This window comes from Rhipicephalus microplus, chromosome 9 (genome assembly GCF_043290135.1).
Source record: "Rhipicephalus microplus isolate Deutch F79 chromosome 9, USDA_Rmic, whole genome shotgun sequence".
Lineage (NCBI taxonomy): Eukaryota > Metazoa > Arthropoda > Arachnida > Ixodida > Ixodidae > Rhipicephalus > Rhipicephalus microplus.
In genome coordinates this window covers 57,184,621-57,472,978 of record NC_134708.1, presented here as the reverse complement: position 1 = coordinate 57,472,978, position 288,358 = coordinate 57,184,621, and the positions used below count along the sequence as shown (strand labels likewise).

General features: G+C 45.0%; 1 protein-coding gene across 2 annotated transcripts; it reads right to left on the bottom strand.

The window, feature by feature from the left end:
* Positions 1-65,905: 65,905 nt before the first annotated feature.
* On the bottom strand, positions 65,906-220,893 carry LOC119182752 (glycine receptor subunit alpha-2). 2 transcript variants are annotated; one of them, XM_075873695.1, is made up of 10 exons: positions 220,762-220,893; positions 100,980-101,134; positions 97,621-97,706; positions 82,352-82,419; positions 77,799-78,025; positions 73,389-73,471; positions 70,571-70,702; positions 68,910-69,265; positions 67,233-67,453; positions 65,906-66,195 (listed from the first exon to the last, which is right to left on the bottom strand). In XM_075873695.1, the coding sequence occupies exons 2-9, from the start codon at positions 100,994-100,996 to the stop codon at positions 67,307-67,309; spliced, it is 1,116 nt and encodes a 371-aa protein (XP_075729810.1). In that variant the 5' UTR covers positions 100,997-101,134; positions 220,762-220,893; the 3' UTR covers positions 65,906-66,195; positions 67,233-67,306. The 2 variants fall into 2 exon arrangements, with proteins under 2 accessions (XP_075729810.1, XP_075729809.1); XM_075873694.1 differs by lacking the exon at positions 65,906-66,195 and having other exon boundaries at positions 67,327-67,453; positions 68,910-69,242; positions 70,568-70,702.
* Between the last annotated feature and the right edge of the window lie 67,465 nt (positions 220,894-288,358).

Here is a 288,358-nt window from a genome sequence, read left to right as displayed (position 1 = left end):
GCTGTTACTTTGCCTAACAGGTGGCCTGTTAAAAGAAAGTGAGATTAAAGCAAGACGCTGGCACTTATAGCGGGGAACAGAGAGTCGGCCCTCAATTTAGTTACAAGCGGTGAAGCGCGTTGACATTTATACATGTACCACCCAATATTCTAGCGTTATCGCTAGCGGCCGCATAGGTTCCAGAACAATCCGCAATGTTCCCGAAGTGGGCGTCATCTCAACAAAACGATCTACTTGAGGCTTGAAGCTCCTCGAAAACTGCATGCAGGCGTGGTTTGCGCTAAGAGTTACTGATTGATTGGTACGGGGAGTTTAACGGCCCAAATCCACCATATGATTACGAGAGACGCCGTAGTGGAGGACTCCGGAAATTTCGACCACCTGGGGTTCGTTAACGTGCACCCAAATCTTAGTACATGGGCCTACAACATTTCCGCCTCCATCGGAAATGCAGCCACCGCAGCTGGGATTTGATCCGGCAACCTGCGGGTCGGCAGCCGAGTACCTTAGCCACTAGACCACCACGGCGGGGCGCGCTGAGAGTTACAAAGTGTAAGGGGGTGATGAAAAAACTTCAAGAAGGCATGTGGCAATATTTATATAATTGCACGCCGTAAACGCCTCGCAAGGAGAATTGAAGAAAAATTGGCACCTTACTTCCAAGTACTTTCGTTATTCAGATGGACGATAACAAAGTGAGCCACTCAGTCATTTTGAAACACAAATCCTTCAATCCGCCTTTTCTGCTTTTTTCGTCTAGTTATTCTTAATCGAAGTTCAGGTCCATGTGCTCCATTCTACCACACGTCATTAACGCACGAGTGCTGCTACTCGAATGCAGGTGACGCAGTGCGTGACTACGCATGGAAACGTAATGCAGCGTGAAAAGTGTCGTTGCAACTCGGAACAGTCTTCTTGACATTGAAGATGATATAGCAACCAACGATAATCGCATATTGGTTCATGCACAGAAAAAAAAGAAAGGAACGCGGCTGTTACTATAATCAGTCGCGGCCATCTTCCGAAAGGCTCATTTTAGAAGATGGCTGCTTCCGATAGAAAGATGTGCCGGCAGCAGATTTTTTCTAGAGCTGTCTTCCATCAGTAAAACAGTTCATATCTATTGAATCACATCGTTTGAAAAAGGGCTGTCTTGGGAGAGACGCTTCTTCTGATTCTCTTGGGCAATTAAGAATGAAATGATGATATTTTCGTAGCCATTTCTATCCATTTGACACAACTTCAATCAAACAAACCAGCCGGTACAGAAGTCAAGGGAGGTATAAGGACCATTAATTATACTGGTTCAGGCAGGCATAATGTAGTAACTGTGATGTAAAACTAAAGATAGTAAAGGGAACGAAAAGACAACTTTCAGCTGTCAAGGAATAAACTTGCGACTTTCGGATTCGACGGTTACAGGTTACGTCCCCTGTTAGCTGCAAGTTGTCTTTTCGTCCACTTTACTCCTATTTTACACCTATATCAAAATATTTATGACATAACTCAAATAGAACAATTAACCTTCCTTATACTTTCGTTTTTCTTCACTGTCTGCGGCTTTTAATTAAAGTTGTTTCGAAACCTCTCTTCAGAAAGGATTGATTACTCTTTTTTGCGTGCCGTTATTCTCTGAGGGCATACAGGTTCCGAACGTTGGCCCACGTGTCCATTTAAATAGAGTGAGTTCATCGCCAGTGAAGACCGAAAAAATAAGAGGAGTGAGAGGACTTCTCAGTGTGAGTGTACTCGCCAACGCGCGCTTGAATGCGAGAAAGCCATCCTTGTCGAGAAAGTTTCGGTGTTTATGCAAACACCGGCTAGTAGGTCAAGACAGTCCTACTTTTGCTTTAATGTTTAGAAAAAAAATATTTACAGTATGTACAGAAAACAAAGGCTTCATATCATTCGAAAGACAGGGCACATACAATTTGGCACATCAATGTATCACGACCAACATCACTACGTTACAGTGAAGACATTTGCTTTAATATACATGACAATGCTCGCATACATGTACACAAGAACTCGATGCGATATCATGATACAATGGTATAACGATACAATAGATACATTGAAACACAATTTGTATGAAATGAAATCATATATAACAACTCAACGGGGGCTGCTTAGCACCAAGTCGGTCGAAAAATGGGTTGTATCCTTCCGTGTTCAACCTTGACGAAACGGCACGACTAATGCGGCAGAAACTCGTGCTCTCCGAGGAAGAAATGCTTCTCAAAAAGGAACGCGAGAATCTGAGAATCTCTTGTCTCAATCTCCCCAGTATCGGCCACAAGGCACGCCGGCGGCCGTTTGCAGCCACGGCCTCGCATCGGTTTCTCCAAAGGCTGAACAGTCCCGCAACTATTAACAGAGCGGAGAAGCGGTCACGTGAAAATCGACCGCTGTACACGAAAGTTCGCACACACTGTTCCCAAAAATCAACATTACCCGTACGCCAAAAAAGGCGGGAAACCACACATTTAATTGTCGCATGTAGATTGGTCTCTACCATGACGCAGTTGGGACAACTGGAAGTGCGAACCACCTGCCATCGCTGCAACCAATATCGCTTGGGGAGCGAGCTCCAGCGCAACCTCCAGACAAAGTCTCCGAGATGCCCTGGTAACACTGCGGCAGTTATTGGTTTCCAAGCGCTGTTCATTACAGATTGACAATGCCGGGGCACCAAGGGCCGCAGAAGGGCGGCCATTGTGTCTACCACTTTAGAATCGGCCACCTCTATCTCTGGGCACGTAGCTTCCAGACGTCGGTGGAATACCAGAAGGGCTCTATACAAAGATGGTAATTCATTTTATTGGGGACCTTGGTTAATTTGGATATCCGGCAAGAATACACGTAGTGATGACCCCAGATGGTAGCGAGCCAGTGTCTGAGCGGGCATGCCATTATTGCTTATTATTCGCAATAGAGTGTGGAGGCACAATGTAGAAGCCGTGACGGAAACGTCAAGGAATCCCAAACTGCCTTGATCTCACGGTTGAGCTAAAGCTAGACGAGATAACCATTCTGTGCTACCAGACCAAGAAAGAAATGGGCTCAATGGAAAATGGAAATAGAGGGGCACTCCAAGAGCGCCTTTTATTCATATGTACGCAAATTTATGCCTTTCTGACGTATATACACTGTGCTTGCTCATTTCTACTTTTTTCGGTGCGGGAGTGCCAGAATTTGCATTTGAAAGCTTGGTCACACTTTGAACAATTTCTTTTGATTCCCTTTTCAGGCAGATACATTGTAGCAGACACCACTGTTGAAATGCCTTGCTCCGCTCGCTGCGCATTCTGCGATGCGCTAAAACTAAGAGCTAACATAGCATATCGACATCCGCATTTAAAGTTACATAAAATAACTGTTATGAGCCACGCCGTGGTGGTCTAGTGGCTAAGGTACTCGGCTACTGACCCGCAGGTCACGGGATCGAATCCCGGCTTTGGTGGCTGCATTTTCGATGGAGGCGAAAATGCTGTAGGCCCGTGTGCCCAGATGGTGGTGCACGTTTAAGAACATCACAAGGATGAAATCTCCGGAGCCCTCCCACCACGGCGTCTCTAATAATCATATGGTAGTTTTGGTACGTTAAACTTCACAAATCATACAATCAAAATAACTGCTACGAGGCTGATTGCTTCGAAAGAGTAAAGTGCCAAGACCGGTGTTGCTTATGTTACAGAGCATGACCGACCAATAGAACAGAGGGCTAACGAAGGAATTGAGTTTTCTTTCAATTTCTACCGAACATCATTCTAGCAACCTCCTCTAGAAAAGTGGAATCTGAAACGAACGAAGTAAACTCGAAACTGCTTGACAAGTGAGCTGCCGTTATGATCTCAAAACATGCATGCCAGACGGCAGCCGCGAGAGAGACAAAAACAAAACCTTCTAGCTCCATGCTCGGTAGACATCCCAGCGGATCTATCCGTAGAATGCGGTCGGCATCCGCGTATACTGTCATTATGCGGAAAGTTCTCCCTACAGATTTATTTAGTGGCGCTCGCAGCATTCCTGCTCCCTTTTATTGATTTTCCGTGGGTGCACGGGAGAAATATTTTATGCTACACATACATGAACAAGTGAACGTTAGAAGACGTCAGACTGGGAATGTCTGAGGCTTGCCCAGTGCCGTGTCTCCTATGCTTTAGGCGCTTCGTTTTTCGCGAGTTGCTGATGCTGACAAATGGCACTGCTTATTAACAGAAAAGTAACGACAATTTTTCTGGCACAGGCACCCAAGCAGAACATCGTTATCAAAAGAAGTTTTCTTTCTGGATACATCTTTCTTCGTTTTTTTTACACTGGCATTCTTAGTGTCGTTCAATGCCTACAGATTCACTAACCTTTCTAGTAAGACAAAAGACGGACAAGTAAAGAATGTAGGGTTATCTCCTTGTCAGTGCTTTTTTTTGTTGCGTAGCTTTTAAGCTACCTATTTTGCCTTGGGTCGGGGCCGAATGAATATCACTATCATGAATTGGCACGTGCTGTAGCCGTGATCTCCCTCATCTTCTGCTTCACTTCCAGAATAAGTCCACAGATGTGCGCGCACGACTCCGCCTGCGCTTGCGCAGAGGTAGATGCGCAGTTTTCTGTTCAGGGTGATGGCGCAAGGAGTCCCAGCGTCAACACCATTGTGAGCGTTAGCGCCTGCTTTTTCGCATCTACACATGGTTCTCTTAAGTGGGATATGGTGCAATGTTCTCTATAAAAGACTTACCTTGTTTTAGACACGTGTTTTTGAGTTTGCTTTACATCGCTCCGGCAACTAATCTTCGAGTTCTTATAATACCTGGAGGCCAAGCCATGGTGCTGAGCCAAAGGCTGATTGATTGACGACACGGTGAAACTTAGCGAAAGCGCCAGTGCGAATCAGACCTTCGAGATGGACTTTGTAAATCTGTCTTGATTTGTGCGCCACGTGTGCGTAGCAAAACTGTGGCACGTGAAAGATTTGACGCCAGTAAATATTGCCGAGCGTGAAACGTTGCCTTTACTGGAGCCCCTTCAGCTCACGCTAAGTATATCCTGACACAGCCAATCTAAGCCACTGATTGATTTTTTTTGAGAACCAGCTTTGTTTCGCAGCTCCGCTGACGAGCCAGCACATGAGGCTGGCGCTTCTACTTACTGTGCCGTTGTTCCATCTTACTTCACTTGCTGAGTCCCGCAGCATCGAATGCGTCAGCGCACCGATGCTCTCAATGGCGGGTTGCCGAAGCTAATCACGGAGGGTCCACTTGTCAGTAGTTGCTTTAACATTTTTTATAGAAAAAGTGCGAAATGAGAAGACAATAGAGGCACACATGTGCAGGCAATAGAAGAAGCGCTGGCTGCCACTGTGAGACGAAACGCGCGAGGAGTGGCCGCTCACGACGCGTCGCGCGTTTCTCCGTGCTCTCTTACTTCGTACTTCGTGCGTGATTTGTGAAGCCGTGAGGCATGACCACGGGCCCCGCTGCGGTGGTCTAGTGGCTAAGGTACTTGGCTGCTGACCCGCAGGTCGCGAGTTCGAATTACGGCAACGGTGGCAGCATTTCCGATGGAGGCAGAAATGTAGGCCCGTGTGCTCAGATTTGGGTGCACGTTAAAGAACCCCACGAGGTCGAAATTTCCAGAGCCCTACACTACGGCGACTCTCATATTCATATGGTTGTTTTGGGACGTTAAACCTGACATATCGATCAATCAAATACAAGCAATTTGCATCATACACCATGGGCATAGCGCGAGATATAACCACAGCGCTGCTCGTTCTTGCATCGACCATCACGTCCACTTAAAAGAGCAAGCGTTTACTAAAGGTTGTAGGGCGGGGATCGGGTTGGGAAAATCATTTGTTCGCTCAGTGGCGGTAGCGACTGAGTGAGCGAGTGTGCGGCAGAGAAAAGTGAGCAAGCCCAGGGGAGAGGGCAGAGATAAAGAAAGAGGGACACAATTGCGAAAGTGGTGCGATCGGCGATGCAGCGGAGAGCTTCGACGGCGGCGATGGCTACAGCGGAGTGCCCGCCTTAAGGAGCTTCACCCCTAATATACTTCCCTTTTGAAGGTAAGCGCTGCATATGTATTATGTGCCTTTTACCTCATGCCGTTTTAAATGTGCGATATATTCAGAGACTGTGCTTCACCAAACGCTAAATTATAAACAGCATCCCGCATTGGTGGCATCAAGACGAGTGATGCGAAAAATCATCACAGGAGGACATCACATAAATTCATCATAATTTAAGAGATCCGCAAAGTTTATGAAGTCATCAAGATGTCATAGTGAGGTCAAATGACGTAACGTCACATGATGATGTCATCGCATGACGTAGCTTGTTCAAAGATTGGTCTTTCATGGAGGCAGCGCGGAAACTTGTGAAGTGCTTCCGACCTTAGCACAAATCTAAAGGCCAGGTGCAGAGAACTTTCAGTGGGCAGCTGGGAGTCATCAACGCATCGACTAAGAAGACAAGAATAGCTTTTCCCTCGTAGTTTTTTCAGGTGATTGGTCTCTCAAGAAAGCATTGTCCTCGAAATCATGTTCCCATTTATGTCATTTGTATGTTTCTTTATGAACAGTATCGGATTGCTGGATCGGTCTTGTAATGACGCTTTTAAAGTTAAATGTATTATTAACAAAAACTACTACTACTACAAAAATAAGACAGGCTGTGGGTATTTTTATGGCATTGGGTAGAAAGAGAGCGGGGGGCGCTCAGGTATACGCCGAGGAAAACCATTGTCGATAAAAGCGCATTGTGTACTTTGCAATTCTACCTATTTTTGTTTGCCACGTGAAACGTCATCCACAAAATCTGCTTCCTATTTTTCGTTTTGAACAATAGTTACCGGATACGAATGAATGCTTTGTCATGCCTTCAATGGAGTTTTTTCATTGTTTTATTTTTGATCTGCCCTTTCGTTGCATTTTACATCATTGTCCCAGTTTCTCTTGAGTGATTGCGTCATTCTCAAAAGATGTACTCTGACCACTCTGGAAAGTTTGACCTGATGCCTCATCTAGTTTATGGTGAATGGAGTCACAAAGAAATTCAGGCTATGATAGACGCCGTAGGGGCAGACTCCGGATAATTTCCGCAACATTGCTTTTTTTTATTTGAAGTGGAATTACCAAGTGCACGGGCCTCTATAACACATAACCTATAACGAGGTACGACTGCCGTGAACGGGAGTGTAGACTTGCTTTTCTGTTATACAGTCAAGCAATGCAACCAGCGCATCACCACGGCAAATGACGTAGTCTTGTCAATTAAGTTCTACTAGAAGTGTAAAACGGCCCCGCCACGGTAGTCTAGTGGCTAAGGTACTCGGCTGCTGACCCGCAGGGCGCCGGTTCGAATCCCGGCTGCGGCGGCTGCATTTCCGATGGAGGCGGAAATGTTGTAGGCCCGTGTACTCAGATTTGGGTGCACGTTAAAGAGCCCCAGGTGGTCTAAATTTCCGGAGCCCTCCATTACGGCGTATCTCATAATCATATAGTGGTTTTGGGACGTTAAACCCCACATACCAATCAATCAGAAGTGTAAAACGAAAGTAAATGTGTTTGGAAAAATCGTTGCACAATTTAGAGTACGAGCTGCTGTACTGCGGGAGCGCACAACGACATCCCGAAAGGTCATAGAAGAGTTCACAGTGTTTAGAACAATTTATCAACGTTAGGACACTTTACGTACCCTACTGTGGAACAGCAGTACGCTGAAAATAGAGCTGGGCATTGGGTGCGCGCAACCCTTTGACAAACTGTGCGTGTTTAGAAAACAAATCGTGTTCAAAGTTTTCGAGAACTTTCTACTGAACTACGGGAGTGTAGGGAGCCATCCCGATTATGCAAATGTATACTTGGTGAAGGCGTGCTTAGAAAAAATTTAGCAATTTAGAGTATTTGTAGCTCAGTCATGGAAGACAAGCCGTACTAAACAGTCAATAATGGCGTGTGTTTAGAAATAATTTATCGATTTAAAGTACTCGGTACTCTACTATGGGAGAGCAAAAAGTTGTACCGTGAGCCTAACATTTAGCGAGGCTATGTCAATAAACATAACACCGTGACAACAAAAATGTCACTGAACTAGTGTGTTTACCTGTTTATACACGGTTGTCTGCGCATGGTACAAACATCACTTCTGTTAGTGACGAACGGCAAAGAAAAAGGACGACATATGAGAACATACGGAGAGAACATACGGAGTATTGCACGAACGAGCAGATTGCTCAATTGTGCCGACCCACCTAGTTGTGCTAGTACAGCACGTGCGTTTGGTAGCGATTGTAATAGACTTCAACGTGAAAGTAATTGTGCAATTATTACATTAAGATATTTTTATGCCGCCGACCCTTTCCTATAGTTTTGTATCTTGATAAATGAAAAAAAAAACAATGGATGCGGTAGGTTTCCGACGGCATTCGACTCACTTAGTTCATTTTCATTCAGCTACTCACCGTTACTTTGTAGCACAGCTTTGCCTTAAGGGCATTACCATGTAATGTAATAAAACATGCTTCGTTACGCTTGCGAGCCACAGGAGGAGCGGTTGAGGAAAAGAAGTCAACTCCTGCAGCCCTAGTTAGGAGCTTGGCTCAGTGTCGGTAGCGCTTCCCCTGAAGAGGTGCGCTTGTAGTACGCCAAGGGACACCCTACCTCACCATCCTGCAGACATCGCGGCGACCACAAGACGCTTCAGCACCTTCATGCATGTTCATTGCTGACGCACGAACACTCAAGGCCCACAACTGCCCGCACACTCCAAGACCTAAACGAGAGGTGGCACGGCCGGACTAGAGGTGCGGCATGCGCGCACTCTATTAAGGCCTGCGCTTTGTACCTGTTGCTACTTTTCACCGCCACAAGTTGATGGTACTGTGGCCCAACCTTCCCTAAACCTTGCTAAGATGAAGGTTGTTACGCCCAGCGAGCTTAGCGTGTCAACCTTATCTGGGCAGTTAGCTCAAAGTGTGCCCTTCTGCTACAAGGTTTTCTAAGGTGCGTCTAATACACGGCGAACTTTATTTGAGATGAAGTCGCCGATATTCGTCTCTGTATGTATTTTCATCCGAAAGAACTATTTTTTATTTGCGATTAGCTCGCGAGGTAGCAGAGGAGCTCGGCATTTCACTCCCCACGTGGGAGCGGCCCGCAATACTGTGATCTGTGTTTTGAAGGACCAAATTAATTTATTCAATCCAATTTGTAATTAATGTTCGTGGGTTTCCTCCTCAATTGAAAAGAGTGTGCGCGTGCTGCTCCTCTAGTCCAGCCATGGAGGTGGATACCTACTACTACTACTACTACTACTACTACTACTACTACTACTACTACTACTACTACTACTACGCTTGCACACATCACAAGCGTACGATCCATGGCTTAAGGAGCCTTCTCCCTAAAAAATGTAACAATTTTTAATACTTTGTACTGAACTATGGGAGATGGGAGGGCAGTGAGCCGCCCCTAATAGCCATTGCGCAACAATGGGTAGACCACACGCCACACGCCTCCAAGGAGGTTTAGAGGGCCACTCACCAGGCCCTATACCAATGTTTAGTTAAACTGTAGAATATGTTGGGTGTCCGATAAAGAACATTCTGCCACAAACATTTTTGATTAGGTTCATTACGAGCTGAGGAAACTTTTTTAAATGCGAAGCAATTCTAAGCAAACGTTGGTGAAGTTAGGCGTATCTATCTATCTATCTATCTATCTATCTATCTATCTATCTATCTATCTATCTATCTATCTATCTATCTATCTATCTATCTATCTATCTATCTATCTATCTATCTATCTATCTATCTATCTGTAAAGGAAAACTCTCGATCGGCGAAGAAACCAGGCCGAACACCGTTTATTGTTTAAAACTACTACATCTCTCGCTGTACTAGCCTGCGCACGTTTATTTTTTTTTCCAACATACTCCCGCCCCCCAGTAGCATCGCTCGATTCCAGCCTGTACAATTTCTGTACTGGTTTTCTGAAAAACTTCCCGTCACTCGACAAGCTCGTATTATATCTTCTCGTCCAGGGTAAACGTCTGTGATATGCCCAAGGAACCAAACTCCTCTGGAAATGCCAGGCTCTTCGATTATCACCACGTCATTTACTCGGAGGCAGCTGCTGGGATGTGCTGGGTATAGGTGAAGTGCTCGTAGTTCTAATAAATGCTCTTTTTTTCATCGCATCCACATACGATCCATCATCTTCTGTTGGTATCTCAACTGCTTGCTGATGTCTCTTCGATTATCTTGAGCACTGATGGCATCATAGTCATCGTTTCTCTGCCGTCTAACAAAAAAAATGCGCTCGGCATATCGGAGAAGGCTCTTTGGCGTCCGTATACGTGTACGTCAGCGGTCTTGAATTAACAACCGCTTCTACCCCTAGTAGCATCGTCTTTGTTTGTTCGCTGCTGAGCTTGCTCTTTTCCACCACCTTGCGCAACGATGACTTGGCAGTCCCGACAGCCCTCTGCCACCAACCACCCCACCAAGGTGCACCTGGCGCCATAAACTTCCACTCTATGCGGTAGGTCAGCAGAAAAGATGCGAATGGAGAGCTCTCCATGACACTCCAGATGTTCCTGAGGTCCCGTGATGCTCTCTTGAAGGCGAGAGAGTTATCCGAGTACATTGTTGCGGGTACTCCTCTGCGAGCAAGAAACCTCCGGACCGCTATCATGAAGGCGCTGGCCGAGATCGCACTCGTCAGTTCAAGGTGTACTGCTCTAGTCGTAGCACAGGTGAACGGCATGATATAAGCTTTTGATATGTCACCATGTAGCTTATGTTGCTTTATATATAGTGGACCTGCAAAGTCCCATTTTACTGCATCAAATGGCCATGACGAGGGAAGACAGTCTTCAGGCATCGGCGCATATTGCACGTTCCCAGGTTTCACATCGAATCTTCAGCAGAGAAAGCATTTGTCGATGATTCGCTTGACTTCTTGTCGAGTGCGGATGATCCAATACCCCTGTCGTATTTGCATCATAGTTCTTGCCACACCACCGTGCAAAGCTCTGAAGTGAGCCTCAATTACTACCAGAGAGGTGAAAGGATGCCTCTGTGGCAGTATGATCGGATGTTTTTTGTGATATGCAGTGTCCATTCTCTCGAGTCTTCCGCCAAACCGAAGTTGTCTGTTTTGGTCCAAGAAAGGGTAAAGATCGATATAGCATAGACTGTTTGGGGAGAGTGTGTCCAAGCTGCAGTTGTTGGACGTCCTAGGGGAATACTTCCAGCTGAACATATCGGACCGAAATCATTTCAGACTTGCTTAGCTCCCCTGCAGAAATTGCTACAGTGAGTAAAGCTTGAAGTCCACGACATCAATCCACAAAGCAAAAGACCCAGGCGGTAATGCGCAGGAGCTTCTGCAGGTCGCTATGCTTCCTTATATCGATCACCGGGTGTAAGTGCCTGGATGACGCCTGAAGAAATACATGTTTCGTCTCAATCTCTGCCTCTTCGTTTATCGGTTTGTACTGGTTAGGTTCTGGAGGCCAGCTTTATTTTGGCTGGGACAACCATTAATGTCCCTACCACCAAGAGCGACATGCACGTAGAGTTCCTATCGGTATGCCTCTAGTGAGTACATCCACCGGGTTGTCTTCGCCCGGGTAGTAGCGCCATAACGCTGTTTTAGTAACTTGCGCAACTTCAGTCACTCTGTGCTTTACAAACTGACTCCACTTGCTGTGGTTTCCGCGGATCCAGCTCAGTGTGATCATGGAGTCAGTCGACATGATGCAATTGAAATGCTTTAAATCGCACGAGGAGTAAATGTATTTTAGCAACCTGGCTCCCACTACCGTGGCCATAAGCTCGAGATTTGAGAGCGTTAATGTCTTAATAGGTGCCACTCTTGGCTTCGCTACTATCAGTGAGGTGGCCGAGTTACCATCTTCATCAAATGCTCTCAAATAGGCATGTGCTCCATAAGCCTTCAATCTGGCATCGACGAATATATGCAGTTCAGCCTCTTCAAATGTTTCATGCAGTCCGTCTCTCACGCAACGCGGAATCTTTATGTGGCCGAGCTTTATTACATCTGCACACCAGGCTGACCACTGCGTCTTAATCTCCGCGGCCAATTCATCTGTGGAATGGCCCAAAACCCAAAGGCGTTGAAAAAGAAAATTCGCAGTGATGGTGAATGGTGATAGAATGCCAAGCGGGTCACAAACTCGAGAAGCAACCTTCACTAGGGTACGTTTGGTGTCGAGCTGGCCAGCCACTAAATACTGGGCCACAGACTTGGAAGAAAATTTGAAGTAATCATTTTCTATATCCCATTGCATTCCAAAGACCGCAGCTGCTTGCCCGGATGCTCCTTATACTTGCTCCTCCTGGTTGTCAAAAATGCTCTGCAGCTGATGGTCATTGGTCTTCAACTTTCCGAGCTTCATGCCGGAATCTTTCATAGTTGCTTTCTACTGCTCATAGATGCGCAGACCTTCATGGAATGTGTCCACACCCACCAATAAATCGTCGACATGTAGAAGCGAGCTCTTTGTATTCACGTGCGTTATCTAAGTGGTAGTGAATAGTTGGCATGAGCAAGAAAAGGCTTGACGTTGATGCAAACGGTACCCGTGTCATGCGCCATTCGACGAGTTTACGGTGTTCGCTTAAGGAAATAGAGTCAAACCAGAAAAACCGGAATGCTTCCCGGTCAGTTTCCTGTATCTCAATTTGTAAGAATGCTTTTTCGATGTCAGAATCAATGGCGACAGGGAACCACCGAAAGCGAAGAAGGACTTACAGAAGTTCTGGATTGAGGTTCACTCCTTTATCCAAGTAGTCGTTAAGGGATGGTACACCTTAAGTGTGTGACGATGCGTCGAACACTACAGGTGGATTAGTAGTTACCGATTCCTATCTTATTACTTCCCGATGTGGCACATATTATATGGCGTGATCTCGATCTGAAGAAGTATTCTTAGGCACCACTTCCGCGTGACCCAACTCCAGATATTTCCGAATTACTGTGTCATATCGCGGGAACATTCGTTCCATTGTTGATAGCCTCCGTGATAATCTTTGTAGACGTTATAGCGCAATTTCCCGGTTGTTCCCCAGAAGCGGTTTCTTATCTTCCTTCCAAGGCAACGCCATGGTGTATCTGTCGCTTTTCTTGCGAATGGTTTCATAGAATCGTGCAACAGAATCGTGGAGAGAAGGTTCCGTTGAATCTGAAATGCCAATTGCTTGTAGTTGCTAGAAATATTGCAAGATCTGCGAGGTTCATTCGTCATCACCAATTGCTTGCACTTTCAAAATGCAGACCATTAGGCTAGAGCGGCAGTCAAGAAAGGCTTTTTTTGTGACTGGGTTTTTGTAGCGTCCATCCAAACGCCGTATCGATTGCTACCAGTCCTGAAACTTCTGCACTTTTGACGATACGTCCCGACATGATTTGCCAGAGGTGGTCAGCACCGATCAACAAGCTGAGGCTATTTACCGTTTCCGCATCAAACTTCTTTTCGTCCGCAGTGACTTTGCCTTCAAGACGAAGGTTCTGAAGGAAGAATGGCGATTTGGGCTAGTTGGTTTGAATTGCTGATAATAAGGGATGCAGCGCGAGCACGAATGTGCTAGAAGAAACAGACGAAAGTCGAGGTACGGAAGGCAAAGAGTACACAGGGCAGTCCTACTTTTTTGGACCCTTATTTTCAAGACCCAGCCACTTTGGTTTCGTGGATTGCAGTATGTTTATGTCGAGCACGTGCAGCGTCGTGGAATATTCCAGCGCTCGTGTTGTCCTCTTTGCGTTCCATACCTCGACTTTCGTCTGTTTCTTCTAGCACATTTGTGCTCGCGCTGCAACCCTTATTATCATGAGTTCTGAAGGAAATTGCTGGCAGCTTTCGGGGAAGCAATATCAAGACAGATAACTGGAACAACGATTGCGCGCAACGTGCAGGTGTCTGAACAGTGTTGGCTACGCAGAGAAACTTCTACCCCTAGCCGTCTTTCCACAGTACTTGGTGATGAACAGCCAAACGTATTCAGCGCAATTTGTGTTTCTCCCAGCATCTGTAGGTGTAATGTCTTGGCGAGATTTTCAGTGACGAAGGATCGCTGGCTCCCTCCGTCGAGATTCTCACGGGCATACCTTGGGTTGCCGTTTTTGATGAGAAATGCGCGAAACGTTTGTAGATATACTTCACTGTGAATTCCTGTGCCCCCCATCAGTGAATCCTTCCGATTGTGACGACACCAATCCTACTGTGCTACCAATCCTACTGGCACCACCATGTAAAGGTAAACTGTCGATCGGCGAAGAAACCAGACCGAACACCGTTTCTTTTTCCAACTTCTCTCGAAGTACTAGCCTGCACACGTTTATTTCTTTTCTTTTCCACCATCCATTCATAATGGATGGTGGAAAAATCCGTCCGTCCGTCCGTCCGTCCGTCCGTCCGTCCGTCCGTCCATCCATCCATCCATCCATCCATCCATCCATCCATCCATCCATCCATCCATCCATCCATCCAGCTAGCCGCCTACGACTTCTAGCTCTCCTGGCCGTTTCGATAATGGTATCAATAGCAACTTGGTACGGCATAACATGACTGTATGAAGAACATATTTGAGTAGTTATAACATGAAAATCATGACATGTATTTCATGAATGTCATGATTTACAAACGGTCCTGCAGCTTTTGCGGTGGTTTCGTTCACATGGCATATTGCAAAACTTGTACGGTATGACAGGATTGCATGATGAACACAAGCGACAGACGCTAACATGAAAATGACGACATGCGTGTCATGTAACTACATGAATACATGCCACGCTCATGATGCGCTCGCGGCCGTTTCGCTAGCGTCACATACGCCAAATTTGGTATTGCAGTACGTGAGCAGATGAAGAAGGTAAGTAACTGGTGTGAACATCAGGATCATGAGATGCGTGTCTTGTAGCAACATGACTACGTGCCACGCTCATAAATGTGCTGGCGGCTGTTTTGCTTGCTTCTCTTATACCGAGTTCGGTATTACAAGACGGTAATGGATGGTAAAGGCATGATACTAGTGCAAAGCTAATAAACATGAAATGTGTGTCTTGTAATACCCTGATTACACGCTACGCTCATGATGCGCTCGTGGCCGTTTCACTAGCTTCACATGTACCAAACTCGGTATTACGTGGCGCCTAGGGATGACGAAGGTATGTGACTTGTGCAAGCTTGATAATAATGAAATGCGGGTCATGTGAGAACTTGACTACACGCCACAATCAAGGCGCCAATACATTTCGACGTGACGCGGTGTGCGTGCTCGCCAGCGTTCACTTCGTCGCGTCACACCGGCGTGTCCACGCCAGGCGTCGGTCCTGCCATATACTAGCAGGTGCGCTCCACGCTGTGTTGCTTTGATTGATGGAAAAACGTTATTAAAAAAAAGAAACCCTGCAGCCGGGCTCAGGCCACCTCGAAGTTTTGTGCGGTAAGGCGTAGCCTTTCCATCGCTGCCCGTGCCCGCTGGATTGCCCACAGTTGGTCATGCGGATCTGAGCTAGTCAGCGCACTTAGCCAACGCTCGTCGAGAAGGTCCGGTTTTATATTGTCTTCTCGGTATATTACTGTGACATGTGTACATTGCCATAGAATATGTGCCATATCTGCGTGTTTATGCTTACAGAGGATACAGCTGAAGGTCCGGTTTTATATTGTCTTCTCGGTATATTACTGTGACATGTGTACATTGCCATAGAATATGTGCCATATCTGCGTATTCATGCTTACAGAGGGTACAGCTTGTTTGTGGGTATTGTCTGGAGTTTACTCTGTTCAGGTGTACTGGATTTCAAAAGGTTCTGGTTTGCAATCTTCGCCAATCTCTTTCTTGAGATCTGTCTAGCTGTTTGTGTGGTGGCGGATATTGTTCTCGTTGTCGCTTATAATGTGTCAATATGTCAAGATACGTGACCAGTCTGTCTCTGACGTCTTGTATCGCATATTCATTATTGTCATCACCCCCATCGTCCCCATCACCTTCACCGGAGTCGCCCCCCCCCGCTTCTGTGGTCGGTGCGGGGAGCCGGGCCGTCACTGTCCGAGCCGTGGTGGGTTAGTTCTCGCACGGTTCGGTGGGCCTTCTCGTTGAGGTTTTGGGGGATGGTCATGTCTTCGATGTTTATTTCCCCCATGTGCGCCGGGATCCACTTGAGGTATTTGGGTACAATTTTGCCGTTCCGGAAGTCTTCTGCTCTACGGTTCACGATTTTGGCTGCTTCGGGGGAGACCCATCCCTTTGTGAAATTCCTAATGGCCATCTTAGAGTCGCTGATTATTAATCTGTTGTGTTTTCGACCATTGACTACGGCCAGTGCAATGGCCATTTCTTCCGCTGCCTCCGACGATCTGGTCTTTACGGAACCCGCGGTAAAAATCTTCCCTTTTTATGTCTACGTCCGGCATTGCGAAGAAGGAGCCATGTACAACCCTATTACTGATGGGTGATTCCACGAGAGATCGACACGGGTCCAAAAGTCGTTATTTTGGATTTCATTTGGTATTTCATATTTCGTGCACCTCTCACCAAGTAGCCCGAAAGTCAACTTCGTTTTATGATTAACGGTATAACTTACGAGAAAAAATATCAAACTTTACCAACACTGAGGCACTAATTTCGTCACCTGTCATTTTCGAAAATTGCAGATGCTATAAAAAGACAAATATTTTTGTTTCAAGGAAGATGTTTTTTACCTGAAATTCATGTCTAACGAAAAATGAATTCATACGGTTTCAAGTTTGTAGACTTTAAGAAAATAGCCTTTAAAAATGTCTAATTTTGTGGCAGGTTTAAATAAGTTACGCGTTCCCCCTTTTTTTTTCTCCGAAAGTAATGCAAGCTGCGTTTTCAAACTTGACACGTTTTAAGGACATGGCGTGTTTAATAGGTACATAAACTGTTGCTGCCGTAGGGCAGATGCAAATTTTTTATATTGCCTCAAAGTTGTCATATTGGCAAAAGTGTACTCTACTGAAATTTGAATAATAAAAAAACACATCTTCGATTTTTCTTAAAATCTCGTAAATAGACAACCGACGGCCATCATACAGTAATATAGAAAAACATGTTGCATTATGTTGTTTTTAGCGACAATATTCGTGGTACAAATCAGAGCTTTTAGAGAATGCGCTGATAAGTTGAGAAATCTAGTAATCAGAACGGAAAAGCGGCCATAAGCTTCAAACACGAGTAAAGGTGACCGCATTTGTTGAAGAAATGCTGTTTTAGCACTGTTAAAAATACGTACCCATGAAGGCGCATTTATGCTCCTGATAACACAGCTCTAATGGAGGAAATCTTCGACACTGTCACTCAGTTGCAAAACATCTGTCTATATTTGCAGATAAGCTCAAACATGAAAATGTTCCAACGCAAGTGTTGGGTCTCGCCAGAAAAAGCATATGCGCTTGAAGTACCCTCACTGGTATTCTGGTGGTGGCTGCGTGAAACAAGAGATGCGCTCAAAATGGCTGAATCTTTTGCAGATCACATTTAGCAGTACGTGACGCTAACGAAACACGACCTCGATCAGTGCCCTCAGATGTGCTTCTTCGTCTAATGACTTTTTAGCTGAAACAGCTGATGAGTTTTTGCCGGAAGAAGAAAAAGGCAGAAGTCAAGAGCGGTGCGTAAACACGCCTGAAGCATTCTCACATATGCGACTAGAGAAGCTGCATGCCCAAGACAGCAAATTTCATGCAGAGCCAAGACAACTTAGCAGCAACTCTACAGTAACCATGAAATGCCACCGTAACGTGTGTAACCGCCACTTTCAACAATCAGATCTAAAATGTAGTGTGTGTGCCAAGTGGTTCAAGAACTTCAAGCAAGCCTATGAAGTGTGTTCTTCGTATCAAGAGCGCATGCGTTTGTTGACACTGTTGTCGAGCGATATAGACGCCGAAAACTCCAAGCGCTTATACCAAACTTGTCAGCTTACATGATATACAGACCCCGACGCTGGCGCGCAAAACACGGAATATGGTTAGCACCAAATGCGGTAAACAGGTCACAGCTGAACCCAATGGACGTCCAGGCAGCTATGGCTTACTACTCCAAAGATGAGTATAGCTGCTCTCGGCAGAGCCCCAACAAAAAAAATGTAGTATCTGTTATCATTGACGGAAAAAAGGAGCTTGTTTCGAAAAGGTTTATGACCCGTTCGGTGCCAGAAGCTTACCGTCTCTTTAGAGAAGCTAATCAGAACACGTCTATTGGGCTTTCAAAGTTTTATTCACTGAGGCCGAAGTGGGTTCTTCTTGCACCACACCAAGAAGTGTGCCTTTGTATATACTGTGCTAATGCCACGGAGTGTGTTTCTGCCCTACAAGACGTCACCGATGGTGCCTACACGGTGGACTTTTTGAAAGAACTGTGTCTTTGCAGCTCCCCTACAATTGATTGTTTTTTAGGCCATTGTGACTATTGTGCTAAGGAGGACGCTCTGAGAGCCACATGTTTAGGAATCCCTGAAGATATTGAGGTAGCCTATGTAGTATGGGAAAATGGTGATCTAGTAAAAAAAAAAAACAGCCCAGGCAAGTGCTTTTCTGCGAAAGCTAAGTCTATGGTTCGTGCAGTGGATTACCCATGATTACATAAGCTACATTCGAGAATCGGCAATATGCCAGGCGAAAGAGAACCGAGAAAAAGAATCTTGCATTTTTCACTTTGATTTTGCCAAAAATTGGACAGCCATTTTACCGAATGAGGTACAGTCATATCACTGGCAAAAAAGACAGGTGTCTATATTCACGTGTGTCGTCACAAGGAAGCAATAAATTCAAAGTTTTGCCGTCAGCAGTGATGACACATGCCATGATGCTGCACATGCCAGTTTTGCTCTACAAATAATCCACAACAATGTGAAAGAACAGCTTAAGCCTGACACGCATGTTACTAATGTTTCTGATGGTACATGCAGTCACTTCAAAAACAAGTACCAGTTGTTCGAGTTATGTCAGAAAAATCATATATCAACAAAGTGGATTTTTTCGGCCCCAGGACATGGCAAGAACTCTTGTGACGGCATTGGTGGCCTACTAAAGCATCAGGCTATGCTCTACAACCTCAGAGCGGCAAGCTCAGCTGTGATTATGTCAGCATCCCAAATGGTGGCGCAAATGAGCGCGAAGCTCAAGAATGTGAAGCTGCTGTGTGCAAATGCAGACGAGCTACAAACATTCCGTCAGTTTAAGAAGAGCCAGTGGAAATTGTTGCCACTTGTTCCAGGCATACGTTCTCGGCATGTTTGGCTAAGCACATCTGAGGGAACTGATCGTGGTCGTGTTTTGTTAGCGTCACGTACTGCTAAATGTGATCTGCAAAAGATGCAGCCATTTTGGGCGCATCTCTTGTTTCACGCAGTCACCACCAAAATACCAGTGAGGGTACTTCAAGGGCATATGCTTTTTCTAGTGAGACCCAACACTTGCGTTGGAACATTTTCATGTTTGAGTTTATCTGCAAATATAGACAGATGTTTTGCAACAGAGTTACAGTGTCGAATATTTCCTCCATTAGAGCAGTGTTATCAGGAGCATAAACGCGCCTTCATGGGTACGTTTTTGTCACAGTGCTAGAACAGCCTTTCTTCACCAAATGCGGTCACGTTTACTCGTGTTTGAAGCTTATTGCCGCTTTTCCGTTCCGATTTCTAGATTTCTCAACTTATCAGCGCATTCTCGAAAAGGTCTGATTTGTACCACGAATATTTTCGCTAAAAACAAAATAATGCAACATGTTTTTCTGTATTACTGTATGATGGCCTTCGGTTGTGTATTTACGAGCTTTTAAGAAAAATCGAAGAAGGGTTTTTTTATTATTCAAATTTCAGTGGAGTACACTTTTGCCAATATAAGAACTTTGAGGCAATATATAAAAATTGACATTTGCCCTACGGCAGCTATACTTTATGTACCTAATGAACACACTATATCCTTAAAACGTGTCGAGTTTAAAAACGCTGCTTGCATTACTTTTAGAGAAAAAATTGGGGAATACGTAACTTATTTTAAACTGTCGCAAAATTAGACATTTTTACAAGCTATTTTGTTAAAGTCTACAAACTTGAAACCATATGAATTTATTCTTCATTAGACATGCATTTCAGGTAAAAAATATCTTCCTTGAAACAAAAATATTTCTCTTTTTATAACATCTGCAATTTTCGAAAATGACAGGAGACGAAATTGGTGCCTCCGTGTTGGTGAAGTGTGATATTTTTTTCTCGTAAGTTATGCCGTTAATCATAAAAAGAAGTTGGCTTTCGGGCTACCTGGTGAAAGGTGCACGTAATATTATATACCTAATAAAATCTAAAATATCAACTTTTGGACCCGTGTGGATCTCTCGTGGAATCACCCTGATATTATTATTTCGGGAATACCGGGTGGCGTCTACAAAAATCACACCCTCCCGCGTGCTGTGGTTTTTAAGGATAATTTTCGTGCGGCATTTTCGTCTCTCAAAGTTTTGCGCAGGGTGCATATTTTTTGTAATGTTTTGCGTAATTATCGCGCACCGCACGTCCGGGTGAATCTGCGTCTTGGGACCTTTCATTCCGTGGTAGTTAATGGAGATCTTTTTCATAATTTCTCTACCCGCCATGATTCCAGACAATCGTTCGAGTTACGCTATTCTTTGTGCTTCAGCAATCTCGTCCAGCGTGTTATGTACTCCGAGTTGTAGCAGCCTTTCGTTCTTTGTGTATTGCGGTAGACCCAGAGCAGCTCTGTACGCTTTTCTAATCAGCGCGTCGACTTTGTTCTTCTCGGCTTTGTTCCAGTGGACGAACGCCACTACGCACGCGACATGGCTGATCGCGAAGGCCTGGACGAGTCGTACAATGTTTCTTTCTTTAATGCCCCTTCTTTTATTGGATACTCTTTGTATTAGCCTAACGGCTGCCATAACTTTCTTTTCCAGGCGCGTTATAGTTTCCCCATTGGTTCCCCTGGCTTCGATCCAGAGACCCAGGACTCTGATTTTTTGAACCAAAAGTATCGCCGTGCCATTTTCAGTGGTTATCCTGATTCTTTTGTGTAATTCTGCTACGTTTCTGCAATGTACGCCTAGTATTTTGAGCAGCAGCTCTGATTTGCCCGGTGAGCATTCCAATCCGGTGCCATCCAGATGACTCTCGACTGCATCCACCACCTCTTGAAGTCTATTCTCTATCTCGCCTTCACTGGTGTCTTGCGTGGTCCAAATCGCAATGTGGTCTGCCCAAATTGTGTGATTGATGCCTTCGATTCGCTCTAATGTTTCTCATAATCCAATCATGACGAGGTTAAACAGCATCGGTGACACGACGGACCCTTGTGGTGTGCCAGCGCTGCCTATGTCCACTTGGATGCTCTCTTCCTCGTCCTGTCTAACCAAGGCAGTTCTTCCCGTAAGAAAATTTCAGATGTACTTGTAGGTGCGCTCGCCTAGACCGAGTTGCGCGATTTGTTTTAGAATGGCTGCGTGCTCGACCATGTCGAAGGCCTTCCTGAGATCTAGCCCAATTATTAACCTCACGACTCGTCCAATGGGGTCTATGACTTGCTCGTTTAGTTGTATCATGGCATCTTGTGTGGAGAGCCCTCTTCTAAAGCCGATGATGTTGCTGCGGAATGCGTTCTTAGACGCAAGGTAGCGGTTAAGCCTGTTCAGGCAAGCATGCTCTATTACTTTACCGACGCAAAAAGTGAGGGAGATGGGCCGCATGTTCTGGATTTCTAGGGGTTTACCTGGCTTAGGAATGATGATCACGTCGGATTTCTTTCATTCGTCGGGTATCTCCGTTTCTCCAGCACTCGTTCATGAAGTCTGTCAAATGGCTCGTTCCCTGGTCGTTCAGGTTCCGGAGCATCTTGTTGGACACTTTGTCAAGACCTAGAGCTGACTTGGTCTTATTAGTCTGCAGGACTGCCCTGATTTCTTGCTGTGAAAAATCTCTGTCAAGATCTTCGTTTTGAGAGCCCAAGTGTTCCTAGTGTTCGACTGCCGGGGGTCTGCCGAGGTAGAGCTTTACAATTTCATCAGCCATCTGAAGGATGTTTCTTTTATACCTGTGTCTTATCTTGGTCATTTCCGCTTTCACCGCCGTTCTGGCGGCTGACGGGTCAAGCAGGTGCTTGAGGATTTTCCATGTCCTGTCTGTGTTTATGTTGCCGTCCATCTTACACTTAATCTTATTCCTGATGGCATAGCTGGGTACAGTGTGTTTCGATGTGCTTGTTTAGCTCGGCGAGTTTTCTGTGATTTCGATTGTGTTTCTGCCTATGCAGCCGTTTCTGAATAGATTTTTTGGCTTCGACAAGGTGTGCGAGCCTGCTGTCCATCCGCATTGAGAGGGTTCCGCCACACTCATCTTCCTCTTCTCGTCGAGCCAACTAATCATCCCACTCCATTTCGGTTGTGGCTTTTTCTACGTCTCGTATAAGTTCACTGCTCCATTCTTCTATGTTTTCGATGGGGGTCTGTTCTTTCTCGTTTCTGCTTTTGCGGAATTTGTCCTAATCTACGCGCCTGATTGTCCGTTTGCAATTTCTGGTAGGAGGATCGCATAGGGCGATGCTGCGGATACTGTGATCACTTCCCAGGTCTTCAAAGGTGTTTTCCCACGTGATTCGCCCGGCGTTCTTGCAGAGGGTCAAGTCCGGCATGGTGTCCCTGTGAGAACCTACACCGATTTCAGTGTGCGAGGCTGGCTCATTCAGAATGGCTAGTCCGGCCTTTTCGATGAGGTGGGCAAAGTTTTTTCTTTTCTTCGACGAGTGCCCATATCCCCACTGCGTGTGTGGAGCGTTAAAATCTCATCGGATAATAAGTCGGTTGTCGCCTGCGATGTTAATCATTTCGTTAATTAGTTCTTCGAAATTATGCTTTAGGCCCTTTTTAGATGGGCTGCTGTTTGCGTTTAGGACAAAAGTGCTGCTATCCTTTTTGCTGCGTAGCACGACTTCTATAAGAATGTGGTTGATATCCGTGACTTGTTTCGTAATTTGTGGGATAGCAACTGGCCCCTTCTTCACTAATGTGGTCACGACTATGTCTCTCCCCTTTCCTTCTGTGCGTTGTTTGTGAGTGGCATACCCGGGAATTTTGGCGTGGTCGAATGTCTCCTGCAAAGTGATCACGTCAAGTTTTTTTGTCTTTTTGTGGTGATTTTGATTTATTGCGCCATCGGTGCTTTTTTATTAGAAAAGCCACGGCAGTTCCACTGCCAGATGACGAGTTTTCTCATTTTGGTGATCACCGTGTCTAAGACGTTTTCTTCGAACCGCTTGCCGTGTTTTAGTGCCAGCGCCTTACTCTCCGCCTCCCTGTCGCTAAGTCGCACAACAAACATCTGGAACATTTTCTCCATTTTGTCAGACAGTTTGTTTATCATGTCCTCGAGGACGCCTGTTTTTTTTTCGTGCTAGGACGGGGCGTCTTGACCTCTTCTTCTGAGTCGTTTTGCTCTTTGGTCTTCGTCAGCGGGATTTTTCGCTTGGCGTCTGGTTGCTGCGTTTCCACTGCTACTGTTTCTACTTCCTCATTCTCTCCCTCCCCTGTGATTTTGGTCGCTGGCGTGGAGACGGCCACGATGGCGGTTGACGGAGGCGACGTCTGTATCTGCATTTTCATGAGTATTTCATTAGGTGTGTGCTGTAGTTCAATTTTTTAGCTGATTCACTGTTCTGCTTTTTTGATTTTTCTAGCTCCTGTCTGAGTAGCTTGTTTTCCGTTCTGTATTCCTCTACGCGTTTCTCTATGTCTCTGTAAATATCCCTAGCGTTACTATTATTGCCCGACCTTGCCGAATCGCGATTGGCCACTACGTCTGACCACCTTGTCTGGCGTCTTCTGATCTCCTTGCTGCTTCGTTGTCGCTTTCGGCATTCTTCCCCTCGAGGTGGATCTCGGCCCGCTCCTGGTCCTGGTCTGGTTCCGGACCTAGACCCCAAGCGAAGTAGCCACCAGGCTCCTAGCCTGGACTTGGATCTGGATCTGGACCATGATGTGGGTTTTCGGGCTGGTCTTGTGTTGCTGCTTCCCCAGGTGTCCTGATCTAGTGAGTCGGCTTCCCGCTGGAGTTCTTCCTCGTTTCTCTTCGCAGCCCACCTTGGTTGCTTCACGAAGTATGGCGTCTTAAATTCAGCTCTGCAAGTCCGGTCTGCCGTGGGGTGTGCGTCTCCGCAGAGCTTGCACGTGGGTGTGCATTCATGGTCTCTGGTAGAAGTTTTGGCACCACACACCGGGCACAACTTGTCTGGCGGTCTTGGGCACACATCGGACCTGAGCCCGAGCCTCCCACACTCTTTACAAAAGTGTATTTGCTTCCGGTAGAGGGAAACTTTCATCATGATGCTGTTGAAGTAAGACCGCAGGGGGACCCTGTTGCCTTAGTACAGTAGTATCAAGGTGGTCGCGCTCCCTTGTCTCTTGGCGTACGCCAATGAAGTGTTCCTCGCGTTCACCAGTGCATGCATGAGCTGATTGTGTGTGCACTTCAAGGGAATGTTGAGGATTATCCCCTTGGCCATGTGTTCCGGTGCCGAGACGTACGCGTTGGTCTCGTACTTCTTCCCGTTGATTTTTAAATGCTTGATTTTGACGAATTTCGTCACCGTTTTATTGACTGATATGTGGGGTTTAACGTCCCAAAACCACTATATGATTATGAGAGACGCCGTAGTGAAGGGCTCCGGAAATTTAGACCACTTGGGGCTCTTTAACGTGCACCCAAATCTGAGCACACGGGCCTACAACATTTCCACCTCCATCGGAAATGCAGCCGCCGCCGCCGGGATTCGAACCCGCGCCCTGCGGGTCAGCAGCGGAGTACCTTAGCCACTAGACCACCACGGCGGGGCGCGTCACCGTTTTCTGATTCGTTGTGCTGATCACCAGAATAAATTGTGTGGGGTTGGGGCAGATTGTGAAGATTTCGTCTTTGCTCACCCCTGCTTCTTGGCGTATCGCTTCGTCGAAGCTGGCTCTGCACGTGTATCTAATACTCAGCCCGTCTCTTGGTCTGACGATTATCTTGATGTCATTTGCAAGTAGCCTTGGCATCTTGCTTGCTTGTAAAATCTCGCTCACGATGTTCTTCCCACCTCTGGGCGTCGGGCTTCTTGAGCGGGCGCATTTCTGTGCTCTCTCTTTGCCAGGGCCCACACGGTTTTCCCTTTTATACGTGACTTCGCTCCAGCCCTCCGCGTCGCCATCAGCGTCTCGTCTCATCGGATCTCTATCGTCCTCTCCGGAGTCATTATTTGGAGTTTTCCCCACTTCTGCATAACCTACGTCCATTTCGGGGGTGCGTCCGATCCCTTGGCTTACAACTCGGCAGCGTTGATCACCCTTCCCGACGCCGGCGTCGGCCTTGTCGGTGTAGGCTTAGCTGGGCACACTTGTAGCTCGGGTGGTTTTGCACATCGAAAAAGCTTCAAAAAGGTCTCTCACCAAGGTTTTTGGTGTCGTAGCGTTCGGATGGACTCGCTCTATCCGATGGTGGTCGATTGCTAGGTATTTGACTTCATAAAACTGCGGAAAACATTAATAAAAAGCTGAGCCGACGTGAAGCACGCCCACAGCGTTGAATTGCCGGCAGCGTCCCGCGTTGCTTTGACGCATGCGCGTTTCAGCGCGTCCAGCGTCCCTCCATCACGAAAAGAGGCAGACGTAGTGTTGTTTGGGTAACGCATCGGCGTGAAATGCAGCATGTCGCATTTCGCGCCTCTTGCCGTAGGGCCGCGCCGATGGACGGTGGTCGTGCCTGGCGTCAGACTATGGAGTTCTCGCGCTTTGCTAACGTAGCATTGCTGCACCCACCGTACGAGCGCGTCTACGCTACATTGAAGTATATTGGGCACTTTACGATGCACTCGCGGCGGTTTTGCTAGCTCCACATATACAAAATTTGGTGTTACGCGACGTCAATGGAAGACCAAAATATATGACTCGTGCAATGCATGATAATCCTGACACGCGTGTCATGTAAAAACGTGACAACATATCACGCTCAGAGCGTGCTCGCGGCCGTTTCCCTTGCTCCACGTATACTGAATTTGGTATCACGTGATGTGAATAGATGAAGGTAAGCGACACAACGAAACATGATAATTATGACACGGAAGTCACGCACAGCGTAATTTATTTCCTTTTCGTAACGTTGTGCTGATTTTAAAGTGACATATCAACATTTCTCATTCATGCTTCGCGTATCATTGATTTAGGGGCGAAGTTTTTCTATAGCGGCACCCGTTCATCCCTCGTGGCCGTTGCAGTAGTGTGTAACAAGTATAACATTTTGACCTCCAAGGTGGTGCCGGTGAGAGATTTCTTCTGTGCGTTCTTGAACAACAAAATATAGTGCTCAGTGTACATGCCAATGGCTGCTAATGGGGAATGAGAGACAGGAGAACTCGGCTTCTTGTGAACGCACACGCTGCGAATTTTTTATTGTTCAACAACACACAGAAGACAAGAAAGGGTTGCTACGTTATACTCGCTGGGCGTAACCTCCTAGGTTTTAGAAAATTTTAGCGAGCGTTGGGCCGTGGTGCCTTGAATACTGTGAAGTAGTATATACCATGAACTCGAGGTGGTTAAAGGTGGTAAGTAGACCCGAAGTGCAAGCCGTAAGAAAGTGTGCGTGTGCCACCTCTCGTTTAGTGCTTGGAATGTCCGCTGGATGGCGGTGCTTCTCTAGGGAGAATATATGATGAAAAGATGTGAGATGGTGGTACTTGGAGTGTTGAATAGATGGATGAACGGACACACAGACAGATGCATGAATGGATGCATGAACAGACGCAGGGGCGGATGCATAGACGAACGCAGGGACGGACGCACGAACAGACGCACGCACGTACGGGCGGATGGACGCATGGACGGTCACACAGACGGACGGAAGCAAGAACGAATGGACGGACGAATGCTTCACCCCACTCTCCATCAGATTTTCTGCGGACATCCACCTTGGTACCCCTGAAACTTGGATTTATCGTCACCGCCAAGTTCTCCGCTTCGCCTAGACGACACCTTCGTCCAGGTGGAACCAGTTTTGACAACTTGAAGGACGTCCTTCACTCCCGGCTACAACGCCGCCTCGCTAAGGGCTCTCAGCCCGGCGATGGCGGCCGCTAACGTGGTTACGGGCTATGATCCTACCTCAAGCCAAATGCTGTCCATGGAGATTTCATCCTCCCTAAACACTATGCCATCAGAAGACGAATACCTCGACGACATGGTGAGACTGTGGCAACGCAAGCGATGAAATCGAAGTCTGCGTCTCAACAACAACGAGACGCCACAGCGGGCCACCAATCCCCAGCCTTGCAAGGAACGCCGGCGCGCCATCCCTCCGGTGGTGTGCCTACCTCTGCTCCGTCCTCGCAGCCAGCGAAGCAACGCAAGTGGCGTCCGTGTCACACTCCTCGCCTCTCTCGCGACGACTACATCGTAGTAGTGAAACCTCGCGTTCCCGGCGAGCTACGCACATTTGTCCCGGCCGATCGCGCGGCCGAAGCCATCCGCAGCTACCTCGGCGACCGGACTATCACGCAAATTCAAGTGTGGCCAATCTGGGAACAGAACATCTTTGTCTGTAGCACCACCATTTTGCCTATGGCACAGCGACTCCTCGGGGACTTCCAGCTGCAAGTGGCGGATCAGCAGCTGCCCATTCAAGGCCACGCCAAGGCACCAGGGGATACATGCAAGGGCGTCATCAACGTAAACCCTACTGAAAGCCCGTAGACGATAAAGTCTGAACTGTATTGGCCTCGAGGTACTATCCTTGCGGTCCGCAAACTCGGAGATTCCGCGGCGGCGGTGGTGACTTTCGAGGGCACGAAGTTACCCCGCTTCCTCTTCTACCACTGCGTGGCGACGTATATCCGCGCCTACAAAAAAACGGTCCCTGTTTGCACCAAGTGCGGTACCATCGGTCATCGACCACCTCAGTGTCCTCACCCTGCTCCAACCCAGTGTTCCAAATGTGGAACCCCCGCACCTGCAGGTCTCAATGCCCACGACTGCCACCCCAAGTGCCCCCTCTGCCACGGCGTCCATGAGACTGGGACCAGTGGCTGCACGGCAAAATATCGAAAATATCGGAAACGCAAGCAGCCCTCAACATCTCCTCGAGGGACCACCTTATGTTCGTCACAGCCAGACAGCAGCACAAACCTGCATCATTCGGCTCCACCACTCCACGCCGACTCTCAAGCATTCCCACCGCTCGAAGCACCAGCGGCGGTACCTCAGGTGAGCAGTTGGGCAGGGAAAGCTGCTTCTAAGCCTCTCTCACCCCCTTCTCTCGATCCTTCTTCTCCCGAACTTGCGGCCCTTCGCCAGCAAGTTGCGGCACTTCAAAAGCAAAATTCTCTTTTAACTAAACAACTCGAACTCTTAAATAAGCGACTTCAACCTCAACAACAGGGTACTGCAAGGCCATCTGGTATTGCCTCCTCTGTCCAGGCGGCTACGCCAGCTACGTCCAAGCTTAGTCCTCGCGCTAAGTCAACTCCCATTAAACCGCCGGTTCAAGCAGCCATGTGTACTCCAACACTCGGAACCGGTGCCACATCTACTCCAGAAGCTCTTGAAGCTCCTGGGGCACCTCAGGTTCTCTTGCCCGCTAACCAAACTCTCCCTACCGAAGAGCGCACCCCGCGCGTAGAGGAACGCCTCACGCACGTTGAAGCTTCGATTAATCACCTCCTCACCAGCTTTTCGGTCCAACGCATAGTAGTAGAGGTTACCCAGGCTATTCAAGCCGGGGCAATCACCCAGTTTCAACCCAAGGCATCGCGTTCCCGCTCCTGTTCGGTGAGCAGTGAGGGTACAGCTCCACGGCGTCGTCGTAAGGTGGCTACCACCACCCTGCCGTCGGACAATCCGGCCTCCGTGCCTCTCCCGGCCTCTGAGGGTTCCGAGTGGGACATGAAGGACCAAATATAAAACCTAAGACAGTCTTGATGGCTACCAATCGTACGTCCCGTTCAAACATTGCGTCTAAATTCGAGATCATACAGTGGAACCCTGGAGGCTTCGGTAACAGGCGAAAGCGTTCACATCTTTCCCTTTTCCTCAGCTCACTTGGCCCTCAGCCGGCCGTCTTGGCGCTCCAAGAATCTGGCCCTGCTCCATCCCTTTCTGGATACTGCTCCTATGTAGGCGGCACCACCACATGCCTCCTCGTGCATAAAGCTTACACGGCGATACAGATTGACCTCGATCTGGATCTTCCTTACAACTACTGCATGATATCAGTGCTGTCTCGGCGGAGGGGCCAACCATCAATACATATTTTAAACGTGTACTGTCCCCCTCGCCTTGCGAGGGCTTCGTTTGCGCATCTCTTCCATCGGGCGCTGCCTATAGCGGCCCGACAACCACTGGTGATTGTCGGGGACTTTAATGCTCCCAGCCCTCACTGGGGTTACCACCACGAGAAGGCCCGGGGCAGAGAGCTCAAGGAGCTCATTTCCTCGCTGCGCCTGACGCTTTTTACTAATCCGGCACAACCCACACGTTCCGGCAACTCGGTCACGCGAGACACATGCCCCGACCTCTCCCTCACCCATCACATCCGCGATGCTACATGAGAAAATTTAGGCGAAACCCTAGGCCACGATCACTTTTTAATCCACATTTCGTTCACACCGCGGCAGAAAATGCGCCAACACTGGGGCCAAGCCCGTCTCACCGATTGGACTCAGTTCAGATTGCAACCATTCCCCGCCGGCCTCTCCTCGACCGAATATGCAGCGTGGGCATCATACGCTCTTCATATGAAACAAGCCAACACTCGCCCCCTTGCAACCTCTAATTTGACTCCTGCAATCGATCCACACCTCCTACATCTTTGGCACGCTCGCCGCGGGCTCATAAGGCGCTGTAAACGCAACAAACTTAATCGAAAACTTCGCGCTCGCATTGAGGCACTCACTGCAGAGGCGGCCGCATACTCCGCAGAACTTTCCGATGCTAACTGGGCATACACCTGTTCGAAGGCTGCAAACCAGATGAGCTCTAAGAGTGCGTGGCGACTCTTTAGAAGCCTTCTCGATCCCTCCACCACCAGGGGAGAAACGCAACGCCAGCTCCACCGTGTTCTGCATGCCTTTCAGGGCACTACGGATGAACTCGCGCGAGAACTTTGTGACCACTACATCTGCCGCACAATTGATCCCGCAGGCCCAGCATATACGTATTCCGGCGCCCCTAACACCGACCTCGACGCCCCATACACGCTTTCTGATTTACAATTTGCACTCTCGAAAATGCGACGGGGCACGGCCCCTGGACGCGACGGAATCACAGTATCGCTCCTGGCAAATCTTCCCGACCAAGCACACCTCTCGCTACTCCACCTTATAAATTCGATATGGGACGGTTCTCCGCTTCCAACGGAATGGACCACATCGGTCGGGACATTCATTCCCAAATCGGCAAAGTCCGTTAGTATATAGGCACTGAGACCCATCTCACTTACGTCTTGCGCAGGCAAACTCATGGAAACCATGGTTAGCGACCGCCTTTCCGCCTACTTGGAGGCCAGGAGGACCTTTGCCGACACGATGTTTGGCTTTCGCCCGCATATGTCGGCGCAGGACGTCCTGCTCCAGCTTCAACACGATATCATAGAGCCGACTACTATGCACCATAACGATAAAGCCGTGCTCGCTCTCGATCTCCGCGGGGCGTTCGACAACGTCAAACACAGCACTATACTCACTAACCTGTCTACCACAAACTGCGGGCAGAAGACTTTCAACTACATTCGCGCCTTTCTATCACATCGCACTGCCTTCATTCGCCTTAATTCTACCGAACACGGCCCGTACTTATTAGGCACGCGGGGTACACCTCAAGGGGCAGTCCTGTCTCCTCTGCTTTTTAACCTGGCGATGATGAACCTCCCCTCTCTTCTAAGCGAGGTCGAGGGAATACAACACGCACTATATGCGGACGATATCACAATCTGGACCAACACCGGCTCCTTAGCGCAAATCGAAGAAGGCCTGCAAAAGGCTGCCCTTCTGGTGGACACCTTCGCAGGTTCATGCGGCCTGGAGGTCTCTCCAGCTTAATCGGCTCTTCTTTCAGACTCTCCGCTACCGCTGCCTCAAATTTTTCTTCCGTCCGGGCCCGTCCCGTCAGTGCAAAATTTTCGGGTTCTTGGGTTTCACCTCACATCGTCCTTGGATCCAAAGGGCACAATATCAGGCCTCAGACGCACCAGCGAACAGGTGAGCCGCATGATACGGCGAGTTTCTACCAAGGGCGGCGGCCTCCGCGGGTGTCAGTCCCTCCGATTGGCCCACGCGTTTGTGACCAGTCGCATCCTCTACGCCTTGCCTTACCTTCGCCTGCGTCGTCGACACGAGGACCAGCTGGACGTCCTTCTTCGTTCAGTATACAAACGCGCTCTGGACCTACCTATTGCAACTTCCAACAGCCGATTCACGGCTCTGGGGGTACACAACACCTTTGCAGAAATGCGCGAAGCTCATCGCGTTAACCAAATCAATCGACTGTCGCAGACGACTTCAGGGCGCCGTCTACTACACAGACTTGGCCTTAACCCGATTTCTGACCAAGACCCTCTGCAGCCAGTACCAGAGCTCTGGCGTCAAAGGCTATGCCTGGAACCTCTACCCCGTAATATGAACCCCGACCTCCATCCTGGCCGTAGACTAGCACGCGCCGCGGCCCTTCATACGCGACACTCCGATCGTCTTGGTGTTTTCTACGTGGACGTCTCGGGTCCCTCTCCCTCGGGTCACTTCACGGCGGCCGTGATTACAGAGGGCAAACACGTAGATGGCCTCTCCATTCGAGCAGACACAGTAACGCACGCTGAAGAGGTTGCCATAGCTTTGGTCGCCTCTCACCCTGCCTCACGCACCATCCTGACGGACTCGCGCTCGGCCTGTTCTCAGTACCTTCAGGGTTCCATTGCCCCGCTGGCGGCTAGCCTACTACAGGCAGCCTCTTGGTGCTTTAACCCTCATCCCATTCGTATAGTCTGGACCCCAGGCCACTCGGGCCTGCCCGGCAACGAGGCGGCAAATGCCGCTGCCCGTGCTTCTCCTGTCCGGGCCGTCAATTTTTAAAAGTGCGTCAATTTTTCAGTGGAATTCCAGAGGCATGAAGTCCCGTATCTCGGACTTGCGCCAATTTGTTCGGGCCAATCAATTCCCTATACTTGTCCTATGTGAACCAAACGTGTCAACGCCTTATAGATTGTCCGGTTATGAAGCTTTTTGTTCAGCCGCTTGCGAAGAACGAAGCAAAGTAATTGTTTACATTCGCACAGACTTGACTTATCTTTCGCACCCAATAAGTTGAAATGACGACAATCAGTACGTGTGGCTTCGTGTGAAGAAGAATGCAGTTTCGTTCACGCTTATTGGTGGATATATATCTCCGTCTTCGCGATTTGACTGCGACAGATTAAAAGACATCCTATTGAGAACCGGTGGGCCTTGGATCATAACCGGTGACTTCAACGCCCATCACATGCTTTGGGGGAGCACTAGGATGAATGCCAGGGGCCGGAACATTGTTACATTCGCTTCCGATTACGACCTTTCCATCATGAACGATGGTACCCCCACATATCTGCGGGGTCTCACGTATGGCAGTTGCCTTGACCTGACATTGGTGTCACGGTGCTTATCTCACAAAGTTAAGTGGTTTTGCGATATTGAGACTCATGGGAGTGATCACATACCCACCTACGTGACGATCGATGGTATCGTAAAAAATTTCTCTTCAGGTGTTGCAATTGGCACTGACTGGTCGATGTTTGCATCGCGTGTTGAAAACGCTTGCCAAGAAGGCCTCGCCTGCAGCCTGGAAAATACCATAGTGGAAGCTATGCAAGCGTCCAAATGTAAATTACCATTTTCGTCTAAAGTTGCACAGTTTGAGATCGAACTGGAAAAATTACGAGCTATACGAAGGCGTGCAGAACGACGATACAGACGCACAAGATCAATTTACGATCTGAGGGAAGCAAGGCGGCTCCAGAAAAAGATTCAACGACGCATTTACAAACTGGAGAGCGAACGCTGGAAAGCAATCTGCGAATCTCTAGACCTTCATAAACCGCTGTCATATATCTGGAGAACAGTTCGTGGTCTTCGCTCCTCTCCGAGACAACGGCACCCTTTTAAAGCTTTGGCGCTCCATCAGGGAAAAACAGAACTCGAGGTGGTTGAAGAATTTTGCACGAGAGTTGCCGGGAATATTGTGAACGAGAGCATCGACGCCGTGATCGTTCCTGAGACGCGATTACCAGAAATGGACATTCCGTTCACCATGGAAGAACTGGAAAGTGCGTTAGTCGCTTCTAAGCGCATGTCATCGCCAGCTCCTGATGGTATTACTTATAGTGCATTGGGACACCTTGGACAAAAAGCTAGAAAAGAACTTTTAACATGCTTCAACAACTCCTGGCTCAGCGGCAGTGTTCCCCGAAAATGGAAAATTAGTCGATTAATACCACTTTTGAAATCGGGAAAATCACCATTGGACTTGACAGCGTATCGCCCTATTGCCCTCGCAAGCTGCCTCGGAAAAGTGATGTAAAGGATGGTTCTATTTCGTCTCGAGTGGTACTTGGAACGATACACCAAATACCCTTCTTGCATGGCAGGCTTTCGTCGGGGCCGCTCCTCCATTGACTGTGTCCTTGATTTGTCGACATTTGTTCAACAAGAAAAAAGTCGCAAGCGCATATCAGTGGCACTCTTTCTTGACGTGAAGGGTGCATATGATAATGTAGCTCACGATGCCATCCTCACTTCTCTCGCAGCAATGGGCATTGGTGGACGAATGTTTAAATGGATAAAAGATTATATAACTGGCAGAGGTTTCTTTGTACAAACATATGAGGGTACAACTGCCCAACATTACACCTACTGCGGAGTACCTCAGGGAGGTGTTTTAAGCCCCACATTGTTCAATGTGGCCCTCATTGGTCTGGTGAAGGTTCTGCCAAAGTCGGTGTGCCTATCCATATACGCCGATGATATTTGCCTCTGGAGTGCTGCAGTTACTCGCCCTCAGGTGCGTGCACGAATACAGCGGGCAGCAACCCTCACAACAGCCTACCTTCAGAAACAAGGCCTAAATATATCAACTGTGAAGTGCGCGTTGATGGCGTTTACACGCAAACCAATGACGCCATACCCTGTTTACATCAATGGGCAGAGTGTCAAATATGCACGAACGCATCGTTTCCTGGGCATAATAATCGACAGAAGTCTTTCGTGGAGCCCACATTGTGCGTACTTGAAGAAGAGACTGCTATCTATTGTGCATATCATGAAATTCTTGTGCGGTAAAGCATGGGGAACTTCTGTGGCCTCCATGCTACAGCTGTACAGGGCCCTATTTCTGGGTCTAGTGCGCTACAGCTTGCCGGTACTGACTAACACTTGCAAATCGAATACTCATTCATTGGAGAGTTTGCAGGGTCAGGCACTGCGTATCTGCCTAGGACTGCCCCGATGCGCTTCTACTTATGCCACAATCATGCTTGCCAAAGACCATCCGGTCAGGACATATATAGCTGTGGATTGCCTCAGAGCGCACATTCGACATGCTAGCCGTGTCCCCGACCACCACTTGGCCCTTCTACCCTCCGGAAGACCACGTGCTACGTTTTCAGACGTCATAGCCAAGCACCTAAACAGCATTCCATCAGGATATACGCCAGCTGCGAGAACGGCATGCCCTTTGTGGTGCCTCGACCAGCCGCAAGTACGTCTAGAAATTCCGGGAATCAAAAAGAAAAGCAGTCACTCCACAGTAGCATTGAAGCAAGCAACATTGCTATTATTACATGAGTTGTACTTAGACCGAACGCAGATATACACTGATGGGTCCGTCTCATCCAGCAGCTCATCAAGTGCCGCTGTAATTCCGACTGCAGAAATGACAATCAAGTTTAAGTTGTCGCATATGACTACATCTACGGCATCAGAGCTTGCTGCTATAAGAGCTGCTTTACAATATCTCGTTCAAGAACGTCCAGGAAAATGGGTCATATTCTGTGATTTGAAGGCAGCGCTTCAGAGTTTGCAGTCTGCCATGCGTAGTAGGAGCCATGACCAACTGGTACAAGAAATAAGACATTGCCATTATGAAGCTCTAGCACGAGGGCATGATATTATATATCAATGGTTGCCTGGACATATCGGTATTACCGGAAATGAACTAGCCGATGATGCAGCCCGCTCAGCCCATGAAGAAACCCGTGTAGTCCCGATTCCTCTATCAAGGAATGATGCAGCAAGACAACTTTACCTCCTGGCTCGAGATCTCACATGCACGTTCTGGTCATCTACCAGCTTCCAAAGGTGTCAATTTTATGAACTGGATTCTTCGCTAAAGCTAAAGCTACCATCACAACTTTCCCGCTCCGATGCGACACTGTTATGCCGCCTTTGGTTGGGTGTTGCATTCACAAAGGTGTACTCCTTTCGCATTGGTATGGCAGACACTCCTACATGCGACTACTGCGGAGATGAAGAAACCATCGAACACGTCCTCTGCAGCTGCGCTTGCTACGACACACAGCGATGCCAGCTACGGATGGTTTTAAATCGACTTGACCCTGGACCATTTTGTGTGCAGAAGATACTAGGACCTTGGGCATCTGCCTCAGTTGCACAGAAAGCAACTAAAGCACTGCTTCTTTACCTTAAGTCAACAAACCTGAGCGACCGCCTGTGAACTGTGTGTGCTCACCGAGTGTGCTCGTGATTGTGTGTACCTTCTCATCTTTGTGCAACCTCTTTTCTCCCCTTTATCCCTTCCCCAGTGCAGGGTAGCAAACCAGTTGTGCGTCTGGTTAACCTCCCTGCCTTTCCTTGTATCTTTATCTCTCTCTCTCTCACGGGAATCTAAGTAAAGGGTACTTTCTAAATTAGTGTACATCGCGTTGATAAGGTCAATGAACTTATCCGGGAATCCGTATGCATGTAAAACATTTAGTATGTAGCCATGTTCTATGAAATCAAAAGCTTTTTCTTGATCTAATGAAACCAACAGTTCTTGCGCACATCGGCTAATGGTGTATTGAATGATGTCACGCGTTAACCACGTATGGGTGTGTATTTCTCGGCCCGGAACAGAACAGACGTGGTGGGGAGCGATTAATGTTGCAAGAAACAGACTGATTCGGCGCACCAAAATGTTAGCCAAGAACTTGTAATCTACATTGAGCAGGGTAATAGGGTGCCAATCTTCCGGTCGCGTGGACATTGGGTCTTTTTTGGGAACTAGTGTTATACGGCCTTTGTGGAAAGAAGTTGGAAGTGTAATATCTTGGAAACACTTGCGAATGACGCGTGACATAGTTGGACCAATGATAGGCCAGAACTGTACATAAAACTCTTCAGGGAGTCCGCGAGGCCCTGGGGCCGATCCCTTTTTCATTGCGTCTAATGTGCCTTTGATTTCGTCATCGAATGGCGGCGATAGGAGGACGTCATTTGACATGTTGGAATCATGAGGTAAATCTGTTAGCAGAGTATGCGAAGAAACGGATCCTGGGTAACAGACATTAGCACCAGATTTAGCCATTGACTCAAAGTGTTGAGTGAATTCCTGAAAGTCGCGCGTACCCGCAGCAGCTGGGGTGATAAAGTTCAGCGAGTGGGCAGGTGAGCCTGGTGGACAAAGCAGAGCTCTGCGTGCATACCTTAGCACCTCAGGGTGCGCACAGGGTGCACGTCTACAGCGCCAAGCTGCAGCCGAGAGTGAAGAAGCGCGCATAATACGCTGGTACCGTTCTACGAGCTCCTCTGGCCATGCCCGCATTACAGTGGAAGGACTGGGATCTCGATTGGCAATGCGTATTTTCTGGAATAACAATGACGCATCTTTCGACATACGGGTGCAAAGTACTCTGCCCGACGCACTGCAATGATGCCGTCACTGTTCTTTGAGGCGATTCCAATCAGCTACATCGGCCCCAATGAGCGATGCGCGTAACGCTTAGGATAATTTCTACGTAGCCTGAGAGTCCTGGAGGACGCGGCAATTGAGACGCCATGGTCTGTGAACCGTTGGCGTCCCCGCTGGCAGGCGGAGAGAGAACATAACCGGCCGATGGTCGCTAATGTATACTGGTGTCGGTGGCAATGACATTACCCCGGTGTCGTGAACGTAGGTAATGAGACTGGGGGATGCATACACGTGATCAATTCGGCGGCTCGACGCCAAGTATAGGCATAATTACTGCCATGCACACTTTGATGAATGTCACTCAATGCCAATTTCTGCACTAGACGCTCGAGTTCTCTGGCATTCCAGTTTGACCGGCCGCGACCCGGACCTCGAAAGTCTGCGTGTGAGTCTAAGACACAATTGAAATCCCCTAAAAGTACCACATGTCGGGAATTTAAAAGAAACGCATCAAGAGATTGGAAGAACGCGTTTGAGTTCTTGCGTGTCGCAGGGGCATACACGGCAACAAATCTTATTCTTAACGAGAAAAAGGTGCAGTCGAACGCCAGCACGCGTCCGAAGGCATCGAAGGAAACATGGTCACGTAAAAGACCTCGGTTAAAAATAACGACTCCGACGCCAGTCGAATGCGTGCTGGCGTACGAAAAGAAACAATCAAAATTGAACGCGCGCTTGAAAGCGAGTACATCAGAAATCTTGAAAAAATTTGTTTCTTGCACGAACAGCAAATCACAGTGCACTGAACGTGCAAAAGCCAGTACCTCAGCCTGTTTTTGTGGATTTCGGAAACCTTGAACGTTAAAGTAATAACTTTTAGAGTAAGAGCCATGGGGAAAATGAAAGCACAGTATAGGATCCCGCAAATGCAAGGGTACCTTTATCAGGTGCGGGAGCCAATGCCCCGCAAGTGGCTGAGTCATTTTTTCCGTCCAGGCGATCCACCGGAGGCTCGGGGCTTCCGAGATCGCGTCGAAGTCCGCAGGGGACTTCTGTCTCTGGTGGGGGCTTCTAAGTCACGAGTAGTTATCCGGTGGCGTTTGGCGTCCGGGTTTTTGAGCGAGGATGGTACAAAGACGTCTCCACTGTCCTGGCTTATGTCACTGGGGCTGGTGTCTTCGTCAATTTGTAGGGGCGCCTCACTCGCGGTGCTGTTTGAGTCCTCGTAGATGCAGGCGTCGTCGTCTTGAGATGTAGACTCCTCGATGACACCTGAACTTGTTGTCGACAGAGCAGCAACGCGAGGAGCCTCAGATGCAATATTCCCATCCGAGACGCCGTCCTCACGAGGCGCTTCGTCTGGCGAGGGCTTGGCCTGCGATTCCTCAGAAATGGCCACGGGACGCGGGGAACTCAAGTTTTCAGTACCTGGAGGGATTACCAGGCCCGGAATCGTTGGAAACGCAGTGGGCGTTTCATGCAGCGTCGCGATTGGCACACCTTGGTCATGATCGGTTACCACGGCTTGCGTTGACGAATTGTCGCACTTGTTCTTAGATGGCGTTCTTGGTTGAAGTGGGGGGAAATCCTTGGATGCCGCCTCGGAATACGATGGCCAGATGGAGCAGGCCACGGTGGCATGCGGGTCCCCACAACGGCGACACGGCAGCGAGCAGCCTTTCCCGTCGTGGCCATAAACGCCGCACCTTCCACAAAACGGAGCTGTGCAGTTCATGCGGAAGTGCCTACTGTCTCCACATCGACGACACACTCGCTGGATGCCTTTATAGTAACAGGTTACTCGATGGCCCGCGACCTTGAGGTAGTTGGGCACCGGTGACGAAGCCTTCATTTCCATGCGGACGTATCGCGTCTCAGTGGTCACGGTTGGGCGCGATCCCATGAGTCCTCTGGTGATGTGCAGCACCTTCCCGTAGGGAGAGAGTGTTTGTGCGAGGACTTCGCTGGGCACGCGGCACGGCAGGAACAGGACGGTCACTTGGGTCACTTGGGGTCCCAGGGGTAAGATGGCGACGCGCTCTCCTCGGATGATGAGGTGCGACGCGTCTACGATTTGGGCCAGTGCGGCCTCACTGCTGACGGTAACTTGGTAGTTCCAGCCTCCAAAGTGCTGAACGCAGTATACTTCTTCGATTCCTACTATTGAAGACGTCGCGTCAACGACGTCTTCGGGACTAGTCCCCTCGGGGACGACTACGTCGAAGGCTAGCGCCTTCTTCGGGGGCTGGCTTGCCATGACGGGCGTCCGCCAGCCCAGAGATGCCATGAGACTTTTTAGGGGCGAATACTTTTTAGGGGCGAAGCTTTTCATAGCGGCATCCGTTCATCCCTCGTAGTCGTAGTCGTGGTGTGTAACCAGTGTTACGTTTTGACCTGCAAGGTGGTGCCGGTGGTAGATTTCTCCTGTGCGTTGTTGAACAATAAAAAATTCGTAGCGTGCGCGTTATCTAAAAGCCGAATTTTCCTGTCTCTCATTCCACATTAGCAGCCATTGGCATGTACATTGAGCACTATCTGACAAGAAAGGGTTGCTACGTTATACTCGCCGGGCGTAACCTCCTTGGTTTTAGAAAGGTTTAGCGAGCGTTGGGCCACAGTGGCATGAACACATTGAACTAGTATATACCATGAAGTCGAGGTGGTTAAAGGTGGGAAGTAGACACGAAGCGCAAGCCGTAAGAAAGTGTGCGTGTGCCACCTCTCGCTTAGTGCTTGTAAAGTCCGCTGGATGGCGGTGCTTCTATGTCGGGAATATATAATGAAAATATGCGAGATGCTGGTACTTGGAGTGTTGAATAGATGGACGAACTGACACACAGACAGATGCATGGACGGACTCACGGGTGGCTGCCCCGACGGATGGATGCATGGATGGACGCAGGGACGGATGCGTGGACGAACGCAGGGACGGACGCACATATGGACGTGCGCTCGCACGAACAGATGCACGCACGGACGGGTGAACGAACGCACGGACGGTCACACAGACGGACGCATGGACGGACGGAACCAAAAACAAATAAACGGACAGATGCTTCGCGCCACTCTCCATCATTCACTCCGTGGATATGCTGCCATTTTTTGATGGGGCTGGGTGTGTAGTGGGGAAATGCACAAGTATGCCGACGAAAACCCTCATCGACAAAGGCACATTGTGTACTTTTATATTCTGCCTATTTTGTTTGCAATCTGAAACGTCACCCACAAAGTCAACTTGTTTTCTTTTTTTTGTCGTTTGTACAATCATTACTGGAAATGAATAAATGCTTTGTGCTGTCTTAAATCGAAGTTTTTCTTGTTTTATTCCTCACTTGTCCTTTTGTTTGCAATAGACACTGCTGTCCCAGTTTCTAAGTGACTGGATATGTCTCAGACGCTGTACTCTTACCAGACTGAAAAGTTTGACCTGATGACTTATCTAGTTTATGGTAAATGGAGTCACAAAGCCATTCAGGCTATGACAGCTGCCGTAGATGCCATTTCCAGATACTTGCCATTTCCTTGCTTTTTTCTTATTTGCACTGGAATCCCCTATGTTTTTGAGCCTCGATAACATTTAACCTATAGCGAAGTACGACTGCCCCGAACGGGAGATTAGACTGCCTTTCGGATACACTGTCAAGCAATAATCACTGCACCACCACGGCAAACGATGTGGTTTTGTCGAATAAGCCGAGTTCTACAAGAAGTAGGTTGAAAGTCAAATGTGTTTGGAAAAAGCATTTCAAGATTTTGAGTACCAGGTACAGCAGTGCACGAAGACATCCCGAAAGGTCATAAAAAAGTTCACAGTGCTTAAAACAAATTATCATCGTGAGGGCACTTTACGTACCCTACTGCGGGACAGCAGTATGCTGAAAATTGAGTTGAGCATTGGCCACGTACAACCCTTCAACAAACTGTGCGTGTTTAGAAAACAAATAGTCTTCAAAGTTCTTGAGTACTTCGTACTCAACTATGGGAGTGTAGAAAGCCGTCCCGATTATGCAAATGTTTAGTTTGAGAAGGTGTGCTTGAAAAAAAAAACTTAGCAGTTTAGAGAACTTAGGGCTCTGTTATGAAAGACCAGCCGTACTAAACAGTTATTAACGGCGTGTGTTTACGAAAAGTTATCGAATTAAAGTACTCGATTGTCTACTATGGGAGAGCAAAAAGCCGTCCCGTGGGCCTCACTTTTCCCGAGCCTGTGTTAACAAATGTGGCCCTGTGACAACAAAAATGTCACCACATTAGCATATCTACCTGTTGACACACGGTTGTCGGCGCATGGTGCAAACATCACCTCTGTTAGTGACAATTTAGAGTACTGTGTTCAGAAAAAACTTTTAACAATTTAGAGCACTTGGTATTCAGCTATGGGAGAGCAGTAAATCGTCCCTAACCTTCAACTCGGAAACATCGGCCTGACTGTATTAGAGTACTGGAAGGGGGAGGGGTGGACAACGAATAAAGACGGCAATAATTAACCCACATGTATTGGACGAACGAGCAGATTGGTCAGTTGTGCCTACCCATCAATTTGTCCTAGTACAACACGTGCGTTTGGTAGCGATTGTAATTGACTTCAACGTGAAAGTAATGGCGCAATTATGACAGCTAGATTGTTTCTTTCAAGCCGCCGATCCTTTACTATAGTTTTGTGTCATGATGAATGAAAAAAGAAAAATGACCGATTCAACCCACAGTGGGAATCGATGATATGCGAAGCACGAATGAGAATTGTTTATATGTCACTTTGAAATCAGCACAAAATTACGAAATGGAAGTAAATGATGCCGTATACATGACTTCCGTGTCATGATTATCATGTTTGGATGTGTCGTTCACCTTCGTCATCTAACCACGTCCCGTGATACCAAATTTAATATATGTGGAGCTAGGGAAATGGCCGGGAGCATGCTATGAGCGTGGTATGTTGTCATGTTCTCACATGATACGCGTGTAAGGATTATCATGTTTGCACCAGTCATATATTTCGTCATCAATTGACGTCACGTAACACCAAATGTGTTATGTGTGGAGCTAGCAAAACGGCCGTGAGCGCATCATGAAGGGCCCAATATACTCCAATGTAGCGTTGACGTGCGTTCACGCTAGGCACAGCGACGCTACGTTAGCAAAACGCGAGCACTCTTTAGTCTGACGCCAACGCGACCGGCGCGACCAAAGTCCGTCCGCCCGGCGTGACGGCAATCGGCGTGAAATGCAATATGCTGCATTTCGCGCTGATGAGTTGCCCAGACAACACTGCGTCTCCCTGTTTTCGTCGCGGAGACACGCCGGACGCGCAGAAACGCGCATGCGTCAAAGACGCAGCGTGGCGTGCGCCTGCGAGCATATGGCAGGACCGCTGCCTGGCGTGACCACGCCAGCGTGACGCGATTAAATGAACACCGCCGAGCACGTGCACCGCGTCACGTCGAAATATATTGGAACCTTGAGAGTGGCACATTGTCATGTTCTCACATGACACGCATCTCATGATTGTCATGCTTGCACCAGTCACATACCTCCATCATTCATTCGCGTCACGTAATATCGAGTTTGGCAGATTTGAAGCGAGCCAAACGGCCGCGAGCACATCATGACCGTAGCATGTAGTCAGGTTGTTACATGACGCGCATATCAAGTTTATCATGTTTGTCCCAGTATTATACTGGTGCAAACCAGTATGATACTGGTATGAACCAGTACAGGATACAATCAGCAGATGATTGTATCCTGTACAAGCGAATAGACAGCTACCAGGATCATTTAAAACTAAACGATTCGCTAAAGAAGGTCAAAACCTGGTGTCGAGAGTGGTAAATCGAAATCAATACAGATAAAACTGTCACCATGTCAATTACACAGAAAAAATGGCGGCAAATTTTTTGTATTCGCTGGGAAATGTCCCACTTCGCAACGTCGCGGCCTGTAAATGTCTAGGCATCTTGGTATCGTCCGGTTTGAATTGGACTGCGCATGTCGAACATATTACAAAAAAAGGCTCTCGGCAGGTTATTTTTTCTTAAGCGAACCCTTCGTCATTCGACATCCCAAACAAAACTGTTAGCGTATACCATGCTTATCCGCCCAATCCTCGAATATGCGAGCGTGGCCTGGTACCCCTTCACAAACAAACATGTAGCCGTGCTTTAAGGAATACAGCGTAAAGCAGTCCGTTTTATCTATAACCGTTATAGGCGTACCGACTCACCTACTGCTCTTTTGATAAGAGCGGATCTGCCCACCCAGGCGAGCCGCGCCAAGCTTCATAGTCTGAGATTTTTCGTATCTGGTGCTACACAACTCTTTGAAAATGAATCCGGCTAATTATGTTAACAGTAAGCGCCAAACACGAAATGAGCATTGTCACACACTTGATGAGTATCCCTTCGAGAACAATGTTTTTGGCCACTCTTTTTTTCCACGAGCCATACGCGCTTGGAATGCCCTGCACCCCACCGTGTTGACACAGCCGAAAGTTTATAAATTTGTTAATCGAGCGAGTGAATGTGGGCTAACTTTTATTTAGCCATGATATTCCGAATCGATGATATCGCAAGTTTTAGCTCTGTCTGTACAATTACGTTTTGTATTTGTTTTTGCTTGCCCCAGCAATTCATCTGATGTGTATATTCATGAAGACTCTTTGCCTATCACTACGATGAATTTTACACTATGTTTGAGATATTTGCTAGAAATTTCAAGTGCTTGCAACATGTTGTTTTAGTCTGTGTATTGCTTGTTTTTACAATGTACAATGTGACACCACTTCTGTAATAATCCCATCATGGGATTGACAATATTCTGAATAAAAAAAATTAAAAATGCCATCATCATTCGTTCACGTCCCGTAAAACCAAATATGGTATAACTGAAGCTAGCAAGACGCCCGCCAGCGCATCATAAGCGTGGCATGTAGTCATATTACACGACACGCATCTCATGTTTACCATGTTTGCACCACTCAACTACCTTCGTCATCCATTCACGTACCTTAATACTAAATTGCGTATATGCGATGCTAGCGAAACGGCCGCGAGCGCATCATGAGTGCGCATGTAGTCATGTTGTTACATGACACGCATGTCACGACTTTCTTGTTAGAGTCGGTCACTTGTTTTCGGCATGCAATCATGTCATACCATACCAGTTTTGCAACATGCCATGTGAACAAAACCACCGCAAGAGCGGCAGGTCCATGAAACGTAAATAATAACATTCATGACATACATGTCATGATTTTTATGTTATGCCAAGTCAAATATGCTCGTCATACAGTCGCGCTATGCCATAGCAAGTTTTGTAACGATACCATTATCGAAACGACCAGGAGAGCTAAAAGTTGTAGGTGGCTAGATAGATACGCTCCAAGTCACCGAAGTTTGCTAGAAAATGCTTCGCATTTAAAGGTCACCTTCTGCAGCCCTAGTTAGGGGGCATGGCTCAGTGTCGGTTATGCTTCTTCTTAGAGGCGCGCTTTTAGTATACGCCATGGAACGCCCTACCTCACCAGCCTGCTGACATCGCGGCAACCCCAAGACCCTTAAGCACCTTCTCTATGTATGCCCAGTGCTGACGCAGGAACACTCAAGGCCCACAATTGCCCGCACCCAACAAGGAAGGCTGTTTCCGACGACCACCAAAGAACTGCCGTTTCCAAAGAATCCCAAACTCCAAAACTCCGGCCTTCCCTGAGCCTTTTGGAGTTTGTGGAGGCGACCGGTATTATCAATTTCCGTTTCATTTCCCACTTCCCGTTTCCCTAATGCTGCGCCGTGATGCCTACTTGACTGCAAGAACAGACGCCATTTCCTCAACTGACCACTACTACTACGCTTGCACTTCTCATAATTATGCCTTCCCCATAAACATCATGCCCCGATTACATTTCCTTAAAGTGGCTCAGTGGATGACTCACAGCGTTTCATTTATCTGTCTTGTTAATTTTATTTGCCTAACTAGTACAGACAAAGTACGAAACCACTGCAAAGAATAGACAACATTGCGGTGGTTGGAGATAGTGATGTTGATCACTGTAAAACAGAGTACACTGCACAGCATATGAGTGAGCACAATAGTACGCATCACCGTAATTTCTAAGGGGTTTAATACACACAATGTGTGCCTGAAGATTGACTTCCCATAAACGCGCCTTTGTGTAGTAGTCGCTCTGGGGCTGGACTGCTCACCCCGGCGTTGCGGGATCAAATCATGATCGCCGTGATCACATTTCGATGGCCACAAAATACTGGAGAGCCTTGCACCTAGATAAACAAGGGTGCCTTTATGCTCGAAGATATTTTATTGCCCGTCACTAGAGTCTCTTATAATCGTATCGCGCTTTTGACACGTAATACTCCTCCATCTAATATTATTTCCCTTCCTATTAACTCAATCATTAAGTTTCAATAGCAAAGCATGATACAATGTGAGGTATATTTAGTAAAAGGCACTCAAGATAACTATTGTCGCAGTATTCCCTTCATAAAAACGTCAGGTTTTCGAGTTTATCAAGTTTGGACTCTTTAAATTGCAACAATTGCATGATGACCTCGTTTTAGAAGAGTGCTTGCGACAGACAGATGTGCATATTGGCATCCTTCTGGTATATATGCGCTGCATTTCCGATGGAGGGGAAGATGTTTCAGGCCCGAGGGCTCAGATTTGGGTGCACGTTAAAGAGCCCCAGGTGGTCGAAATTTCCGGAGCCTTACACTACGGCGTCTCTCATAATCATATGATAGTTTTCGGACGTGTAACCCCGCATATCAATCACGTATATATGTAACCATTTCCACGCCGTACGTGCCCCGCTGCAGAGTAATTTGCACTATTCGTGCAGAGTGTGACAAAGCAAGCCACCCGGTTGTTTTAGCAAAGCCTGATCATAGTCGCCACAAACGCACACACCCCACCCTGCCACCGTTACTTTCCACCCTACACCTATAAATCTGATTTAAAATCAGCCCGTTGCATTCTGCCACACGTCTTTTTGAGCGTTGAGTGTCTATGCATGAAAACATATTCCAGTGCGCTAAATGAAGTCGTTGCGACTACCATCCACTTTCCTGTCCCCAGTGAAGATATAGGAGGAGGAGAAAAGAAATGAGCGGAAGGTCAGGAAAGTTAGCCAGTTCATCGAAGATATAGAAAACTCTGCGAATTGTATTTGCTTCCCAGCCCACTAAGAATGTTAAAATTTTATATTACTCTATTCGTATGTCCCAGCTTCCAATTCGCATAGCTCTATTCAGAAATAATTGCTCTCTTTCTAGACCCACGACTTTGCAGCAATAGCCCTGCACCTAAAACAGTGCAATTAACACCCGATACACATTCCTTGACCTCATAATTTCCTGGTTTTTTGTCAAGCATATACCCTAAAAAGAAAAAAAAATTCAATGTTACATTTCTTAATTGTGTGTATAGCGATCTGCAAAGTGGACTCACGAGTTCCTGCATCACAGGAACACGTGAGCCCACTTTGTGAAGACGTGTAAAGTCGTGATCCACAAAAAAAAAAAACATTCAAAGGACTTTTCAGTGTGTCTGCCCTAGCGTAAAGGTGGTCAGTGCAGTAATGGGTGCGAGAAAGCTTTTTTGAGAGACAAAATTCGAGTACTTATGCCACCGGCATTGTCTGGGAGGTCAACTTAAGCCTGCTTTTGAATTTATAATTTCAAAAAAGAAGGTAAGACACAGAAAGTACAAACGGTATGGCAGTCCCCACTCGCCTTTTTCGCATATCTATGCAAATTTATCAGCCTGAATTATAACTCGTGGTCATTCATTTTCAAATTTGTTGCCGCAGGGTGCCTGCATTCGGGATTTATTTTTTCCACGGCCCATTGCGCTGCTTCATTCAGTTCCTTTTTCTTGCTAAATTTTACTGGTCCGTCAAAGCTCAAACGTCCTGTCCCACTCACCGCAGATGTGCAGATTTTCAGATGTGCTAGAGGGGAGTACTCATCGCTTCTTGTAGGCAAATGCGCATGTTTATTTCCACTTTATTCAACGTGGTAGTTCTGTTTGTTTACCATAAAACCAAAATATTTCAGAGAAAACCGTGGCAGATGTAAACGTTACCAATATCACAATATGAATAATCTGAAATATTTGGATTCAGTCTTATTGGTTTGGTGTACCACTGTAGATACAAACAGCGACATTTGAAACTCATTATCCAAATAAAAGTTTATTACTACTACTACTACTACTACTACTATTACTACTACTACTACTACTACTACTACTACTACTACTACTACTACTACAAGTAATATACAGATTAGCACTCTCAGACATCTCGAGGTGAACGTCGATATTGCCGCAATCCTTTCTCAAGTTTTGTCATCACCCGAATACAGCAGATAATCGTAGAGCCTCCCGATGCGATTAAGCAAGCAACGTCGATATTGCAGATTCTTCTGAAACGAAAGCCGCCACTAGCAATAACTTTAGAATATTTGATAGCTTATGTATAAATGCGGACGCGCATCACCGCTTATGAGTTGATCGACACCCGACACTATGTTCGCCGCTATCAGTGCCGGCGTGTATCGCTGTGACTTGACTCTTTGTTCACCGGCCACAAGTTTGGCCGAAGAAAAAAAAGAGTTTCATCTTGTACTTGGCAGCGGCGACGGCGAGGAAAGCACGTTGGATAACCTCTGCTGTGTTTTACAGGCGCTGACTTCGAAAACTTCCTGTGGTGCCTTGACCCAAGGCTGTGCCTAAAATCGCCTGGACTGAACTTCAAATTTCCCGCGCCCATTCTACCTGTCTGCTTGGAAGAAACTGCGTCGTTCTACGGCGCAGATCATCGGCGCAGATCATCAGCAAACAGCAGCGGCACCACGACAGAAAGAGACTTTGCGCAGGGGCGTGATTTTGGCAGGGCACTTTGGCAGCGGCGACGGCGAGGAAAGCACGTTGGATAACCTCTGCTGTGTTTTACAGGCGCTGACTTCGAAAACTTCCTGTGGTGCCTTGACCCAAGGCTGTGCCTAAAATCGCCTGGACTGAACTTCAAATTTCCCGCGCCCATTCTACCTGTCTGCTTGGAAGAAACTGCGTCGTTCTACGGCGCAGATCATCGGCGCAGATCATCAGCAAACAGCAGCGGCACCACGACAGAAAGAGACTTTGCGCAGGGGCGTGATTTTGGCAGGGCACTTTGGCAGCGGCGACGGCGAGGAAAGCACGTTGGATAACCTCTGCTGTGTTTTACAGGTTGGTTAAACTTCTCGTTCTTGTTCGTTTACGACTTTTCATTCGCTGTCGCTGCTGCCAAGCGATTTGTTTTGAGGACGAATGATTTTGGGGCCCAAACATGACAAAGTGTTGCGGTTGCAGAGCTGAAATTGAAGATGCCGCGAGTGCTATTGTTTGCAGTGAGTGCGAATTCTGTTTTCATGCTTCGGTATGCTCAGGCATGAGTGAACAGGAGTATGCTGAAAAGAAAAAGTCGTTTAAGAAAAGAGCATGGAAGTGTGAGGCCTGCAGGCCGGGGGCATCCAAGAGTACCACACGGCCCGCTGATCAAATAGGAGATGCTCAGCTTAAGATTACGATCATGGACATAGACAAGAAATTAACTTCTCTCCTCACTTTGAATGAAAAGGTAGAGGGAATAGACAGGTCAATTCAGTTGCTGTCGGATCACTTTGATAAAATTCAAGAACGCTTGAGTGGGCATGACAGGGAAATAAAAAACATAAAATGCAAGATCGACAAACTTGAGAAGGAGGATCCAGCTAAGGGTCTCGCCCAGCTTCAGATTGATTTTGATGACCTCGTGTGGCGCAGCCGACGTCTAAATGTGGAGATACATGGAATTCCTGAGACTGCAGGTGAAAATCTTTTAAACAAGGTAAATGATCTTGCGAAAACCTTGAGTTTGACGGAACTTGCTCCGGCGGATATTTCCGCTATTCACAGGATGGCATCGAGGCCAGGTAGAGAGCGTGGAGTGATCCTTCGCTTTGTCCACCAGGACCTTCGAAATATGTGGTTAGAAAAAAGAAAATCCTTGAGGCAGGAACAAGAAAATGTCTACATAACTGAGAATATGACCAAGCGTTCCCGGGCTCTTTTATTAGCAGCTAAAACCTGGGCTAGGAGAGTTGGCTATGACTTTGCATGGCATTCCAATGGGAAGGTCTTGGTGCGTAGGAAGAGTGGAGAACGTGCGCAGGTCATCAGGTGTGAGGATGACTTGTCAGCGTTGAGCAATTGATGTTAGTTTTTTGTGCTGTTTCTTGGTATCTCTTTTTTTTTGTTTTTACTGCTCTGTAAAATGGATGACCTCGGATATATCGCCCTTCGTGAGTTAGCGAAGCGGTTTGGAAACGTACAAAGAGGTTTTCTCCGATGCTTCCATTTAAATGTACAATCATTGGGAAACAAAGTAAATGAACTCGAGTGTCTGTTTAATCAAATGAAAGGTTGTTTTGATGTTGTTATGCTAACGGAAACCTGGAAATCGGATATTTCAGAAGAATTTGAACTACCTCATATGAAAACGTTCTCTGTTTTTCGGCCAAGTCGTCGAGGAGGTGGTGTCACAATGCTACTTGAAAATTCTTTACCAGCCGTATTGCTCGAAAAGTTTACTTCAGTTACTGCTCATTACGAAATGTTATGTGTTCAGTTTCAAGATGTCATAGTTACTGTGTGTTACCGGCCACCTGATGGTGACTTGTATGATTTTTTTGCATTTTTAGATGTTTTTTTAACATTTGTAAATCAACATCAATACACTGTTATATTGGGTGGTGATTTCAATATTGACATGGGGCATGAAAGCACGAGAAAGTGTGACTTTGAAACTATTATTGCATGCAACGGTTGCGAAAACATTATAAATAGATCCACTAGAATTAGTCTGTCTTCGGAGACCACCATAGACTTATTTATCACAAACTGTTATATGTCGTGTGTTACCTGTGCTGTCCTTACGTATCCTATTAGTGATCACATGGCGATATGTTGTTCTGTAAAAACAGCTGTACCTACGTTAATTCAGAATGACATTCCTTATAGTTATCAGCATGTCTCGCCAGCTGCTTTAGATGCTTTCCGTTTAGAGATTGGCACTTTGCATTGGGACAATGTTTTTTACTCAAATGATGCAAACTCAGCCTATGACGCTTTTTTAAAATCGTTTATTTGTATATACAAAAAACACTTCCCTTATAAACAGCGGAAAAAACGTAAAGGTTGTCGGAAACCTTGGATGACACGTGAACTCTTACGTAAAATAGACAGAAAAAACAGATTATTCCGGAAATTCATACGTACGCGCGACGAGGCGGACCTAATTGCTTTCAAGCAGTTCCGAAATGCCTTAAGTAAAGAAATGAAGAAATCATAGGAGCTGTATCATATACAAGCATTTACTGTGTGTTCAAAACGAGCAGATGTTTTATGGAATAGAATAAACTCTTTGATGGGCCGAAATCCGAAAACAGAAGAAATTAAGGAGGTACTCCATGACGGAAACTTGGTCAGTGGAGAGGCTATGGTCAATGTTTTTAATGATTACTTCGTTTACAGAGACTTTAGCGACAGATCAACCGCTACTTGCCGAACTCTGGGTCCAGAAATTGCAAACACGTTTTTCTTAGCAGGTACTATCGAACCAGAAGTCCGCACAGTATTTCTCGGCTTAAAAAACAGTCGCAGCTGCGACGCTGATGGCATACAAATAAAACCAGTGAAATATGTTATCGATCAGATCAGTCCAGCACTAACACACACATTCAATCTCTGTATTTCGACAGGGGTTTTTCCTTCGAAAATGCAAACGGCACGCGTAATAGCTCTCTACAAAAAGGGGAACAAGCATAACGTTGCAAATTATCGACCGATATCTATTCTCCCCGTATTTTCTAAAGGTTTCGAAAAAATTATTTTTAGTCGCTTATCCTGTTTTTGCACCAAATATGTCCTAACAAAATCACAATATGGCTTCCAAAAACATAAGTCTACAGAACTCGCCCTACTGGATCAAAAAGAATATATTCTACAACAATTTGAACAAAAAAATAAAGTGGTCGGAATTTTTGTGGATTTCACACAAGCATTTGACTACATTCACCACGGCATTTTATTTGAAAAATTAAACCATTATGGCATTCGCGGGCTCCCACTCATGTTACTTAAAAGCTATCTGGCGCATAGATGTCAATTTGTTTCGATAAATGATTTAGTATCAGATAAGAAAAATATAATTTCAGGGGTACCACAAGGGAGCATTCTTGGCCCTTTATTATTCACTTTATATATTAATGACATAGTCCATATCTCCCCAGAAGTTAAGTTTATTATCTATGCAGATGACACGAGTATATTTGTCACCTCATCATCAGATGTTATTCTTTCTAATAAAGCTAATGACGTCTTACAGAAGTTAGACAACTGGACAAGTAACAATAAGTTAAAAATAAATGCAACTAAAACAAAAGCGGTAGTTTTTCATTCGAAAGGTCAACAAGTGACTTTGAAGAATAATATTGTATTTAGAGGCTCAGATATAGAAATAGTGAAGTCAGTGAAAGTACTTGGGGTACATTTCTCCAGTTCTTTGCAATGGGATGACCACGTAAATAATATTCAAATAAAATTAGGCCGGATAACTGGAATACTCAGCCGTATCCGGTACCTCATCCCCAATTCGGTGAAGTTATTGATATACAAATCGCTGTTTAGTTCTTATCTTAACTATTGCTATTTGGTTTGGGGAACAACTACAGAAACAAACTTAACAAAATTACTGAGGATACAGAAGAAAATACTGAGGCTGATAGACAACGCTACAGCTCTAGCACCTAGTGACCCACTGTTTAAAAAATATAAGATAATCAAAGTGAATGACCTATATCAATACAGACTACTACGAGAGTACTGCCTTAGCTGCAAACGCGCAAACTTTTTGTTTACGGAAATGGCGAATCTTTGCTTAAAGGAAAAGGCGTATGTAACAAGAAATACAGAAATGTGGAACGTTCCGTACTTTCGCACTAATTATGATTTTCAGATGCTTCGATGTACTGTACCGCGAATTCTGAATACTTATATTAGCAAAGGTATAGATGTGTCTCATTTAAGTGTCGCAGAATTAGCGGCTCTTTTTGTTCTATAAACTATGTAGCAAACTATGTTATATGTTCTATAAACTATGTATTTATTCAGGTGCAGAAGATTGCTGCAAGTTTCTTTGTTGTGTAAGCTATGTATCAACTACGTTTTCAGGTTTCCTTCCTTTGTGGCATGATCTTTACGTAAAACAATGTGAAAGTGTATGATATTGAGATGTCCTTCATCTGCTGCCATTGTTCACAAAGGGGGCGGAGGATCCCTCAAGCCGTCATTACGGCTTTTCCCTCCGCCTCCTGTTACACTGTACTGTGACGAAGCAAATAAAGCAATCAAAAGCAATCACATACGGTCTGCTACCTTCGTCAATGCCACGACCTCATGATGATATTTACAAATAAAATTATCGAGGAGCAGATTTGATTGTAGGCACACATAAATCGGTCAATCGCGATGCTGCACCTATCAGGGAGGTCGAGCAACCAATGGAGAAGCGAAGTTACCAAATACTTGCTTGCTTTAATTTCACCACAGATCTCTGCAGCGATCTGCGCAAAAAACCAATGAGGGTAACTCCGTACAACTGAGGACAAGCCTCAAGAAACTGCAGAGCTGGCCATGATTCATCGTTGTAGTTCGGTTTGCTCTTTATTTCTTTTCCTTAGTTGCTTTCCCTCGTTTACAGTTTTTTTTGTGGCGTCTTTTTTTTCTTCGCTCTTCATCTCTATAGTATATTTTTTATTTGTTTTTCTTATTTATTCTTTTTCTTGCAACCTTTTTTTTTCCATTTTTATACGTGGTTTCGGCACCATCAAGCCAAGTGTGCATGATATAATGATGATTGATTGATATGTGGGGTTTAACGGTCGAATGCCACCATATGATTATGCCAGATGTCGTATTGAAGGGCTCTGAAAATTTCGACTACCTTTAACGTGCTCCCTAATCTGAGCACACGGGCCTACAGCAGTTTCGCCTCCACCGAAAAGTCAGCCACCGCAGCCGGGAATTGATCCCATCACCTGCGTTTCAGCAGCCGCGTACCTTAACCACTAGAGGACCACGGCACAAATAGGCTTCATATAATCAAGGTGCCCAAAAAAAGGCAGGAAGGGCTTTTTTCTCGTACAAGTGCACGCTCAATATTGTAGAAGTGGCTGTGCTATGCTTCGTTTTGCCTGCTTGACGCCAAGCGCAACAGCTTACAACAGCATAAAAAAGTCCCTATAGTGCTCCGCTTCTAAAGGTACAGTAAACAGGAATAATGACTTGCTTTAGATTGACAAACTGCCCTCTGAGAGCTCTAATGCAATAGGCTTCAGTGTCTTACGTTGAATATTAGCGGATAAATTCAAGCTTGAAGTTTCATTTTGTTTTAACTTTCTGCCAATCTCTCCACGTGTGACGTGATAAGAGTTGAAATGCATTTCCGATATTTTTGTTGCTTTGGCTTGACGAAATTTTCTAGAACTTCGTATGCTAAAATTGTGGCACCCACAAATAGCAATGTAGTTCATTTTTATTGATTGGATGCCTCTTATAACCTGTACACACCTACCAAATTTCTCACGTCATGGTGTTTGGAGCGGGATGCTTAAAGTACTTTCGCGAGCAGCATTTTTATTTTTGTTGCGCGTTTTCGCACTTATAAAGCGTCATATCGTGGCAAGATTGGTGTTTTTGGGATTGCCAAATCGTACTTTACTAATACGCCAAAAACTGTTGACTTCTTTAGTGTCCCTTTTTCAAGGGAAACCTCCAACCAACAAAACAGCTTCGAAAATGGCGAGACGAGTTACTAGCCGTTGGTATCTTGAAAATTTATGCCATAGAAAAAGCCGCGACCAGGGAAAACGGCATAACTCTAGTTGCATACCGAGTTGAGACGTGCCGGTGGATTTATCTGGGGAATGCAGTCGGCATTCGCGCATGCTGTCTCCACACAGAAAGACCTCATTTCTCATGGTGTCTTTCGCAGCCTTTGTGCTGCCTCTTATCGATTTTCTGTGAGTACAAGCGAGAAATATTTTATGGCTACGCAGTCTTGATCGTGCGAACGTTAGAAGACGGGAGTCTGGGAATGTCTGAGTATTGCCCGGTGATGTGTGTCCTATGCGCGCGGAGCATTTTTTTTCCTTTACTTTGCTGAGCCTGAAAGATGACATCGCTTCGTCACAGAAAAGCAGCGACATTTTTTTTCCGGCGCAGGCACCCAGCCATAACACCTATATCACAATAACTCAGTTCTTTTTGTGTACACATTTTTTTTTTGTTTCACACTGGAAATCTTGAATTCGCTCAAATCCTGGAGATACAGTAATCTTTAAAGAGACGAAAACGTAGATGGAAGGAATGTACGGCTAAATTTTCTTGCCAATGCTTTTTTTTCTATAGCGTAGCTCATGGTTTTTGTTTTGTCACATGCCATGAACTGATGACTATGGTCATCATTTATTGACACGTGGTATCGCCCTCATCATCTTGTTGTTCTATTTCTCTCCTAAAACACTAGCGCCAACTTGTCCTGCGTGGGATGAAATAGTCCTAATGGACCAGAGAACGAGTGCACAGTGAGAGAGCAAGATGGAAAGAAATCGAACAATAAAGAAAGAAAGGGAAGATGGGGAGAAGATGGAATAATAGAGGGAGCGAAGAACGAAAAGCTAGGCAAAAGAAAAAGTGAGAATTATGCAGAGATAGACAGATTCGCAGAGAAAAATCAGATATAAACGGACACAAAAAGAGATACAAAAAAGTGAAAGAAAGCACAGCCATTTATAGTGAAGTACAACAAGAGGTCACAAAAGAATGTGAAGCAGGCAAAAATCACGACGCCACCAGCGCCACTCATTCTGAAACCTGCATTCGCGAGGTTTGGGCACAACTGTCCTATGTTTATTTTAGTTTATGGCGAATTACTAAATGAGTGTTTGATTGTAAAAAGTTTATATGAGCCTTCATATAGGTACACACAAGAGAAAAAGATAAGGGACAAACTGATTCTAACACACAGAGAGACATACATCATATAAAACTTCAATCTTGATTATTTCGGTTAAGAATCATAAGACGATAGTGAAACATATGACAATAGAGTTTTCATATTGCAGTTTGTTTATCTAAACCTAGACATTGTTCCGTTTCATTGTATCTTAAAGTTTACATTGTTTTTACATTCGCACAGCTTTACGTCATTTAGGTAGCTTTGACAATGCACTAAATATAGTATTTATCTAAGATATTGAATTCTTTGTCTTTGACCAGACTATAAAGTTTCACTGTGCAAATGAATTTGCTGGGGAGTATTTTATTCAAAGCATCATGACTAAACTGTCCGATGCTTCAATGTGTCCCAGAAGGCGAAGACCAAGGATCTCAGAGACGATGTTACAGGTGATTACATGCTTGCTCACCCAATAATGAGATGGCGTGGTCACCCATTTGAATCGCGGAGGGTTACTCTCGTCCTCGAGGAAAGCGCGCGAACTAATTGCTTCCTTATAATGAGTTTCTCGGACAGCATGGAGCTTCCGATGCCAGCTGGCCTAATGAGCTCCCGTGAACAAACCATGGAAACCCATTAGCAGGGGATTTCCGTTGTACAAACACATGGTGCCATTAGCGAACGAAAGCATTCTGGACAGTGTCGAATTGCCAGCCAAGATTTGGTATCGATGTTGTTATGAATAGGAACACTCAAAAGCAAACATTTACCGCAGTACCAACTCAATGAGGGCTAGTTAATTTACATCTATACCTAAGACATAAACCGCGTAACTTGAACAAGCAGACAAATTAAAAAAAAATATCGACGAACAAGTACCAATGATTCAGACGGTGTCAACTATTCCGAACGTATTCGCCAAAGACTACACTAAGGTGAAAGCAGCCTTTTACAGTGAAAGCTGTTATGAGATCACAACTCGGGTCTCGCGCTGCGCGTAGTTGTCCACCACCACCGCCGCCGCCGGTGTCCGTAACCACATCGCACGAAAGTAAAAAAAAAAAAACACTTAGTACCATGCAATGGCACAGTGGGGCTCGAAACCCTAGTCTGCTGGGTGCCACCACAGTATTCAACTACTGAGCTACACTGGTTCCTGAGATTTGTTAGAAAACTTGCCTTAGGCTGGCTGTATGTCGGGAAAGCAATCACGTTAATACGACTTATAAAGCGTTTTAAAACAGCGAAAGAATGACCACTTGTCGCACAATGCGAATAGCGTAAAGAGTGGGTTGTCCAATGCTCGAACCCGTTACAAAAGCTTGTTCTTGTTTCCCTATTAACTGTGGCGCACAACCACTTCATGCATAATTCGTCATCGTAGTCAGCCACTGCATGAACAATTGGCGCAAAATTCCTCAATTATTATACGGATACCACGCTTCTCAGAAGAATGACGAATAATAGCATCGCGAATGCCAGCATACTACCCTAAAAGTTTTAATATTATTGCCGTAGTGGGAATCAAGCAAGTGTGCTTCTAACAGTTACCTAATGAGCGTTTAGAAATGGCTCTGATAGGGCGTGCTTCTTAAGCTTTCGCTGTGACTGTGCTGCACCTTCTGCGCAGCCCTGGCGTTTTTTTCTTTATTGCAAGGTATTGTTTACTGTAATTTTGACGAGACTGACTGATTGATTGATTTGTGTTGTTTGAGGTCCAACAATCACCATACGATTTATTATCAGAGACGCCCTATTGGAGGGCTCCGTAAATTTCGACCACCGGGGTTCTTTCACGTATACCCAAGTTTGAGCACACGGGCCTTCAGCATTTTCGCCTCCACCGAAAATGCAGCTGCCGTAGCCAGAAATCGATCCCGAGACCTGTGGGTTAACAGCCGAGTACCTTAGCCCATTCCGAAGAATCGGGGACATCCCAACATAGCGCCATCTCTCGGTGACAAGAACACCAGCCTGTCATAACTGTATAGGGAATAGGTCAGAAAAGTCATATCTTTTTTATAACTAGTTATCAAAAATGACTCCGAATCTATAAAGGAGAGACCTACCGGAACATTTTGGTAAAATTGCAGTATCGCACTACAAATGGTGTGGCTTTCCAGGACAACTAAATACCACCCGCAGAAACACATTCGATCCCATTGTTAAATATTAAACACTCTTGGAAGCTACGTGGTTTGTAGTGTTGCACTGCAACTTTGCCAGAATGTTAAAACGAGCCTCTGCTGTATAGACCCGGGAGTCATTTTCGATAACACGCTTTTTTCGTCTGAAAGGGCTTTTAGGGCGAAGCTCCTTATGGTGTGGCTTGAGCGTCCCCTGTATGTAGTAGACACCTCTCGTAAAATTCCTTGGACTGTCCGCTGGATGGCGGTACTCGTATATGATGAAAGGATGTGAGATGGTGGTATTTGGAGTGTTCACTAAATGGACGGACAGACAGACGGATGCACAGACCAACAGGTGGATATGCAGACAGACAGACCAGCAGATAGATAGACGCTGCTTAGTAAAAGGCTCGATTTTTTAGGGGGGGGGGGAGCAAAGCAACCTAGCCTACGCTTGCCATTCTTCATTGTCCGGCAGGTACGATGACATCGATGGCGATGCATGACAAGCGCGTTCCAGACCATACTTTTTGCAATTGTTGAAAACGATCATGATAGCGCTCTCAGCCGCGAAAGGCAAAAGGGCAACGCCAACAAGCTGCTACTCCGAAGGCTTGAGCACGGTGTGTGGTGGCTTAAACAGCAAGCTTCCCCAAAGATGCGACCTCGAGAAGTAGAGGCAAACCAGCAACGCCGGAAGCATTATGCTACTCTGAAGTCGGGGGCAATGAAAACAGTGGCTCAACGACAAGACGTCACTTATTTACATGCGCGAGTGGTGAATGTCACGGGTACTTTAGGGTTAGAATTATCCCCAGGGCACCACCCGCTCGTCATGATTCCCTTTTTCTCTCTGTGTCTCACAATACGTATGTGCCCGTCGTTTAATTTTCCACCCCGCCAAGAAGCATGTATGTACCACCCATCACATAAGGCATTTTTTCACTCTGTACACTGCACATGCGTGGTATCAGTGAAGAACGTTAGAAGAACGAACTCTAATGATGTTGCCTCACTTCAGTCTGATCTTGGCGCAATCGCAGACTGGTGCAGTGAATGGCTAATGCAACTAAATATTAATAAATGTAAAGTCATGCGTGTTTCCAGAAAATCTTCCCGTCCACCACCATACCACATTGATAACATTCATTTAGAATCAGTACCTTCATATAAATACCTCGGTGTTTACATTACTGCAAACCTAAACTGGTCTGCTCATATCGAGCACTTAATTAACAAAGCTAACCGCATGTTAGGCTATCTTCGTCGAAATTTTTATCACGTTCCTTCCTCCTTGAAACTCCTGCTCTATAAAACACTAATCCGATCGAAATTAGAGTATGCTACATTGGTGTGGGATCCCACCCATATCAACTTAATTACTGCTCTAGAGATGGTTCAGAACAACTCTGTACGTTTCATTCGCGCTAATTACAGTCGCACCGCCAGCATAACTTCTATGAAATCAGACCTTTCCCTCCCATCATTATCACTGCGCAGAAAAGTGTCACGCATTGCCTTGTTTCATAAAATGTATCATCATCCTGATCTGCGCGATCGACTCATCCCTCAACCATCTTATGTATCCCATCGCACTGATCATCGTCACAAAGTTGGATTCGCTTCATGTAATACTGAGTACTTTTATCAATCATTTCTACCACGAACCTCTCGCGATTGGAATGGCCTTCCCGCTGACATTGTAAACATTAATAACTGTAATCATTTTCGCAATTCTGTAGCTAATATTGTATACTCAGGCTCTTTCTAACTTATAGTGCGTCTCTATTGTACTTGCATATTTTGTTCCTTTTATTTTGTTACCTTTTTGTGCTTTTACCACTCCCCCTCTGTAATGCCTCTGGCCCTGAGGGGTATAATAAAATGAAATGAAATGAAAAGAGACATGTAAACCGAAGGGAACACAGAAGAAGTTGCATAAAATGTGACAGAGAGCAGCAGCACAGCAAGACAGGACGTGTGGCAAGCAAATAACGGCTCGCGTGCCGAGTTTGTGACCGATAAGCATGCCTTCCCGATACGGTTCACCGTACGCTCGCGACGAACATTTTTCGAAAAAGGGTCAGCGCTGTCAATTTTGACCTGGATCTCTCTATCGATCTCTTCAATAAAACGCGGCAGGCTGTCCTTGGCGAGTGCCTAGGCAATAAGCCATGGAGTATATGCCTGCCTCTAGCAAGAGCAGTGACCGATGACCACGGTCGCAGCGTCTGGTAGTCGCCCATTCGAGGCGACAATCGAGGGAAAAGGCGCGCTGCTTTTAGAAGAATAGTAGTCGTAAGGCCCACTTGCACGTGGTCCCTTCGGTGGAATGTTGGTGATGCTTACGTGAGCAATACTTTTACCAGGCGTAAGAAGTTTACAAGGACTGCACAGCAAAAAATTACGGACGACACAGAAAGACGCACCATCCTTGTTTATTTTTTATTTTTGTTGCACACTCTTGCTGAATTTATGCATAAGCAACGAGCTCGAAATTACATTCTCACAGAGTAAATTATTTGGCGTCATGGTGGCGGAAAAGCATATCACGGCTACGGAGACGGGCCCTATGAGACAACCTTTTATGAGGCATGCTCACGAAACACGCTTGTGAAAGGTGTTTTGTAAAAGCTTCATGAAAAAAAAAATCATCCTGCTTACGAGAGACAACAGGAAGTTTTAGAATAACGTTTGCAGGTGTAGCGGGCGTTGCTTTAGTTGTGGGCACCATATGAGCTTTAGAATAGTATTTGCTCCGCCTAGGCAAAAGTCTAGGGACTTTAGCCCTGACCGTGTACCCAAATGGACAGAAGCTACACACAGCATTTCGCCGGCTGCGTGCGGGAAGCACACGCCACCTTCTATTTCAGATTTTCTGCGAGCAGGCAGCGAACGCGAAAGGCGGCTCTTGTTACGACGATGCACAGTGGCAGCAACCGCACCGCAAGGGGTCACGGTGCGCTATTCTAAAACTCCCTAATAACGCTGCTGCTGAGAAAGAACTAAACGTGAAAACCTTGGCGGGCTACCACACGCAGTTATTGACATTACATGCACTCTAGTGTTCACAGGGGCATAGAATGTTTTCTATAAATTTAGATTTTCATATTTCTACTAACCTTTATTGGATCCTTGCTTAAAGACTTGAAAATGAGGAATAGTTGACGAGGAGGTAGGCTAGATTCCCGTGTTTCTAAACCTCAAAACCGAACAAACAGCAGGAGTAATGTAATCACCTCCCCGGTATGATGCTGTACCAGGTGAATAGGACGGTACAAAAGCAGTGCATACAGACAGAGCAAACACTGTCACTGTAGCAGAATGACCTGACGTAGCACAAAGTCATTACCAGAGTCAGCCACCTCGGTGGCCCATTGTTGCAAATATATGCAGATACCGAGAGCATAAAGATACCGAACTTAGTCGTACTGCTTACTAGGTCCTAGCACTGTCATTGAATCATGCAGAGAAGCTCGTAGCTGATTAGAGGTAGCAAATGCGAATGTCGCCAGCGTACACTGCTCTAGACAAGAGCAATTGCAACTGTACGAGTAGCACGTGTCCCGAAGTGAACATGTCGTGCCTTCAAGTCAATGTGAACAAGCAAATAGCTTGAAGTACGCTAGTTGCCATCAACGATGCACGCCCCAGTATAGGCTGGAACAAAACCTCGACACATGATTTTTCGCTTCGGTCACAGTTAAAAAAAGGACACAGGTAATGAAATATAGACAAATAACAGTCGTTCTTGCCAATAACATCTTTAAGCCGCACTCACTTTATCCAGCAAGGGGTCAGAACAGCTCGGGACCAGCAATAGAAGAAAAATGTTGATGGCAGCTACGTACAGTGGTGAGCACTGTTAGTGTGAACACACGAGCGCGTGGAACTATCACTATCAGCGCCACGTAACAGCCATCGTTGGAAACATTGCACATGCGCAGCATGTGCTTTGCGAAACACTCTTTCCACCGCGCGCATCACGTCATCGATACGCTTGTTCGTCATCTGCTAGCCGCATTTTTTGTTCGCTGAGCTGATACCTTCTGCATTTCAAGGTCCATCTGGATTGAAGATTGGCGCCTGAAGGAAAGAAGTGAGTGAAAGAGGGATAATTATTAAACTTTTTATTCAAGAAAATTGCGCATTTGCAATTCAAGTTAAACTGGACTATGAGAACAAATATAAAAACATGTGCAAATCTAATAGCGAGTCATGTGACCACTTACAGCAACGACTGCAGCTATTCTGGACATTAACGAGTCGTAAAGTGATCGAACATATTTCCGATCGGCTTTCAGCCTTTCCCACTTGTTACTGACTTGTGCTCACAACTGTTCAGAAGTCGCGGAATAAAGGGGCTTCCTTGCCAAAAGAGCTTCCAGACAGCCCCATACGTTTTCTATCGCATTCAGGTCCGCTCCTTTCAGAGGCCATTCCAGTAGCTGCATGTGCTGCTCCGCCTGGAACTCCTCGACAGCCCGCGCCGTGTGTAACGGTGACCGGTCCTGTTGGAACAGGTAATCACCGTCTGGGAATGAACTGCTCGCATACGGCAACAGCACATTGTTCAAAATGTTGCAGTATTGTTCCGACGATAAGTGTCCACGTATACGTTGCAGGAGCCCTAAACTATATCTTGAAACAGCACCCCACACGCTCACACTCGACCTCCCATTGGCATAAACACCTTGAACGTTGTCTGGGTCGTTCCTGCGTGGCATTTTGACATTAACTAATACAATTGCTTTTCAAAGCATGAAGTTTGCCTTAGCATGTGCCTGGTAGTCTCCAAACACGCAATCTTTGGTCTTGTCGCGTAGAAAACGTCGACTCATCCGAAAAGATGACGCGACCCCACTCTTCTGATGTCCATATGCTTCGTGCAACTCAGCGAACTGCCGTCATGCGTCCTTGTGTACCGCCGTTAGTAGTGGCTTCAGCGCTGCGACAGCGAAGGCCTGCAGTACGCAGGTGACGTCGAACAGTGGTGTCCGAAACGTCCAAATGCAAGTCCTCGCGTATTGCTGGGGCTGACAAGAAAGGGTTACGAACAGCAGCTGCAAATATAGGAGGGCGTCTTCATCGTCTGTGGTAGCTTTAGGGCGGGGTGCATCCTAAATGCGACCTTCATACTTGTAGGCTTGAATTATCCTGTTCACAGTCTTCAGGTGCCTATTAACTAAAGCACCAACATACCGCTAGGAATAACCTTTCAGCGAAAGATCGACAATTGTGCGCCGTTCATCGTCAGGAACCCTAGCCATAACACGATTTGGCGACAGAATGAACGAATGCAAAAGATGTTTGGTTGTTTTATATACGGCGTTGCATGCAAAACAACCTTGAAGGGAACGAATAGACATGCCCACATAGATATACAATTTTTTTTGTCTGTTCAAGCACAGATGTTTAAAGAAATCTTAAAATGCAGGATGGAGGGGCTTAGAAAACAAAAAAATGCGGCTAGCAGACGACGAACAAGTGCATTCATGACGTCATGCGTGCAGTGGAATAATTATTTCGTGGAAGGTGTGATGCGCATGCGCAATGTTTCCAATGATGACCGTAACGGGGCGCTAACAGTGTCGTCGGCCACGTGCTTGCGTGTTCACCCTAACAGTGCTCACCACTGTACTATCGTGAGCAATATGAGTTCGAACGCGCAAGGGCGTGGCCAAGAGCCTCAGAATGCCGATAACGTGATACGAGGATGGCGCTGCCGAAACTGGAGGGGAAAGGAGGGCGCTCTTCCGCTGACTGTTGACCCTTCCGCATCACCGTTCGCATGATCGTTGCTGTTAAACGGCAGCTTATCGCATGTTTTCGGCTGCTAGAAATGACCACACGAAAGTGAAAAATTCACCAAAAACAAAAATGCGTATCAGAATGCTCAGCGAACACCATCTAGATGTAATAAAAACACGCCCTGTTCATCACGGCCGGCTACGTCACAGCCGATGTTTCTGTAGCTTGATAGCTTGCTAGGTCAACTGGTTGTGGATGTGCGCGTTGAAGTGAACTCATACTACCAACAGCAGCCACTAGCAGCTGACACGCTATAGCCTGCGTTCTGCATCAACGATATCGAGGAGGGAGTGTCGACAGCTTGCGTAAGCGCGCTGCCCTTTCCACTTTGTTTCCCACAGCAGCCGCTGCAAATCAGTCGATGTAGGGCTCGAGGCTATTCGAGACGCGTTCGCGTGTTCGAGCTCATATTGCTCCCGATAATACGTCAACCTTCCGGGTCCTCGCACCAGTGCTTTTGTAACATTCGGGCTGGTACACACTACATACACAATCGCAAGCACGCTGAAATCGAACGCCTCACCACACGTCTCGACCCGCTTCGACTGACGTCAGTGCCTCTAAGAGTTGGAGGAAGTGTGCTTGCTGCAGCTAACGATACAAAGGGTGCAGTCCGATTTCACTGGCTAATTTCTGTTGCATTTCGGAGTGACCGGTAGGTGAAACGCACTCACTCGGCAGCCCTGCTTTCGCCACACTTCGCTAGCGGCTGCATCTTCACGCACACCTATGAAATTCATCGCCGTATGCTTATCTCGGCCATCAACCATTGCGTGGGACAGCTCATGCACCCTTCGAGTTTGAAATCGCGGCCACCAGTTCAAAGAAACGATAAATTGGTAACGCACAGGAAACACATGTTCATGGCGTTTATAAAGGTTGCCCTGAAAATAAATATGAAATGCACTGAACACGTGCTCAGTCTGATTTACCACTATATCATTTCGAACGATGCGCGAGTTGTCGCGCACAGTCGCCGATTGCCGAGATAAGCACAGAGCAACAAATATACCAGGTGGCTGCCGGGGCATAATTGATTGATTGATTGATTTGTGGGGTTTAACGTAACAAAACCACCATATGATTATGAGAGACGCCGTAGTGGAGGGCTCCGGAAATTTCGACCACCTGGGGTTCTTTAACGTGCGTCCAAATCTGAGCACACGGGCCTACAACATTTCCGCCTCCATCGGAAATGCAGCCGCCGCAGCCGGGAATCGAACCCGCGACCAGCGGGCCAGCAGCCGAGTACCTTAGCCACTAGACCACCGCGGCGGGGCACTGCAGGGGCGTAGCCACGAGCAAAACATGGCGAAAACGGACCCGCTAAATTAGAGCATTCCAGCCAACATTGAGGCGGACGCCAAGCGAAGATCTGCCCTGATTACATCATTTGTGAGCTGCAGCAAACATACCGCGTCCGACGCTTGGCGCCGCTGGCGTTAATGAAGCGAGACGAGGCCCCGTGGGGGAGCATTCAAGTTAAGCCGGTTAAGCGTACTGACTGCGGCACTACTGGCACGAACAGAATAATTCCGAGTTCCGTAAAGACGTCCACTTGCCATGGCTCACCGGTGAAATATGGAGCGGCGAAAATCAAACTAATATCTGGGCACGTGCGTTATACTTTATTGCATTTAGTTGGAAAGAAAAAAAAACTAGCTTAAATCTGCTTTCTTCCGCTTTTGTTGCGTGGTGTATATGTGTATCTTGTTATCAATCCGGCCCTTCGATGTGCTCACGGCTGCATCAGGGGAAACGCCGAGCTTCGCCAGCGCTAATGGCAATCATGCACCGCAAAAAAAAAAAAAGAAAAGCCGGATAGAAAGGCCAGATATGCACCAACGATGCGACGATTGAGGAAACAGAGGAGATTGTTGCCTTGCCCTTCTCGTCACCCTCACTTCTTTACTTCTCTTTTCCAACTATGACTACACCATGCATGGTTATCTTATCTTTCACCATATCTACTTCTTATTAACCTCCTTTTCACCTTTTTTTTGCACTACCTGATATGCTGTTCTTTACTTCCTTTACTTCCTCTTTCCCTCTTTTCATTCCTCGATTCGCTCACACTGCCACGCTCTCTTTTATTTCCTATTCCTTTGATATATTATACTACAAATGGCTTATGCTATGCTTTAGCCTCCCTATCTCCATTTCTCTCCTAACCGTAACATCACTCCTCTTTGCCCTCGCTTCCCTTCCCCCATACCTTGCTGTCCTATACGACGCATGGATATGCCATGCTTTACTATCTGTTTCCGTTGTTTCTGTTCCGCTCACCCTAATATCGATCGGCCTCTAATAACTTTCGTTTCAGTCCCCTTGCTCTCTACTATACTTTGCAATGTTTATATCATGCTTCACTTTTCCCCCTCTTCCTCAATCTCATATCGCTCATCCTCACATCTCTTACCGATGTATTGCTGTACTGTACTGCGGTATGCTATAGTACCTTACTGTAGTTCAGCATGCGAGGGGTGGCTTAGAGCATATAAATGGCTTTAGTATGCGATGTAGCATAAACTATACTAGATTTACCTTCTCTTAACATGGCGAGAGTGAGAGAGGGCGAGCATTTCTGAGCAACGCTTGCCGAACACAAAGCTTAAACAGCTCAGATGTTATATATACATAGTGAGCATTTTTTTCTAAATACGCTTATCCAGCACACGAACACACATGTTCCAACTCTTGATTATGTTTTACTACTTTTGTGCGCCCAAGCGCCAATCGAAACACCTAGGTACCTAACTCCATGCGTTTCGATCAAGGTGGTGCCAATCTCGATGAACCGCGGGACGAGGACTGCTTGCCTGGAAGACCGCGCACGCGCAGACTATGGCATAATTCGATTGCATATCTTTGTATCACTTCATTCACCTGCCATTTTTATTGTTCGTTTAAAAGGCCGCTAAACACGACACTCACTATGAAGAGCATTTTGCTACGTACGTCACTGCATCTTTGAAGCATGAAACCATCGCTTTCTTTATTGTGTGGCTTGGCTCCGAAAGACAAAATAGTTTGCGTCATGCATTGTCAGCAACGTAGGCGTCAAACAAGTCTGTTGAAACACAACACGATAGTTCGTTGTAGCCATGTGCACGCTTCTCGGCGTCCGGTCCACAATGATCACGTCACGTGTGCACTTATACCCGTCCAAGGACCTTCCGTGAAGCTAAGTCGAGCCAAATCTCACTGTGCAGGAGGCAATGCCGATGATTTGCTGCGTGCGTCAGGTGTCTGCGAGTCCAAAAAATTGAAATATTTTATCCACAAACATCGAAGCATAAGCGGAATACCTGTTTACTGAACGTGTAACCATAAAACGATGACGCACCTTGAAGATGATAATAACCATGACGTTGTCTATTAGTATCTTTTTCCATATGAAGGGGCAAATAGCAGTCACCTAGCCCGTAATCTAGAATCATATATTACTACAGTTATTAGTCCAATATGCTCGCAGCGTCATCTTCCGTTTTAATCTATGGAAGCTTGTTCATTTTAATGAGATGTTCATTCTTCTAACGATTCTTGATCCAATCTCGCAACCGCTATTTATTCACCAGCATTCCAACCCTGCCCTTTCTCGCGACGGATTCTGACTGACCTGATAATACTTACCACCTACTTCGAAACTCACCCCTCTGAAAGGCACGCTTCTCCACATACCTGTATATGTCTCGAGAGAATACCTTTGCATGCAATTACAATGGTTTGTGATTATCATTAAAATGAAGATAATTTTTCACTCTCGCCCTTGAAATGGGTCGGACATAACAGTGGCCTAGCTGATGTAGTCAACGTGCTTAAAACGAATCATGGAGCGGCGCAATACCCGGTCTGTCAGCTAAATTGTATCATGGTGCGTCATATAGTGCGTCAAATAGTGCGTAATGGTAGACTGCAACATTTCACCAACTAGTCTCAGTGAACACGAAGCCAGGAAAGTGACGTCAGCTCAGAGAACAGCATGACGGAGACATCCGGTGCGTTTCCTTTCCGTTGCAGTCGCGATCGATAGCTGCACTCACATGATTTACCTAGTAATTATAACACACGACGCGCAAGGCGACGTTATCGCCCTTGGACCTGATACGGAACCACATGGCTACGGCGTATTTGCGCCTTGGGTATCTACGTAATTTCTCTCACAATAAAAATGCAAGCCTGAAATTTGCGGTTAGATGAAGTTTTGCAAGGTGTCACAACCGTCGTGGGCAAACATGCATTCCGATAACACTGTTGCTTTATATACAAGCGTATAAAGGACGCACTGACTCTCTCTAGTAGCTGTGCGATAGCATTGCATGTCAGGCTCCGTCGTCGTGTTCGCGGTGATGCACTGGCGTCACGCGAAGACCACGTAGAAGAACCAGTAGAAGACGTTCAGAAATACGAAGCTCGTCGGAAAAACCACGCGCGACACTCTGTCGATGAGCAGAGCCCGTAGTCGACCTTCTTCTCTCCGGCTTGGCTCGGACGGATTATCCAGATCCTGCAACAAATAGAAATTGGTTTAGAGGGCAGTTCGTCGAGGTATAAAAGTAATGAAATTACTGTTTCGCCGTGAGGCCAAAGCAATGAATGCGTTTGAAGCAGGTTGGAATGTTATACGAAATAAAGCTAACAGCTTACTCAGTTAAAGTGCAATATCGCCTAATTATACAACGCGCTTGCGTTAAGGGAATACAGCCGCTCCAGGTAGCGAAGCGGTTTCAACATCCTGTGTCACTTCGACGTGAAGCAAACGTAGGAGAACAGGAAGTACACGGGTAGGAGCTATCTACTGACGTCTGTCATGATAACGCGAGTCAGTGGACGCAGCGACACCCATTTGATCAAAGTTCACAGTGGCTACCCAAGCGACGTGCTTCCACGCAAGGAACCTTTCAGGCTCCTTTAACTGATAGAACGGGCCGTGAAGTTTCATCTCTTCCCTCCCCTCCTTCTGCAGCTTTCCCATGCTTACTCTCTTACATGCATGCGATGTACTGGGTGATGTTGTATATTTCGACGTTATACGGAAAATGACAATGATGGAGACGTTAAAAACAGAATTGTAACAAAATATATACGAATATGTGTACAAGCGTGCACTTTGGAAGAATAGCCTGGAGCTTTACGTGGTGAGACCAAGTGATGGTCCAAGAATTTTCCGTTGTCTGTAGATTTCCCAGTGTTTCTATACTACGGTTGAGCATAAAAGTGTATGTCGTGACAAAGGACTAACAAGTGAGCGACGTGGCGCTCATTCATGATTCAATGTGCAGCACTCGACAAGGTTTAAGAATAGACAAAAACAACAAACAGTGATGTCTTGGTGTGTTTTTGTTCCTGCCAGGTATGGCCCACTGAATGTCCTATATGTGATGGGCGGTGCTGGAGGGAACTCCAAATGAGTCAGCGCAGAATTAAAAGACACAGAAAGCTAACATACCAGTGGAATAGATGCTCTACTGAGTCGTTGGTGTAAGGTATTGATTCTCAAGAAATCAATGACTCAGAGTATTCTACTTTTTTTCTTTTCTAGATGAGGGCCCAAAATTGGAAGATTACCAATACAACATACAACAGAGTAAAAGCTGCAAAAAATAAGTTTGAGGCCTCACATATGTTCTCTTCGTGAAATAGACAGAAGGTATCGACTACACCTAATAGAATACTAGCCAAGGTTTTGTTTTCTTGTGTAGTAGATCGTGGACACTTATAGACAATTAAAATAGGACCAAGATGTATCATTAACTCAAGCACACTTTTTCGCGTTTGTTTTTTGCCAGAACGCTTTGCATATGTAGCATTGCGCTTCACTAAAACAACTTTTCATACCCGTGCAACTAGGCACCGACGCGTTATGGTGCTCTCGAGTTAAGGTAGCCAAAGACTGTTTGACCTTCGTATTTTTTGTTCACGCTCAATTCCTCAGTTGCTGTACACCGTATCCAGGAACTCACCCCACGTCTTCGCACTACGTCGAAGTGCTTGTAGCCGTCTTCGAGGATGACGTTGACGACGGCGTACTCCATGAGCGAGGCGAACACGAACACAGTGCAGGAGGACATGAAGATGTCGATGGCCTTGATGTGCGACACGGGAGGCAGGTCGGCCTGGCTCTTGGCGTGTTGCGTGCACAGGGTGAGAAGGCTGGTGACGCCCAACGTCACCCTGGCCGGCACAGCTTCCGGCTTTATCCAGAACGAGACCCAGGACATGACGACAATCAGGCAGGTGGGGATGTAGGTGTGGAACATGTAGTAGCCCAGTCGTCGCTTCAGCTTGAACGTGAGCTGGAGGCAGGTGAAGTTACCAGAAAATACAAAGGAACGTGTTTTTAGTAAAATAAAAAATAATTGACGAAGGAGTTGTCATCAACACTTGGTGACGGATACCACTTTCCGCTTCTTTGTTGCGAAAGAAAAAAATTTAGAAACGAAAATATTACACTTTGCATAAATACACAAATTTATAGACGAGTTCAAAGCTTTTGTTTGAGCAGACCAAACACATGGCCAGTATGCAGACTTTCAATCGAGTCACTCAATATAGATAACAATAATCGGCGTCTTCAAAGAAACGTTGGAGCAGTGCGTATATTCGTCTATGTGTTCATTTGTCTATTGGGAAAACCGAAACAAGGAGGAATGTAAGCAGTGAAAAACCCATGGCACTCCATAGGTTTTCGAACTACATAGGATGAACTTAAGCACTTTCTCCACAAATCTATGGAGTTGACCTTCATCCCTGGCTTCGTTGACGCGTAGCGACATTCGCACGTCAGTGTTTATCTTCCACGGTGTACCTGCAACCTTTGGTCATTTTTGTATTTTACGCGATGCGGCAACGAATCTCGGAGGCCATGGAGAAATAAGAGCGAGATTCCGATACGATACGCTACACCAGGTATTGCAACGATCCCTGATTCTCACGATCTTTCAGTGCACCCGATAGAATTTTTTTAGCAGCCATGCCAAATGTTAAGGGGTCTTCATAATAACGTTATGCTACAATATCATTTGTATATATTATACCTCGGCATTGAACGCGAGTCGTATATCTTTATTTTTGCGAGAAGATCTTTCATGGTTATTCCTAAAACGGGAAGTAAGGGCTCGATCAGTTTCGCTAGGAAAAGAAACAAGCGTGAAAATTGGTGCCCGTAAACCCGCCACGGTGGTATAATGGTTATGGCGCTGGACTGCTGATGCGCCGGTCGCTCATTTGGATCCAGGCTACAGGAGCGCCACTTTCTATGGAGGCGAAAAAGCTTGAGTGCCTCGTACTTGAATTCAGGGGCACGTTAATGAACCCCACGTAATTGGAATATTTGAAGCCCTCAACTACGACATCTCTCATAAATACACCGTAGTTTTGAAACGTCAAACTCCACGATTTATACTATTATCGTTATTTTTGCCCGTACCGCTAGATATAATTGAAGAGGGAATGGCTTTAGAGTAGGATCGTGTTGTGAAGGCCATATGTTCTCTCTACAAATTTGTTCGTTTTGTTTTTCGCGATATTTCCAAAAGGTGTCCTACGCAGCCTTTTTTCTAAGAAAAACATACAGTGGTTTCAGCCTGCAAGACATTTTTGTTGACGTAGGTACTATTACCTGTCGAATAGGACTTCGTACAGTCTTGTGGGTCGGTGTACTCTAGGTCGAGCTGAGGCAGATGAAAATCGGTGTGTACCACGGGTGGATCTCGATCGTTCCACTCGAATACCAGGTCGTCTGTCGTATGCGACACTGAAAAATAAAAATTCAAGAACAACGTATATCCGTAGTAACGGACGGCAAGCGAAGCCTTGTACGACGCAGTTGAGTACGTGTGCATTTATACATATAATTTCTACTTTATTTGTATCTTTATCTTAATTATGCTAATTATTTGTTCTTGTTTAGTTGACATATTGCTTTTACTCTTTTATTTTGAATTATTTATTCACTATTTTATTTATTTTTTTAAGGAGTGGTGACTAGTCGGCTTACTAGTAGATAGTGGCCGTAGTAGGTACCAGTGGTAAGTATTAGTGCTTAGCAATTCTGTGTCTTATACCCAGTGCGTCTTTTGCCTAATCAGGTAATTCTTAACTCGGTAACTGCTCATGGAGATGTTCATGTTACTCATAACTCCGAACGTCACAGTAACATGAAAAGATTTGCCCAGTTTGACAGCTTTTGTTTGATCTCCGTCTGGCTAGCTATGGTAATTTTTTCATGTAAAAACTATGATAATTTTTGTAGAGTAAGCAACTGTGCATGGATTTACGAGTGGCCTTTTCATGTGCGGCTTCGCTGTTATATGACAGAAAATACGTTTTGCCTTGAAGATAGGAAGCCCGTTAGACATTACCGTATTTGAACAGATTAAGCATAAGTCGCAGTGCCTCCTTTATATTCGGAGTAGCGGTACGCTTGTCAACTCATAAAGACACTCTAAAGGTGCCGCCGACCTGTAAGGTACTTAGAAATGCTAAATATATATTTGTATGGTTATGCCAGACACATAAGTGCACCTGTGATTACCACTGAAAGTCTTCCGCATGGGAAACAAGTGGTTGCCGGAAATCCAGCTGCTATGACTTCTCGAACGTGAAAGAACTCACACGCAGTAGATATACTAAACGGTGCCCATTTATTAAAGCGCATGAGATTCACCCTTAAGCGCCAATTTACGGATAGTTTCGTACCTAAATGAAGCTTTGCGGCAAAGTTGTAATCATCAGCAGTTATGTTTAGGGTGGCGTGCTACGCCCTTTGCTTAGCCAGACTCAAGCTAAGCAAATGCATATGTAGTTGGACTTTGGAGTAAAGAGCAAACTTTCGTCCACAAACATCATAGTTTGAGGTTAGTTTATTAGTTTCACTTTCAAAATTATTCATATATGCGCCACTGCGTACTTATTATCGCAATAACAATCGTATGGAGCTTTGAGACGAATTTACGCAGTTGCCGTGGCTCTTACGTGCTGAATGAAGTCCAAGTTGATCACATCGCCGCACACGTGGCATGTTCTGTGTGTCAACGAAAGCTTGCGTAATCTGCTGATGGGCGCGCTACAAGCAGAGATGAAGCGCACCGGCCGGTTATACAGTGGGCGAAGGAGCATGAAATGGCCTCGCAGGGGCGGTACGGACGCTGCGTTTTTTAGGCAGTAAATGTGAACTTTCATCCAAAAGGCGTGATTGAGTGGGCTATCTCGGCAAAAATGACGAGCGTTCTCGTTTACAACGAAGGAAACCACACAAAAGTTTCCTTCGTACTTCGCACACAAAACCAAAACTGCTTATTTCTGCGGAAGTATCTCTTCAAATATCCCCAAAGAGAGAAACGCCACCATCGGAACATTTTTTTTTAGTTTGGAGCTACAAAGAACGCGTTTAACTGAAGTCGTGGGGGTTGGAGCTACAAAGAACGCGTTTAACTGAAGTCGTGGTGGACGCTGAGGTGGCCATATCTTCGTAAACCTATTTCTGTTCGCGTCACAATCTGGGCCCCAATCCTTTCTAATATAGTGTCAAATGTCACTTCACGAGCACACTTGAAAGAATTCTTGGGTAAATAATTCTTTTTGTGATTTGACAACCAATTAGCCCTGATGAGCAAATTAGATGCTCCTTCGTGGCTCAGTGGCTAACGCCACGTACTTACTAGCTCATGACCAAATTTGACGCCAACTTACTCAATACGTAAACGATTTCAACACTGGCTCAATTTTCGATTTGTGGCTTTCTCCGGCTATAATTGTTCAGAAAACATGCAGAAGCAAGCTTTCTTGATAACTTTTACATATGAAGGAAGCTTCGAAATCAAGCTGCCTAGATTCAGAAAAGTGCGGATTGACCATCCTCAAGAAATTGGCGCACGTGCTTTTTGAGCGAAATAGAAGATTAAAAAAAAGGCCTGGAAGAAGGAATAAGACGAAGAGGGCTCGTGCAGAGTCTCGATGACGATAAGGCACCGTCGGATAGAAGACCTATCCCCGGAGCAGCTTGCGCCAAATTCTGACTGACCGACCAACTGACTGGCTGACCGACCATTTCTTTTAAAATTCCTCGGCTGAAAGCTCAAGAGGAATTCAACCCTTGTGCGTTCTATGCCCTCCCCGCTTGCTTCAAGTTAAGGCGACAGGTGGCACAAAAAACAGTTCTCTCCCTGGAGCAGCCCTATTTCTTTACGCCAGCATTTTGTACTGTTAAACAAAACGCAATCCTGAAGAAGTCGTCTGGTAGACGGATTTCGTACCTCATTCTAATGTATTGCTATCCTTTTGATTGTTTTGCCATACCGGTGAAACTGTGACAAATATTTCTTTATTTTCCGCTGGGCAGCAAACAACGGGAAACAGAGTAGCCGAGGAACTATTTTCATTACACTTCCTGCAGTGAGTATGTGGGTAAAAGAACAGAAAAGGAAATGATTTCCACTTACGGCTTTCCATCTGCAAAGAACAAGTCTGCGTGTCGTGCGAGTAGGAGGCGAAGTTCATTGCGCAGGACAGCGTCAAGGTGAGCCTGCATTGCACGAGAATCGTTTCGAGAGCCTTTCAATGTTTTCAAACACGGAGGCATGACGGCTACCGTTTTTTTTAATTCGCCGGTGCACCTGGATTTAGAGAAATTATTCTCACAGTGGGCACCAATAACATCCTGAAAAAGCGTCTCGACAGAAAAGAACTTGCACGGACACACAATACTTTGTTACAGAGAGATATGCACACAGAGGTGCAGTAGATGGTAAATGAAAAAAAAAACATATATTTGTATATGCTGCGCATCAGTAAATATCTGTATATGTTGCGCTAACCAGGCAGGCCTAGATTCACTTCATACATTCACCTCCAATGACCAAAAGGTGAAAACCATCTAAAGTAGTTTGTAGCCTAGTGTGTTCGACATGCTTGAAATTTAAAGTTTGTGCTTGTCCTTGTACCCTCGCTTGTAAACGTATCGTTTCTTTTTATTTCGCGCAACCTTTTTAATTCACACAGAAGGTATTTTTTTATGCGATGTATTGAAACACCTGTTTCGCTGATCAACTTTTCCAATTTTCTTCGGTACATGGCAGATATTTAGCGTAAAATATCATTTCATTCAAGATTATTATTTCATTGTCATTATCAGCCTGACTGCGTCCACTGCGGGACAACGGTATTTTTCATGTTCCGCCACTGAACTCGGTCCTGTGCTTGTTGCTGTTATTTCATACCCATAAACTTCTTAATCTCATCTTCCCACCTAACTCTCTTTCGCCCCCTAACCAGCTTGCCTTCTCAAGGAATCCAGTTAGTTCCCCTAATGACCAGCGATTATCCTGGCTACGCGCTGCATGCCCAGCCCATGTCCATTTTTTCTTCTTGATTTCAACTATGATATCCTTAACCCTGGTTTGTTCCCTGATCTACTCTGCTCCTTTCTTGTGTCTTGAGGTTACACCTACCATTTTTCTTTCCATTGCTCGCTGCGTCATCTTCAATTTAAGCTGAACCCTCTTTGCAAGTCTCCAGATTTCTGCTTCGTAGCTAAGTACCGGCAAGCTGCATCTGTTATATACCTTTCTCTTCAGGGATAGTGGCAATCTACCTGTCCAGATATGAGAGTGCTTGCCAATTGTGCTTCACCCCGATCTTATTTTTCTAATTACATAAATCTCTTGGTTCGGCTCCACGATTATTACCTGTCATAAGTAGACATAATCTCTTACAACTTCAAGCGCACTATTACCTATCTCGAAACGCTGTTCTTTTCCGAGGTTGTTGTACATTACTTTCGTTTTCTGCAGATTAATTTTAAGACCTACTTTTCTGCTCTCCTTGTTTGAACCCGTAATCATGAGCTTCAACTCACCGCCTTAATTACTCAGCAATGCAATGTCATCGGCATAGCGCAAATTATTCAGAAACTCTCGATTAACTCTAATCCCTAACTCTTCCTATTTTAGGCATCGGAAAATCTTCTGTAAGCACGCGGTAAATAGCATTGGGGAGATTGTATTCCGCTTCCTTGCATCCTTCTTGATTGTTATTCTGTTACTTTATTTATGAAGCACTATGGTAGCAGTTGATCTGTAGATTTCATTCAGGATGTTTATATATGCTTTGTCGACACCCTGATTCTACAGTGTATGCATGACTGCTGCTATTTCTACCTAATCAAATGCCTTCTTGTAATCTATAAAGGTATAGTGGTAGGCTGTATTCGGAGCATTTCTGTATTACCTGATTTAAGGTTCGAATGTGGCTGATTGTAGAGGAGCTTTTCGAAATCCTGCTTGTTCTTTTGGTTTATAAAATTTTGATGTTGTCTTAATTCTGTTAGCAATTACCTTTGTAAATAGCTCGTATATGATGGAGAGCAAGCTGCTCAGCCAATAATTCTTCTAGCACTTGTCATTTCCTTTCTTATATATTAGGATCATGTTAGCATTCTTCCAAGATTCTGGCACTCTTCCCATCAGGAGACACCTCATAAAAGGGATGGCTAGTTTTTCTAACGAAATCTGTCCTCAATATTGCAGCATATCTGATGTTACCTGATCATCACCAGAAGCTTTGTCTCTTTGCATGCTTTCCGAGGCTTTTCTGACTTCTTCTATCATTACCGGTGGGGTGCCATTAGGGTTACTGCTAGTTCTTATAGTACTATCTGGGTACTGCTAGTTCTTATAGTGTGGTTGTCTCGGCTACTATACAGACCTCTGTGAAACTCCTCCGCTATTTCAGCTATCCTATCCATATTGATAGTTATTTTGCCTTCCTTGTCTCTTAGAGCATACATCTCATTTTTGCCTATCCCAAGTTTTTTCTTCACTACTTTGACAGTTCTTCTGTTTTTCAGAGCGTTTTCAATTCTCTCTATGTTATAGCTTCTTACATCGGATACCTTATGCTGATTACTCAACTTCGAAAGCTCTGCCAATTTCATTCTTTGTCTGTTGTACTTGAGGATTTCATGCTTTGACGGTTCCTAATTAGATTATTCCTTTCCTGGGACAGCTTTCTAGTGTCCTGCGTAACTACCGTACCTCCAACTTTCACGGCACACTCCGTAATGATACTCGTCAAATTATCATTTATTTCGTCAACGCTAAGGCTGGTTTCCTCGATAAGAGCCGAGTACCCGTCCTGAAGCGAGACACGGAATTCCTGTAGTTTCCTTCTCATTGCTAGCTAATTGATTGCTTTCTTGCATATCAGTTTCTATCGTTCCTTCTCCAAGTCTAGGTGAATTCGAGACCGTACCGTTCTATGGTCAATGCATCGTACCTTGCCAAGCACTTCCATACCTTGCATGATGCCTGGGTGTTCACTCAGTATAAAGTCTATTGCGTTCTTACTTTCGCCATTTGGGCTCCTCCATGTCCACTTACGGTTCTCTCATTTTGGGTAGAAGGGATTCAAGATCAGTAATTTATTGCGCTCTGCAAATTATACTAATAGCTCCCCTCTGACATTTCTAGCACCGATGCCATAATCTCCTACTGCTTGGTCTCCAGCCTGCTTCTTCCCTACCTTGGCATTTAAGTCTCCCATCAGCATAGTATGCTATGTTTTTACCTTACTCATTGCCGGTTCCACGTCTTCATATGTAGACGTTTTCAACTGACGCTTTATCAGAGCTGGATGTAGGCGCTTAAGCCTGTACCACCTTCATCTTGTATCTTTTATTGAGTTTAATTACAATACCTACCACCCTTTAAATAACGTATAGTATTCCTCTATAATGCCAGCTTTGTTTCTGTGGATAAGGGATCCCACTCCCAGTTTTCTTCTGTCAGCCAAGCCACGATAGCACAGGACTTGCCTATTCTGTGGAACTGTATAGGCCTCATCTGTCCTCCTAACCTCACTTAGGCCTATAACATCCCATTTGACACTTTCTAGCTCCTCGAATGGTACACCTTGACTTGTCTCACTAGATAAGGATCAGCATTGAACGTTGCCAAGTTCAGATACTAATGGTGACCTGTCTGAACCCAGAGAAATATTTATGTATTTGTACAAAGAGGCAAAACATTCACAATGTTTAATAGTACCACCCGATCAAATTTTCACACAGATTTGATGGGAAATGTGAAGGATATCTGTGACAATCCTGGAGCGTTTGTGGTGGTCGTTTACGGCGATGTTCGAGTGATTTCTCGGGTGGTTATTGGCTCTCCATCAGTGCTAGTGCACCTCCCGAGCTTTACGCTCGTACGTAGTACACAAAATAATCGATGATGTTTTGTAGACACATGCTTACGCTATCAAGCCGCCGGGTTATAATAAGTATAACTTGTTGACTTTTGTAAATGAAAAAGCATGACAATTCAAAACAGACTAATTCGCCCCACTTATGCGTACATCACTGCAAAGGTTGTCGATCTTCTGAATTGAGACGCTGCGCGACATATGGACACCGTCTGGCAGTAATGTCCCGAAACTAAGTTTTTTTTTAGACCATAGGGCCACTGGTAGATTGTAGCACCGTGCCATTTTAGTGAAGCATAGGAAACACCCGCTTTTCCGGTAAAAACGTCACGTTCTCAGCGCAGCGTAATAAACACTGCATAGTTTACAATTACGTATGTATGCATTTTCTGAATAAAGAAACACATAGATAATAAGTATATATTTATGCTTTGCCTCAAAAAAAGCATAATATTTGCTTTTTGATTCACAATGTCACAAGTATGAACGCCACTACATCATGAAGATGGGTGGACATTGAGCAAAGGCTTAAACTTTTACCTGGTCGCTGAATCGTTTTACAGACGCACCGACCAGCAGACAGACCAAGCGAAATTTCTGCGTTGAAGTATCCCAAGAAGGCATGACGTCTTTAAAAATTTTCTACTCACTTGACCATGTAGAGGATGGTCTTGTCGCTGTAGAGCCATATGAAGTGGTTGGGCACGGTCATCGTCTGGAAGGTGACTTGCTTGGCATTCTTGAAGAAGCAGTCGGGCCGCCACACCTGCTCCAGCCAGTCGGTCTCTAGCACCCGGTACTCAGCCGTCATGTTGTCTGGCAACCGTAACTGATGGTCCTTCCACGACTGTGAGAAGAAAATGTCCGCCGCGTACGTCTGCGACAGGAACCTCGAGTCAGATAAAGCGATGGATATTGAATTGATAAGAAAGAGAAGCGCTCCACTTATCAGAAACATGTGGGAAAGTGAAGCTTGGCATCTATTTGCTCTATTTGCAATTTCTATGCTTTTCTTTTTGTCGCAAAGTGCTATGCTCTAAGTTTCTCGTTCTGCAATGCTTCTTTCTAAGTTCTTCCTTTTTTCTCATTTGTAATCAAGAAAAAAAGAGAAAACGTGTGTCAGCGAGACGTGAATGGCGTTCCATTAAAATGAGATTGCGCTTTTTTTTTTGGGTTATAGGTACAATAAAAACATGTGGCGTATAGTTGCTGCTTCTTTACCACGCCGTATGGCAGTGTTAAGTTTGTTTGACGTTCTTATTAGTTGTGCATATTTGAAGTTGCAATTCATTTGCACAAAGTTGTTCGTCGACGCTCGCGTTGTCTTTGTTGTTCCCATTTCCCCATCTTCGCGCTCTTTTCAGTGCCGTAACATGTACCTGCAGGCCTTTCAAGATGCCCTTCGGCACCAATTTCTGCTGCGGTCTTTCGTACGAGAGCTATATCTGCCTTTCCTCTCCATTTCTATCTATCTCTCTGTAGATTCGTAGCACACTTTGTCATCACTTATTAGATTGCATATATAGCTGTTCTTGTGCTATAGTAGGAGAAAAAACGTGTAATGACCAGTAAATATAACTTCAGCGAAAACAACTTTATAGTTTTAAAAGCGGAAACATGGATTAGAAGGTAAGCAGCAGTAGATTGCTGCGTGAATGCGAACCATTTGGTGCTCTTTAACGAGCCCCGAAATGGCACACCACCCGGACCTTTCTAGTATTTATCCTACATGTTAACGTGACCGCAGCGCCCGGGATATAGCCCACGACCTTCGCATCAGCATTCGCGATTCGCAACCATCCCAACGCCGAAGCGAATAATGTTTTCTTCGTGCAACGCGCCTGTCGATGGCGAGACGAAATGGAGATTGAAATCACTCGCCTGGCACTGCCATAGCCGCAATTGCAGGCGTATACGTTACTGCCAAGGGAGACATGCTCATTGAACTAGGCCCTCGTCACTAGCGTCGTCTTTTGCTTAGGGTCACATGAAAATATCGGCCCTTAAGAGCCATCGTAAATTATACAGAAGGCACGGCCTAATTACAGGCTTAACAAGAAGGGGACGAGAACTTTGCATTGAGTGGCTTCTATTTTTAGTGCAGCTAACTTGATTCAGTCGTTAAGACTACTTGCTAAAAATGGTGGCACACTGCTCGGACTTGTACGCAAGGCAGGGGAAAAAAAAACTGCAGGGCCTGGACTAGCTGACGTTTCAATAGAAAAAAAAACGGACATCAATAAGTTCATGCTGAACTGTGTACGTGTCAACAAGGTCAACGCCTAAAAGCAAGACCAGATTTTGCGCTTGTTCATAAGTGTATGAATTTCTAAAGCACCAACCTCGAAGCTGCTGTAATTCGAGGATTAACGTTTTTAAGACCCGAATACTGCGGCTACAAATACGTGCGCCTCTAACATTTCTTCATTGGGCTGATAAAAAAACCTTCAGAACTGCAGGGAACAGCGCATGCAGAGGCCCAGAATCTGTGAATTGGTCAAATTGTATTGATTTTGAACAGCTACAGAGCCAGCCTTGTTCTGGGCAAGAATTCACGGTTATTATATTCGCAGCCATTTTGGTGGTTACGCTTTTTTTGCATGTTGTGAGGTTGTTACTTATAAGGGATGATGATTATTGACCAGGCATTATGCCGTGCACCACAGCAGCCGGACAAACGGTGTAAGTCCACTGACTCATTTGCTAGCACTTCACCAATGCAAACATTAGCTACGTGCGGCAGATATTACTACGGCTGATAGCCAGACATGCTTCTTCATGGTGTGGGTGGTAGTTTAGTATTGTTAGTAGTAGTTTTGAAGCTCATGCGTTAAATTTCTATTTGATTTTTCACTACTCGGCCTGATCGTCATGGGGAAAGAAAGGGGAAGCTCTCGGGCATAATTAGCCACTCGGTTGACCAAGCTAGGCCTACCTCTCAAAAGCGTCTTACGACGCTCTAGTAAATTACTGATTAGGGATTATTCAAGTTAACTTGACCCAGATCAAAACAGGACCTACTAAAGAAATAAGCTCTTAAATATAATAATATAAACCCGTATCTTCATTATATATAACGCGTTATTATACCTAGTGCACATGAACGCATGTTGTCGCATACCATGGGCTTCCATCTCAAGCCCTACGGAAATCGACTCTATGATCTCATGTGTTTCTGCAGACCTAAACCGTTATATTCACTCAATACGTTCTTGCCAATTATTTGGTAACATGCACCTAATGTTGACTTTTGATAATGGATGGATAGATAAAAGAACTTTATTATTGTCCAGTAGGCTGCGCTTGTGTCCTAGACCGGTCCTAACGGTCTAGGACACAAGCGCGGCTGAATGGCTAAGTTAAGTCTTTTGGTGCTAACGCTCCCGCGTTAGGACCGAAAGAGTTAGCCATTCAGCCGTTTCGCGGGCCCGTTGAACTGCCCTTAAGTGTCCCTTTTATGCAGGACTGCGTAAAGCTGCGTCCCAGCGTTCTTTAGGGTTTTTCTTGTCACTGAGTAACCGGAAGCGATGCCAGAGCAAATAAGCGAGATCTATGGTGTCATGGTATTTTTGTCATGTAGTACGGAAAGACAACTCCAGCTAAATCCTGTTAATTAACAGCTGGTTGAAGTATTTTCTTTTGTATAATAAAAATAACCACGCCTATATATCTGTACCGACCTCACAGTACAAAGATTGTATATGTAATTCTGTATTAAACAAAAGTAATTGTGATTTACGATAAAACCAACCTATTGTTTCCTCTTTGCTTAACCTGCATAACGTGTCTTGGGTACCACTGTTATCGGCCCGTGACACAACATTGTTTCCTATCGATGCTTAAAAACTACAAACATTACACAATAGATTAATAACTTCGATTTCGCGCAAAATTTCACCAATAACTGTTTACTGAGTGAAACCAGCAATCAGTGGAACTTAACTATAAATTGCTATGTTATGGAGAGTGAAACCATTTCACATAGAAACTACTTGAAAACGTAACGCATGATCCCTATTAAAAATCGGGATGGATATTTATCCTCACTCTACTGCTCGAAAAACACCGAAGCCCTCACTGAAAACGGACTGGCCCGCGGGCCCGCATTGCGTATGTTTACGAATTACGGTTACGTGAAATTGGGCCAGCCCAGCAATCATGTGTTCATACTTCACGGAAAGTGAAAGCTCTCGAGATTCGGTTCGGTGCGCAGACATCCCGACAAAAAGGCAGACGAGGCGGGCGGACCGCGATGCTGAGGCGATAGCAAGCGAGAGAGTGAATGAGCCCAGTGCCATATGCCTTCTCCCTCTGGAAGCGCTCACGCCATCTTCACGCCACCAATGGATCGATAATGAACGCCAGTTGGCCAAGCGGCATGGCAACCCGATGCGAGACCACCTCACCGTCTCCTTGTGAACGAACCGCAGAGATGGGCACAGCTGCGGCCTTGAGGGCTACTCGATCCAGTAGGTGCGACAGTCGTTACGGACCTATTCAGCGAGTTAACAACGCACCTTTTTCCACTGAATGCTCGCTAAGCACGGCATTTGTTCGCTAAAATGTTACACTTACTTGCACGAAAGAGGTAGGAATATTTGAGTCTTTTTTTTTTGCTAGACAAAACCAAAAAGCAAAATCGTGTACACTGCAGTGAAGCTAAGGAACGTACGAGGGGACGTTACTTGTATGTGCTAACTGAAATGATGACATAAATATAACAATGTTTGGCCGTTTGAAGAACGAACTTTCAGCTTTCACCTAACACATATGAAGTTTTGCGGCTTGACCTACAGTGCCTTACACAACAAAATAAAAAAAAAAGATTAGGGAACCGACCTACGTGGTCGATCAGTTAGTAAAACTTGTTTTGGGCCCAGTTGGTTTATGTTCCCAGAGGTGCTTTAACAGCGCAAACACAGACACACGACAAAAAAGAGACGACACACACAAGCGCTGACCAGCAACTTAGGACTGACTAACAGTTGATAGCGTTTGTGTGGTGTCCTTTTTTTTTGTGGTGTGTCTGTGTTTGCGCTATAAAAGCGACACTCAATCAGTGGAGCGTTACCATTGCAGAATATTAGATAGATAGATAGATAGATAGATAGATAGATAGATAGATAGATAGATAGATAGATAGATAGATAGATAGATAGATAGATAGATAGTCAAGCGTTCAACGATTTGCCGCATTGCTTACCATGGATTCTTCGTCGATAGAATCCAAGCTCATGACCGTCACGTGGAATAGCACAACAGTTGGAAGGCCTGCGTAAGCCAGAGAAAATAGATAGTGGTACTTTCTTGTAATGACTAATATGTGGGGTTTAATGTCCCAAAACCACCATATGATTATGAGAGACGCGGTAGTGGAGGGCTCCAGAAATTTTTGACCACCTGGGGTTCTTTAACGTGCGCCCAAATCTGAGCACACGGGCCTACAGCATTTCCGCCTCCATCGGAAATGCAGCCGCCGCAGCCGGGATTCAATCCTGTGACCTGCGGGTCAGCAGCCGAGTACCTTAGCCACTACACCACCGCGGCGGGGCTACTTTCTTGTATTGACACGACATGTTGAAGTCGTGAGAAGTTGTCAAAATACCTAAGCACAGGTGCAGCGCGAGGTCGGCAGATATATACAGGCTTTCCAAAGAATGAATACTTTTGTACTAACCACAGTTTAAGTAATTATCGGTACTGCGGAATCACTGCTTGACAATCAATCAACAAATTGATTTATTAGTATGTGAAATTTAACGTCCCAAAATCACTAAATGATTTAGAAAGACGCATTAGTAGAGGACTCCCGAAATTTCGACCACCTGGGGTTTTTTTTTAACGTGCACCCGAATTTCAGCACACGGGCCTACAGCATATTCTCCTCCGTCCAAAATGCAGCCACCGCTGCCGGGATTTGATCCAGCGACCTGTTCAATCACTTTAATACGTTTGGAATGTACTAAGAAGATTTTTTGTCCAGGTACAGGCTGTAAAAAGTCTTTCCCCGCTTAATGATGTAAGTTCAAGTCAATGTATCATCTTTTTTATTGGAACAGCTACACTAAAGAACATAGCTAATGCGATAATTTGGGAACAGATATACATAGCAAGAAAAAAAACTGGAGGACCCTAGAGGAGTCGAACACAATAGCGATAACATGTTCTTATTGTGTACTTGATATACTTAGTGCATGAAAGCTTTTCGAATTGGCTATACACCCACTACGCGGCCTTAAAGAAATAGGCGCGGTAACGTGTGTGCCTTTTGTAGTGGGTGACCGGCTTTAAACCACGAAGTCTTTATTAATCCCAGGATCTGAGAGTTTCTGGCAGTAGTGCTCGCCTTACGCAAGTTAGATACAGCAATTACATCAGCTCTCATAATAACAGATTCCCTATCTCTCTGTGTGCGGCACTTTCTGTTGGTGCTGATAATCACGTAACAAAGGCGTTTCGTGCATTAGCACCTGTGCATTTGAGAAAAGTACGATTAGTTGGGGTGCCTGGACATAAAGGTTTGTTTCTAAATGAAATAGCCGACTCCTTAGCTAACTCATCAATCAGCGAACCAATTCTACCGCTCTGTCCATCATCCGCTTATGTGAGTGCTGCTAGATTCCGCAGACGTACGCTTATGGAAGTCTTTAAAGGTTCAGCACTAAAAAACTCTACAGAATATCGCCCTTTATTGTATCCCTGGCGAAGAGACTTTTCCCGCACTCGATAACAAGAAATAGCTATCACAAGGCTGCGTTGCCGGGTACCAAATCTAAATTTCTATGAACACAGGTGTGCTCAGACACCTTCGCCACTGTGCGCATTCTGTTATGAACTGAAAACAATAGATCATTTCTTTTTGACCTGCAGGCGGCTTAACACATTACGAAAAACCCTTTTAGAAATACTTTTACGTGGTATTGCTATGGACTTATCTGTGCCTGCCATTTTGTCTTTTGGAGCTTCCACTTCTGGTTTCTCTAATGCGACAGTATGCGCGGCCGTCCGGGACTATATTGATAAAACTAATAGGTTGACTAATTAACCAGTTTCAATTTCCTAGCATGTCCACATAACTATGTACGTATAAAATCAGATTATTGCTCTATTTAAATAATAAATTCGCTTATGTAAATATTTGTATGCATTACATTAAGTACCACACTTTCCTAGGCTATCGGTAATCTTTCTGTTATATCTCAATTATTCCAAATCTGAACAGTAATGCTTAAAACAACTCGACTCTTGGCCAATCCCTCATAGTGGGTATGCGCCACTAACAATAGGTGAACAACAACAACAACAACAACTTGCTTGCAATGGGTGCTTGTAGTACGCATTATTTCCGCAATATTTCATATTGCAGAGTGAAGCATGTATACAGGACGCATTTGCTTGTGAAGCATGAAAGCTACTTTCTCTGCATTTCTAAGCAGATAATGTTCTTTGCACTGTATCTAGAAGCAGAGTGGTGCCCGTGTGTCAGAACATCTGCTTGCCACAATAACGACCCGGTTAGATCTCTGCTAGGACACAAACAACCCTGGGTTGTTCCCCAATATGACCTGGGATTTCTTTATCTTGTATTTTATTTGCACCATTCTCGATCACTCGGTCACGCATAAGATGATGATTTTTTGCTCACATCCAAAGATGAAGACACCGACGTCGGAATTTGTGCGAAACAAGCTCTTTAACGCTATCGAGATATTATGTATATCTGAAATACGATGTCACCGCATCTGGTGCGAAAACTATAGTTCCACAGGTGCACCTAACTGCTGCAGAAACATCTGGGGGTGGCAAGACTCTCCACACATTATCGGCAACGTGTTCTAATTGTCTGCTTCCTCTATTTGCCCTTGGCCAGACAACAACAGTGCAACTGCGGTCACAAGAGCAGTTATTACCTTTTTAGAAACAACTGGACTATGTGCGCGGCTATAAAATGTGTCTCAGCTAGAAAGAACACTACATACTCACCACTCTATCTCACCATCGTCATCCATTAATCTTTCTTTTCCCCTTCTCCTTCCCCCAGTGTAGAGTAGCAGGCTAGAGCAAGCTATCGCTCAGGCCGACCTCTCTGCCTTTCTGTAAATAAACTTACCTCCTCCTCCTCCTCCTGCTCAATCCAAGTGCCACTTTTCTATTTTTCTTGCACCGCAACAAGCTGTGGCGTCAATATATAATCTATGATGAAGCTAAGCTATTAATTCTCACTCTCTCTTCTTTGCATGCCCGATTTGCATTTATTTCATGTCAGTTCATAATATTTCATGACATTTCGGTCATTCCCTGTTTTCGTCTTTGTTTGTCTCTACCTATTTTTATTAGTTAAATCTTATGAAAACATGCTGAACCCTGCTGACTTCCTGTTCTGCAGCCAGATGCCCCAATAGTACATCGCTACACTCTCCTTGTTATTGTTATGTAGCTTACCAATAATTAGTTCTTAATCTAACTGACAACGATTATGAACGCATACAAAGGTGAACCTTCGTATCGCTATGGGGAATCGCTAGGTGGCGTCGAGGAGCGCGGACGTGAAAACGTCGGCTCCCGCTTTTCTAAATGTTTTCGGTCGTTTCTATGCTTCAAGATCACTTGGCTTTGTGCTTATTCGAACAAGCAAGCTCTGCAGTTTCAGTGGAGACGCCTTTTTTGGCGGTGAGTGAACTCCTAGACATATTTTTGGACTTTAGAGTTGCGACGCGGCGAGCGTCCCCGCTAACCCTAACCACACCTAGGGTTAGCGAGGAGTACGGCCGTTACACGTAACCAAGGGCTCGGCCAGACGCGGCAGCTACTGGATCAACCTCTGTACGTCGCAGCCGATAACCAGGCGCTGAAAATGCCTTCCACCGTAACCGTGGCGGGAATGGAAGTAAGCGCGGAGATCTTCGACGGACCAGGATGGGCCACACCGCCATGGGACGCCGAAGACAGACGACTCCGCCGAACGAGGAGCTGGCCGCTGGGACGGTCGAGCACAGCAACCAGCCGAAGCACCCCAGGTTCTTTAAAAAAAGTCAATCGGCACTACACCGTGTGGTATCCGCTTCCAGGCTACCCCGCCTACCCAAAGACCAGATCAGGATAATTATGAGACCCAGAGGTGGATTGGACGTAGCCCGAGTCGACCTCGTTCTGCTGGCGAGAGCCGTCATCATGGCCGCCCAGATCACCGACGAACAAGCACGGGAGGACACAATCTGCCCCAACAATATGCAAAACATCATTGTTATATCTACGCCGTACCAAAATAATGCCACATCATACGTGCAGAAACGTGCAGAAACGTGAACGTGCAGAAACTGCACACAAACCAAGGCTCGTTTGAAGTTGCCACATACGTGGCCGCACCCGATAATACATGCAAGGGCGTCATCAAGAACGTTGGCCTCTCCCTTGACGACGCAACGCTCAAACGCCTGATTGTGCACGACCGAAATCCCACTGCCATCGAGGCAAGACGCATTAAAAAGACCAAAGTCGTCGCAATCCTCTTTGACGGGTTGCACGTTCCGAGCACAGTGATATGCGGAACCGCCATGGTTCCCTGCTCGCTCTACAAGCGACAAGTCGATGTTTGCAGAACGTGCGGAGGAGTCGGCCATCGCGCCGATGTTTGCCGGCACACACACGCAACGAGCAAGAGATGTCACATCTGCGGTGAAACGCTACAAGAAGACGGCGTGCATCACTGCGAGCCAAAATGCAAGCTTTGCGATGGCAATCACCCCACCGGAGATCGCGAATGCAAAAGACGCTTCCACATTCCATACATAGTGAGAAGGAGAAGAAGACGCAGAAAGCAAGTGTTACGTCTGTACAGCCGCTTGTGACTGTAGACGATTTATTAAAGGACAGGAAACGTGAACAAGTTCAAAAGCGTAGCCCAGGCGTTGGAGTCACTCCTGGCCAGCGTTCGACGCCAGGCTCGCGCTCGTGCCACAGCGCCAGTGCCCCGCGCGCACTTCGTTAATGTCGTCTTCTAAGGCGACATGTCACTCTTCCTCCCTTAGACGAAGTCTCCATAGCGGTCTGGAGGTCGCCTAACCTCTGGTGGTCGCAGTTGCCGAGTGGCCACTGCCTGTGACGTCGACGGTTGCGAGGGAGTGTGATCTTGCATCTCGGGCGATTCAGGCGGTTGAGCAGCTGAGCTCGATGGCGTCTCTTCTGGCGTTGCGTCCAAGAGATCGTCAGCTGCGCTCCAATCTGTCCGCGATTGGGTTGTTTGTCTGGTCTGACTCGTTTTCCTCATGTGATTGAGGTGACGCCGAACCTTTCCTTGGTCGCTTTTTACAAGCCAGGATCGTGGTCCGACGCGGCGCAGTATTTCGCCTTCAATCCAATCTGGCTTTTTCAAAAACTGCCGGATAAGCACTCTATCCCCTATAGCGAAGCGGCGTGATTTTTGCAATGCCTCCTGGCTCTCAGGACTTCGCTTATCCGTCTCCCGCTTAAGAAGATCGAGAGGGCAGAGCAATTCTCGTCCGAACATCGCTCTCGCCGGTGTCATACCTGTGGTAGTGTGTATTGTCGTGTGCTGCCGATACAGAAATCTTGCAAGTCGGCACTGTATGGACTTGTCTGCATCTTTCAACAGCGCTCTTTTCAGCTCCGCCACATAGCGTTCTGCCTGGCCGTTTGTTGCCGGATGATATGCTGGTGAGGTTGCAGCCTGTATGCCGTTCGACGCATAGAACTGCTTGATCTCGTTGGAGATGAATGCTTTTCCGTTGTCGGAGATGACCTTTCGGGGAATGCCGAACGTTGCAAAGAGGCTTCGGAGCACGTCGATTACAGCCGCGGATGTTGCTTGTGTCACGTGCCGGACTTCCACCCACTTTGTGTATGCGTCCACAACAACTAAGTAGGTGCGTCCGAGTAGTGGCCCCGCGAAGTCAACGTGCACCGTGTTCCATGCTGTCTGGGGACGGTCCCACGTAGGAATAGGAGCTTTGGGTGGGCTCTTTTGCGTTGCTTGGCATTCACGGCACTGTCGCACCGTTTCCTCGATCACCTTGTCCATTCCGGGCCACCATACGTAGCTCCTTGCGCACTTCTTCATGGCTACCATGCCTCTGTGACCCGCATGCAGAAGTGCCAGAACACGGGATCGTGCTGAGCTCGGTATGATCACTCGGGATCCAAGTGTGATGCACTCGCGCTGTAGTGCTAGTGCGGTCGCTCGTCGTCGGTAAGGAGCAAACTCATCTCCAGTGAGTTTCTCCACTGTACCATCCTGCACTGCCTTGTACAACCTCTGCATGATGCTGTCTTGTTGTGTCAGGCGTGCTATCTCGGCAGCAGTCAACGGAGGTCTCGATAACGCTTCGAACAATAGTACGTCACCTGGAGGCCAGGGTTCATCGAGACGTTCTTGTAATGGCAAACGGCTCAACGCATCCGCGTTTTGATGGTTCTTGCCACGCCTGTAGATTATGCTGTAGTCATACGCCGATAACTTGATGCACCATCTGGTCATCCGTGGAGAAAGGACTTGAGCCGTTGGCTTTTGTGGACCCAGTATGCCGAGCAGTGGTTGGTGGTCAGTGACGAAAGTCACCTTTCTTCCCGCAATATACTTGTGGAACTTGTGGGCTGCAAACACCACAGCAAGGCCTTCTCTGTCCAATTGAGCATATTTGCGTTCTGCCGGCCCTAGCGTCCGAGATGCAAAAGCGATTGGCGCCTCTCTATTCTGGTCATCACGTTGAGACAGAACAGCTCCTATGCCATATGGTGAAGCATCACAAGAGACAAGAAGCTCCTTCTGTTCGTCGTAGTGTGCCAGTACGGTCTGACTGAGCAGCAATGCCTTAAGCTTGTCAAAGGCTTCTTGATGCTTTGTCTCCCATCTCCACGTGGCGTCCTTCTGAAGAAGCTGGTATAGGCAGCTGGCAACTGTTGCCCTGTTCTTCAAGAATCTGTCGTAGAAAGCCAGCATTCCGAGAAATGATTGAAGCGCTTGTTTGCAGTTTGGTGCTGGAGCGTCCGTTATGGCTCGAACTTTCTCTTCGTTTGTGTGGACGCCTGTCTCGTCGATTCGGTGTCCCAGAAAGAAAACTTGTCGCACCGCAAAGCAGCACTTGTTTTTTCCGAGGCGCAGATTGTAGTTTCGTAGCCTCTTCAGCACTTCTTCCAGTCTCTCGGCGTGTTCCGTGGCGTCTTTCCCACTGATGATCACGTCATCTAGGTATGCGCACACGCCTGTGATGCCTGACAGCATTGTCTCCATAAAACGTTGAAAAATGGCTGGGGCTGCAGAAATTCCGAAAGGCAATCTCTTGACCCTGTATAGTCCCTTCAGCGTGTTCAGGGTCAATATCTCTGCTGTCTCTGGCGTCACGTGAAGTTGCTGGTACGCTTGTGCTAAATCCAGGGTGCTGAAGACCTTGCCTCCCCTCAAGTGGCTGAGCACTTCATCAGTTGAGGGAAGTGGGTAGTCTGCCTTCTTTGATACCTGGTTCACTGTGCAACGGTAGTCGCCGCATATTCGCAACGAGCCATTCTTCTTTCGAACCAGTACGAGAGGCGTTGCCCAATCCGAATGCTGTGCTGGCTCGATTATGCCTTGACTTTGCAGTCGATCCAATTCTGCTTCTACAGCTGACCGGAGCGCGAAAGGAACCGGCCGTGCTTTTAGGAACTTTGGTTTCGCTCCTTCCACGAGGTCTAGTTGTACCGCTGGACCGATGTGTCCTGATATGTCCTCGTCGAATACAGATTGGTACTTGTCGAGAAGCTTCGAAACAAGTTCATCGCCGGATACATCATTGATGCCCGTGATCTGTATACCCAGGTGAGGAAACCAGTTTCGTCCAAGGAGGTTACAACCTGCTCCCTTGATGACAACAAGTGGTAGTGTCATGGTTTTGTTTCCGTGCGTAACAATCACCGTTGCACATCCGAGAACTCGAAGAGACTGTCCTGACCATGTGCGTAGGAGCATGTTGTCGGTCTGAAGCCGTGGTCGATCATCTGTCCACGTAGCTTTGAACGTGACCTCACTGATGAGTGTGCAGGCTGCACCCGAGTCGACTTCAAAATCCAAGAACTTGCCATGTACGCGTAGCCGAGTCATGACCTTCTGTGTGCTGAACGCGTTGGTTACGGTGTTGAGCTCGTAAAGGGCCACGTCTGATGAGTCCTGCTGAGTCGACACTGGTGCTGAGGCAGCTGTCGAAGTTCCTTGTTGGGGATATTCGATGCTGTTGCTCGTTTTTGCTTCTTTCCGCTTTTTCAGACAGGCTTTTTCAATGTGTCCGCGTTTCTTGCAGTAGTTGCAGGAGACTGTCTGGAACTTGCAAGTGTCCGGATTATGTAGCGCGTTACAACGCCAACAGCGTTGTTTCTTCTTTTGGGCAGAGGCACTAGAGTGACCTTGGTTGTCTATCTTGCATGTGCTTATGCAGGATTCGTGAAACTCTTTAAATTCGGTTTTCACGCGTTTCTGGTCTTCGATGGCGTTTTCAGCTCGCAGTGCAAGGTCGAAAGCTTTCTTGAACGTCAAGTCCTTTTCTGCGAAGAGCCGTTGCTGGACCTGCTCGTTCCGAAGACCGCAAACGAAACGATCACGCAGCATGACGTCCATAGGCAGCATTGTCGGATTCGCTGCAGTGTCTGCGCTTGTCCCGAAATTGCAATCTGCTGCTAGCTTCTTGAGCGCCGTGACGTAATCACTGACCGTTTCGTCGTGCTTTTGGTCACGTCGCTGGAATCGTGCCCTGCAGAAGACCTCAGACGGTTGTGGATCGAAGTGAGCCTTGAGCATCTTGACTATGTCCTCGTAGCTCACTTGGTTGGGCTGCTTGGGTTGAACGAGGGCGCAGACGATGTCATAAGTCTGTTCCCCGCACAGCGTTAGCAGATGAGCACGTTTCTTCGATGCGTCCGTAATCTCGTTAGCCTCGAAGAAGAACTGTAGCCTCCCATACCAGGATCTCCAGGAGCTGGGGCTGCCGCTGAATTCGGGTAGCCGACCGAAGTCGGGCGTCGCCATGTTATTTCCTTGACGTCGGTGGAGTGCCGATGAGTCGATCCAGTCTTCCTCGTCGCCAACTGTTACGTCTGTACAGCCGCTTGTGACTGTAGACGATTTATTAAAGGACAGGAAACGTGAACAAGTTCAAAAGCGTAGCCCAGGCGTTGGAGTCACTCCTGGCCAGCGTTCGACGCCAGGCTCGCGCTCGTGCCACAGCGCCAGTGCCCCGCGCGCACTTCGTTAATGTCGTCTTCTAAGGCGACATGTCAGCAAGAGTGGCAAGCACAACAACGTCAAGACGCACCAACGTCTGTCACGTTTAAGGAACCCTCCCACAACCAGGTGCCGGGACGGGAGAACGTTTCGAGCGTCCATCACCGTTCTCCATCCAGGGGGAGATCCCGATCAAGAGGGCGTTCCTGATCCAGAAGGCGTTTTCGATCCAGAGGCCGTTCTCGTTCCGGAGGGCGCCCCTCGACCCTGTCGGGATCCGACAACCGCCTGTCATCTCGGGAGTGCTCCAGATCCCGATCGAGAACGAGGCCAACAGCCACGCAGCAGCAGCAGCAGCCGAACAATGGCTCCTGGGCCAGCAGGGTTGCAGGTGAAGCACGAAGCACAAGTAGCCAGCCCAAAGGTAAGGCACAGCCAGAGCATGCTCCCGATTCTCGTATTGTAGCGCTTGAACAAGAAAACAGGGCCCGCAAGAAGGAGCTTGAACAGCTCCGGGCCTCAATAGCTAGAATAGAGAGCGTTCACGGAATTAATCTGTCGAGCTCACCGGCACCACCGACAACACGCTCACAACAAACGATCCACAACACACACAAACGCAAAGCCGTAGACAGCGACAGCGACACGACGGAGGAGATCGAGATGGTCTCGATAGAAAAACAAGCCCTACTAAAAAATGTCGAGTCCGTGACAACTAAGCTCAACGACAATATTGATACGTTGGCGAACATGCTTGCCAAGTTTATGGAAACCTTTAAGACTTACACTGACAAAGCTGACCAGAGGCTCGTGAGCCTGGAGAAGATGGCAACCAACCCAGCTGGGGCAGGTGCTCCTCAGAGCCTAAGCGCGGACAAACCAGCGGTTACGGCAAGCGTGCCGAGCATACCTTCTAGAGCTAACGTCCGACCAGTCAATGCACGCAATATCGCGGAAATAACAAGCCGCGACGCACACAAGCTACCAAGCCAAAATGGCTGCTGACCGTAACGAGATTAAGATCTGGCAGTGGAACTGTAACTCACTTCAGAAACGCAAAGCAGCACTAACACAGCTATTGCTAGCCTGTAAAAAAAGCCGCATATAATATTGCTACAGGAATGTGGAGAAAGCAAAACTGCTAAAAGCATTGGCATACAGGGGTACAGGGTAGCCAGGCCGACCCTGCACCCCGAGCAGAACAAGACGCGAGGAGTGGCTACCTTCATCCGGAAGGACATAATGTTCGCCGAAAGGGACGCCCCCGTATACGAAAAAGGCCTGGAAACGGTCCTGGTGGAAATCTTACCACACAGGGCTGTTAAAAGAAGCCTCTTCGTGCTCAATGTTTACAGTTCTCCATCAGATAAGAAAAGAAATTTCAACATATGTCTTACCTTGGCGGTAAAAACGGCGGGTGACAATCCGCTCATAGTAGCGGGCGATTTTAACGCCAGGAGTACCGAATGGGGATACTTAAAAAGCGAAGGCAAAGGCATCAAGCTAGCAGAAAGCGCGAATGCGCTGGACCTGCAGCTGATAAACAACCTTGCCCTCCCTTCAAGAAGAGGTGATTCGGTACAGCGGGACACAATGCCAGACTTAACTTTCACCAAGAACGTCAGAGCTACCTGGGATAACCTCGCCGAAAACCTAGGTAGCGACCACTGCGTCCTAGAAATTACCGTTGAGAACGAGGCGAAAGCGCCGAGAAAATTCAAAATCCCAGACTGGGACCAGTTCCGTAAAATACAGGAGCAGAAGGGCAATACAGAACTATCATATGAAGCTCTCTTAAATGAATTAAAAATGGCAGCGAATGAGGCCACCAAAAAAGTTGAGACTGATGAATCCATCCAGGCAATGGACTCTCACCTGGCCAGTTTGCTGCAAAAAAGGCATGACCTAAAAGAAGTGTGGCGTAAAAACAAGCTCAACAGACACTTACGCACAAAAATCGCGGACCTTGGCCGCGAAATCGAATCTCACGCCAAGACAATCTGCGCCCAGCAGTGGAACAACACATGTGACGAAGAAGATGGCAAAATGAGGAAGGGAAGCAAATGGGGGCTGCTCAAACACCTTATGGCGGACAGCGACAAACCCACCAGAGGTGGCACCCAGCTGCAAATTGAACGATGGGTGCACAAGCACGCCCAGGATAGTGGTGGATCCCAAGCTCTCCTCAAAACGCTAGGCCAAAAATATCTCCCACTGGAAAGCAAATCAGTAGCCTGGGAAAACAAAAATCCCTCATATGGAGGTCGACCGCAAGAAAAGCTTGACGAACCATTCAGCGAAGCTGAAATACGGTACGCTCTACAACAACTCAATGGCAGATCGGCGCCGTGGCCAGATGGAATCGACAATAAACTGCTACGAAATCTAGACGATAAAGCAATCGTAATCATTACTAAGAAGATAAATGAGGCATGGGAAGCGGGTACCGTGCCTAAAGAATGGCGTAGTACCAAGGTTTCGCTCATCCCGAAACCTGGAAAACCACTGAGCATCGATAACTTAAGGCCCATATCACTCACATCTTGCGTTGGAAAAGTAGCTAAGCATGCAATACTCAACCGTATCATAGACCACATTGAGAGCAATGGGCTCTTTCGACACAACATTATTGGCTTCCGCAGGGCACTGTCCACACAGGACGCCATGTTGATGTTAAGAGAACACATATGTTACGGCCTCCGCCACACGCCCAAAGCTATATTAGCCCTGGACCTCGCTAAGGCCTTTGACACCGTGAAACATGAACACATACTGGGTGAAATATCACACATGAACCTAGGCGAGAAATTCTACAACTAAATTAAAGGCTTTCTGGCGAACCGAACCGCCACCATACGCATAGGAGAGCAATGCGGCGAACCCGAACGACTCGGAAATATCGGCACCCCACAAGGGTCAGTGCTCTCGCCATTGATCTTTAATGTGGCGATGCACAAGTTGTCGGAGAAGCTCGCTCAAATCCCATCCGTGCACCATGCCATATACGTGGATGATATTACCATATGGGTCCCATGTGCCCACTCATATGGTGCCTTGGAAGGAATCCTTCAACAAGCACTGACTACAACTGAAGAATTTCTTAAGCCAACTGGACTCGCACTGTCCCCCACTAAATCTACTCTAACGCTCTTTCACCCTCGACGGAATTCGGGCGAGGACGAGCCGCAAGTAGTGCTCAAAGCTCAGAATAACCAAACGATACCGCAAGTATATACGGTCAAAGTACTAGGGCTAACGTTAAGCGCCAAGGAGGGCCACAACAAAGAAGCACTCAAGCGCCTTGAAAAAAGCACGAACAATTTTTCAAGAGGCATTGCTAGAATCGCCAACAAGAGAGCAGGCCTCCTAGAAGACAACATCATGAAGGCGTATCACGCCTTTCTTGTAAGTCACGTAGCATACGCGTTCCCGTTTTTGAAACTTACGAAGGCTGAAATCAAAAAGGTCGACTCCATGCTCCGCAAGGGACTGAAAACGGCACTCGGCTTGCCCAATAGCACGAGCAACGAGAAACTCGAGCAATGTGGTCTGCAAAACACAGCCGAAGAAATTTTCGAGGCTCAGAGAGTGGCACAGATCACACGCCTGTCGTTGATGCAGGCAGGCCATCTCATCCTACGAGACGCAGGCATTTGCCCAATTTTTCAACCAGAGAAAAGAACACAACTTGGTAATGACGTGAGGAAACACATTAGGGTTGAGCCAATCCCCCGCAACGTTCACCCTACGTTCAACAAAGGGCGAAGGAAGGACAGAGCGAGGGCGCTCATAAACAAGGCAAAAAAACACAACACGCACGCGCTATTCGTAGATGCCGCCCGCTACTATGGCAGGGAGGCGTTTGCCATAGCGGTCGTTGATATAGACGGAAACTTCATAAACGCGGCAACCGTCCAAACAAGCCATGTCCACGAAGCAGAGGAAATGGCGATCGCGCTAGCCTTGCAAAGCTGCCAAGCCTACTCCACATTATACACAGACTCTAAGACGGCGGCACGAACGTTCGCGGCTGGCCTAGTAGCTAGAAGCACAGGAAAACTCACCGTTAACGCAATAAGAGAGTACGAGAGCAAAGAAACCCTTGTTAAGGAAGAGAAAGCTCAAATATGCGTATCCTGGTTCCCAGCCCACATGGGACAGTTAACGGGACTCGACCACTGCGATCCCAACGAAGAGGTCAACCGCCTGGCGCGTGAGCTCACACGCCGCGCCGCGGACAACGACCCCTCGATGAGTGAGCGGTACGAGAATATCTGCAGCCAGGACAAAGCAGTCACATACCACGAGATCACTTCACATTACCGGGGACAAAGACGTGCCTTCCCAGCACCGCACCCAAAACTTAACAAAGCACAAGCTCTAACTCTCAGAAGATTGCAAACACGTACGTACATAACACCATCCACCTTACGCAGAGTCGACCCCGACACACCGCCCACATGCTCCCTTTGCAACCATCCCTATTGCAATTTTGAACACATGCTCTGGATGTGCCCTACCCATAGCGCAGCACAACTGAATACCCAAGAGGCTTGGCAGGAAGCTCTCAAGAGCAATCAATACAAGCTACAACTACAGGCGGTCCAGAGGGCCCGGGACATCGCTACAAGCCTTCGGCTGCCAGCGCCATCCTGGGCGGAGCCTCCAGGCTGAATTAAGGGTCGGAATGGCCCTTTCTCAGCCTCCTCAGGATATGTTTAAATAAAGTCAATCTCTCTCTCTCTTCGTATCGCTATTATTTTCACGTATACATCCAGATGCCACATTATCACGTGACCAGTTGATGATGTTTTGTTTTCTCTGCTCATTCATTTTCCAGAAAACGATAAATACTCTTTGTGCTGGCCACACTTCCTTCGTATTCATTGTAACCTATTTTTAAATAAGCGTTCTTTGTTTATTTTTCAGCGTCCTATTCGGCGTTCCTTTATACTTCCAGAAGTGTCATGTAGATGTTATGCTGAAAGTACCACTTCTAGTAAGCTGATAGTTTTACCCTTTATGGCAGCCCCTCTTTGCAAGGTCTTCCGACAATTAGGGTACTTTATGACTGTATAAACATACAATAGTTTACTGTATACAACAATGTGTTTGTGTGTTCAATAGTGATAAAAAATAATGCAGTGAGTTTAGAAGTCTACATTCGAGGCATTTATTTCTTTTATCACTTGCAATGTCCATGGTCAGAACGTCGTGCAGTGAGACGACGTCGTCTACGGAGATAGAAAAAAAATGGCAGCATATCCACGGAGTGAATGATGGAGAGTGGGGCGAAGAATTCGTCCGTCCATTCGCTCTTGCTTCCGTCCGTCAGTGTGACCGTCCATGCGTCCATCAGCCCGTCCGTGCGTGTGTCTGTTCGTGCGTCCGTCCCTGCGTTCGTCCATGCAGCCACCCCTGCATCCGTTCGTGCGTCCATTTATGCATCTGTCTATGTGTCCGTTCGTTCATCTATTCAACACTCCAAGTACCACCATCTCGCATCTTTTCATCATATATTCCCCATATAGAAGCACCGCCATCCAGCGGACATTCCAAGGACTAAACGAGAAATGGCGCACGCACACTTTCTTACGGCTGGCGCTTCGGGTCCACTTCTCACCTTTAACCACCTCGAGTTCATGGTATATACTAGTTCACTGTATTCATGGCACTGCGGCCGAACGCTCGCTAAACCTTTCGAAAACCAAGGAGGTTACGCCCAGCGAGGATGACGTAGCAAACTTTTTCAGTCAGATAGTGCTCAATGTACATGCCAATGGCTGCTAATAAGAAATGAGAGACGGAGAATTCAGCTTTTACTTTCTTACGGCTTCCGCTTCGTATCTACTTCCCATTTTTAATCGCCTCGAGTTCATTCATGGTATATACAAGTTCATTGTATTCACGGCACTGCGGCTCAACGGTCGCTAAACCTTTCTAAAGCTAAGGAGGTTACACCCAGCGAGTATATTGTAGCAACCCTTTTTTGTCAGATAGGGCTAAATGTACATGCCAATGGCTGCTAATGGTGATCGCAGCCTGCGCGTTAACTAAAAGCCGAATGCTCCTGTCTCTCAATTTTCGTTAGCAGCCATTGACATGTACATTGAGCACTATTTTTTTATTGTTCAACAACGCAGAGAAGTCTCTCACCGGCACCACCTTGGAGGTCAAAATGTTATACTTGTTACATACTACGGGGGACGAACGGGTGCCACTATAAGGAGCTTTGCTCCTAAAAGATAGAAACGTTTGCCACTCACCATTCTTCTTGGGCGGCGACGTCTTGTCATACTGTCGAGGGTCATCGGGAAGTATGTCCTGAAGCGTCAGGTTACACCGACAGCTCCTTGAACGGTCAAGAGCATCCAAAAGGCGGGTCAACGCGTTACTCCAGGGCAAAACTTCGAACAGTTGAAACCTACAGTTTATGCATTGAACAAAGCAATGAATGGGGCCAGTTGGTGAATGTTCACAGAGGGAAAAAGAAAGAAAAGGGAGACCATGACGTCACGCAGCCGGACTTGGTCAGCCAGACTGTTTTGAAGTCGGCAGCGTCGATCCAACACGTAGCCTTCTGAATCAAGATCACGCATGCAACAATACTTGCCGAGACTTCAAATTACGCCGTTGGCAGTTTTTATCTGAGACGCATTTGTTCGGTGCAAACCGGCCGGTTCACGCAGAAGGTTCAAAAATGGAGCGCCACAGAGCGTACTAAAGCCTATAACACTCTCTCACGTTGGATTGGATTGGATAAACTTTTATTTGGGCCTCCAAAACACAGATCACTGTGTTGAAGGCAGCTCCCACGTGGGGACTGAGATGCAAAGCTCCTCAGCCGCCTCGCGGGCTTGTTGGAAAGCCCAGAGCTGATCTGCCAAGGACGAGCTGCGGATTGCCGCCTCCCACCTGGCAGAGGTGATGTTCGATAAATGAGTGAATTTGGTGCACTGCCAGAGCATGTGTTCTAATGAAGCTATTTCCCCACAATGTGGACAAAGATTACTTGGGTATAGATCAGGGTACATGATGTGTAACATTTTCAAAGTAGGGTACATCCGCGTTTGCGAAAGCCTTAATGTAAGTACGGTGGGCTTCACTCGTATGACTAACACTCTTTTCTTTCTTTTTCGTTCTCTATGACTGTTCATGATTGTTCAGCGCATAGTACTGTATAAAGTGACGTAATAATTATTCAGCAAACGTATGTGGTCCAGCTTACAGCTCTTTCAACACTGCCACCAAACGTGATTACATAGAGTGTTTCAAAAAATGTTATCATACTTATTTAGGTTTTACATCACGGAAGCACCTTGTGTATTATATGAGGAATGAATCAGTTAACTCCTGTGGTGCAACCTATAGCTCTTTTATCGCTGCTACGAAACACAATTATATAGTGCATTTCAGGAAATGCAATCGCACTTGTTTTGGTTCCACATCCCAAAGCCACCATATATTTATGAGGAACGCCACGGAGGAAAGTTCCGGAAGTTTCGAATACCTGGACTGTTTTACCGTGAACCTACACCAACCTCTAGCATTCTATTTTCATCAAACTGCAGCCATCATGATCGGTATTCGACACCGTGACTGTCGAAGCAATCATTAGAGTACCATAACAAACAGACGTTCATGAAATATGTCCGAAAATCATCAAACATGAGGCACATGACACATTCAGTGGCTTCCTTCATAACTAGCGTTTACTGCGGAGGTAGACATTTTAAGAGAGCTAGCGACCCCAGTTCTAATTAAAGGAATGATTGCATCTAACTTTGCAATTAGTGAAGGTGATCGGGTGGCATGAGAGGATTGTTGCCACCCTCGCTAATAGTAAATTGCCACTTTGAGATTTAAAAAAAAGGCAGATCCCACGTACAGGGAGAATCTATGATATGCGAAGCGCGAATGAGAAATGTTGATATGTCACTTTAAATCAGCAAAACGTTGCGAGGGGGAGCTAAATGATTCCGTACATGACTTCCGTGTCATGATTGCTATGTTTGGATGTGTCGCTTACCTTCGTCGTCTATTCTCGTCACGTGATACCAAGTTTAGTATTTGGTGCGCTAGCGAAACGGCCGCGAGCACGCTATGAGCATAATATGTTGTCATGTTCTTACATGACACGTGTTTCAGAATTATCATGTTCGCGCCAGTCATAATTTTGTCATCCATTCACGTCAAGTAACATCAAGTTTGGCATATGCGGAGCTGTCAAAACGGCCGCGAGCACATCATGAAGAGCCCAATATACTCCAATTTATCATTGACGCGCGCGCACTCTGGGCACAGTGATGCCAACGTTACTAGATACTTTTTTAATCTAGAAACGTTGAGTGATGCTACGTTTGCAAAAAGCGAGTACTATATATCCTTACGCCAGGCGCGACCAGCGTCCATCAGCGCGGCCTGACGGCAACCAGCGGGAAATGCGACATGCTGCATTTCGCACCGCTGCGTTACACACACAACACTGCGTCTCCCTCTTCTCGTGATGGGGGATGCCGGACGCGTTGAAACGAGCATGCGCCAAAGCAACGCAGCGCGGCGGGCGCCTGCGAGTATATTGCAGGACCAGCGCCTGGCATGACAACGCCGGCGTGACGCGATGAAATGAACGCCGGCGAGCACGCGTACAGCGTTACGTTGAAATGTATTGGCGCCTTGAATGCGGCATGTAGTCATGTTCTCACATGACACGGATCTCATGTTTATTGTGTTTGCATCCACCACATACCTTCGTCTTCCATTGGCGTCACGAAATACCGAATTTGGCATATGTGAAGCTAGCGAAACGGCCGTGAGCACATCATGAGTGTGGCGTGAAATCCAGTTGTTACATGACACGCATGTCGTGATTACCATGTTTTGATGTGTCATTTACGTATGTCACCAGTTCGCGACGTGTAATAACGTGTTTGGTACATGTAAAGCTAGTTAAACGGTCGCGAGGGTATCATGAGCGTAGCAAATAGTCATGTTGTTACATGACACGCATCTCATGATTATCATGTTTGCACCAGTATCATACGTTCGTCATCCATTCACGTCCCGTAATACCAAATTTGGTATATGTGACGCTAGCGAAACGGCCGTGAGCGCATCATGAGCGTGGCATGTAGTCATGTTGTTACATGACACGCATGTCATGATTTTCGTGCTAGAGTCTGTCGCTTGTGTTCGTCATGCAATCATGTCCTACCATACCAGTTTTGCAACATGCCATGTGAACGAAACCACCGCAAGAGCTTCAGGGACAATGACGTGTAAATCATGACATTCATGACATATGTGTCATAATTTTTGTGTTGTGACTAGTCATATATGTTTCCCATAAAGTCATGTTATGCCGTACCAAGTTTGGTATCGATACCATTCTCGAAACGGCCAGGACAGCTAAATGTCCTAAGTGGCTAGATAGATAGATAGATAGATAGATAGATAGATAGATAGATAGATAGATAGATAGATAGATAGATAGATAGATAGATAGATAGATAGATAGATAGATAGTCAAAGTGTGCATGCAGTGCGCACACTAATGCTTCGCATTTAAAATGAATGAATGGTTGAAAAGAAAGGAAAATCAACGCAAGCATGCCACGTATCTCACCATATACAGAGTGACATTCCCAACAGAAGCGCGCTAGCGACATTTCGCCACCTAACGGAGGAGTCCACGACTGCAATGCTTCCGCTATCCTCTGTAGCACCACGCTGGCTGGATCAAGGAAGTTGGCCTGTCCCCGCTGAAGATGGCGCCAGCATCTGCACCGGAAACCACAAGAGTGACGTCTACATTATTCTTGCCACGTATGTGCTTTAGGGCACGGGTAGCGCTACACAAGTGCAATGTCCACGAGAGGACTGCACATGCATTACACAAACGTGCAGGTTGTCACAGAGGCTGCCTCCCGAAAACTATACTCGTCAAAGAAAATAGCACAATCATCACTCCTGCAGTTTATATTCTGCTTTTTTTTCATATTTATGGTATTGGTTAAGCCACCCTACTCGTTCGAAAACCACGTTATGTCTCGTTGTTCTTTTTTCTTTTTGAACATGTTAAAAACGAAAGCTTAAAGGCCGCATGGTGGAGAAGTGTGGAAAGTACATACACAATGTTTCAGTTTCTTGTTCCTTCCAACATAAAACATGAGACAAAACGCGACTTGTGCCTAAACATCTCTTTTTTTTAGCATTTGTAAAAAAATAGTTTAGAAGGTTCTATTCGTGTAGAAGAACAAAACCAAGCTGTTTTCTTCCCATGTTTTTATCTGTCCAGATGTATCATTTCGAAATACACAGCAGTACTTTTGCCCAAATGTATTTATATCTAAGTTTATTAAAGGAAACTCCTAAAATATTTGCTTACGCAAGTGTAGAATGTCAACAAGCTCCAATTCACAATTTTTCATATGCATGTCTTTCGTTTGAACAACGCTCCAAGTTTACCCAAACTTCCTACCGCAGACGTTTGTGTTTACAGGGAAAAGCTGTGAGCACCTTCCTTACAATTCTTTCTCTTCATTTGACGATGACATACGACTCAACATCTACTTTCAAAAGTTCTTTTTTGTAGCATTGTACTTTTTGTTTAGCGAAAGGCGGATAATGGGACGACGGCAGATGTGCAGCACTTCAAAATTATGTTTTTGTGCACATTTCAACGAAGCCCTCAGTGCGCTCAAGCAATAAGACTGCGGGTATATTTCCCCAGAGAGGACCCTGAAACTCAGTTGTTTTTGTTTGTTTGTAGTGTTGGGCTGTATAAGTTTAGAGAATAGCATCATTTTTTTATTTAAGAGTTCATATATTCTTGCTCCTCTTAAAAAGAAAAAGCAATGAAGCTCTAGCTGGAGAGCTGTTCAGAGAGAACGCCCGAGGTGCAATTCCATTTTCTACAAACATACTTACATTTCCTTGCTCGAGATGGAACACCATTTAATGTTTACGTTTCGCTCGCCTCTAGGATTCTCTTAGTGACGGAGTGCTAGTCTTGCAGTCCTATTTACTGCCACTCGCTTCTAAAGAGTACTTCACATACGCCATTTTGTTTCGTACAGTTCCAGGAGCACACCATTGCGCGTCGCTTCATGCAATCCTCCGAGAAAATGTACTGGCCGAGCTAACTAGTTTGTGTAACTAAGTCAACCAAATACACACTTGGCTGAATGGGATCGGTTCACGTTTCTTTTCTCAAGCAGCGCAAAAGGCTAGGAAGGGGGGCACAAGAAAAAGAAGGCCACAAGAAAAAGAAGGCCACAAGACTTTTTCAGCGCTCATTTTTGTGTAGTTCCCATTTTATACGATGATTTTACTATAGCTGAACTAAATTATTGTGCTGCTGTCATTCTTGTTTCATTCGCAAATCATTTATTCACGTTTCAATAATACGTAGTAAGAATAAGTAAGTAATTCATTCGGTCTGTAGTAGAAATGATAGTTGATATTTCGGCTTCGCAGCTTTTTCTGTCAAGGTGGGTAAAACAGGGCCACATACCAAATTTTTTCGATAAAAACGGAGGTGGCGAGGTACAACCACGCTTTAGCGATGTTTGTGCAGTGTTTGTATCTGTGCATGGAGCTGTACGTATGCGAAATTAGGAAAACGCGGAGAAGTGTTTCATTCTTTCCACCTTGCCTTACTCGAATACACCAGACGGAATAAGAGGGCACAGTTTGAATGTTGTTGAAGATAAACTAACTCAAAGAGTTCCTCAAAAACTTTCCGGAGTAAACATCGGATATCTTTAGCAGCGGAGTTCATTGCTTCTTGATCCGATGGTCATAAAAACGTCCTAAATCTGCCATCAGCGAACACAGTTTCGAGGGTTTGTCGCACGCTTTAAGAGCTAGGTCTGTGCACGTCACGACCATAAGCGCACGTCGTAAACGCCACCTCTTTGTATAAGCGTAATTCCCATGTGCATTTCTGTCGTTAAAGAGCAATAGCAATAATAGTAGGATCAATAATATTGATACGAAAATGCGGCTAAACACGGCTGCAAGAAAGAGGAGGACGAAGTGGGTTTCTCCGTTGGATGCTGGTCTGGCGCCATCTTACTCGTCGAGTTCTGTGCGCTGTAAATAGATCATTAAAGAAGTTACTCGTAACATTATTGGTGGAGGTGGACGACCCCTGTACCTCGATGGAGACGCGCAGCGGTCGCACCATCGGTGAGCTTTCGACTGCTTCGACTGCTGGTACTTGCTCTACGCCGCCCTCGTCAGTCCAAGCCACCACCTACGTCACACTCCCGCACCTCCGGTATCCCGGCACTTTCTCCGGTGATGGTACGATCGACCTCGACACTTGGCTGAAGCGGTACGAGCGCGTCAGTGCAACTCACCGCTGGGATCCCACGCTCATGCTCGCCAACGTGCTTTTCTACCTGGACGGCACTCCCCGAACATGGTTTGAAAGCCACGAAGCCGACATAACGAGCTGGGATCTCTTCAAAGAAAAGATACGTGACCTGTTTGGAGATTCATCTGGTCGTCAGCTCGCTGCGAAGAAGACTCTTGCCACACGGGCCCAGTCTTCTACCGAATCGTACGTCTCCTACATTCTTGACGTTTTGGCCCTTTGTTCCAAGGCCGACCAGTCCATGTCCGAAGACGAAAAGGTTAACCACGTCTTGAAAGGCATAGCCGATGATGCTTTCAACCTGCTGGTTTTTAACAACATCTCGAGCATCGACAACATCCTTAAAGAATGCCGACGTCTCGAACAAGCTAAAGCCCGCCGTGTAACCCAAAACATCGTGCGCCTTCCGAACACAGCGGCCACCTCTTCGTGTGACGACGTCTTCCACCAGGCCCCTCCATGTGACAACCTCACACGCATCATTCGTCGAGAGGTCGAGGCAGCACAACCGGTAGCCACGCCACTACCGACGCCTGCGCCTTCCCCTACCACGATTTCTTTGATACAAGCCATCGTTCGTCAAGAGCTATCGAATGTCGGCCTACATCCTGTACCTGCCGTATACTCTGCTGCACCTTCTTTTCGTCCCCCTTCTGCTCCTCGCATACAACGCAATCCGTCCCAATGGCGTACCCTTGATGATAGGCCCATATGTTTCAACTGTCGACGCGTTGGTCATATCGCACGTCACTGCCGCAGCCGCTGGGCTCCACCGTCCCATTATGCACCTCAGTATCCCACCACTTCTGCTCGCCAATCGTCCCCATCACTTTCTTCATCAACGCCGACCACATTTTCCGCTCCTACAGCACCTCTCAGCAGACCTCGCTACGACCGGTCACCGTCCCCTGCTCGTCGTCAGTCCCGGTCGCCCCCACAACGCCGTGCTGCCTCCCCGACCTATTCGCAGCATCTCCGACCGGAAAACTAGGCCGTGCAGCTTCTGGAGGTGGAGCTGCGTTGACGACCTTCGTAAGAAATCCTCGATTAACGTTAACAACTAACCGGAACCTTTTGGACGTTACTGTCGACAATGTTCGTGTCAGTGCGTTGATAGATACTGGCGCGCATGTGTCCATTATGAGTGCTAACCTTCGCCGCCGACTTAGAAAAGTTGTCACGCCCGCCCTCAACCGAGCTGTACGAGTCGCCGATGGAGGAACTGCCGCAATTCTTGGCATGTGCTCTGCGCGAGTGTCTATTGGGGAGAGAAGCACTGTCGTTCTTTTCGCCGTTATCGAACATTGCCCTCATGAACTCATTCTCGGTATGGATTTTCTAGCCACGCACTCTGCCCTCATAGACTGTTCAGCTGGCTCTCTCCATCTCGATTTACCCCTCTTTTCCGACCCGCCTAGCCCACCGCAAACCAGCCTCTGCTGCATTGATTTCACGCGTCTCCCTCCTAACTCCGTCACACATGTCGACTTATCCTCCACGCCGCCAGTACCTGATGGTGATTACATGGTGGCCCCGATTCCTGCAGTGATGCTTACGCATGGGGTTGCTGTGCCGCGTATGATTCTGACGATTAAGAGAAACCGCACCTTCCTTCCACTGGTCAACTTTTCAGTCACCACCCAAGTTCTGCCACAGGGTATCTCCCTGGCCAAAATTACTGCTCTCCAAGATGACCATGTCGAGCCCTTCAGAGTTGACGATTGCTGCAGCTCAGTCAGTGGTTCCACTCCATCACGTTCTTGGGGTGCCGACATTGAGCGAATGGTGTCATCGGACCTCACGTCTGAGCAAGCTTCAGCGCTTTGCCACGTTCTTGAGGGCTATCGTAGCATTTTCGACTTTGCCAGCAACTCTTTAGGCCAAACGACCATTGTCACCCATCGCATAAATACTGGCCATGCAACCCCCATTCACCGACGCCCCTACCGTGTGTCGGCGTCGGAGCGTGCAATATTACAACATGAAGTTGGCAAAATGCTTGCGAAAAACATTATCGAGCCTTCATGCAGCCCCTGGGCGTCTCCAGTCGTCCTTGTTAGAAAGAAAGATGGAACATGGCGCTTTTGTGTCGATTACCGTCACCTTAACAAAATTACCAAAAAAGACGTTTACCCTTTACCTCGCATCGACGACGCCCTCGACTGCCTGTACGGTGCCACCTATTTTTCAACTATTGACCTTCGGTCAGGGTACTGGCAGATAGCCGTCGACGAGATGGATCGCGAGAAGACCGCATTCATCACTCCTGATGGTCTTTATCAGTTTAAGGTGATGCCCTTTGCACTCTGCAATGCACCAGCCACATTTGAAAGAATGATGGACTCATTGCTTCAAGGGTTGAAATGGTCCACCTGCTTGTGTTACCTTGACGATGTTATTGTCTTTTCGCCCACATTCGACTCGCATCTCGATCTTTTGTCAGCTATTTTGGACGTTTTTCGCCGAGCCGGACTCCAGCTTAACGCCTCCAAGTGCCACTTCGCTCGTCGCCAAATTTCCGTGCTTGGTCACCTTGTCGATGCTCAAGGCGTGCGTCCAGACCCAGAGAAAATTCGTGCAGTCACGAACTTTCCCGTTCCGAGGACCACAAAGGATGTCCGCAGTTTTGTGGGGTTGTGCTCGTATTTCAGACGCTTTGTGAAGGACTTTGCGACCATTGCACGCCCACTCACAGACCTCTTGAAGAAAGACGCGTCGTTTACCTGGGGCCATGATCAAGCGTCATCGTTTTCGCAACTTACGACACTGCTTACAACGCCACCAATCTTGGCTCACTTTGATCCATTAGCCCCAACCGAGGTTCACACGGACGCCAGTGGACACGGCATAGGAGCTGTGCTATTGCAGCAACAACGCGGACACGACCGTGTTATAGCCTACGCAAGTCGACTACTATCTCCAGCCGAGCGCAACTATTCCATCACGGAGCGCGAGTGCCTCGCCCTTGTATGGGCAGTCGCCAAGTTTCGCCCATACCTGTACGGGCGCTCATTCCGTGTTGTCACGGATCATCACGCGCTCTGCTGGCTAGCCTCCCTGAAAGACCCCACGGGACGTCTCACTCGTTGGGCTCTACGCCTTCAAGAGTACACGTTCTCTGTAATGTACAAAACAGGGCGATTACATCAGGATGCGGATTGTTTATCCCGCAACCCTGTTGACGAAGCAACCGATACCGACGCTATCATGGACGTTTTTTCCGTGTCGCAGCTGTTAAACATTGGCGAAGAGCAACGTCAGGATGCTTCTTTACGAGCCATCATTGACAAATTGGAGTCAACGCCACGCGACCCGTCCGTACGAATGTTTTTGGTGAAAGACGGGATCCTATATCGCCGAAACATTGATTCCTTCGGATCAGACTTACTTCCTGTCATCCCAGCGCACCTGCGTTCCTCTGTCCTGCATCAACTCCATGACGCTCCCATAACGGGCCATTTGGGCGTTTCTCGCACGTACGATCGAGTACGACGTCGGGTTTTTTGGCCTGGACTTGCCCGCTCTGTTCGACGCTATGTCGCCGCTTGTGAGCCTTGTCAGCGTCGCAAAACGCCGTCTGCCCTCCCAGCCGGCTACCTTCAGCCGATCGACGTTCCCAACGAGCCTTTCTTCCGAGTTGGTCTCGACCTGTTGGGCCCTTTTCCACTCTCCACAGCCGGAAATAAATGGATTGCTGTTGCAACGGACTACGCTACGCGGTACGCAATCACACGAGCACTCCCGACCAGCTGCGCTACCGACGTTGCGGACTTTCTGCTGTACGACATAATATTAGTGCATGGTGCTCCCCGTCAACTTCTCACCGACCGTGGTCGCACGTTCTTATCAGCTGTCGTTCATGAAATCCTGAGGTCTTGTCATACCAAGCACAAATTTACTACGTCGTACCATCCCCAGTCAAATGGCCTCACGGAGCGCCTTAACAGGACCCTAACCGATATGCTTGCCAAATACGTTGCGCCAGACCACCACGATTGGGACATTCATTTGCCGTATGTGACGTTCGCCTACAACTCATCTCGTCACAACACTGCCGGATATTCGCCCTTCTACCTACTATATGGCCGGGACCCAACTCTACCTTTAGACACGTTACTACCTGCGGCCACTGAATATGCTGGTGAAGCCATTGCCCGCGCCGACCACGCGCGCCAAGTCGCCCGTAACCGTCTACAGGCTTCACAGGCGCGCCAACAACAGCTCTACAATTCTCACCATAGGGACGTGCACTTTTCTCCGGGTTCTCTCGTGCTCCTCTGGTCACCTACTCGGCGTGTGGGACTGTCGGAAAAACTGTTGTCGCCCTACACTGGACCATTCCGTATCGTTCGCAAAGTGACAGACGTCACGTACGAGATTGTTCCAACTGATCCCACAAAGTCATCGTCAGCTCCGAGCGACACCGTTCACGTGGCTAGGCTAAAGCCCTATTACCCCCCTTCGACATCATCTGCGTAAATTTAGCACCGGGACGGTGCTTCTACCGCCGGGGGTTATGATACGAAAATGCGGCTAAACACGGCTGCAAGAAAGAGGAGGACGAAGTGGGTTTCTCCGTTGGATGCTGGTCTGGCGCCATCTTACTCGTCGAGTTCTGTGCGCTGTAAATAGATCATTAAAGAAGTTACTCGTAACAATATTGATGGTAATAATAATATAGACAAATCAATCAATCATTCAACGTGCCCCGCAACAACCATGAGGTCTTTGTACAGGCGCACGCAAAAGTCAAATATCACAACAAACAATAGAATATATACACTCTTCATCAAAATCGAAGAACGAGTGAAAATACAAAGAAAAAAGTCAGAGAAAATTGGGAATAATCTAAAAAGGCAAGATGAGAATCGCAGAAAAGAAATTAAAAATAAAAGGAAACATACACAACTATGTAGGAACCTTCCTGAAAAAACAGAAAAGGGAAGAATCTGTACATTGCAAAAAAAAAAAAAATATGTTAAGACAATGCAGAACTGAAACACTGACAGTTGACGGTGAAAAACATCGAGATCATGAAAGGTAACCTTACAGGATCTTTGTATTCTGTGAACAAAAGAGTGTTGAATGAAGTTCGCAGGTACATGGCGTGGTCAATTCTCTGTGGTTAAATAACGTGTAATTTGGAAATTTACAGATCTGAGAAGTTAAGGGCAGTATAGCATACCATGAATATTATTATTATTATTATTATTATTATTATTATTATTATTATTATCATTATTTACAGGTGTTTATTTTCCAAAAACCATGATACGATTATAAGAGACGCTGTTGTAGCGCGCTCCGGAAAATTTTACCACCTTGTGTTCTTTAGCATGCAGCTTAACCGAGGCACACGGGCCTTAATCATTTCAGTCTCCATTGAAAATGCAATCACTACGGCCGCGATTTTATGCTCGAACGCTGTGCACTTGCACCGCGCTATGAAGAGTGGCGCTTGAATATGGCAACATACCATGGCAATCTGAACATACCATGGCTGATCTGAAGGCCACTCCTGATTTGTCCTTGCTATCAACCAATAGTAGCAGTTTGCTGTTTGACGACATGAATCCGTCAACCGAAATGCCAAACAAAAATGACAGAATGACATCTGTTTGAGTAGAACGCACTTTACAAAATAGGAACATCGCGTGCGTGCTGATGGTAAATTTGACACACCATGTATACAATCACAAAGTTTAGTTGAACAGTTTATATCAGCGCTTGTTGTTCGTATAAAGCGTTTTTTCAACAAGCAAAGGGGAGGGTCTAGGAATCTTCTAACCTTTTGGTCGCCGCAGAGGGATAATTAGGGTTAACAGTGGAAGTGCCTCAGGCTGGCTGGCCGACAGTTCAATAGAAGGACCTATATTTTTCAGAGGTGCCCTTGGAAAAATATAGGTCTTCCCATCGATACCTCAGCCAGCCAGTCTGAGGCACTTCCACTGTTAACCCTGATTATCCCACAACGTTGTTTCCATCTGTCGGCTCCCTTTTAGCTTTTAGTTGCCGCAGAGCAATTCCTCACCCACGTACCCGAAAACAGCCCACGATGACCTTATGGCTGTGACCTTGTGATTCTAAGCTAGACATCACCTGTTCAACGCCAGTCATGGCTGAACATTCATTGGGCTTTACGGAAAAAGAGAATGGCCGGCGCCGTACACAGACAGCTTTCTCCATAGACAGATATCAGAGGCAAATCTCCTTAAACTATATTCACACGACGAAAGAAATTGCGATTAGACCCCAGGGATCGCGCACTCCATACGTGACCCATTCCCGCTTGACCGCTGCAGACCACGCGGAGCGATTCGTAAAATGACGGAGACCCAATTCACGGTTGGGATCATCAGGGACTAGTGCTGAAATCCTCGCTTGTATACGTTGAATGCTACGCTGTCGTGGGAGTGCTAGCTTCGGAGGGATCTGAATCACGTTACTTGTCACGTTTACTGATCCGTCCGTAATCACGTTCACAGTGATAATACAGCTTTAAGCACGAGTATTGTTCGTTGGCGTTGCGCGCCGTAGCCGCCGCTCACGATGCCGATGAGTACGACGATCAACTCAGGCGTTCGAGACCGCACTTTTTATATCACCTATCATGCCACAGCGCATTCAAAGTGCCCGCTATACGTTATGATGATGACGATAGCACTGATGACGATCAGAACAAGCGCGTTCCAGGCTGCACATTCTATTTCTGCCGTCACGGCACTGAACACTCAAGGTGCCATCATACGCCATGACGATGGTGGGGACGCTGATGAAAAATGAGACGATAATGATCACGGACAATGACTGGCTTGGGCTGTACATGACGTGTCGATATGCTCTAGGATGGACTTCGCATAGCTGCAAAACAACCAACACGTCCCCACACCTCGTCTTTGCCAACTTCAAGCTGGATCTGATACCACAAAACAGTAGTAATGAAGGCAAAACAAAATTAGAGATATGATGTAATATACTCAGGGTAAAAGTGGAAAGGTGTGCAACATTTCATGAGAGTGTCAACCTATGCAAGCACACTGAGTATTGACATGTTATTGTAATTGGTTTCAGTGTGCTCTTTTGTTCTTTTTTTTCTTTTTAAGGATTTTTGTTAATATTGGCTACCATTCAGTATTTTTATCCGCTGCAGAACCTACCGGTATGGAGTAGCCGAGGTAATATGAACCTTAAGATCTCCACAGCAGAACAGAACAAAAAACAAAATTGTCAACACAGCGCAACATACGATTTATGATCAATAAACCAAGCATATAACTGTACACCACTTTGTCACTCAATTATTTGCGCTAGTGGTCGATGTCGTGGGTAATTTACGGTAACACCGAACAATGGCACTGCTTCGTCGAGTCATGACAATTTCTTTCGTGGATACGCAGTGTTTTTATTTTCCTTCAGCTTGCGCAGTTAGTCGAATTTTGAAGTAAGAGCCAAGTATTCTACAAAGAAGTATTGCTTAGACAAATAGCACAGAAGTCTGCATCACAACCTGGCCCACAGTTTGTAATTGGCAGTGGTGGCTTATCGTATCATGTATTTTGTTGAAAACCTTGAAAACATGTTCAATTATTGGTGAAATCAGCATCATTTTATTATATTCATATGGGAAAAATGTTCAAATATCTGTGTACACGGACGCTTAGAGGCAGCCAAATTATTCCAGTGTTGTAACGAAGTGGTTACGAAGAAGTATTCTACGAAGCAGCGCAACCCCAAAATTATCGCGATGATGCGAAGAACCATCGCTGCGTGCAGTAAATTCTAAGAGGCTGCTTTCGGTCCTCCGCCATTGTAGAATGACAGCTGTGCCCCTCCGGCTAAAAACGAATAAAACGATTTGTTTGGCGAATGTTACCTTTAGGCTCAGCCGAGGTGAACGCGGACAATAGAGCATCAGCGAATGGCTGGTATGACGCGTTAGTATTTCGTCCTGCCAGCACAATATAGGCGCTGGCTGCAACGAAGTTCATTCATCGTCTGTGTTCATTCAGCATCTGTGTATTGTGTAGGCGTGAAACACGATGGTTCCCTTGTCGCGGCACGTAACCGAAGCGTGTGGACTCACCGTCCTTGCCACAGCCAAGACACTAAAGGTAGTTTAATGTCCGCAGATGAATGGTTTTTATGCTCTCTAAAAATCAAGCAACATAGAGTTGTCACTCGACATATTTTGCTTAATCGTGATTTTTGTTAATAAATAATTTTTGTCGCAGAAGACCAAGACACTGCGCGCATTTGTACACATTTGTTTCCTTAGATGCTTGATTGATAGATATGTAGGGTTTAACGTTTCGAAACCACCATTTAATTATGAGAGACGCCGTAGTGGAGGGCTCCAGAAATTTCGACCACCTAGGGTTCTTTAACGTGCATCCAAATCTGAGCACACGGGCCTTCCTTAGATGCAATGAAGCTGCTCCAACTGCTTCTATAAATGCAGGTTTCAATTTTGTGTAAACAACAGTTCCCACGAAGAACTAGCTTTGCTTCTTCATAGGAAACGTGTGGATCGCTATGCAACATTGATTGATATGTGGGGTTTAACGTCCCAAAACGACTATATGATTATGAGAGACGCCGTAGTGAAGGTCTCCGGATATTTCGACCACTTGGGGTTCTTTAACGTGCACCCAAATCTATTCGTCACGTACGCCTTCAAATCTGAGCACACGGGCCTGCGACAATTCCGCCTCCATCGGAAATGCTCGCTATGCAACATTTTTATGGTAAGAAATTTTTTTGCTTGTACTGCCATTCTGAGGTGCGCCTCTTATAAGTCATGATCGTGTCTAGCGACTACAATTCTGTGAACATTTAGTGACCGGAAAAACTCCTTATGACAGGTTAAAGGCCCCTATCACTTTTAGATTTCTGGAAACTGTAGAAAACAGTGTATCGAAATATTCTTTGGGAAGGGCACATATATCTTTGAAGCTGTACTTCACCACCCACAACTATGTGACGAATGCCGAAACGCTCCGCTTATCCGTCCGATCAAAGGCGTGCTCTGGCTTCAAGTATTTCCGATGAGTTACCATGCCTCATTTCATATCAGGAGAATTCAGTATTTTTTGGCTTAAATTTCTCACGTGGGCGTGTCGTGAAAAAGAAAAGTGTTGACATGGTTTCCGACAGCACCGCCAACGTTGCCATCCCACCGTGTTTTTTTCGTGGTTTCCTCTTTCCATTTTATTTTCGGTAATGGAAACCTGCTTCGCTTTTTCGTCCTGGTTTTTATGTTCCAGTGTAACATGGTTTATTCGTTTTGTAAGTAGTTTCAATATTTTTTTTTTCTGCTAAGCGTCAAGACATTGCGGACTTGAAATATTTTTTTGCTGCTAAGGCTGAAGACTCTGTTTCTACTGTAGTCACTATGAACTTACTGTATATAGAGGCAAAACTAGCACCAACTCTGCAATTCTATGGAAATATTGTACTATATTGAATTATCAAAACACAAATGGTTGAATCTGTATTGATAAATTATTTTCTATACATTACCAGCAAGAAAGACTAACAAGGAAGAAATAAGGAGAAGCGTGTAGACATGAAGCAGGGTAAATTTTCTACGTTGTAACAAATCCGAATAATTAAAACAAAGTTTGAATTCCATAGAATACTCTTGGAATACTTTCAAATAGGAATAGCACAAACCAATAACCTATGCAAATACATTTATTTTCGATCAACGAGATATGAACGAAATATTTGAACTGCTTGGAAAGTATGACGAGAATATAGTGAACGCCGATCACGGAATTTTTCTGACAATACGGGCTTTTGTCGAACCCTGAATTTTGATTCCCCAATAAAAAGAACCATGAATATTATGCATGTCATAAAACACATTGTGCTTTATAGTACTGGATATGCAGTTATTGTCCTCATATATTATTTCTTGGTACATTAAGGAAGAAGCAAAGCCATTGCGCACGTCACAGTTATTCGAGGTGACAGAAACAATTGCCCACTCGACAAAGTAGTGCTGATATCTAAGTATCCTCAACATCGTTTATTTCTCTGAGCACTCATTCTCAATTGGACGAGTAATGAAACAGGTTTACATGATGTTCGTTTCAAGTACTTAACTTCAGGATGTACTAGCACAATGCTGGGTATTCTTTTTTCTAGACATGCCTTCCTAATTGTGCACTGGCTCGCTGCTTGTTTTGATGATTTGTTCAGTATGATTTCGGTACTCTACTGCACCAACCTTTCTGCCTCATGCACACTGCCAAGCTCCAGTCACTTGACATGTATACTGGATCATTTGGAATGAAAAGAATAAAACAAAATAAGGAAAAGCAATGTAGATGCTGGAACTGATTTTTTTTCGTGTGTGTGATTATCAAAATTATCAAAATTATTAAAATTTAGATTATGTTTTGCAGCTTTTGTGTGCACCAATACCAATTCAAAGCAATCATTTGTTTCTTGATAAACGAGCTTAGTGGTGCACGTAAGATAGAGGACGCCTTTCCCCCGGGGTTGGTCATCGTAGCTTGCTCCTTTAGTTGGGTCACCAACTACAGCTCTGGCTTGGTGAACAAATAAATTCTTCGGCATGAAGATGCTGATATGAAAAGCTCAAGCAACTATTGAAGTCAAGACAAGGATGCCTCAAAAGCGGAGAACGTGATTGGCATTTTCTCAGGAACTTTCTTTTTATACAAAGGCCTGCATGTGCTCACCCACTTCGGAGTGGCCGGAGATTGCTATTTGACGTCCAACCGCAGATAGCCTGTCATTGGTCAATGGTTGAAATCAAAGAAGAACTTCGTATGAATTGGATGCACTTTTTGCTCCAGAAAGCTGCTTTGTGCCGGCCCCGCAATATAGAGTTAAATAAAGCTGGACAGTAGCTACACTAGTATACAGGTGGTATACACAACGGAAAAGAGTGATCCCGTTTCACCACGCAAGCTCAAGGTCATGATGCCAGTTGATGTAAGTTTTTTTTCCTGTAGAGTTTCCAGTGTGCTCGACGATGCAAGACAAGATAAAAAGAGTGTAAAGCTCTCGCAAAACTTTTAACATTTTGCTTGCTTTGACAAATTTAATAAATGTTTGCTGCAATAAATTTTTATGAAAATAAACCCGGGTGCTGAGCTAATTTGTTGACCACTTGAAAAAGTGACTCCTGACCTCTTCATAAAGTTAACCGACGATTACAATAGCCAATAATATAAACGCCGAGCACTGCTTCGTTATGGGCCAAGGCCAACTCTTTTTTGAAGTCCTGGCTATCCGCAGATGTAGAAATCAAACGTTCGTTACCTATACACTGCCGCAGAAAGAGCCCAGGGCTAGAGGACAACGCACGTCACTCTGCGCCATGCAGACGTAGCGTACAGTGCGAAACGCCGACGGCAGCGTTATCCATCCACCGAAAAGCCTGTCACGACAACCGAAGCCAGCCGCAGTGCTTGTGCCAGCCGTGTATGCACACTAACAGCGAGCGAGGGGCAAGCCTAAGTGACGAAGGGAGTAAACGAGGTTGGAGGACAGTGGGTCATAATATCTATGGAGTCCACGTTCCCTCTTTTTCATCCTCGTTCGCTTTAACACTTACGTCAGTGACGGCAACGCCGGTCAACTGGGTACGGGTGCCTGAGAGTCGCGCTCTAAATGTTTGCTGCGATTGAACACGGTTAAAACCGGGTAAATCAATTTGATCGTGTGATGGCTCGCTATTGATTACTGCTTTGAGGAAATGAAGAGAATATTAGTTTGCGGAAATTCAGCTTCACTGCATGTCTTAATTTAGGCAGAAAAAGACGAAAAATCTACAGCGCCTTCGCTAAACGCTTCGACAAGAGAGCCAACTTTTTGCCCCCCTCAACAGAGCACGCCGACGCTGCTCAGAGCCGCCGGCGCTGAATGCAGCCAGCGAATCTAGCGGTGGCAACAAGAAACACTCCTCTTGGGCCGCTGTTTATTTTCATGAACATGTCGCTTTGGTGTTTTGCTGAATTTCTTTGTCTGTTGCTGGTCTTAGCTGAGCTTGAAGGCTATGTTCAGGGAATGTTTTCTGGTCATGTAGTGCGAGGAGTAGAACTGTCGCTCTAATCATGTTTGCCTCTCTATTTTCGACGTTACATTTACAACAGTATCTCAATTCTAAAAGGAGTAAGTAAACGAAACAGAAAAAAAAAAACTAGCGAGATGCGAGTTGCAGCTACCCTTTGAAGTTTATTCGCAACGAACGCCCCCTTGAGCTAGATCTAGTTGGCCTCTACGGTGTGCTTTAAATTTTAAATGAGAAGCGAGGAGTCCGACGATAAATGCGAAGGTGAGGCGAACTCAGCTCAGTTGAGTAAGTTTACTTCTTACAAGTTTGTCCCTTGTTTTGTTGTTGTTGTTGTTGTTGTTGTTGTTGTTGATGATGATGATGATGATGATGATGATGATGATGTTGTTGTTGTTGTTGTTGTTGTTGTTGTTGAGCAGGCCACACTGTTTAATGGTAAGAAAACAGGCCCAGACAAACTCACTGTGACGCTGTGGGTCAGTTAAGATATACAGCACTACCTCCTTTTATTTTTGTCATTCAATGTACGTGGACGCGCCGCTGTAACATAAAGAAAGTTCCCAGCTGTCGCAAAACGATGTGTTCATTTTGCTATTTACAAAGGCGCTTGCGGGCAATGACTAAAGATACCACCTTGTTAAAGAATTGAATAAATGAAAAAAAAATGTAAGAACTAAGTGAAGTGTGAATGATGTAAGAAACACACAAGGGACCTATAGATTTAAAAAAAAAAAACCGATAAGAAGGAGAATATCAAAGCTTGCGATGAAATATCCCTAAACAGGGGCTCTGCCTAGCAGACGTTTTGAAAAGCGGACACTTCTTCCTCAAGGCTAGAACAATAGAAGGAAGTTCTGCTCTAGCCTTGAGGGAGAAGTGTCCGCTTTTCAAAACATCGGCTTTACACGACACCTGTTTACAAGTTTTCTGTTGTTTTTTATGCATCATGCTCTCCCATCTTCTTGATAGGACCACATTGCACACTATTAGGTTAGCGGAGCCACAATTTTTTAGGCTTCTTCTTCCTTCCCCTGTTTGTTTGTATTGCGATGTGTTTTAAAATTTGTGACAACTTCGGACGCAGTTTCGTCACGTATTGTGTTGATTTCTTTTTCTTTCTCACTTATCCGACAACGCTTGCGCTGCGTTTATCGGCTATCGAGACCATCGGCAGTGGTGTTATATATACACTGTCGCCTTACGCTGAGCCGTCAATTATTTTTTCTAGGTGAGAGGAACACCGTGTAAGTAGGACACCCTTCTTATTTAGTTTCAATTCAGTTAATCAATTATTCTATCTATCAATCAGTAGATCACGTAATTAGTGATCTCGACATGTTCAAAAACAACGCTGATGTATCAGAGCTTTAGGTTCCGTGAAATGAAAAGGCAAGAATACTTGATATAGAGAATAATAGGCTAAAAAATTACAACGAAAAAAAAACTCAAAACAACTCAATATAAGAGCATAAACTAACAGAAGAAGATTAAATTTAAAAATTTAGGAGAAAAGTTTTCACCGACAAAAGATAAAGGAAGCTTTACAACATTATGAACATGAATAATGCTCACTAATCTGATAAGTGTGTTCTATAGAGACTATGAAGTGATCTCTACGGGGCCTGCGACTGTCAGCTACTTTTCAAAAGATGTCAATAGAGCCGTGGGCTTGGTGCCAGAATCTACATAAATGGAGACACTGACATGTGTGCACCAGTACTTCCACGCATTTCGATTAACTCCTTGCTGAAAAACAAGAAACAAATAATTTACTAGGATACCTGTCTATGGACATTTTATATATGCGAACCTATTATATTGGTCTATCTAACAGGCTTATAACTTCAGATATCTGTAAACCAGGGACGTAGCCACGGAGACACACCCGAGGTAGCTGCTGCTTAATATATATATATATATATATATATATATATATATATATATATATATATATATATAAATAAATATATATATATATATATATATATATATATATATATATATATATATATATATATATATATATATATATATATATATATATATATATATATATATATATATATATATATATATAAGGGAAAGAAGTGTATACCTAAGGGCTCGTTTTTCCGTGTTTTAACACAATATTAGTGAGATCTAACAGACAGTAATGCCAAGGAATGTACAGGGGAAGTTATTAGAACCAATTGAATGTAAATAAAAAGTAAAAAAAGCGCATGAAAAAATTACCAGCCGTGAGCAGAAAACGAACCTACGAACTTCGAATAACGCGTTCGATTCTAACCACTGAGCTACCACAGCGGCCTTTCCTTCATTCACTTTTTTGGGTTTATATGTGAATTTAGAAGTAGGAGTGACAGCCAGCGCCATCTATAAGCCAAACGACGAGTGTGAAAACACTCTTATGCGCATATTTGGCGTCACGTAGCACGTGAACGTATTAAGAGCGGGCAGCTGATTAATTGTCCCTCTTATACAACCTAAACACACCAAGTCTGCCATTACGAGACCCTCGTTCAATGAAATAAGGGAAAGAAGTGTGTACCTAGCTTGGTTTTCCGTGTTTTAACACAATATTAATGAGATCTAACAGACAGTAATGCCAAGGAATGTACAGGGGAAGTTATTAGAACCAATTGAATGTAAATAAGGAGAAAGAAAAGTGGATGAATATATATATATATATATATATATATATATATATATATATATATATATATATATATATATATATATAAAGAGACTGAGAGAACATCGACCGTGATATTCGAAGGTCATAGGCTCGGTTCCTGCTCACGGCAAGCTATCTTTTCACCCACTTTTCTTTCTTCATATTTACATTACAAATGGTCTAATAACTTGCCCTATACATTTCTTTGCATTATTGTCTGTGAGATCTCATTATATTGTGTCAAAAAACGAAAAAACGAGCCCTTAAGTATAAACTTCTTTTTCTTATACATATATATAAGGAAGCTTACGATGAGAAGTTTATAAACAGGGGTTGGGGACTGGAGCCCACGTTTCGAGAAGCGGACTTGTATTTTTGAAGGCCACAGCTAATTTCCCATACTCTGGTCTGTGTATGCGTCATACGTTCTCCTTCAGTCGAAAAAAAGGAGGAAGGAGAGGACACCTGCAAAAGTGGGGGAGGAAGCGGGGGACAATGAGAGGCTGCTGTTTTGAATGGGGTGAGTCAGAGTGAAGAAGGTAGACCATGAAGAAATAAAGAAAAAAATTAGCCCCGTATCTTCATGTTAATCTGCAAATATCGTCGAAAGATGAATGTCTTGCGTGTGGAGAAAGTGAGCAAAACATTTATTTGATGTTCTGCGCAAGAAAATCAGTGAATGGTATTCTGGAGGCGCTGCGGTAGAGTGCCACGAGCATGCAGCGGAGGCGAACGAGTGCATCAAGTCACGTCACACGTGAGATACGAGTGCTATCTGGCAGTTATCTTGGAAAACAAAGCGCGCGCGCCCTACACGCCCGCCTCAGAGGTGATAAGGTGCAGAACGCAAGGCGACGGGTAGGTGCCACCACCGTGTCGTCTTAGCGAAGCATTGGAAACACTTGCCTTTTCGTGCAAGCCTTACATGGTCAGCGCAACGTGATAAACGCTACGCTCCTTAGAATTACTTTTGTATGCCTTTTCCAGTAAGAGACACACATAGATAACATTTATTTGTTGTTATGGTACCTCAGATATGCTCAATAATTGGTTTTTTATTGACAATCGCACAAGTATGAACGCTGAATCTTGAGGAATATTCGTGGGCGCTGCGGATGGGGTTGGCCGTTAGAAGTATCGTTTAGTCACTTTGGTGCTGTTTAGGGTACCGTCAAGGGCGGACAAACAGACAAATGTACAGGCAAACAGAACAAAATTTTTGCTCGGAGGTCCCCAAGAAAGACTATCGAGACTATCGTCTTTAAAAAAGATGCCTTTTTCACAGCGTGCCACTACCTAGATGGAGCAGCTGACATCTGTATGATGGTCATCTGAGACCGAAACAAGAGTGAGAGAAGGAGAGAAACTAGAAAGGCCCTATTTACATACCTACATACGAGATACTGACATACTTGAACATAGCTACATATCTTCATATGTCAGAAAAACTCGCATGATACTGTGTACGTATGTAAACAGTGTCCGCACATCTACATATGCGTACATATCTAAAATGCTCGATGTTCGCGGACGGTATGATGTCGGTGCACATGAATGCAAAAACTAGATTCCCAGATTTGAACTGGTATAGCGCATTACGGGGAAGAAGAAACGGCCGAACAGACCGACACAAGAGGACAGAGCGCTAACTTCCAGCTGAGCTTTATTGTCAAATTGCATCAAATAAGTAGACCGGCGCAAGCATACAAAACCACCCTAACGCAACGACAAGATAACACACAACATCACACCGTCACATATCACACATTCATAGGCGGTTACCCTGATTAAGGAAGGCCACTTCATGTTCAGACATGAACAAGAAGTGGCCTTCCTTAATCAGGACATGAACAAGAAGTGGCCTTCCTTAATCAGGGTAACCGCCTATGAATGTGTGATATGTGACGGTGTGATGTTGTGTGTTATCTTGTCGTTGCGTTAGGGTGGTTTTGTATGCTTGCGCCGGTCTACTTATTTGATGCAATTTGACAATAAAGCTCAGTTGGAAGTTAGCGCTCTGTCCTCTTGTGTCGGTCTGTTCGGCCGTTTCTTCTTCCCCGTAATGCACTATATCAGTTCAAGTACGACGAACCAACTCGCCCAATCTTCAACACTCGTAGATTCCCATAATTATCGGAGATTCGACAGAAGCTTGCCTCGCAGTCATATGGTTGTTTTGACATGTAAACCACCAGATATATTCATTAAATAGACATGTCTGTACTTACATATTTCTTAATGATTTACTAATCAAAAGAACACCGTGCTGTCCTCGTCAGTGCAGAAGGCGTGTGTGCTAGCTGGCTTCGAATATATGCTTCACCTCTCTCGACACGATGTTGAAACGCATATAAAGTAAATGGAGAAAGAATGACGTTGCAAGCAGGAAAACTATTTACGGTGCTTTAAAATAAGGTGCACATAACGACGTTCGAAACTCGAAAACATGTAGGTAGTTACGAAAACAATTTTTATTTAATAAGTAAGCGCTTACAGTCAAACTAGTTAACTCTGTGCGCCGGTTGACCAATAAGCACAATGCCTTCAATAACGCCTTAGTATTCCACTCCCTGATTTCAATCACTTTGGCTTGAGTTTCCTGATACAGGCATATACGCAACTAGATTTCGAATTCAATAACGAAGGGGTGGCTGGCACCGTCAATCCTTCACCTAATTCCGCGTATTGCCAAGCAATACATAACTGCAATCAATTCGCGCTTGCCATGTGGAAACTATTTGAAACGTCACCGCAACGTTCCATTTACTTCGTGAAAATATGTGGAAGAAGTTCGATAGCAGGATATTCTTTCAGTAATTGGAAACTTCACTAATGGAAAACGCCGACACCCAAACATGTTCAGATGACAAAATGAAACAAACTCCTGGTCATGCTCTAGTGGCACAATGAATTGTGCACAACAATATTGCGATCTGTCAACGTGTGATTCCAGGTAGTAAACAAGAAAGTGGACTCTGCTAAATGATTGACAATGTTTATGCAGAATAAATCTCCACTTGAAGTTTTACCAGTGTTAAACATCTCGCTTTACTTTGGAGAACGTGCTCAATAATTTTCCTCGTTCCTCGTTTCCAGATTTTATAGTTTTTTCTTCGCTTCCCACTCAACTTTCTCAACCTCCATAATTTTTCTCCCGTTTCTTTCTACTTCAACAGTTTTTATATCTATAACATTATCTACGCTATTTTTTCTACTTCCCTTTGTCTAATGCTGTGTTCCACGATTTTTTTCTTTTTTTTTCAATAATTATCGATCCCTGTCCTGATATTCCATGATCATTTTATAAATTTTTATACCTCTCAATGCCAGTCTCAGTGCCCACAAACTTCTGAACAATCTTTTTTTATGAACTACGCCCTTCCGTTCTAATACTGCATGATTTATCAACACAACGCCCCGACGCGTTGGTCTAGTGGCTGAGGTACTCGGCTGCTGACTCGCAGGTCGCGGGATTGAATCCCGGCTGTGGCGGCTGCAATTTCGGTGGAGGCGGAAACGGTGTGGGCTTGTGTGCTCAAATTTAAGCGCACGTTGAAGAATCCCAGGAGGTCGAAATTTCTGGTGCCCTCCACTACGGCGTCTCTCATAATCATATGGTGGTTTTGGGACGGTAAACCCCACATATCATCATCATTTGTGGACACATCATTCTTGTACCCTTCAGCTTATTATCGATCGCAAAATACTGCGCTGCCTTTTACATGATAAAACTATGCACGCCCACACGGAAGTAAGACTTATGCTACGTGCTGTGAACTGAAATATTTATGGCTTTGCTAAAAACAAACACTGTGAAGTACCAAAAAGTGTTCACGTAATTGACGAAAAATCTGTGGAATTGGCAAGGTCACCTTGAGCTAGCGGCTTCAAAGCAGTGCACGCCGACCGTCGTTAATCGAGAGAAGTAGTTTAAAACTTTTAAACACTGCAGTTGCAGTGCAGTGGCACAAAGAGAATCACCACCAACATGAAACAAAAATGGTATAACACAGAAGAAGTTATCGAGAAAAAAAAACGAATGAGGAGGGAAAAATTGACAGCGGTGCGATATATAGTCGCTTCGTGAAATATAGCAATCCATGACATACGGCGTGTCGTAGTTGCCAATAAACGGCCGGACGTCATAAATTGAGTGGTGACATACTTGCTCTTGCCTTTTGTACTATTGGTGTTCACTTCATTGCTGAGACAAAGGTGCTTATCGGAGGTTAGTGAAAATACCGCCAAGGTACTACATTATCTTTCACTGGAAACAGCAGTCATTTAATAAACAATCTCATCGTGTATAATAAGCTACATGCTCCTTTTATCTAGAAAATGATCGGCCCAACTATTCTTTTGTTTCTCCTTCTTCCAAAGGGAAAACTAGGATGACGTTACTGTGGTTTTACCTAATGATTCAATGACTTCTGCATAGGTAGCGTATTTTGTCACCATAAATGTAAAAAAAATAACATCAGTACAAAATTAGGTGCGTGCTGAAAAATATTTCTTAGGAAACACAAAGCGCAAATTAGTTATTTTACTTGACAGCTGTGCAGGCTTTGTAAGCCGTATAACGCTCCTTAAAAATGCAACGCAGGGTCAACGACCTATGAGCTCCTAGAAAAAGTTTGAAACCACCAAAATATTGTCTTTGTCTACCAAATATACACCTTCTGACGAGCAATCGCAGTAATAAAGTTTTTTTTTTTTTCTGGAGATGTTTGAAAGAGAATGTGTCTATAGTGCACATGATTCGTAGATCTCTTTAGAGCCTCATGAACGTAAATTTGCAGCAGTCTCACTAACACTTGATCGTTAACGCGCAAATGAGGTTTTCTACGAACATCAGCACCATTTCGTGACACCTTCTATACAAAAGCGATAGTCGATGACAATAATCAATTTCTTGCCCTTTCTGTGGGCAATTAAACGGAAAACCTGAAAATAAATTTATTTGGTGCTAATGTTGCTTCCATAGAGACACACCAAAACACAACACGTGCACTGGGAACGCCAAAAAAAAAAAAAGGCTCAACTAGTTGAAGCGCCACTGCCGGCATACGGGTAAACAAGCAGCAGGGCGCAATCATAACTGCATTTCGGTCATTAGACTGACAAGACGCACTTATCGTAGAGTCTGTGACGCGTTTATTGAAGAACTAACACAGGCGAAGCGACCAGTGTTCCGAAACGGAGCAATAACGACCTCCAACAACGGTCTTCGTCCTCGTCTTTCGCTTGCACTGCTGTCTGCGTGCTATTCGTTCTAGAAGATGTTTAAATGTGAAGCCACTATTTATAACATTTTTTTTTCGCAATGCGCTGGATGTCAACGCGATACTGCACAGTAAATGCAGTGGAAGCCAAATTTTCGAAGCAATGATTCGGATGGCAACAAATTGACACTATGCGACTAGACAAACATTCAAAGAAACGTTAGCAGTTAACTGCTGCAGCGACACACCCTGTGTAACACGACGAAACGTTTGCTTAAAAAGCGAGACCACGACAACTAGCGAAGCCACTTTCGTGCGTTCCATTATTCTACCACAAACCAAGTCGTGAGACGAGCACCTTTGTTTTAAGCGTTTTCTTGTACACTGCGCGTTCATCCTCTCTTTTAGCAAAGCCATAGTGAAACTGTTTCTAGTAAAAGTATTCTTTTCGCTATTAAGAACCTTAAAAGGACCAGTACCTAACTCCATAGCTAACTTTCGCCCACAACTTCAATGTTGCAAGCATCTGTTTCGAGCCACGATCTTCGAGAAACTTTGTTTATTCATGTGGCTAAGGGAAGTTGGGCATTGTCACACTGCAGCTACACCCTTTCTCTGAGTAGAAAACGCCGTCCTTTTCTTTAATTACACTCTTGGGAAAGAAAAAGAAGACTGCCAGTCTTCGAGAAATGTTTCTGGCCACGGTGAGCCGACGCCTCTGTCGTTTCCTTATGCAAACAGAACACGTAATATTAGCCAGAGAAGCGCTTGTTGAACTCTCACACCATGATCGCGCTGCGCTGTTGACGCGGAGAGAAAGAAAGCGCCTTATTTGAGGAACAGCGCTGCAGCCTCCAACGCTCGTCCAAAGTCTAATGAGAATGCCCACGGCTATTTTAAAACCTGGCTATTCTTTTTTTTCCCTCTTAGCTTTAAATATGCCATCTGATTAGTTTTACCTTACCACAAGCATGGCAACGTTATTTGGAAGCTCTTTCGAGGAAGACTGGACACGGTTTTTAATCAAGCCTCGTTGATGCAATAACCAGACAAACCATTTCTTTCTTTTGTTTTTATTACCGTGATAATATATTTGGAATTGATTGTCGTGCGTGGTTCTTCCAAATTATGGTTGCCAGGATACAAATACCTTGACGCTTATTCTCAAGGTTGCTATCCAATATCAAATCATGTGCGAACATTTTTCGGATTATAATTTTCGTGCACTGATTACTAAGTTCGCAATACTTTTGTGCTATAGGGTGCTGCTGCTTTCCGGGTTTTTTACTGCTCCTCTGTATGTCCTCTGTTTAATAACTTTTGGAATTGCACACATTGCTGTTTTAACGTGGAGCACTTTTTCCCTGTAACGATTGCTGTGGTGGGGCGTCTTTTTGTGAACTGAGATTTGAGGCATAATACAAGTCACTCTAGGGAAAACGTCTGTCTTCTAAAGGTATATAGAGTGTGTAGAATTCACATATGAAAAGATATGTCCCAATACTTAGTTTCTCTTCTTGTTTATACCATCAATAATCTATACCTGATGGTCGAGTGCGCGCAGAGTAACGAGGAGGAGAGGATATTTGCATTATTTTCTGTGAAGTAACATTCCTAGGGGCTACAGTTAATTATTATATTTGGTTTTTGCTACCATTGGTGGGTCGCTGAACATTCGAACCGGCAGAAATGAGCAGGCTAACCTCAATCATAAATTTTTCATAGCTAAGAAACAATCACTGCGTCTGTAACCCAGGGTAGTGGCCCCGAAGGAAAGAGTCCTTTGGGGACAATAACCTAAATTAAATTTTTCGCGCACATTAAGGCTAAAAATAAATTAAATTTACCGTTTTTTGCACATTTACAGTGCATCCCCGATAGGCCACGCGGAGGTAATTTTAAATTGGTAAATTTGCCAAAGCATTTACACAGGTACACTTTACAGTTACATTTTAGCACACACCCAAACTTTAAAGCTATATTTAGCAAAAAAAAAGGGGAGGGGTGTGCACCAGAATTTCGTTGATACGGTTTTCAGTAAGAGTGAATCAGGCAAAGATAACAAACGACTGCTTTGAGTTATGGAAAAGACGGTCCCTGTGACATTAAAAGATAAAACGCAAAAGACAGTTTATGTGCCATAAATTCTGCCCTCAGGCTTCCATTTCTTGTTTCAAGGAATTCAGTGGCTTTGTAAAACTTTCAACGTCCTGCTTATTTGAGAATGCAACAACATTACCTTCTCAAAACCACTTCACTCGTAAATTTGAGAGGTTAATACACTCCTCATGAAGATGACATTATCGTCCTTGCGATACTTATTTTCTTTGTCGGATTATATAGCCATACAATAACAGCGGAAGAAATCGAGGACTACATTCATAAATACAAGTTAATGTGACCACGGGAAAATGAAACGAAGAGTAAACATGCTATTATTCGTGCTCTAACTGTATCAATGTAAATATGGCCTAAGTGTAAAGTCATTAATGAGGGAGAAATTTAAACTTGTCCGCAAGCAAGTGAACCTACAACCTTCGAACAAGAAGTTCGATGCTTTACATAACTAAGCTACGACGGTTGTCGCCCTCGCTTGCGACACAATGTAGCACTTCTCAACGTTAATCCTCTTTTTCTTTATTCTCGTTCGCCGGTGTATATCGTCTTCTCGTGTAACCTGTTGTAGCTAGCGAATCTGCAGGAATAAATTATATTGTAAAAATGTATAGGCTTTGCTTATTAACGTGACGTACGCAATTATTTCTGTCAGATTAATGGGCCCCATTGCAACTCTTCATCACGGTCGACGGCAAAGCTGAACATTATCCTCTGGGAATGACTGGAATTTTCAGCCGTGAAAGAAGTGGTGGTAGCTTGACTCCCAGAAAATCAAGTTGTAAATTACCTGTCTTTTTTTTTCATTTTTAACAGCCCAAATAGAAGACACATGAACTCTCTTTGGGGACAAAAACTTAACGAGGAGGGTAAATAGAGGGAAGGAGTGAATCAGAGTACAGAACGAAGAACGGCATGAATAGAGAGCAAAAAAGGTAGATTAAAAAAGACAAGAATTTTAGAGAGCACAGCTATGATTAAAACAACATATTATAACTAGTATAGCATAGTACAATGTAGCAAGAAGTTTGAAATAGTGAGAAAAAAAAGGTAAATGTCTAGGCTTGGTAGCACCAGTTAAGTGGCCTCCCGAAATATTGTGACCCAGGATCATGCGACCTAAAACAAACTTCTCCTTAATTTTTTCGAGCCTGCTATTTTTTTCCCGTCAGTGAACCATTGACGTTTATACCTCACAGTGTAGAGTAGCAAACAACATGTTTTCATTTTGCTAAACCTCCCTCTACTTGCCTCATTCATCGCTCTTTCTCTCTCGTTCTACGACGAATTCGCCTTTCTGCAAGGGCGGTGGAAGTCGAGGACCAACAAGAAAACGCTCAATGTACACGAATCAAGATTTCTGATTATACGCATCTAGAACAACAGGCAAGACATCAAAGCGACGACGTGTGACTCGTAGAACGCACAATATCTTTTCGGGCTTCGTTCCGAGCCTCGGTCTCCCTGAGGAGCCCAGTCGTCACTCATCATTAAGGGAGCCGCCACGCAGTTCTGAAAGGCGAAAACATTGTTTCGCAAGGAGACCTCGCTTGCCGCGCTTTATCTATATTCCGGACTTGTGCCCATGCAAATGACCCATGCCAAGCTTTCTGATCCAAGCTTGCGAAATCGCTCGAGCAGAGAAAAACGCTATCAGCTGTTCTTTCCTTCCTTCCTTCTTTCTTTCTTTCTTTCTTTCTTTCTTTCTTTCTTTCTTTCTTTCTTTCTTTCTTTCTTTCTTTCTTTCCTTCCTTCCTTCTTTCTTTCCTTCTTTCTCTCTTTCTTTCTTTCTTTCTTTCCTTCTTTCTTTCTTTCCTTCTTTCTCTCTTTATTTCTTTCTTTCGTTCTTTTTTTGTGAGAATGTTTTGGAAGACAATGTCGCATAATTTATTGCAGCCATTTTTTGTCGGCTACGTCGGTGGTGGCAGTGGTAGTGTAGTAGCAGGCCAAGTCATCCTGGCTAACACTGGATTTGAGTGGCACGTGGGACCCCAGCGCGCTTCTGCAGTACGCGCACTTTTTTGGTCTGGCAAAGACCTAGCATACACAGCCAGCAATGTACGCTTCGCAAAATAGTTCACTTCAGTTTAGTACAGCTAATTACCTGAAAGGCCCCTTATAAAATAAGGGTTGTGGCTTTCGTTTTTAGTAGCAGCAATCAGTAAGTGTGGTTATAGTATTGAAGGCGATCAGCAACACGGCTTTGAAAAGCAGGAGAGGAGGCAATGGAGAAGATGTCCCGGGTCAGGCCATTCTAGCCTGCAACTGCTCGAGAAAAGAGCGTGATAGTATTTGCAGTGATTTGATGGCGTGCTTATCTTGTACTACCTTTTTTCACAACTCTCAATCTAAATCAGAATTCTAGCCTGAAATGCAGCAACACGCAATAATGAGTGGACAAATAGATGGCTGGAGTGCACACGTATATGTGCTGTGGCTGTTATATCAGGTTACCGTTTGTACAATACGAAAAAAAAATTCTGTATCATAAAGGACTATACCATCAGTGCGGCGATGAAGATAAAGGAGTGACCGTTTACATTCTGCTTTCAGAGATGAAATACTGATGTCGAATGTGTAGAAAGTTATTCATTATGGCGGCACAATTTCGTACTGCTTCTGATGAACTAGACTAATTAAGTAAGCTTGATAAGGCTTCTGCTGGGCGGATGCGCGTTATAATGTTAGGTTAAGCCAATACTTAATGGTTATGGTAATTTATACGTGAGTGATTTTACATGAGCGCCCCTTAGTCTCCGATTTGGAACATGTGTAGGTTGGCCTTCCTGCAAGAGTTTTTTTTAACATTAGAGCTGTAGTGCAAGCGCTGTTTTTCATTCTTTGAACACGTTGAGAGCTCCAGATTCCAGCACTGCATCAAAATCACATCGTCTTTTCGAAATTCACAGCGCGAATGTCAAGAAATCCTACAAGTTCCCAAATGTGCATGGTGAAATGAAGGATAGAAAAACTAGTAATAGTTGAAGAATAAAAAAAGCGTGCCTCCACGCATCTGTGCGCGAGGATGCGAATTTGAAGAGCGTAGTAGCTCGCGAACGTGCAAGAACTACTTCTCACGATATCACTGGTTCCGGGTAAGCATTTGTTTGTACGCGTGGGATGCATCACTATGTAGTTGAACGAACGCACCCTGCTTTCTTGACTTTATTTTCCGGCTCACAACCTTAACGGCTGTGATTTATTGTTGCGTCACCACTCGTGCGGCACACAAAGACACCCGATGATGGACTCTGGATGCTTCGTACAATCACTCAATTCAGGCCCGTATTGACGAAATCCCATTTTAAAAAACAAAATTGACCCCGTATCTGCGTGTTAATCTGCAAATGTCATCGAAATACGAGTCTTGCGTGTGAAGAGAGTGAAAAAAACATTTATTTGATGTTCTGCTCAAGAAAATTGGTGAATGGCATTCCGGAGGCACTGCGTTAGAGTAGAGGCGAACGAGTGCATCAAGTCACGTCACACGTGAGACATGACCGCCATATGGCAGTTTTATTGGAAAACGAAGCGCGTGGCTCTGAGACTGGTGTGCGTGCCTGTCTCAGAAATGATGAGATGTAGAACGCAAGGCGACGGGTAGGTGCCACCATCGTCTCATCTTAGCGAAGCGTTGGAAACAGTCGCCTTTTTTGTGCAAGCGTTGCATGGTCAGCGCAGCGTAATAAGCGCTACGGTCCTTAAAATTACTTATGTATGCCTTTTCTAGTAAAAGACGCACATGCAGAATATATGCGTGTTGTTATGGGGCCCCAGACATGCGCAATAATTGCTTTTTAATTTACAATTGCACAACTATGAACGCTTAATCTTGAGCAACATTGGTGGGCGCTGCGGATGGAGTCAGCCGTTTCGAGTACCCGGTGGCATTAAGAGTAGACAAACAGACAAATGTACAGACAGACAGACAGACCAAAATTTTTGCGTCGAAGGTCCCTAAGAAATGGGGCCCAACCACATTAACTTTGATTTTTTTTCAAATAAAGTTGTATCCTCCTCCTCTTCTCCAAGAAAGACTAACGTATTTAAAAACATTAAATAATACATTTAAAGGGCTACTCACTAGGTTTCATAACCTTGAGCTGAAGAGTGCAATGCGTAGATGAGGCATTCATAATTACATCTGCCAAAGTTTGCAACGCTACGCGCCGTGGAAATGAGTAAAATTTCAAGATGAACGCAACTCTTGCTTCCTTTCAGAGTCATATTTATAACTAAACCGAACAAAGCTCCCTTAGTAGAAAATCTGATTCCCATTTCCTGGACATCGTGTCTCGGAAAGACTATGGAGCATGTTGTGCTTGCACGACTCCAGGGACACGTGGATGATAATGAACTACTGCCTCCAGAAATGATTGGTTTTAGGCCCTCACTTTCCGCGGAAGATGCTATGCTTCACCTTCATCACGACATCATAACTTCTAACCCGAGCGAGGATACTCAGGCAACCCTTGGTCTATACATTATTGGATCATTCAATAACGTAGCCCACTCAGCTATATATGCTGGCCTGAACTGCATTTCTTGTGGCGCTAAAATCTACTCTTACATCAAAAGCTTCTTCACAGACCGCACAGCTACATTAGCATTAGGACCAGAACATTCCTCACCCTATACACAAGGCAGCTTCGGAACACCTCAAGGGTCAGTGCTCTCTCCAATCTTTTTTTAACCTGGCTATGCTACCTCTACCCAATGCTCTTAAACGTATCCCTGACTTGAACTTCTCCATCTATGCCGGTGATATCACCTTATGGGTGAAAGGAGGCTCAGATGGACACATTCAAGACACCCTATAAACATCTGTAGATGCAATAGCAGCATTAACATCTCAGATGAATCTCTATTGTACCCCAACTAAATCAGAGTTTCTCCTTCTACCAACTCATCGTCGGAACAAACACGTTCCAATGATCAAAGTTCACATAAATCGGTGCCTCCATCCTACAGTATCACGCATTCGTGTGCTAGGTTTATTTATCCAAAACAACCGACTTAATACATACACACTCGAAGCTTTACGCAATACCATTGAAAACACCCTAAGAATGATAGGAAGAATGTCAGGGAAAAATGGAGGGCTACGAGAGTCAGAGTTACTTCGTGTAATACAAGCTTTTGTGGTTAGTAAAATCACATATACCCTTCCTTACCTTCACCTTATATTAGCAGAGGAGGAATCGGTCAACATCCTCCTACGCAGAGTTTACAAATACGCGCTAGGCATTGGAATCAATACTATTAAAGCACTACTCCACCAGACAGGAGTCATAAATACCCTATGTGAAATCCGTGAAGCCCATTTAACAGCTCAATACGCAAGGCTCTCGACCACTAGCGCAGGTCGCCACATTTTATCGTCTACCCGAATTAACTTCACCTCACCAATGCTAAATACAACATTCCCCAAAACATACACAAACAATTGCTCATACCGCCCCTTCCTAAAAACTTGCATCTAACATATCATACTAAGCGCCGAATCCAAACAGCAAAAGCTCTTCAGAAAAAATTTCATGGAGCCAATGACGAGCTCTATGTCGATGCGGCAGAATACCCATCCTCCTCATCCTATGCCCTCTCTGCTGTCGACTATAACGCAAGGCACTCACAATGGCATCCGTCACTGTCAACTCTTCGGAGTAGGCAGAGGAGGCTGCCATCGCTTTAATCCTATCCATCCCCAATATCACTATGATTGTAAGTGACTCCAAAACTGCCATACGCAACTTCAGCGCAGGTCGCATCTCATCAACTGCTCTTTCAGTTCTTATGAAACATCCTCCCACGCAAGACGTTGCCCTCATATGGACGCCCGCGCATGCGGGGTTGAGTGGCAATGAGGCGGCTCATACCTGTGCTCAAGGAATGACCGGCCGAGCGCAGGCCTCTGATGGCACCTTAGACCACGCGGCCTTTTTCAGGGCGAGAGATCGTCTTTTGGCCTTCCACGATATAACAAATCACTATAACAAATTACTACACGCATCTCATGATTATCATGTTTGCACCAGTCACATACCTTCGTCATCCATTCAAGTACAGTAATACAAATTAGGCATATGTGACGCTAGCAAAACGGCCGCGAGCGCATCATGAGCGTGGCATGTAGTCATGTTGTTACATAACACGCATGTCATGATTTTCATGTTAGGGTGTGTCGCTTGTGTTCGCCATGCAATCATGCTATACTATACCAGTTTAGCAACATGCAATGTGAACGAAACCACCACAAGAACTGTAAGACCATGAAATGTAAATCATGACATTCATTACATACGTGTCGTTATTTTCCTGTTATGGTTATTCAGATATGATCTTCATACAGTCATGGTATGCCAAACGAAGTTTGGTATCGATACCATAATTGATTAGATAGATAGATAGATAGATAGATAGATAGATAGATACATACGCTCGAAGTTGCCGCAGTTCGCTAAGAAAGGCTTCGCATTTATTAATGAGACGCAATAAGAGAATGCGAGCGTTTTTTTTTCTTATTTTTTTCCCCGTGAATTGCAACGAGATGCGGGGCTAATGTGCCCGGCGTTTCGCATGCGTTCTTGTCCCCGCGGTCAGCGCATCGAGCAAACGACAGCCGTGGAATGCTCCTACGCGTTCGCGCACTCATTGTGCTCATTTATTCTACCACCTCTAAGCCAGCGTTTCCAAACCATCCCGCAGAAAAGGCAGTAGAGCTCAAAACAATGGTGTTCAAAAAAAAAAAAAACGCCACCCGGGTGCACGAAAGTTGGGCTTGTTCGGGCAAGTCACGTGCACGTGACCTTTTGGTCGGATGCCGCAGAGGGTAGGGAAGAGTTTTGGCTTGCGAAGGGTCAACACCGACTAAATTCCAAGGCCGAAAGGCTGCCGCAGTGACGTCAGAGGGTGGAGGCCCAGTTACGCCGCGAACGCTGCGGAAAGCCGGTGTTTCGTTCGCGTTTTAGGAGAACAAACGCTCCCGCTCTCGCAGCTGCTGCGGCTTGATTGGGCCGAATAAAAGATGTGGAAAAAAATTGCCCGCAGCTTCCCTCGGGGGAACACTGAGGAAGATGCGGAGCACACGACGTAGTCGGCATAGTCGGTGCCCTTTCCAAACGTATCGCAAAGAACCGACAACGCTTTGGAGTTGTTCTGAATGTTGCCGATCCGAGTTAAGTTGTTATCGAACCAAAGACGATCACACACCTTGCAGGTGTGGCCGAAGCTTCGGTCGAGGAAGTCGCGCTTGAAGCGAGCGTTGGGCGTGGCATACTGCTTGGCGCGCCACGCCGCTACCTCGGCGCGCTTGCGCTCGCGGGCAGCATCGGGATCGGCCTCTCGTCGCCGACGCTTGCACTCGGCTTCCCGTTTTTGAAAGTCCGGGTCCTCTTGTCGACGCTTACGTTTCAAAGCGGCTGAATCCGGTGCTGCTGCTCGACGCTGACGTCTCTCAGCGGCTTCACGTTCTCTAAGTTGAGAATCTTCCGCTCGACGCCTACGTTCGGCGTCGCGAGCTCTTCTTCGCGCTGCCTTGTCTTCGGACGACGACTTGGTTGCGGTTCCGCCAACACTTTGGCCGGCGCTGATCGAAGGGACGTCGATCATTGTGACCTCGGACGTCGACGCGCCGTACAAACCAACCGACGAGCGGCAACTGAGCGAGCGAGCGCCGACCTTGAGTATATATACAGCGCAACGGCGCATGCACTGTCAGCTGTCGAATGTTCGAGAAGGGGGAGAAGCGCAACGGCGCATGCGCGCGCGTCAGCTGCCGATGTTCTCGAAGCGCGACGGCGCATTCGCGCGCGTCAGCTGCCGATGTTCTCGAAGCGTGACGGTGCATGCGCGCTACATTTTACAGCTAGCGAATGTTCGTGAAGAGGAGAAGCGCACGCGGTGTGTAGAGGAGGAAGGGTGCACAGATGGTGGAGGAGTGAAGCGCGCGCGGTGTGTAGAGGAGGAAGGGATGCACAGATGGTGGAAGAAGGAGGAGGAAGCTTGCGGACGGCGCCGCACTACAAGCCTCGAGTATTAGATGCTCCGCATCTAAAAAAGTCTTACTGAGCATGCTCAGTTGGGTAACTGGGCCTCCAACCTCTGACGTCACTGCGGCAGCCTTTCGGCCTTGGAATTTAGTCGGTGTTGGAAGGGTACGCAGAGGAGCGGCAAGGATTTTGAGCTCGCCTCTTCTCATCAACGTTTTGCGCCGCTTCTTAAATACATTTTTCTCTGCTCGTAATGAACCGATTCAAAAAAAAAAAATTGTGCCAAAATGTTCCTCAACGGACACCCAACAACTTCTACGGTCTAACTAAAATTTGGTATGGGGCCCAGTGAGTGGCCCTTTCAGCCTCTTATGACGCGTTGCATACCATTAGTGACGCCGGCTGGCCGATGGCAAAACGCGTTTTGAGACATTATTATTGAATTTGACCCCTGGGACTGCAGATTTCATGGTCTCCTATACGGAAAGGAATAAAAAGTCTTCCAATGCATTTCTTAAAGGCGACTGAACATCAGACGAGGTGGGTCGAAAAAAAGACGTTATTTTTTACTGTTGTACTCCTTCATGTACTCATGGACAAATGTACTTGGCAACCAAGGGAAACCTATGGGGGGGGGGGGGGAGCATCTGCAAATATTCTTACATGTTCACCAGTCCAACCACATATCTTACAAGCCGCCCGTCCACAAACTCTCGCCAAAACCTTTCCTGCCTTCTTTTTTTCAGAGCCAACATCTGAAAGGAACGAATTTTCCCATAGTACTGCGGCCATTACTTGTCCGACTTCACTTCTCCAAAGTGTAACACATAACCTATCTCAAAATTAACATACACGCTGATCGTTTGTATAGCTTATGTGTATTGAACACTTACGTAGCACTTCCTAGAAATGTCTCTAATAAAATGAAAAATGAAATATAAATGTGCTCGTAGGCCGAGTAGTCCAGCTTGCCATGTGCCTGATATAACTGGTAAATAATGGCTGTGTGGCATAACTGTTGTATACAATTTGTTTTCTCTGCTTACATAGCTAAGAGTGTGGAACGTTTGTCACATTACCGATCTATGTAAAGCATGCGGGCACAGAGCAACGCTGCGCCACGTGCTCCGGGAATGCGCCGATAACAATGGTCGAGAAACGGCCGCCGTTCGCGATGCGCCTAGGGCGTCTGCCAATACCAGGCAACAGGAAGCCTCAAGCTCACTCGTTCCCGCCGCCGTCCCATCTGCGGGTGCCGCGGGGGACCTTCTCCGTCGGCGACGCCGCCGCTGGGAGGCGGCGCTCAGAAGCTCGGAGCTCAACGACCAGCTCTGGGCTGTCCGGCAGGCCGAAGATGCCGCCCGAGTTCAGGGACTCAGCGCCGCCATCTGAGGCCACCAAGACCAAGCTGCCGGCCAAGTTTTAATAAAGTTTCCTCTCTCTCGTAGGCCGAGTAGTCCGGATTGCCGTGCGCCTGATATTACTGGTAAATAATGGCTGTGTGGCATAACTGTTGTATACAATTTGTTTTGTCTGCTCAGATAGCCCAGAGTGTGGAACGTTAGTCACTGCTTTCTCATCCTGCAGATGCAAGCGCCTAAGTGACACGAACGCTCACTTGAAGAAGCGGACGCCATTTAGCGCATGCGGCATTCGCAACAGGTTCCACTTTTTGGGATCGAAGCTCCTTATAACGGCACCCGTTCGTCCCTCGTAGCTGTTGTAGTGTGTAACAAGTATAGCATTTTGACCTCCAAGAAGGTGCCGATGAAAGATTTCATCTGTGCGTTGTTGAACAATAAAAGATGGTGCTCAATGTACATGCCAATAGCTTATAAGGGGGAATGAGAGACAGGAGCATTCGGCTTTTAGTTAAGGCGCACGCTGCGGTCCCCATTAGCAGCCATTGCATGTACATTGAGCACTATCTGACAAGAAAGGGTTGCTACGTTATACTCGCTGGGTGTAACCTCCTTAGTTTTAGAAAGGTTTAGCGAGCGTTGAGCCTCAGTGCCATGGATACAATGACCTAGTATATACCATGAATGAACTCGAGGTGGTTAAAAGTGGGAAGTAGATACGAAGCGCAAGCCGTAAAAAAGTAAAAGACGAATTCTCCTGTCTCCCATTTCCCATTAGTAGCCATTGGCATGAACATTGAGCAGGAAAAGGTTGCTACGTTATACTCGCCGGGCGTAACCTCCTTGGTTTTAGAAAGATTTAGCGAGCGTTGGGCCGCAGTGCCATGAATACAGTGAACCAGTATACACCATGAACTCGAGGTGGTTAAAAGTGGAAAGTAGACGCAAAGCGCAAGCCGTAAGAAAGTCTGCGTGTGCCACCTCTCGTTTAGTCCTTGGAATGTCCGCTGGATGGCGGTGCTTCTATATGGGGAATATGTGATGAAAATATGCGAGATGGTGGTACTTGAAGTGTTGAATAGATGGACGAACGGACACACAGAGAGACGCATGGATGGACGTATGAACAGATGCAGGGTCGGATGCATGAACGAACGCAGGGACGGACGCACGAACAGACGCACGCACGGACGGGCGGATGGACGCATGGACGGTCACACAGACGGACGCATGGACGTACGACTGCTTCACCCCACTCTTCATCATTCACTCTGTGGATATGCTGCCATTTTTTCTCGTGTGTTAACACGCAAAATGAAAATGCATAAAGTAAAATGTTTATTATTATCTCACTAATGTCTTGCCACGTTGTATGCCTAGAAGAGCTTTCTCTCAAAAAGACGTCATATAAAAATTTTTATGGTGTGACTTTATACACATATTACATACAGAACGTTTACTATAGAGATATCAATGTACTTTATACAGATAATTACATACTGATGCAGTATATACATTTTGTTCAAGAGCTTATTCACAAATCACATAAGCTCGGAGGATTGTTTTGGTAGGAGGGAAGTGGAGAGTGAAACACGCGCGACATGAGTGCAAGCAAGAGATGCTCCGCATCTAAAATGAACAAGCCTTGCTCTTTATTTTCACCAGAGAAAAATCACAGCGTATTGACAGAGTGATTGATGATGAGTGGGACGAAGTGCCTGTCAGTCCGTCCATGCTTCTGTTCGTCTCTTAGTTCTTGCTTCCGTCAGTTCTAGCACCCGTCCGTGCTTGTGTGTGTCTATCAGTGCATCCGTCCCTGCATTCATCTATGCGCCCATCCATCCGTCCATGCGTCCATCCATTCGTCTGTCCATGCGTCTGTTCGTACGTCCATCCGACCGTCCACGTGTCTGTCTGTCTAGCCGTCCATTCATCCGCCCGCCTATCCGTCCGTCCATCCATCTACCTACTTGTCTGTACATCCATGCGTACATCCGTACGTGCGTCTGTGTGTCTGTTTATCTAGTGAACACTCCAAGTACCACCATCTCGCATATTTCAATCATATATTCATCATAGAGAAATACCATTATCCAGCGGACATTCCATGGACTAAATCAGAGGTAGCTACATACTACTACTACAACTACTACTACTACTACTACTACTACTACCACTACTACCACTACTACTACTACTACTACTACTACTACTACTACTAATATTAATAATAATAATACAACTACTACTACTACTACATACAATGTGGACGCACAATCTACGGCTTAAGGAGCTTTGCCCCTAAAATCCGGACATAACCTTGGGAGTAGACTGATCTGCACTAGCATCTGCGCATTTCGCGTCTGTGATCTTCGCTTCTTTTCCTAGAATAAAGGTGCACTAGTTCAGCGTCTGAAACGTTTCTGGCCATGCTCTGCAAAGCCGTCAAGCTAGCAGCATAAATGGTGGCGGTATTTAGCTTGCCAATTAAATAATTCCACGTATAATGTACTATTTCTTAAAAGTATTAAGCGTTTGTGGAAGCAGAATGTTAATTGATATTAGAACCGTCATAACCAGTCATCGAAATGAGACAAAAGAAGGAGGTGAAGTCAGACGAAAGCCTGGGAGCGTAATGAGGTTGCGTTGGGATTACCATTTTACACTAGGCTCTGATACCTTGGTCTCAGTAGAACTTCATCATTATCTTGACGTTCAGCCCAGGTGCGTCAGAACGACAGCCCTTGGCTTAGATGATAGCTCACGAGACGGCTTTAAGCTCTCCCATAGTAGAGTACCCTGTGCTCTGAATCGTTACCCCCTTTTTCTAATCCCCCCCAGCCCAGCTGCTGCGGGTACGCGCGACTTTGAGGCGTTCACTCAACACTTTCAGTCAATGGCTCAATCTGTTTATCATGTCTCTTACCCAGGATCCACTTCTTCGCATCTACTGCTAAAAAGTTTACCTCATGATTCCAAAATGTCACATGACGTACTGCTATCACCGCCATCCGATGATGAAATAAACGGCGCATTATACGCAATTAAAAAGGGATCGGCCCCAGGGCCTGACACACTTCCTGCAGAGTTTTATGTACAGTTCTGGCTTATCCTTGGTCCAACTATGTCATGAGTCATTCGCAAGTGTTTCCGAGATATTACCCTTTCAACCTCTTCCCACAAAGGCCGTATAACACTGGTTCCCAAGAAAGACCCAATGTACACGCGACCAGAAGATTGGCGCCCTATTACCCTGCTCAGTGTACATTACAAGCTCTTGGCCAACATCTTGGTGCACCGAATCAGTCCATCTCCTGCAACATCAATTGCTCCCCACCAGGTCTGTCCTGTTCCGGGCCAAGAAATACACACCCATACGTGGTTAACGCGTGACATCCTTCAATACATCACTAGCCGATGTGCGCAAGGACTGTTGGTTTTCTTAGATAAGTAGGAAGCTTTTGATTACATAGAATATGGCTACATATAAATGTTTTACATGCATTTGGATTCCCGGATAAGTTAATTGACCTCATCTACGCGATGTACACTAATTCAGAAAGTATTCTTTACTCAGATTCCCATGAGAGTGACGCATTTAGTCACGCGTGGGGCCCATCAAGGGTGTCCTCTCTATCCAGTGCTATTCACTCTTGCATTAGAACCCTTCTTAAGAACCGTTCAACGTCACCCGCAGATTCGTGACTTACCTCTACCTGGTAACACTCAAGTAAAGGTCACTGCATATGCAGATGACATTACTCTACATGTACAGAATGAACAGTCGCTGCAGCATGCTCGTGATACTTTCCATGATTTCGGCATTATCTCCAGTGCAAGGTTAAACTTTTCTAAAAGCCAGAATTTTTTCATTGGGAACCCCAGCGGTCGTATCAACATCACGTCGCCTTTACAGTGGTTACCTGAGATTGCAATACTCGGGACTACGTGCACTACATTATGTGCACAGGATAGCATCTGGTCATCCGTTGTACAAACTCTTCAAATTGATATCCAAGCAGCCAGGTACTTCGAATTCCCTCTCTCGGAACGTCGATACTTAACTCAAACGTTGTACCTAGAAAAATTTTGCTACCTTTGCCATTCTGGTAAACGACCACTCTACGTCTGCAGGAAAGTGCAAAGCTGAATCAGTTCATTTTTTTAGGTCTGGTGGCACAGAATTGTTATCTGGGCCAGCGTTAGCTGAACCGCGAGATCAAGGTGGTGTTGCGTTCCCCGACGTTTCCGTCACGGCTTCTACATTGGGCCTCCGCACTCTATTGCGAATACTAAGCAGTGATGGCATGCCCGTTCAGACACTGGCTCGCTACCATCTGGGTCCATCACTACGTGTTCTTGCCGGATAGCCAAATTAACCAGTGTCCCCAATCAACTGAATTAATCTCTGTGTCGAGCCTTTCTAGCATTTCACCGACGTTTGGCAGCTATGTTTCCAGAGATAGAGGTGGCTGGTTACAAAGTGGTGGACACAATAGCCGCCCTTCTGTGGCTTTTGGTGCCCAGGCATCGTCAATCTGTAATGAATAGCGTTTGGAAACCAATAAAGGCCGCAGTGTTGCCAGGGCATCTCAGAGATTTTGTCTGGAGATGCGCTTGGGCTTGCTTCCCACGCGAGATTGGTTGCAGCGATGCCGGTGCTTTGCACTTCCACTTGCCCCAACTGCGTCATGGTAGAGACCATACGACACGCGACGATTGAATGTGTGGTTTCCCGGCTTTTTTGGGCCTGCGGTTAATGCTGGTTTACGGGCACAGGGTGTGTGAACTTTCGTGTCCAACGGCCGATTTCCGCGTGGACACTTTTCCGCTTTGTTAGTAGTTGCGGGGCTGTTGAGCCTTTGAAGAAACCGATGTGAGGCCGTAGCTACCAATTGCCGCCGGCGTGCTTTGTGGCCGATACTGGGGAGAATGAGACGAGAGATCCTCGCGTTCCTCTCTGAGGAGCTTTTCTTCCTCGGGGAGTACGAGGTTCTGTGGCATAGGTCGTGACCGTTCGTCAAGGTGGAACACGAAAAAAATACAATTTATTTTTCGACCGACTTGGTGCTAAGCAGCGCCCATTGAGTTGTTATATATGATTTCACTTGTTACAAATTGTGTTTCATTGCATCTATCATATCGCTATACCATTGTATCATGATATCGCTTTCAGTTCTTGTGTACATGTATGTCAACATTGTCATTTATATTACAGCAAATGTCTTCACTGTAACGTTGTGATGTTGGTCGTGATACATAGATGTGCCGAAGTGTATGTGCGCCTTTACTGGAATGGTATGCAGCCTTTGTGTTCTGTACATACTGTAAATAAATTTGTTCTAAACAGAAGTTTTGTGGTTGTGTTTGTGTGAACCATCGAATGTACATGTTCTTTCAACGTCATCTAATATTCATGTTCATGTAAATGACGTCTCTTTTGTCATCATCGTTAGAGTATGCCTAAGAAGAAAATGTTCTGTTGGGTGTTATGGACGTTTGTGACAATAATTTTTTTCTAAACAGAACGGGACGGCTTTTTGCTCTCCCGTAGTAAAGTACATCGAGTACTTTCGAGGATTCGTCTTCATGGGGGTTAAGAACGTAGTACCTCGCACGGGATGGCTTTAAGCTCTCCCATAGTGGAGAACCTAGTACTCTTAATCGTTACCTCTTTTTTCTAAACACACAGAACGGGACGGCTTTTTGCTCTCCCATAGTAAAGCACAAGTTCTCTAAATCTTTAATTTTTGTAAACACAAAAGAATATTCTCTAAACACAGGGGTGTTAAGCCAAAGTATTATTTGTCAGAAGAAGAAGCAGAAGGTGTTCATTCAGAAGAAGGAGGGGAGGTCGGCATGAAAAGCGGATTTCTAGCCTGCTACTCCTCACGGTGGTAAGGGGAAACGGGAAAGAAAGAGGAGGGTTGATGAGGATTGATTGTGGTGTAGCACAATGAGTCACTGCACACAATGTCTCGGTCGGTGTAGGACACGCACTTAAGGATCTACATCAGCCGATGCTCTAAAGACGGCAATCGAAACCTGTCTTGCTTGGAAATGCGAGCAGGCCCTTAAAGCTGTGGTGGGCGTGGTCCACACGTTTTCAAGCACCCAAAAGTTTCTCTTCGTAAAAGGGTTGGCAATCTAGGTCATCTGTGAGGCGCCTAAGAGATTGTCTTTCAACTGCGTATAAAGGGCACACACACACACAGGATGTAATTATTAGTATCTGGTGTGTCACACAAGTTGCAGTTTGGATTTTGCTCTTGTCCAATCTTGCATAAGTATCGTCGCGTGTATGCAACACCCAGCCAGAGTCTATGTAGTAGAGTTTACTGGTCTCTCCTCAGTCGGAATGGAAGGCGAGAATGACGACAAGAGTCAAGCCTATAAATGCGCTCGTCGCGGTACTCCGGATCATTCTATAGTGGTTGCATAAATGTCTTCATGCCTTTATACAGCAAAGCGTAACGAGAAAAGTTAGTTGATATCATTTCGCTGCTAGTTTGCGCCATTTTCGCTTCTGCATCAGCTTGTTCATTCTTAGCTATACCACAATGACTGGGAATCCATTGCAACACAACGGTATGTCCGGATTGAAATGCCTCATTCAATATATTCATTATGTCACACACCAGGGGACTTTATGCAGTGTCTTGTTTCATGTAGTTTCTAATTAGCTGGAGTGCTGGCTAGGAGTCGCAAAATAATATCCATTTCACTGAAATCCGCTATAAAATGTAGCACGCAGCTTGTCGAACGCCGGTCAGTTCAGCGGCAGTAGATGATGTCCAGTGTGCTATTTTGAAGCATTGAGTGACTCCCCTTTGAGGCGCAGTGAAAGCTGCTGCGGAGGAGGGTAGCGTGACAAAGCCATCTGCGAAAATGTGCATTGTATATCTATACATATAGGCAATATACGACAAGGCGAAATGCTTGAGACCGGCAGTTGGTATTTTTGACTTCTTTGTTCTCCTTGCGATCGAAAGTCGCACGATCGCTTAGGCATCGCCCGCAGTGGTATGTCGGAGATCACATGTGGTGCATAATTTGAAGGCAGCAGATCTCAGTGCGACATAACAGCTTCTGAATATGCAGCATTGAAGCGTGTGTTAAATGTCTGCCAGTAGATGGTCTCGATGCCTTATCAGTAGCCTCAGCTGTACTTCTTGTGGTTCGTGTTGTAGATAAATACGAGCTGGACAAGCACGTGCTTCTGCAATAGTGCCCCATCTAGAAGTACGTCGAGGTACTCCTAGGCAAATTCTTAGGACATGCGCCTGAGCTCCCCCGAGTGTACGTACAGCCGATGTACAAGCACGAGAGAGAACAGGAGCACTGTAGCGAATATATGCAACAAAAGTGCCTGGTATAGCTGCAGTAGAGATGATTTAGATGGTCCTAGTGATTTTTTAGACATATGGCGAATGACCTGGACAAAGCAGTCTAGTCTTTCTTTAGCGATGAGATGTGCTTTGACCAAGACAAATCACGATAAATGATAACTCCGAAAAACATGTGATGAGTTACAGAAGATATCGTGTTCCCATCGATCATTATGGGGTAGCAAGCCTTGGAATTTTCGTGAATGGCAAGGTTGCAGTTTTCGTCGGGGACAGTTGCAGTCCGCAAATACTGAGGTATGCAGAAGTTGCCGATACCGCATGTTGTAGTTTCTTTTGTACTTGCAATCGTGTTAGACTCGTAGTTCATATGCAAATGTCATCTGCGTACCCAGACACCGAGAATTTGCCTCCTAGACTAACGAGCTTCTTAACAAGGCCAACAGGTACGATATTAAATAATGTTGGGCTCGGGACTCCACCTTGAGACACGCCACAATACACGGAATGCTGATTTGTGTCACTGGTGGCAGTAGACGTGAATATAGTTCCTTCTTGAAGATAGCTGGCTATCCTTGATGCATGCGAGCACCAATGCCATAGTCTTCAAGAGCATTTAGAATGGCGTCATGCAGAACAGTATCGAATGCACCTTTTATATTAAGAAATACAGCAGCCGTTATTCAGCGGTGCCATTTCTGATGTTCAATGGTTGTTACCAAATCAATCACACTGTCAATTAATGACCTTCCCTTCCAAAAGCCAGTCATGGCGTCTGGATATACTCAATTACTTCTCTAGGAACCATTCCAAGTGCATCAGAACCATTCGTTCCGTGAGTTTTCCTACAGAACTTGCTAGCGCCACTGGTCTGTGGGATAACATATCACAGGGAGACTTGCCTGGTTTCAGCAATGCTACGATCTTGCTAGTTTTCCAGTGTGCCAGTACCGTTCAAGATGCCCAAAAAAAGGTTATACAAAGACAGCAGTTCTTCGGTTTCCCGAAGACCAAGGTGGCGCATGGTAGAATATGTGATTCCATCAAGCCCAGGTACACTGCAACGTTGCGAAGTGGACATAGCCGCACAAACATGTTGCAACGTGAAAGGATGATCGAGAAGAACGTCTGTCATAGGAGGTGCGCACCGAATTAGTGAGTCATTCGTTGTTGAAGAGCCAGAGAGGTGCATGCAGAATTTTTCCGCTATCTGTTTCTGGCTGCATGTCCTTATAATGACTAATGCACGGAAAGGACGTAGTTGCTCAGTAGAAGATGGTACAGCTCGTACGACGTGCCATATCTTAGACAGTGGCTTTCGTGGGTCTAGGGTGGTGCAAAATGACTTCCATTTTTAGCGGCCAAGCTTTTATAAGTACCTTTAAATTTTCTTTTGCACGTTACGAGAGGTCCTCAGGTCTGTGATCGATTTCATTCGCCTGTGTTTGAGTTCAGCTCGAAGGCGAACTGCCCGCAGCTCTTCGTATACCAAAATTGACCAGCTTCTTGTAATCAGATATTGTAACAACACTTCTAGTGGTCTGTACTGCTGTGGCAATTCTTTCTTGAATTTCTGTCGGAGAAACTACAGAGCTACAAGACTTTTATAGCTCTTCTTCAAAAGCCTCCCAATCTGTGCATCGCCTTCGAATTCTTGCAACGCCGGTATACTATCATAATTGTACCTAAGTAGGAGGTAATCACTACCATATGTTTCAATGTCTGCACACCAGGCGACGGATGTTGAAAGGCACCGAGAAGCGATAGCTATGTCGAGACAGCTGGTATGCGCTGAGCACAGAGGTATGTCGGCGATCTGTCGTTATGAATATGGAGGCCATTCTTGCTAGAAGTCTAAAAGTTTTCTTCCCCGAGTACTCATGAGGCAGCTGCCCCAAAGATGGCGATGTGCATGGAAGTCACCTACGATGACTTGAGGTCCTTGACTTCAGTCGATGACAAGTTTTAGGTGTCCAGCGGCAAATCTCTCGCTCGGTGAAATTTAACCACCAATGATTGATATTTGGTATTTGGTTATGGGAATGCGTGAGGTCACGGCGCTCGAATAGTAACGTATTGTTAGGTTTCTTCATATTCAAAGAAAAGCGGCGCACAAAAAAGACGGAGACAAAGAATAGAACCACACACAGCGCTGCACTCACAACTGAAAGTTTATTCCGAGCAACAAGAATTTAAAAAGTAATAGCCGCGCATGACAAGTGAGGTACAACGAGATTAAGTGATACGCTCATCAATAAAAGTGAACTCTTTTTTGTGCAATGTAACCGAGGTCTGGCTTACGCAAGCATCACGTGACTTGTTAACATGATAGGCTTCAGACACCTCACGGGTGAATTGATCGTGGTGCTTAAAAATAATAACAGTGTTAGACAGATGAGGTGTGCACCCACACGTGGCACAAAGCGAAGCTAAATGGGAAGGCGTGCCGTTATGCAAAGAGAGATAGTGCTCCCGCAACCTTTTATTGATACAGCGGCCCGTCTGTCCCACATAATGAAGGCCACAAGATAAAAGAATGCGGTACACCACCCCCACAGCACAAGGCACATACTTATATCTATGGTTTACGGCACATTTCTTTACATCTGGCTTGTCCTTCTTGTCTAGCTGATTGGACGCCAAAGCACATATCTTTCCCAATTTATTGGGTGCCCTAAAAACCACATCAACTCCGTAGCGGGAACCAACATTTTTTAACCCATGTGCCAGTTTATGCATATAAGGAATTACTGCGAACTTCATTTTTTCCCGATTGATTTTCCTAGCTGCACGTCCTTTTAAACCACCAATTAACTTATCGCAAACAGCCACAATTATGTTAGGGGGAAGCCTGCTTCCTCTAGTCTTGCAACTTGCTTAGCAAAACCAGAGCCCAACATATGCCTGCATGATTTTTCTAGAGCGGATTTAAGGCAGGTGAAAGCGATGCCCCTCTTTACCACCTTTGAGTGGGCTGATCCAAAATTAAGAATTGGTTTCACTGATCGTGGCTCAAAACACCAGCAAATATGGGAACTCTGAAACCGAAGTTTAAGATCAAGAAATTGTAGACAGTCAGATTCTGGAACCTCCGATGTGAAGGACAGACCCATTCCTTCTGTCCTGAACACCTTCAACACATCGGAAACATTATCCGGGAACGTGGCATCCTTTACAACAACTAAAAAATCGTCCACATATCGGAAAAAACGCATCACAGTTCCGCTTAGGATTGTTTCTACAATGCGATCTATTTTGGCTAAAAAAATTTCACAAAGGACAGGTGCAACGCACGAACCTATACAGACTCCTGATTGCTGGATTAGGGTCTGCCCTCGCAAACCAATGTACGTAGACTTTAAGTAAAAATCTAGTAATTCAGTGAACGATTCTACAGATATACACTGCTACTTCTGAAACGAAGCTCATCATTGTCTTCCTTGATGCATTCCTGAACACACACTAGGAGCTTATGATTAGGAATCGAAAAAAACATGTCAACAACATCTATACTGAACGCCAGACAGGAGCTCGTGTCGCGCTCCCTAAGAAACTGAACCACCGCACCCGAATTTTCCACTCTAAAGGGATCATGAACGCACAGCTGCTTCAAATGGCTTTCTAAATACCTGGATACTTTTTTCTCCCACGTGTCTGTTTCCGTAATTATGGTACGAAAAGGCATGTGAGGCTTATGGGTTTTTATTGTAAAGAACGGGCTCAATTCCAAACCCTGGCTTTTTGCCACAGAGGAGGCCAATCTCTCAAGATTAAGGTCCCGCAAAAGGTTAACCGCCTCATCTCTGACCTTGGACAACGTCACAGAGGCTGGCTTAAAGTTCTTCTCTATAGCTTTACATGCCTTTTCTGAAAACATTTCACTATCCAAAATGACAAAGAAACCTTCCTTATCCGCCACAACCGGTCTTAAATCCCTTCCTACGAGCACTTTAGCCAAATGAAAAACAGGTGAAACATTCCGCGCAATTCCATCAGCTTTGGCTAAGGCATCAACACACTCAACTACACACCGTGGGCGTAAGTCTTCTTCCACACGCCTTGAAACTGACTTAGCAACCACGACTTTTTCAACCGGTTTCATTCGAGGCTCAAACCCGAACTTGGGGCCCAAACGCAGCACAGACTGAACAGCTTCCGGCAACGGGGAAGCACTTAGGTTCAAAAACTTGCCGCCTTTGTTCGCCGGTTTTCTTTTTGCTGGAAGGGTCGGTCGCACAGTATTCCAAAGGAACTCACAGATTTCTTCACTTGTTCGACACCAGTCCAGGTAGTCTGAAGAACCGCGGTGCCTTGCATCCTTCCCTGAGGCGTAACAGGATACACGCATGCAATCCTTGAAAACACGAACCTGCCTCCACAATTCAGACCTCAAGATACGGCACATTCTTCTTGCATGGCCCGTAGTAGGCGGCAACCAACCGCATGAAGCTTGTAGGTTCGGAGGGCACAAACCTAGACGTGCGTACCACGACGCGACTCTCGCTTGGCACATACACAGCGCTATTAGTGAAGCCAGGGTGGCCGGATAAGAATTACTCAAATTAGAACAAGTAAAAGAGCCCTGTGTACAAGAAATATATTGTAACAGAATAGAAAGTTAAGCGAGTTGGTGTGTATTCATATTCAAAGAAAAGCGGCGCACAAAAAAGACGGAGACAAAGAAGAGAACCGCACACAGCGCTGCACTCACAACTGAAAGTTTATTCCGAGCAACAAGAATTTAAAAAGAAATAGCCGCGCATGACAAGTGAGGTACAACGAGATTAAGTGATACGCTCATCAATAAAAGTGAACTCTTTTTTGTGCAATGTAACCGAGGTCTGGCTTACGCAAGCATCACGTGACTTGTTAATATGATAGGCTTCAGACACCTCACGGGTGAATTGATCGTGGTGCTTAAAAATAATAACAGTGTTAGACACAAGAGGTGTGCACCCACACGTGGCACAAAGCGAAGCTAAATGGGAAGGCGTGCCGTTATGCAAAGAGAGATAGTACTCCCGCAACCTTTTATTGATACAGCGGCCCGTCTGTTCCACATAATGAAGGCCACAAGATAAAAGAATGCGGTACACCACCCCCACAGCACAAGGCGCATACTTATATCTATGGTTTACGGCACATTTCTTTACATCTGGCTTGTCCTTCTTGTCTAGCTGATTGGACACCAAAGCACATATCTTTCCCAATTTATTGGGTGCCCTAAAAACCACATCAACTCCGTAGCGGGAACCAACATTTTTTAACCCATGTGCCAGTTTATGCATATAAGGAATTACTGCGAACTTCATTTTTTCCCGATTGATTTTTCTAGCTGCACGTCCTTTTAAACCACCAATTAACTTATCGCAAACAGCCACACTTAGTTTAGGGGGGAAGCCTGCTTCCTCTAGTCTTGCAACTTGCTTAGCAAAACCAGAGCCCAACATATGCGTGCACGATTTTTCTAGAGCGGATTTAAGGCAGGTGAAAGCGATGCCCCTCTTTACCACCTTTGAGTGGGCTGATCCAAAATTAAGAATTGGTTTCACTGATCGTGGCTCAAAACACCAGCAAATATGGGAACTCTGAAACCGAAGTTTAAGATCAAGAAATTGTAGACAGTCAGATTCTGGAACCTCCGATGTGAAGGACAGACCCATTCCTTCTGTCCTGAACACCTTCAACACATCGGAAACATTATCCGGGAACGTGGCATCCTTTACAAAACTAAAAAATCGTCCACATATCGGAAAAAACGCATCACAGTTCCGCTTAGGATTGTGTCTACAATGCGATCTATTTTGGCTAAAAAAATTTCACAAAGGACAGGTGCAACGCACGAACCTATACAGACTCCTGATCGCTGGATTAGGGTCTGCCCTCGCAAACCAATGTACGTAGACTTTAAGTAAAAATCTAGTAATTCAGTGAACGATTCTACAGATATACCACTGCTACATCTGAAACGAAGCTCATCATTGTCTTCCTTGATGCATTCCTGAACACACACTAGAAGCTTATGATTAGGAATCGAAAAAAACGTGTCAACAACATCTATACTGAACGCCAGACAGGAGCTCGTGTCGCGCTCCCTAAGAAACTGAACCACCGCACCCGAATTTTCCACTCTAAAGGGATCATGAACGCACAGCTGCTTCAAACGGCTTTCTAAATACCTGGATACATTTTTCTGCCACGTGTCTGTTTCCGTAATTATGGTACGAAAAGGCATGTCAGGCTTATGGGTTTTTATTGTAAAGAACGGGCTCGATTCCAAACCCTGGCTTTTTGCCACAGAGGAGGCCAATCTCTCAAGATTAAGGGGTTAAAAAATGTTGGTTCCCGCTACGGAGTTGATGTGGTTTTTAGGGCACCCAATAAATTGGGAAATATATGTGCTTTGGTGTCCAATCAGCTAGACAAGAAGGACAGGCCAGATGTAAAGAAATGTGCCGTAAACCATAGATATAAGTATGTGCCTTGTGCTGTGGGGGTGGTGTACCGCATTCTTTTATCTTGTGGCCTTCATTATGTGGGACAGACGGGCCGCTGTATGAATAAAAGGTTGCGGGAGCACTATCTCTCTTTGCATAACGGCACGCCTTCCCATTTAGCTTCGCATTGTGCCACGTGTGGGTGCACACCTCTTCTGTCTAACACTGTTATTATTTTTAAGCACCACGATCAATTCACCCGTGAGGTGTCTGAAGCCTATCATATTAACAAGTCACGTGATGCTTGCGTAAGCCAGACCTCGGTTACATTGCACAAAAAAGAGTTCACTTTTATTGATGAGCGTATCACTTAATCTCGTTGTACCTCACTTGTCATGCGCGGCTATTACTTTTTAAATTCTTGTTGCTCGGAATAAACTTTCAGTTGTGAGTGCAGCGCTGTGTGTGGTTCTCTTCTTTGTCTCCGTCTTTTTTGTGCGCCGCTTTTCTTTGAATATGAATACACACCAACTCGCCAAACTTTCTATTCTGTTAGGGTTTCTTCTTGTCTGGGAAGTGAATTGTTCATATGCAGACAGTCTGAAGGGTGAAATCATATTCGGCTCGCATATCAACGCAAAAGGGAATCGATCTTTCTGCATTATCTGTTTAAAATCTCCGAGGTGACCTCGTAGCCCTCGAACGTTCCAAGGTAATATAACAGAACGACTAATCCTTCCACTAGTGATGACGGTGAGGCTGCCGACGCCATGATTTTTGTTGGTTTAAGATAGCGCCAAGCACCGGTTCTTGTCCAAAATTTGCACTGCAGCCTTGGCAACGGACGTTTTGAGATCAACAAGCAGCATTCGTAAGACACGAATCAACTGCGTAAGCATCGCTTTGATTTGCACATCCTATGACGAAATCGTCATTGCTGGTTTTCTGGCCCTTGCACTTCAGCACTCCGAGGCGGTAGAGAAGGCCAAGAGGTCTTCTCCATCACGTTTTTCAAAAAAGGTGTGACTCGAGGTTGAGATACCGCTTCAGATATAAGATGATCTTTCGCTGACTCATCTGGCAATACAGGCTTTCATACACTTGTCGATGCTGACCTCCTCCTGTGGGTACGAGAGCGCCTCTCGCGACAGTGAACCTTAGAAGCCGGTTTTCTGTGCGTAGAGTGACCTCGTACCATCTTTCTAAGCATGGTCATTTCAGTCTTTATTATGGGGCAATCTTTCGACCTCGACTCATGCGGGCCATCGCAGTTAGAGCCCTTCAGGTTACATACCCCGCATGACGACTTTTCATAATCTCCGCTGCAGCGGGGACACGTTCATCTGTTCACGCACATCGCACTAACGTGCCCAAGTTTTTTACTTTTGCGGCACTGTAATGGCCTAGGTATGTATGGGCGGACGCGATGCCTGATATAGCCCACTTTCACATGTCATGGCAATGTGTCCCCCTCAAAAACTATCTTCACACATTTAGACTGTCCAAAACGGTGTACGTCTGTGATAGTGACAGACGAGAATATAAGCGTTAACAGATCACTGTTATCGATATCCTTGTCCTAATCAGAAATCACACCAGCAACGGTGCAGCCTCCATTTATAATGAAGGATCACACATGTATGTTGCCCATATGAGTCACAGACTTCAATGCATTGAGGTTCGCTCGTGTAGAAACATCAACAGCGAGTATATTCCTTCTGGTAATAATGCGGACTTCTTTTATTTATCCTGGAGCTATCCTTTCAAGATACGCCTTGAGAGCTTGTCTATTCAGGGAATTCAGATTGCCTGTAGCAGTGATAGGGACGTGGGCAATCGTGCGCGTATGCGGAGAGGACGATGCATTGTGGTTGAGGCCACTCACACTTGAAGTCCTGAGAAGCTTCCTCTTCAATCGACGGCTCGTGGCCTCGGCATATCCACCGTGAGATTCCGTGTGATCCCCGTCAGAGCAGCTCGATGACCTTGGCAACGCCATGTTCAGATGCTCAAGCGCACCAGTCCTACTTTGCGCTTGCAGGTCACAACCCGGTCTTGGCAGAAGAGGGGTGTGGCGCATCCGTCCTTGCTGTCGCCATCGCACCCGCCATGGAGGCGACAGTACGAGCAAATTTGAATAAAAACCCAAAGACGAATAGTAACAGCAACACAGCAGAGGCTTTTCTCCTTTGTCTTCTTAGTACGTGTCAAGGATACCCCGTGGACTTTCTAGTGGGAAAGTTTCATCGACCTATTCTTTACACGTATGCCTATGTTTCTGTTTTTTGTGTTATAGACCCTGTACCTAATGTTAGCAGCGTCCTATGATGAAATAAATTTTTTCTGGACAGATGTTCGAGAACATAGCAATATGAATCATTGAAGCTGGTTTCAGAGCAAGCCATTCGGTTTACTTTGCTTTGGCAAAGAACGAGCCCTTTTGTCTGCACGCGCTTAACTTCAACAAGAACGCAGGAATGAACCGTAGGCATCGCCGGCGTACACACTCTGATGCTACAAAACATGATACGATCTTCAACTTATCACGTCGTCATGACGTCACAAGTCGCCAGAATTTTCGATGGCATCGTGACGTCACTATGACATGGGTGCTTACTAAAAGGTTGACTGAGGAGGTGATGCAAAAACACTTAAGGTGCTGAGAACTTCCAATCCCTCCGATCCTGGAGGCCATGCTAAATTAGGTAGGCTGTGAAAAGCTTTCAAGCGGGGTGAATACAATAAACTGAAGAGAAAAAAGAAGTGCGGAAGCTTACACCAAGTTACAAAAGCCTTGAAAGGACGAAGCTAGTCAATGGGGAAGTCTATTTTAATTGTTTTTAAGTTGTTGCTTCAATTTAGCTAGATGACGGGAGGTTGTCTGTCGGTTGCTTCTCAGCGCAGAGGCGTTCAAGTTAAACCACCAACTCCTACAAACACGACATGGATGTACAAACTCCCGCGACAAGAAAATGCCACTGAAACCAAGCACTCGCGCCTCCCAAAGATGTACGAGCTGCCATCGTACGCGTGTACGGCTTCCATCACTTAGAGGCCTTCTCGTAGCAGACGTTGTCTTTCCCGCTCCCTAGTGGTATTCTTATTTGATTGATTGACATGTGGGGTTTAACGTCTCAAAACCACGAGTATGATTATGAGAGACAGCGAAGTGGAGGGCTCCGGAAATTTCGACCACATGGGGTTCTTTGCCGCGCACCCAAATCTTAGCACACGAGCCTACAACATTTCCTCCTCCATCGGAAATGCAGCCGCCGCAGCCATGATTCGATCCCACGACCTGTAGGTCAGCAGCCGAGTACCTTGGCTACTAAACCACCGCGGTGGGACTGGTATTCTCTCATTGTATAGACGTTTAATGCACCCCGTATGGAGTCTCCAGCGAAGGCAAAACGGGCAGCCGCAGTGTTTTTCACAGGGTTAATTCCTTCGGTTTGATGAAGTTCTTTGTCTATCACTGGCTACGTCTGTCTAGAAATCCTGATTGATGCCTTCCGTCAGTCTGATGCTCTTTTAGTTTTTAGTGGACTGGCAGCTACTAGTCGGATTATCCCAGTTTCTGAGAAAACACACGTTCATGCTGATAATAGCGTTTTTCTACACATAAGGCAAGCTGCCTCATGAGTCGACTCACCAAAGCTCACTCAAGCTCAGGTCAAACCATGATTATGAGGTTGCGTGAGTCTGAAGAAGTGATATATAGGCAAGGTACAGTACAAGTTAGACAGGTTAAGGAAAAGTTTAGTGAGTCTGAGTCTTAAAAAGTCTCGTTGAGAAACGTTTTGGTGAGTCATAGTCCGTGTCAGACCTAGGAGCAAAATAAAAATGTTCCTTGAGTGAGAATGAGTGAGCTCTAATGTATTCTACTTACCTATGCACGTTCGTATGCACGTTCGTAAGCACTTCCGGCTTAAAAAGCTTCCAGCCGCCTTAGGCAAGCGCATAAAAGACATTTTGACTGTTTGCATGTCTTTGTTCTGGCAAGCCGACCTGAAGACTACAAGTTCATCTAGACACCCCAACAAAAATACAGTGCATAACCACTAGGAGTTCGGAAAGCTCTCGTGGAAAGAGAAAACGTGTGGGGCGGAGGGGATTCAGTAGAATTGACGAAGAACAAAAGTACACGACCTTCGCTTCGAGTCGCGTTGCGCTGTCTCATTAGGGATCGCGTGTGCCTTTTTGAATAAAAGCTTCGTCCAAAAAGTACGCCTTTGTCTAAGAGCTGACTTTATTTTGTCAGTTAGACAGAGCTGAGGAAAGCTGAGTTCAAAGCTATAAAACCCCGACCAAAAAAGATCCAGGACTGTGCATAATAAATTTTTATTTGAATGCTGTCTGTATTACTAATATTTTTATTTAAATCGCGAAGTATCGAAGGAATGGTGTGTTTTAACTATAGCGCCTGGTCCCTTTAAGCACATTTGCATACAAGCTCCGAAGCCGGCTGCGAGAGCCCTGGATGCCGAATTACTCGCATCCCCGTTTTTCGGGCTTCATAAATTTCTCTGCGGCGGAACATTGGGTCTCCCGAGGTTATAGACTTGAGCGATCGCGCAAGGTACTACGCTCTCTGTGAGCAGTAACAATATACACATAAGCAAAATTTATGCAAGCGGTCATAACTTGTGATCAGACACCCCGGCGCATCAGATACGGGTTTACCAGCTTTACATTTCCTGTGCAACGGCTTGAATATAGCTATTTTTTATAAACTGCTATCGTCTCGGTGTCATTCTCTGAGACAATGCTAACGATTTTCTTTGCTTCCCTCAGCCGCGATTCCGTGGCAGTGGTCTACACTGAAAAAGACAAAAAAAGTTAATTTAAAGATGATCTTGTCCTAATGAGATTCATCCGATTGCAAGACAATGACCCGAAAAGCCCTAATGGTTCATTAAGCGTGTTTCACTTTATGTTTTACGTTCTCCCTGCAAAAACTTTGCAAATATTTAAAAATAGCCACGAATCACCGAGCAAAATTTTTATAAATACGCTCATACCGTGGTGGTACGCGGAAAAGCGTGGCACATGAAATGTGTCTCTGAAAGTGGGCTGGTCACTTGCCCATTCACATGCCATGCGTAGTTTTAGAAAAAAAAATTGCTTGTTCTGCTACGAGATTGTCGGCAATTTGTCATTTCTGATATGGCGCTTTGATATTTTATCGATATGACTCTGAATTTCACGTCATCGCATTTCGGTGTCGCCGGGCTATAAAGTCAACACAAGTGTTGTCGGTTGCCTGTTGCAAGTGAAGTTTTAATTTGTAGAGCACGTCAATCACGGTGCCACTCCCAATATGAAAGAAGATAATAGAGAGAGCACTAGGAAATGGGAAATTATTATTATTATTATTATTATTATTATTATTATTATTATTATTATTATTATTATTATTATTATTATTATTATTATTATTATTATTATTATTATACCTGAGGTTTACTGTCCCAAACGACCATCCGTCGAAGTGAAGGGCTCCAGAAATTTTGACCATCTGGTGTTCACTAACGCGCGCTGACATCGTACAGTGCACGGGCCTCTACAGTTTAGCCTCCATCGAATTATAACCGTCACGGTCGGAATAAAAACCACGACCTGAGGTTCAGCAGCCAAGAAACAATAAAGAACTGAAAGAAAGAAAGGGCTAGAAAAAAAAGAAGGCAACAAAGTTGGTGATAGGGCAACAAAATTTGAGTTTTTTTTTTTTTTGCCACTGACACAGCACGTGGCATAGTGGTCTGCGGGTATTCCGCTCTAGAGTGCGTCCTTCATGTTGGTCGCGTCAAACATCGTCTTAGCTACGCCCGCACAAAGGATTCTATCAAAATCGATGCACTGCGTGCACACTAAAGAGCTAATCTCTCCCACGACAGGTGCGATAAAGGAGCTTTGCTCGACTGGGCTTAAGACCGACCCGAAATCCACTCTCGTAGAGACATTAGACGTCTGAAATATCGGAGACAATGTATAGAGATAAACTCTGAACCTTCGTCGACAAACGCCGCTCTAAAACTTAAGTGCTTTAGAGAGTTAGGACGCTGCACTGTTTGTGTTTACGAGGGTTGAGCACTTTTATGCAAAACTACGAAATGGCACACTTTATTATTTAGTGGCACACTTTATTTATTATTATTATTATTATTTAGTGGCACACTTAGTGGCACACTATTATTTTAATGGTACACTTTATTATATTAACTATTTAGCGTGAACTTCTTGAAAACTTTCTATAGATTGGAAGGACTTTGTAAGCATTCCCGAAATGGCTGAAGATTGGCGCTGCAAACCACTGATTAAATCTTCATAGCTTGTGTGTTAGCAGTTGTGAAACTTTACAAGAGGCCTGTTCAGTGGCAGCAGCTACACCAGCCAACTGTTCGCATGCTCCTTTCAACCTCCCATTTTTAGAGCTGTTTGTAAGTTACTGCGTGTTTTAGTCGCAATGGCTGCACTATCCTGGCCTGTTTCGACGTTTTTGGATGGCCTCCCAAATGCGCCTACAAATCGCCGAATGGGCTCGTTTTTGTCGTCACATTTTTCGAACAAAATGCGTTAAGGAGACTCCCTCCACCACATGACATTTATGTAGCGTTTTTTTTTTCGAAGCAGCTGCAAGTGACATTGTGGATTTGTGGTAGGACACCTGCTTGCCACGCTAACGGCCAGGGTCTGATCCTCAATGAAATCGAAGATGGTATTCTTTATTTTTGTTTGCTTCATTCTCAATTTTTCGCTCACGGACGATTTTTAGCTCACAACCAACGGTGCCAGAGGCGACGGCAGAATGTCTGTGACATGAGCTCTCAAAGGCTATCGCGTTAACAAAAAATGTCCATATTCATGAAGCAGCATGCACTAGGTCACCACGCAAACACTCTGTAAATGTGTGAAACAGAGAGAGAGAGAGAGAAATAAAGATGCAAGTAAAGGCAGATGCGTCTGGTTAACCTGCCTTTCCTTGCATCTTCATTTCTCTCTCCCTGTTTCACATGACAAGTTGCGTCGTGCAATGCCTAATCAGTGTTGGTTACCCGTGTGATCGCTTGTTACTATTTTTTTTTCACCAGTGAGGCGAGTCGCGGAATTCACCCAACTTTAGTGGCACATAAATATATGACAGAAGTTTTGAAGCGGAAATTCACGGTCGATGCCGCGTGCGCAACAGATAAAAAGAAATAGGAAGAAAAAAAAAGAGGAAATAAATTGGGAAGCACCATACGGTGCTTTTCAACACACGCTGACATCACGAAGTACACGAGCTTCTAGCATTTCGTCTCTTTGAAAATGCGACCGCTGTGACAGGAATCGAACCCATGACCTTTGAGTCAGCAGCCGCGCACCTTAAGCCATGCTCCACTTCGGCGGACAGAGATAGCAATGAAAGGAAAAAGGAGAGTAAAAATGCATAACGATGAATAAAAGCTAGAAAAAGAAAAAGAGAAATATACTCGTCAATAGGTCTCTTTAGACTGTTCTTCTGAAGGTGTCTTTAGTTTACACAGTGCTTTTCAAGGTCTCTTTAGTTTACACAGCGCTTCTTAAGTTTTTTTATCGTTTTTTGGCAGTTCTCATCATTTTAACAAATTAGCAATTATTGCCTTCCTTTCAAAAATAAAGAAAAGATTCTGCTATCGCGTTTTGAAAAAATAACAATAAAGCGACACAAAAACGTTAACCACGGGCAATTTATTATTTGAACAAAAAAACTTTACGGCTCTGTCACGACTTCTTTTCTGACGGCGCTGCTTTAACATATGATGTTCTAAAACACAGAAATGAAGAAAGGCAACTGATTGAAAAGTTGCATACATATTGAGAGATAAATAAAGTTATCCTCTTCTACACTAAAAAAAAATACTCGTGATTTCTTTGAAGTAGTCCTGACTCGCCTAGCAATATACTTTTTTTAAAGAGTCATGTTAACTTTCTTGCGTGTCGCATTACTGTACGAAGATAGTATGAGTATGATGATCTCAAAACGACGGTGACGTGTCCTCTGTAGGAACTACGTCACGTGGCAGGTCAGGGATCTCCATAACAAGTCAGTAATTTCTTTCAGGGACATAGCTCCATAAGGTCGAGGCTTGTCCGTTTGCACGTGCCGTAGCCGTGATGACGATGACGCTGATGACGAAGATGATCGCGGACAACGACTGGCTTGTGCATTAGATGACATCTCGATGTGCTAACCGATGCATTTCCTACGACAAAAAAAAAACAACTAACAACTGCCAGAGCAACGAGCCCAGACCTCGCGTTTGCCAACTTCAGGTTAGATACGGTACCGCAAAGCACCCATATTGAAGGCAAAATGAAATTCGCAACTCAAAATAACATACCAGCTATGACCAATAAAAAATGTATATAACGGTGCAGCGCGTTTTCACTCACTTACATGCGTGAGTGGTCCAGGTCAATGGTGATTTTAGGGTAACACTGAATGATCCCACTTCGTCAACCTCACATCATGAGTCACGTCGTGGATGTGCCGTTATTTTATTTTTCTTAGATTGTACGTAGTGACGATAACACAAGCTGCCACCGCCGATAAGAGGAGTGACCCGTCAATTTTAACACCATTCCGGAAAACTTTTCCCTTCGAGCAGAAAAGGCCGATCACAAGTGGAAGCTTATGCAATTAAAGTTATTACGCTATGCGTCGTAATCGCGCCAACAGTACGGCACATGTGAATGGTAGTAGATAGAAAAGCGTCTATCTGGCTAAAAACACTAAAACTTGGAAGTCGCTCGTGTATCACCTTCAAACTCACAAGCCTAGCTTCGCTATCTAGACACATGAACCAGTCCGCTCAAAAATTAATGTCTGTGCACGTAACATGAGCAGTTTCAGACAACAATAGAATGCGTCCCAAAACTTCAGAATGCCTACCACGACTATATACAGTTCTGAAGTGCCAAAACCGCTCTTTGCTCATAGTCGGTTCAGTTCATTGTTTTTTTAGTGAGAGTTCAGTGCTCTCCCATAGTTAACTACGAAGTTCTCGAAATAGTTCAACATTTCTTCTACGCACTACGTCGCAATTCTTTTTTTTTTAGATTTCGCAAAATACCCAGTTTTAGCTGAGTGTGAACTATAGTCTCACTCATGCAAATGAATTCTCCAGAAGGCTGCGTACACTAGTTCCTAACTATTTGTCTTTAAATAGCCTGCGGTCTGCCTCGGTAGAACTGCGGCTAGGGTTCTTGGCTGCTTACCAGAAGGTCGCGGTTTCAACAGCGGCCGTAGCCGCCGTATTTCGACGAAAGCAAAACAATAGAAACCCATGTACTGTGCAATATCAGTGCACGGTAAATAACACTACATGATGCAAATTTCCAGCGCCCTTCACTACAGCGTCTCTCATGATCGCATCATGGTTTTCACGTGTAAAATCCAGATAATATTAAGCCGTTTACTTCCAACTCGTTGCTTTCGTTAATAGAGATAAGAGCAGACCGACAGCTAGAAAATCAAAAGGGCAAAAAAATTGGTAATTAGGAACACGTCTTTTTTTGCAAGCAAATGAGGGACATATGCAAAAATGCATACGAGGTCGGCCGCTTGCACACGCAGTCGTGAAAAAAACAGCAAAAAAAAACGCAGCAGCAGTATCGTTGGCTGCCTCATGTACAATGTAGCGTAACGCAGTAAAAAGAGAAGAAAAAAAAGAAAACGTGGCTTTGCGCCATCAGTAGCGATACATTGCGCCCACCTCTTTTGTGATTCGCTGTCAACGATAGCTTCCATAATGACAGTCACGCTGCCTTATCACAATGTCCGCGTATACGGACGGCTAATACAATGACCATCACATTGTTAGGAAAGCGGAACAATGACTGGATAGCCGCGCAGCTTCCCGCAAAGCTCAACCACGTAAGAAGCTTGCACGCACTGTAGTCATTGTGTCAGTCGGGAAGGCTGATTACAGCGACATCGCGGCGAAAGATGGAAGCTGAGAAGATGGTATGTCCAAAGAATAGTATTTAGTGGTGGCAATGGGCTCGCGATTGTTCAGCATGTATATGAAGTCTCTCCTGCAGTCTGAAGGAGTTTGATCTCAAGTTGCTTTAATATTATTATCTGAGATTGTTTAGTTGCAAGTACCACGAAGCTAGTATGAGGAACACGGTCATGGAGAGCTCCAGAAAACTTGAAAATCTGGTGTTATTCAGCGCGCAAGTGAATCTAAGTAAACGGGCCTCTATTATTTCAGCTACTTCCGAATCAAGATCAACATGATATATTATTATTACAGAAAATTGAGGTATTGCACCTCAGTATACAAAATCAAGTCAGGCAGTCGGATAATGAGCTCGGACTTTCTCTGTACGTCAAAATATGACTTCAGAATGCAACTGCCGCCACCGGGGTAAAATCAGTGACTTTCAATTCAGCAAACAAGTGGCATAACAACAACTGTACATCTTTAAAGGCCACAAGCCCCCTTTAATGCTGCAATCACGTTTCGGCGCTGTAGTAATGCATTACTGGCGACGTGCGCACTCTGCACGTATTGCCACATGCATGCTCTAATGTAGGGCCCAAAAAACCGTTAAAAACTACATAACTATCATGACAATATTCTGGGTAACTCTTGACAAGAGCATTTTGCGCTAGATATTTCTATTACAGGATATTTCAGCACAACGGGATATGGGTCTTATTATTAGGGAAGCCGGCTTAACAATACAAAGAAATGCTTCCACGAAGGTGAAGTTCTGAGAATTCGGCCCCGTGCTCCCAACTTATCGCTTGCAAAAATGTTACGATAGTATTTTCTTGTTTACGTTTGGTTTTTCTGTAACTATACACATCTTTAGACCAAGAATACAAAGAAAGCTTCAGTCTGCAAGATACAAACTTAAAACGAGACTAATGTTAGAAACACGTTGCATTAATTTATTCCTCCACGATATCTTCAAATCACACCATAAATGACGGAAGCTTTTCCACTGAGCGGAGAGTGAACAGGTCTAAAAAAAAAAGCGAGGTCTCCGCACTAAAATATTTCAGATGAAAGTCAAAGTGTAACGGAATAATTATATAAAAGAAAATTATATCACAGCCCACAGACCGAATCGATCAGGCTTCGTATGTGCCAGTGTATCTTAGCTTTCACGCTGCGGCAGTTTGCGAGGCCCACCGTTTCATGGCGCTGTCTAGAACCCGTTATAAGTGGTCATCAAGATCGCAAGCCCACACCAGTAAATTGCTACGCCAGTTTCATTCGTGGACGTTTAGCTTCGGTTTACAGCAGTCGTAAATTGTTGAGGCAGTGAGGCGAAGAAGATGCATTATTTTATTTAGTTTTTATCTAAGGGATTACTACGAATGAACCGGAAAACAGAGAAGCATCAGTACAAGACGTCACCATGACGCGAACAATTTCTGCACAAGCTTATATGCCCTAGAAGAAAGACAGTGCAATACTGTTCGAAATGACTTTTTTGACTCGTTCGAGCGTACTTACCTTCCCTGCTACACGCTACAGCTATAAAAAGTACTTCAACTTCAGTGAACGATTGGTACGAGCAAGATATAATAATGTCGTTACGTTCAGGAAACGGTTCACCGAGCTTCAATTATACCAACTGTTTGCGCCTTTCCCTGCATTTCAAGAGATTATTTGGAATGTTTGTTTCGTGAGCGATGTAGCTAACATTAGACAATATCTTTCTTTGCCCATCGTTACGCTTTGCAACAGTGGGCGTAACTTTAACACTTCTGTTCTCAATAAACCTGTAACAGCATTATTAACGATTGAAAAACAAAACGGCAGCCAGCCTGAAAAAAAATAGGCCAATGCACGTGTGTGAAACTTACGAGCAGCCAGTGCCGAGTGCCTTCGCGCAGTCAGTTACACTGTGGCATCGCGATGACTGACCTGTCAGGCGCACAGCTTTCTGATCAGGAAAACATACATGCTCTTATTGTGGGTTGATGAACACGGACTTCGCACGTCACAGACGTGGCGGCCGCGTACATTGGACGGGATTGACGACAACCACAGTGCTTTCTACAGTCAACTCAACACACCAACCACGGCAGACTAAAGATCCCGTGCATACCAACGTGATGTCACTGCATTTTCACTGTGAGTATCCCAATACTTTCTGTCGGACCACAACACTGGCTATCTAGAGTAAACATTCCGTTCTCCCTATAGCGCCAGCCTCGTCACACTTTCCGTATTTGAATCCCCTCATGTTGCCGTTATCCTCAAAGATGCTGTCCGAGCTTCGCGACCTGATTCTTGAAAGCCTGAAGACGTATTTTCAGCACACCCTTACGAGACTGGTCATCCAAACAATAATGCGGAAACAGTAGCGGTTTCGATCCGAAGAACGCGGCAATATCAAGCCATCCCGTGCACTGCATTGTACTGTGCGCCACGGTGGCTCAATGGTTCTGGAAATTCAAAACTGACCCGGAGGTTATGAAATTGAATCCCGTCCTATGAAGACTAAAGTTTGAGGCCCGTTCACTTAAATTTAGGTGCGCGTTAAGCAACACAACGTAGTCCAAATTTTCGCAGTCGACCAACATTGGGTAGTTCAGCAGGCCCGTGAAGCGGTGGAGAGGAAAGACTTTGACGTCCCGACATGACAGAGCTGAGCCTGGGCCATTGTTCTGCCGGACAATCAATAAAGTTTTTCTCGTCCTTCCATTCTCTTACGGCGTCTCTCGTAATCATATGGTGGTTTTGAGAATTAAAATCCCAGGCATATCATGTCGTGCTGCGCAATTTTTGCTAACTCCAGGTAAAGAAGACAGACGTTCGTTTTTTTTTATCACAAACTCTTACTGTCCCTCGTATTAATCACTTCCTTCACATGCCACGAACCCTTCTCGAATTTCACGAGTGCACGCTTCAAGAGGCAAGAGCAACAAAACACGTTTCTAGGTGCTCATTTCAGATGCAACTACATGAAAAGAGACGCGTTACTGTATGGAATAAATTATCCTCAAGATATTTTTGCTGGCATGCCGAAAGGTTGGCAAGTCTTCAGCCATTGGATTGAATAAACTTTTATTCAGCCATGTCTCAGTGTTTTAGGAGCTACGGCGAGAGCCATGGCTGAAGACGCACGTGAACTGAATGCTTAATGAACGCCATATATCAAGATACGGGAAGAAAGTGCATTGATAAGGTGTCCACTTGCCTTTGCGAATCCATCAGACAGTTTTTTTTCTGAATCCTGATTGAATGACGCGAGCACGCGTGTTCAACACAGAGCCACTTTGATTATGCTCGTACCGCTGGCTTTTAAAGATAGTCGCGAATGCTCTTTTATCCATCCCATTTTGCAATGACGAGTTTATTCTCCGCCATGAACTGCGCAGCTTGAAACAAATAAAGTCTCCGAGTACACTGCATTAAAGCAGCACCTATCAACACTAGTGGCAGCGGATGTGAAAAAAATGCGATAAGGGAATAATAAAAAAATATAGGTTGGACGGAAGTTGTAAGAAGACGTGCAGAATAATTGCTGTTTGGTGGAGCCTGTGGAGCTTACTCTCTCTCTCTTGTGTTTCGTAATTATGAAACGAGCTGTCCGCCATGTTGAAGCAGTGGCTAAAATACTCAGCTGCGGACCCGAAGGTCGCAGGATCGATCTCCGTGGCAGCGGTGCCCATTTGACGGGGGTGGAATGGTGGAGGTCCGTGTGCTGTCAGGGAACGCTTTAAAACGCGAGATGGTCGAAGTTTCCGGAGCCCTCCACTACGACGTCTGTGATCGTATTGAGGTTTTGGGGCGCAAAGACCCCAGATAATATATAACTGTGGGATCAGCCAACACGACAAAATAACAAAAAGAAGAAAGAAAAAAACGACGCACCTAAATGCCGGGAGCCGTGTGACATGAAAGCATGAAAAATGCGTGAATTATTATAAGCGCCCTCCTGTCTGTCCATGTAGGTGCTTCCTCTTTCAATAGCGGGGCTCAAGAAACTTTTCGTGAGAGCACCGGATGGCGCATATACGAATTTTGAGCCTCATAAAACGGTATGTGCTCGCTTTGTCCACGTCAGCTCCTGCTTCGCTCCAACAACACGTGCGCCAATTTGTCCGGCACGGAATGCGAAAGCTACAATAAGCGAGTTCGTTACGTGACAAGAAAGTATGTCACATCACGTGACCAGTAATCACAGGATGTAAATCACGTAATATCGCGTGAACACGAGTCTGCGTGACGAAATTCTCATAGCATCCCGTAATGACTACTCAAGTGGTCCAAATCAAGTAAGATTACGTCACAACTAGAGTTGTGACGGAAATTACGATAATGACGTTCACGTGCCTCAACTTGCCTCACCACTCGTAACTGGACACATGACTCAAATGATGTACTTTCACGTAACTACTCACGTGACTAAAAATCATACAACATCCCGGAACATCTAGTCACACGATTGAAATCACGCAACCTTGCGTAACATGTCACGTGAATTCTTCTAAAGTATCGACATACCTTGTTGTATCAACAAAAACCGAGCATCAGTATTCGATTGTATGTGGTACAACGTCCCAAAACCACCATATGATTATGAGAGACGCCGTAGTGGAAGGCTCCGGAAATTTCGACCACCTGGGGTTCTTTAACGTGCACCCAAATCTGAGCACACGGGCCTACAACATTTCCGCCTCCATCGGAAATGCAGCCGCCACAGCCGGGATTTGATCACGCGTCCTGCGGGTCAGCAGCCGAGTTCCTTCGGCACTAGACCGTCACGGTGGGGCAACCAAGCATCAGTAGCAAAAGCTTAGCATTAATAACCAAACAATAGCTACGCTGATGGTTCCAGCATTTTACAACCAATTTTTTTAGAGCGTGCCTCTATCAACGCGACTGAGTTATACAGCTCGTTTAGCAGGAATGACAGTGATGGCGTTGGCGTCGTAATTGTGAGCAAGAAGTGTGTGCTCTCTGTGAACAAAAATTTGAAATAGATGGAACCAACTAACTAACTAACTAACTAACTGACTGACTGACTAACTAACTAACTAACTAACTAACTAACTAACTAACTAACTAACTGACTAACTAACTAACTAACTAACTAACTAACTAACTGACCAAGTAACTAACTAAATCAATAAATAAAAATCACAAATTTTAGTTTCAGTGAGAATGGCACCCAGCCCTTCAGCGCTCCACCACAGTCCCCCGGATTGCTTGGGAAAGCTTTAAAAAAATGGGAACCTATACGAATATCATGTAATGCGAAGAGTCTCTTTATCGAATGCAATGTTACGCAGCAGAAGCACACAATCACGCTAGGCGTTAAAATATGTGCATTACACAACAAGGGAAAGTTTTGGAAGCACACGCATTAGAAATGACTCAAGCATGCTTTAAAATGATCAGCAACACACGAGTACACAAAAACGCGCAGCAGATGCTTGAATGATTTGCAAAGGGAAGAATTATGGCGTAGCGGGCATTTGGCTGCTTTACTTGCAGTAAATACTCTAGGATATACTGGCGCGACCAGCATTGCTTGGCCGAACTTTCTTCCCATTGCATCACGGTTAACGAGTCCGCAGATGAATGAAGCGAGGCTAGTGAATGAGAAGGCGGCCTGAAACGGGCCCGATTGCGCTATCACGTTCAACTCGTAGCGGTAAACTGAGCATACTCCAACAATTTTGTTTTGCGTAATTAACAGAGTAACAAATAAATGATTGCGTTTCATCACAAGGCTAGAACATTTCAGATAGTGCATCGAGCTGGATGACAACAGATACTTTAAACGCGGTAAGCCTTAAAACGACTGTCACTGACTCCGTCACAGAAAGCCCATTAGAACCTCATCGTCTTCTTGGTTGATTCATTGGAACATAGATGTGTAGTTTGAACCCCCACCAGATATCGGTCATAAATGTTGCGGCAATGGCTTTAAAAAAAGCTTCATGAAGACAACTTTCGGCAAGTGTAAAAATTAGCGGTGTTAGCGGTATCTTTGATGAATATCAAGAAAAAACACAAAGCAAAACAATTTCAAGAAATATATAAATTTATAAATGTGAATAAGTAAAAATTAAATGAGTGTAATATTGAAAAAAAATACATAGGTATGTACATGTAGTATTAGCATAGGAGTCTCTTTTATTATTTTATATAATAAAATACCTCCTTTTACATAACATCGTGGCAATGACTCTCTCCCAATGCCTTCAGAGAGAGTAGTACAGTTTCAGAAAGCTCAAACCCATGTTTTTGTTAAGGTGGTGTGAGGACTTTTTACCGTAATATTTGATACCTGCGACATTGTGCAAAAATGTGCTTCATGTTTTCTTCTTGCTTACGATTAAAACATTCAGGGTAAAGAACTAAACCTGGACTAGACAATTGAAAAAAAAAGAGATGTAATTCTGCATCGCAGTTTTCTCTTCTTTTTTATACCACCCTTCAATGGGGCACATTTTTATCTGCACTATGTAGCGCCCAGCTTACGCCTTCTCACGAATTTGTTGTTTTGCGCTAAGTGGCGAAGAGTTGTACTATATGTAGGAAAGTACTATTTTCCTAATCCTACCGCCAGTACTACTGAGAGGAACTGTAGTTAACAGAGCAATGTAGTTTTGTGAGCTATCGGCACACAACTGTGATTGTCTCTTATTCAATAAGAAGGTGCTTAACCTGGTTCACGACGCGTTCTTGAAGACTGATGTTAAGCTCTTGTATGAGCCGGGTTAAATAGGAGTACCTCAATTTCCACTCTCTGTCTTCGACTCCAATATCTCTCTAGCTTTCGGTCTGCAACGGAAGCGCTGCTGTATTGAATCTTCACCACAGTTCTATGTACTGCTATGTACTGTTGTTTGGGTAATGTTTGCTAAAACATGCCGGAACAAGAAAATGATCACGTCGACAGTTCGTGCCAGATTCCATTTTTACAAGTGTGCAATCTAATAATTAGAACCATGAAAGCCACATTTGAATAAAACAAAACACAAAATACGACGTTATTCAAAGGCTGATGATACTCACAAAAGTGGTCGAGAGAATAAAACTTTCGCTTCGCTGTTACAATATGAGAAACGCTCCTGCCGACCGAACGAAACGGCTGCCTAGTGCGTCCAAGGGCACAAGCTATAGGGTGTGCAACTACAACTCTAGAATAAGGTATTTTATGGATACTTCCTAATCACCCTTTGTCGTAAGAAACGGTTCTCAGGCCTTCGCTGAGTCTGTTCTTAGCACAGAAGGCCTTCTCTTTGTCGTAAGAAAGAGTTCTTGGGCATTGGCTGAGTCTGTTCCTAGCGCAGAAGGCCTTGAAAGCGTTGCGGTTCTTGCTGATAATTAGTCTTAGAGACCAATGCTAGAGTTGTATTCTTTTCCTTTTTATTGTTTTGCGCTCTTATTTGTTTTTTTTCTGTGGCATATCAATTCTATTTACCCCTATACCTTTCCCTCCCCAGCACAGGGTAGCCAGCTGGTTTGGGAAGTAATTAACCTTTAGTTATTTCCATTTTTTTTTACTTCTTTCCTTCGTGTGTGCTCGCAGAATCTCAACTGCAAGTGGCTGATCCATGAATGGGCCTACTGTTCGAAAACAAAGTGCAACCCTAACATAAGTATACAGTGTATTTACATGGGGGAACATAGCATGAAAAAAACAAATAAAGCCATGCCTAAAAGCAAAGCACCTCAGTGGAATGGCGTTTTAATACACTGCAAACTGAGCAGAGCCCCACAGCTCAGATAAACATTTGTAAAAAACCATACAGCGCAAACCTTCCAGTTTACATACGGAGGCCTTTCATAAATATTTCTGTGTGTAGCTTTAGTGACCTTTTCTGCTTTCCTAGCAGCGAGCAAAATCAAGCTATATCAATGATATGGGAATGAGCTGGAATAATGAATAAAGAAATAATGTAGACATACCTCTTAGCAGGTCCACAAACACACAAATCAGAGATGCGATAATTGACGCCTATAAAAATTCACAAATATATAAGAAAATGTAAACACGGCATAGTTAATTGGGTCCTTGCTAGACAATTTACGCATTGCAAGACCCAAGCACACAGTTCCCCTCTCAATCAACAAAGGAATGTGCCAGAGCCCTTGTGATTGCCAATGAGCAATAGCTTGAATTACGAAGTCAGTACTTCTCAATGATGATTTGGCAAAAGAAACTAGGTAAAAATATGCCACGCAGTTAGCGCACAAGAGAACATAGTGAATGTTTTCGTCCGAAACCATTGTACCTGCGTCGTAGAAATTCGTGTGACATTTATTCAAATAGCCTAAGCAGCTACTTTAGCTTGTTTGATACTTTTGAAATAGGCATTTATTTTGTCCAGAGCTACCGAAGATGAACTAGCTTTACTGCCTCACACGCCCTTGTTCACAGTTTACGGAGATATGCTACAATTAACAAGAAATACACTAACTTTGTGTTTCTTTACTTTGTTCGAAAAGTGGTGTCATGAAGCGTATTTTCTAGTCAATATTGGCTGATATAATGTTTCTCTAATATGAGGGTTCTCGAAACTGTATTCATTCCAGGCTGTGAGGTCTTCTGCCTGGCATTTTTTACTTAGTTCAAACGTTTCGTTTATTCTTGTAAAAGGATACAATCAAATGCGTTTTTTGATGTCTTGTCAAAAAACATCAGAATGGCTGCTCGCACGTCCCCAATAGATCCACGGTGCGGAGCTCCCGTGGAAACGTCACTATGCTTTGCGTGACCACGTCAGAAGAAGCTCATACCATGTTGTGACGTCAGCGCACAGTAAGAATGAAAACGGGCTTTCAAAAGTGCACTGAATGACTACTTTTTAAGGGTATGCTTCTTCTTAGCAGTTTAATTTCTAGGCTTTTGGTTGCTTGCTCTTCGATTTGATGCAAAAAAGCCGCAACTCAAGATCTTCGTCTCAGTACCCATTAAGTATGGGTTTCTCCTTGTTCACTTCCAGAAAGCATTCTAAACAGGAAAGGGAGATCAGTGGTATTAAGTAAAATGAAGGAAAGACAAGAGCACGTAATGAATGAGCCAGCTTAGAAGTTAGAAAACGAAAAGTACAGATTCTGCAATGAATATACCTAGAGTTTTTTTTTCTCCTGTAGAGCGTGCTTAACCTGTAAGACTATTATGTATGTAGAAAAAGCCAACCTAATCAACAAAGGCACGCTGTCGAGGATTACTGGGAATTATGTTTCCGATCCTTGTAGGTAGTATTCCTGAAAAAAACTTCTCATAGGACACACGTACGAACATGACCGAGAACAAAACGAAAACATGCGCGATAAAAAAGTGCATGTCACGAACACACCAGGAGAGAGCACGAGATACTGCGGCTGCCTGCAATAGAAAGAAAACGCCCAACTAGAGCACTCGTTCTGCATTCCAGCTCCCAGTTGTTCGCGTGTGCCTAATGGCGTGGGAAGGGAGCAGCTGGCCACAACAGGACTGTATTCATCTGCATACACGCATAGATGCTATATAAAATCCACCTATAATGGCCGAAAGGAGATGCTTCATTGTATAGTTAGAGCGCAGCAGGAACACATTTAGGCGTATGCACTATAGTTACTTCAACCAGCTATGTAGTGGGGCTCCATTGTCAACGTGACGTGTCTGGCACCCTTTCTGAACATTTAGCGAGTCTTCCTTTTTTGGTGTGAACATTTTGGAATATGTGCCATTTTTGTGCATGTGTGAGTGTTTGGGTTCTCGAGCTGCTTGAATTCCAGTCGCAAATAAAAACTACTTTAGCACACGCCTCGATAGTAGGAAGGAGCGTATCGCGTAGCCTTAACGTGCTGTGATAGAAATGACGGGAGAGAACATGAATCTATAAGCGGCGTGCGACAGAAAGGAGTACCAGATAAATGCTACAACCAGGTTGAACCGGTCGGCTGCACTACGAGTACGTCAAATACTGACAAAAGCAACCGACCCTGTTCAATGGCTATGGCTCTAAAAAGCATTAGTAAAGTAAATAATAGTATTACACCTGGTTTAACGCACGAAAACCATAAGACGATTCCGAGACACGCCGTAGTTGTAGCCTCCAGAAATTTCGACCCTATGAGGTTAATTATAGTTCACCTAAAGCTAAGGCGATGGGTGTCAAACATTTTCGCCTCCATTGTAAATGCAGTCGCCGCTGGGATTCGACCTCACAATCTCCGGGTTAGTAGTTGAGTGCCGTAACCACTAGACAATTGCGGCGAAGCACAGTAAAGCTAACCTATATGCTAGAGTATTTGAAATATAAACTACAAAGTTAAAAAGTGCAATGTTCATACTTTCACGGGGTGTTGAAGTGGACACAAGGAGCAGACTGGATGTTCAGTGTTAACTGTTTATTCACCTCAATTTGTGCACGGTAAACAAAAAGTTAGATTACAGCAAGACACTGGCAATGATAGCGTAGAACAGAGCGTCGGCTGTCGGTAAACTGACAGGCGATGACGAGCGTCGGCTTTTTTACATGTGCCTTCGAATATTCCAGCGCTATCGCAATCGGCCACACAGCTTCAAGAAAAATATGTAAGGCTCCCTTTGTGAGCGTCATCGCATTGAAAAGCTCTACGATTATCTCGACGGTTCTTTAGCCAATCAGCGTAGTTGCGCAAGGCAGCACTTACACATGTGATGGGGCGATAACAAAACTTGACAAAGGAGCGTGGCAGTGCGGCGTTGTCAGAAACCCGCTATATTATATGGCTTATTCATTTGGGTGTTTTCAAGCGCGCTAGAGCGCTCTGAAAAGTGGCTGCGCCTTCGGTTGGTAGTATTTGAACAGTCGGACTATTTTCGGTTGGCTCTTTCAGAGCGTCGGCCTATGACTTGAAGCGCGGCCGACCACTCTGACTTCGAAGCTGAAGGCGTGGTGCAATCTGAGTGAGAGGATAGAGTGCATGACTGAAGCCAGCTAATCACGTGGCTGCCGGCAGGTGAGCAGGGTGAGGTGAGAAGCGCGAGCGTGCATTTTGGATGAGGGCGTCGCTGGGGGCATATTAGTTAGTGCACGTGCGTTGTTAATGGAATTTTTGCATGTGTGTAGGGCTAATTCACATCTACGAAGTCATAAATGCTTCATGTCGATAACAAGGTGGCCAGCTAAGGCGAAGAAAACGTCACTGCTGCCGTTAGCGCAGATCGCAGACAGCCTGCCTTTAAAATAGCAGTTCGGCCGAGGACGATTGTCAGATTTATGTGCACAGCTCAGAAGGCTTTCCATATCACCAGAACTGTCAGAGAGAGAGAGAGAGAAAGAGTATAAAAAAGGTAAGACATGTTAGTGATGTCCCAAGCACAGCCCTGGACCTTCAACAAAGTTTCTGCACGTTCTCGGTAAACTACGTCGTTGAACCTGTGACGACATCCCGCGACCTAAGACGTCGTGGTTGTGATAGGGTGCATGTTACCCGGCTCAAGCCATATCATGGCCCTTTGATTCAACCCGTGCCTTAGTCACCAGGATGGCTCTTCTTCACTCCCGGGAGCCATTGTAGTGAGGAAGAGGACGATTACGAGTTCGTTGTGGCTTCTGCCGTGCACGAGGTCTGCGTCTCTGTCAGACTGGTGATAAAATGTCTAACAACCGTTACTGCGTCCACAATAAATCTTCTTCCGGTAGTACTTTCTTATCTTCAGCTTGATAAACTGGCTACCTCCTTTTCTAACATGAAAGTTATTTAGCCTAAATGGATAATTAAATTAACTTTATTAGGTCCATCGGAAAGCGCTTTTGCACGTTGCGGGCCGCTCCCGCGTCGGAACAGAAAGATGAAATCTCTCTGCAGCGTCGCGGGCCCGTTTAACTGCCCATGATAGTTGTTCGAGTTCGGAGCTGGTAGAAGCACCTTCCCATTTAGAAGGCGTGATGACTTGAACACGGCGTAAAGCGGGGCACCGCCAGGGCATGCGTTCTATATTAGCTATATCATTGCAGAAGGAATGCGTATTAGTTGACTGTGATTAATCTTGTTCAATAGCGTGGGGCTAGGGTACGCCCCGACCTGAAGAAGCCTGAGTGTCAGAGCTTGAGGTCTGCTTAGTTTTCTGTGTGGTGGTGGGTATTGTCTCCCCGCCATCTAGCGTAAATGACTTAAAACTAGTACTTTAAAAACTTATCAAAAGACAAGCTGTGTCTCGTCAAACTTCCATGGCACAAAAAGATGAAGGAGGAAAAATCACAACAGCATATCTACAGAGTGAAAGACGATGAGTGGGGCGAAGCGTCAGAACCGCGAATCATCTCTATGTATGTATGTATGTATGTATGTATGTATGTATGTATGTATGTATGTATGTATGTATGTATGTATGTATGTATGTATGTATGTATGTATGTATGTATGTATGTATGTATGTATGTATGTATGTATGTATGTATGTATGTATGTATGTATGTATGTATGTATGTATGTATGTGTGTATGTATGTATGTATGTGTGTATGTATGTATGTATGTATGTGTGTATGTATGTATGTGTGTATGTATGTTTGTATGTATGTATGTATGTATGTATGTATGTATGTATGTATGTATGTATGTATGTATGTATGTATGTATGTATGTATGTATGTATGTATGTGTGTATGTATGTATGTATGTATGTATGTATGTATGTATGTTTGTTTGTATGTATGTATGTATGTGTGTGTATGTATGTATGTATGTATGTATGTGTGTGTGTGTGTGTATGTATGTATGTGTGTGTATGTATGTATGTATGTATGTATGTATGTATGTATGTATGTATGTATGTATGTATGTATGTCTCCTTGGAACAGACAGATGAACGCTTTGACTTACTCATCATTCACAATGTGGATATGCTATGAAAACCACAAACACCATCTGGTTATATTATTCCTAAGGACATATACAAACAACGCCGTCAATACAGCAACTCAAAAACTAGACGTGGCTACATACTACTACTACTACTACTACTGAGGAGGGAACGAACCACGGCGAAAAAAACTTCGTCCCTAAAATATGGATATTAATGAGCTCTAAAGCAATCACTTTTATTCGTAGTCTTGACAGTATCAACATCAGTGAGTTTATTTTTTTTGCATTTCGATGCAAAAGCGCTTATAATTTATAAATGTACGTATACTTTACTGTGCACTTAAACATTTCATTGCTGACTCAAGTCTAACACGAAGGTCTCAGTGTACCAGCTTTTTGTCAGGTAGACTTGACCTATTGGCGAGTACTATAAGCGATGGTGCCATAAACATTGCTGCGGATGCGTTATTTTTGTCGGACACGAATATCTTCTTTTTTAGCATGTAGCCAGTCACCACCTTTTGGCGTGACGGAAAAAATAAGGACTGTCGTTCAAAGAAACGACCGCACGCATGATTACAAAAAAAAATTGGCAGATCCCACGTACAGCGGGAATCGATGATATGCGAAGCAAAAGTGATAAATATATATATGTAACTATAAAATCAGCACAACGTTACAAGGTCGAAGTAAATGATGCCGTACATGATTTCCATGTCATGATTATCATGTTACGATGAGAAGTTTACCTTCGTCATTATTCACGTCACGTGATACGAAATTTAGTATATGTGAAGCTAGCGAAACGGCCGCGAGCACGCTATGAGCGTGGTATGCTGTCATGTTCTTACATGACACGCGTGTCAGGATAATCATGCTTGCACCAGTCATATTTTATTGATGTCAGGTAATATCAAATTTGGCATATGTGGAGCTAGTAAAACGGCCACGAACGCATCATGAAGGGTTGATTAATTGATTGATTTGTGGTGTTTAACGTCCCAAAACCACTATAGTATTGTCACGAACAAAACAAGACCTGCAGCCAGGAGTTCACTTGAACCAGAGGAACGAAGATGTCCTCCTCTTCTTCGCGCCCAAAAACGCGTATGAGCCACAGTGGCTTGTTCATCAATGGTGGCAATATTATGAGAGACGCCGTAGTGGAGGGCTCCGGAAATTTCGACCACCTGGGGTTCTTTAACGTGCACCCAAATATCATGAGGGGTCCAATATACTCCAATGTAGCGTTGACGCGCTCGCAGGCGGGGCACAGTGACGCTACGTTAGGAAAATGCGGGTACTCTATAGTCTGACGGCAAGCGCGACCAGCGTCCGTCGGCGTGGCCCGCCGGCAAAAGGCGCGATATGCGACATGCCGCTGCATTACCCAGACAACACTGCGTCTCCCTTTTTTCGTGACGGAGGGATGCCGGACGCGCTGAAACGCGCAAGCGTCAAAGCAACGCAGCGCGGCGTGCACCTCCGAGTATATGGCAGGACTGGCGCCTGGCATGGCAACGCTGGCGTGACCCGACGAAATGAACGCCGGCGAGCAAGCGCAACGCGTCGCGTTTAATTGTCTTGGTGCCTTGACTGTGGCATGTAGTCATGTTCTCACGTGACACACATCTCAAGATTGTCATCTTTGCAGCAGTCACATACCTTCGTCACCTATTGGCATCACGTAATACCGAATTTCGTGCATGTGAACCTATGAAACGGCCGCGAGCGCATCATGAGCGTAGCATGTAGTCATGTTGTTACATGACACGCATGTCGTTATTATCGTGTTTGGATGTGTCATTTACCTATGTCGTCCGTTCACGTCGCGTAATACCAAGTTTGGTACTTGTGAAGCTAGCGAAATGACCACGAGCGCGCCATGAGCGTAGCATGTAGTCATGTTGTTATATGACACGCATCTCAAGTTTATCATGTTTTCACCAGTATCATACCTTCGTCATCTATTCACGTCCCGTAACACCAAATTTGCTAGAAGTGAAGCTAGAGAAACGGCTCCCAGCGCATCATGAGCGTGCCAGGTTGTCATGTTTTTGATTGATTTGATTGATTGATATTTGGGGTTTAACGTCCCAAAACCACTATATGATTATGAGAGACGCCGTAGTGGAGGGCTCCGGAAATTTAGACCACCTGGGGTTCTTTAACGTGCACCCAAATCTTAGCACACGGGCCTACAACATTCCCGCCTCCATCGGAAATGCAGCCGCCGCAGCCGGGATTTGAACCCGCGCCCTGCGGGTCAGCAGCCGAGTACCTTAGCCACTAGACCACCGCGGCGGGGCTGTCATGTTTTTACATGACACGCATCTCATGATTATCATGTTTGCACCAGTCACATACAATCGTCATTCATTCACGTACTGTAATACCCAGTTTGGTATATGTGACGCTAGCAAAACGGCCGCGAGCACATCATGAGCGTGGCATGTAGTCATGTTGTTACATGACACTCATGTCATAATTTTCATGCTAGGGTCTCTCGCTTGTGTTTGCCATGCAATCATGTCATAGCACATCAGTTTTACAACATGCCATGTGAAGGAAACCACCGCAAGAGCTGCAGGACCATGTAATGTAAATCGTGCATTCATGACCTACATGTCTTGAATTTCATGTTATGACTGGTCAAATATGTTCTTCATACAGTCATGTTATGCCATACCAAGTTTAGTATCGATATCATTATCGAAGCGGCAAGGAGAGCTAAAAGGCGTAGACGGCTAGATAGATAGATAGATAGATAGATAGATAGATAGATAGATAGATAGATAGATAGATAGATAGATAGATAGATAGATAGATAGATAGATAGATAGATAGATAGATAGATAGATAGATAGATAGATAGATACGCTCAAAGTCACTGAGATTCGCTAAAAAATCCTTCGCAACTAAAAATGAAAATGACACCAAGAAGCTATAAACAGCAAAAATCTAGAATACTGCACATATAAAGCTCTCATAGTAACCATGCCTTGAATCTTGAACATAATAACTCTACTTTGTGTTATGTTTCCTTTCAAGCTCCGTATTATATGAAACTTAGCGTACGGAAGCGTATCAGGAAGCGTAATAAAAATGTGTGCTTTGGCTTCGTAGCCCTGGCTGTGCTGCCACAGAAAGTTTTGGTTAGGTATAGTAAAAATTGAAAGACCCTAAAGCTTCGTCTTTAGGAGTTGAATGCTATAGCGACAACCTATTCCTATTGCGTACGTCAAACACTTAGTGCATAGAACTTTTTCGAGTTTGCTACGCACCTACTACGTGGCCTGAAAGGAAAAGACTCGTGTGTGCCTTTTGTAGTGGGGTACCTGCTTTCAACCACAGAGCCATTATGATAAAGACGTATTCTGACTCTCATGGGAAATCGACGTTTATACCACACTACAATAATACAATATATTATGTTGCAGTGTGAAGCATGTATATAGGAGGCGTGTGTTTGTGAATCGTGAAGGCTACTTCCGCTGCATTTCCCAGCAGTGGAAGCTTTTTCCACTATTTTCAGAAGCGGGGGCATGGCCGTGTGGCATAAAACATCCGTTAGCCACGCAAGCAACCCAAATTCGATCCCCACCTAAATCCAAACAACCCTGGTAGGGTACCCGCCCTGCTCCAGGACTTTTTATCATTTAAGTATTTTATCTACATCGTTCTTGATTTTTCGGTCACGCATAAGATAAATTTTCGCTCACAAAAAACGACGCCGACCTCACTGCCGACCTCATTGCTGACATTCACGCTGCCGCCGAAATTTCTGTGAAACGAGCTCTTTAACGCTAAAACGTTAAAATATTAATGAGATACGCCGTAGAGGAGGGCTCCGAAAATTTCGACCACCTGGGGTTCTTTAACGTGCACCCAAATCTGAGCACACGGGCCTACAACATTTCCATCTCCATCGGGAATGCAGCCACGACAGCCGGGATTCAAACCCGCGACATGCGAGTCAGCAGCCGAGTACCTTAGCTAGTAGACCACCGCGGCAGTGCCACAATTAGAGTGGGTACTTGAGCTGGTTAGTATTGCACTTTTGAAAGTAATATACTTTTTTTAGTGCGCAGGTAACATTTTAAGTACAGTGTGCTCTGTCCTGCCTGTTTTTCCTTTCTGAAACGTTCCCTGCACACTAAGACGGTATAATTATTTCAAAAATGGAACACAGTTAAAACTGTGAGTGTTAATAAAGATAACTATGTTTCCTACTCCATTTTCTTTTTTGGGCAGCCATTCTGCCTTTCTTCATATTCCTCGAAAATGGCAATGTGATCTCGAGAGAAAGACTTACGCAAAGAGTAGTTTTACTGTGCACGATGGGATCACTTTAGTCGCATGTTCAGATTTGCTTTGCGAATTTGGAAAAAAACGAAGGGCGTTGTTCGAGGGCAGCAATGATGATCTCATGGAGTAAGCGCACACTGTTCTTTTACAAACTTTATTTTATTTCCACAGCACAGTGGTGCACTTATGAACCGGAATGGCTTATGCTCCCCCAAAGTAGAGCACGTGAAACTTATATAGACGTAATCGACCTTTAGCTTATAATTTGCTTTGAAACTCAAGGCGGAAATCATAGCGCTCCAAATTGCTCAACACTTCTTGAAAACGCTTTCCGTAGGCGAGCATGAAAAATCCACTACCTTTAGGTTTTGTTTCGGTGAAAATGTCTATGGCGAAATCCCGGTGGATTGTGTGCACGGCTAAAACCGGCTTTCGGCGCTCCTCGCGAAAACCTTCAACAAGTACTGCCATAGCCGTCTGCGGCACTTCCAACCAATCGTTGTGCCCCTTTGTCTCATCAGCGCTGTTATCAATAGTTGCCCTTCAGATGTGCCATGTGATGGATGCCGACGTACGCTCTAAGGAAAAAAGAGCGGAAACTTAAGCGCCAGCAAGTGCAGCCACGCTGAAGGCCTCTCCACACGCACTCGTTGCAGCGTGTCAATCGGGAAAAAAGGCTCAAGTTTGCGCAGCGCCGTGCACCACCCTAGCGGAAAGAGGGGAAAGCTGTGGTCACTCGGACGGGCCACTCTTTCTGGGTTTTACCATAGTGCGCACAGCAAACATGTTCCTTGGGGCGCTTATCTCGCATTTTGCACGCCTTGGGCAGCGCTCCTTCGTCATTCTCGAAAGCAGGCACACACTACTGCTGCGATGTGAGCTGCTACTGAAGTTTAAACATGAAGAAGACCTGAAAACTTCCCGTCAAGTTCTACAGTTTCCAACGCAAGCAGAGCGCGAAGTGAAGGCATCAAGAGCGGATAATGGCAGTTCGCCGATACTCCACGGTCTCATTACATTCAAAAATTTTTGTCGTGCACACTACTACAAACTATTAGTTACCTAAAAATTCGATGGCTGGGCTCTTAATAAAAGAAGCGGGTTTGTAACTTGAAACAACTGCAAATATACAAACGCTGTAAATTTCGTGATTGGGCTCTGGCTTTCCTAGACAACCATTGGTAGTGTGAAAGCAGTGGAGCTTGCTAGTTTAATACACTTAAATTACCCTACTTTGAGCCCTGCAAGTGTTTTATTCCGCTGATGGCTATAGAGTTCTTGTCGCCACTCAGTGTAAACAGATTTGTGCTGTGGGTTCGCGCTTAGCATTTATACGTACAGGCCTTACAAGCAACACCTACCGATAAGTTAGCATGATGAGGTGTTGCGATGCTAGGATCGAAGTTGTGAGTTTGATTGTCGGATACGCCAGCTGCATTTTCATGGGAGCGAAACGCATTAACAATGCGCTCATACTTTGGTGCAAGAATGATTTGATTGATATGTGGAGTTTAACGTCCAATAACCACCATAATATTATGAGAGACGCCGTAGTGGACGGCTCCGGAAATTTTGACCGCCTCGAGGTCTTTAACGTGCACCCAAATCTGAGCACATGGGCCTACAACATTTCCGCCTCCATCGGAAATGGGTGCAAAAATGACAGACAGGGCGTGTTGGTGTTGCATATTTAAAGCGTACGCTGGTACGACAATCAATGTAAACAGAGGCAACAATCTGTGCGTGTACACCCTCTATCCGTTGTCCTCGTGCCTTACACTTCAAATATACTCAGGTGCATGGTCACATTACCGGGGTAAAGACGTGCCTTCCCAGCACCACACCCAAAACTTAACAAAGAACAAGCTATAACTCCATGAAGATTGCAAACACGTACGTACATATTACCATCCACTTTACGCAGAGTCGACGCCGACACACCACCCACATGCTCCCTTTGCAACCATCCCTATTGCAATTTCGAACACACGCTTTGGCTGTGCCTTACCCACAGCGCAGCACAACTAAATACCCAAGAGGCTTGGCAGGAAGCCCTCAAGAGCAACGAATACAAGCAGCAACTACAGGTTGTCCAGAGGGCCCAGGACATCGCTACAAGCCTTCGGCCGCTAGCGCAATCCTGAGAGGAGCCTTCAGGTTGAATTAAGGGTCGGAATGGCCCCTTCTCAGCCTCCTCTGGATATGTTTATTAAAGTCAATTTCACTCATTCACTCACAAAGAAAATCAGGTGGCTGGAAATAATCTGGAGTCTCACACTATGGTGCACCTCCTATTCATATGATTGTTTTGGCATGTCAAATATTATAGCCTAGCATGCGCCCAATTCGCAGGCGTAATAGGTGAGAGAGAAAAACGAGAAAAAAAGGAGAGGCAGGGAGGTTAATCAGATGCTAGTATCCGGTATGCTACCCTAAACTGGGGTTGGGGAATAGGGGGTTGAAAGAGAAAGAGAGAATTAAAAAATAAATAGGAGAAAAACACCGACACACACGCACACACAAAATCAATCCACTCAGAGGCGTTCCGACAGGCCTGTAGTTCGCAAGAAGCCCAGTAGCGCTTGCACGGCTTTCTTCTGTGACGATGACTCATGACGATGGCGCAGTATACTTTCTTCTGACAGGGGCTGGTTATCTAACCTGTTTAGTGTATTAGAAAGGTGTTGTCTTTCCAGGTTGTATTTGGGGCAGTCACACAGAATATATCGGATTGTTTCTTCATCTCAGCAGTGTGCGCAGTCGGCAGTATCAGCCATTTCTATGCGGAACGCGTACGCACGGGTAAACGCGACTCCCTACCATAGTCTGCAGAGAGCAGTATCGTCACCTCGTCGAATTTTTGTTGGAAGCTGTAAGCTTCACGTTGAATCAAGGGATCGTAATCTTGCATGCGTAAAGAGAGGCTCATTTCAAAGAGCCATGAAGTGTTGGCGAGCAAGCATGTGGAGCATCCTAACAGCGTCCATCCTTGAGAGAGGTATTGACAGGTTGTTGTCTTCTGTATGGGCTGATTGGGCAGCTTGATCAGCTCGTTCGTTACCGATAATTCCACAGTGGCTTGGAAACCACTGAATTATTACGTGGTGCCCTTTCTCTGTTGTATGGTGTTGCATTTCTGCTGTTTCAAATACCAACGTGTGGACGACGGCGTAGATTGGACAGAAGTGACTGAAGTGCCGCCTTGCAGTCGCAGAAAATCGTCCACCATCGCGTGCTTTGGTCTTTAATGAAACACAGCGCAGCGCGAAGCGCTGAAAGCTCTGCTGCCGTTGTTGGGGTTGCATGAGCTGTTCTGAATTCGATGGTTGTGGTGTGCGTTGGAATAACGACCGCCGCAGTTGAGCTGTTTGGCAGGACGGAGCCGTCGGTGTAGACGTGGGTGTAGTCTTGGTACTTCTCGTACAGAAGAAGTAAGGCGAGTTGCTTGAGGATTGGTATTGGGAAATCTCGTTTTTTCTGGATGCCTGGTATTGTCAGGTTGATGACTGGCTGTTTGAGGCACCATGGAGGAATTGAAGGTCTCGCCGCGGGCATAAAACCAGTAGGTAGAGATTCACCAAGTGTAGTTATTGTTCGACAAAAGAAAGTATGAGGTTTATCCGCTGGTAGAGTGGCTAGGTGGTGATAGGTAGTCCAGCCCACATGCCTTATGTGCGTCCTCAAAGCTTCAATTTCAATATGGGTCTGCACGAGGTGGTCTTTGGCTAAAGCTATAGTCGCCACTGTTGAGGCACCCTGAGGCAGACCTAGATATATTCGAAGCACCTGTGCCTGAACGCTTTGTATTATGCGTCGACTTGTTCTGCCGGCGTTTGATAATGCAGGCAGACTGTATCGTAAAAAGCCAAGAAAAAGCACCCTGTACAGTCGTAACATAGCATTAGGCTGCATTCCCCAAGTCTCTCCAGCGAGAAACTTGAAACGATGGCTTATGCCTGTCAACCGCTTTTTCAAATACGACACATGAGAGCTCCATGATATGTCTCTGTCTACTATGACCCCCAGAAAATTGTGAGATCGACTATATTATATATTTTGACCGTTGATTGACACTGTAATTCGACATGCGTTTGCCCGTAAATGCCAAAAGAGCGCACTTCCGGAGCAAATTTCCAGGCCTCGACTGCGGAGATACAAAGCAGTTGCAGTAGCAACTCTCTGTATTCTCGCTCGTAACTGCAGACGAGTTACCGCAGATGTCCAGATGCAGATGTCACCAGCATATGTTAATCGATAAATATTGTTTGGTAGGTGCGTATGGAGAGCGATTAGTGTTATATTGAATAGCACGGGGCTCAGTACACCACCCTGAAGGACGCCACGACAACTGAAATGTGCAGACGTGTTCCCGGCCTCCGTACTCACAAAAAAGGATCGCATTTGGAGATTACTGCGTATCCACTTAAACATTCGGCCACCCTCTCCAATCTCTTCTAGTGCTGTAAGGACGGCTTCATGTGTAACGTTGTCATAGGCTCCTTTGACGTCAAGGAACAGAGAGGTGCAAAGACGCTTATGGCCTTTGTCGTGTTCAACGTACGTGATTAGGTCGATGACGCTATCAATCGATGATGGACCACGTCAAAAGCCAGCCATGGCATTTGGGTAGATCTCATGATATTCCAAGTACCACTCGAGTCGGCTGAGAATCATTCACTTCATCACTTTACCCACGCAACTAGCCAATGCTATCGGGCGATAGGAGGAGAGTTCCAATGGTGATTTGCCAGGTTTTAGCAGTGGTCCTAGACGACTAGTTTTCCAACTTAAGGGGACTGTGTCCTCTAGCCAACAATCATTATATAGCTGAAGAAGAGCTGTTCTCGCGCGCTTACCCAGATGACACAGGGCTCTGTAGGAGATTCCGTCAGGTCCTGGTGCGCAGGTACGTTTGCATGAAGCGAGTGCTGCCTTGAGCTCCTGAATGGTCAACGTGAAGTTCATACAGGAATCACGTGGTGGCGGACAACTGCTCGAAAGTGGTGAGCTGCTAAATGCTGTAGTTTGCCCTGATAGCCCGGCGCAGAACTCTGCAGCAACATCCACATCTGGTCGATTTTGGTAAAGGGCTGAGGCCTTGAATGGTGACTTCTGAATGGGGGATGACCGCAAACCTCTTACCGTCCTCCATATCTGCGATAAAGGCTTACGAGGGTCGAGTGACTTGCAGAAAGCGATACAGCGTTGGAATTCTGAACGATGCCAGTCCTACATTTTTACGTGGCCCCACATACAGTAGCTGTCTCGACTTGGCTTTTGTTTCGCGAAGCCTAGTGAAACATACCAAATGGTTTACGGATCTAGAAACGCATGGGAGTGATCACATTCCAACGTACGTGGATCAGAGGATTGTCGCCTCCTAAAGTGCACGACATTGTGAAGAGTAGATCAGAAAAAATTCAGTCTCGTATGGAAGACCAATGCCAAGAACACATCTGATTTACAAGAGGTCATCAAGAACACTGTAAAAGAGACTGTGTGTACGATCGCACGCCCTGTAAGAATCATGGACATCGGCATCGAGCTGGAGCGGCTTCAAGCCTTGCGACGACGAGCTGAAAGAAGGTACCGGCGCGCGAAGGACCTATAAGATTTACGGACTGCTAGACGTGTGCAGAGGAAGATCAAACGTTGGTTGGACAAGCAGGCGAAATAAAGCTGCCGGTATAAAAACGAGTTGAAAAAAATAAACAAGGCTTATATAAAATCTTCGATGGTTTCGCGAAGTTTGACGCACTTATCAAGGGCAAATCTCGGCGTAACTCAAATCATGCATGCTCGATCTTAGTGGGTATTGTGTGATAAGACAACGACCAAGTGACCTGTCAAAACAAGAAAATCGACATTCGAATCAGTGAACACGCGGCGTGATCAGGAGTGGATTTTATCTCAAATGAAACATGCGCTGCAAGAAACATGCATGGTCAAATTGGACAGCAAATAGTTTGTTTTTGTGGGCATCATTATACTTTCAAAGAACCCACAAGAAATCTAAAGTGTCATTGAACTTACAAAGGACGTTTTCGAAATCAGATGAAAAGCTTGGCAAAAGTGAAACTCCTATGAAACTGAACACATCGCATTGAAATAGTGCCAGGAACTGAACAGGGGAGACGCAAGTTTATTCTCCTCCCACTGATCCCGTAATACATTGAAAGCCACGTGACAAACTTGATTAATTGACATGTGGAGTTTAACGCCCCAAAACCAACATATTGCCACGTCTTATTTCCCAAGTTTTCGTTATCGTCCTAAAACACCACACGATTCTCAGCGCAAACCGCGCCTGCAGTTTTCCAGAAGGTTCCAGACTGTAGTAGATCATTTCGATAAGATCACGCCCACTGTGCGAACGGTACAGATTGTTCTGGAACCTACGCCACCACCAGCGATAACGCTAGAACATTCGACGGCAAGAGTATAAATGCCGACGCGCTTCGCCGCTTGTCAGTAGTTGATCGAAGGCCGACGCTCCGTTCGCCGCTATCAGTCCGAGACTGCTATCTGTGCGAGACTGCTGCTGTAATTGGACTTTCCTTTTACCGGGCACAGGTTCGCCCAAATAAACAGTTAAATCCCAACACGAAGTCTCCTGTCTTCGGCCACGTCACGACCCCGTGACATCTGGTGGAGGTGCTGCTTCGTTGATGTACTGGACGCCCCCGTCAAGCCGTGAACCCAGCCCACGTCGCGGAGAAGATACCGACGCCAACCAGGAGCAGCGAACAAGCCGCCGACAGCAAGGGCTCCCACCAGAGTACGGGCTTCTGCAAGACAAGGCGCGGAAGACCAAGGTCATGACCGCGACTGCAGCGACAATGACAACCGCAGCGTCCCAGCCCACGATGGTCATGCATCAACCCAGGGCACCACCAATTTTCCATGGGTCATCGTTCGAAGACCCGGAGTCCTGGCTAGAAACATACGACCATGTGGCCGCCCTCAACCACTGGGACCATGACGAAAAGCTGCGTCGTGTGTTCTTCTATTTGGAAGACACCGCAAGGACCTGGCTCGAAAATCGGGAGTCCATGCTCCGAACGTGGGATGTTTTCTGCGGCGCATTCCTGCAAACGTTCGCGAGCGTCGCTCGCAAAGAGAGGGCCGCTGCTTTATTAGAGACCCGGGTTCAGCTACCAAATGAAAATGTCGCCATTTTCACAGAAGAAATGACCCGACTATTCCGTCACGCTGACCCAAACATGCCTGAGGAGAAAAAAGTTCGTTTCCTCATGCGAGGGGTCAAACAGGAGCTCTTTGCGGGACTGATGAGAAACTCACCGAAAACCGTCCAAGAATTTGTAGCCGAAGCGACCACCGTCGAATAAACCCTGGACATGCGCACCAGACAGTATATTCGTCGCCTGACTCCAGAATGCGCTGTTGCTCAAGCCAGTGACTCCGACAACCTGCGTGAAACGATCCGCGCGATCGTGCGGGAAGAGCTGCGCAAACTGTTGCCTTCTGCGCAACCTCAAGTGGATTCGATCACCGACATTGTGCGAGAAGAAGTTCGGCAATCGCTTCGAATTCCCAAAACACCACTGCCCGAGCCAGAAACTATGAGCTACGCCGCTGCAGTGCGCCACAACGCTCCTCCCCGTCCACGCCGAAACGCTGCCCCGTCGCACTTCCGTCGCCAGACACCACCGCCGCCACCACCCCCACCGACGACCTACCGTTCGCCAGCGGGCTAGCGCAGTGCGCCGAGGAAAACCGACGTCTGGCGCACCCCTGACCACCGCCCACTGTGCTACCACTGCGGCGAGGCCGGGCACACTTACCGCCGTTGCCAGTACCGACAGATGGGACTGCGTGGCTTCGCCGTCGATGCACCACGTCCGCAGCCAGGGGAACGGCCACGTGACATCGCCGACTACCTGACAGAAACTCAATGGAGACCACGAAGTCCTTCCCGTTCGCCGTCGCTCAGCCGCCGCATGTCACCGCACCCCCGGCAGTACTCCGGCCCAACGCGGGGCCGGTCTCCTAGCCCGTATCCGGGAAACTAAGGGCAGCAACCGGTGGAGGTGCGGTTGCTGTGCGACGAACTACCAAAGATCCTCCGACGACGACGACGCCGCGATGGAGCTTTCCGAACACAACGCCAACCAGGCAAAGCCCTGACGGCGAAAGCTCACTTACTGAAGGTGGCCTGACGACGCAACATGGAAGCAGCGGAACAAGCCGACGCAGCCGTGACCCGACGCCACGCCCTAACTGTAATGCGAGACGGCGAACTAGCGACCTCGACGTTCTTATCGACGGCCACAGTGTGACTGCTCTCGTCGATACTGGAGCTGACTCTTCTGTCATCAGTGGGTCGTTCGCCGCGAAGTTAAAGAAAGTTAAGACAGCTTGGAAAGGCCCTGAAATCCGCACAGCTGGAGGTCATCTCGTAACGCTTGCAGGAATCTGCACAGCGAGAGTCACCATTAACGGCCGTATTTATCCTACAGACTTCGTAGTCCTACAGCGTTGCTCGAGAGATGTCATCCTTGGCATGGACTTCTTATGCCTCCATGGTGCTGTTATCGACGTAATGGTGCTGTTATCGACCTAATGGTGCTGTTATCGACCTCCATGGTGCTGTCATCAACCTAAAAACAAGGTCGATAACGTTATCCACAGAAGAAGCACTACCGCCGCGCACGCCGTCAGGACACCATGCCTTGAATGTGCTGGAAGAACAAGTTACCATTCCGCCTCGCTCAAGCGTCATTATTTCAGTCGGCGCTCCTAAATCACCTGACTCGGAAGGCGTCGTTGAAGGCACTCAGCATCTGTTGGTCACCCGAAATATTTGCGTCGCAAGAGGAATTGCAGAGCTGCGGGGAGGCAAAGCAACGGTTATGCTCACAAATTTCAGCAATGAGTACAAACATGTGAACAAAGGAACAACGGTCGCATACATTGAAGAAATAGTCGAAGCCACCAGTGCTTTCGCCCTCGCCGATTCTGCGGAACCTGCTCAGAGGAACCAAGCCCCGCCCATAGCTTTCGACATCAATCCCAGACTTCCGAACGATAAGCAAGCACAGCTCAAGGCCCTGCTCCTGCAATACGAAGATTGCTTTTCGTCGTCATCGAAAATTCGGCAGACCCCAATCACGAAACATCGCATCATAACCGAAGAAAATGCCAGACCACTCCGTCAGAGTCCGTACAGGGTTTCGACGCGAGAACGTGAGGCCATGAAGAGACAAGTTGATGAAATGCTGCGGGATGACATTATCCAGCCGTCCAAGAGCCCATGGGTGTCCCCCGTGGTGTTAGTGAAGAAAAAGGATGGGACCCTACGTTTCTGCGTCGATTATCGCCGCCTGAACAAAATCACAAGAAAGGACGTGTATCCTCCCCCACGAATAGACGACGCACTTGATCGGCTCCATAACGCCAAGTACTTTTCGTAAATGGAACTCAAGACTGGCTATTGGCAAATCGAAGTCGACGAAAGAGACCGAGAGAAGACGGCGCTTATAACACCGGACGACCTCTTCGAGTTTAAGGTGATGCCCTTCGGCCTTTGCTCAGCGCCTGCAACTTTTCAACGCGTTATGGATACAGTACTGGAAGGATTGAAGTGGCAGACTTGCCTTGTGTACTTGGACGACGTCGTCGTGTTTTCCTCGAGTTTCGACGAGCATCTTCGGCGCCTTGAAGCTGTACTTCAAGCCATCAAGACGTCCGGACTCACACTTAAACCAGAAAAGTGCAGATTTGCGTATGAGGAGCTCTTGTTTCTAGGGCACGTTATCAGCAAGTCTGGAGTTCGTCCTGATCCGCGGAAAACAGCCGCCATCGCCAACTTCCCGCCGCCCACTGACAAGAAGGCCGTGCGCCGATTTCTGGGCCTGTGCGCCTATTATAGGCGGTTCGTGAAAAACTTCGCCCGCATCGCCGATCCTCTCACTAACCTTACCAAGGCCGACGTGGAATTCAAGTGGTAAACGCCACAGGAACACGCTTTCCAGGAGCCTAAACATCGCCTCCAGACGCCTCCATTACTTGCCCATTTCGACGAATTCGCCGAGACAGAAATACATACTGACGCAAGCAGCGTAGGTCTTGGCGCCATTCTTGTGCAGAGGGCTGACGGACTTGAAAGGGTTTTTGGTTACGCCAGCCGATCGCTATCCAAAGCAGAAGCAAATTATTCCACAACAGAAAAGGAGTGCCTCGCCATCATCTGGGCTACGTCGAAATTTCGCCCCTACCTCTCCGGCAGGCCCTTTAAAGTTGTGAGCGACCACCACGCCTTGTGTTGGCTAGCCACCTTGAAGGACCCTTCAGGTCGCCTCGCACGATGGAGCCTGAGACTTCAAGAATATGACATTACTGTCATTTACAAGTCCGGCAAAAACACTCCGACGCCGACTGTCTCTCTCGTGCGTCTGTCGACCAACCGCTACCTGACGATCCGGATGACGACTACTTCTTGGGAACGATAATACAGACGACTTCGCTGAACGACAGCCGGCTGACCCGGAACTTAAGGCCCTAATAGAATACCTCGAAGGCAGGACCACCGAAGTCCCGAAGGTATTCAAGCGCGCACTTGCGTCGTTCTTCCTACGAAACGGTCTTCTACAAAAGAAAAACTTTTCACCGCTTCGAGCTAAGTACCTCCTTGTGGTGCCTTCAGCTCTGCGACCAGAACTCCTGCAGGCCCTGCACGACGATCCGACGGCAGGGCACCTCGGTGTTTCTCGCACGCTCGCGAGGATACAAGAAAGGTACTACTGGCCACGTCTTACCACCGACGTCACTCGTTATGTGAGGACATGCCGGGACTGTCAGCGACGCAAGACACCGCCGACAAGGCCAGCGGGACTTCTGCAGCCAGTTGATCCACCTTGCCGACCTTTCCAGCAGATTGGTATGGACCTACGGGGGCCGTTCCCGACGTCTTCTTTCGGAAACAAGTGGATCGTGGTAGCTACCGACTACCTCACCCGCTACGCCGAGACAAAAGCCTTGCCAAAAGGCAGTGCATCCGAGGTAGCTAAGTTCTTCGTCGAAAATATCGTCCTACGTCACGGCGCCCCGGAGGTCCTTATCACCGACAGAGGAACGGCATCCACTGCCGACTTAACTCAAGCGATCTTGGCATACAGCCAAACAAACCACCGCCGGACGACAGCGTACCACCCACAGACCAACGGCCTCACCGAGCGGCTTAACAAGACGATCGCCGACATGCTGTCAATGTACGTCGATGTCGAACACAAGACGTGGGACGCCATTCTTCCGTATGTGACCTTCGCATACAACACGGCGGTGCAGGAGACGACGCAGATATCTCCATACAAATTGGTCTACGGAAAGAGCCCGGCAACGACGCTCGGTGCCATGTTACCCAACGTCACCGACGAAGAAAGCCTCGATGTGAGCGTGTACCTTCAACGTGCCGAAGAAGCCCAACAACTTGCGCGGCTCCGTATCAAGAATCAACAGACGACAGACAGCCACCGTTACAACCTTCGACGACGCTTCGTGGAATACCAGCCCGGTGAACGTGTTTGGGTGTGGACGCCGATACGCCGACGTGGACTAAGTGAAAAGCTTCTGTGACGCTACTTCGGACCGTACAGGGTGGTTCGACGTCTCGGCCCACTTGATTACGAGGTTGTCCCCGACGGAATCACGAACTCTCAACGACGCCGATCGCGACCTGAAGTCGTGCATGTCGCGTGCCTCAAGCCGTTTCATGCGCGTTAACAAACTGAAACAGTGTTTTTTGTATTATTGTTTCATCGTAATTTATTAATTGTACTTTCTTGCATTATTATTGTACCTTCATCTTTAGTTAAAGCATCGGGACGATGCCTTTTTCAGAGGGGGGCAATGCCACGTCTTATTTCTTAAGTTTTCGTTATCGTCCCAAAACACCACACGATTCTCAGCGCAAACCGCGCCTGCAGTTTTCCAGAAGGTTCCGGACTGTAGTAGATCATTTCGATAAGATCACGCCCACTGTGCGAACGGTACAGATTGTTCTGGAACCTACGCCACCGCCAGCGATAACGCTAGAACATTCGACGGCAAGAGTATAAATGCCGACGCGCTTCGCCGCTTGTCAGTAGTCGATCGAAGGCCGACGCTCCGTTCGCCGCTATCAGTCCGAGACTGCTATCTGTGCGAGACTGCTGCTGTAATTGGACTTTCCTTTTACCGGGCACAGGTTTGCCCAAATAAACAGGTAAATCCCAACACGAAGTCTCCTGTCTTCGGCCACGTCACGACCCCGTGACAATATGACTATGAGAGACGCCGTAGTGGAAGGCTCCGGAAACTTCGACCACCTGGGGTTCTTTAAGCCAAACGGGTTCTTTAACCCGTGTACCCAAATGTGAGCACACGGGCCTACAGCATTTTCGCCTCCATCGGAAATGCAGCCACTGCAGCCGGGATTCAATCCCGCGACGTGCGGGTCAGCAGCCGAGTACCTTAGCCACTAGACCACAGTGGTGGGGGTGATAAACTTGGCATTCAAGCCATAAAAATCTGAACGCTATATACATACGCACGCGAAAGCATGGTAGTAGTTTGCCGACAGCTCCTATAAGACACGAATTCCGCAGCGAATGCACGTTTTACTGTTAACGTACAAATAGAATTCCCACCGTCACCTCACATTTAATTTCAAAAACAAGTGACTGTTCACCATCGACATTCATATATCACTCTCTTAAAGACATCATGTTTCACTTGTTTGGTCTCGCGTTGTCAATAAATCGCTGTTGGTTCCATTGAGATCTGCTTCACAAGCGATCAAAGTGTCTTGATCTTATTTAGGGATGGCTTACTGCTCTCCCATAGTTGAGTACCAAGTACTCCAAATCATTAAACATTTTCGTCTAAACACTTGGCAAAAACGTTTTTATAATCTTTTTAAACCTTCGGAGCAAGTCACAGGTGACGCTGCATGTGCAGGGCGACCAGACAACAGCTCATGCAGACCACGCGAATGGGCTGAGATAGCACAGGCACAAGGTGGGAGCGGTGCAGCGAGCGACCAGCTTTAGCTAGAAAGGCGGCGAAACGCGTGCGGCGCAGCGCCCCCTGGCCGAGGTTGGGAGGCCTATACATGGAATTTCGAAGCGGCTCTGCTCCCTTTGCCTATAGAGAGAGTGGGTGCGCAGCTTCGCGTAGCCACATGCCCTCTCTCTCTATTGGGAGAGTGTGCGGAGCCGCATGAGAAATATCCACGCTGAAGTGCTGCGGTGGGCATGTTTGCTCAGGCCTGAATTCGCTCGAAAACTACATGCAGGCACCACCGCGGATCGTGCAGCCGCTGGCTTCGCAGACTTCCATCTGAACAGCAATGGAAGGGCTCTGAATTTTCGAAACGCAGTGGCATCATCCATCGACTACGCCAGGGCATCACAAATCGCCAAATGATGTCATCTGACCCTGAACACTTGACGTCATTGCTTGGTCAAAGATCGATTGATCTCGCACGTGTGACAACAGTAGATGAGGTCCGGAAACCTCGTGGTCGAAAAAAAAAGCATGATAGTACTGCGGTGTAACATCCCGAAACCTTGAAATGATAATCAGAGACAACGCAGTGGAGAAATCCAGAGATATTAACCACCTGGAATTTCTTAGTCTCTGCACTTATATCTAAGCACATAAACCTCAAGCACTTTAGCTTCCATCCACTGCTGACCCAATTACCTTCGGATCAAAAGTAGAGCACAATAGCCATCACACCACTGTGGAGGGTATTGCAAAGATGCCATGCGGTTGTATAAATATCGTAAAGCGGTCAAACGTATAAAAAAACCAAGAACAAGAAGGTTTGCGTATTCGGACTGTTTTAGATGAATTTATTAGTGGTGTTGCCAGGTTTCAGGAAGGGGGCCGCGGGGTTTGAACTTCGCTTGAATTGTTTTCAATTTTGCTTGCGCATATATGCACGAACACATCCAAACGTACGAACGAACATAAATTGAGTGTGATTGAATGCCCCTCTCTCGTATGAGATGAAATTTCTGGCTACGCTCATGGAGTATACAAGGGATGATGTGACCTGATACAAATGCGAAGCTCTGCTTAAGTGTCCATTCTACGTCTGCAGATGTTCGCGTGGTGCCGGCACCGAGCTCTCGATGTCGTGTCTAGTTGAGAGAGAAGCGTGGCTCGGTGGAGAGGGTGAGCTTATAGGAGAGGCGACTGAAGCGGTGAAATGGATCCTCGGTGGAAGACACTGCGGGATGAAATTTTCTGCTACGAGTAGGCTAAGAGAGTGTACGCATTCGAGTGCCGGTTCTTGGTGGCGTTCGCTCTACCAAGCTGACTAGTCACACTTCCCACCTCTTTGAGTAACACAGATTGAAAACTACAGAACAACGTTGAAGCTGAACCCCCCCCCCCCCCCCTTTCGAAAAAAATTCGGCCCTCGCCCCTCTCTCCCTGCCATTGAAAGGGCACTGAAACATTTTGTCAATCACTAACGAAAAATGACCGAAGTCTTCACGGCCAGAAATTTGATCCCGTTTATTAGTTTGTTCTTTACGCTTGAATTTAACTAGCCTTACTGGCAATTTTCTATCGCGGCACATTATTCGGAGGTCGAAAGGCCATGTGGCTTCTTGTTCTTGTTTTTGCGAATGTGCACGTGTTGCACACATTCAGCGCGTATGAACAATGAGAAGCTCTTTTACAGTCTCAACTCAATAGTTTCACTAAACCGCCCACATTGAAGAAACCGCTATATTGGCAGCTTCCACGGGAGTAGTACTGTTAAGGCGCTAGTGAACAAGATGCAAAGATTCCTCTATTGTTCAGTCACTTCTAAAGAACTGTGCCTTGACCGGAAACAAACATTTCCATTTAAGTCAGTCGAGTTTGTTCACGAACAACACGCGAGGGTGCGAAAGTTCCTTAATGCGTATAAGGCTTGCCAAAAAGTACACTTTCTGAATAGAAAATTTGGCAGAATGACGACTTTTTCTTTCGCAAATACTTCACACCGCGCTTTATCGAGCGTCAACAAAATAACTTAGCTGCAAACAAATAAAAGATAGTCGCGACTTTCAGTTCTGTGAGCGATGCAACGAGGCACCCCGCTTTGTTCAATCCCCGTCACCCACGGATCTTTCTTCGCACAAAGAAGTTAGAAGATGCACCTTCGTCAAACAATAAGTGTGAACACACAGAAAATAATCGATCCACACGGCTGGTTTTGGAACCTCCGGGCGCTGCCTCAGGGTTTTTTTTTTTTTTTTCGTCGCATTCACCTCGCCTTCCGTTGTGCCAGCGATTAACAAAGAACAAACATGCGAGTGTAGAGAAAAAATAGTGCGCGTTCTTTGGGTAATGTAACAATACACACGTGATTGTCAGGCCTGCCTGTCAAAGCAGCGCAGGGACAAACAGTCTCTGTTAGGACATGACAACTCGACAAGTCCATACATGACAGGTTGTCGTTCTCTAGTCGTGCCAACTCAAATAATGGGGTGGGCGCCGGAAGTGATTCTATTAATAGGACGCGAGGTAGGTTGTGTATGCTTTGTCGAGGACGGCTCACCAAACAAACTGTCATACCAATTCTCTTCATGACAACTACTGCCGCTTGCGCCTATTTATATTTGATATTATTTTGATCGAGCTTCGCCCAAAAGAACAGCTCCCACCATCAGCACTGATCATGCTACAATAGCAGAAAATATTCTGAAGAAAACGAAATATTTTCAACTGTTTTGAATCATTTGGCAAGATTGCACACACAGCCCTTGTAGCCGAGTTAATTGTGGGGAAAAAAAAAACGGCCACGTATTTGCATGTTTCACTGCAAATGTCGTCGAAAGACGATAATCTTGTGTGTGGAGAGAGTGAACAGAACGTGTATTTGAAATTATGCGGGAGAAAATCGGTAAATTGTATTCTGGAAGCGTTGCGTTAGAGAGTCTCAATCCGTGCAGTGAAGCAATGTGCCTCTCTATTGTTTCGCCAGTACGAAATTCCAGTGCGATGTCAGCAGCTTGCTCTCTCTTTTTTTTTTTAGCCGCGAAGCTCTTTAATTCGAACGTTAGGCCATTTGTGTTCGCGCAGAATAAACCTGGCTGGGTGATGACATCACCGCGTGTCACCTGCAGAAACGCGTCACCAGCTGCTCGACTCCTGCTCGCCCACCCTCTCAACAGCGGCGCACTATGCGGGTCTGCGCCGAGACATGCAGCCGAAGCGCGGTCGGCATAGAAAGGTATAGTATATGCGTGTAGAGTACTGACATGTATATATAGTACAGTATAGGTATTGCTGTGGTATACGTATTGGTTTAGTATAGTATATAAAGACGCCTAGTTATATGTCCGAACGGAAAGATCACTTATATAAAATTAGAGAATATACCTGTCGATTGAATGTCCTTAAATACTCTTTCTTTCCAAATTCTATTAGTGACTGGAACGCGCTAAAAATACAAATATTCTCTGATTTTAATTTCCTAACAGCCACTGAAACAGCATTTTGAGCTGCTGAAATAACCCATATATTCAACGTTGGCTTTGTACGTCTCTTGGTTGTTGATTTTTTTTATATGTATAATTACTGCTTTCGTTGTATAATCCTGCGTTTTGTACTTTTGTTCTAATGCTGTACTACAAGTGTTGATTTCTCCTGTATACTGTAATGCACGACTTATTTGGTTTTAATTTCGAGTGTTTTGTATTCTATCTTCTACTGTAACCCCCCTACAACAATGCCCAATGGGCGATGTAAGTACTTGTAATAAATAAATAAATAAATATGTATACTACAACAAGGAGGTGGAAAAAGGAAAGTGAAGATGAGGAGCAAGGAAAGCAGGAGGGTAGGACTCCAGCTGCGCCGATTCCTCAGAGTTCGCGCCACTAGTGCGTAGCTGTACCAATCCTTTCTTGTCAACTTATCCTCCATTGTTAACCCCTTAGGAATACTTTTTTATTTTTTTATCTTTTTAGTGAACACCTTGGCATCGCGCAAGAGTCCACAGCCTAACTTACAACACAGACAGGCCGCGCAGTTTACCTTAAATATTTCACAGTAGTGTACGTAATTTTGACAAATAAAGTCAAGTCGCACTTGTGCTAACGCTGCCTGCATGCATTCAAGAGGTGGCTTCGGGCCTCTGTCAAGTAGCTGGAGCTTCTGACTGACTTTTGCCCGCAGTCTCCTCCATCATCCATGACAATGAAGAAATTTTTCCTAATGATAATAATAATAATAATAATAATAATAATAATAATAATAATAATAATAATAATAATAATAATAATAATAATAATAATAATAATAATAATAATAATAATAATAATAATAATAATAATATACCAATATTATTCATAGTTAATATCTTGGCAACATCACATGGCATCTATTTGTTCCAAACTGAGAAGTGTGGCATGTCTGCTTTTCAATATAAAAAGCTTGGTGCCTCTACCAGTGAAAAAAATGATAGTTCATTCGTTAGCATATAGTGCAGTGAGATATGGGATAACAGTTTTTGCATTTTGCTCAGAACGCTGGAAAACATGCATTGATAGTTTACTTCGAATTATTTTAAAAAGTGTAGCTTACGGTAGTAAGATAGATGCCAGTACTATGTTTCGGGGTCTGGGCGTCTGTGTATTCTGAGATTTGTTGATTAAGACATTTGTTCTAAGATACAATTGGTGTGATGACTTTAAAGAGCCATATGTAACGCGTCGAGCCCTGAGAGAAAAAAAAAGCGTTTATAGTACCCTGGTTCTCTACCAGATATGGAGAAGCATGTAGAAGTGTATATATTCCATAAATTTTCTATGCACTACCTGACGAATTTTTTTCAGCGAGTTCAAAAAGGCAAAGAAATTACTCGCTGAGCTGTGATATCACATGGTCTATTTGTATACCACGTATGCTCTGTGTCCCTCCTTTGATCCTTCTTTTTATTTACTGCCTGTATAAACTAATGGTGTCAATCGTTTGTCTGTTCATTGGTAAGGAAACAACAATAGTTTTGTTACCTTGTATCCACATCGCTGTAACCGGCTCTGCCGGGCCTAGTCACACAAGTCCTGGGGACTTAGACAGGCCCATTTCTTTGTTTTTCTAATGGATGTGTACAATAATGTATTATTATTATTATTATTTTTATTATTATTATTATTGTTGTTGTTGTTGTTGTTGTTGTTATTATTATTATTATTATTTTGATGATGTATCTTTTGCAAATCTTTATTATACTTTTCTCTTGTATGCGCATGATAACATATTTAAAGAAATTCATTCAGTCAACGACTGACGCTTGCTGCAGTTAGATTTGTGCTTTTCCTCTGAGTGGTGTGATAACACTAACACCTGTCTGCATACCTCAAATACCGAATTAATGAGTATATCTCACAAAATATCTATCGTGTCATTTCTATGCCCTGTAAATACCCTGTCCTTATGTAAGGTGTATTAATTCAGTGATCTTGGTGTTCTTTTTGATAGCATGCTAAATTTTTCTGCTCACACTACACGTGCTGCCATGCGTGGCCTTCATTCTCTCGGCTGTAGCTGTAGGATCTCTCGAGAATTCAGTTCTCCTACAGCCTTCCACAAATTGTACACTGTCATATGTCTTCCTCAACTCGAATATGCATCTGTGATCTGGAATGGCATTGCTAAATCTGGAAGCGACGCTATGAGAGAGTCTAGAAAAAGTTTATAAGTATTTACAATCATCGTTTCACTAGAAATAACTCTGTATCTCGTTCTAACACTGCCAGATTATTATCATTGCTATCACTTCACTGCTGACGAAATCGCGCAGACCTATTATTTCTTTACAAACTAGTTCACGGTATGCTATCCTGTACTTTACTTCTCAGTTGTATAAATTTTCGGATTCCCCGTAAATTATCCTTAGAAATCAAGCATTTCATGTACCTGCCAGCTTTTTTCAACCCTCTACTGTACACATTACAAAGTCTATATAATGTTAGCTTTCATGATCTTGGTGCTTTTCACAGTCCACCGTCATTTTTATTACCTCAGCTATGCACTGGTTTAACCAAATTTCTCTCAATGTACAGAGTATTCACTTATTGTCTTTCAAGAAGGTTTCTGCATAGATGTCTGTATTCCGCTTAATTTTTCACTTCCTTTCTTTTAGTTTCTTCTTGTCTCTTTATTCTTCCCATTTTGCACCGATTTATTTTGTTCTGTTTATTTTCACTTTTTATTTGATTTTTTCTGGAGAGTGCCAGCATTGTATTATTTGTATTGTTTTATTGTTATTTCTTGTTTTTTAATATATATTTGCATTCTTTTGTTTTTGCGTTTGCCCGCACTAAGACTCCATGGTTGTTCCAGGGCAGGTTATGTGAATGGTTATTATTATTATTATTATTATTATTATTATTATTATTATTATTATTATTATTATATGCAGTGGTAGTAGTAGTATTAAAGTGCCGGTTTCGGGTACACTCTGGAAATCACACGTTGCAGTAGCCGCGTGGTCCTGGCAGCACACTTTAACCACAAAAAAAAACAAAAAAGGTGTCGCTGTCGCTGAGATGCAATCTCGTTTTCTAACGTGACAGATCGACCATGAGCGAAACAGCTGTATACCTGTTATTCTACAAACATAGCCGCAGCTCTCGATGAAACTTGCAGGCGCCTCTGGAAGTACGCAACGTGGTAAAGCGGATATTTATATCTTCAATGCCGTCCCACCAATGGCGCTTCACCGTTTTGTAATTCAGTGAGGGCATGGTTAGAGAACAATGCCCTCATTTCCGTCCTAGACGCGACATCAGACTGTGCTGTATAGGCAACGCCACGTCGAAAAAGCCGAAAAATTGCAGACACTGTAGTTGCTACGACCCAAATTTGTAAAGTGAGTGCAACCAGGCGTCCTATGGAATAGCTAAACAATGTGGAGACGGAACGCATATTCAGTGTGTGTCGACACTGTGCAGTTTTGTTATGCATGTATCGTATTTTTTGTTTCGAGCATCACACTACTTGAGATTACCTGATGACATTACCTATAAAATTACCTGGCGCAGCGGAGACACTGACCACGCAGGTCTCCGAATAAAAATGTCGGAATAAAAATTCAAAAGATTTTCAAAAAGAAGGGGGGGGGGGTGATTTTAAGTAAAAAGAAGAGAAAATTGAACCCCGTAACTGTCTCACGGGGGAGGACACCTCAACAGTAACTCACGAGGGGTGGGGGTAAAGGAGAAATTAAAAGGTAAAGTGATAGAGAGAGAGGAAAGAGAAAGCGAGACACATGGACAGCGAACGACGAAAGTAAAGAGAAGATAAGAAAAATGGACATGGTCGCAAGAGTCCGAGGACGGGGAACCACTCGGCGAGAGATCTCGTCGGCGTCAGGAGACGGCATAGGGCGAGCCCAGTCGGCCAGAGCTACGCTGTCGTCGGGGATCGCGCGGGCACAACTGAACGGCACGAAATCCAGCGAGCGAGTTCCAGAAGAATCATCTTTGTGTTTCGTACTACTACTGTGTATACTGCGGACATTCGGGCGTTATCTGTACGTTTATGGGGAAGTTTTACGTAATATTCTCTTTCGTGTGAAATGACGACGATTCTGAGCTTATACTAGGACTTTTGTTTTCCTTTCTTTTGCTTGGCTTTGAGACAGACTTTCGCTTTGGTTGGCGCCTCACTTGTTCTATTCAGTTTGAAACAAGTCAGTGAACAAAAATGCTCAAATACCCGTGTGACTTTATGACTGAATTAATGATTGTTTGCAGCATTTTCTATTTCTATTTTCTATTTTCTAATCTATTTGGATCCGAGCTCTCTATGGCAGTGATAGAGGCCTGCCAGAACAGCTTTGGATGAGAATGTTTTTGCTGCGGGTCCACCCCGGATCGAACATCATGATATTGTCCACGACACACGAACAAATGGCGAGCACGCTAGAGAGATCAACCAATTGAAAATTAGAGGACGGATTCACCCCTTCAATGCGTACGTGGCCGACCCAGAAGACGTGCTGCGAGGCATCGTTCACGAACTACCGCCCTGAACCACTCAGGCCGACCTGATGGCAAACCTACGAATACGGACACAAGGGGTGAAGATAGAGAGAGCCAGAATGCTGGGCTCTTTGAAGTCAGCAATAATAAATTTTACGGGTTACGGGTGACGGGCTCTCCAGGTGTGTCTATTTTATGGGTGCAGAGGCGATCTGTTATCCATACAAGCCTACCGTACAGGTTTGCAAGATTTATCGATCAACTGGACACCGAACCGACGTGTGCCCGACTCTGAACGCCAACGTGTGCTCCAAGTGTGGGATGTGTGATCCTTCTCAAGGACATGAATGTGCCCTGAACTGCGCCATATGCGGTGAAGAGCACGCTACAGGAGACAAATCATGCAAAAAGAAACTGAAAATGTGCCCCCCCCCCCGAAAATCATGAGTGGAGACGCCTCGAAGACAATCAGAGTGTACCTACGCTGAGAAGGGTTTCCCGCAACTTGAGCAACACCAGCAGAAACCTCCTCGTTGGTTCAGCTCAGACCGAGAGGAAGTGACGCTCCAGACGCGGCAGGCATCTAGATCCAGCTCCAGATCACGATCAAGATCGAGATCATCATCAAAGACCCCGCAACAGCGAAATATTAGCAAGCCTGCGGAGGCCCCTGGCAAGCCAAACTTGAAGAAAACACCGAGCAGCATCTTGGAAACAAGCTCCGCCCATGCCAATAAAGAATCATCATTTTCACTGGTATAGCGCACCACGACAAGGACACACACAAAGGAGAGATTCACACACACACAGCGCTAATCTCTCCTTTTAATCTCTCCTTTGTGTGTGTCCTTGTCGTGGTGCGCTATACCAGTGAAAATGATGAATCCCAACCAACTAGCCCGGCAACGTGCCTTAGCCAATAAAGAAGAAGCAGTAGCAGCAACGACTGGCCTTAGTACGCAGGATGTACAAAACAACCAACCAAACAAGGTGAGCCTGGCGAGTCCAGTGCCTCCCAATGTTCCTGCAACTGATAGCGCACAGTATAGGAAAATTCTAGAGGAGAACAAAAGATTAACACAAGAAATTAAACAGCTTAGAAATCAAATGGCTGCGGAGCTGAAAGAGTATAAAATGGCCATTTCGTCAATGGAAATCAAATTAGAAAAGGCAATTAAGAAAATACAAAACCCAGAGTCGATAGGCAACCCCACCGTGGGCAATAAAGAGGCGCGAGAGCATCTAGCCCACATGAAGGATAGTGCAAAAACGAGCGCGGAAACGATAGGTGAAGACTCGTTCGCTAATCAATCAGAAAGCAGTGAACTAGTAAAGCGAGTGCAGACGCAGGTTCAAGCAAACAGGGAAAGCATAGCTACTTTACATAAACTTCTAGGTGATTTCATGGCGTAAATGAAAACGTTTCTCGTAGAAGAACTGAAAATTGAGAGGCAGTATGTTAACGATGCTGTGGGACGCTTGCAGAGGGCACTAAACAAACATTTTATGTCTGCTCCAGTTATTGACAAACCATCCAAAGCGGGCCGCGACAGCATGGATACGACCTTGCAGCATAGCCAAAAATAATATAAAAAGTGTAGAACATTTAGAGATTTGGCAGTGGAACTGTCGCACTTTTCACAAGCGCGCCGCAGCACTCCATAATTACATGAACACGGTACCAATTCAGCCAGACGTAATATGCCTGCAGGAGGTTGGGCCCAAGATGGTCAAACTGCATGGATATTATTGTTTGCAAGATCCAAATTATCCCCGCGTAGCCTCGCTGGTTAGCAAAAGTATTGCAGCAGAGGTTGAGCACATAGAAAGTCTGCGGATAAATCATCAGATAATTACCCTTCTTCCTCTGAAGAGAGGCAAAGTGAAAACCGTAATATTAAATATATACAGCCCTCCCAAAGAGAAACACCAAGACTTTGGTGCACTGCTTAAAAATGTCGTCGGTATCGCAGGGGCGAAAAATCAACTTGTGGTATTGGGTGACTTTAACGCAGCCAGCACCACACGGGGTTATTCGAGAGATTCCCCTAAAGGAATACGCCGTATCCAAACTAGGATTGAGCTTAATTACTCTATCCACAACACCTACGAGGCTGGGTAACAGCATAAGTCGAGACACGTTCCCACATCTGACATTCACACGTAATGTTAACGACGCTCACTGGACAAACCTGGAAGAGAATCTCGGCAGCGATCACAACATAATCAATATTTCGCTCTCAACTCCGAAACTACGCAGGGTCATAGGAGACGTGGTGATCACTGACTGGGAAAGATACAGACGATGTGATTCCTCCCCCGACTCTGTACCGGAGTCGATTGGGGAATGGTCAGAGTACATAATCTCAGTTCACAAACAAACATCTAAACGTATCGCAAGAACAGCAGAGACTCCTGCAGTCGACAGGCACCTGCTCCACCTGTGGGAGAGCAGGCGCCGTATGCTGAAAAGGTGGAAAAACCAGCGACTCAACCGGAACCTTCTCCGCAGAATCGCTGCTTTAGGAGAGGAAACAAATCAATACGCTAACAAAATTGCAACTAAGGGATAAATCCAGTTCTGCAGTTCACTACAGGACACTCTGAGCACTGCAAAAACTTGGGCCATCCTAAGGAACATGCTTGACTCAGAAAAATTAAAATCGGCCTCGAACAGAACACTCCAACGAATAATGCATGATTTTCCGGGCACAGAGGAGGAGTTAATACAAGCACTTAAGGACAGATACATAGGAGAGAATACCGATAGTTGCAGTATTGAAATGCAGTACACTGGTGCGAAAAACGAGAGACTCGACGCCCCGATCACCACGGAAGAGGTCTTTGCGGCTGCTCAAGCAGCCAAGAAAAATTCTGCCCCTAGTTCAGATCAAATAACAAATGCAATGATAAGGAACCTCAGCGATAATGTTATAGAGACACTGACAAACCATTTTAATGACAACTATTGGCTCAAAGTGAAGATACCCGAGGAATGGAAAGTAGCCAAAATTATTACGATACCGAAACCCGGGAAGAAGCCATCCCTGCAGGCACTCAGGCCCATATCTTTGACATCATGCATGGGAAAGCTTTTCGAAATGGTTATTCATAATCGTCTTCAAAATTTTATAGAGGACAACGGCCTTTTTCCAGCCACTATGCTGGGTTTCCGCAATGGCCTCTCCACTCAAGACGCATTTCTCCTATTACAAGAGGAAGTTTTGAGCTATATACCTACAGGAGGAAAACATCTAATACTAGCCCTTGATTTGAAAGGAGCATTCGACAATATCTCGCATAAGGCCATCCTAACAGAATTAAACAACATGGTATGTGGGACAAACACCTACAATTACATCAAGGCGTTCCTCACAGAAAGACGGGCTTCGATAAGCGTAGCACAAGTCCCGTCAGACGCTTTTGAGATGCCAAACAAAGGTACCCCTCAAGGAGCCATCCTCTCTCTCCTGCTTTTTATTATCGCCATGTTAGGACTCAGGCGAGCTCTTGATGGAGTTCCGCAGTTAGCATACACTCTCTATGCGGATGATATCGCCCTATGGGCTACGCGTGGATCTCTAGCTAACAAAGAGAAGACACTTCAAGAGGCTGCAACAGCAGTTGAAAACTTTGCGAAGGCAAGCGGGCTCAGCTGTGCCCCAGAAAAATCTGAAATTATCAGGGTACATGGAAAAAGATACAGAAGTAACGGAAGCATTGACATGCACATTGAAAGTGTCAAAGTACGTGAGGTGACTGTCGCACGTATTCTGGGTTACTGGGTTCAAAGTAATGGACGAGCGAATCATACAACAAACATATTAAAATCAGCCACGAAACAAGTTGCACGAATGATCCATAAAATAACATACCACAAACAGGGCATTAAGGAAGGAGACACAATTAGATTAGTACAGGCACTTGTATTGTGTAAGGTTACGTATAGTCTACCTTTCCACGTGTTAAACAAATCAGAAGAAGAAACAATCGAGTCTATAATTAGGGGCGCCTACAAAGTGGCCATAGGGCTACCGGTAAGCACACCAACCCAAAAGCTTTCGGACCTCGGTATATATATTACATACCCTGAGCTAAAGAGAGCGGTACTGAATGCGCAGAGAAATCGTCTAAGTCAAACGAAAGCGGGGAGAGAGATACTTTCTAGGGTGGGCTTTCCGCCATACCCCCAGAACATGGACGAGGTTCTTGTAGAAATCCCGGATCCCGTCCGCAGCAAGATCTCCATCTCACCGCTGCCCAAGAACATGGACGTAAAAACAAACAGAAAGCGCAGAGAGGAGAGAGTGCGATGGCTCCGAAAAACATTCAAAAACAAATCAAATGTTTTGTATGTGGACGTTTCGAGGTACAATTTTAAACGGTCAGCTGCATCAGTACTTAGCAACGACAACTGCATGGTGACATGTGCATCACTGTACACGTCCTCGATCGCCAAGGTGGAATGCTTTGCCATTGCCCTTGCAATCAAAGCTCAGGAACAAAGAGATGAACCGCAGACAACTATCATTTCCGACTCGCAGGAAGCGTGCCGTTTCTTTTTAAGAGGCCGCCTTCTGATAAAAACAAGCAAGTTCTCAGGCGGGAGCTTGACGAACAAATACAGGCTGATCTGGTGTCCAGGACACGCAGGCCTGGAGGGGAACGAAAGTGCTGACGTTTGTGCTCGAGGGCTCACGAACCGAGCAGAGCTTCGATAGCACATTCAATCCTTTGAAACACTCCAAGAGAAAGCTATCGAGGAGGATAATGACCCATCCAGAATGGCCCCTCGCGAAATTCTTGCTAACCAGTGAGGCATGCGACAAAAATACAGCACCCCCCACACATCATTAGAGGGAGAGGACGCGATTGACCTCCACCAAATTCAAATGGGAGTCTTTCCCAATCTTCAAAGGTTACACAAAATTTTTCCAACGCTGTATGGGCGTGCTTGTCCGTGGTGTGGCGGCTCGCCATCGCTCTACCACATTTCATTGGGATGCCTAAAACGAGCACCAAATTTAGATACCTTTTTAGGTCAGTACAAGCTTTGTAATACTTTCGAGCAATGTGAGGCAGAGCTCGCCAGCTCTGACCCAGAGGTGCAGCTTGCACTTCTGCGTCACGTCAGACAGACGGCTGCAGCCAGTGGAGCCCTGGACTTGGGGCTCCACCCATCAAGCTCATGACCCCTGTCCCAAACCCTTGCAAATAAAGTTTTTCCTTCCTTCCTTCCTTCCTGTTCGTCCCTCGTAGTCGTAGCCGTAGTTGTATTGTGTAACCAGTCTTACGCTTTGACCTCCAAGAGGTTGCCGGTGAAAAAAATGAAAAACAATGAAAAAAATTCGCATCGTGCGCGTTAACTAAAAGCCCAATTCTTCTGTCTCTCATTCCCCATTAGCAACCATTGGCATGTTCCAGTAGGAAACGTTAGTCGAAATAGAAGTGTTAAAAGCCGACTTCTGCTGTCTCTCATTCCCAGCAGCAGCCATTGTTTACCTCCAAGGTAGTGCCTGGTGAGATTTCTCCTGTGTGTGATTAAACAATAAAAAAATGTTTGTTCAAAACGCCGTTGATTGATGAAATAAGCCACCGAAAGACGCCAGATGTTTTCTAAAAGCAAAACGAAAAGACGCCAGATGTTTCTAAAGCAAAACAAAAAGAAGACGCCAACTGTTTAGCGTAAGACGCCAGGTGTTTTCTAAAGCAATGATTTTATAATCAATACCATATCGATACAGGTTTGTAGTTGCCGATGCTCGTTGCCGTCGGTGTGTGCTCGTAAGGATAAGGATGACGAAAGGCAGGTGCACAGAGCACTGGCGGCACGCGCTCGCAGACAGGACCCTAAAGTGAGAGCACGCGAGGCAGAAGCGCGCCGGGAAGCTGCGCGACGTCACCGCTCAGATCCTGCTGTACGGGAACAAGAAGCCACATCAGCAAGGCAGCGTCGGCAAGATCCCGCCGTATGCGAAAAAGAAGCTGCAGCGGCACGTCAGCGTCGGCAAGATCCTTCCGTACGGGAACGACAGGCCACATCAGCAAGGCAGCGTCGGCAAGATCCTGCTGTACGGGAACAAGAAGCCACATCAGCAAGGCAGCGTCCGCAAGATCCCGCCATACGTGAAAAAGAAGCTGCAGCGGCACGTCAGCGTCGACAAGATCCTTCCGTACAGGAACGAAAGGCCGAGGCAGCACGTCAACGTCGGGAAGCAGATCTTGAAAACGTTCGACAATGGGAAGCGGCGAGAAAGCGCGCATATCGGCAGGCGAATTAACGGAAGAAAATTTCATGGTATTACTTGCTGGAGCTTCAACCAATCTCATCATCATTCACCTCGTGGATCTGCCGTCAATTTTTTTATTTCATAAAAGGTTTCTTGACACCATTAATTTTGACTAATATGTCCTTAACACACATTGGTTCTCTGATGCACTCTGTTCTCTTCTTGTCCTTTAGAGTTACGCCTATCCTTTTCCTTCCTTTTAGACGCCGCGTCGTCCTCAAATAAAGTTGAACTCTCTTTGTAATCCTCCAGGCTTCTGCTTCGTATTTCTGCTTCCTCTAGTGTGTTTATCAGAAACCTTATGCCTACAATTGATACCGCACGGTATCTAATAATGCGAATAGTTACTGTAGTAAACGAAAAAGCTCTATAATGTGCAACTCCGGAATTATGTTCCCAAACTACGGTTCTTTAGAGGGTCCCTGAAACGGCTTTTTCACACTCCTTCTATTTTAGTATACTACAACTGTAGCAAATCATTCGTACCTAATTCCATCGAAAGACCCCTTATCAACTGAGCACCGAGTAATAAATAAATACTCTCCTCGTACTCTCCACCGATCACCCTCAACTACCCCAACTCTTCTCTTGAGTGCACGAGTCTATGCTCTACCTTAACGGGGCCTGTGCCACGCATTCAACCGCCAATCAGATCAGCAGCCACTGTGACATCAAATAGGCAGACCATGTCGCTCTGTGAGTGGGTGGTTGAAAACGCGTTTGACCAAAAAACAGCGATCTGCAGCGATTCCCAGCTCTAAAGCGTTGTGATAAATTACACAGGCTATACAGAGAGCTCAAATCGGTTTTAAATTATCCTTTGGTGCTTGGTCTACCAGCCAGACGTGTTTGCACAAAATCAACCGAACTGTTTCAGGGTCCCATTGACGCGAATCCGAGTAGATGGGAGCTATTCAAGTAGTGCGGGGCATTGCAGGGGCCCGGCTTCGTATGCTACAGTATGCTATGGCACACTGTCGTCGTTGCTAGGGGTACCACCCAGCATGTATAATACAGAGTGCATGCTAGTCATGTTCCTCTTGGTACTTTAGTGTCTTGAGGAAATTAAAAAAATATCAGAAAGGAAGCGCAAAATGGAAAGAGAAGGAAAAGAAAGTAGTAGAAAAATAAAAGGAAAAAACACAAGAAGAAGGAAGAAATAGATAATTTGAAATTAAAAAGAAAAAACAGCAATAGAGACAGAAAAGGAGGAGAGAAAAAACAGGGGAGGAAAGAAAAAAGAAAACCGAAGAAAAACGGTAAAGGCTGCTCAGCTCCGATCTTCCTTCAAGCTTGGCGGCCCTTGTGCGAAGCTTCCTTTTTTATTTGCTTTGCCCTAACACAAATGCGGATACAATCGCGTGTAAAATCAAGCCATTCAACTCGAGCTAAGCATTTCAACACCTCAGTCATTCTCACAGAGTGGGTGTTTGCCGCAGAGTCTGGGATCTCTCCCATTCTACCCTCCTCTACGTTAGCCGCTGAAATGCTACAGTGGCTGCTACTACAACAGTTTCATGTCTGCAATTCTTGCCGTTGGTCGTACATGTCTAGAGTTGGCTAAACTGGCATGCTAACCAAACTTGTTTCTTTGACATACATCAAAGCGGTCATGCGACACACTTACACTTCGAAATATTTAACTTAGTAAACCATGTCGGCAGTACAAAAAGACGAAGAGATGCACATAATATGAAAAAGCAACGCAGTGATTCAGGGACAATCTGCGTTTCAAGAAACGTTTCTCTATGCTTGGCGAATACTCAATGAGCGCTGCTCAATAAAGCACGAACGCTCTCTCTTCGGATACCCATTCCGAACGCACTCCGTCTCTCGAAAGCTTCCAAGCTTGATGTTGGCAATCTGCGCTCCTCCCGGCGCATGCAAAACATTCTGTGCCACACTACCACCAGAGAACTGTCGGTGAAATTTAAATTCCTAGCACAACGTCATTCTCTGCAGCTCTTTAATAAGAGCGAATGCCCCGTTTTGCTTTGTGTTGGTGCTTCTCAAGATAGGGCACGCGGCTATACAGTATGCCTGTGTCACGCAAAGAAAAAAAAAAGAACACACACAGATCGTCCTTGTTGTTTCGTACGTTTAAAACACGGTGAGAGATGCACAAAACATCTGCGTATGACCGCGGTGCGTCTTGATTTTATATTTGAAAATCAATAGGCTTGCACGGCGGATGCGACGAACTTCTGAGTTTGATTGTTCGAACGGTTCTACCACTTATGCCCAAGGCTAATATGGCAGTGACAGGCCATGAATCTAGCATGGGCTAAGACAAGTGTTCTGAGGGACCTCTAGAAATAATGAATTCATATTAAAGATCTACATGCCATATTATGGAATTCTAATGATTATGTAACCTCATTATCTCGACTGTGTTATTGCGTAGTTGATTAACTGTAGTGAGCACAACACCTTTTTAATATTCTTGGTTACTTATGATGTACAAATAGTTTTGAGTGTTAACATAAAACTTTTCTTGTTCGCACAGAACAACGAAGCGGGAAAACATCAAGGCTTCCAACACTGCAGCTTGTAGTTTGCCGCTCTACGTCTCACAACGATTCCTTAACAGCGACACCAAAGTAAAATACTGAGTTGAGCTAGATTGAAAGATTACACTTCTGTATCAACTGGTGCTTCATTCCTAGTCAGAACAAAACGTTCGTAAGCAAAAAAAAAATGACAACGACGAAATGGAAAAATCAAAATGCAGCCCTTGGTTAGGCCCAGGGGGCACTTCATTAAATATCCACAGATCGTCGGTTTTGATTACTTGAATTATATTGGTGCTTACAGTGAGAAGTTAATTAGAAAAATTTGGACAACCAATAAGTGTACTGTACGTCAAACTTGTTACTTAATTCGTGAAGATCTAGGACGCCCACAGACTCACAGAATTCCGCCGCCGAAATGTTGAAGTCAGATTCTCCGCTAAAATAGACCAGAAGCGCCAGCGGTTCTTGGTGGCTATTTTTGACGCAAGATTTTTGTTTTTTAACGTGAAAAAAGTGGCGTTTGATTCCACCACAAACAAAAAAAAACTCTAATGGAAGTTGACGTTTCCCTTCAGTTGCATTCAAAATAGAGCTTTCATTTTCTTTTGCGGGCGATCAAAGAGTGGAACAGCTTGATCCGACGTTGGCTTGATCACCTTCATTGTTATATGCCCATTTGCAACTCGCTTCTCGAAAAATCGAGACTAACCAGTTATCTAGGTTACAATATTTTGCGATATTATTGCAACCATAAAGAATTTCGTATGCCACAGGTAGGTGACTGTGCTACAGCTAATACGGCAATGAATCACACGATCTAAATATTAAGTGAGGAGAAAGAAGAAGAAGAAGGCCACATCTCAAGCCGCAGCCATGGGTAAGCATCAGTTATGTATTGATCTCCGTTAATTTACAGGCGTACACCCGGTGTTTTCTCATAAATCACGTATATTAGGTCAGATACCCACCTCTCGGCATTTACACTGTCACATGGCAATAATGTCAAATTCACTTCTTAAATAATCGAAGGTCATTTGGAGAGCTTCTCAAAATGCAAAGAATGGGCGTTTATTCGATCATGGTGTTTTTTGCTTTTTCGGAAAAATTTGCGACACCAGCAATCCGTTCAGACGACGTCATGAGGAAATAAGCTGTTGATATTTCCACCTATGAGTGACATCACTTGTTAATTGTCTTTTACGTTTCTTTGACACTGTCACGCGCCCTTTTTAGTTGTCTCGCTTGAGTATCGTTAAATATAAATTGATTTTAATTGATTTGAGTGATTAAATCGAGTGCGTTTACCACTAAATCAAGTGCGTTTAAACAGTGGCGTTTATTTTCGTGTATCACTCTGCTCATAGTTTTGTCTGATCTTGGAAACCATGCAGAACAATATGTACTATTGCATTGCGCACTCTTAAACAAAGGCAGCGCTATTTACCAACTTTTCAGACAGTAAAGTGCTGCCAACGCATTCGCTAACTAAGCAGTAACTGCAGGTAGTAGACCACATATTTACTACCTAAGAAGCCTTCCGAGCCTAATCTGTGGTCTACTACCTGCAGCTACTATATACATAGGTAGCGAATGCGTTGGCAGCACTTTACTGTCTGAAAAGTTAGTAAATAGCACTACCTTTTTTTAAGAGTGCTTGCTACAAATGCATGCAGATGCGCTTCTCCTGTTTTGCTACCAGGTTGGCACAGCCTTTTCCGGCGGCTACTCAGTCTTGAGCCGTGTCCCCCAAGGCTATGTGTAACCATCTTGCCTTGAATAAACCAAAGAACAAAACCTTACCGATATAACAGCACGCAGACGAAAAAGCGTGAATCTCGATAGCCTCAACGCTGTATGCCGTCATACTAATAATAATAATTGTTGTGGTTCGACGTCTCAAAACCAAGATATGGTTATGAGGGAGAACCTATGGGAGGGCTGCGCCAATTCTGACCACTTGAGGTTGTTTAACGTGTGCCTGAAGTCAAGTACACGGGCCTAAAACAGTTTCGCCTCCACCGAAAATACACCTGCTGCGGCCGGGATTTGATACCGTGATTTGGGTCAGTACGTAGTGCCGACATGGTGCATGCGTTTTACGGAAAAATCAGCGCCGGCCATGATATTGCCTGTCAAAGTGAGAAACTGCACAGATAAAAAATTGGGGTGCTTTAGGAACTTTTTATACGTAAAACATTATCCTAAACGGCTGTCAGCTACAGTGATGCATGCAGACACGTGTTGTGAGCTGCAAAACTGTGACAAGATGTGTGATTTTTCAAACAGCTTTGCGAACAAACATACACGTACAGTCACGCACAATACGAGTTGCAACACGTCTTCTTTACTCAAAATCGTGCCAGCACTGCAAAATGGTGCCTACACACAAATAAAAAGGCGAATCAAACGCTCTCAATTCGTGCTAACTTCTGAACCAATTTAACAGTTGGCGGTGCAGTGGTTCAAGCTCGGGGTCAGTTTTGCAACATAGAGCGTGTTGCAGGTCGTATCGAGCGAGAGTGCACGTGTAGGGTTCACAACTGACATGTTAGCACGAAGTAGGTCCCGCACGCAAGTTTGTTTAAACCAGACTTGTTTGGATTGAAACTGCTGCATGCTTAAAATGCACCTCACAGTTGCTGCTACGTGCACTGAACACGCTATCTTGTATGCGAGGGTTATTGGAAGGGCAACGGTTTTCCGAAGCGCCACTTGGTGCTTTATTGTATATGCGTTGTGCGCACTTAGTTATCGTGTACGTGCTGCTTAAATTACGCCCGCATCAACTGCGTCATGCTTGTTTAACAGGCAAATGTATGTGATTGAAAGATAAAAATTCTGTTTCATCGATATTTTCAGCAAGTTTTTACAAAATTTAAGTGCACTTTTACGATAATCTGTGCTGTTCAACCTCTGCCTTTCCTAACGAGACTAGCACTACTAAAATAAATTAGAAAATCAATCATATTGTACATTTCAATTTATTCTAAGGATATGTTTGAGACTGTGGTGATCTCAACTGTATACTGTCTACTCTCAAAACCTAGTCAAGCTAATTTGAACATCGCAGGAAAATCCTTGATTTTATTTTGATAACTGCTCGAGCATGCTTCTGTTTTTTCTTTTTTTTGTTCTTGAAGGTGAAGAACATGATGCAGACGAAGCTTTCGGTAAGCGTTCGCCTTGAATTACTTTAACTGTATATTTAGGAGTTCCAATAGCTGCAGAATAGATAGATACAATTAGCTACTTCGCGAAATCTTTCCACACTAGAACATTCTCTGCAATCTGGTTTCGCAAGGCCAAACATTCGTGCTAAAGGCAATCGAAGTACATATGGCACCATGAGCTATACAGCATTGAACAATAAAGCTTTCGATCCACATATTGAGGAACTTTAAAAAATGGGGCAACAGCAGTAGTATTTGCTGCAAAATTTTAATACAAAAATATCTGTTGTTTTATGTCACGAAAACACGATGTGATTATCGGAGACGTCGCATTGGAGGGCTTCCGAAATTTTCATCGCGGGAGTTCATTCACGTGCACTCACGTCGGACAGCGCACGGGCCTATACCATTTCGCCTTCATCAAAATACGACCGCCACTGCCGCCATTAAACCCGCAACTGTTGGGTCAGCAGCCGATTACCGTAGTCTTTGTTCAACCGAGGTGCACTGCACAGCTTTATTACATGTCAATCATAAATCTTGTAGGTCACAGTAAAGCATACACTGTTTTCTAACTCAGATGCAATGCCGTGGAAGCCGCCAACACTTTTTGATGCGTTCGTATATCAATAAATAGTTCAGTTCTTTTACTAATTTAGTCATGCCCTGTGCATTAGAAATAAACTAACCCCATTATTTATACGTTTGCCAATACATGTCGTTCTCGATTTTCAATCGCTTCCTTTTATACCATGATCTCCGTGATTAGTTCCGGTAGCACGCTGCTGCCGGAATCTTGGAGGTCATGTTTAAAAAGACGAAGTTCAAGTGCGAAGCACGTCGGCTAACGCAATATGCTGGCCGACATTCCAGCGTATGACTCATAAGTGAAACTGCAATTTGTCAAATGCAGCTACAGTGAAAGTTACTCGAATGTTTCATTCCTCCACTGGTAATTTAGTGAACAAGCTAGCCAGGCATATTTTTAGTAGACGCGAAGCAGGTCTTCGATTCACGTGTACAACGCCGTACGTACGTGCGTCAGTACGAACGCTCCACAGCGCGTTTCCCTGGCCGCACGTGTTGGAGCTGAACGTCACGTCACAGCTGCGCGTTGATGTCACGCTCCCCTCTCACGCTTCTCTCACAGGTGCGCGTTGACGTCACACTGCCTCTCACCCACAGCACGCTCACCACAGCATCCGCAGCAGTCGGCTCATTCTACTCGCAACACACTTCTGTCTCGCTTCACCTTCTCCATTACCCGTAACGCTGGACCGCACATCGAGTGGAAACACCCTTTCGGATCGTTTGTCTGCGATGAAACTAACCCCAAACCCAACCATGTCTTTGCGAATCTAACAAAAGTTCACTTAAGTAAACGCTACACCAAGTTTCGCTTCAAACCGTTGAACCTTCAATAGTTGAAATAAAAAAAAGAGGAATTGGACATTGGCCGGACACGTATGGCGTCTGCAGTGTAACCGCTGGTCCTTAAGGGTAGCTGACTGCATTTCAAGAGAAGGTAAACGCATGAGCGGGAGGAAAATAATTGAGATTGGGACGATTGAATTAAGAAGCTTTTCATTATAACGTGGCAGCTGAAAGAAGAAGACCGAGTTGATCTGCGAAAGATAGGAGAGGCCTTTGCCCTACACGGGGCACAGTCAGGATGATGGTGATAATTTTGATAATGATGTTGAACCATAGCTGCTAACAATGCAGAACAGGATACGTACTCTGAGCATGTCGATGATTTGCAGATGAACAACCCGACGAACGCCCACTCTCCGAACGTAAGCATTCTGTCACATGCAAATTTGTTATCTAACAATCTATACACGGTAAGTATATACGTGTGTCTCTTTTTCTTGTTTCTGCAGCGGCATCGTAAGTACAGAGCAATGCGATGGCGGCTTCATTCTATCTATTACTTCTTGCGGAAAATATCTTGGACAAAAACATGTTGCTCATTCATATGAAGGGAATAATTTGCTAAAAGTTCAAGAATTTTGAAGCCAAAAGGAAACTAGCGCAAGTTAAGCAAAGGCGCATTGCTGAAAACAATGGCAGTACAATGACAGAGCAAGCAGAGAATGCTTATTGGAACGGGATGATTATTGCAAAAGAGAAAAAAAAGATTAGAAGACTACAAGAGGTGCGTAACATATTAACACCATCTCCCACTAAAGGGAACCTTGAGTAGCATGCGGAGTGGCGCATGAGTTGACTTGAATTACCGTTCATCACGGGCACATAGCCTGATGTTAACTCGTCCTTGCAAGCAGAGCACACCATGAATTCACGGTAGTTACTGTTGATGTCACTCGTACCAAAATGTTAACACCACGCGTGATCACGTGGGTTCATTGCTCCTCTGCAGAGTCTCGTACACCGACGCCATCGCGCGATTGCTGAGAGATGGTAATGGGAGACCACAGCCTCTTACGCAGGCCCGAACTCACCAGCGCTTGAGTGCGTTCTGGCAGTGCTTGGGCCAGCTGCGCAGTAATGGTGTACACGCGCACCAAACTGAGCTCAAATCATACGCTTCTTCGCATCTAACAAAATCAGTGCTCATTGCAGTAAAAGGTCCCGATGATTCGCCACCTACTGTTCCTCACTTTTTATATTCTCTCTAGCATCTGAATACAACTTAGCGTAATGTACGAACTTTACCAGGCAAAAAAAGTGGGGGCTAAGTTACTAATTTAAATGTACAATAAAAACTGAATAATAAAATGAACAAGAAATACAAATAAGTAATGTGTCGTGCGTTCCATGAAAAAGAACAATCGTGAGCTCTGCTGAAATGTCAAGAATTGTCGGCGAAAAAAAAACGTGTTACACAAATGCACTATGTGTATGTACACCTGATTTTCACACGAAAAAAAAAAACCATTGACAGAAGTGCTTTTGCAGCACTTCAGTGGTAAGCATCCACTTCATGTAAGCATCCACTGACGAACCAATAGGAATTTATAGCTTGACGAATCTGTTGTACGATGAAAGTTACAAAAATTTTTCGGGAGCTTCAAACGCTTTCTTTTTTTTCACACAAAAGAGGGGGGGGGCACAAAAAACTGTGCTCATATGGCAGCACGCGTCATTAGCTTATGGATTTCGTTTCTTTTTGAACTCATGGGTCACTTCTTGTGTGATCGCGAACGTGGTGGCTTTACTATACTCTACTATGCATGGCTATAATGTGGCAGGAGCTTCTTGGTACACACCCGCTAGGCTAGTTGTTGACAGCTTCTTTGTTTTTCAGATCGCAGCAAGTGTGGCGTAGTTGTTCGCAGCCCCCACTGGTGTCCGCAAACACAACCACACAAGACAAAAAATAAGTCACAGTTTCGGCACAACGAATAACCAATGGATGCGATAGCAACACATCAGACTTTTATACGAAGTAAGGTCATGATATGTAGGACTTATACAAAATGTATTGAACACGGTCCATTGTGCTTTAAATAACAGCAATGCCTTAACCAGTATATCTAAAGAGATAACGTAGCTTATAGCGTGAAAAAAAAAACCACGAGGACATAATTGAGCTTGTCCTTTTCTCGTGTTTTTTTTTCGCGCCATAGGCTACGTTAAGAATGAACCAACCCACGCAACAAGTCGCTCATCTAAAAAGGTGTTGTGAATAGTTGACTGCGTGACGTCCGACAGGAGGCGAACTCCAAGATCGGCATCGATATGCGCGACAAGCCACTGGTTTTCACATTAAAGCACATTTACGGTAAATTCTCCACTGACTATCACCGGCACAACCTGTAGGCACACCGCACGAAAGTTGTACAGCAAGAAGTTCATGAGGTCTCTCCGCAAGTTTTCCGGTGAGTTGTACGTTTCCGCGATGTTCAAGTAGTACAATGTTTTAACGGCGCAATCATCGCCACAACTCATCTGAAGCATCGAGTTGACTTTGTACGCCTAAAGCGACAGTGGCGTTGTGCATTTTGATGGTAGATGAATTCACAGGCACGACGAGACCATCAACTTCCGGAATAGTCCTGGACATTATGTGAACAACTTTTTATGTTCATTCGGAGTGGAAGTGGCACCAGAGACATTATGGAATGCTGCTTTCATCCAGTTGTATGTGCTTCAGTGAACCCACCCTTCCACTGATCACACATCGGACACGTCAACGCCTAAAGAAATCATGTATGGCTTGTCGAAACAAAGTACATGCTTTGTTCAAGAATGTTCCTTGTAAGTTCACTGACTGTAAGCCAGTGGGAAATTATGTATATGCATAGGTCGCTGTTAGTGTGATGGACAGTATAAGCGGCATGGCCTAGTTGGTTAAAGCAGTGTGCCGAGACGTGAAAGGTCAGGTTTATTACACTTTTTTCTTCAGAAGTATTTTTATTTATGCACTTTATCATTTTATACATAAATATACATATTCAGGGCATTACGGTGACGGCAACATTAGCCAAGAGTGTCTTTATATTTAGTATCACAGCAAAACAAAATAAAACCTATCCATGATGCACCGTGGTTCAAACCTGGGACCCCTTCAAGGCAGCCCAGTTTTCTACAACAGAGAAAGACCCCTGTTTGAAACACCTGGTGTCACAGCAACAAATTGTGCAACAGCACGCGCCAAAGAAGGCAAATTGTGTGACCAGGTTTCACTCAATCGATATAAGTTCTGTAAGGGTCGTTGAATGCTTTCAGCCTACTAGGAAGGGCTTCCAAACACTTTACAATGAATTGAGCCATTATTCTTCCAACCCATTATACAAATGACTCAGCCACTGCATTTAGGAAGGTTAAATTGACTTAGCTTGAATCCTGTTTTCTCTGTTTTGGCTCGCCCTCTTTCAAAATGACGTGTATGTCCGCGTGTATTGCAGGTCAGCTGACAGTGCAGAGCATTGGGCCATACCGCTTGGCGCAGTGGGTCTCGTTGGAGGGGCAGTCGTCCTTGCCATTCTCTTGATCGCGTTGCCAGGTTTGTGTTTTCCGCAGCACATGCATGCCATCGCTTAGTGTAATATAAACCACTTATAAATGTTTAATAGGACCCTGTGATTCTTATTCTCTTCAATTCTCTTCAATTTTCTTCACATGGCAATGCGTATACAAAGCAAGGCTCACCATCTCAACAATACCCCGTCAAAAATATAAGCCTGTGGAAAAAGTACTCTTAAGCAAATTTTGTATTTTTGGTTACTCGCTTTAATTACTCAACTGCAGTGTAGCCAGCCAAGCACACCTAAACTCTACATGAAAACTACAGTCTGAGATTCCAGGTTTACTCTTTGTTTGTTCTTGCCCAGTTTCTCGGACGGGTTAAGCGTTGTTAAAACGTAAATTGTTGCAATAAGCAGAGCGGAAAATTTTTTATATATGCACTTTCATTTTATATGTACTTTTATGCACTGGTAATATAAGAGTGCATTATAATATTAACCTTCTTTTATGCTTATACTTTCACAGCCAGCAGTGTGAAAATTCATTTTTAATGCTGCAGCCAACAGCGTACAACAGGACGGTTGAATTGTGCTTTCAATGGTGCTGTTTATTTGATGAATTTATCTGCTTCGTATTCGTGCCTTTACGTGAGGAAACTATCGCGAATTCTTTTCAAACGCATACTAAGTTAAGGAACGCTAGAACAAACACAATATTGTTATTAGTGTTGTTAATAAAGCAACGACTTCTTTTGAACCTTTGCGCGTTCTCGTAGCAGTCACTGCCACTGCAGAGCTGGTCACAGTGCAGCCCACCTAACCTAGGTTGCAACAGGCATCGTGGGTCGTAGTTATGTTAAGCTGTTCTACTTTGAAATAGTCGATCTTTTATTCGGCACGCACTTCTCCTATTTTAGATGACGCCGTTTTTACTTCCAGTCTCTAGGTAACTTCACTTCAACTTTAGGTTTTGAAGTTCATTGCCGCTGGCCACTTACAAACTTGCTTCTGGCTCACGCTTCGGTGCCTCGTGTAGTCCGGCTAAGGAAGGCCCCCGAACTAGTGTGGTCAGCAGTGAAGGTCAAGTAAAGGACAAGGATACGAAGCCTTCATTGTATTCTCTATCTCTCCTAAACCTTGCGACAGTATATGAAACAGGGCGCGCCAAAAACTGTGTATTCTCTCTTTTTTAATTTTGAAAGCATCGAGGGACACCATTGTTTCTCTTCCAAGCAATTCTGAGTGAGCACATCTGGTTTCGCGGATATTCATAATAATTCCTACAAAAGTACAACTCAATGCTTCTGGTCCTAGTTATAAGCTTTACTGGACATACGTGATACGATTGGAAACCTCCACATTGTAAGTGCCCATTGAGTATGAGGGTAACAATTAAGTATTATTTGTTGTGGCGAGAATCTTCAAACCAACGTTACGATTATGAAGGACGCCGTAGTGAAGGGATCCTCTAATGGCAACCACCAGGGTTACTTTAACGTGCGCCTTTGTACAAGTGCATGGGCGTGAAGAACGTTTGCCTCCGTCTGAAGTGCTGCCTCTGCGCCTGGTATTCGATCCCACTACCTACGGGTCAGCTGTCGCGCACCGTAACTACTAGACTACCACGGTGATTGGTATTATTGACCACTTTCACTCAAGTATTGCCGGCAGCTAAGGTCGTTGTTGCAGCTATAGCGCAGAAAGTATCAGCAGCATGCTCCCCTGCATGGCCTTTGAAATTACTTAGCGCGTGAAGCAGTAAGTTAAACCATGAAATACATCAGAACGCGCAAACGCTGAAGTGCAAGTGCTGCCACAGAACACCTGTGTAAACGATGAAGGTCACGTGTAATTTATTCGTTTATTTGTTCAACGAGCGGGGCGGGCTTTCCTAGTTCTCGTACTGTGTTCGATTACAGGGTCGTCCAGATCAGCCGCTTGGCAAAGCGAGGATACGTCTAAGGCAGGTTGGGGAGGCCCTGCACCATCGTCGACCGCATCACTGCCCCCACAAAAAACTATTGTATCACCACCCAGTGTTGGTATGTATTTGCCTTAAAAGCAAATGCTCACATAGATTATAAGAGAACATAACTGGCTGTCACCGCTGCTATGCGTGAGACATCAGTATTTATCTATGTAGCTGCTCACGTTAAGTTTTGATCTTTTTTAATTATTGTTCGCAAATCACAAAGCAAGGTTTGTCAATTTATGGAGAATAACTTTCGGGATTTTCTCATGTCATGCATAAAACACCGCAAAAGGTCAAGCGAAAACTGACGATGTAGTGGTGTCACTCACTGTGCTTGACTTATTCTAAAAGATGCCACCACACCAAAGGGAGCAAAGCAATCCTGATAGAATGCGGGAAACTTAATCTGTTTCTAGCGCTTTCGAGGGCAAATTATGAAAATAGGAAGAATACAAACACGTGGGGGGGATGCTAGCCTTCAAGAAATTTCACCTCCCACAAAGTAGAAAAGAAAGCACACCCCGAACTCCTCGCCGCTGCTTAAGTAGGTCTCAAACATTATTTAAACTTTTCTTGTTCGTGCGTTTAAATAACATATAAGGAGTTAAACACAATGTTCATGGTTATCAATTTTAAAAGTGCACTTTTCTTAATGTAATCATGCGAATGCTCGCACCTGCGAACGACAGTCCCTTAGCTTGTCGTCCATGAATCACCCACTCTTACCAACATGCTACAAAATTAAAGATGCCACGAAGAACGCTGGTATTGCAAGCGAATAAAAGCATAACATGCTGTTTCAAAAAAAAAGAGCAATCCTCTTTTGTTATTTGTGTTATTTGCGTCCTGGTTACCTTCTGTGACTTTGTTCTGCTTTTGATATAGCACTAAGATCCCGCATTTAGCATCAGTCCAAAAATTAGGAGACCCTTAAGGTTCGCCTTTAAGACCTAAACGCGATAGTGCAATCCGGCCCCTAGTGCGCCCTTCAACCGCCAAGTGCATACATATAAATGTGTTTTGTTACACACATGCACACACGCACACAAACGCACGCGCGCGCAAGTGCGACATATCTATGTAGTAATGGTATAGAGGTTTTCGATCTATCTAACAGCACATTTATAACAACGTCCTGAAAATATTGTACAGTGATTTAGCCACATGATCTTGTATTGTGAACTGCGCAGAGGCGTGATACTTGTTTTCGTAAATGGTCATATTCTGTCGCCCGTTTAGCATTAGTTATCTGGCAATTGTTCGACATGTTCTTCTGGAGACCACTTCCGGCCAACCGCAACAACCATCGCCTTATGCTCGGTGAAATGGCAACTGCAGTACTTCACTTCTTTAACGGTGTCATGAGAATTGAAAGCTAAATCTCTGCAAGTGTTAGGGTTTGTTGAATTGACATTTCCTTGAAGGAGTATAAAGAGTCTCACATGCCTCACAGATGGCAGCACATTATCTGGTGTTTGCTGTTTGCTTAATTGACGCCTCAGGAAAGGAATGATATGATTTTTCGCGAGATGGACATATTTGTCCATTTTTTTACCTGTTTGAAAGGTTCTGCGTGTTTTAGCGGAGATGGCCGCACTATCCCGGCGTTTTTCAACGTAGCCTCCCAAATGCGCCTACAAATCGCCGAATGGGCTCGTTTTCGTCGTGACACCTGTCGAACAAAATGCGTTACAAAGACTCCTTCCACTAAATGGCATTTACGTCGCTTTTTTTTTTTCAAAACACCTGCGAATAACATCGTGGCTTTGTGGTAGGACACCTGCTTGCCACGTGAACGGCCCGGGTTCGATCTTCGAGGGGACTAAATATTTTATTCGTTATTTTATTTGCATTTTTCTCAATTTTTTGTTCACTGACAATTTTTCGCTCACAACCAACGGTGCCGACGCCGACGGCGGAGTTCCTGCGACAACACCTTTTTAACGCTTTTGCGTTAATAAAAAAAAATGACGCAGCGTTTCGAGCAGTTACGCAAGTGAACAGAAACAGCGCCCATTCTGCTGCGATTGTTTGTCTGTGCAGAAATCGTGGCTTCATTGTGGTTGCAGTGATATCTATGTTGATGAGGGGCGCGGTTATGACCGCACAAATTAGTAACAGTCATCTAATGCCGGTTTCATTTAGATAGACATCAAACAAATTATTAGCTTAACAAGAATACTAAAGGCCCTTTTCTATACATTGTGCGGCTTTTTATCGTTACTTTCGCACAAACCGTTTTCGCAAAAGGCTAAGAAAAACAACTTGCTCAAGTGTAACGCTTCTTAACGTAGCTATCACGACCGAAAGGTATGTTTGGCTTAGTTTGGCAAAGATCACCCAGAGGTTAATATTCAGTAATTGCATTGCAGTTGTGCGCCATTTTACAGGGAACGTTAGCGGAGTAACACACACTTCATCACCAGAATTAGGCTCTTCATTGTTTGTTTGTTTGTTGGTTGGTTCGTTATCGTTCGCTATGTGCCGTTCGTCGGCTCATCTCCCCGCATATATGAGTGCTTCTACTCTACGCACCAGGGGGACAAATATCGTGTCCACCCATTATCAGACAGACAGGTTGTCGCTCTGTCTGTTTCTATTGCCAATAGAAACAGGCAGCATCTGTTTTTGCATAGAAACAGACAGCGTCTATTTCTATTGTCATTGAGCGATCGAACCACTCACATCACTGTGGCCGCTAGAACTGGCGGAAAGGCACACGAAAGAGCACGCGGGCGCCTGTATGCGGTCAACCTCCTCCTTGTAATGTGCTTCCGAGGCGGCGAGGAAACTAGCAAGAACAGCTGCGACAACTCTCCGTAGTGGATCACGTGGCTCGACGTCACATATACCACACTTGCCCGCCGCCTGTTCAAGGCCATTGTGGCGAGATGAATGACCTTGAGGAACATGGCATAGAAGAGCTCTCGCTGCAAAGTTGTTCTTTTAGGAACACTGAACGCTTCCAAGGCATTATTTATGCTTCTCCAGTTTATTTTGTTGAGAGATAGCTTCATGAAAACTTATCACCTACGGTTTCTATTTCGTTTCTCATGCCTTCGTCTGTTGCGAAATACTCGTTTCAAATTATTGCTTTTTTTTCACAGCGACCAGGCCAAAGGCCACAACAAAAGTCACAATGGGTAAGCTTTGTATAGTGGACCTTTCTTGCGACCCTTTGAGCGAAGCAATAAGGCTAAGCGTATTTAAAATCATAGATACATTTGTCAGTATCAAAACATATTTAAAATTAGTAAACTCACTCAGTGATGAGAGTTAAGGATAATTGCTTGAGTTCTACTCGTACATCGAGTGAAAAAAAAAACGTAAGCTCAAAACTTCAAGATAAAGATTTCAACTTAGAAACACTAAGCATAGGTGTGTGATATAACCAGACGAAAGAAGCAAAATGTTTTATTGTATGCGTAAACAAAGCAATAATACCATCATTTCCTCAACGTGCATACTTCTTTTCCTTAAAAGTGATAATTACCATATTAAAAATATGTTGAAAGACGATTGCAAATTTCTGTTGTCAAGACCATTTTCTCAGTTGTTAAAAACAGTGATTCTGAAGAAAAAAAAACAGTTGTGTTTCCTTTATTCACATGGTGGTGTAAATAAACAATCGGATCGTTCAGTGGATACTTTAATGGCTTAAGAATCTTGTAGTCAATCTAAATATTTCATGTAACGTAAACCTAAGAGTTTAGATGCTCTGGCAAGCAAATGAAAGGGCCCTGATTTTGCTGTGAATCAGCAGATAACAACGTTGACCTCCATTGTTTACAGCCACAACGACGACCACGTGTAAGCTGTGTACATTTTCTGATTTTTAAATTAAGTATTGTGTTGCCATGGCTGCCTTTTAAAATAAGTATATGGCAGAGCCATGGAGTTATTTAGCCATTCTACGCGAGAACAAATCGATTAGGTAAACGCCGATAATAAATTAGATTTTGTCCTCTAGCCAGTTTGAAGTTTTAAAAGCTTTGGAAAAAAACTAAATGCAAGTACCAAAAATGTGCATCGGGGAAGTTTGTTGATAAATTTCTGCAAAAATGAAAATCAAAAGACATGGTCCTGTTAGGCTATTGACAAATAGCGTATCGCAAGGTAATAGCAAGCCGAAAAAAGAAGAAGATTGAAACTTGAAGACATAGCTATCACAATTACCTCAAGATATATATATATATATATATATATATATATATATATATAAGAGTTTCGGCTGGTGGAAAAGGCGTTGATGCACTACCTGTTTGGCGGATGAACGTAAAATAAGAACAAAACATTACGAAACAACAGTGACAACCATTAGGGTGTTCGTGGAACATGTTGCAATGTTAATAATAATCGCTCAAGAATTCTATATGCAATTGTAATGTTTATTTTTGCGCAATCAACTCCCGATTTCATTAACTTAGAAATCGCTTTACAGTCAATTATATATATATTGTCGCGACGTGAAGACAGAGGTTGTAATTGAAGACACTGAGAAAACAGCAGCGAGTCGGTCTTTTTATTAACCGCGCGCACCAGAGAGCTTCTCGTGTTTCTCGTTGTTGCGTTTTGCATAAAAGCGTGCAGATGCGCGTATGCGCTGTCGCTTTCGTCTTTTTCGCGGTACGCACGTGAAAATATGTTTACTGTGCCTTGACATTTATTCGATGACTCCAAAAAATAACAACTTACAATATTCCGTATAAATACCAGCTATAGATGACGGAGGCGCTGACAAAATCAAATTAGCCGGCCTGAATAAATCTTTATTCCTCATTACCAACACAAGGCGAAATGCGCATGGTCAGAATCCGTAAAGCTGTGCGGGCTATGTCAATACATATAAAGAAAGACTCACCCGCCACGCTCTCTCTGTTCCAGTTACTCCGATGTGGAAGAAGCCGCTGATCTGCATGTTCAAGGCCACCTTCGATCCGGGCCTCCTGTTTCCCGAGGACGGAGTGTGTGACCTTAGCTTCTTCGGGGCGCTGGAGCAGAAGCACGCTTTCCTGAAGGACGAAGGAGGAGAGTACAACGCGGCGTTGGACGCCTTTTTGGCAGTAGCCGGGAAGCAATACAAGACCGAACACGGAGTCAGCCTCGACCACTCGTGAGACTAATCATTTTACAGCCGATAGTCATTCTTGAGATACTTCAACGAAAAAAATATTGGCATATCTCTTTGTATTTTATGTCTGTTAAACGATTCAGCCACCTTGCGAAAGTTTTAAGAGGCGATGGAGGGCAAAGACGACTGAATATGCGATTTTTCAATTTTCAAAGCACCACATTTCCGTATAATTGACAAGTGCTTTGAAGAAGCGGTGAGTCCTTCATGATGTTCCAGAAAGCCTTCAAAAACAACCAGAACACGCTTGATCCCGTGTCTGCACTGTGTGAACTCGAACTTTAATGGCACTTTTCCTGAACACTAGTTTTTTTTAGAAAAGGAACGTTGTCTCTGTAGACCCTGAAGCTATGAAATACGGACGTTTCTGACTTTTTTTCTTAATATCATACTCCCTTGCTGAAACAAAGAATGTTGTTGCCACCAGAATTGTATTTTTACTAAAGTTCGCTTCAAGCAAATGGGCCTAATATTCTAGTGATAAAACATATGTGGCGAAGCCTTCGAACAGTGGGTCGTCCTCTCCAGCGCCTTCTAGTGGGTCGCCCTTTTAGCAAAAAGAAGAGCAGCTCGTGCAGAGAGTCGGTACCCACATTGACAGTCGCTGTCGAGCATCGTCGACAAGTGTCCGCCAATAAACGTCTCAACAATTTGGTGTAGAGTGCTGTGCCCTTCTAACACCTTCGGTTAGCATTCGATGCCCCTGGAGCTTCGATCCCGCACCGTGCCTTCTACCATGCACCAAGACGCCGCACAGCAAACGCTTCCTCCTGCGCCGACGCCATGTTCCGGTGTCCCCCGCATCCGCGACCCTCCTGTCTTCACCGGCACGGATGGCACCGACGTCAAGGACTAGCTTGCTATGTACGAACGCGCCAGCGTCCCTAATCATTAAGACGAGGCAGGTAAACTCGGCAACCTGGTTTTCTACCTCGCGGGTGTGGCCGGCATGTGGTAAAACAAGCACGCATCCGATTTCCCCACTTGGTCCGCTTTTAAAACCGCCGTCGTCGACGTGTTCGGCCGTCCTGCCGTTCGGAAGCTGCAAGCCGAGCAGCGGTTACGTGAACGAGCCCAGCAGACCGGTGAGTCCTTCACTACTTACATTGAGGACATCCTTGGCTTGTGCAAGAAAGTGGACGCGAGCATGTCAGAGGCTGACAGAATTACCCATGTTCTAAAAGGCATCGCTGACGATGCCTTCACCATGCTCCTGGCCAAGAACCCTCGCACTGTGGCAGGGATCATTACGCTATGCCAGAGTTACGAGGAGCTGCGGTGGCAGCGCTCGATGACCCGTCGACCACCCTCACGTGACGCTGATCTCTCGGTCTTGTCAACACTTCCTGACCACACCACCTTGCTCGCTGAAATCAAGTCATTCGTGCGTGAGGAAGTTGCCCGCCAGGTCTCTTTACTGGCTTTTGCTTCCCCGCAACGTGCTCAACAGCCGTCAAGCACACTTCTGCCTCCCCTCCGCCGAGCCATTCAGCAGGAAATCGCGGAGGTCGTTCCTGAATACCACCAGCCGCCTCCCGTATCTACACCACTCAGTTACGCCCAAGTTGTCGCCAGGCCACCCCCACCGATTCCTGTGACTGGCCCCCTTGGTTATACCGAAACTATCGCCAGGCCCCAGGCCTTCGGAGAAACTGTGCCGCCTACATATCCCGGCGTCATCCACGTGCCCCGTGTGCCGCCCACTATGCAGTTATATCAGCAGCCGGCTCGGCCATCGCGTTCTGCGACATGGATGGGACCCGCGAACCGATGGCGCACTGCTGACAATCGCGCCATCTGCTTTGCTTGTGGTTGCGTCGGTCACGTAGCACGCTATTGCAGTCGTGTGAAACAACCGCAGGTCGCCTCCAATTTTCCCAGCCAATTGAGCCACTTTCATGACCAACCGCCGCCAACGTCACCGTAGTCCCACCCCGCTCCATCTAGCCGCCGTTTACATTCTCCGCGACGTCGCTCACTGTCACCGATACGGCCACGTCCACTAGAGGGTGACCAGAAAAACTAGTCGTCGCAGTCCACGAGGCAAGGGCTGCGACGCTGTCGAACAGCAGAAGCCCTCAGGAAAGCCCATCGAACGTGATAGACGTGCTTGTGGATGGTGTTCATGCATCTGCCCTTATAGATACTGGAGCCGCCCTATGCGTCATGGACGCGAAGCTTAGCCGATTACTGCGCAAAGTGACCATGCTTCTTTCCGGGCTCGCCCTCCGTACAGCCAGCGCACAAAGCATTCACCCTACAGCGATGTGTACAGCCCGCCTCATGATTCAGGACGTGATGTATGCCGTCGAATTCATCGTAATTCCTTCATGCTCTCACGACGTCAACCTAGGATGGGATTTTCTCTCCCGCCACGACGCCGTCATTCATTGCGCACTAGCAGAAATAAAGCTGACACAATTCTCTTCTTTGACGCCGGCTGACAGTCCATCTGCTGCAAGCAAGTTACTCGTCAGGGACGACACGCAAGTACCTGCAAACTCGTCCACGGCGGTGCCGGTCTACTGCGCAAGTCTTTCCGACGCCGCTGCACTCCTCTCGCCATCTCATAGTGTTGTCAGCAGAAAAGGCTTGCTAGTTCCTTTCGCGATCGTGCAAGTTACTCACGGCAGCACCACTATTTTTGCTCTGAACTCATCCCCGTACAGTGTTACGTTGGTGCGAGGGGAATGTCTCGGCAGCGTGGAACCCATCGAAGATGCACAAGTCATGGATCAACCTGATGACACGCACTGCCGAAGTTCCAATACGCTTAGTGCTGTTTCCACATGTTTCATCATCCGCTGATGTATTCGGTCCTTCCATTGCCGACAACCTTACGCTGGTCCAGCGCTCCAAGCTTCTGGCCGTGTTGGAAGAATTCCACTCTTCTTTCGATGTCGCTCAATCTTCTCTCGGCCGCACATCCACTGTCACGCATCGCATCGACACAGGCGCACAGTCATCACTACGGCAACGTCCATATCGCGTATTTCCAACAGAACGCCGTGTAATCAACGAGCAAGTGGACGACATGCTTCGTCGCGATGTTATTCGACCCTCTAACAGCCCCTGGCGTCTCCTGTCGTTCTCGTCGCGAAGAAGGACGGTTCTGTGCGGTTCTGTGTGGACTACCGACGCCTCAACAAGATCACTCGTAAGGACATGTACCCACTACCGCGTGTAGATGACGCGATTGACAGCCTGCAAGGAGCCGAATGTTTTTCATCTCTAGATTTGCGCTCAGTGTACAGGCAAGTACCTATGGCTGAGGAAGATCGACCGAAGACCGCTTTTGTCACTCCCGACGGCTTGTACGAATTCAACGTCGTGCCGTTTGGGCTGTGCAATGCGCCCGCCACCTTTGAGCGCATGATGGACGCCGTTCTGCGTGACCTGAAATGGCACACGTGCCTGTGCTACCTCGATGACGTCATCGTTTTCGCCCCGGACTTCTCCACGCATCTCCAACGCCTGCGGCATGTTTTAACGCGTCTGAGTGACGCCAGTCTTCAACTGAACCTAAAGGAGTGCCGATTTGCAGCTCGGCAGTTGACAATACTCGGCTACGTCATGTCCAAAGATGGAATTCTTCCCGATCCAGCCAAGCTTCGGGCCGTGACCGAGTTCCCCAAGCCGACATCCGTCAAGGAAGTGCGCAGTTTCGTAGGACTGTGTTCCTACTTTGGGCGCTTTATCCGAAACTTCGCGTCTGTCGTATCGCCGCTGACGAAGCTCTCGGAAGTAACGGGCCTCTCCATTCGTGGTCATCACAGTGTGACGACGCATTCACAACGCTCCGTCGTTTGTTGACGTCGCCTCCAATATTCCGCCACTACGACCCTACTGCCCCTACAGAGGTACACACGGATGCCAGTGGTGTCGGTCTCAGTGCTGTCCTTGCGCAGCGCAAATCAGGGTTCCCGGAATATGTCGTGGCGTATGCAAGCCATACGCTTACAAAAGCTGAGACTAATTACACCGTCACAGAGAAAGAATGTCTGGCAATCGTCTGGGCCCTTACCATGTTCAGACCTTATTTGTATGGTCGCCCATTTGATGTAGTCACCGACCATCATGCACTATGCTGGTTGTCGTCATTGAAAGATCCCTCAGGCCGTCTCGCCCGATGGGCACTTCACCCGCAAGACTACGACATCCGCGTGCTGTACCGCAACGGAAGGCAACATGCTGACGCCGACGCCCTGTCGCGCTCTCCCTTGCCTGACGACAATGCCCACGACTCAGCGTCTCACCTTGCCGTTTCTTCCATTAGCATTCATGCCGTTGCTACTGAACAGCGCAAGGATCAATGGATTGCCTCACTGATAGACTTGCTGACTGATCCATCCACTTCATCCACTCGTGCGTTGCCTCGTCAAGCCCACCATTTCGCCGTTCGCGACGACCTCCTCCACCGACGCAATTACAACGGTGACGGCCGCCAGTGGCTACTAGTCATACCCCGCAGTCTGCGCTCTGACATATGGGAATTCTTTCATTCTGATCCACAATGTGCGCACTCCGTGGTATCGAAGACTTACCACCGCATTCGCCAACGGTACTTTTGGCGCGGCATGTACCGCTACGTTCAGAATTTCGTTCGCTCCTGCATAGAATGTCAGCGCCGCAAAACTTCAACGCAACTGTCGCCGGTAGGTCTGAAACCTCTACCTTGCCCTGCCAGGCCGTTTGGGCGCGTTGGCATCGATTTGTATGGGTCACTTCCACTAACATCAGCTGGTAACCGCTGGGCCATTGTTGCTGTGGACCACCTCACGCGATACGCCGAAACTGTCGCTCTTCCCGCGGCTACAGCGAGCGATGTGGCCTCCTTCCTGCTCCAACGATTCATCCTGCGACACGGTCCACCTCAAGAACTGCTCAGTGATCGAGGCCGCGTCTTCCTGTCTGAAGTCGTCGAAGCCATTCTCAAATACTGCAACGTTGTTCACCGCAAAACTGCTGCTTACCACCCGCAGACGAATGGCCTCAGTGAACGCTTCAACCGTACGCTCGGTGACATGCTCTCCAAGTACGTCGCCGCCGATCACACAAATTGGGATGCCATTCTACCCTTCGTCACCTACGCATATAACACCGCCCCTCAGAGCACTACTGGCTTTTCACCTTTCTTTTTATTATATGGAAGGCACCCGTCGCACACCATCGACACTATACTTCCGTACAAGCCAGATCAGTCCGAGTGGGTGCCTATTTCTGCTACAGCCAAGCTTGCTGAAGAGTGTCGAGAGCTAGCAAGGACCTTTACTGCGCATGATCAAGAGCGGCAAAAAGGCATTCGCGCTGACACCACCGCTACTGCACCCACTTTCCTCCCTGGAGCGCTCGTCTGGCTCTCAATCCCTACCACATCAACTGGCCTATCTTCAAAACTATTGCCCAAATACGAAGGCCCCTACCGTGTCGTCAAACGCACTTCTCCTGTAAATTACTTGATCGAACCCATCCAACCACCTTCGGACATGCGCCGTCGAGGGCGCGACATTCTTAACGTGGAGCGCCTCAAAGCCTACCACGACCCGCTCATAGTAACCAGCTGTTAGGTCGCCAGGCGGCTCCCTCTTCGTACCCGGGGTCGTTGTGGCGAAGCCTTCGAACAGTGGGTCGTCCTCTCCAGCGCCTTCTAGTGGGTCGCCCTTTTAGCAAAAAGAAGAACAGCTCGTGCAGAGAGTCGGTACCCGCATTGACTGTCGCTGTCGAGCATCGTCGACAAGTGTCCGCCAATAAACGTCTCAACACTTATATTTTTAACTAATCAATGGTCGTGTCTACTATTATTTTTTTGGTTCAGAAGGAAAGCCTGGGAAAATGTATATCCAAAACTGATTTCACTCTTTTACAAGCAAAACCTTTTTCACGATTGTTCTTTCGAAAATAAAAACAATTAATTTACTTTTTATTATTTTTAGAACTGCTTTGTGATTTCGTGCCAAATTGACCAAACATATAGTAAAAACCCCATTCAAGCAACTTGAAAAGTTTGGTGAGCTTAGTAAAATTCACAACTTTGCGGCAAAGGCGGAGCAATGAATGCGATAGAAACAAATTGAAAGGCCATGCGCAGAATGTCAAGCAAATTAAAACGTTCCCCACGTTTTTCACGCACAAATGACACACGAAACGTACACACAGGTACACATGAACGGGAATAAGCGTCTCAGTTGTTACTTCGATGTGTTTAAAAGCGCGCCCTTTTCACAAACGAAGGCTGTGCAACAACCGCAGTGACCTTTATCACCGGGTAACTATACAACCTAATCGTTCCGATAAAACCCGAAGGCTAGCCAAGATGCGCGATTCTCCCCACTGCAAGATAAGGGTGCGCGATCGAGCTTACACCCCCTTATTCTCTACGCGGGCCAAAGTACGCGTGAGAGGTGAGAGCCGCCGCGTGCTCACTGGGCCATTTTGCAGATAATGCTGAAAACACGATAGTCCCCTCCCCGCGCCCCCCGAGATTCCCACCAACAGCAGTAAGTGGTAGATATGAATAGCTTGCCGTTTGAACTATGAAGGAGGATCCCTTTGGTGGCTCAGTGGTTAACGTCTTGCATTCACGACGCGGAGGTCCCACGTTCGAATCCGCGCAGCGGAGTCTTTTTTTAGTTGTTTTTCTTTGCGTTTTCATATATAAAGATATGCGGTGCATGACACCGACGCCGGCAGCGAAGTCCAGCTGAGAGTGTCCATATATCGCAATAAAAAGATGTATAGTATCTAGAGTACCAGGTACTCTACTGTGGCACACCGTAATGTCGTTCTGTGGGCTTTAGGCACGAGGACAGAACACGTAAAGATTACTGATCGACAAGCAGTAGGATTTGCACACCTGCCTGTGCTATCCATCTCCCTTTAAGCCCATGCTCAAGGCCCACCCATCTTGATGTGGCAGTGTTGCGTTTATACTTGTGAACATTATTAAGCAAAAGTCAAATATTGCGCATAATTGAGGCGTACCCTCAATAAGTAAGCGTTATGTACTGTGTTTTTTTATTAGGAAAATGCTTACATACGTGATTCTAAGCACTGAAGTGTAGAACCTGTTCTTGCTCGCGACACTTATGCCCGGAAACCACAGTAGATCGTAGATTTACTCACTAACTGTGGGTAAATCCTACTGTATTATTGTGGTAATCATACCAGAACTCCCACTATTCATACAACTCCTTTCTACGCCCACCACTACGTCGGTCAGTCCCACACTTATATTTAAAGCAATACTTCTTTACCGCGAGGCAGCCACGCTGAAGATATCCGACATCGAATGTATATTGTAGAGGCCCCACTTAATTCCACCTAATTCAACTTCACTACACACAGCCAGCTTCACTGTTTTATTAGTGTCGTCCAAGCATAGCTGCCAAACGATGAGTGCACTGCCGTCAAGGCTCTGTTTATAGAGCGTCGAACACGCAATTTAAAAGTTGTTAGTTGAGAGGCCTTTAACGAAAGGATAGGTTTTTTACACAATTTTGTTCTTTTCAATATGCGTTAGAACTATCGTTCTACAGTTGAAAAACAAAAATGTCCCCGTTTGCATTACTCTGCTCAAATATATGCCGATTTCCTTACCTGTCTACGACAACTGTTTTGATTTATTCGTTGCTTTTTTCGCTACAGATGTCACTTGAAGACAGCTGAGGTTTTGAAGGATCCCGTCAGCAAAGAAACTGTGAAAAAGCTGTGGGGAAAAAAGATTTACCACTGGGGATTCTTGACAACAGATGTGTACCGCGTGACAGAAGTCAACATGACACTTCTGTTTGAGATTCTGAAAGTGAGCATTTCATAAATCTTTAAAATAGCCACCGCATCGAACTTGATGCGGCTAAAAAATGAGGAAAGTAGAAAACGTGCTAACTCTCTGTGATGTTTAGTATGCATTTAAACACGCACTACGATGTTAATAATCGTATCGAAATTGTGGTGTCAAGTTGTTTCAGGAGGCACTTCTGTAAAAAAAACACAAAGAAATATTTATCAATAAAGATTGAAGATCCAGTTGGAAAACCCAACGCTTTAAGACAAAACATTGAACATACAAATGATGTGCGTGAATGCTTGTGATTGCTGCAGTGAGAATACTTGAAGGATCGTTGCTCGTTTCATCGAGTAGTTCAATAGGGAACAGATAGATATGCAAACATGTTAATATGTAGTTTTAGCTTTTTGCGGCTACAAATAAGAGCCTATTTGTGATGTGTGCTTGATGTGTGCTTGGGAATTAGTGCCAGAGGCAGCATGTCAAGCTATTGCCTTCCTCCTCTCCTGCCTACAATAAAGATAGGGATTTGGATTGAGGAAATAAGGCTACTTGTGTAATACATAAGGAACTATGGTGTAGTCCTTTTGCAGGATAGTGTAGAAGATGAAAGAAGATAGCGAAAACAAAATAGAGACGCTCCCTTCTCGAGATGTGAGTACCCACTCGACAGAGCGCTCGGCCACGATACCTCTCTTCTGAAAGAAAATATCAATTTGTGCATGGTGGCTCTATGAATAGAATACGGTGCCTCTAACGTTGGAGACGTACGCTTGAATTAACCTCTTTTTCTCAAGCCACCGCTGGTGGCTATGTTGCCAGGGAAGGGGAGGGATGTTCTACAGATGACCATAGTTGTTGCAGGATGGTGGAGCCGTCCGCCTGCAATGTGGAATGAGATGGCTTGATTTCTAATGTGGCCCGCCACGCTAAGGCTTTTGTAGGAAAGGTATGTTGAGCCCTAGATCGTGCATGGTAATGTTTGAGCACAGGTACTCGTCACGAAAAGCCATCTCTCCAGAGGTCATCTCTTCTTTTCGGTTGTTTTTCTTCGTATCACAACCCTCATCCTCCCGCTCCGTGTTATATGCGTTGTAATAATGAGTGTCTTTCCTTACGTCAAAAATGCTGGCTCGTAGCACGCTTCTCATTGAAGCCGCACGCTTCAAAACGGTTGTTATGTTTTGACGCACGGAAGCTTTCTCGCGAGCTTTGTGTGCGCTTCATAGAGCAATGCATATTACTTGAATTCCAAACTGGTATAGTTATCAGGTTGTGGGAAATCGCACGACACATGCATTAAGAGCAGTTGTAATGACGGGTAAATTTCGACCCCTAACAATGTCATCTTGTTTCCAGGAAATACAACATCGGGTGAAAGTGCCAAGTATAAAGAGTAACTGTGTTTGTTGGAAACTTCTTCAATTGAAATTGGTTTAGTACCAATTGATTTACTGGATGTGACAGCCCCTTATTGATGTAATAGAAGATTTAAGTACTGCACACGCGCAGAGGTCATGATTTTTTTAAAATCTTCAATCTACCTTCCATCATGATCGGCGTTGCACTGACAGTCTGTATAGGACGCGAGCGCTGGCGGACGTATTGGTATTATTTATGACACTGTTTAGTGCAATTACTCTTGTAGTATGACTTTATAACTTGGTTATTCGACTTAGACAAGCCGGAGGAATTAACAATAGCAGTTATCTCTCCAGTGGACGACTTTCAAAGTTTAATTCAACTCTTTCAGGATCTCTCTTTTTTTACGTCTGTCAACGTGTCCAGACATTACGCACTCGCTACTGATAGCGGTAAGAAAGTATACTAGAAGGAAACAGTGCGAAAAACGAGAAACTAAACAAAGCAGGACACACACACAAGGCTGAGACCCCTCCGCCATCCTGCCGATTAGCGGCCTCTTGCATAATCGCATTGAAGGTACAGGGGCCTCGAATATTTGTTTCTCGTTTCTTTTAATCAACGACTGCTTGTTTTGCTCACCTCAAGATGACGCAAAAAGAGGCTTTCGTTGACCTCGCTCCCACTTTCCATAGATTGTACCACCACCAGCCGCCGGAGCATGCAGGCCACGTACACCCATGTTCTATTTCATAAAAATTGACACTGCACACGGCTTCGTACACATTCAATAAGATAAATGAAAACTGACGGCTTACTTGTGCAGGCGTGCTACGCTTCTCAGACAGGATCACCATAGGCCATTTCACGTGGCGTGCCATTTCGCTAGTAACGTATAAACTGGGTCAGGAGCCCTTTGCATCCTTCGCAAAAATGACATTTCTCAATTGGTGTTGTACGTTTCGCTTTTTTTGCAGAGCTTGAAAACGATAGTGCAAGAAGAGATAAAGCCAAACCGCGCTCACTACTACATCTTCACTGGGGCGCTTGCGTCACTGTACGGGACGACACTTGTAACACGACTGCTGAAGTGAGTATGCTGTTGACGTCGTACGGAAATATGAGTAGTCTTTAGGATACCCTTTATAGGGTATATCTCAGTTTTTCTTTCGCGTTAACTGAATTTTGAGCAAGTACCAGTAGTATATATGCTACAATTAGCGGGCCAGTCAGATTACGTGACGACACGGCCATACTCACCCAACAAATAAAGTTGCGCTACAGAAAATATTATATAACTCAACATTAGAGCTCTAATCTATTTTTGTAACCATATGACATTGTAACGGAAACGTTTAACGGAAACTGTTGTATTGCATCACTCATACTCCAATTGAAAAAATATATAGGGTAAACTAGAAGTTTTGAAACAAGCCCCATTCGGCTTTAGGAACGTAATAAATGCAATATTGTTTTTGCACTCCTTACGAAAAGAAACCTGTTTGTTCACAATGCATGAATATAGCACTCATTTTTCCGTTTATATTTGATTGAAAAAATACGATTTATTATTTGGGGCCTTCGTTGATTTTTTATATTGGAAAGCTGTGAACGAGACAAAAACGGAGAAGGAGACTATTCAAAATGCTAACGTCAACACACGTTACACTGTAGTACATAGACCACGTAATAAAAATAACGAATATGTAGGTACCTAAATTATGACGGGCTTATTAGTCGTTGCCTATATAACACGCTCTATACCACGATACTGAGACATGATGTTCTCTAGCGTAACATAAAAATGAGCACATGGGTGTTTTTTCAATATCGCATCGCAAGATTCCATGCAATGGAAATATTCAGCGATATTAAAAAAATATGAGTATAGACTAGTGTGATTATTCCGCTACACGTCTTTTCTAGTTATCAGGTGGTGAAATCTTGTCACAGCAACAAGAAGAAACAGGACTCATGAGGTGTAGTGGGCTGCACGCCCCTCTTTAATAATGAATTGGAAATAAGACGATTGGTTCAGTCCGGCACGTTTGCTCGGTCATTTTCGTTCGCTTGTAGTTTTCGGTCCAGTATTTTTCGGTGTGATACTCTCCATAAATTCAACAGCAGTATTAAGTACTCACGATATTTTTTTCCTTTCTGCTTTTCTGCTACTCACTAGGACTGTCATGTGGCTCGATGGCATAGGGTTCCTGGGGCACCTCGTCGAAGACGATAGAAAGTGGAGCTCAGGTCGAATGATGCCGCCTACATTCTGGGAAGATTTGAACATGCCAGACCACGCGTACTTCTATTACCTGGTACGTAGCCTCTGTTCTATACCGCACTTTACGTGAACGTTTTCCAGTTGATCGCCAAGTCTGTTGGCGTTTTTCAGAAAGACAGACGTAACTTCGAAGCTGTGGGCCGCACCACCATCTGTCTCACATTAGAATACGTCGGTGGCTGTGCTGTTTCTGCAGGTGCTTTGCGCTGCAGGTACAACAGTAGGAACATAAAAGGCTACATATAGTCCCATGTGTTCTGCGTAATCAGGTCGCGTGTGCCGAGTTCAAATACGCTGAGTTCGGACAGGCAGGTGACGGCGGCGGCAAATTTTTCTATAGAGACCGGCGCATGCACCATGCAACGGTGATGGCTTCGGAGTGGCGCACGTGCACTCTCGTCATTGAAGGTGTCCTCGGTTCTGCGTTTTTTATTTGGGGCCTACGCAATTTTTGCATTCTCTGCTTCTTTACCCGTGTTTTTTTGTTGATACACGTGTTTCTTATCGCTGTGTCTTTCTTTACGAGGACTGCGTTGAACGTTCTGGGAGGAAAAAATAGCTGCATAGGTTGCATCAAAAACGAAAGTGGGTAATGTAAGAACACTTGAGGGCGCATTCCGAATGCTTCACATGCATTTCTATGGCTCTCCGTGGCGCACCAGGCAACACCACGTCTAGTGTACACTCTATCAAGACCTAGAAACCTTTCGAGCAGACACAGAATCATGTGGTTCGATGATCAACGTCAAGTAAACTACGGCCGCACTTTCCAAAGGCAGCCCACACACTATCATTTCGTTGATCACCACCACCTTGCCGCTGCCATGCGCAGTGCATCATGGTCTAACGCTAGTCGCGTGAAGCGCGTGAAATAAAAACATGTTCTATTTCTGTGCTGGCGATGCGGAACACGCCGAATCTTGCCAGGCGCCCCGGCCACTACATGACGACAGACTATAAGTTTTCCTCTTTTCGCCGGCGTAGCTTAATCACCCAAAACGGGGTCACGAGTGCACACATCTTCGAACTGTATTTAGCGCTTGACTTTTTTCATGTGCTGTACGTATTTAGGATTTTTTGCTAACAACACTTGCGGCTTACAGAATTATGCACAATAGCAGATAAGATAAAAAATGTCACCTGATAAACAATCGAAGGCGTTGTGATAGCAATGTGACAACACCGATCTGAAAACTTTGTATGTTATGTGACGCTTAGGAAGTTTTGTAAGTTGCAGAACCGCAGAACCGTAGAACCCTCTCTTTCCTTCCGCTACATACTTAATTCGTCATCTCTCCCGACAATATTAAGCCTAAAAAATTCGTTTTTTGCAGTAGATTTACGTATTTACTATTTTTTTGTTCAATCTGGATCCCACAACGTGTTCGGCAGGGGAAAAAGATCAAACAAACCACCTAAGTGTTATATATGTAAATAAATCCTTGCAAAGGGTGTACTTTCGTTACGAGGAGTGTACAGAAGTACATTAGCCGGATTATCGAGACTTTCGTCTGATCGTTTTAATTTTGTTATTTCGGTGCAGAGAACCGCGCATAAGGGTGTTCGACATCTTGATGCTCAGCATTTGAATGATTCTACCTTCTACATAACTGTGACGATGGCAGCCAAGCGATACATTCCGGACGAAGACTACGCTTACAAAGCGGAGATGCTGCACAGCAAAGAGACGTTAGAGGTTCCCATCATGGACGTGAGTGGGAGATTTCAACAGTTCAACTGTCACTGCGTTGACTGATAGATATGTGGGGTTTAACGTCCCAAAACTAACATATGATTATGAGAGACACCGTAGTGGAGGGCTCCGGAAATTTCGACCACCTGGGGTTCTTCAACGTGCAGCCAAATCTGAACACACGGGTCTAGAACATTTCCGCCTCCATCGGAAATGCAGCCGCCGTAGCCGGGATGCAATACCGCTACCTGCAGGTCAGCAGCCGAGTACCTTAGCCACTAGATTGCCGCGGCGAGGCAATAGCCGTTGATAGTTGTCAAGATTGGGAGATTTACAAATCTGTACAGACATTTATTAAACAATACCACACGTGTTGAAGTTGGCTTTGTTGCAGGACAGTGCAAACTAACAGTCAAAGCACGCTCTACAGGCTTACGAAATGCCGTTTTAAGGATCGTACAATCCCTCACATGGTTCTATTATTTTTTTAGTTAACTTGAAGAAGTGTTAAATACTGCAATCAAATATGCGTTGATTGTTGTTAGTATATTGCAGATTCGCAAGTCTACAGACGTTTATGAAACAAGCCACACTTTTTTGAAGTTGGCTTTGTTCCATCACAGTGCAAACTAACAGTCAAAACACGCTCTACAGGCTTATGGAATGACGTTTAGAAGATCATAGAATCACTTACATAGTTCTATACACCGTTTTTAGTTAAATTGAAGACGTGTTAAAAACTGCAATCGAATACGCGTTGATAGTTGTTAGATTGATTGATATGTGGGGTTTAACGTCCCAAAACCACAGTATGATTATGAGAGACGCCGTAGTGGAGGGCTTCGGAAATTTAGACCACCTGGGGTTCTTTAACGTGCACCAAAATCTGAGCACACGGGCCTACAACATTTCCGCCTCCATCGGAAATGCAGCCGCCGCAGCCGGGATTAGAACCCGCGCCCTGTGGGTCAGCAGCCGAGTACCTTAGCCACTAGACCACCGCGGCGGGGTGATAGTTGTTAGAATAATGCGGAATCTCAAAAGTTTACAGACATTTCTAAAAGAGCGTCACACTTCCTTTGAAGTTGGCTTTGTAGCAAGACAGTGAAAACAGCCAAAGCACGCTTTACAGTCTAACGAAACACCGTTTTGAGGATCGTACAATCCCTCACAACGTTGCATGAACCTCATTTGAGCTAAACTGAAGAAGTGTTCTTCAAAGAATAAAACTACGGAAAAACATAAATAGCAAAAAGAATACTTTGGGAGTGTATGCGCACATACGTGCACGCGTTTTCCGCTGTACACTGTTTGGGTTGGCTTCGTTTCATGACGCTGCGCACTAGCAGTGAGAGCACGCTTTACAGGCTTACGAAACGTTTTGCTGCTTGACAGCTGTATGACTGCAGCTATTTTACCTAATACAGGTATCTTACACAAGAAACATGCATATTATAAATGAACATTTAAAGCATGGCCCCCTACATATGCGCATGTCTCTGCACCTTCGTCACAATCTGCTTACGCAACGTTAAGGAGCAGGAGACACGAACATTGCCTCTTTGCCTGTTCATTAATCTCGATCCCAATTTTTTACGTATGTTGTGCCAACCGTCGCGGCATACGCGCATACGTTATATAACACACATTAGCGTATAGACATTCATACTGTCTACTGAATAAAAAAACAAATTCTGCGCATATGATACGCGTTCATTCCGCAATTACTCAGTACGTCTTCTGAAAAACCATTTGTATTCTCTTACATAAGTAACGCAAGTTTTCCTCTAATATGGATCACAGCTTATCACACGTGATCTATGCTCATGGAAGTCATGTTCTCGCAGATACACACGTGACAAATACTTGGCACCATACTCTGCTTGCAAAAACAACTCCGAATGATCCCCATTTAAAGCATCTAGATAAGTATAGAGATAAAAAGACACACAAGCCAACCCCGACGTTCTAGATCTCCATATATATTTGTTCATGCTACATTATGACCATAACCAAACACTACTAGGCCAAACGAAAAGTCTTCCCGCGTTATGTCAATAGTCAGGATAGAATTCCTTGCCAGCTGAATAATCACTACACTGCACCTGTATGTAGCCATCACTGGCGCTGAAAATTTCTGATGCCTAATAAAGTGCATTTCTTTTGTTTACTTTGCCACAGTACTGCAAGAACACGAACTATGAGTTTGGCTTCCAAGAAAGCGAACCCACCGCACCTTACTATGTTAGTCATAAGGAAAGAAGATTTATCAGCTTTGATGATTCGAGGTCTTTTGGAATCAAGGTAAGTTTAGGCGCACTTGCTTAAGAAAAAATAAACAAAAATTGGGGCACCATTAAGCTTCGCCTTCAAGATTTGAAAAAGACAGCAAAAGGCGGCTCCTAGTGTGTTGGAATGACATTTTCTTTAAGGGGTATAAAGAGTCTCGCAATGCCTCACAGATGGTGGCATATCATCTAGCGTTTGATGTATGTTTGATCAGCGCCTCTGGAAAGGCATGATATGTTTTTCGCTAGATGGACATAAGTGTCCATTTTCAGAGGTGTTTGAAAGTTTCTGCGTGTTAATATTGGGGATGGTGCACTCTTTCGGCCTTTTTCGACATAGATTGATGGCCTCCCAAATGTGCCTACAAATCGCCAAATGGGCTCGTTTTCGTTGTGACACCTCTCGAACAAAATGTGTTAAGCAGACTCCTTTCACTACCTGGCACTTGTCAGTGATTTTTCCGAAGCATCTACAAGTAACATATTGGCTTTGTGGTAGAACACCTGCTTGCTACGTGAATGGCCCAGGTTTGATCCTCAATGGGACCAAAAAATTTATTCTTTATTTTATTAGCTTTTTTCTAAATTTTTCGCTCACTGAGAATTTTTCGCTCACAGTCAACGGTGCCGAGGCCAACGGCAGACTTTCTGCGACACGAGCTCTTTAACGCTATTGTGTTCAAAAGTCATATAGGAACATAGTCGATGCAACCGTGTGCTCACTACCGCATTGAACTTTCAGTAAATGTACACACTTGTCTCAAAAATATCGCAATGGCATTGATCTTTTTTCTTCGGTCGTCGCATGAGTTCCAAAGCATATTGCAATGATTAGTCAGGTGTCGGCCGCGCCAATTTTCTCCGTGCTGCATAGCTAACTCCTCCCTAAGCACTGCGAGTGTAAGTGTGGCTGTTTACTTGAACCTTCTGATAGACTTGACAACTGTTAAATGAAAAAACACTAGGACAATAAGATTTAGATTCTTCTGGTGATAGAAAAACAGCACTGCCCTGTCAGTGCCCGAGACGCAGCACCCAAGGTGGTATAACGAAATATGGGCAATTGAAAACTGCTGCTATGCAAACAGTGGTGATGGACTTGTTAGTCGTCGCTCGAAGAGGAAGTAAACGCTGAAGGTATAGTAAAATCGAGAAAAACTTACATTTATATATATAGACTCTACAGAATATACATTGTTATGGACAAAATATTATATTATTTTTTTATATATAAATATTTATATATTATAAATATTTATATTCGAACAAGTTACACACGGCTCACCCTTCTTACAGATTTCCTGATTGCCCGAGCACTAGCTTTATTCCCAATTAAAAACTTTTAAGACAGTTTGCTTCATAAGAAAATCAGCGTTAAGCTAGAGGCCTCACATATAGCTACTGTTTCTATGTCGATAGACTGAATATTTGTCGTTATTTGTGGGCGCGTTGAGTTGACTGTGTGTGCTTGAAAGTGAGTTTCATAGTATATACAAGAACGTGGACACACAACAAACCTAGTTAGAGACAGGTATAGGCGCCTTCACCCGCACAGTATTCGGTAAAAACACTCGAGATGACTCTGGCGCTATAGTCTATGGAAGGTGCAACGCATGGCCATTCGGCGAGCGTGGGAATTATGGGTGCTCCATAGATTTGTTTAATCCTAACACTTTTGAGTCAGCTCATCTTCGCGTGGCTTGGAACTGCTTTGTCACGAAACAAAAATAAGTAAGTGTTCAGCAGCTATGCTCCACCCCCTTAGCCGTTTAGGCTAACTAATTCAAAGTGGGTCACGAATTTCAAAACGGTTCATTATTTAGTTCTAAACTAAACCAAATACAAGAATAAACAAAACCACAAGGACGTTCAACGCCCGCAAGCTCAAAGAGTAGGCGAATTCTTGTACTACTCATCATTCCCCTATCACTCGTAGATCACAGCGATAGAGTCCCTACTAGTTAACTTTCGGAAACCCTATGCCTTCACTGGCCCTGTAGGCAGTGATTGCGCAATGTTTACAAATCACCTTACGTATTGAGCATGGAATATTTGTGACAATGCTGAAATGATTTTTTCGCATCGCCCAGCTTTGCAAGGGTAAAAAGAAGCTGCTTGACACCAAGTACGGCCTCATCGTATACAGCACGGAAATGGACGATCCAACAAACCAGTGCGGCAAGGGCGTCTACCCGCGAGTCAAGTTCTTAAGAAAATTGATGAACTTCTTCAGACAGAACTTCACTTCGCCAGATTCTCTGGAAGCTTGCCAACAACTGACATGAACGCTTGGCCGCAGTATGAAACGAATATACGCTGATCAGGTGAATAAATACCGATTATTTTATTGCTCGCTGTTTGTTCTTACGAAACTACCTAATTGTAAAACAACTGACTAATTTACGCAAATATTGCCATAACTTTGAATTTGATCAGCACATTATACCGAGAGACATGAAAAGGTAACGTACGTGTGTCTATGGTATCTAGCGGCTGTTTAAGCAAATGCGTAAAAATAAACAAAACACGAAAATGAAATAGTCGCTTGCTTCCTTTAAAACTGTCGTGAAGCGGCAGAAATCCACAGAAATTTCAATAGTCAATAAATAAGCTTAGCACTTAGTAAAAGACAGCAGTAGTCAAGTAAACAGACACAACAGAAGTCCTTTCATTGTAGAGACCGTCGTCACTTAAAAACTTCGAAAATATGACCCCGGTATATTTATTGCTTACACATCAGGTTGAACCAAATTAACTAAATAAGAGCTCCTCTATTACATTGAAATTTATTTCACACGTTCGGCTTAACTAAAGAAGCAATTTGATGACTTTTAACTTCATGTCGAAAATAAAGTCACGGTTTGTCAAATGCAATCCCTGGACTGTTCTAAGCAGTGAAGATTTTCTATATTTCAACATTAACTAAGGACAAACTCGCGGGTCACGTTATGTGCGCAGCGCTGGCGAATCTTGTGGCCTGCACGTCTCTTTGGCAATCAATCGCGTTCCTAAAACTCCGCTGGCTTATAAAATACAACGCAGCAGCTCTGAACGTGAGCACTAATAAGTATTTCTACACGAGAAATAGACATCAAGAAGTCAACATTATGAATATAAGCGTTAAACGTTAAGGCATAATTGCACAAATGGTGGTTATTTAAAAAAAGTATACGAAGCTCTGTGAACTTTTTGCTTCTCGGTATTTTTTTCTTAGTCTATTAATTTTTATCTGTTCTATATTTTTGTATGTCTTCTCTGCTTTATCAATGCCATGTACTTATTCTCTATATATACTCTGTCTCTTTCTCGCTTTATTTATCTTTGATTTGCTTTACTTTCTTCCTTGCTCTATCACCTTATTTCGGGCTTCCTCATTCTATATATTGTTACGTTAGAAAGAGACTGGTTCCGCTGTTCTGCTCTGAAACTGGGATAGTCCGGGAACGTAGGCGAGACAGACGCTACAAGCTGGTCAAGGTCATCGGATTCACAATCTGTTGTGCTAAGTGGCATACGTGAAAGACAGTCCGCGTCAGCATGTCGACGACCACTCTTGTAAGCGACGGTAAAACTGTATTCTTGTAGCCGGAGTGCCCAGCGCGCAAGGCGGCCACAAGGGTCACGAATGTTGACAAGCCAACACAACGAGTGGTGGTCGGTTACGACTGTGAATGGGCGTCCGTACAGGTAAGACCTAAACCGCTGAATTGCAAATATTACCGCCAGGCATTCTTGCTCGGTAACAGTGTAGTTTTGTTCCGGCCTGCTTAGGGAGCGACTTGCGTATGCGATGACGTGTTCGTGGTCACCGTAACGTTGTACTAGGACGGCTCCAATACCTATGCCGCTAGCATCCGTATGAAGCTCTGTAGGAGCAGAAGGACTGAAGTGCTGAAGGACGGGTCGTGACGTCAGCAAAAACTTCAATTGACGGAATGAAGAATCGCACTCCGGAGTCCACTCAAAGGAATTGTCCTTTCGTAAGAGGCATGTGAGAGGATACGCAACGTCGGCAAACTTCGGAATAAAGCGGCGGAAGTACGAACAAAGCCCCAGGAAACTACGAAGCTCCTTGACGGAACGCGGCGCAATGAACGCCTCAACTGCTGCTGTCTTCTGGGGGTCAGGGCGGATGCCATCCTTGTCAACGAGATGCCCGAGCACAAGCGTCTGGCGGTCTGCGAAGTTGCATTTCTTCGAGTTTAAAATTAGGCCAGCGTATCGGATGCAGTTCAAAACTGTATCCAGAAGAGAGTTGTGTTCACTGAACGTGCGGCCAAAGATGACGACGTCGTCGAGGTAGCACATGCAGATGTTCCACTTCAAGCCACGCGGAATGGTGTCCATAAACCTCTCGAACGTTGCCGGTGCATTGCACAATCCAAATGGCATCACGTTGAATTCAAAGAGCCCATCAGGGGTTACAAAGGCAGTCTTTTCCTTGTTCTTTGGGTGCATCGGAATTTGCCAATAACTGGATCGTAAGTCTACGGAGGAAAAATAAGAGGCCGAATGTAAGCAGTCTATTGCGTCCTCTATACGGGGCAGCGGGTATACGTCCTTTTTAGTCACGGCATTCAGTCGGCGATAGTCGACGCAAAATCTCCAAGATTTATCTTTCTTCTTAACAAGGATTATCGGTGCTGCCCACTGACTGGCTGACTCTTGTACCACTCGCTTTTGCATCATTTCCTGTACTTGGTCGTTGATAATTTGTCTTTCTGACGGGGAAACACGATATGGTTTTTGGCGAATCGGACTTGCCGCGCCAGTGTTGATGGTATGGCGCGTTCGAGACAGGGGGATAGGGATTACTTTTTCCTTCTGCGCAAAGTCAAATACCGAAACGCGCTTCAACAGCACATTCATTAAAACTCGGCGCTCGCTTGAACTAAGCGACTTATTTATCGTTGCCATAAGCGCCCCGTCCAAATTGTGACAACCAGTTCCGTCACGTTCTTCCGGCAAGTCTGTGAGCTCGACCACTGATAAGGTCGCGTGTTCTTTGCTGACCGAAGCTAATTTCAAACCATTGGGTAGTGTCACGGGTTCAGAGGAACAGTTTACAGTCCATAGGCCAGTTCGTCCGCCATCAATCGACACCCCACAATGGGGAACCATCACATTCTTCTTCACGCAGTTTAAGTGCATTGGTTCTACGCTCGCATTGAAGCTGTCAGAATCCGCGCCGCGACAAACAACAGGAACACGTACGGTAGACAACGCAGGTATGAACGTATCGCCACAGACACACAGCGTAGTTTGGTCATTCGCTGGAGTTTCCAGAAGTTCTGAAGGCATCTGGCCACTCACAAAGACTTTCCCCGTGCGACAGTCTACAGTGGCACCACATTCTCGCAAGAAGTCCATGCCGAGAATTACATCATGTGTCGACCGAGCAATAATCGCAAACTCTGTCGTTATCATAAGGCCTCCCAAAAACACCTCAGCACTACACATACCAATAGGGCGCAACGGCTCTCCACTCATTCCACAGAACGTCGAAGTTTCATCCCAGGTAAAAACAACTTTCCGCCCTAACACGTCTTTAAAGGAAGCACTCATCACGGAAATTGTTGCACCTGTGTCCACCAAGGCCATCACAGGCACATGATCCACCAAAACATGCACTTTGTTTTTAAACATACACACAGGAGGTATTTCTCTCAGTAGCACGTTTCCAAAGACCTCACCCCCATTGGCCGCGCTGGCTAGTTTTCTGGTGGCAAAGAGGGCGCTTTGCGACGCAGCGGTGAAGGAGAACGATGAGCACGAGGTCGCGGTGGGGGCGTTAAACTCCTGTCAGATGCCGGGGAGTGGTTGCGGAAGCTGCTGGGCCAAAAGTTGTCATCAGGTTCTATGTGGGCCGGCCGCCGGGCACCGTGAGACTGTTCGAAGGGTCGTGAAAAGTCGGATGGTTGGTGATACCGAGGAGTCACCCGACGGTTGCAAAACCGCGATATGTGGCCTGGCACACCACAGGAATAGCACACCGGCCGAGGTCGAAACGTCGGTCGCTCGTCGATGAATAGAGCGTCATCATTTGCTCTTGTGTGACGGAAAAAAGAAAACCGAAGACAAACGGTAAAGGCTGCTCAGCTCCGATCTTCCTTCAAGCTTGGCGGCCCTTGTGCGAAGCTTCCTTTTTTATTTGCTTTGCCCTAACACAAATGCGGATACAATCGCGTGTAAAATCAAGCCATTCAACTCGAGCTAAGCATTTCAACACCTCAGTCATTCTCACAGAGTGGGTGTTTGCCGCAGAGTCTGGGATCTCTCCCATTCTACCCTCCTCTACGTTAGCCGCTGAAATGCTACAGTGGCTGCTACTACAACAGTTTCATGTCTGCAATTCTTGCCGTTGGTCGTACATGTCTAGAGTTGGCTAAACTGGCATGCTAACCAAACTTGTTTCTTTGACATACATCAAAGCTGTCATGCGACACACTTACACTTCGAAATATTTAACTTAGTAAACCATGTCGGCAGTACAAAAAGACGAAGAGATGCACATAATATGAAAAAGCAACGCAGTGATTCAGGGACAATCTGCGTTTCAAGAAACGTTTCTCTATGCTTGGCGAATACTCAATGAGCGCTGCTCAATAAAGCACGAACGCTCTCTCTTCGGATACCCATTCCGAACGCACTCCGTCTCTCAAAAGCTTTCAAGCTTGATGTTGGCAATTTGTGCTCCTCCCGGCGCATGCAAAACATTCTGTGCCACACTACGATCAGAGAACTGTCGGTGAAATTTAAATTCCTAGCACAACGTCATTCTCTGCAGCTCTTTAATGAAAGCGAATGCCCCGTTTTGCTTTGTGTTGGTGCTTCTCAAGATAGGGCACGCGGCTATACAGTATGCCTGTGTCATGCAAAGAAAAAAAAGAACACACACAGATCGTCCTTGTTGTTTCGTACGTTTAAAACACGGTGAGAGATGCACGAAACATCTGCGGATGACTGCGGTGCGTCCTGTTTTTATATTTGAAAATCAATAGGCTTGCACGGCGGGCGCGACGGACTTCTTAGTTTGATTGTTCGAACAGTTCTACCACTTATGCCCAAGGCTAATACGGCAGTGACAGGCCATGAATCTAGCATGGGCTAAGACAAGTGTTCTGAGCGACCTCTAGAAATCATGAATTCAAATTAAAGATCTACATGCCATATTATAGAATTGTATTAATTATGTAGCCTCATTATCTCGACTGTGTTATTGCGTAGTTGATTAACTGTAGTGAGCAAAACACCTTTTTAATATTCTTGGTTACTTATGATGTACAAATAGTTTTGAGTGTTAACATAAAAAGTTTCTTGTTCGCACAGAACGATGAAGCGGGAAAACATCAAAGCTTTCAACACTGCAGCTTGTAGTTTGCCGCTCCACGTCTAACAACAATTCTTTACCAGCGACACTAAAGTAAAATACTGAGTTGAGCTAGATTGAAAGATTACACTTCTGTATCAACTGGTGCTTCATTCCTAGTGAGAACAAAACGTTCGTAAGCAAAAAATTGACAATGACAAAATGGAAAAATTAAAATGCAGCCCTTGGTTGGGCCCAGGGGGCACTTCATTAATTATCCACATATTGTCGGTTTTGATTACTTGAATACTATTGGTGCTTACAGTGAGAAGTTAATTATAAAAATTTGGGCAACAAATAAGTGTACTGTTCGTCAAGCTTGTTACTTAATTCGTGAAGATCTAGGACGCCCACTGACTCACAGAATTCCGCAGCCGAAATGTTGAAGTCAGATTCTCTGCTAAAATGGACCAGAAGCGCCAACGGTTCTTGGTGGCTATTTTTGACGCAACAATTTTATTTTTTAACGTGATAAAAGTGGCGTTTGAGTCCGCCACAACTAAAAAAAACTCTAATGAAAGTTAACGTTTGCCTTCAGTTGCATTCAAAATAGAGCTTTCATTTTCTTTTGCGGGCGATCGAAGAGTGGAACAGCTTGATCCGACGTTGCCTTGATCACCTTTATTGTTATATGCCCATTTGCAACTCGCTTCTCAAAAAATCGAGACTAACCGGTCATCTAGGTTACAATATTTTGCAATAATATTGTAACCACAAAGAATTTCGTATGGCACAGGTAGGTGACTGTGCTACAGCTAATACGCGAATGAATCACACGATCTAAATATTAGGTGAGGTGAAAGAAGAAGAAGAAGGCCACATCTCAAGCCGCAGCCATGGGTAAGCATCAGTTATGTATTGATCTCCGTTAATTTACAGCGCGTACATTCGGTGTTTTCTTATCAATCACGTATATTAGGTGAGATACCCACCTCTCGGCATTTACGCTGTCGCATGGCAATGATGTCAAATTCACTTCTTAAATAATCGAACGTCATTTAGAGAGCCTCTCGAAATGCAAATAATGTGCGTTTATTGAATCATGGTGTTTTTCGCTTTTTCGGAAAAATTTGCTACACCAGCAATCCGTTCAGACGACGTCATTAGAAAATAAGCTGTCGATATTTCCGCCTAGGAGTGACATCACTTGTTAATTGTCTTTTACGTTTCTTTGACACTGTTGGGCGCCCTTTTTTGTTGTCTCGCTTGACTATCGTTAACTATAAATTGATTTTAATTGATTTGAGTGACTAAATCGAGTGCGTTTACCACTAAATCAAGTGCGTTTAAACAGCGGCGTTTATTTTCGTGTATCACTCTGCTCATAGTTTTGTCTGATCTTGGAAACCATGCAGAACAATATGTACCATTGCATTGCGCACTCTTAAAAAAAGGTAGTGCTATTTACTAACTTTTCAAACAGTAAAGTGCTGCCAACGCATTCGCTACCTAAGCAGTATTTGCAGGTAGTAGACCACAGACATTTAATACCTAAGAAGCCTGCTGAGCCTAATCTGGGGTCTACTACCTGCAGCTACTACATAGGTAGCCATTGCGTTGGCAGCACTTTACTGTCTGAAAAGTTAGTAAATAGCACTACCTTTTTTAAGAGTGCTCGCTATAAATGCATGCAGTTGCGCTTCTCCTGTTTTGCTACCAGGTTGGCACAGCCTTTTCCGGCGGCTACTCAGTCTTGAGCCGTGTCCCCCAAGGCTATGTGTAACCATCTTGCCTTGACGTAGACGAAAAAGCACGAATCTTGATAGCCTCAACGCTTTATGCCGTCATACGACTAATAATAATTGTTGTAATTCGACGTCCCAAAACCAAGATATGGTTATGAGGGAGAACCTAGGGGAGGGCTGCGCCAATTCTGACCACTTGGGGTTCTTTAACGTGTGCCTGAAGTCATGTACACGGGCCTCAAACAATTTCGCCTCCACTGAAAATACACCTGCTGCGGCTGGGATTCGATACCGTGATTTGGGTCAGTACGTAGTGCCGACATTGTGCATGCGTTTCACGGAGAAATCAGCGCCGCTCATTATATCGCCCGTCAAGGTGAGACACTGCACAGATCAAAGTCAAGGCGCTTTAGGGACTTTTTACACGTGAAGCATTATCCTGAACGGTGGTCAGCTACATTGATGCATGCAGACACGTGTTGTGAGCTGCAAAACTTTGACAAGACGTGTGATTTTTCAGACAGCATTGCGAAAACACATACATGTACAGTCGCGCACAATACGAGTTGTAACACTCCTTTTTTACTCAAAATTAAGCCAGCACTGAGAAGCAGTACCAACACAGAAATAAAAAGGTTATTCAAACGCTCTCTATTTGTTCTACCCTCTAAACTAATTTAACAGTTGGCGGTGCAGTGGTTCAAGCTCGGGGTCAGTTTTGCAACATAGAGCGTGTTGCAGGTCGTATAGAGCAAGAGTGCACGTGTCGGGTTCACAACTGACAAGTTAGCACGAAGTAGGTCACGCACGCAAGTTTGTTTAAACCAGACTTGTTTGGATTGAAACTGCTGCATGCTTAAAATGCACCTCACAGTTGCTGCTACGTGTACTGAACACGCTATCTTGTATGCGAGGGTTATTGGGAGGGCAACGGTTTTCCGAAGCGCCACTTGGTGCTTTATTGTATATGCCTTGTGCGCACTTAGTTATTGCGTGCGTTCTGCTTAAATAACGCCCGCACCAACTGCGTCATGCTTGTTTAACAGGCGAATGTAAGTGATTGGAAGGTAAAAATTCTGTTTCATCGTTATTTTCAGCAAATTTTTACGAAATTTAGGCACACATTTACGATAATCTGTGCTGTTCAGCCTCTGCCTTTTCAAACGAGACTAGCACTACTAAAATAAATTAGAAAATCAATTATAGTGTACATTTCAATTTATTCAAAGGATATGTTTGAGACTGTGTTGATCTTAACTGTATACTGTCTACTCTCAAAACCTAGTCAAGCTAATTTAAACATCGCAGGAAAATCCTTGATTTTATTTTCATAACTACTTGAGCATGCTTCTGTTTTTCCTTTTTTTGTTCTTGAAGGTGAAGAACATGATGAAGACGAAGCTTTCGGTAAGCGTTCGCCTTGAATTACTTTAACTGTATATTTAGGAGTTCCAATAGCTGCAGAATAGATAGATACAATTAGCTACTTCGCGAAATCTTTCAACACTAGAACATTCTCTGGCATCTCGTTTCGCAAGGCCAAACATTCGTGCTAACGGCAATCAAAGTACATATGGCACCATGACCTATACAGCATTGAACAATCAAGCTTTCGATCCACATATTGAGGAACTTTAAAAAATGGGGAAACAGCAGTAGTATTTGCTGCAAAATTTTAATACAAAAATATCTGTTGTTTTATGTCACAAAAACACGATATGATTATCGGAGACGTCGTATTTGAGGGCTTCCGAAATTTTGATCGCAAGGGTTCATTCACGTGCAATCACGTCGCACAGCGCACGGGCCTATACCATTTCGCCTTCATTAAAATGCGACTGCCACGGCCGTCATCGAACCCGCAACCATTGTGTCAGAAGCCGTGTACCGTAGTCATCGTTCCACCGAGGTGCACTGCACAACTTTATTACATGTCAATCATAAACATTGTAGGTCACAGTAAAGCTTACACTGTTTCCTAACTCATGTGTGATGCCGTGGAAGCTGCAAACACTTTTCGATGCGTTCGTATACCAATAAATAGTTCAGTTACTTTACTAATTTAGTAATGCGCTGTGTATTAGAAATAAACTAACCCCATTATTTATACGTTTGTCAATACATGTCGTTCTCGATTTTCGATCGCTTCCTTTTATACCATGATCTCCGTGATTAGTTCCGGTAGCACGCTGCTGCCGGAATCTTGGACTTCATGTTTAAAAAGACGAAGTTCAAGTGCGAAGCACGTCGGCTAACGCAATATGCGGGCCGACCTTCCAGCGTATGACTCATAAGTGAAACTGCGATTTGTCAAATGCAGCTACAGTGAAAGTTACTCGAATGTTTCATTCCTCCACTGGTAATTTAGTGAACAAGCTAGCCAGGAATATTTTTAGTAGACGCGAAGCAGGTCTTCGAAGCAGGTGTACAACGCCGTACGTACGTGCGTCAGTACGAACGCGCCACAGTGCGTTTCCCTGGCCGCAGGGGTTGGAGCTGAAGGTGACATCATAGCTGTGCGTTCATGTCCCACTCCCCTCGCACGCTTCTCTTACAGGTGTGCGTTGACGTCACACTGCCTCTCACCCACCGCACGCTCACCGCAGCATCCGCAGCGGCTGGCTCCTCCACCTACTCGCAACACACTTCTGTCTCGCTTCACCTTCTCCATTGCCCGTAACGCTGGACCGCACATCGAGTGGAAACACCCTTTCGGATCGTTTGTCTACGATAAAACTAACCCCAAACCCAACCATGTTTTTGCGTATCTTACAAAAGTTCACTTAAGTAAACGCTACACCAAGTTTCGCTTCAAACCGTTGGATCTTCAATAGTTGAAAAAAAAGAGGAATCGGACATTGGCCAGACACGTATGGCGTCTGCAGTGTAACCGCTGGTCCTTAAGGGTAGCTGACTGCATTTCAAGAGAAGGTAAACGCGTGAGCGGGAGGAAAATAACTGAGAGTGGGCCGATGTGATTAAGAAGCTTTTAATTATAACGTGGTAGCTGAAAGCAGAAGACCGAGTTGATTGGCGAAATACAGGAGAGGCCTTTACCCTTCACGGGGTGTAGTCAGGATGATGGTGATAATTTTCATGATGATGTTGAACCATAGCTGCCAACAATGCAGAACAGGATACGTACTCTGAGTATGTCGATGGTTTGCAGATGAACAACCCGACGAACGCCGACTCTCCGAACGTGAGCATTCTGTTGCATGCAAATCTAATTGGTATCCAAGAATATATATGTACGGCAAGTGTTGATGCGTGTGTCTCTTTTTCTTTCTTGTTTTTGCAGTGTCATCGTAAGTACAGAGCGATGTGATGGCGGCTTCATTCTATCTACTACTTCTTGAAGAAAATATCTTGGACACAAACATGTTGCTCATTCATGTGAAGGGAATAATTTGCTATATGATCAAGAATTTTGAAGTCAAGAGGAAACTAGCTGAAGTTAAGCGAAGACGCATTGCTGAAAACAATAGGAGTACAATGACAGAGTGAGCACAGAATGCTTACTATAACGTGAGGACTATTGCAAAAGAGAAAAAAAAAGATCACAAGACAACAAGAGGTGAGTAAAATATTAACACCCATCTCCCACTAAAGGGAACCATAAGTAGCATGCTGAGCGGCGCATGGGTAGACTTGAATTACCGTTCATCACGGACACATTGCCCGATGTTAACTCGTCCTTGCAAGCAGAGCACACCATGAATTCACGGTAGTTACTGTTGATGTCACTCGTACCAAAATGTTAACACCACGCGAGTTCATCGCCACGCCATGCGTGATCACGTGGGTTCATTGCTCCTCTGCAGAGTCTCGTACACCGACACCATCGCGCGATTGCGTAGAGATGGTAATGGGAGACCACCGCCACTTACGCAGGCGAGAACTCACCAGCGCTTGAGTGCGTTCTCGCAGTGCTTGAACCAGCTGTTGCGCAAGCACAGTAAAGGTGGACACGCGTACTGAATTGAGCTCAAATCATACGCTTCTTCGCATCTAACAAAATCAGTGCTCATTGCAATAAAAGGTCCTGACGATTTGCCACCTAGTGCTCCTCACTTTTTATATTCTCTCTAGTACTTGAACGCAACTTGGTTTAATCTACGCACTTTACGAGGCAAAGAAAGCGGGGGCTAGGTTACCAGTTTAAATAAACAATAAACAAAACTGTAAAGGATAAAATGAACAAGAAACAGAAAAAGCCATCTTTCATGCGTTCAATGAAAAGGAACAATCGTAAGCTCTACTGAAGTGTCAAGAATTGTCGGCGAAAAAAAAACGTGTTTCACAAATGAAATATGTGTATCTACATCTTATTTTCCCACAAAAAAAAAAGAAAAACGTTCGACTCAAGTGCTCCTGCAGCGCCCTTTTAAATAAGCGTCTGCTGACGTAACTATTGAAGTTTATAGCCTGACAGATTTTGTTGTACGATGAAAATTACAAGAATTGTTTGGGAGCTTCAAGCACTTTCTCCTTTCACACAAAGGGGAAGGAGGCGCAAAAAACTACGCTCATATGGCAGCACGTGTCATTAACTTATGCTTTTTTTTTGAACTCATGGCTTGCTTTCAGTGTGATCACAAGCGTGGTAGCTTTATTATACTATACTGTGCATCACTATATTTTGGTAGGAGCTCCTTGGTACACACCCGCTAGGTTAGATGTTGACAGCTTCTTTATTTTCCAAATCGCAGCAAGGGTGCCGTAATTCTTACGCCTCTATCAGTGTTCGTAAGCACGATCGCGCGAGACAAAAAAGAAGTCACAGTTTCGGCACAAGGCCGATGCAATGAATGCGAGAGCAACACATTAGACTTTTATACGAAGTAAGCCTAGGAGATGTAGGAACCATAGGAAATGTATTAAACGTGGTCTGACGTGCTTCAATTGACAGTACTGCATTAACCACAATATATAAAGAGGTAACGCAAAAAAAAAACACACACACACGAGAGAAGGACACAATTACGCTTGTCCTTGTCTCATGTTTCTTTCGCGCCATAAGCTACGTTAGGAATGAATCAACTCGCCAAACGATTCACTCATCTAAGGAGATGTTGTAGATATTTGACTGCGTGACGTCCGACAGGAGGTGAACTTCAAGTTCGGCATCGAGAGTCGGGACAAGCTACTGGTTTTCACATTGCAGTACATTTACATTAAAGCCTCTATTGACTATCACCGGCACAGCCTGTAGGCACACCGCGCAGAAGTTTAGCAGCAAGAAGTTCATGATATCTCTCCGCAAGGTTCCTGGTGACCTATACCCTTCTGCGACGACAAAGCGGTGTGGTGTTTTAACGGCGCATACATCGCCACAACTCGAAATGCTAACTCAAAGTGCCGACTCATCTGAAGCAGCCAGTTGACATTGTCCGCCTAAAACGACAGTGGCGGTGCGAATTTTGATGGTAGATGAATTCACAGGCATGACGAGAGCATCAACTGCCGCAATAGTTCTGGACTTGATGTGAACAACTTTGTCTATTGCTTCGGAGTGTAAGTGGCGCCAGAGACATTTTGCAATGCTCATTTCATTTAGCTATATGTGCTTCAGTGAACTCACTCCTCCACCGATCACACATCGGACAGGTCAACGTCTAGAGAAAGCATGTATGGCTTGTCCAAAGAAAGTACATGCTTTGTTCAAGAATGTTTTTTAAAGTTGATTGACAGTAAGCAAGTGGTAAATGATGTATATACATAGGTCGCTGTTAGTGTGATGCACAATATAAGTGACATGGCCTAGTTGGTTAATGCAGCGCACAGAGACTCGAAGGGTCACTGGTTTATTGCAAATTTTTCTTCAGAAGTATTTTTATTCATGCATTTTATATTTGTATACATAAATATACATATCCAGTACTGGTGGTGACGGCAAATTAGCCTAGAGTGTCTTTACAATTGCTATCACAGTAAAACGAAATAAAACCTATCCGTAATGCACCGTGGTTCGAACCTGGCACCCCTTCAAGGCAGCCCAGTTTTCTACCACAGAGAAAGGCCCCTGTTTGAAACACCTGGTGTCACAGCAACAAATTGTGCAACAGCAGGCGCCAAAGAAGGCAAATTGTGTAACGAGGCTTCACACAATCGATATGATTTCTGTAAGGGTCGTTGAATGCTTCCAGCCCATGAGGAAGGGCTTCCAACCCCTTACAATAAATTGAGCCAATATTCTTCCAACCCATTATACAAATGACTCAGCCACTGCATTTAGAAGGGTTAAATTGACTTTGCCTGAATCCTGTTTTCTCTGTTTTGGCTAGCCCTCATTCAAAATGACGTGCATGTCCGCGTGTGTTGCAGGTCAGCTGACACTGCAGAGCATTGGGCCTTACCGCTTGGCGCACTGGGTGTCGTTGGAGGGGCAGTCGGCCTTGCCATTCTCTTCATCGCGTTGCCAGGTTTGTGTTTTCCGCAGCACATGCACGCCATCGCTTAGTGTAATATGAACCACTTATAAATGTTTAATAGGACACTGTGATTTTTATTCTCTTCAATTTTCTTCACATGGCAATGCGTATACAAAGCAAAGCTCACCATCTGAACCATACCCCGTCAAAAAATATAAGCCTGTTGAAAAAGTACTCTTAAGCTAATTTTGCATTGTTTGTGACTCACTATAATTACTCAACCGCAGTGTACCAGCCAAGCATACGTAAATTTTACATAAAAATTGCAGTCCGAGATTGCAGGTTTTCTCTTAGTTTGTTCTTGCTCAGTTTCTCGGACAGGATAAGCGTTGTTAAAACATACATTGTTGCAACAAGAGAGCGGAAAATTTTTGTACATATGCAGCTTCATTTTATATGTACTTTTATGCGCTGGTAATATAAGAGTGCATTATAATATTAACCTTCTTTAATGCTTATACTTTCACAGCCAGCAGCGTGAAAATTCATTTTAAATGCTGCAGCCAACAGCGTACAACAGGATGGTTGAATTGTGCTTTGAATGTTACTGTTAATCTGACGTATTTATCTGGTCTATATTTGTGACTTTACGTAAGGAAGCTATCGCGAATTCTTTTCAAACGCATACTAAATTAAGGAGTGCTAGAACAAACACAATATTGTTGTTAGTGTTGTTAATAAAGCAACGACCTCTTTTGAACCTTTGCGTGTTCTCGTAGCAGTCACTGCCACTGCAGAGCTGGTCACAGTGCAGTTCACCTAACCTAGGTTGCAACAGGCATGGTGGGTCGTAGTTATTTTAAGCTGTTCTACTTTGAAATAGTCGATCTTTTATTCGGCACGCACTTCTCCTATTTTAGATGACGCCGTTTTCACTTCCAGTTTCTAGGTAACTTCGCTTCAACTTCAGGTGTTGAAGTTTAATGCCGCTGGCCACTTACAAACTTCCTTCCGGCTAAGGAAGGCCCCCGAACTAGTCTGGTCAGCAGTGAACATCAAGTGAAGGACAAGGATACGAAGCCTTCATTGTATCCTACATCTCTCCTAAACATTGCGACAGTATATGAAACAGGGGCGTCAAAAACTGTGCATTCTCTCTTTTTTAATTTTGAAAGCACCGAGGGACACCATTGTTTCTATTCTAAGCACGTCTGAGCGAGCACATCTGGTTTCGCGGATATTCATAACAATTCCTACAAAAGTACAACTCAATGCTTCTGGTCCTGGTTATAAGCTTTACTGGACTTACGTGATACGATTGCAAACCTCGAAATTGTAAGTGCCCATTGAGTATGAGGGTAATAAATAAGTATTATTTGTTTTGGCGTGAATCTTCAAACCTACGTTACGATTATGAAGGACGCCGTAGTGAAGGGATCCTCTAATGGCGATCACCAGGGTTACTTTAACGTGCGCCTTTGTACAAGTGCATGGGCGTGAAGAACGTTTGCCTCCGTCTGAAGTGCTGCCTCGACAGCTGGGATTCGATCCGACTACCTACGGGTCAGCTGTCGCATACCGTACCTACTAGACTACCACGGGGATTGGTATAATTGACCACTTTCACTCAAGTATTGATAGCAGCTGAGGTCGTTGTGGCAGCTAGCGCAGAAAATATCAGCCACGCGCTACCCTACATGGCCTTTGAGATCACTTAGCGCGGTGAAGCAGTAAATTAACCCAAGAAATACATCAGAACACGCAAACGCTGAAGTGCATGTGCTACCACAGAATATCTGAGTAAACGTTGAATGTCACGTGTAATTTGTTTATTTGTTATACGACCAGGGCGTGCTTTCCCAGTTTCTCGTACTGTGTTCAATTACAGGGTCGTCCAGATCAGCCGCTTGGCTAAGTGACAATACGTCTAAGGGTGGTTGGGGAGGCCCAGCACCATCGTCGACAGCATCACTGTCCCCACAAAAAACTACCTCATCGCCACCTAGTGTTGGTATGTATTTGCCTGAAAAGCTTATGCTAAAATAGATTACAGGAGAACATAACGGACTTTCACCGTGGCTACGCGCGAGACATGAATCTTTATCTACGTAGCTGCTGATGTGGACGTTTGATCTTTCTTTTTTTTTTTGTTCGCAAATCACAAAGGAAGGTTTGTCAATTTATGGTGAATAACTTTCAGGATTTTCTCATGTCATGCATAAAACGCCGCAAAAGTGCAAGCGAAAACTGACAATGTACTGGTGTCACTCCTTGTGGTTGACTTATTCTAAAAGATGCCATCACACCAAAGGAAACAAAGCAGTATAGATAGAATGCGGGAAACTGAATCTGTTTCTAGCGCTTTCGAGGGGAAATTATGAAAATAGGAAGAATACAAACATGAGGGGAGGATGCTAGCCTTCAAGAAATTTCACCCTCCACAAAGCAGGAAATAAAGCACGCCCCGAACTCCTTGCCGTTGATTAAGTAGGCCTGAAACATTATTTAATCTTTTCTTGTTCAGACGTGTAAATAACACACGAGGGGGGAAACACGATGTGCATGGTTATCGCTTTCAAAAGTGCACCCTTCTTAATGTAATCATGCTGATGCTCGCACCTGCAAACGACAGTCCCTTAGCTTGTCGTCCATGGATCACCCACTCGGACCAACATGCTAAAAAAAAAAAAATGCCACGAAGAACGCCGGTATCGCAAGCAAATAAATGCATAACATGCTGTTTTGAAAAAAAATGAGCAAGCCTCTTTTGTTAATTGTGTTATTTCTGCCCTGGTTACTTTCTGTGAGTTTGTTCTGCTGAAGATATGGCACTGAGATCCCGCATTTAGCATCAGTCCAAAAAATTGGGAGACCCTTAAGGTTCGCCTTTAAGAGTTGAACGCGATAGCGCAATCCGGCCCTTAGTGCGCCCTTCAACCGTCAAGTGCATACATATTAATGTGTTTTTGTTACACACACGCACACACGCACACAAACGCAAGAGCACGCAAGCGCGTCATATCCTTTAGTAATGGTATAGATGTTTTCGATATATTTATTATCACATTTGTAAAAACTTCGTGAAAATATTGTACAGTGATATAGTCACATAGTTCTGTATTATGAACTGCACTGAGGCATGACACTTGTTTTCGTGAATGGTCCGATTCTGTCGCCCGTCTTACGTTAGTTATCTGGCAATTGTTCGACTTGTTCTTCTGGAGACCTCTTGCGGCCAACCGCAACAAGCATCGCATTATGGTCGGTCAAATGGCAACTGCAGTACTTCACTTCTTTAGTGGTGTCATGAAAATTCAAAGCTAAATCTCTGCAAGTGTTGTGGTTTGTTGAATTGACATTTCCTTGAAGGAGCATAAAGAGTCTCGCAATGTCTCACAGATGGCATCACATTATCTAGCGTTTTATGTTTGCTTAATCAACGTTTCTGGAAAGGCATGGTATGTTTTCCGCTGGATGCACATAGTTGTCCATTTCTTTAGCTGTTTGTAAGTTCCTGCGTGTTCTTAGCGGAGATGGCTACACTATCTCGGTGTTTTTCGACGTAGTTTGATTGCCTCATAAATGCGCCTACAAATCGCCGAATGGGCTCGTTTTCGTCGTGACACCTGTCAAACAAAATGCCTTACGAAGACTCCTTCCACTACATGGTAATTATGTAGTGTTTTTTTTTTCGAAGCAGCTGCAAATAACACCGTGGCTTTGTGGAAGGACACCTGCTTGCCACGTGAACGGCCCTGGTTCAATCTTCGATGGGACTAAAAATTTTATTCTTTATTTTATTTGCATTGTTCTCGATTTTTCGCTCATGGACGATTTTTTGCTCACAACCAACGATGCCGACACCGATGACAGAATTTCTGCGGCACAAGCTCTTTGACAGTATTGCGTTAATACAAAAAAAAAGGACGCAGCGTTATGAGCAGTTCTGCAAATGATTAGAAACAGCGCCTAATCTGCAGTGATTGTTTCTGTCTGCCCAGTAATTGTGGCTTCATTGTGGTTGGAGTGATATATATGTTGATAAGTGGCGCGGTTATGACCACACAAATTAGTAACATTTCTATAATGCCGGTTTCATTTAGGTAGACATCAAACAAATTATTAGCCTTAGAACAATTAGCCTAAAGGCCTTTTTTTATACTTTGCGCGACTTTTTATCGATACTTTCGCACAAACCGTTTTCGCAAAAGGCTAAGAAAAACAACTTGCTCAAATGTAACGCTTCTTAACACGTAGCTATCACGACCGAAAGGTATGTTTGGCTTGGTTTGGCAAAGATCACCCACAGGTTAATATTTAGGAATTGCATTACAGTTGTGCATGATTTTACGCAGAACTTTTGCGGAGTAACACACACTTCATCACCAGAACTATGCTCTTGCTCGTTTGATTGTTTGTTTGTTCGTTTTCATTCGCTGCTCAATGTTCGTCGGCTCGTCTCTCCGCATATCTGAATGCTGCTTCTCCTCGACGTAAAAGAGGAGAGAGATTGTGCCCACCTGCTATTAGACAGACAGGTTGTCGTTCGCCAACTGAACAGCGTCTGTTTCTGCTGTCATAACGTAATCGGACTGGTGACGCTACTGTGGCCGCTAGAATTGCTGAAAAAGCACACTGAGAAGCACGCGAGCGTCTGTATGTGGTTAACTTTCTCCTTGTAAAGTGCTTCCGAGGCGGCGAGAAAAATAAAAAGCACAGCTGCGACGGCTCTAAGTAGCGGATCACGTGGAACGACGTCATGCATACCGCACTTGCCCAGTTCAAGGCCATTGCGATGAAATGAATGACCTTGAGGAACGTGGCGCAGAAGAACTATCACTTTCAAATTGCTCTTTTAGGAACGCTGAACACATCGAAAGCATTCTTCATGCTTCATCAGCTTATTTTATTTATAGATAGCTTGATGAAAACTTATGACCAATGGTTTCTATTTGTTTTCACTCGGCTTCGCCTGTGCTAAATACTAGTTTCAAATTATTGCTCTTCTTTTTCACATCGACCAAGCCAAAGGCCACAACAAAAGTCACGATGGGTCACAACAAAGTCACGATAGCTCTGTATTATGTACCATTCTTGTGACCCTTTGAGCCCAGCAAATAAAGCTAAGCGTATTTGAAATCCTAGATACATTTGTCAGTGTCAAAATATAAATTTGTAAATTTGCTCAGTGAGGAGAGTTACGAATAATTTGACTGAAAAAGAAAACTTACACTCAAAAATTCAAAATAAAGATTTCAACTCGAAAACGCAAAACACAGGTGTGTGTATAACCAGACAAAAAATGCAGAAAGTTTTATTGTATGCGTAAACAAAGGAATAATAGCGTCTTTTCCTTGACGTGCCTAGTTGTTTGCCACGAAGGTGGTAATTACTCTATTAAAATTATGTTGAAAGACGATTGCATAGTTTTTGTCAAGACCGTTTTCTTGGTTCTTAAAAACAGTGATTCGGAAGGGAAAAACACACAGGCGTGTTTCTTTTGGGCACCATTCGCGTAGTGGTGTGAGTAAACATTCAGATCATTCAGTGGATGCTTTAATACCTTTGCAATCTTGTAGTAATTCTAAATAATTCATGTAACGTAAACCTCAAATTTTAGATGTTCTGGCAAGCAAATGAAAGGGCCCTTATTTTGCTGTGAAGCAGCAGATAACAACGTTTAACTTTGTTTTTTACAGCCACAACGACGACCACGCGTAAGTTGTGTACATTGTCTGCTTTTTAATATAAAGACTGTGTTGCCACTGCTGCCTTTTAAAATAATTATTTCGCAGCCACGGATTCATTTAGCCGTTCTACGCGAAAACAAATCAATTATGTAAACACCGATAATAAAGAACATTTTTTCCTCTAGCCCAAATAAAGTTTTAAAAGCACTAGAAAAAACTAAAGATAAGTACAAAAAAATTGCACCGAGAACTTTTTCAAGTTTCTGCAGGAAAGAAATTCATCAGACATGGTCCCGTTTAGGCTAATGACAAATAGCGTGTCGCAAGGTTTTAGATGGCCTTAAAAAAAGAACATGCAAATTTGAAGACATAGCTAACACGATGAGTAAGATATATATATATATATATATATATATATATATAAATATATATATATATATATATATATATATATATATATATTTACACATTTATATATATATGTATATATATAAAGAGAAAGAGAGTCAAGTAGATCCTCCGCAAGCGGTCAGAACGTGGTTTATTTCGACGTTTCGGCCTAGAGTGTGGCCTTCATCAGGATTCTGATGATCAGGAGGATTCTACTTGACTATATGCAACGCTATGACCACTCAACCACCATGCCTGCCAATATATATATATATATATATATATATATATATATATATATATATATATATATATATATATATATATATATATATATATATATATATATATATTTTATTTTTGGTGGAGAAGGCGTTGTTGATGGACTGCCTATTCGGTGGCTAAACGTGAAATAAAAATATATGCCCCGAAACAACAGCGGCGATTGCTGGCTCTTCGTGGAACGTGTTACAATTATAATTTGCATTTTTCAACCATTGTATATGCAATTTCAGTGCTTATTTTTGCGCAGTCGACCCCCGCTTTTATTAACTTTGAAATAGCTTTACAGTCAATTATATATATATATATGTTTACTACGCCCTAACACTTATTTAACGACTCTCAAAAATAGGAACTGACAATATTCCGTAAAAATACCAGCTATATATGACGGAGGCGCCGACAACAATTGATTAACCGGCTTGAATAAATCTTTGTTCCTCATTACGAACACACGGCGAAATGCGCATGGTCAGAATACGTGAGGCTATGCGGGCTATGTCAATACATATAAATAAAGACTCACCCGTCACGCTCTCGCTGTTCCAGTTACTCCGATGTGGAAGAAGCCGCTGATCTGCATGTTCAAGGCCACCTTCGATCCGGGCCTCCTGTTTCCCGAGGACGGAGTGTGTGACCTCAGCTTCTTCGGGGCGCTGGAGCAGAAGCACGCTTTCCTGAAGGACGAAGGAGGAGAGTACAACGCCTCGTTGGACGCCTTTTTGGCGGCAGCCGGGAAGCAACACAAGACCGAACACGGAGTTAGCCTCGACCACTCGTGAGACTAATCATTTTAGAGACGATAGTCTTTCTTGGGATACTTCAACGAAAAAAATATTTGCATATCTCTTTGTATTTTATGTCTATTCAACGATTCAGCCACCTTGCGAAAGTTTTAAGAGGAGATGGAGGGCAAAGACGACTGAATATGCGATTTTTCAATTTTCAAAGCACCGCATTTCCGTATAATTGACAAGTGCTTTGAAGAAGCGGTGAGTCCTTCATGATGTTTCAGAAAGCCTTCAAAAACAACCAGAACACGCTTGATCCCGTGTCTGCACTGTGTGAACTCGAACTTTAATGGCACTTTTCCTGAACACTAGTTTTTCTTAGAAAAGGAACGTTGTCTCTGTAGACCCTGAAGCTATGAAATACGGACGTTTCTGACTTTTTTTCTTAATATCATACTCCATTTCTGAAACAAAGAATGTTGTTGCCACCAGAATTGTATTTTTACTAAAGTTCGCTTCAAGCAAATGGGCCTAATATTCGAGTGATAAAACTTATAATTTTAACTAATCAATGGTCGTGTCTACTATTATTTTTTTTATTCAGAAGGAAAGCCTGGGAAAATGTATTAACCAAAACTGATTTCACTGTTTTACAAGCAAAACCTTTTTCACGATTGTTCTTTTGAAAATAAAAACAAACAATTTAATTTTTATTTATAGAACTGCTTTGTGATTTCGTGCCAAATTGACAAAACATATAGTAAAACCCCCATTCAAGCAACTTGAAAAGTTTTGTGTGCTTCGAAAAATTCACAACTTTGCCGCAAAGACGGAGCAATGAATGCGATAGAAACAAATTGAAAGGCCACGCGCAGAATGTCAAGCAAATAAAAACGTTCCCCACGTTTCTCACGCACAAATGACACACGAAACGTACACACAGGTACACATGAACGGGAATAAGCGTCTCAGTTGTTACTTCGCTGTGTTTAAAAGCGCGCCCTTTTCACAAACGAAGGCTGTGCAACGATTGCAGTGACCTTTATCACCCGGTAACTATACAACATAATCGTTCCGATAAAACCCAAAGGCTAGCCAAGATGCGCGATTCTCCCCACTGCAAGATAAGGCTGCGCGATCGAGCTTACACCCCATCATTCTCTACGCGGGCCAAAGTACGCGTGAGAGGTGAGAGCCGCCGCATGCTCACTGGGCCATTTTGCTGATAATGCTGAAAACACGATAGTCCCCTCCCCGCGCCCCCCGAGATTCCCGCCAACAGCAGTAAGTGGTAAATATGAATAGCTTGCCGTTTGAACTATGAAGGAGGTTCCCTTTGGTGGCTCAGTGGTTAACGTCTTGCATTCACGACGCGGAGGTCCCACGTTCGATTCCGCGCAGCGGAGTCTTTTTTTTTTCGTTTTCTTCTTTGCGTTTTCATACATAAAGATATACGGTGCATGACACCGACGCCGGCAGCGAAGTCCAGCTGAGAGTGTCCATATATCGCAATAAAAAGATGTTGAGTATCTAGAGTACCAGGTACTCTACTGTGGCACACCGTAATGTCGTTCTGTGGGCTTCAGGCACGAGGACAGAATACGTAAGGATTACTGATCGACATGCAGTAGGATTTGCACACCTGCCTGTGCTATCTATCTCCCTTTAAGCCCATGCTCAAGGCCCACCCATCTTGATCTGGCAGTTGCGTTTATACTTGTGAACATTATTAAGCAAAAGTCAAATATCGCGCATAATTGAGGCGTACCCTGAATACGTAAGCGTTATGTACTGTGTTTTTTATTAGGAAAATGCTTACATACGTGACTCTAAACACCGAAGTGTAGAACCTGTTCTTGCTCGCGACACTTATGCCCGGAAACCATAGTAGATGGTAGATTTACTCACTTTCTGTGGGTAAATCCTACTATACTAATGTGGCAATCATACGAGAATTCCCACTATTCATACAACTCCTTTCTACGCCTACCACTACGGCGGTCAGTACCCGACTTATATTTAAAGCATTACTTCTTTACCGCGAGGCAGCTGCGCTGAAGATATCCGACATCGAATGTATGTTGTAGAGGCCCCACTTGATTCCACTTCATTCAACTTCACTGCACACAGCCAGCTTCACTGTTTTATTAGTGTCGTACAAGCATAGCTGCCAAACTCTCAGTGCACTGCCGTCAAGGCTCTGTTTATAGAGCGTCGAACACGCAATTAAAAAGTTGTTAGTTGAGATGCCTCCAACGAAAAGATAGGTTTTTTACACAGTTTCGTTCTTTTCAATATGCGTTAGAACTATCGCTCTACAGTTGAAAAACAAAAATGTCCCCGTTTGCGCTACTCTGCTCAATTATGGGCCGATTTCCTTAACTGTCTACGACAACTGTTTTGATTTATTCGTTGCTTTTTTCGCTACAGATGTCACTTGAAGACAGCTGAGGTTTTGAAGGATCCCATCAGCAAAGAAACTGTGAAAAAGCTGTGGGGAAAAAAGATTTACCACTGGGGATTCTTGACAACAGATGTGTACCGCGTGACAGAAGTCAACATGACACTTCTGTTTGAGATTCTGAAAGTGAGCATTTCATAAATCTTTAAAATAGCCACCACGTCGAACTTGATGTGACTAAAAAATGAGGAAAGTAGAAAACGCGCTAACTCTCTGTGATGTTTAATGTGCATTTAAACACGCACTACGACGTTGATAATCGTATCGAAATTGTGGTGTCAAGTTGTTTCAGGAGGAACTTCAGTAAAAAACACAAGGAAATATTTATCAATAAAGATTGAAGATCCAGTTGGAAAACCTAACGCTTTAAGACAAACATTTAACATACAAATGATGTGCGTGAATGCTTATGACTGCTGCAGTGAGAATACTTGAAGGATCGTTGCTCGTTTCATCGAGTAGTTCAATAGGGAGCAGATGGATATGCAAACATATTAATATGTAGTTTTAGCTTTTTGCGGCTACAAATATGAGCCTATTCGTGATATGTGCTTGGTCTTGTTTCAATTAGTGCCAGAGGCAGCATGTCAAGTTAGTGCCTTCCTCCCCTCCTGCCTACAATAAAGATAGGGATTTGGATTGAGGAAATAAGGCTACTTGTGTAATAGATAGGGAACTATGTTGTAGTCCTTTTGCAGGAGAGTGTAGAAGAATGAAAGAAGATAGCGAAAAAAATAGAAACACTCCCTTCTCGAGATGTTAGTACCCACTCGACAGAGCGCTCGGCCAGGATACCTCTCTTCTGAAAGAAAATATCGATTTGTGCATGGTGGCTCTATGTATAGAATACGGTGCCTCTAACGTTGGAGACGTACGCTTGAATTAACCTCTTTTTCTCAAGCCACCGCTGGTGGCTATGTTGCCGGGGAAGAGGAGGGATGTCCTACAGATGACCATAGTTGTGGCAGGATTGTGGAGCCATCCGCCTGCAATGTGGAATGAGATGGTTTTGATTTCCATTGTGGCCTGCCACGCTAAGGCTTTTGTAGGAAAGGTATGTTGAGCCCCAGATCGTGCATGGTAATGTTTGAGCACAGGTACTCATCACGAAAAGCCATCTCTCCAGAGGTCGTCTCTCCTTTTCGGTTGTTTTTCTTCGTATCACAACCCTCTTCCTCCTGCTCCGTGTTGTATGCGTTGTAATAATGAGTGCCTTTCCTGACGTCACAAATGCTGGCTCGTAGCACGCTTCTCACTAAAGCCGCACGCTTCAAAACGGCTGCTCTGTTTCGACGCACGGAAGCTTTTTCGCGAGCTCTGTGTGCGCTTCAAAGAGCAATGCATAATATTTGAATCCCGAACTGGTATAGTTATCAGGCTGTGGGAAATCGCACGACACATGCGTTAAGAGCATTTGTATTGGCTTGTAAATTTCGACCGCTAACGATGTCATCTTGTTTCCAGGGAATACAACATCGGGTGAAAGAGCCAAGTATAAAGAGTAACTGTATTTGTTGGAGACTTCTTCAATCGAAATTGGTTTAGTACCAATTGATTTACCGGGCGTGAAAGTCCCTTATTGATGTAATAGAAGGTTTAGGCACTGCGCACGCGCAGAGGTCAGGATTTTTCTAAATCTTCAATCTACTTTCCATCATAATAGGCGTTGCACCGACAGTCTGTATAGAACGCATGCACTGGCTGACGTTTTGGTATTGTTATTTATGACACTGTTTAGTGCAATTACTCTCGCAGTATGACTTTATAACTTAATTATATGACTTAGACAAGCCAGCGGAATTCACAATAGCAGTTATCTCTCCAGTGGACAAATTTCAAAGTTTAATCAACTCTTTCACGATCTCTCTTTTTTTACGTCTGTGAACGTGTCCAGGCATTACGCACTCGCTACTGATAGCGGTAAGAAAGTATACTAGAAGGAAACAGCGCGAAAAACGAGAAAATAAACAAAGCAGGACACACGCACAAGGCTGAGACCGCTCCACCAACCTGCCGATTAGCGGCCTCTTGCATATTCGCATTGAAGGGACAGGGGCTTCCAATCTTTGTTTCTGGTTTCTTTTAATCAACGACTGCTTGTTTTGCTCACCTCGAGATGACGCGAAAGGAGGCTTTCGTTGACCTTGCTCCCACTTTCCATAAAACGTACTGCCAGCACCCGCCGGAGCATGCAGGCCACGTACACCCATGTTCTATTTCATAAAAGCTGACACTGCACACGGCTTCGTACACATTCAATATGATGAATGAAAACGGACGGCTTACTTGTGCAGGCGTGCTACGCTTCTCAGACAGGATCACCATAGGCCCTTTCACGTGGCGTGCCATTTCGCTAGTAACGTATAAACTGGGTTAGGAGCCCTTTCTACCTGCGCAGAAGCGACATTTCTCAATTTATATTGTACGTTTCGCTTTTTTAGGGGCGAAGCTCCTTAGGGCGTGAGCTGTGCGTACCCTGTAGCCTGTATGTAGCCACCTCTAGTTTAGTTCTTGCAGTGTTCACTAGATGGCGGTACCGTCCCCTGTATGTAGCCACCTCTAGTTTAGTTCTTGCAGTGTTCACTAGATGGCGGTACTGTCTCCTGTATGTAGCCACCTCTCGTTTAGTTCTTGTAGTGTTTACTAGATGGTGGTACTTGTAGCTGATGATGAAAAGATGCAAGATGTTATAAACTAGAAAGCGGTACTTGTAGTTGATGAAACACGCGAGATCTTATAAAATAGGAATGATGTCACGTATTGCGCGTGTCATTGGTTGAAGGCAATCGTTCGATTTAGTGCGGCGACGTACGCTAGGGGGAGCGATGTAATAAAATCGAGTGGGCAAAATGTACAGAGGATTCATGGTTTACCAGGTTTACCTCCGCAGCTTCGCCCACTCATCATCATTCACTTCGTGGATATGGCGGAATTTTTTGCAGAGCTTGAAAACGATAGTGCAAGAAGAGATAAAGCCAGACCGCGCTCACTACTACATCTTCACTGGGGCGCTTGCGTCATTGTATGGGACGACACTTGTAACACGACTGCTGAAGTGAGTATGCTGTTGACGTCGTACGGAAATATTAGTAGTCTTTAGGTTACCCTTTAATGGGTATATATCAGTTTTTCTTTTGCGTTAACTGAATTTTCAGCAAGTGCCAGTAGTATATATGCTACAATTTGCGGGCCAGTCAGATTACGTGACGACACGGCTATACTTACCCAACAAATAAAGTTGCGCTACAGAAAATAATATATAACTCAACATTCAAGCTCTAAGCTATTTTTGTAACCGTATGGCATTGTAACGGAAACGTTTGAACTGTTTTATTTCATCACTCATACTCCAATTGAAAAATATATATATAGGGTGAACTAGAAGTTTTGAAACAAGCCTCATTTGGCTTTAGGAACGTAATAAATGCAATATTGTTGTTTGCACTCCTTGCGAAAAAAAACCTTTCTGTTCACAATGCATGAATATAGCACTCGTTTTTCCGTTTATATTTGATTGAAAAAATGCGATTTATTATTTTGGAGCCTTCGTTGATTTTTCATATTGGAGCGCCGTGAACGAGACAAAAACGGAGAAGGAGACCATTCAAAATGCTAACGTCAACACACGTTTTACTGTAGTACATAGACGATGTAATATATATAACGAATATGTGGGTACCTAAATTATGACGGGCATATTAGTCGTCGCCTCTATAACACGCTCTATAACACGATACTGAGACATGATGTTCTCTAGCGTAACATAAAGATGAGCACATGGTGTTTTTGCAATATCGCATCGCAAGATTCCATGCAATGAAAATATTCAGCAATATTAAGAAAATATGAGCATAGACTTGCGCTACGCGTCTTTTCTAGTTATCAAGTGATGAAATCTTGTCACAGCAACAAAAAGAAACAGGACTTATGAGGTGTAGTGGGCCGCACGCCCCTCTTTTAAAAATGGATTAGAAATAAGACGATTGGTTCAGTCCGGCACGTTTGCTCGGTCATCTTCGTTCGCTTGTAGTTTTCGGTCCAGTATTTTGCGGTGTGATACTCTCGATAAATTCGACAGCAGTATTTAGTACTCACGATAATTTTTTTTCCTTTCTGCTTTTCTGCTACTCACTAGGACTGTCGTGTGGCTCGATGGCATAGGGTTCCTGGGGCACCTCGTCGAAGACGATAGAAATTGGAACTCAGGTCGAATTATGCCGCCTACATTCTGGGAAGATTTAAACATGCCAGACCATGCGTACATGTATTACCTGGTACGTAGCTTCTGTTCTATACCACAGTTTACGTGAACGTTTACCAGTTGATCACCAAGTCTTTTGGCTGTCTTCAGAAAGAGAGACGTAACTTCGAAGCTGTGGGCCGCGCCACCATCTGTCTCGCACTAGAATACGTCGGTGGCTGTGCTGTTCCAGCAGGTGCTTTGCGCTGTAGGTACACCAGTACGAATATAAGAGGCCACATATAGTCCGGTGTGTTCTGCGTAATCAGGTCGCGTGTGCCTAGTTCAAATACGCTGAGTGCGGACAGGCAGGTGACGGCGGCGGCAACTTTTTCTATAGAGACCGGCGCATGCACCATGCCACGGTGATGGCTTCGGAGTGGCACACGTGCACTCACGTCATTGAGGGTGTCCGCGGTTCTGCGTTTTTTATTTGGGGCCTAGGCAATTTTTGCATTCTCTGCTTCTTTACCCATGTTTTTTTTCGATACACGTGTTTCTTATCGCTGTGTCCTTCTTTACGAGCACTGCGTTGAACGTTCTGGGAGCAAAAAAATAGCTGCATAGGTTGCACCAAAAACGAAAGTGGGTAATGTAAGAACACATGAGGGTGCATTAGGAATGCTTCTCATGCATTTCTATGGCTCTCCGTGGCGCACCAGGCAACACCACGTCTAGTGTACACTCTATCGGGACCTAGAAACCTTTCGAGCAGACACAGAATCATGTGGTTCGATGACCAACGTTGAGTAAACTACGGCCGCGCTTTCCAAAGGCAGCCCACACACCATCATTTTGTTGATCCGTCACATTGCCGCTGCTATGCGCAGTGCATCATGATCTAACGCTAGTCGCGTGAAGCGCGTGAAATTGGAACATGTTATATTTCGGCGCCGGCGATACGGAACATTCCGAATGTCGCCAAGCGTCTCGGCTACTACATGACGACAGACTATAAAATTTCCTCTTTTCGCCGGCGTAGCTTAACCACCCCAAACGGGGTCACGAGTGCACACATCTTCAAACTGCATTTAGGGCTTGATTTTTTTTTTCATGTGCAGTACGCATTTTAAATTTTTTTGCTAACAACACTTGCGGCTTACAGAATTATGTAAAATTGCAGATAAGATAAAAAATGTCGCGTGATAAACAATCGAAGGCGCTGTGATAGCAATGTGACAATACCCATCTGAAAACTTTGTATGTTATGTGACGCTTAGGAAGTTTTGCAAGTTGCAGAACCGCAGAACCGCAAAACCCCTCTCCTTTCCTTCCGCTACATAATAATGAATCATATCTCTTGACAATATTAGGCGTGAAAATTTATTTTTTGCAGTAGATTTACTTATTTACCTAATTTTTTGTTCAATCTGGATACCACAACGTGTTCGGCAGGGGAGAAAGACTAGACAAACCACCTAAGTGCTTATATATGTAAATCAATCCTTGCAAAGGGTGTAAATTCGTTACGAGGAGTGTACAGAAGTATTTCATTCGGATTATCAAGACTTTCGTCTGATCGTTTTAATTTTGTTATTTCGGTGTAGAGAACCGCTCATAAGGGTGTTCGACATCTTCATGCTCAGAATTTGAATGATACAACCTTCTACATAACCGTGACGATGGCTACCAAGCGATACATTCCGGACGAAAACTACGCTTACAAAGCGGAGATGCTGCCCAGCAAAGAGACGTTAGAGGTTCCCATCATGAACGTAAGTGGGAGATTTCAACAGTTCAACTGTCAATGCGTTGACTGATGGATATGTGGGGCTTAACGTCCCAAAACCACCATATGATTATGAGAGACACCGTAGTAGAGGGCTCCGGAAATTTCCACCAGCTGGGGTTCTTTAACGTGCAGCCAAATCTGAACACACGGGCCTACAACATTTCCGCCTCCATCAGAAATGCAGCCGCCGTAGCCGAGATTTGATCCCGCTACCTGCGGGTCAGCAGCCGAGTACCTTAGCTACTAGATCACCGCCGCGCAGCAATAGGCGTTGATAGTTGTCAAAATTTTGGAGATTCACAAATCTGTACAGACATTTATTACACAATGCCACACTTTGTGGAAGTTGGCTTTGTTACAAGACAGTGAAAACTAACACGGAAAGCACGCTTTACAGGCTTACGGAATTCCGTTTTCAGGATCCACAATTTCTCACATGGTTCTATGAACCTTTTAGAGTTAAATTGAAGAATTGTTAAAACCTACAATCGAATATGCGTTGATTGTTGTTTGAATATTGCAGATTCACAAAAGTCTACAGACATTTATAAAACAATGCCACACTTTGTTGGAGTTGGCTTTGTGTCATCACAGTGTCAAAGCACGCTCTACAGGCCTAAGGAATGCCGTTTAGAAGATCATAGAATCACTTAAATAGTTCTATAGACCTGTATTTAGTTACATGAAAGAAGTGGTAAAAATCGCAATCGAAAATGCATTGACAGTGTTTAGAATAATGCAGAATTTCAAAAGTTTACACACTTTTATAGAACAGCGCTACACTTTCGTTGAAGTTCGCTTTGTTGCATCACAGTGCAAACTAACAGCCAAAGCACGCTTTACAGGCTAACGAAACACTGTTTTGAGGATCGTACAATCCCTCACATGGTTGCATGAACCTCATTTGAGCTAAATTGAAGAAGTGTTCTTCAAAGAATACAACTACAAAAAACAGAACTCGTAAAAAGAATACTTTGGGAGTGTATACGCACATACGTGCACGCGTTTTCCGCTGCACACTGTTTAGGTTGGCTTTGTTTCATGACGTTGCGCACTAACAGTGAGAGCACGCTTTATAGGCTTACGAAACGTTTTGCTGCCTGACAGCTGTATGACTGCAACTATTTTACCTGATACAGGTGTCTCACGCAAGAAACATGCATAGTAAAAATGAACATTTAAAGCATTCCCCCTACATATGTGCATGTAACTGCACCTTCGTCACAATCTGCTTACGCAACGTTAAGGAGCAGGAGACACGAACATTGCCTCTTTGCCTGTTCATTAATCTCGATCCCAATTTTTCACGTATATTGTGCCAACCGTCGGGGCATACGTGCATACGTTATATAACACACAGTAATGTATAGGCATCCATACTGTCTATTGAATAAAAAAAAACATATTCTGCGCATATGATACGCGTTCACAACGCAATTACTCAGTACGTTTTCTAAAAAACCATTTGTATTCTCTTACATAATTAACGTGAGTTTTCCTCTAATATGGATCACAGCTTATCACACGTGATTAATTCTCACGGAAGTGGTCATCTCGCAGATACACACGTGACGAGTACTTGGCGCCACACTCTGCTAGCAAAAACAACTCCGAATGATCACCATTTAAAGCATGTAAATACGTATAGAGATAAGGAGACACACAACCCAACCCCGACGTTGTAGATCTCCATATATATTTTTTCATGCTACATTATGACGATAACCAAGCACTATTGAGCCAAACGAAAAATACTCCCGTGTGATGTCAATAGTCAGGATAGAATTCCTTGCCAGCTGAATAATCACTACACTGCACCTGTATGTAGCCATCACTGCCACTGAAAATTTCTGATGCTTAATAAAGTGCATTTCTTTTGTTTACTTCGCCACAGTACTGCAAGAACATGAACTACGAGTTTGGCTTCCAAGATAGCGAACCCATCGCACCTTACTATGTTAGTCAGAAGGAAGGAAGATTTATCAGCTTTGATGATTCGAGGTCTTTGGGAATCAAGGTAAGTTTAGGCACACTTGCCTAACAAAAATAAACAAAAAATTGGGGGACCATTAGGCTTCGCCTTTAAGAGTTGGAAAAGACAGCAAAAGTGCGTTGGAATGACATTTCCTTGAAGGGGTATAAAGAGTCTCACAATGCCTCACAGATGGTGGCACATTACCTAGCGTTTGATCTTTGTTTGATCAGCGCCTCTGGAAAGGCATGGAAAGTTTTTCGCTAGATGGGCTTAGTTGTCTATTTTTAGAGGTGTTTGAAAGCTTCTGCGTGTTATTATTGGCGATGACTGCACTCTTCCGGCTTTTTTCGGTATAGTTTTGTGGCCTCCCAAATGTGCCTACAAATCACCGAATGGTCTCGTTTTCGTTGTGACACCTGTCGAAAAAAATGTGTTAAGGAGACTCCTTTCACTACGTGGCATTTATTAGTGATTTTCCCGAAGCATCTACAAGTAACATATTAACTTTGTGGTAGAACACCTGCTTGCTACGTGAACCGCCCGGGTTCAATGCTCCATGGGACCGAAAATTTTATTCTTTATTTTATTTGCTTTTCCTAAATGTTTTGCTCAAGGATGATTTTTACGCTCACAGTCAACGGTGCCGAGGCCGACGGCAGAATTTCTGCGACACGAGCTCTCGAACGCTATTGCGTTAAAAAAGCAATAGAGGACCATAATTGATGCAACCGCGTGCTCTATGCGGGATTGAATTTTCAGTAAGTGTACACACTTGTCTCAAAATGAACGCAATGGCATTGATTTTTTTTTTTGGTCATCGCATTAGTTTCAAAGCATATTGCAATACTTAGTCAGGTGTCGGCCGTGCCAATTTTCTGCTTGCTGCACGACTAACTCCTGCCTAAGCACTGCGAGTGTCTGTGTGGCTGTTTACGCGAACCTTCTGATAGGCTTGACAACCGTTAAATGCAAACCACTTGGACAATAAGATTCAGGTTCTTCTTATGATAGAAAAACAGCGCTGCCCTGACGGTGCCTAAGACGCAGCACCCGAGGTGGTATAACAAAGTAGGGGCAAGTGAAAACTGCTGCTATGTGAACAGTGGCAATAGACTTGTTAGTCGCTCGAAGAGGAAGTAAACGCTGAACATTTAGTAAAGTTGAGAAACACTTAAATTTACATATAGACTCTACAGAATATATATAGTTGTAGACAAAATGTTACAAAATGATTATTACTGTGAGAGACGCCGTAGGGGAGAGCTTCGGAAATTTCGACCACCTAGAGTTTTTTTTAACGTGAATTCAAATCTGAGCACATGGGCCTACAGCATTTTCGCCTCCATCGAAAATGCAGCCGCTGCTGCCGGATATTGATCCCGTGACTCGCGCATCAGCAGCCGAGTGCCTTAGCCACTAAACCACTGCGGAGGGGCTTATGCCACATGAAAGTACTTCGGCATAATTTTTACGTCCTGAAGTTTTCTAACCAGCTCCTTCATTTAAGCCGATTGGTGTGTTTACACTTCGATGACACTGAAAAGCGACCATCATCAGAAACTGAAGCCTACCCTCGAGCATATCGGGTCAACACCTTATCCACTAGATTCTCCTGGCTGGTGTGCAGAGTCGCTTACAATAAAGATGAGAAAAGAGACAATTTACATTTTTTTTCCTCTGTGACAATACTTTTAATATTCTAAACGACTATAGTTGCATCACTTTCCAGGTACAGCTACGTATTTAGTTTTTGTAACAGCAATAGTTGCGCTTTCACTGAATCTTGCAAAGTAAAACGTCTTGCATACCTGAAGAAAACACCTGTTAAATGAGGCTTCCCTGTTCTAACTAGTTGATCACCTCCCACTAACTTACTTTCTCTGAATGAATACTAGGACCATAAACCCACTGAACAAAACACGCAAGTAAAAATTATTGTGCCTGTTTCATTTTTTTTATTTTGTTTTAGAAATACATAGTCAAAAAGTTTTTCAATATATTTCACTCACAGAAAAGTGCATGGTGATTACCATTATTTATGTTCGGCGTTCTTTATCAATTCTTTTGTGTTATTGCATTATCATGACTCATTTTGTCTGCCCCGTGGTATATCCATTACGGTCCTCGACATATGACCTTAAAGTCACACATTTGATCTCTTCCGGGTGTTTTCATTTCGCTGAAGGTCGATTGCTAAAAACCTTTCTACTATTGAATGTCTGGTGCCCGTTAAAACACCACATGGTTGAAATTTCTGTAACTCTCTACTACAAGACATACCTCATAATTATATGACTGTCTTGTAATGTAAATACTGGCAAGTTATTATTATTATGTGTCATTCGCTTCCACTGGTCCAGTCTAACACGGCTTTATATCCGAACAAACCACATGAGTTACACACTGCTCATCCTTTTTACAACTTTCCTGATTGCCGGAGCACTAGCATTATTCCCGAGTAAAACTTTAAGACAGTTTGCTTCTTAAGGAATTCCGCGTTTAGCTAGGGGCCTCGCACATTGCTGCTGTTTTTTGGTCAACAGACTTATCATTTGTCATTATGTCCTGGTGTGTTGAGTTGATAGTTTGTGTTTGAAAATGGGTTTCATAGTATATACAAGAACGTGGACACAAAACAAATCTATTTGAAGACACGTATCGGTGCCTTCATCCATAGAGTATGCCGTAAAAACGCCAGAGAGAACTCTGGCGCTAAAGTCTATGAGAGCTCAATACATGGCGCTTCAGCAAGCGTGGAAATGATGGGTACTGCATGAATTTGTCTAATCTAAATACTTTCCGTTCAGCTCGTCTTCGCATGGCTTGAAACTGCGTTGTCACATAACGAAAATAAGCAAGTGTTCAGCAGCTATTGTTCACCCTCTCAGCCATTTAGGCTAACTAATTTAGTTTGTGTCACAGAGTTGAAAACAGTTCGTTATTTTGTTTGAAACAAAACCAATACGCAAGAATCAACAAAGCCACAAGGGCTCTCGAGGCCCGGAAGCTCGAAGAGTAGGCGAATTCATGTACTACCCATCATTCCCATGGTCGCTGAATGATCGCAGCGATAGATCTCCTTCTAGTTAACTTTCGGAAACCCTATGCCTTCACTTGCCCTGTACGCAGGGATTGCGCAATGTTTACAAATCACCTTACGTGTTTAGCATCGAATATTTGTGACAATACTGAAATAATTATTTCGCATCACCCAGCTTTGCAAGGGTAGAAAGAAGCTCCTTGACGCCAACTATGGCCTCATCGTGTATAGTACGGAAATGGACGATCCAACAAACCAGTGCGGCAAGGGCGTCTACCCGCGAGTCAAGTTCTTAAGAAAATTGATGAACTTCTTCAGACAGAACTTCACTTCGCCAAATTCTCTGGAAGCTTGCCAACAACTGACATGAACGCTTGGCCGCAGTATGTAACGAATATACGCTGATCAGGTGAATAAATACCGATTATTTTATTGCTCGCTGTTTGTTCTTTCCAAACTACTTAATTGTAAAACAACTGAGTAATTTACGCAATTATTGCCATAACTTTGAATATTATCTGCGCATTGTACTGAGAGACATAAAAAAGTAACGTACGTGCGCCTATGGTATCTAGCGGCTGTTTAGGAAAATGTGTAAAAATAAACAAAACATGAAAATGGAATAGTCGCTTGCTTCCTTAAAAACTGTCGTGAAGTGGCAGAAATGTACAGAAATTTTGATAGTCAATAAGTTAGCTTAACACTTAGTAAAAGACAGCAGTAGTCAAGTAAACAGACACAACAGAAGTCCTTTCATTGTAGAGCCCGTCGTCACTTGAAAACTTCAAAAATTCGACCCCGGTATAGTGATTGCCAACACATCGGGTTGAACCAAATTAACTAAATAAGAGCTCCTCTATTACAATGAATTTTATTTTACACGTTCGGCTTAACTAAAGAAGCTATTTCATGACTTGGAACTTCATGTCGAAAATCAAGTCACCGTTCGTCTAATGCAATCCCAGGACTGTTCTAAGCAGTGAAGACTTTCTATATTTAAACACGAACTAAAGACAAGCTTGCGGGTCGCGTTCTGCGCGCAGCGCTGGCAGAACTTATGGCCTGCACGTCGCCTTGGCTATCGATCGCGTTCTTGGAACTCCACTGGCTTATAAGATACAACGCAACAGCTCTCAACGTGAGCGCTAATAAGTATTTCTACGCGAGAAATAGACATGAAAAAGTCAACATTACGAATCTAAGCGTTAAACTTTAAGGCATAATTGCACAAATGATGGCAATTTAAAAAACAAGTATATGAAGCTCTGAGAACTTTTTGCTTCTCGCTATTTTTCTTTCACTTTCCCAATCTATTAATTAAGAACCACCTGTGGTTCTTTAACGGGGTTCTTTAATTAAGAACCACCTGGGGTTCTCTAACGTGCACCCAAATCTGAGCACACGGGCCTACGACATTTCCGCCTTCATCGGAAATGCAGCCGCCACAGCCGGGATTCGGACCCGCGTCCTGCGGGTCAGTAGCCGAGTACCTTAGCCACTAGACCACCGCGGCGGGGCCATATACACTATTTCAAAAATAGGTTTTGGTGCTGCTATAGAGGGCTATTACCTTTTGTGTTTTTCATCTTTAACAACTTAACGAACAGTGTTACGGTAGGTTAGTGTGCATGAAAATAGTTGAATTGATGCGCAAGATGTTTTATGATCTTGAATTCATTGACGTCAAGTATAAAAAACAAGAAAACACCACCCTAACATCCAAATATGAAGGCGCCTATATGTCTTAGGTAAAGAAAAATTGGGGACTCTTAAGCTTCGCCTTTAAGAGTTGAACGCAATAGCGAAATATGGCCCCTAGTGCGCCCTACAACAGCTAAGTGCATACTTATTATTATGTTTTGTTACACACACACAAACACACGCAAACACACAAATGCGCAAGGGCGACGTATCTGTAGTAATGAAGTTACTGTGCAGTGTGGCCACTTCCCTCTGCAAGAACGGCGCTCTGCTGTAGTCGAGACACATTTTCATAATGTCTCACAGATGGCGCACACACACACACACACACACACACACACACACACACACACACACACACACACGCGCGCGCGCACACGCACACACACACACGCAAGCACACACACACACACAGAGAGAGAGAAAGAGGCACGCGTGCGAATGTACGTATGGGTTTTTGATCTAAAGCAAGGGTCACATGGCCTTCAATATACACGCTGCGCGCTCGCTATCTCGAAGGCCATAAAGAGTCTCTCAAAGCCTCACACATGGCAGAATATTTTCTAGCGTTTGCTAGAAAACGCCTCTAGATCAACGCCTCTAGAAAAGCATGGCATGTTTTCCGCTAGAAGGATAGCTGCCTGAAAGTTTCTGTGTGTTTTTAGCGGTGATGGCTGCACTGTCCCGGCCTTTTTTGACGTAGTTTGATGGCCTCCCGAACGCGCCTACAAATCGCCGAGTGGAATCGTTGTCGTCGTGACACCTGTCGAACAAGATACGTTAAGAGGACTCCATCCACTACATGCCATTTATTTAGTATTTTTTTCTCGAAGCAGCTGCAAGTCGCATTGTGGTTTTGTGGTAGGACCCCGGCTTGTCACGTAAACGGCCCGAAAATGATGCTCAATGGGGCCACAATGTGATCCTTCGTTTTAGTTGCTTCTTTCTCGATTTTTCGCTCACGGACAATTTTTCGCTCACAAATGACGGTGTCGATGGCAGAATTTCTGCGACACGAGCTCTCTAATGCTATCGCGTTAACATTCGTTTGGCTCGCCAATGACCAGGATTCGATCCCCACTCGGATCTGAAAGACTCTGGTTTGGTCCCTACTCCAACCGAGAATTTTTTATCATTTATGTTATTTGCATCCTCCTCGATTTTTCGGCAACGCACAAGATGTGTTGAATTTTCGCTCACAACCAACGATGCCAACGCCGACACTGACACCAGAATTTCTGTGATACGAGCCCTTTAACGCCATTCCATTATTAGCCCATACCAAAAAGCACTGTCCCTAAAGGTCAATACCGAATTCTTACTCGGGCGATGGCGACAAACTCAAATATGGAGAAAAGAAAGAGGGTGAGGGTTGCTTCCTTGCAAACCGGTCAGCTTCCCGGGTAGCCCTGTCGATCGTAACGCGATGTTCGAGCTCAACCCTCAAATCGTATAACAGCTTCAGGTGGCGTGTGAATATCGCTGAAAATATCTACGAAGCGGTGCCGGTACGCAAAATAAACGTTCTGACGCTTCTTTAGCTTCTAAAACGCCACCTCCGCTTTAGGTAGCCGAGTTCATTGCCACAATAAACTTATGGAAGTTTGAACGCATATTGTCTGTGTAAATATTGCGTTAATGTGTGTTCAACACTTATTCAAAGCAAAGTAGCCATGGTCTCTCTGTAACTTAAGTGAAGAAATAACAAATGCAAAGACCGAGAAAGCCGATAAAACATGCGTAATTTGCATAATGGATGTAGGACAGCCGCTGAAGCTGCAGCGTACGTAACAACATTGTGCGGTAGTTTTAAAGCGACGGATGTTTTCAAGCTAGACAGTGCTTTTTATCACCCTTGTGTCACTTTTGCAATGAAAATTGGGCCGGAGCCTGGCCGATTCCCGGAATCGGTAAATACGTGTGAGACGTTGACTCCAAGCTTCCCAGTATAAATAATAAATGTGCTGGTCATTGAGCAATATCAGTGCTTGGGAAAACGCGATTGTCTTTGGGATATGCGTGTGGCAACAGGGCAACGCCCACTTATAGAATGATTTTTGCAAATGACCCTGTTTATGTTCTTTAACCACTGCAATCACCCGTTTTTCCAAGGTATATCCGAAAAGCCCCCTCTGTATGGTTGCACGCTATATTTAAAAGGGACCACCGCACCGTTGCAACTTTTTTGCACAAGGGAGGTAAATAAAAATAAAATATTTATCGGAAGACATCTACCTGGTTAACAACAACTAAATTATGGAGACTATAAACAACAATGTTCGAGCTAGTTTTTCGTGATCGAACTTGTGCCTTCTAAGAAGCGCAAAGAAACCATCACTGAAGCAAGAAACGCGCGCCCATTGTGTTTTCAGTCTCTCCTTCTTTGAGAATGTTTGCTTCGCGCTTCTTAAGACGTACAAGTTAAAATAGGAAGCATGTAACCAAAATTTTATAAAATACTGTTCTTAGTCAAGTCTTTCACGTCGGAGAAACGTCAGTGTGCATCATAATTGCTTATCCGGCGCGAAAATTGAGCAAATCCCACTACTAATCCCTGGACCACAACAAATAACGTGCTACTTACCATAGTCACGTGATTGAGACGTGACATTTTGTGGTTTTAAAATGTAGTGGATATACTAACTCCTCAAACTTTAAAGGGGTTTATCAGAACTTTTTTAGGTATTCATAAAATGGTTTCACTAAAGATTTTATTACCACAGAAATTCACCTCCGCAATGTTTTTTTTTAGAATTTGTTTAGTATGGGTGGACTTACAAAGATTTGTCACACGCTGCAATCGCATGCGCTCTTCTCTTGTCCCGACGAAAGCACTGAAAGCGAAGCATAAATAGAGTGGTGGCGGTATTTAGCTTGCCCATTAAATTATTCCACGTATAATGTACTATTTCTTGAAAGTTTTAGGCGTTTGCGGAAGCAGAATGTTATTTGCTATTAGAACCGTTATAACTAGTCATCGAAATGAGACAAAAGAAGGAGGTGAAGCCAGACGAAAGCCTGAGAGCGTAATGAGGTTGCGTTGGGATTACCATTTTACACTAGGCTCTCATACCTTGATCTCAGTAGAACTTCATCATTATCTTGACGTTCAGCCCAGGTGCTGCGGGTACGAGTGACTTTCAGGCATTCACTCAACACTTTCAGGCAATGGCTCAATCTGTTGATAATGTCTGTTACCCAGGATCCACTTCTTCGCATCTACTGCTAAATAATTTACCTCATGATTCCAACATGTCACATGACGTTCTGCTATCACCGCCATCCGATGATGAAATGAATGGCGCATTATACGCAATTAGAAAGGAATCAGCCCCAGGGCCTTACAGACTTCCTGAAGAGTGTTATGTACAGTTCTGGCCTATCAGTGGTCCAACTATGTCACGTGTCGTTCGCAAGTGTTTCCGAGATATTACCCCTCCAACCTCCTTCCACAAAGGCCGTATAACACTGGTTCCCAAGAAAGACCCAATGTCCACGCGACCAGAAGATTGGCGCCCTATTACCCTGCTCAGTCTACATTACAAGCTCTTGGCCAACATCTTGGTGCACCGAATCAGTCCATCTCCTGAAACTATAATTGCTCCCCACCAGGTCTGTCCTGTTCCGGGCCAAGAAATACACACCCACACGTTGTTATCGCGTGACATCATTAAATACACCAATAGCCGATGTGCGCAAGGACTGTTGGATTTCTTAGATAAGTAGGAAGCTTTTGATTTCATAGAACATGGCTAAATACTAAATGTTTTACGTGCATTCGGATTCTCGGACAAGTTAATTGACCTCATCGACGCGATGTACATCAATTCAGAAAGTATCCTTTACTCAGATTCCCGTGAGACTCACACATTTAGTCACGCGTGGGGTCCATCAAAAGTGTCCCCTCTATCCAGTATTATACATTCTTGAATTAGAACACTTCTTAAGAGCCGTTGAACGTCACCCGCAGATTCGTGACTTACCTCTACCCGGTAACACTCATGTAAAGGTCACTGCATATGCAGATGACTTTACTCTATATGTACAGAATCAATAGTCGTTGCAGCATGCTCTTGGTACTTTCCATGATTTCGGCATTATCTCCAGTTCAAGGTGAAACTTTTCTAAAAGCCAGAATTTTTTCATTGGGAACCCCAGCGGTCGTATCAACATCACGTCGCCTTTACAGTGGTTACCTGAGATTGCAATACTCGGGATTACCTGCACTACATTATGTGCACAGGATAGCATCTGGTCATCCGTTGTACAAACTCTTCAAAGTGATATCAAAGCAGCCAGGTACTTCGAATTCCCTCTATCGGAATGCCATTCTTAACTCAAACGGTGTACCTTGGAAAGTTTTGGTACCTTTGCCATTCTGTTAAACCACCACTCTACGTCTGCAGGAAAGTGCAAAGCTGCATTAGTTTATTTTTTTGGTCTGGTGGCACAGAATTGTTATCTCGGCCAGCGTTAGCTCAACCGCGAGATCAAGGCGGTTTTGCGTTCCCCGACGTTTCCGTCACGGCTTCTACATTGGGCCTCCGCACTCTATTTCGAATACTAAGCAGTGATGGCATGCCCGCTCAGGCAGTGGCTCGCTACCATCTGGGGCCATCACTACGTGTCTTCTTGCCAGATAGCGAAATTAACCAAGGTCCCCAATCAACTAAATAATCTCTGTGTCGAGCCTTTCTAACATTTCACCGACGTTTGGAAGCTATGTTCCCAGAGATAGAGGAAGCTGATTCTAAAGTGGTGGACACAACAGCCGCCCTTCATCGGCCTTTGGTGCCCCAGCATCGTCAATCAGTAATGAACAGCGTTTTCGAAACCAATAAAGGCCGCAGTGTTGCCAGGGCATCTCAGAAACTTTGTCTCGAGATGCGCTGGGGCTTGCTTCCCACGCGAGATTAGCGGTAGCGATGGCCGGTGCTTCGCACTTTCACTTGCCCCAACTGCGTCATGCTAGAGACCAATCGACACGTGACGATTGAATGTGTGGTTTCCCGCCTTTTTTGGCCTTCGGGTAATGCTGGTTTTCGGGGACAGGGTGTGCGAACTTTCGTGTCCAACGGCCGATTTCCGTGGGGCCACTTCTCCACTCTGTTAATAGTTGCGGGGCTGTTGAGCCTTTGAAGAAACCGATGTAGCTGCCCATTGCCGCTGGCGTTCTTTGTGGCCGATACTGGGGAGATTGAGACGAGAGATCCTCGCGTTCCTCTCTGAGGAGCTTTTCTTCCTCGAGGAGCAGGAGTTTCTGTGGCATTGGTCGTGCCCGTTCGTCAAGGTGGAACACGAAAAAAATACAATTTATTTTTCGACCGACTTGGTGCTAACCAGCGCCCATTGAGTTGTTATATATGATTTCATTTGTTACAAATTGTGTTTCATTGCATCTATCTTATCGTTATACCATTGTATCATGATATCGCATTGAGTTCTTCTGTACATGTATGTCAACATTGTCATGTATATGAGAGCGAATGTCTTCACTGTAACTTTGTGATGTTGGTCGTGATACATAGATGAGCCGAAGTGTATGTGCCGTGTCACTGGAATGGTATGAAGCCTTTGTGCTCTGTAAATGCTGTAAATAAATTTGTTCTAAACAGAAGTTTTTGGTTGTGTCAGACGTTTCAATGAGCTGCCGACACCAACACATGCAGAGTGGAAAAGCAGTTCCACTATGCCGAAAAGTTGTTCTCTTGCTCCTCGTAGCAAAAGGTCAGAAAGTTCTTTTTTGTTGTTATATTGAAAAAAAAGCTCCATCAGTAAAATAATGGATCATTTTACTTGGGGCAGATCTCGTTTCACTACCTCCAGTACTTCACCCTGAAGTGCGTTTACTGCGACTGTGTCATGCTCCCGGATATCTTAAATAACGGCAAAACATCGCACAGAAACCCCTCTAGGGTGCTATCCTGGTCAAAAGTGGAAAACTACAGGATGCGTGGTGGCATGCGCATTCACCCAGTGCTACTACTCGGGCGCCTATTGAAGTATAAAAGTGTAATTTTCAGCAAAATTTATCCCCACAAAAGCCTCTTGAGGACTTAGGCTTGGCCTAATTTCTCGAAGGTACCTGTACTGCTGCTTGCTAACGAAATGGTGCGTCTTCAGATAATTGAGCATGCCTGCAAACCTTTGAAAAAAGTATCCTTGTGTGATATCAATAGTTTAGAGTGAGCAGCAAGCTCCGATTATCCATTGCTGGACTTGCGTGCCCGTCTCTGCTCTCAGAACTACGGGCGAGGCTTTGCTGAAACAGATTCACTGCAAAAGTTGGGCCGTGGCAGGATGCGCATTTGCTAAACATGCAGTTCACGTTTGACGAATATATCTACACGAACCTCTGGCTAACCAGGAAAATAAAGACAAGCAAACAAAGAAAGGTCTTTATGTGTTGTTCACGCAAAAGAAAATATATCATAACAGACCCACTGTAAGAACATTGCTTGAAGTGTGAGGGAGAGCTATGCTTTTAAGCGTGGTAGCACATACTTGAACTTATGGTGTTTGAGCCAAAGAGAGCTATGGTGTAGCTGCCGCAATGGTTCCGTAGTTGCGTGCAATATATAAAGAAAGACTACCTACGTGTTGTCATATTTTGTGACCACTTGGAAAACGTCGTTCGTCAAGCTTGCATGCAACCGATAGATGAAATATTCCGTGCTGCTTCTGTTGCCCAAATCGGCTTTTAAGTAACCACTAAAGCTGCATGCAAACGCAAGCAGTAACATTTATTAACTTATATAAACATCTTTGTAGCTGTAGCAAGGCGGTCCACGTTGTTATGATATGATTGATTGATAAGTGGGGATTAACGTCCCAAAACCAATATATGATTATGAGAGACGCCGTAGTGGAGGGCTCCGAAAGTTTTAACCACCTGGGGTTCTTTACCGTGCACACAAATCTGAGCACATGGGCCTACAGCATTTCCGCCTTTATCAGAAATGCAGCCGCCACAGCCGGGATTCGATCCCGCGACCTGCGAGTCAGCAGCCGAGTAACTTGGCCACTAGACTACCGCGGCGGGGCGGCGGTCCACGTTGACTACAGGCTTACAACATGTCTTCAATTTGTAATAATGTACCAACACGGTCGATGTAGTGACTGAAATTATTGAGTTTCTTATAAGCACTACAGAGGGATATCTTGCGCTTGATGACAGCTGCAACGCACAGCACTTAAATTATAGTACCTAGAATAAGTATATTCGGGGCACTGTACTTAAACGAGCGAGAGACTGACGGGTAATGCACGGATTTCCCTGATTTTCATTCTTTCGACTCTGGTTAGCTGCGTGTGGCTTGAAGTCACTTTATCGCGAAACATCATCATCAGCCTGATTACGCCCACTGCAGGGCAAATGCCTCTCACATGATCCGCCAGTAAATCCAGTCCTGTGCTTTCTGTTGCCACGTTATACATCCACAAACCTACTAATCTTATCTGCCCACCCTAAATTCTGTCTCACGTTTACCCACTTGCCTTCTCTCAGAATTCGGTCTGTTATCCTTAATGACCAGCGGTTACCTTGTCTTCGCACTACGTGACCTGCATATGACCATTTTCTTCTTATTTATGTGTCATTGATTGGCAGATTCGGAGTGGCCGACGAACTTAGCACCGGAGTACTCCACTGCGGCGGAAGGGAACAGCCGAGAACCTGCCAAAGGAACACACGCCCTCCCTCTGGAGCAAATGGCAGGGCCAGAATGAAACGTGATGCGCGCGTCTTCTTCTTGCACGAGTGCGCACGCTAGACACAGCGATGCTACGCTAGCAAAACGTCAGCTCCGACGCGAGGCGCAACTAAGGCGACCAGCGTCCTTTAGCGCGCCCTATGTTGACACTGTCAGAGCCGGGTTCAAATCCCGGCTGCGGCGGCTGCATTTCCGATGGAGGCGGTAATGTTGTAGGCCCGTGTGCTCAGATTTGGGTGCACGTTAAAGAACCCCAGGTGGTCAAAATTTCCGGAGCCCTCCACTACGGCGTCTCTCATAATCATATGGTGGTTTTGGGACGTTAAACCCCACATATCAATCAATCAGCTATTGAATCACATGATTGAATAACTCTGGGCACTGTTTCAAGGCACTGCGCTTGCGAGTTGTGGTCGAATCCGCCGATTCTTGCGGAGTAGGCAATGTTGATCCCTGGAGTGGACCTCGCGACGGAGCTGCCCCAGATCTGTCAATCTAACATATTCACCTTTTCGGTAGGTGTCAACACAGCAATAGCCGCAGCACGTGTTGCTTCTCAAGAAACTTTCGGTTACTTCAATTATTCTGCAACGCTCAAGCAGAAAACTTGTTTTCTTTAGTTGTGCCGGAGCAAGTGAAAAGTTTTTTCCGTGTTGTGGTAAAAGTAGTAAGGCGCTTAAAGTTAACGGCTAACTCCTATTTTGTTGTGTGTAGCTGAAAAGAAAAAAGTGTTTGAAATATTTGGTCAGGCGAAGGCCAGAAAAAAATGGCAGCATATCGACGGGGTGAATAATGGAGAGTGGGGCGAAGCATTCGTCCGTCCATTCGTTCTTGCTTCCGTCCGTCCATGCGTCCGTCTGTGTGACCGTCCGTGCGTCCATTCGTCCTCCGTGCGTGCGTCTGTTCGTGCGTCCGCACGTCCATCTGTACGTTCGTCCCTGCGTTCATCCATGCATCCGCCCCTGCGTCCGTCAATGCGTCCATCCATCGGTGCAGCCATCCGTGAGTCCGTCGATGCATCTGTCTATGTGTCCGTTCGTCCATCTGTTCAACACTCCAAGTACCAACATCTCGCATCTTTTCATTATATATTCTCCCTAGAGAAGCACCGCCATCCAGCGGACATTCCGAGGACTACACGAGAGGTGGCACACGCACACTTTCTTACGGCTTGCGCTTCGGGTCTACTTCCACCCTTTATTCACCTTAAGTTCATGGTATATACTGGTTCACTCTATTTATGGCACTGCGGCGCAACGCTCGCTAAACCTTTCTAAAACCAAGAAGGTTACGCCCAGCGAGTTTAACATAGCAATCCTTTCTTGTCGGATAGTGCTCAATGTACATGCCAATGGCTGCTAAGGGGGAATAAGAGACAGGAAATTTCGACTTTTAGTTAATGCGCACGCTGTGAATTTTTATTGTTCAACACCGCACAGAAGAAATCTCTCACCGGCACCACCTTGGAGGTCAAAATGTAAGATTGGTTACACACTACAGCTACTACTACGACTACTACTACGACTACGACTACGAGGGACAAATTGGTGCCACTATAAGGAGCTTGCGTATCAGCTCATTGATTGGCTTCTTGCGTATCAGTTTCTGTCGTTCCTTCTTCAAGTCTAGACGAATTCGAGACCGTACCATTCTATGGTCAGTGCATCGTACCTTGCCAACCACTTCCACATCCTGCACGATTCCTGGGTGTGCAGTCATTATAAAGTCTACTTCGTTCTCATTTTCGCCATTAGGGCTCCTCCATGTCCACTTGCGGTTTTCTCGTTTTCGGTAGAAAGTATTCAAAATCCGCAATTTATTGCGTTCTGCGAATTCTACTAGTAGCTCTCCTCTGGCGTTTCTAGTGCCGATGCCATAATCTCCTACTGCCTGGTCTTCAGCCTGCTTCTTCCCTACCTTTGCATTAAAGTCGCCCATCACTATAGTATACTGTGTTTTTACCTTACTCATTGCCGATTCCACGTCTTCATAGAAGCTTTCAACTGAAGCGTCATCATGGCTGGATGTAGGCGCGTAAGCCTGTACTACCTTCACCTTGTATCTTTTATTCAGTTTAATTACAATACCTACCACCTTTTCTATAATGCTATAGTATTCCTCTATGTTGCCAGCTATGTTTCTGTGAATTAGGAACCCCACTCCCAGTTCTCTTCTGTCTGCCAAGCCCCGATAGCAAAGGACGTGCCCATTCTATAGAACAGTATAGGCCTCATCTGTCCTCTTAACCTCACTGAGCCCTATTATATCCCATTTAACACCCTCTAGCTCCTCGAATAGTAGAGCTAGACTTCCCTCACTAGATAAGGTTCTAGCGTTAAACGTTGCTAAGTTCAGGTTCAAAAGGCGGCCTGTAGTCCAGACATTCTTAGCACGTTGTGCTGCGTTGCAGATCTGACCGCCGCCATGGTCAGTTGCTTCGCAGCTGCTGGGAACTGAGGGCCGTGAGTTATTTGACGTATGCATGTGGGAACGACAGAAACTGATATGCAAGAAGCCAATCAATGAGCTATCACGGAGAGGGCAAGTACAGGAATTCAGAGTGTCGCTGTAGAACAGGTACTCGGCTCTTAGTGAGGAAACCAACCTTAGCTTAGGTACAATGAATGATAATCTAGCGAGTATCATTACTGAGTGTGCAGTGAAGGTTGGAGGCAGGGTAGTTAGACAGGACACTGGCAAGCTTTCCCAGTAAACGAAGAACCTGATTAAGAAGCGTCAAAGCATGAAAGTGTCAAGTACAACAGACAAAATAGAACTGGCAGAGCTTTCGAACTTGAATAATAGGCGTAAAGTATGCGATAGAGAGAATAGGCGTAAAGTATAACATGGAGAGAATTGAACACGCTCTGAAAATTGGAGGAAGCGTCAAAGCAGTGAAGAGGAAACTTGGGATAGGCAAAAGTCGGATGTATGCACTAAGGGACAAAGAAGGCAAATTAACTACCAATATGGATAGGATAGTTAAAATAGCGGAGGAGTTTTACAGAGATCAGTACAGTAGCGGATACAACCACGACCTTAATAATATAAGAACTAACAGTAACCCAGATGACACTCACCAGTAATGATAGAAGAAGTCAGAAAAGCTTTGGAGAGCATGCAAAGAGGCAAAGCTGCTGGTGAGGATCAGTTAACATCAGATCTGCTGAAAGATGGAGGACAGATTGTGTTAGAAAAACTAGCTACCCTGTTTACGAGGTGTCTCCTGACGGGAAGGGTACGAGAGATTTGTAAGAACGCTAACATCATCTTAATACATATGAAAGGAGATGACAAGGACTTGAAGAATTACAGGCCGATCAGCTTGCTCTCTGTAGTATACAAGCTATTTACAAAGGTAACTGCTAAGAGAGTAAAGAAAACATTAGAATTATATCAACCAAAGGAACAAGCAGGATTTCGAACAGGCTACTCAACAATTGACCACATTCATAATATCAATCAGGTAATAGAGAAATGCTCAGAGTATAACCAACCACTATACATAGCCTTCATAGATTACGAGAAGGCGTTTGATTCAGTAGAAATATCAGCCGTCATGCAGACACTGCGGAATCAGGGCGTATATAAACATTCTGGAAGAAATCTACAGGGGATCAACTGCTATTATAGTGCTTCATAAAGAAAGCAACAGAATACCAATCAAGAAGGGTGTAAGGCAGGGGGACACAATCTCCCCAATGCTATTTACCGCGTGCTTACAGGAGGTTTTCAGAAGCCTAGAATGGGAACAGTTAGGGATAAGAGTTAATGGAGAATACCTTAGTAACCTGTGCTTCGCCGATGACATTGCATTGCTGAGTAACTCGAGGGACGAATTGCAACTCATGATTACGGAGTTAGACAAGGAGAGCAGAAAGGTGGGTCTTAAAATTAATCTGCAGAAAACGAAAGTAATCTACAACAACCTGGGAAAAGAGCAGCGCTTCGAGATAGGTAATAGTGCACTTGAAGTTGTAAAAAACTATGTCTACTTAGGGCAGGTAATAACCGCGGAGCCAGACCACGAGATTGAAGTAACTAGAAGAATAAGAATGGTGTGGAGCACATTCGGCAAGCACTCTCAAATTATGACAGGTAGATTACCACTATCCCTCAAGAGGAAGGTATATAACAGCTGTATCTTGCCGGTACTTAGCCACAGTGCAGAAACCTGGAGACTTACAAAGAGAGTTCAGCTTAAATTGAGGACGACGCAGCGAGCAATGGAAAGAAAAATGGTAGGTGTAACCTTAAGAGACAAGAAGAGAGCAGAGTGGATTAGGGGACAAACGGGGGTTAAGAATATCATAGTTGAAATAAAGAAGAGTAAATGGACATGGGCCGGGCATGTAGCGCGTAGACAGGATAACCGCTTGTCATTAAGGGTAACTAACTGGATTCCCAGAGAAGGAAAGCGGGTTAGGGGGAGACAGAAGGTTAGGTGGGTAGATGAGATTAAGAAGTTTGCGGGTATAAATTGGCAGCAGCAAGCATAGGACCGGGTTAACTGGCGGAACATTGGAGAGGCCTTTGTCCTGCAGTGGGCGTAGTCAAGCTGATGATGATGATGATGATGATGATGATGATGATGATGATGATGATGATGATGATGATGATGATGATGATGATGATGATGATAAGGAGCTTCGCCCCTAATATGGTAATAGTTAGTGGGCTAATCGCTAAAGCACTTGCTCCCCGCCAATGTTTCTATGCTACGCTGGCACACGAAACCGGAAGCCATCCAGCAACTCTGTTTGTAAACAATGCGCGGAAATGGTTTTGGGACCCTGGACGGCTTTATGCTCTACCATAGTAGAATACCTAGTACTCTAAATTGTTGACCACTTTTTCTAAACACACAAACAACGAAAGGGTTTTATCAGAAGGGCTACAAATATGCCAACGGAGAGAGAGTAGAAACTTTCTTTTCATTCCATAAAATGTTTTTTGACACCATTAATTTCGACTACGGCGTGCTTAACACCCATTTGCTCTCCTATACACTCTGCTCTCTTCTTGTTTTTTAGGATTACACCTATTATTTTCCTTTCCTTTGGCCGTGGCGTCATCCTCAACATAACTTGAACACTATTTGTAATCCTCCAGGCTTCTGCTCACTATTTCTGCTCCATTTAGTGTGTTCATTGAAAAATCTATGCCTACAAATTATACTGTCAACATGGTATACCTAATAGTGAGAGTAGTTACTGTAGTAAACGAAACAGCACTATAATGTGCAACTCCGGAATAATGTTCACAAACTATGGTTCTTTAGAGGGACTCTGAAACTATTTCTTCACACTCCATCTTAATTAGACTACTAATACAGGAGCTAATCATTCGTACCATAACTCAATGGAAAGGCCCCTTATCAACGAAGCGCCACGTAATAAATACACTCTTCGTCCACTCCACCTTTCACCCTCAACTATACCCCAGTACTTCCCTCGAGGGCACGAGTCTATGCTCCGCCTTTACGGGGCCTGTGCCACGCGTTCAACAGCCAATCTGATCAGCAGCCACTATGACTTCAAATAGACAGACCATGTCGCTCCGCGAGTGGGTGGTAGCAAACGCGTTTGACCCCCCCCCCCCCCCCAAAAAAGCATTCTGCAGTGAGTGGCAGCTTTAAAGCCTTGTGATAAATACACAGGATATGAAGAGAGCTCAAATTTGTTTTTAAATGATCCTTTTGGACTTTGCCTACCGGCCCGACGTGTCTGCACAAAATTGCCAAAACTGTTTCAGGGTCCTCTTAAGGCGAATCCAAGTAGATGGGAGCTTTTCTAGTAGTGCGGAGAATTGCAGGGGCCCGGCTTCGTATGCTACCGTATGATATGGCACGCTGTCGTCCTTGCTAGGCGTTCCACTCAGCATGTATTATACTGAGTGCATGCTAGTCTTCTTCCTCTCGGTATTTTAATGTCTTGATGAAATTTAAAGAAAATTACAAAGCAAGCGTGAAGTGGAAAGAGAAAAAAAGGCAAGTAGTAGAAAAAATAAAAAGCAAGAAAAATGAGGAAATGGATAAATTGAAATTAGGAAGAAAAACAGCAATGGAGACAGAAAAGAAGGAGAGAAAAAAACAGAGGAGGAAATAAAAAGAATACCGAAGACAAACGGTAAAGGCTGCTAAGCTCCGATCTTCCTTCAAGCTTGGCGGCCCTCGTTCGAAGCTTCCTAATTGGCTTTTACTTTGCCCTAATCCAAATGCGGATACAATCGCGTGTACAATCAAGCCATCCAACTCGAGCTCAGCATTTCTACATTTCAGCAATTCTCACATAGTGGGTGTTTGCCGCAGAGTCTAGGATCTCTCCCACTCTACCCTGGTCTATCTCAGCCGCTGAAATGCTACAGGGGCTACTACTACAACATTTTCATGTCTGCAGCTCTTGCCGTTGGTCGTACATGTCTAAAGTTGGCTAAACTGGCATGCTAACCAAACTTGTTTCTTTAACATACATCAAAGCTGTCATGCGACACACTTACACTTCGAAATATATTACTTAGTAAATTATGTCGG

Bases quoted from the DNA above. Each gene is read 5' to 3' on its own strand.
- LOC119182752 (XM_075873695.1), bottom strand. The intron at 82,420-97,620 runs GTGAGTGGCAAA...TGGCTTACGCAG, and splicing joins GTCGCCGCCCAAGAAGAATG to GCCTTCCAACTGTTGTGCTA. The intron at 73,472-77,798 runs GTGAGTAGAAAA...CGTGCAATGCAG, and splicing joins ACCATCCTCTACATGGTCAA to GCTCACCTTGACGCTGTCCT.